Source organism: Adiantum capillus-veneris, chromosome 20 (genome assembly GCF_014529385.1).
Source record: "Adiantum capillus-veneris isolate H3 chromosome 20, ASM1452938v2, whole genome shotgun sequence".
Taxonomy (NCBI): Eukaryota; Viridiplantae; Streptophyta; class Polypodiopsida; order Polypodiales; family Pteridaceae; genus Adiantum; species Adiantum capillus-veneris.
The window spans coordinates 153,546,307-153,834,664 of record NC_140950.1 but is presented as its reverse complement, the minus strand read 5'-3'; the positions used below and the strand labels follow the sequence as shown (position 1 = coordinate 153,834,664).

Genomic DNA, 288,358 nt, shown 5'->3' with positions numbered 1-288,358 from the left:
AGGCCCCCATGATCCATAGACATGCTTTTGAGGCTTTTGATAGAACATTGCAAGAAATCATGCAGAAAGGTGTTTTGTTTGGAGGCAAGACAATATTGTTGGGAGGTGACTTTAGAAAAATTTTGCTAGTTGTTCCAAAGGGGCAACGTGAGGTCATAGTGGGGGCATCATTGTGCAATTCAAATATATGGAAACAAATTGAGGTTTTGAAATTGACAGAAAACATGCGTTTGGTGGACTCTGCCACAATTCAGACAGAAAGAGTCTTTGCAACAACGTGGGTACTTGACATTGGCAATGGTGATGTGCATGCGGATGCTGATAATGACAATGTCATCATTCCCACTGACATGATTTTGGAAGGAAATTCTATTGAAAATTTGATTGATCACATAACTGGGAGCATGTTGTATGCTGATAATTTTGCTAACTTCTTCAAAGAGCATGGAATTCTTGCACCAAAGAATAAAGAAATTCATACAATAAATAGTCTTGCTTTGAGATGGCTACCAGGTGTAAGCAAAGAGTACTTGAGTGCAGACTCCCTTTGTTCAAGTGAGGAACAAATTCACCACTTATATACCGTTGAATTTCTAAATACCTTAGATCTTAGGGACGGATATCCACCACATGTACTAAAATTAAAAGAAAATTCCCGAATCATGTTGTTGTGTAATTTGGACGCGAGGCATGGTTTATCCAATGGTACAAGGCTTATATGTAGACAACTCTATGGTATAGTTTTAGAAGCAGAGATAATCACAGGAAATAATGCTAGGCATATTGTGCTAATACCACGGATTGATTTTGTCACCACAAGCTCCTCGGGTCTTCCTTTTGAAATGAGATGACGACAATCCCCTATCAAGCTTGCATTTGGAATGACTATCAACAAGGCACATGGGAAAACACTTGGAATCTTGGGACTATATTTGGCATCACCTGTTTTTAGCCATGGACAATTGTACGTGGCTATGTCTTGTGTAAGATCTTCAAATGTCATCAAGGTTGTGGTTGAAAATAGAAGGTTACAAAGTAATGATGGGGTTTTATCATCTTCTGCAAGGACTCCAAATATTGTTTACAAAGAGGTGTTGCAATTGACAACACGATGATCTTTGTATGTTGCTATCTCCTTAGAATAGTGAATTATTTGTATTCATTTCATAGCTTAACGATTCCTCACAAATAATGACATTTTCATGTTCTTATTTCCTTTTCTTTCTTGTGATGGCAGATGGATCCTCGACGTGTCATTTCATATGTTGTAGGTCGTGCACCTCAAATGGTTCAAAGTAAGTTTTTCTTGTGTGCATATTTTGACATTGGTTCTTACTCTCATCATCGCCATATACACTTTGCTTTGTCATTTTTTAGATCCCCTTCATTGGCATGGACACGCATCTGCAAATACAGTGGTTCATGTTTTGGAGAACTCTGGTGTTTTAGGGTAATATATAATCTTTGTGACTGTAGCATTAGGCTTAGAATTGTTTCAATATAAGTGTACCAACTAACAATTTTTATTTTTAATGCAAGCAATGCTGCACATTTTCACATGTACTTATTGGCCTTTACGAGTTATCATTATACATTGCGAAAAATTGTCATTCTTTACACTGGGATATTACCATGTTTCATTTGAACACAATGAGAATGGTGACCAAATAGTTGCCACAATTTGGTTTGTTGGCTTCCATCTTCCTATCAATGCAACCCTCCACTTTATAGGCTTTGATGAGCAGTACCGACTCAGGGTTTTTACTCAAGTTGATACACCACGCTATGCATCATAATTTGGTAGAATTTTGACCTTGGAAGTTTAGAGCATGTACTAGAATTTGTAGGAGACTACTATTTTGAGTTATTAGTATAAGGTTATGGTATTTGAAGAATGTACTAGCAAGGATGCTTGGTGTTGATGATTTTATTGCACCTTCATTTTTAGTTGAAACAAATAATTGATATTTGATTGTCCATGGTCATGCCGATTGTTTTTTAAAATACATTTTGAGTCAAATTGTGTTTATTGATTGTAGTGATGAATATCTCAAGTGTGATAGGTAGTCCCAAACTATGCTGATTCTAAAGCGGCCCATAGAAAAACATGCAAAGACTTCTTCCATATTAAAAAGGCAGGTCAAACTTTATAAGGAGGCATTAAATTGGGAAATGAGTAAAATGTATATCAAAAAGCCATCTTGACTCCCATGATTAGTTTTGGATTCATCTTGCTCTCCTCTCTCTCTCTCTCTCTCTCTCGCTTGCTCTACAATAAATAGAGAGATAGAGGGGAGGTTGGATAATGAAAAGAGAACATATATTTCATATTAAAATCAAGATTCTTCTATGCATGTAAAGGACCTATGTGCCTCTGAGAGAGTGAGAGAGAGGGATGGATAATGAAAAGAGGACATATATTTTATATTAAAGTTAAGATTCTTCTATGGACGTAAAGTACCTATGTGTCCTTGAGAGAGAGAGAGAGAGAGAGAGAGAGAGAGAGAGAGAGAGAGAGCTACTACACCCCCAAGAAAAAGCTCTGGAGCAAGGCATTACGATTCAAAATCGAAGTGAACTATTCACCAAAAGTGGCAAAAAGATTATGTGTTATGTTCAATTCAACATGCTGCATCCTACTTTCAACTGTTTGTTTGGCCATAGCAGATGGTACCTTCTTGCCATTATGTTACAGGTTCTTATTTAAATGAAAGAGTCACAATGAGTTGCAATTGAGGTCACAAACAACTATCATTTGAGAAGTATTCTTATTTTTCCATGAAGAGGAAAAGTGGGACAGACCGGCCGATCTATAACACTAGTCTCTATAAAGCATCTTCGATTTCGCTTTTTTTAAAAAAACTTTGTTACAGAAAAAACCAATATTAATTGGATAGGTACTTACTCGTACATATTTATAAAAAAACCATTAATTGCAAGATGCTCCCCAATATCCCTCCTTTTCGGCTACACACTGCTCTTGCAAGTTACAGGGCGGCATCAACTCCCCCTCCACCCCCCCGCAATCGTTCTCTCCTTCCCTTTCTTTTGATGCACAATACTCATGTCGGTTGAGGCATCCCTCAATCTACGGAAGCAACCTTTACGCAGGCTGAGTGACACTGCCTCCCTTCGGCCTGCGTATCCAAGATATCGTGAGAGACAAATCTACCTGTATACACAAAGGGGCATGCAATCTGAGAGAGAGATAGATAGATTAGATAGATTTTATTATCGTCCTCGGAGGTCAAATATGACCTATGGGACCAAAGTTACATGTGATGTAGTATGTGTACGGCTGATGAGTGACTCTCGATGCTCCAAAATTGTAGTGATGAGAGTCGCAATGGAGAGCCCACACTTTCGCTGGGAGAGGAAAGTGTGTAGGTCTGAGTTATGGCTGAAAATGTGAGAGAAGCAAGTTCGGATGTGATCAAAAGCTGAGCACTCTAGTAGTGTGTGGTACTCAGACTCTCGAACTTGCAGTCAGCATAATGTGCACAATCGATTTGACTCTTCTCCATTGCCCCAACGCCCTATCTCGCATCGAAGGAAATGGGAGCTAAGCCGAATTGCTGCGATAGTGCGTATCGCGGACAAGGGAATAGGCTCAAGCATGTAAGTGTGAGTACGGTTTCCTCTCTCAGCGAAGAACATGGTTTTGTAGTTGGGGGCAATATAGGTGGTGTAATGTATGAAGCGTGACCCACCGGATTTCTCCCAAGCCGTAATACATTGGCGTTGTAGAAAAGCTTCATTCACTTGAGAGTCAATTGAAGCATCATGTAGCAAGTGCAATGCATCCCATCTCCCAAACCACTTCTTTATGTCTTGCATCCATCCCGTGCTCAAGATCTTGCTTTTATGCGTCTTTTGAACTTTTTTGCTTGCTTCCCATGCAATTGTAGGGAGTCGATGTGAGGGGTTTTGACGCATCTTTATCATGTACTCCACAAACCTTTCCATGCCCATAACCTCAATTGGAATAGATCCCGACTCAAGAAGTAGGAGCATATATGGTGTTTGTGTCTTAACTTGGAGAAAGTTTGTAAGAAAACGCTTTTGGACATTCTCAAACTCTTTCCAAGTAGACTTTGAGATGCTCCCACCCCACACTTCAACTCCATAAAGAAGAACCGGTGTCACTAATGCATCAAAAGGATACTTCTTGAGAACCCAACACTTGATGTTTCCCGCATTACACATGTTCTCAAATGCATAATATTCTCTCTTTCCCGCTTCCAAACGACGCATAGCACATTCATGCCACTTGTGATTGGATGGAACCTCAAGGCCAAGGTACTTAAAGCTCTCAACAACTTCAAGTGTCTCGTTGTTGTACACAATGCATGGCTTCTCCTTATGGTTGGTTTTCACAAGCATAACCTTTGTTTTGGATTCATTTACAATCATCCCACTATGCAAGCAAAATTTCTCAAGGACAACCATAAGCTTTTGTGCATCTTCTAAAGTGTGTGCTAGAAGCACTACATCATCCGCATACAACAAAAGCATGATTACCGCATTGCAAATAGTGACCTCTTCAATGCCTTCTTCTTGCATAAAGTCAAGTACCATTTGTTCCAATTGATCGATGCATAGACCAAAGAGAGTTGGTGACAATGGACATCCTTGTTTAACCCCAATAGTGCTTACAAAAATTTCTGAAATTTCTCTTCCCATGCGCAATTGACAAATCACCTTCTCATAGATTCGAGAAACCGCAAGCATAAACTCACTTGGCACTTGGAGTTCTTTTATCCTTCTCCACAAATTGCTACGTGGAATCATATCAAAGGCTTTCTTAAAGTCCACAAAACAACAATACAATCGCTTGCCTTTCAACCGACTTTCCTCCATGAGAACACGAAGAGTGACAAGATGATCAATGGTGCTATGGCATAGACGAAAACCCGCTTGTCCCTTTGCACGCTTTTCATTCTCTTCAGCCCAATCACTCAATTTCATCTCCATTATGCACCCAAATAACTTTGCCATAAGAGACCCAATCATTATAGTCCGGTAGTTGCTTACATTCTTTACATCCCCTCCTTTATGCAAAGGCTTAACCCAATTAGTACTCCAATCATAAGGCATACCATGTTGAAGTGCAAGGTTGAACATATCACACATCCACTCATGGGTAAAATCTCCCGTCCATTTGATCATCTCCGGCTTGATACCTTGAAGATCTCCCGCTTTGCGAGTGGCCAACTTTTCAAGCCCACCGCATACATCCTCAATAGTAAAAAAAGACGGCATACATGGGAGTGAACCATAAAATGGCATTTTTCGAGTATTTTCTTGCTCATATAATTGCCTACAATGTGTGTACATATCCACTAGACTCAAGTTACCAAAATTCTCAACCCGCTTGCCTCTCAAGTTTCTCCAAAATCTTCCACATGTATGTGCCTTTTCTTGGACTTGAAATTCTTGTTGCTTTACTTCCCATCTTCTTCTCTTCTTTTGAATCAATGCCTTGTATGTATGCAACTGACTTTGATAGTTGTCTTTGTCCATAGTTGCATCAAGCTTTATCAAGGACTTTCGAGCATCTTGACATTCTTTATCAAACCACCTTTTGCATGATCTATCTTTGTTCATACCATGGAGATGCTTTATGGCAAAGCATTCTTCCGCACAAGAACAAATAGCTTTCTTGAAAGCTTCCCATTTAGTTTCCAATGGTGCATCACATTGAAGCTTTGTCATCCATAATTTTTGCTCAACCATTTCAATGTACATTGATGCCCGTTTGAAATCCATACATAGTGATAACTTCTCTTTCCTTTGGCTGATATTATCGTGCTTAGTTGCTTCTCCACATGAAAGGTCAATACATAAGGTGCGATGGTCGGATTCCGGGGTCCATTGACCAAACATAAAACTCTTTATGCGATACATGATGGCTTCAGAGAGTAGCATATAGTCAATCACACTATCCCCATTATGTCTTCTACATGTAAATCCATTGGTTCCACTCCACAAAGATACACCATTGGCTATGAGCATACCCGTGCTATTACACATGTGTAAAAGTAACTTTCCATAGTGATCCGGCTCTTTCTCATCCATTGAAGTACGATCATACAAGTGAACTTCCTCCAACTCCCTTGAAATGTATGGCATATCAAATTGTTGAGTATCATGTTGCAATGTTTTTGTGCGAGCATTCATATCCCCAAATACAATAACATCACCTTCACCTTTGAAATAAGCAATGTCCTCTTCCAAATCAGAAAATGGTTGATCTCTATCCATGCAAGCATAAAAGGGAGAATCATGATGAGGAATGTAGCAACCGGCTACAAAAATGGGTGCTCTTTTTGGTGTCATAATTTTCATCCATACATAACGTTTGTACTTGTCATCTTTCACAATTGATACAAAATCTTTCAATCATTTCTTAACCATACATGCTAACCCTCCTTGTCCTCTTCGTTGCTTGAGATTCTTTGACCACATCAATGAATGTACATTGTAATCCTCCAAGCCGTTAATCCTTTGTGTATCATGCTCCCAAGTTTCAACAAGAAGTACAACATCGGCTTTGCTTGTTAGTTCATCAATGCCAACCCCCGCATTCCATGGGTATCCATTACAATTCCAAAAGTATATTTTCAATTGTAACTCGGTCTCATAGGTCACGCATCCCTATTTGCTTGAGAGACTTGCCTCCTCCTTGGGCACATTTTCTTCATGAGAGATTTCCTTGTTTTTATTATTCTTTTCCTCATATGCCTTGCGACGCATATTTTGTTGCTTAATAGTGCAATCTTCACATACAAAACATTTTGTATTCCTCAAAAAGATCCAACTATTATCAAGGATAATCTTTCGATTGGTCTCATCCGGCATGGTGCATACAATTGGCCATTCTCCCGAGCGAGGAGCTCCTTGCTTCCCCACTCTATGTGCTCCATAGACCATAACTCCGGACATGCCAAAGTGGGTTTTGAAGAAATCTTCAATAACAATGGCAAGAGAAGGAGGTGTCTCTAACTTCTCTTCGGGAATTCCACGAATAACAATGTTCTTGGAACGTCGCTCCCGTTCCTTCAACTCCTCCACATCTACATTCTCAACATTCTTTGTTTGAACCATAGCTTGCATGAGTGAGGAATTAGAAACCACATTGCTACCACATACATCGGCCCAAGACTTGTTTGTGCATACATTTTTCATGTCGCATACATCCCGGCTCATAGTGTCAAATTTCTCCTCTTTCAATACATGGTCATGCTCTACTTTGCTCATCCGCTCCTTCAAAGCATTCAAGTCCACAAGAGAGCGTTTACATTCCTTGACTTCCTCTTCAAGTTGCATCAAACGTGTTGTTTGCATCTCAAGTGTCCTCTTGAGATTCTCATTCTCAACCACAAGTACCCTTAGTGTGCCATTCTCCATTGCAAGTGCTCGTAAGTCTTCGCCTTGTTTGTTTACGGTTTCTTGCAATGATACCAAGTACGCCATGATCATGGTTTCCGATGTCGTTGGTTGGGTGGTTGTGTTGCTATCTCCACACTTAAGAGATTTTGGATCATTTTCCACAATAGTTGTGGACCTTGTTGAAGAAGAAGAACCCTTGCGAGTGCCGGAAGACATTGTATGTAAAATAGGAGATGAGAATCAATTTTGTTAAACCTGTTCACTTCGGAAATGCTGCTACAGAAATGCCTTCCATAACTCTAAAAATTTCTGTCTTTACATCAATGCGTAGAGGACTTTGTGCTCTTCGATTGAGGCTATAGATCACCCAAATCGGAGTTCGGATGAAGAAGTTATGATCAAAAGAGTGGACTGCTGTCTACTAGGTCAAAAAACGGCTGCACTGAGAGAGAGAGAGAGAGAGAGAGAGAGAGAGAGAATCCAAACTACACTCGTTGGTTCCCATGCAACGCTTTCAAATGTTTCTCCCATGCAACCAAATGTATTTTCTTGAACTCCGCCCCCAACATCTATCCAGATTCCTATCCTAGATATTGTGAGAGACATTTCCTGCCATATAACCAATGGCAAATCTACCTGCATACACAAAGGGGCATGCAAATATGCTCAATTGGGGGGGGGGGGGGGGGGGGGGGAGAGAGAGAGAGAGAGAGAGAGAGAGAGAGAGAGAGAGAGATGTCCTCTCGTCGTTGTTGCTTGCGTAGCGTGGATGCCACACGGTCTTTGACCTTGCGAAGGATTACCTCGTGTACTTGATTTTTGACCTCCTTTGTGAGTATGGTCTCCACTTCCTCTTTTGTTTTGTTGAACTTGACTTCCATCTCTTCTTTCTTGCAGTTTTCCATTGCAACAAGCCGTGTCTCGATGGAAACAATTCTTTGCTTGAGATCTTCATTCTCCTTCCGAAGCTTTCCGACTTCAGTTTGGAGGCTGACAATATTGCCTTGCTTCAGGGGTGTTCCTACAACCCTGTGAAAGTGATCTTGCCACGGCATGAAGCTCGAGTGGCCATCGCTATTGTTTAGAAGACCCAAAGTGGGCTGTCAATGGCCTCCGGGTGGGAAAGGCCACTTAGGGAAGAATGAGAGAGAGAGAGAGAGAGAGAGAGAGAGAGAGAGAGAGAGAGAGAGAGAGAGAGAGGGAGATGTCCTCTTGTTGTTGTTGCTCGTGTAGCATGGATGCCACACGGTCTTTGACCTTGCGAAGGATTACCTTGTGTACTTGTTTTTTGACCTCCTTTGTGAGTATGGTCTCCACTTCCTCTTTTGTTTTGTTGAACTTGACTTCCATCTCTTCCATCTCTTCTTTCTTGCAGTTTTCCATTGCAGCAAGCCGTGTCTCGATGGCAGCAATTCTTTGCTTGAGATCTTCATTCTCCTTCCGAAGCTTTCCGGCTTCAGTTTGGAGGCTGATTATATTGCCTTGCTTCAGGGGTGTTGCTACAACCCTGTGAAAGTGAGCTTGCCATAGGATGAAGCTCGAGTGGCCATCACTGCTGTTTAGAAGACCCAAAGTGGGCTATCAGTGGGCTCGGGGTGGGAAAGGCCACTTAGGGGAGAGAGAGAGAGAGAGAGAGAGAGAGAGAGAGAGAGAGAGAGAGAGAGAGAGAGAGAGAGAGAGAACTACACTCGTCGACTCCCATGAAATGCTTTAAAACTTGGCTGCCATACAACCACCTTTATTTTTCAGGACTCCGTCCCTTGGCATATTTTACCCAGATTCTCGCCTTCCCAGTGAGTTTCCCAGGGACATACTATGGGGCTTTGCTTCTGCTTTGCACTTCCAATTTTAAATGGAAGGTTTTTTATTACTTGGACTTTAGCTCTCTCTTTCTCTCTCTCTCTCTCTCTCTCTCTCTCTCTCTCTCTCTCTCTCTCTCTCTCTCTCTCTCTCTATTTGGTGAGCTGAGGATCCTTTTTCGGCTCCTTGAGCTCACAAACAGCCACCTGGCATCAACAAATTATATATAAAAAAACCGTAACAAATAGCAGTGCAAGCGAACAAAAGCAATGCGTGGAAAAGCAATCCATAGACGCTCTCCCAAAAAAATAAAGGGATGTAGTGAAGGTAGTAGAGAGTGAGGAGGTTGAAAGGAGAGCAACATCTCTGCATTCGAGGAAAACATCATTGCTCTAAATAAAAAAACTCCACTTGAAAAGCTACCAAGTGAACCAAAAAAAAAAACACTCTTTGTTGCTCAATTGCGCTCAAAAGCTGTTGGATCTTCTCCATAAGCAGGTCGCATGTTCCCGAGAAGCAGCTCAGAGTTTTGTCTGCAGGTAATTTGTCTCTGGCCACTCTTTGTGCGTGCGTGCACACACACACACACACACACACACAGATAGATTTTATTATCATCCTCAAAGGTCAAATATGACATATGGGACCAAAGTTACATGTGATGTAGTATGTGTATGGCTGATGAGTGACTCCCGATGCTCCAAAATTGTGGTGATGAGAGGCACAATGGAGAGCCCACACCTTGGCTGGGAGAGGAAGTGTGTAGGTCTAAGTTATGGCTAAAAATGTGAGAGAAGGAAGTTGATGTGACCAAAATCTGAGCACTCTAGTAGTGTGTGGTACTCAAACTCTCAAACTTGCAGTGAGCATAATGTGCACAGTCGATTTGACTCTTCTCCATTGCCCCAACGCCCTATCTCGCATCGAAGGAAATGGGAGCTAAGCCGAATTGCTGCGATAGTGCGTATCGCGGACAAGGGAATAGGCTCAAGCATGTAAGTGTGAGTACGGTTTCCTCTCTCAGCGAAGAACATGGTTTTGTAGTTGGGGGCAATATAGGTGGTGTAATGTATGAAGCGTGACCCACTGGATTTCTCCCAAGCCGTAATACATTGGCGTTGTAGAAAAGCTTCATTCACTTGAGAGTCAATTGAAGCATCATGTAGCAAGTGTAATGCATCCCATCTCCCAAACCACTTCTTTATGTCTTGCATCCATCCCGTGCTCAAGATCTTGCTTTTATGCGTCTTTTGAACTTTTTTGCTTGCTTCCCATGCAATTGTAGGGAGTCGATGTGAGGGGTTTTGACGCATCTTTATCATGTACTCCACAACCCTTTCCATGCCCATAACCTCAATTGGAAGAGATCCCGACTCAAGAAGTAGGAGCATATATGGTGTTTGTGTCTTAACTTGGAGAAAGTTTGTGAGAAAACGCTTTTGGACATTCTCAAACTCTTTCCAAGTAGACTTTGAGATGCTCCCACCCCACACTTCAACTCCATAAAGAAGAACCGGTGTCACCAATGCATCAAAAGGATACTTCTTGAGAACCCAACACTTGATGTTTCCCGCATTACACATGTTCTCAAATGCATAATATGCTCTCTTTCCCGCTTCCAAAAGACGCATAGCACATTCATGCCACTTGTGATTGGACGGAACCTCAAGGCCAAGGTACTTAAATCTCTCAACAACTCCAAGTGTCTCATTGTTGTACACAATGCATGGCTCTTCCTTATGGTTGGTTTTCACAAGCATAACCTTTGTCTTGGATTCATTCACAATCAGCCCATTATGCAAGCAAAAGTTCTAAAGGACAACCATAAGGTTTTGTGCTCTTGGATTCGCTCACAATCAGCCCACTATGCAAGAAAAAGTTCTAAAGTACAACCATAAGCTTTTGTGCATCTTCTAAAGTGTGTGCTAGAAGCCCTTACATCATCCGCATACAACAAAAGCATGATTACTGCATTGCAAATAGTGACCTCTTCAATGCCTTCTTCTTGCATAAAGTCAAGTACCATTTGTTCCAATTGATCGATGCATAGGCCAAAGAGAGTTGGTGACAATGGACATCCTTGTTTAACCCCAATAGTGCTTACAAAAATTTCTAAAATTTCTCTTCCCATGTGCAATTGACAAATCAGCTTCTAATAGATTCGAGAAACTGCAAGCATAAACTCACTTGGCACTTGGAGTTCTTTTATCCTTCTCCACAAATTGTTACATGGAATCATATAAAAGGATTTCTTAAATTCCAAAAAACAACAATACAATTTCTTGCCTTTCAATCGACTTTCCTCCATGAAAACATGAAGAGTGACAAGATGATGAACTATGGCATCTACAAAAACCCGCTTGTCCCTTTGCACGCTTGTCATTATCTTCAGCCCAATCACTCAATTTCATCTCCATTATGCACCCAAACACCTTTTCCATAAGAGACTCAATCATTATAGTCCGGTAGTTGTTTACATTCTTTACATCCCCTCCTTTATGCAAAGGCTTAACCCAATTAGTAATCCAATCATAAGGCATACCGTGTTGAAGTGCAAGGTTGAACATATCACACATCCACTCATGGATAAAATCTCTCGTCCATTTGATCATCTCCACCTTGATACCTTGAAGATCTCCCGCTTTGCGAGTGGCCAACTTTTCAAGCATAAGGTGCGATGGTTGGATTCCGGGGTCCATTGGCCAAACATAAAACTCTTTAAGCAATACATGATGGCTTCGGAGAGTAGCATATAGTCAATCACACTATCCCCATTATGTCTCCTACATGTAAGTCCATTGGTTCCACTCCACAAAGATACACCATTGGAAATGATCATACCCGTGCTATTACACATGTGTAAAAGTAACTTTCCATAGTGATCCGGCTCTTTCTCATCCATTGAAGAACGATCATACAAGTGAACTTCCTCCCACTCCCTTGAAATGTATGGCATATCAAATTGTTGAGTATCATGTTGCAAAGTTTTGGTGTGAGCATTCATATCCCCAAATACAATAACATCACCTTCAACTTTGAAATAAGAAATGTCCTCTTCTAAATAAAAAAATGTCTGATATCTATCCATGCAAGCATAAAAGGGAGAATCATGATGAGGAATGTAGCAACCGGCTACAAAAATGGGTGCTCTTTTTGGTGTCATAATTTTAAGCCATACATAACGTTTGTACTTGTCATCATTCACAATTGATACAAAATATTCCAATCCTTTCTTAACCATACATGCTACCCCTCCTTGTCCTCTTCGTTTCTTAAGATTCTTTGACCACATCAATGAATGTGCATTGTAGTTCTCCAAGCCGTTAATCTTTTGTGTATCATGCTCCCAAGTTTCAACAAGAAGTACAACATCGGCTTTGCTTGTTAGTTCATCAATGCCAATCCCCGCATTCCATGGGTATCTATTACGATTCCAAAAGCATAATTTCAATTGTAACTCGGTCTCATAGGTCACGCATCCCTATTTGCTCGAGGGATTTGCGTCCTCCTTGGGCACATTTTCTTCATGAGAGATCTCCTTGTTTTTCTTATTCTTTTCCTCATATGCCTTGCGATGCATAATTTGTTGCTTAATAGTGCGATATTCACATATAAAACATTTTGTATCCCTCAAATAGATCCAACTATTATCAAGGATAATCTTTCGTTTGGTATCATCCGGCATGGTGCATACAATTGGCTGTTCTCTCGAGCGAGGAGCTCCTTGCTTCCCCACTCTATACGCTCCATAGACCATAACTCCGGACATGCCAAAGTGGGTTTTGAAGAAATCTTCAATAAAAATGGAAAGAGAAGGAGGTGTCTCTAGCTTCTCTTCGGGAATTTCATGAATAACAATGTTCTTGGAACGTCACTCTCGTTCCTTCTATTGGGGTATAAAGCCCAATGTGGTCGCCCAGGTAAGTGGGCGGGCCGCCAGGTATGTACACATATTATTTTGTAAAAACCTAATAAGAACTCACTATGCTCTACATATTACAGTAGAGCGAGTTCACCATATCGTCGTGCTCTTCTTCTCGCACTCTCTCTCGCGTCGCACTTCCGCTCGTACTCCTTCAACTGGTATCAGAGCTCAGATCGAGGCTCGGGGCAGCACTGTAGGAGGCTAGAGTCACCAGCTCGGATTGGAGTGAAATTCGATAGGCAAAGACACGGCCCCAAATCTTGTGGGCAAGCCCGAGGACTTGGTGTGCTCAGAATTTTATTCTGAGATCATCTCGATCTCTGCTCGGCTTCGACAAAATTCTGCGCAGGCCATTTTCGACTACGTGGTCTCAGCGGGTGTATATCTGACTCTGCAAATTTGGGGTTTTCGGCCTACGACTGCAGGTGCTGAGGATATCGATACTCCCAGAGTGTTGATTTGTGGTTGTCTACACATCGAAGAACGGCTCACAGTTCTTGGAGGCGTGTCACATACGACACGGGTGCATCTACACACAAACTGTAGGCGACATCCACTAGTTCATCAGGTTGATATTGGTTCAGCGATCAGTTTACAGGGGAAACTCTGCCGAATTTTTCCCAGAAAAGTAAACTACTGTGAAGCGTATCTATGGCTGGATCACAGGACACTGCTCTTTACAATATCAAGAAGCTGGATGGAACCAATTTCCCATTGTGGAAGAAGCAGATTTGGCACGTGTTGGTACAAAAGAAGCAGATAAAACCTATAAAGCTCAAGGGGATAAAACCAGAAGATACGTACGAAGATGAATTGGCACTTTCTACCATTATGCTGACTTTGGCAGAGAGCGTTTACTTCAATGTAGACGAGATGTCGGCTTATCAAGCATGGTTAAAGCTGAGTGATCTTTATGAGAAGCAGAGTGCAGCTTCACGGGTATACTGGCTTAAGAAGCTTGTTGACTTGAAGATGAAAGAAGGGACACCTATGTCCAATCATCTGAATGAATTCAACACAATCTATAGTCAGTTGTCAGCTCAAGGTGTCAAGTTTGATGAACCTGTTAGAGCTATGTTCCTGTTGATCACATTGCCAAAAAGTTGGGACACTTTTCGCACAGCTTTGAGTAATTCTGCACCTCCAGATGGTTTGAACATAGCAGGTGTAGAAGGAAGTCTTCTTACTGAAGAAACCAATAGAAAGACAATGGACAAAGGCAAATGAACAGCCTTAGTTGTCAGGGCAAGGACCAAAGAAAAGTACAAAGGTGGAAAGAGGAATCAATCTCGTAGCAAGTCCCGCAGTGCTAAAGGCAAGAGTGACATAGAATGCTACCATTGTGGCAAGAAGGGTCACATGAAAAGAGACTGCAGAGAATGGAAAGCAGAAAAAGGCAAAGAGAAAGCTGAAGACCATGGTGAGAAGAACAAGTCCTCAGTGAAGATTCAAGAAATAAATGTGACAAACACTGTTGCAGAGGATGACAGTCTAGTGTCAGGAGACATCTACTTCTTGAAGAATACAATGGACTTAGCTCTTCTTACAGCATCTGATGGAAATGCACTGAGTGACTGGCTTATAGACTCAGGGGCATCACTTCATGTGTCTCCAAACAAGGAGTGGTTTACCTCTTATGTGACCACTAAAGATCATGTTCGGCTAGGCAATGGGCAGACATGTGAGATCTAGGGTGTTGGAGATGTACAATTGAAGTTTCAGAATGGCTCTTCTTTCACTCTGAAGAATGTGAGACATGTTCCCGCAATTACAAAGAGCTTGATCAGCACAGGTTTACTTGATGATGCTGGCTACGTCACCACTTTTGGACAGAACATGTGGAAGATATCTAAGGGTTTTATGACAGTAGCACATGGAGTAAAGTCTGGAGGACTTTACATGATCTATGTATCAAATGTCTCTAAAAATGTAATCAATGCAACCGAGTAGCCGAACGTTTCTTGGTGGCATAGCCGGTTAGGACATATGTTCAAGAAGGGAATGGAAATCTTGTCTCGTTCTGGTTATTTGCCTGGATTTTCATTTAATGATTTTGAATTCTGTGAATATTGTCTGTATGGTAAGCAAACACAGCAGCCACATAAGCATAGAAGCAGTAGAAGAGATACACAGTTGGCACTTGTTCATAGTGATTTGTGTGGACCTATGCCTAACCTATCTCTAGGGGGAGCTTCTTACTTTATGAAATTTATAGATGATTACTCGAGGAAAGTATGGGTTTACTTTCTCAAGCACAAGGATGAAGCATTTAGTGTTTTCAAAACGTTTGTGACACTTGTGGAGAATCAGAGTGGCAAGAAGCTTAAATTCTTACGCACTGACAATGGTGGAGAGTATGTTTCAAAGGCCTTTCAGGACTTTTGTGAGTCAAAAGTTATAAAACGTGAACTTACTGCTCTTTACAATCCTCCTCAAAATGGTGTTGCTGAGAGGATGAATAGGACCATACAAGAGAAGGTCAGAAGTATGTTGTCTAATGCACAGCTGCCAAATGGGTTTAGGGCTGAAGTTGTATCTCCTAGCAAGGTTTTGCAGAAGGATTCAATGTCAGAGATGGTATGGTCAGGCAAAATGCCCTCATACAAGCATCTCAGAGTCTTTGGTTGTGAGGCATATACTCACGTTCCAAAGGAATTTAGGAACAAACTTGAGCCAAAGAGTAGAAAGAGCATCTTTCTAGGCTATGGTAATTCTGGTGAGATGAGGTATAGACTTTGGGATCCCGAATCCAGAAAGGTTGTCCGCAGCAATGATGTTCACTTTAATGAATCCAAATATCATTCTAAACCAGAGAGGGTTGAGGAGATTAGAAGTGTTGTCTTCCAAGAAGATGGACCTGCACGTGCAAGACAAAATGTCAGGGCTCAAGAGGAGCAAGGACAGGATAGAGTGGAACCACAGGTTGTGGCTGAGCCTGAGCCACCTATTGTGCATAGATTTGGACGTATCACGCGACCTCCTGATAGGTTTATTCCATCTATGAACTATGTCATGTTCACTGATTGCAATGAGCCTTCATGTTACAAGGAAGCAGTGCAAATGAAGGACTCCGGGAATTGTCAATTGGCCATGCAGTCAGAGATGACAGCTCTGCATAAAAACAAGACATGGAAGCTAGTTAAATTACCACAGGGCAAAAAGGCTCTACCTTGTAAATGGGTTTACACGTATAAGATCACCGCTCATGATAGTCAGCCAAAGTACAAATCAAGGCTTGTTGCCAAGGGCTTTAAGCAAGAACAAGGAATTGACTTTGATGAAGTCTTCTCTCTGGTGGTCAAGATGACTACATTGAGATGCTTTCTTGCATTGGTTGCCATATTAGATTTGGTGTTGCACCAAATGGATGTCAAGACAGCGTTCTTGCATGGTGATTAAGATGTGGAAATTTACATGCAGCAACCAGAAGGGTTTGTTGAGAAAGGCAAGGAAGATTGGGTATGCCAGTTGTTAAAGAGTCTTTATGGCTTAAAACAATCACGGAGGGCATGGTACCATAAATTCCACAAGTTTATGCTTTCTCAAGGCTACAAACGTAGTGAGTTGGATCACTGTCTATATACAAAGAAGGCTAAGGATGTTAGTTGGCTGATCCTCATTTTGTATGTGGATGACATGTTGATTGCTGGCAAGCACTTGGAAGAAATTTCAGCTTTGAAGTCAAAGATGGCAAAATCGTTTGACATGAAAGACATGGGTGAAGCAAGTCATATACTTGGTGTGCGCATTGAGAGAGACAGATCAAAGAAGTTGATTTGGTTATCTCAAACAGAGTATATTGACAAGGTTTTGCAACATTTCAATATGGAGAAGGGAAAGGCACTGAGTGTTCCATTGCCACCATATGTGAAACTTAGCAAACAAGATTGTCCTGTGTCTGAGGAAGAACAGGCTGAAATGGATAAGATTCCATATGCGTCTGTAGTGGGTAGTTGATGTATGCAATGATTGCTACTCGCCCAGACATTGCATTTGCAGTGGGAGTAGTAAGTCGATACATGTCAAACCCAGGCAAGAAACGTTGGGAGGCAGTGAAAGGAATATTGAGATACGTGAAAGCTACAAAGAGTATGCGTATATGCTATGGGAGTCAGGAGATAAGTGTAAAGGGTTTTACAGACTCAGATTATGCAAGTGACTTAGACAACCGAAGGTCTACGTCAGGGTATGTCTTTACATTGGCTGGTGGAGCAGTATCATGGTGTTCTAGATTACAAGATTGTGTTACTCAGTCTACTACAAAGGTTGAATATGTTGCAGCATCAGAGGCATGCAAAGAATCAATTTGGCTTAATCGACTAGTAACAGATTTGGGAATCAAAGAAGAGATGCCTGTGTTATATTGTGATAGTCAAAGTGCTATACAATTGGCTCGCAATCCAATTTATCACTCAAAGACAAAGCATGTGGATGTGAAGTATCATTTCATCAGGGAAATGCTCGAGGATAAGCAACTTCAGCTTGTCAAAGTTCACACCACAGAAAATCCTGTTGATCTACTTACAAAAGGACTTCCCTCAGAGAGCTTTGCGCATTTTCGCAAGCAGTTAGGTGTAGGGTAGTACATCACTTCTCTACATCTCTTGTATATTAGCTTGTATAGTAGCTTCTCTCATACTTAAAGTACCACATTGGACTTTAAGTGGGAGGTTGTTGGGGTATAAAGCCCAATGTGGTCGCCCAGGTAAGTGGGCAGGCCGCCAGGTATGTACACATATTCTTTTGTAAAAACCTAATAAGAACTCACTATGCTCTACACATTACAGTAGAGCGAGTTCACCATATCGTCGTGCTCTTCTTCTCGCACTCTCTCTCACGTCGCACTTCCGCTCGTACTCCTTCACCTTCAACTCCTCCACATCCACATTCTCAACATTCTTTGTTTGAGCCATATCTTGCATGAGTGAGAAATTAGCAACCACATTGTTACCACATACATCAACCCAAGACTTGTTTGTGTATACATTTTTCATGTCGCATACGTCCTAGATCATGGTGTCAAATTTCTCCTCTTTCAACACATGATCATGCTCTACTTTGCTCATCCGCTCCTTCAAATCATTCAAGTCCACAAGAGATCATTTACATTCGTTGATTTTCTCTTCAAGTTGCATCAAGCGTGTTGTTTGCATCTCAAGTGTCCTCTTGAGATTCTTATTCTCAACCACAAAAACCCTTAGTGTGCCATTATCCATTGCAAGTGCTCGTAAGTCTTCGCCTTGTTTGTTTACGATCTCTTGCAATGATACCAAGTATGCCATGATCATGGTTTCCGATGTCGTTGGTTGGGTGGTTGTGTTGCTATCTCCACAATTAGGAAATCTTGGATCATTTTCCACAATTGTTGTGGACCTTGTTGAAGAAGAAGAACCCTTGCAAGTGCCGGAAGACATTGTATGTAAAATAAGAGATGAGAGTCAATTTTCTTGAACCTATTCACTTCGGAAATTCTGTTACAAAAATGCCTTCCATAACATTGAAAATTTTTGTCGTTGCTTCAATGCTTATGGGGATTCGTGCTCTTCGATTGAGGATGTAGATCACTCAAATCGGAGTTCGGATGAAGAAGTTATGATCAAAAGAGTAAACTATTGTCTACTAGGTCAGAAAACGGATGTGTTTTTTTGTTGGAGAGAGATAGATAGTTAGATAGATAGATAGTTCTATTATCGTCCTTGGAGGTCAAATATGACCTATGGGACCAAATGAACATGTCACATGGTGTGAGTGGAGGTCATAAGTGACTCTCGATGCTCAAAAATGGCTGAAATGAGCGTCACAATAGAGAGTCCACATCGTGGTTGGGAGAGGAAGGTATGTAGGGAGAGCTCATGGCTGAATATATGGGGAAAAGAGGATCTAATGTGGTCAAAATCTGAGCACTCAAGTAATGTGTGGTACTCACTCTTTTGCACTTGACGAGGGCATAAGGTTCAAAGTCGATGAGACTCCTCGCCAGTGCCCCAACGTCCTATCTCGCAGCGTAGAGAATGGGAGTTAAGACGAATGGAGGCAATGATGGGGATCACACTCAATGGGATGGGCTCAAGGATGTAGGGATGGTTTCGTCTAGCGGGGCTCAGAGAAGAAGAGAGATCTGTAGTTTGGGGTAATGTGTGTGGTATAATGGCTGAAGGAAGAACCTCTGGATTTCTCCCAAGCCCTGATACATTGGAGTTGTAAGAAGGCCTCATTAACTTGGGAGTCGATCGATGCATCCTTGACCAAGTGACATGCATCCCATCTTCCAAACCATTTCTTGATGTCAAGCATCCACCCCGAACTTAGTATTTTGCTCTTGCATGTCTTTTGGACCTTTTGACTTGCTTTATATGCAATTCTAGGAAGTCGATACAAAGGGCTGTGTTGTGTCTTAAGCATGTACTCCACAACCCTTTGCATGCCCAAGACCTCCATGGGAAGCGATCCGGACTTAAGAAGTAAGAGCATATAGGGTATTTGTGTCCTGACTTGGAGAAAGTTGTTGAGAAAAGGCTTTTGGACATTCTCAAAATCTTTACGAGTAGACTTCTTGATGCTACCACCCCACACCTCCACTCTGTAAAGAAGCACCGGTTCCACCAATGTGTCAAAGAGGTACTTTTTGAGAGCCCAACACTTGATCTCTCCAGCATTGCACATGTTCTCAAATGCACAATAAGCCCTCTTTCCGGCTTCCAAGCGACACATTGCGCAATCCTTCCATTTATGATTGGATGGAAGCTCTGGATGGAAGCTCAAGGCCAAGGTACTTGAAGCTATCTTTCACTTCAAGTTGCTCATTGTTGTATACAATGCATGGATTTTCATCATTGAGAGTCTTTACAAGCATAATCTTGGTTTTGGATCCATTCACGATCAGCCCCTTATGTAGGCAAAAGCGTTCCAAGTGTTAGTAAATATGACGTAGCTAAATAGATATTTGAGTAGATTACTTAATGGAGAGAGATAGATTTCACACACAAGAGATTATAGAGTAGAGAGAGAGAGAGAGTACACATGATATACGTGGTTCACCCAATGTGGGCTACGTCCACGGGAAAGTAGCCACTCAATGGATTTAGTACTTCAAAACAAGAAGTAGTTTACAAAGGGATTATACCCTTGATAGAGCTCCCACCTTGCTTCACTCTCACCACCTCACAACCACCTTGTTGCATCAACTTCACACTATAAAATGTGTGTAGAAATGGCCTCTTTTTATAGGCCAAAAGGGTTGTCCTCTCTCCAAGAGGTAGTCATGTGTAGCTGCCCTTGTGTAGATAAGTCCAAATCGGACCCTCCAATCCGCCCACGTGTGGCCGCCCTTGAGAAGACAAGTCAACTTTTGAAATCAGCCACCGGCCATTGACTTCCGACCACCGGCCAATCGACCAATTGACCGATCGTTTTTTGACCATTTTTTGGCCATCATCCGGCCATAATATTCCAACAAAAATGAATATTCCAGTGAAGCCAGTCTTGAGCTTAGGCTCGAGACTGGGCGTGAAAATTTTGGTTTCCGGCGAGTGATTTAATTTTCTGGCGAGTTATTTTTCTTCACGCATGATGGCTTCTCCTCATAATGGGGGCCTTACAAATGTGCTTTTTTAACACATAAAATTACAAGGGGTAAATCAAGCTCCATACTTAACAATCTCCCACTTGGAGACTGATCTCCAAACCAAACTTGTGACTAATTTCCATCTTGGTTTCTTATTCTTGAATGTCGATTGAAGATGAGCAAAAGCTCAACTTCTCCTTGTTTAGCAGCTTTGTAAACATGTCTACATGATTTTCACTTGTATGCACGTTTCCTAGCTTTAGCTGTCCCTCTTCCAAAAGAGTGCGTATGAAGTGATATCTCACCTCAATGTGCTTTTCCCTTGAATGAAAGGCTGAATTCTTTGCAAGATGGATATTGCTTTGGCTATCACTATACAAGGCACAATTGTCTAGTTTGAATCCAAGCTCTTCTAAGAATATGTGAAGCCACAAAATTTATTTGCTTGCCTCTGTCATTGCAACATACTCTGCCTCCGTGGTAGAAAGTGAGACCACTTTCTGCAACTTTGAAGCCCAGCTTACTGCTGTGCCTCCAACCGTGAGGGCATAGCCAGTAGTGCTTCTTTGAGTATCTTTGTCACCTGCCATATCTGCATTAGCATACCCTTCTAGAAAAATATCAGTTCCTCCAAAATACAAAGCATTTGTTGGTGTCCCTTTTAGATACCTAACTATCCACTTCACAACTTGCTAATGCTCTTTATCTGGGTTGTCCATGAACCTACTCACAACTCCCACTGCATGTGCAATGTCTGGCCTTGTCCAGACCATAGCATACATTAGAGAACCTACCGCTACAACATATGGAACTTTAGACATATAGGATATCTCTTCTTGTGTCTTTGGACACATATCCTTGGTTAGTTTAAAGTGACTAGCCAAAGGTGTAGAAACCGTTTTTGCATTTGCATTGCAAACCTTTCTAGTACCTTCTTGATGTAATCCTCTTGAGATAGATCTATTGTCTTCTTCTTCCTATCCCTTGATATTTTTATACCAAGTATCCTCTTTGCAACACCTAAATCTTTTATTGAAAAAGATTTAGACAGCTCTTCTTTTAGGTCTTTGATACCGTGCATGTTAGCACTTGCAATCAGCATGTCATCAACATACAACATTAGGATGATGAAATTTCCATCTCCCAAATTCTTTGTGTAGACACAGTGATCCGAGTTGCATCTTGTGAATCCATGATCCAACATCCATCGGTCAAACTTCAGTACCATTGTCTTTGTTCTTGCTTTAAACCATACAAGCTCTTCTTTAATCTGCAAACCATTTTCTCCTTACCTTTTACTTCATACCCCTTTGGTTGAATCATGTAAATTTCCTCCTCCAAGTCATCGTGAGGGAATGCCGTATTTACATCCATTTTCTCAAGATTTAAATCATGAGCAACCACAACACTTAATACAATCCTAATTGAGTTCATTTTTACAACAAGAGAAAATATTTCATTGAAGTCAATGCCTTTCTTTTGAGAAAACCCTTTTACCACAAGCCTAGACTTGTAGCTTTTCTTCCCACCTTCTTCTTCCTTCACCTTACTCCCATGTTTGGTTCCGATGTAGTGAATCCATCTCCACTTGCATTCTCTTCATCCATTCTTCTTTGGATTCGTGTTGCATAGCTTCTTCGTATGATTCCGGCTCTCCATAATCTGAGACCAAGAGATAGTTGAAGGAAGGAATAAACCTTTCTAGAGGTCTACTTGCTCTTGTAGATATTTGGGGAATAGGTTGAGGCTCCTCATTTTGTTGAGTTGTTGCACATTGTCACCGTTTGTAGTCCTTGAGTCTTCACCATCCTCAAGCTCCATGTACTCATCACCCGTTTCTTTTGTTTCTTTCTTTCCAAGTAATCTTTGTACATATTTTTTTTGTTAAAAATTACATCCCTACTCCTTAAGATTTTACCATCTTCAGGATTCCATAGGCGATACCCAAAGTCACCTTCTCCATAGCCAATGAAGAAACACTTTTTGGACTTTGCATCTAGCTTTGATATTGGGCTTCTATCTATGTGCATGAAAGCCTCACACCCAAACACTTTGAGAAATGCATAATTTCCCGGTTACCTGTCCATGCCTCTTCTGAAACTCCCCCATCCAATGCCATTGAGAGTGACTAGTTGATTAAGTACACAGACGTACTTACAACTTCCGCCCAAAGCTCAAGCGGTAGGCCTGCATATAGCCGCATGCTTCATGCTTGCTCCATGATTGTTTTGTTCATCCTTTTGGAAATGCCATTTTGTTGAGGTTTCCTTGGGGTTTTTCTTTGCCTCCGAATGCCATTGCTGGCACAAAAGCTTTCAAAAGCTTGGCTGCAATATTCATCTCCATTTTTGGATCTGAGGTATTTAACCTTAGTACTTGTTTCATTCTCCACAAAGGCTTTCCACCTTTGAAATATGGAAAACACACCAGATTTATTCTTCATTACATAAACCCAGGTTTTCCTAGTCGCATCATCTATGAATGTTACATAGTACAATGAGCCACCAAGCGATCGTGTACTTGCAGGACCCCAAACATCAAAATGAACCAACTCAAGTTTTTTATTTTTTCTTTCATTTCCAAATTTTTGAAAATTTTACACTCTTTTGTTTACCATAAACACAATCTTCACAGAACTCTAAGTCCACTTCTTTTAGACCTGGTAGAAGCTTCTTTGTTTGAAGGATTTGCATTCCTTTGGCACTCATATGCCCAAGCCGGTAGTGCCACACCACATTGTCAACTTCTGCAGTTGTTGCAAAAGCTGAAGGTTGCATGCTAACAGTACACAAGTAAAGTTTACCAAACTTTTCTCCCTTGGCAAGCACCAAACATCCCTTTGAGATCTTCCACCGTTTGCTTCCGAATGCAATGTTGTGACCTTCATTGTCCAATTGTCCTGTAGAGATCAATTTTTTGTGAAGAGAAGGAACATGCCTAACATATTTAAGCTTCCATTCATTTCCATTTGCAATTTTGACACAAAATGTACCTTTGCCGACAATCTCACAAGCTTCATCACCTCCCAAGTACACATACCAAAATTACCTTTGGTGTAATCTTGGAAATGTTGCTTGTGTGGTGTAGCATGGAATGAAGCCCCACAATCTACTATCTAGGAATTAGATACATTGTCTAATGAGAGAATTAGAGCATCTTGCTCTACTTTACCTACCACATTGGCCTCCGATGTTCGCTTGTTGTCTTGAGACTTTGTCTCCTTCTTCTTCTTGGACCAGCAATCCTTCTTGATGTGGCCCGTCTTGCCGCAATTCCAGCATTCAAACTTTGTGCATGACGTGATCTGCCTTGAGCAATCACGACCCTTTTGGTTTTGGGTTATACAAATTGGTGAGCAAGTATTTTTGAGCAACAAAATAATCGAGCAAGTCTCTTTAGACATTCTTGATTACTTAGAGAAAATTGCAAAAGCACAAGAGGGTTTTTCAATGTTGAAAACTAATCCCACAACCAAAATCAAATCCCATGATGACTAATTTCATGGAACCAACATTGGAGAAAATTGAAAGGTTGCCTCTTGCCTAACTGTGTGAGCATCTAATTTATTCAATGACCCTAAGCCAATGTCTGTGCTCTCACTCTCATCACCATGGAAATCATTATCATCAAAGTCCTCTATGAAAGGAAACTGATAGAAATTGAAGCTTTTCCTTCCTTCCATAGGACTCTATCTTCAAACTACCTTTACCTGACAACAATGCCCATGTTCAATGTGATTACCAAATGCTAGCTATTCGGGAACTCTCTTGAATTTCTAAACTAGAAACACTATTTTCACTCTACTTATCAAAAAAATCATCAAGAAAGATCACAAGTTGTTGCATTACAAGCTATTGCATTCATAACATCAAAACATTCATCACATTAAAGAGAAAAATATATTCATGGAGAAAAAAAAGGACCTGGCATGCCGCAAGTGTTGGACGATTGTTGGGGAACAATTCTACGTCAGCGTGGGATTATTACAACAAATCCGTCAACACTTTTGACAAGCAGAAGGCACCTATGTCTATTGTTTCAGTTCTTTCCATGTGTATTATCCACTTGGTATAAACTAGCTATCAATGTTCCAAAAAAATCATTTCTCCACACATACAAAATTCCTTTCCTAGAATTTTCCAAGAGGAAATTTTATAGAATTAGGTTTATTTTGTGGGTTTTTACACTACTCTGGGATGAAATTTCTCCTTTTCCCTTGCCCTCAATTGACATTTTTGAAATTGAAAACGACTCAATATTAAGCTGAGACATATTTTTCCCGAACACTGCTAGCAATGCTTGAGCGTCTCCTAGCATTCTAAGCCTCTTTTACATAGGATGGTTTACATGTCCTGTACTAACCCTTGCAAGTTCTTGGTGGGACGCAACTTCAAGTTTTATGGTTTCTTGAGGTTGAAGACCAAAGTATTATGGCAAGCAGTGCATTCATTTTGATGATTTTTTTCTTTAAAATAACCCTAGCCACAAAATCTACCTAAGGTGTAGGCAGCGGCATGCTCTAGCCACTCCCAGGTCTATTGCTGCAACCATTCCGCGCCGGCGCGGACTAGTTGCAGCAGTAGACCAAGGAGTTGGAGAGAAAGCGATGTAATGATGGTTTGCGCCAGGGACTATGGAGCTCTTGTAGCATGAGGAGCTTGGAAATGGTGAGTGTTGCTTTTGTCATCCACCTTGAAACTGCAGCGCTAATGGGCCTTGCCGTTGTTGCAATGTCCATCACCATCATCTTCATGCAAAGTTCAGCCCCTGTACTCAAAGTAGCGCCCTTGTGCCTCTTTTTTCTCCTCTATTAGGAATGCGCCACTCTCGCTCATTCTGCACCAGCTACTGCACTTCCCCCCATTCAACAACTACTACGCTTCCCCCCATTCAACTACTATGCTCCTCGCCTGTTGTTTACATCCCGGGTACTACAGATTTTGAACTTCATTGACCTGGACTGGAGCATTGAGGTCTTTTTCTTCCCACACGCAGGAGTTCTTCTTCCCAGCTGCGTACCTTATCTAATTTGGACTCTCTCTCTCTCTCTCTCTCTCTCTCTCTCATCTCCTATTTTACATACAATGTCTTCCGGCACTCACAAGGGTTCTTCTTCTTCAACAAGGTCCACAACCATTGTGGAAAATGATCCAAAATCTCCTAAGTGTGGAGATAGCAACACAACCACCCAACCAACGACATCGGAAACCATGATCATGGCGTACTTGGTATCATTGCAAGAGACCGTAAACAAACAAGGCGAAGACTTACGAGCACTTGCAATGGAGAATGGCACACTAAGGGTACTTGTGGTTGAGAATGAGAATCTCAAGAGGACACTTGAGATGCAAACAACACGTTTGATGCAACTTGAAGACGAAGTCAAGGAATGTAAACGCTCTCTTGTGGACTTGAATGCTTTGAAGGAGCGGATGAGAAAAGTAGAGCATGACCATGTATTGAAAGAGGATAAATTTGACACTATGAGCCGGGATGTATGCGACATGACAAATGTATGCACAAACAAGTCTTGGGCTGATGTATGTGGTAGCAATGTGGTTTCTAATTCCTCACTCAAGCAAGCTATGGTTCAAACAAAGAATGTTGAGAATGTGGATGTGGAGGAGTTGAAGAAACGGGAGCGACGTTCCAAGAACATTGTTATTCATGGAATTCCCGAAGAGAAGTTAGAGACACCTCCTTCTCTTGCCATTGTTATTGAAGATTTCTTCAAAACCCACTTTGGCATGTCCGGAGTTATGGTCTATGGAGCACATAGAGTGGGGAAGCAAGGAGCTCCTTGCTCGGGAGAATGGCCAATTGTATGCACCATGCAGGATGAGACCAAGAGAAAGATTATCCTTGATAATAGTTGGATCTATTTGAGGGATACAAAATGTTTTGTATGTGAAGATCGCACTATTAAGCAACAAAATATGCGTCGCATGGCATATGAGGAAAAGAATAATAAAAACAAGGAGATCTCTCATGAAGAAAATGTGCCCAAGGAGGAGGCAAGTCTCTCAAGCAAATAGGGATGCGTGACCTATGAGACCGAGTTACAATTGAAAATATGCTTTTGTAATTGTAATGGATACCCATGGAATGCGGGGGTTGGCATTGATGAACTAACAAGCAAAGCCGATGTTGTACTTCTTGTTGAAACTTAGGAGCATGATACACAAAGGATTAACGGCTTGGAGGATTACAATGTACATTCATTGATGTGGTCAAAGAATCTCAAGCAACGAAGAGGACAAGGAGGGTTAGCATGTATGGTTAAGAAAGGATTGGAAGATTTTGTATCAATTGTGAAAGATGACAAGTACAAACGTTATGTATGGCTGAACATTATGACACCAAAAAGAGCACCCATTTTTGTAGGCGGTTTCTACATTCCTCATCATGATTATCCCTTTTATGCTTGCATGGATAGAGATCAACCATTTTCTGATTTGGAAGAGGACATTGCTTATTTCAAAGATGAAGGTGATGTTATTGTATTTGGGGATATGAATGCTCGCACAAAAACATTGCAACATGATACTCAACAATTTGATATGCCATACATTTCAAGGGAGTTGGAGGAAGTTCACTTGTATGATCGTACTTCAATGGATGAGAAAGAGCCGGATCACTATGGAAAGTACTTTTACACATGTGTAATAGCACGGGTATGCTCATTTCCAATGGTGTATCTTTGTGGAGTGGAACCAATGGATTTACATGTAGGAGACATAATGGGGATAGTGTGATTGACTATATGCTACTCTCTGAAGCCATCATGTATCGCATAAAGAGTTTTATGTTTGGTCAATGGACCCCGGAATCCGACCATCGCACCTTATGTATTGACCTTTCATGTGGAGAAGCAACTAAGCATTATAATCTCAGCCAAAGGAAAGAGAAGTTATCACTATGTATGGATTTCAAATGAGCACCAATGTACATTGAAATGGTTGAGAAAAAATTATGGATGACAAAGTTTCAATGTGATGCACCATTGGAAACTAAATGGGAAGCTTTCAAGAAAGCTATTTGTTCTTGTGCTGAAGAATGCTTTGCCATAAAGCATCTCCATGGTATCGACAAAGATAGATCACGCAAAAGGTGGTTTGATAAAGAATGTCAAGATGGTCGAAAGTCCTTGATAAAGCTTGATGCAACTATGGACAAAGACAACTATCAAAGTCATTTGTATACATACAAGGCATTGATTCAAAAGAAGAGAAGAAGATGGGAAGTAAAGCAACAAGAATTTCAAGTCCAAGAAAAGGCACATGCATGTGGAAGATTTTGGAGAAACTTGAGAGGCAAGCGGGTTGAGAATTTTGGTAACTTGAGTCTAGTGGATATGTACACACATTGTAGGCAATTATATGAGCAAGCAAATAATGAAAAAATGCCATTTTATGGTTCACTCCCATGTATGCCTTCTTTTTTTTACTATTAAGGATGTATGCGATGGGCTTGAAAAGTTGGCCACTCGCAAAGCGGGAGATCTTCAAGGTATCAAGACGGACATGATCAAATGGACGGGAGATTTTACCCATGAGTGGATGTGTGATATGTTCAACCTTGCACTTCAACATGGTATGCCTTATGATTGGAGTACTAATTGGGTTAAGCCTTTGCATAAAGGAGGGTATGTAAAGAATGTAAGCAACTATCGGACTATAATGATTGGGTCTCTTATGGCAAAGTTTTTTGGGTGCATAATGGAGATGAAATTGAGTGATTGGGCTGAAGAGAATGATAAGCGTGCAAAGGGACAAGCGGGTTTTCGTCGATGCCATAGCACCATTGATCATCTTGTCACTCTTCGTGTTCTCATGGAGGACAGTCGGTTGAAAGGCAAGCGATTGTATTGTTGTTTTGTGGACTTTAAGAAAGCCTTTGATATGATTCCACGTAACAATTTGTGGAGAAGGATGGAAGAACTCCAAGTGCCAAGTGAGTTTATGCTTGCGGTTTCTCGAATCTGTGAGAAGGTGATTTGTCAATTGTGCATGGAAAGAGAAATTTCAAAAAATTTTGTAAGCACTATTGGGGTTAAACAAGGATGTCCATTGTCACCAACTCTCTTTGGTCTATGCCTCGATCAATTGGAACAAATGGTACTTGACTTTATGCAAGAAGAAGGCATTGAAGAGGTCACTATTTGCAATGCGGTAATCATGCTTTTGTTGTATGCAGATGATGTAGTGCTTCCAGCACACACTTTAGAAGATGCACAAAAGCTTATGGTTGTCCTTGAGAACTTTTGCTTGCATAGTGGGCTGATTGTAAATGAACCCAAAACAAAGGTTATGCTTGTGAAAACCAACCATAAGGAGAAGCCATGCATTGTGTACAACAACGAGACACTTGAAGTTGTTGAGAGATTTAACTACCTTGGCCTTGAGGTTCCATCCAATCACAAGTGGCATGAATGTGCTATGCGTCGTTTGGAAGCGGGAAAGAGAGCATATTATGCATTTGAGAACATGTGTAATGCGGGAAACATCAAGTGTTGGGTTCTCAAGAAGTATCTTTTTGATGCATTGGTGACACCGGTTCTTCTTTATGGAGTTGAAGTGTGCGGCGGGAGCATCTCAAAGTCTACTTGGAAAGAGTTTAAGAATGTCCAAAAGCGTTTTCTTACAAACTTTCTCCAAGTTAAGACACAAACACCATATATGCTCCTACTTCTTGATTCGGGATCTCTTCCAATTGAGGTTATGGGCATGGAAAGGGTTGTGGAGTACATGATAAAGATGCGTCAAAACCCCTCACATCGACTTCCTACAGTTGCATGGGAAGCAAGCAAAAAAGTTCAAAAGACGCATAAAATCAAGATCTTGAGCACGGGATGGATGCAAGACATAAAGAAGCGGTTTGGGAGATGGGATGCATTACACTTGCTACATGATGCTTCAATTGACTCTCAAGTGAATGAAGCTTTTCTACAACGCCAATGTATTACGGCTTGGGAGAAATCCGGTGGGTCACGCTTCATACATTACACCACCTATATTGCCCCCAACTACAAAACCATGTTCTTCGCTGAGAGAGGAAACCGTACTCACACTTACATGCTTGAGCCTATTCCCTTGTCTACGATACGCACTATCGCAGCAATTCGGCTTAGCTCCCATTTCCTTCGATGCGAGATAGGGCATTGGGGCAATGGAGAAGAGTCAAATCGATTGTGCACATTATGCTCACTGCAAGTTCGAGAGTCTGAGTACCACACACTACTAGAGTGCTCAGCTTTTGATCACATCCGAACTTGCTTCTCTCACATTTTCAGCCATAACTTAGACCTACACACTTTCCTCTCCCAGCCAAAGTGTGGGCTCTCCATTGCGACTCTCATCACGACAATTTTGGAGCATCGAGAGTCACTCATCAGCCATACACATACTACATCACATGTAACTTTGGTCCCATAGGTCATACTTGACCTCGGAGGGCGATAATAAAATCTATCTATCTTTCTGTCACACACACACACATGGTGATTCACACCAACCAAGGCAGGAAGGATTTGAGGCCAAGGTTTCTTGCATTCCCACGGAGGAGGACAAAGATGAAGCTATGCAAGCTACTATCACCTTCTCCTGCCTGATTACTAGAGTCGAACTTGTGCTTTCGAAAGTGGAACCACCTATTCAAGGTGCCCTATACAAAGAAGAGCCTGTTGAGCAGCCAAAGATCCAACAGGTCGTTTCAGAGATGACTGAAAAGTCATAGAGCTTTACTAACGACCATGTGAGACGTCAGGTCATTGAGTACGGTTTGCTCAAGAAAAGTCAAAGCAATTTTTGGAGGAGTTACGTGGCTAGGTGTTGATACTATATCCAAGTCGATACATGATTTTTTTGATGGGCAATAATTTTTTCCCAAAAAATACTCGGATGTCAAAATTTGTCCGGGGCCTTTGTCAGAGTTGTTTGATGTATCTAATCTTCTCAGCAAGAATCAGTACATAGTACTACTGTGCCAGATGTGAAAGTTTTGGTACTATCACAATGGTAATAATTAGACTAGTAAAATTTGGCGTGCACATGGATTTTTGATCCAATAATCAAGCGTCATTAGGTGTTGAAAAAGAGAGAGAGAGAGAGAGAGAGAGAGAGAGAGAGAGAGAGAGAGAGAGAGAGAGAGAGAGAGAGAGAGAGAGAGAGAGAGAGAGAGAGAGAGAGAGAGAGCTTGAAAGTTCAACTAAATTTGCATCTACCTCCTCTTTTTTTGTGTGTGTGGGTGTCTAGAGAGAAACCATAGCTCTAAATCACCATTATGTAAGCTAGGCCATTATGTGGGCCCTAATTCTCTTGTGTTCTTAGTAGATCTTAACGTGTATTAATAGTCGACCAATCATACCTTGAGAATCTCGTTGAGATGGTTATGAGGCAGTTGGATATGCTTGAGCTTATCATGCATTGGGCACATCACTTCATCATCGCCACTGCATATGCCATCAATGTAGTTACAGCGGATGCATTCATAGCTTGCTGCTCTCATGTCCTCCACCGTTTTAGTTCTGAGTTGGCAAGGGGGAAGGGAGGGAAGCATTTTTGCTCTTGTATTAATTTGCTCGGATTTGTCTTTGCTCGATTTTTTCTGCTCGGTGATTAGAAACCCCCTTGGTTTCTGAACCTCTACTTAGCCCTTCCTCTTGTTTCCACTGATAGTGCATCACTTGATGATTCTACTATGCTTCTCCTATGTATTTCCTCGCTTAGGAGAACACCCACAACATCATCAAACTTAAGAATATTTGTGCCAGAGATAGAATTAATTACAGCCATCACAAGGCTATCCCTACTATCCGGTAGAGATAATAGTATAAGGAGAGCTTGCACTTCGTCATCGAAATTGATTTTCACCGATTGAAGTTGACTTATGTTTGTGCTAAAGTCATTTAGGTGTTCTGCAACTAAACCATTCTCTGCCATCTTTAGATTGAGCAAGCACTTCATAAGAAATACCTTATTGGATGCCGATGGTTTCTTGTAGAAGTTGTCAAGTGACTTCATTAAGTCCTCTGTGGTCTTCATCTCCAAAATGTTGAAGGCCACGATTGACGCCAAGCTTAACCGGATTGTTCCCAGTGCCTTTCAATCAAGGACAATCCATGCTTCATCTGCCATCAATGCGGGCTTCTTTGCAAGACCGCCTAGTGGCAAATAGAGGTCCTTTTGGTAGATATTGGAATTGTACCCGATCTCTTTAGATAGCTGATTCCAGTGTTATAAGTTTATAGCTACTAGTGATGTGTTAGTTCAAGTAGTAGAACTGGAAAACGAGATAGAAATTGAACTAGAATACATCTACTGAATTGATAAATAGACTGAAGTATTGAGATGATGTTCATATTCAGAGATAATGTGTACAAAGTATGTATGGCTTAAGTACAATGGACTGATGTATTTAGGATTACAGATAAAGATGATGTAGCTCAAGGACAGCTCGAGAGCTAAGGATTATGAATCAAAAGCTAAGCAGAAGTACGGCCGACAAATGCCAACCCAATTACAATGTAATGGGTCCTATTTATATTCCTTCGGAGTTACTGTGATAATTGCCTTGGTAATTATTGAGACTGATCCGTTGTTTGTCTCACAGGAGCCAATTCCCACCCACTGAGACTGTCTCCGCCATCTACATCCTTCCCTTGTTTCTTGAATTTTGGCAAGATTCCAAAATTTTTGAGAAAAAAAATCCACCGTCTGATTCTTCTGGAATTTTGCTTGTTGAGTGCTTGACACCCCTATAGTTCTAGTTCCAGGGGCATCCAACCAGAAGACACCAAGCTGGACTGAAAAAATCCACCGTTTGATTCTTCTAGTGCTGGGTTGTTGAGTGCTTCACACCCTTGTAATTGTAATTCCAAGGGTCGTCCAACCAAGTGACACCAACCCCTGAGTGGAAAAATCCAACGTCTGCTGCGGAAACTGCTCAAAAAATCCACTGTCTAATTCGAAGACTGCGGAAAGATCCTTGACCGAATTCTGAGATGGAACTACCCAATATCCTTCCACTGAACCCGCTTCCGTTTACCCTTTGGCCTGCATGGCATCTCAGAAGTCCTAGTGCCAGCATTCTCCTTCTGAATGAGCCTATAAATGGCCTTCTACTCAAGCTGATCCCGCCTTTCTGTGGTCATCTTGATTTCATAAGGCATGAGAGGATGATAAGTTTTGGTGTCAGGATCATAGAGCATGTGTCTCCCTTTGGTGAGCCTAGTTCTGGCCAGTTTGTGACAAAGCAAGGCTGTATGGATCCATCCTTCTGAAAGAGGTTGATTTCTTTTGATCCGAGCTTCAAAAAGAATCTCAACCATCTCTCTGTATGATGGTCCTAGTCCTGGTTTAGCCGTAATGTCCTTTTCAAGCACTTTAGAGGACTCAACATTGAGTTGCAGCAGTTGTTTGGTGATCTTGTTGAGGCCTCTGAGCTGAATTTTCTATTGGCACATAGTTTGATCCTCTTCACCTCATCTATTAGCTCTTGGAAATCATTCAATTGGAGAGCGTCATTGAACAGTGTTTTCCAGGTTTTCGATTCCACAGTCGATCGCTCATACCAATCCTGAAGATCATCAGTAATCTTGAAATATGTGAGCCAATTGACTGGTTCTAGATATTGAGGATAAAGAGTTGGAAAAAATCTTGGCAATTCTGCCTCTCTTGCTGGTAAATCATAGAAGAGAATTGGGGAATCAGGTACAAATTCCAAGAAGTTAAGGACAACCTAGTTCTCTTGCTGCATAATCTTTCTGGTTATTTTAACCAGCTGAAATAGTCGTCGAAGAGCAGTTTCCTGTTCTCCCACTGACATTTGAGTTTGAGGTCCTTTGCTGGTGGCAGTCTGGTCTTCAAGAATAGCTCGCACCCTTTGGTCCAGAACTCCCCTAGCAACCTGCATTTGCACTAAGACCTCTTTCAATTGATTCCTGACATCCTTCATGCATTTATATGTTGGCTTGTTCCCCAACAAAAGCTCTAATTCCATGGCCAGAGAGCAACAATCTACAATAGACTGCCGTTGCCAATGTGGATTGGTTATTCTCTCTTTAGCAATTAGTATCCATTCATGCACCCTTTCTAACAGTTGTATTGTACTAGGATGAGGCAATTGGTAGGCCTCTTGATCATGGAAAGCACCTGATTTCCAATGCTCAACCATTTCCCTGGCGTCGAAATATAGTCATTGTAAAAGCGCTCCAGGTCAGAGATAAGATCATCATCCTCCAGATACCGCCTAGTTATAGGAGCCTGTTGATGTCTCAATCTCTTGTTCAGCATGATGAGCTGTAATGAATGTTGCTCATCACCTGTTGGTCCCTCCGTCACAACTTTGCCTTTCCCTTCAAAATCCCAACTGTGTTGTGATTGCTGTGCCGGTGGATTCCCAGTGTGCTGGGTTGTTGCTCTCCTAGTTGCTCACTAATTGACCGTTGCCCTTCATGCTGGTCTGGTTGGTCTCCTTGTGACTGATTTCCTCCAGTTGGCCCTATACCACCAGTACCAGGTTCTGAAGGTGGAGATGGAGGAGAGGCATCATCGTCATCATCATTATGCCCTTTGTCTGGTTCATCCTCCTTCTCTACTTCTTCTTCCTCCTTATCCTCATCTTCTTCAATGGTGTTCTACTGTTCAATGTAATCAAGGACAGCTTGATTTGTCAGAGCACTGTTATATTCAGTAACTTTATCTTGCAAATCACTCTGCATCGTCTCCATAAGAGACTTCAAGTTATCCATGTTGAAAACAGCATTGCCCATTGGATTCAAGATCTCAGTCAGATTATTATAGATAGATCTTTCTGTTAATGTGGACTTCAGAGCCGGATCAGTACTCAACTCGCTTCATTCTCAGCATGGTTTTGAACCGATCAAAAGCTCGTTCAACTTGTGCCTTTTCTTCTTGCATGGTTTTCATCTCAGACTCTACCTTGGCTAGCTTAATTTGTAACTGCTGAATAGTCCTATCTGAGTGAACCTCAAGGATATCGTGGTGCAGGTTCTAGGCTTCTCTCCCTTGCTCTAGCTTTTCAATATGCTCCTCAGCTTACTTTAGGTCAATTTTTACTTTATTCAACTCATCTTCTAACCTTGCATCATCCAACATTTGTCCCATGCAATTGACAATAGTATTCCATGATGACTGAATGAGTACTGAACAGCCATCATTAATTGTTGCTGGGTCAGAATCAATTGGCTCATAGAATCTGACAAGAGCCAGATAAGGCAATGCAGCATAATCAAATTTCTACAATAAGAGACGTCCCTTGAGCGGATGAGTTTGCAGCTATTGTAACCTGTCTTTCTTTGTCAAGTGCATGGCTTCTTCACTATATGGGATGGAGATTGGAACAAGTGGATTTGGAGAAGCTGGGCCTTTGCCCTTATCAATCTGGTCTGTTGACTGCTTAGGACTGGCCCTTTTTGACTCATCTTGTCCAGTACTAGTGGTTACTGAAATCTGGCCTACTAATTGGTTGATTCCACCAGTGGTCTGGTCAATATGTTGTTCAGTCTGGTTAACTGGAATCTTTTCCAATTTGACTTTCCAACTACTTCAGGAGAGCAGTGCTTTTAGTCAGTGTCGTCCTTGGCTTCATCTTGTTTAGCCTTGCTTTTCTGTCCAGTGGGGGTTGATTGGATTTCTGGCTCCAAGGCATTCTCACCTGATCATGGGTGTCTGGAGAAGTTGCCCAGTATAGAAACTACCAGACATACCAAGCCTTGAATACACTTTGAGATTTCAGCTTGGCAGTTTGCTGAAGCACATTATGCGACAATACTGGCGGAGGTTGATAGAAACTTTGGAATCCATTATTTTTTCTAAAAGCATAGCAAAAAGTTTCTCTGACACATATGTCAGATTATTCTTTAGGCTCACAGCTTTAGCCACAAATCGATAGGTAGTGAGAGCTTCCAGTCTTGCACGACTAGATTCCCTTGCGCATTGTCTTTCCTTTTCCTCTTGGTAGCATCATCTTCCTTCAGAGCTGCACTGATCGGCTATGCAGTTGCCACAAATGGCTTGGGCCCGTTTGGCATGCGAAATGCAAAAGCAATAATTTCTAGGGTTCACTTCCAAACCTTGGGTTTGAGGTGTACCCAGTAACCTCATGAGAAGCGGGACAAAAATGGGACTTGAGAACAAAAAGGTATAAATTGGGAGGTCTTACCACTCATAGGTGGCAGTGTCTATAACCCGTACAACTTTTGACATGGCATGACTGACAACAAATAAAATAAAAAGAGGATTTGATTGGAAAGTTTATGATGGTTTTGATAATAGACAAAACAGGACAGCTCTATGATACCAAAAGTGATAAAAAATAGTTTTGAAAACTTGTACTGTATTTCGAAGAAGATTATTCTTCATTCTGGCAATTGTCGATGTGTTCAAACATGTCATAATCCGTGAACATAATAAATATTTGCATACATACCAAGATAAATGTGCACAAGACCAGTATAGCTAGGCCCGACCAAATCCTTGAAAGCATGTCACTGTTGGCCGTTTTGAAAAGCTTTGTATAAGTTCTTGGTTGTTAGCAAGATCTCCAAAATCTACAGTTTGATATGCAGGTAGCTTGCCTACCAGAATCTGCACCTTGCTTATCTAGTTATGCGTATAAACATTGAGCACGAAATCGAAGGGGACCCGAGGGTGTGAATACTCGGTTTCCTAGGGGCTAAGTCTAAATTGGGTAATCGATTTATTATAGTGTGAAAAGACAACCTCTGTACAACGCGTTAAAAAAAAAGCTGTGCAGACAGCGTTGCTTGGGTCTGTGGTGCCGCCTTGTGGAGCTAGCTGAATTCTCGTGCTACTGAGATGAGCCAAGCTCCACCAACGAGCCAAGCTCCTCGCTTCGTGGCCCACCTCGCGAGAGAAACACACGCTCTGATACCATTTGTTGAGGATCGAGGTTAACTATGGTGGGTGTAGCTTGAGGCAAGTCATGGCGTGGAAGATGAGCATCAAAAAACGAGAGAAGGAGAGAGAGCGAGAGCAAGAGACGACACATAGAAGCAGCAAAAAAATAACTCTATTCATTTGATTGATTGTAAAGCCTTATAAAGTAAAAAACGTGCCATGCAAACTATAAGTGACTTGCATGCCTTGAGACTTGTTCTCATTGGCGTAGACATTATGGAATCTGGGCTTGCATACCCAACAGTTATAACATTTCACAAATCATCAAGCTAGAGGGTACTTCGGATGCTTGCCGACTTGATGAGCACTCTCAAAGATTAGATATTTTATGCGATCAAACTATGTCAGAGGTCTGTTCTGGTGCTACTGAAACAGAAGATATCAGATTTTGATCGATGATCAGTTGACCTAATCTGGAGCTGAATCACCAAAACGCATTCATGATGCTATCATGCTGTTGGCGAAGCAGTCTGAGAGAGGCCAAAGAAATGGAAAGAGTAAACGTTGAGGTGGACATGAGTGGAAAAATGCTTAGCAAGATTGATCACACTGAAGCTTATGATGGTTAATATTCAAGTAATTAATTAGCCAACGGCTTCAGTGCTAGCTTCTTGCACTTTTAGCAGAGAGTGTGAGGGGATTAGAGACAGGCAGCTCAATGTCGAGAGAAAGGTATTGGAAAATATTGACACTAGTGAAAGTCATGGTATGATGAGCTATTGGCTTCAGTGCACTCCTCGTCCAGCTACTCCAGGGGGGGCAATGAAAATCTATTCACATCTTCTCAAAGGTCGCCAGGGCTTGGCAACATCAATTGAGCTGAACATATGGAACCTGGTTGTATGCAAAAAAGGGCTAGATTTCTCGTAGGCTTCATGTCGCCACCTCAATTGCATCATTAACAAAACTACGAGTACCTCTGTCATAAGAATTGGATTCTCCATCTTTTGGAGGGATTGCACCTTGATAGCCTTCAAGTTGCATTCTTTGACTAGAGATATTAGTTTCTATGGATGGATATTGTGCCCCCTACACGTGAAAAGTGGTTATTGGAGGCCCAAAATCAATGGATCTTTAGAGTTGTTTTTTGCTCATTACTGCTCAAAGCACGGGACTCACAGATGTTCAAAAGCGGACGCTCAATGCAAAAAACAAATCTATCGCTCTTGAAAGCAACATCATTGTCAAATGCATCAATAGATCTTTTATAGGTGTTGGTGAGAAGCTTGAATAAACCGTCTCTATGGCCACAAAAACACACTCATTACACCCTCACCTTTGGGCGGTGTTGAAGAGAATTGCTACTTGATTGAGATTTTGATTAAAACCCCTTGGAAATAACAAACGTCAAATGGACTGCCAAATTCAGCGTTGTGTTGCCTTGAACTGCAGGTTCATGTGTTGAGAGGTATAACATGGGGCATTTACAAGTTCTAGTTTTTTATAGCTTGCCACAATGTGTAGTAGGTAGTTGAAGGCAAGGTAGTATGGGCTTCATAACTACTAAATATGAAAACATCCACGCCACTTTTTTGGATTTGTTTTAAAGGTGAATGATATCGAGCAGAATGCCACCCGTACTAATGCCTATGAGCGTCACATAATATTAGCTCGCAAGATGCACATTTGGATTATTGATGAGAGGAGTGAATATAGTTCCTTCCGCCATGGGTATGTTGATCTCAAGATGCCCATTATCATGTGTAGTTAGGAAGCATGATACATAACGCGGGCTAGTCTGCAAGGAGGCAAGAAGAAATAATTGCTGACCGAAGTAGCTTACAACAACAGAGTCAGAGAGAGAGAGAGAGAGAGAGAGAGAGAGAGAGAGAGAGAGAGAGAGAGAGAGAGAGAGAGAGAGAGTTTTATTATCATCCTCGGAGGTCAAATATGACCTATGGGACCAAATGAACATGTCATGTGGTGTGAGTGGAGGTCATAAGTGACTCTCGATGCGCAAAAATGGCTGAAATAAGCATCACAATAGAGAGCCCACATCGTGGTTGGGAGAGGAAGGTATGTAGGGAGAGCTAATGGTTGAATATATGGGTAAAAGAGGACTTAATGTGGTCAAATACTGAGCACTCAAGTAGTGTGTGGTACTCACTCTCTCGCACTTGACGAGGGCTTAAGGTGCAAAGTCGATGAGACTCCTTGCTAGTGCCCCAACATCCCATCTCGCAGCGTAGAGAATGGGAGCTAAGACAAATGGAGGCAATGATACAGATCTCACTCAACAGAATGGGCTCAAGGATGTAGGGATGGGTTCGCTTACCTCATTCAAAGAAGAAGAGATATTTGTAGTTTGGGGCAATGTGTGTGGTGTAATGGCTAAAATGAGAACCTCCAGATTTCTCCCAGGCCGTGATACATTGGCGTTGTAAGAAGGCCTCATTAACTTGGGAGTCGATCGACTCATCCTTGATCAAGTGACATGCATCCCATCTTCCAAACCATTTCTTGATGTCAAGCATCCACCCCGAACTTAGTGTTTTGCTCTTGCATGTCTTTTGGACCTTTTGACTTGCTTCATATGAGATTCTAGGAAGTCGATACAAAGGGCTATGTTGTGTCTTAAGCATGTACTCTCGAACCCTTTGCATGCCCAAGACCTCAATGGGAAGTGATCCGGACTCAAGAAGTAAGAGCATGTAGGCTATTTGTGTCTTAACTTAGAGAAAGCCGGTGAGAGCTTTTAGACATTCTCAAACTCTTTCCAAGTAGACTTCTCGATGCTACCACCCTACACCTCCACTCCATAAAGAAGCATTGGTGTCACCAATGTGTCAAAGAGGTACTTTTCGAGAGCCCAACACTTGATCTCTCCAGCATTGCACATGTTCTCAAATGCATAATAAGCCCTCTTTCCGGCTTCCAAATGATGCATTGCGCAATCCTTCTATTTATGATTGGATGGAAGCTCAAGGCCAAGGTACTTGAAGCTATCTACCACTTCAACTTGCTCATTTTTGTATACAATGCATGGATTTTCTTCATTGAGGGTCTTCACAAGTAAAACCTTGGTTTTGGATCCATTCATGAGCATCCCGCTATGTAGACAAAAGCGTTCCAAGACACTCATAATCTTTTGTGCATCTTCTAAAATATGTGCAAAGAGAATTACTTCATCGGCATAAAGCAAACGAATGATAACTGCATTTTTGGAGAGGGAGTGGGAGGGGGGAGAGAGAGAGAGAGAGAGAGAGAGAGAGAGAGAGAGAGAGAGAGAGGTAATAGTGATCATAGGACATAGAACATAAAGTTACATTTGCATGATTTGTGTATCGTAGAAAGGACATATATTCACAACACTGCACGTTCCAATTGCACAAGCGCAACTCTAGCTTGACAACATTTCAAGGTCCAGTATTGAAGAAATTATGATTTCTCAAAAATTGGGATACAAGGAGCCTGCTATCAAAGTACATGAGGCCAAGAATTATATAAAATAGTTAAAGATTCAGTATAATCTCAAATAGATCTCCATTGAGGAGATAATCGAGTAGCTTCTTGTAATATTATGGAATCAAAAAAGCTCTTCATGTATTTTTCACGGTGCTTATGAAAATTTGTCTTTCAATGTTATATGTAACTTTTGACTTTGATGTTCCAAATGCTCAATTTTAATTCATTGACAGATTCAAATGTTTTTTTGGTTTTACAATTATCCATTGCACCATCAAGGACAATTTACATGGCCATAAGGCCATATGTTATGTTATGAGCTTAGGGGATTTATAGTTGATAGTATCAACACCCCATGAACTTAAAGCAATACATTGGCTTATGTTCTTTCACAAGATATCTAATGAGTGTCTAAGGATAAGTGTCCTTAGATCCTAAGGTTTTTGACAAGGCACTTAGGATCCCTATATAGTTATCTTCAATAAAAAGCATGGGTCTTTTAGGACAAAAAACATTCTTTTTGACATTTTGAAAGTGCCTTTATGTTATTTAGAAATGGCATCTTATGGCTTTTGGGTCATAGAGATCCATTTGTTTTTTGGCCACACTTTAACAAAGTGTGGCCATATGAAGCCATACTATTGGCATTGTATGATCCTACATATGGCCACACTAGTTTATCCACCAAAAACTCTATGATCTTAAGTCCAAAGATTGTTATATTAACTTTACAAAACGTTTTATTAATTTTATTCGTAGGAAGTGATGTAATTTTCACCTATGGCATTAGCACCCTATGAACATAAGGCCATAACGTCGCATATATTATTCCAAAAAGCACTTACCTTGTGTGGCTTGGAATTAGAACCCTTTAGCCTTAATATCATGGGAGGCTAACTCTAAGATACTTAATAAAAAGCACAAGCCTCTTAATTGAAAACTAAAAATAAAGGCATAGCTCTCTTAGGCTACACTTAGGCTCCATCTATTGACAGAGGTAAAGGAGGATCATAGACTTGCAAGGAACAAAAAAATATTTGAGAATCTTACAAAGCTTTTATGTAATTTGGAATCACAAAACCCTATGATCCTAGGTCCATAGGAAGACAACATATCCACACCACATGGTATCATAACCCTATGAGCTTGAGTCCATAAGACAAAAAGGTGCTCAATCACTAGAGGGTATCCTATGACCTCAAAGATACTAAGTCTTCTGTTATTGATTTTTTGATGTCATCCCAGGCCTATTTTGAAAACATTTTTTCTATTATAATGTCATAAATTAGGAGAGTTTCATCTCATATTACATCAAGTATCTCATTCAAAGTGGAGCAATGATTTGATAAGATACCAACTTCTTTCAAACAAAAGATAAAATCTCAATTAAGAAATAACTTCAAAAAATCATTAAATTTTGGATTGATGAAGTGAATCCTATGTGAGGAGACATCTCTCACTTAAGTAATATTGATAATATAGGTGTTTGATGCTCCCATCATTTTCTTCTTAGTACTTATTTTATTTGAGGTGATGAAAACTACCAAAAAGATGTTGACAATTGAGAGTGCTACCAAAATGGTGTTTGTTGAACGCCCTCTATCTTGGAGATACTATGCTTCTTGCACTTAGTACTTTGTTGTACATGAAATAAAGAATACAAATTTTATAAAATGAGTTGTTGGAAATCTTTGTGCACAGCCCATAGTTGGTGTAATTAATTCTCTCTCTCTCTCTGTGATGAAGAGACATCTCTCACTTAAGTAACATTGATGATATAATTGTTTGATGCTCCCATCATTTTCTTCTTAGTACTTGTTTTATTTGAGGTGATGAAAACTACCAAAATGATGTTGACAATTGATAGTGTTACCAAAATGGTGTTGTTGAACACCCTCTATCTTGGAGATAGGAGATACTATGCTTCTTGTACTTAGTACTTTATTGTACATGATTTTAGAGTATAAATTTTATAAAATGAGTTGTTGAAAATCTTTGTGCACAGCCCATAGTTGGTGCAATCAATTCATAGGCCGCTTATTAGTCACATCAATGGTGTTTTTAAACACCTCCTTTTTTGAGACACTATCTCTACAAGTTTTAAAGCATGTCTTGAAGTTTTAAGAGACCATATCCAGAAGCTTTGTTGAAGTTTTAAAGCATGTATTGATGAAAATGTGGCATGTTAATATAGATTTTTTGGCACAAACATGAATTCTTTGGCACTAAATGACACTATAGGTGCCACAATGACAAGTTATGGTCTTCGCGCCATAGGATACTACACAATATTCTTTAGGTTTTTTAAATATCAAATGTTAATTTAGGTGTTGTACATACTATACTGCAGTTGATACTTGACAGTAATTTTTATTTTTGTACTTGAGATTAAGGTGACCAATTTTATGATAAGAGTTGTTGGTGCTCTTTGTGTCTAGATATTATATTTTGGTTGGAATAATCAATAAATGTGTTGCTCAGTAGAATCCATCTTTATGAACTTTGATATCTTTTTAAAGAGTTTCTTTGATACAAATACTTTTGCAAAAATCTATATCAAAAGTCTTCTTATAAAATCCAAAATAGAAAAGTCAAATTTGGGAGCTAGAATCATGACATCTTATCTAGATTAAGGAAAAAATGAGCTTAAAAAGAGTAAAATAGCATGATCCTAATACGCTAATGTAGCATTTGGGAATCGGGAATTTCCCAAATTATCTAAAATGGTGTTCACTCTTATCTTTGCGCACAATTACATTAGAGCCGCTGGTAATAACTTGGAACCACTTGACATCAGAGATAAAAATATCAAACTTTCTAAAGCTAATCTTCATGATGTCTTGGATGTAGCCCCGATGTAGCCAAAGTATTCAAGCTGGCGAGTCTCTGTGTTCTCATCCTTAGCACTACTCCTACTTTCTTGGACGAAGCTTGCCCTAACACCACTCTCAAAGGTGACCCTTTGTTCATCTATCTGTTGCACTCAAAAGTGTCTCCCTTGCAACCACAAAGATCCATATTTATGATACTACAGCCATAAAATTGAAACAAACTTAAAGTTACTAAAGTAATGTGATCATGTGGAGCTTGAAAAGGAAGTTGTAAAAACTTACATGCCAATCACAACCCCTTGACATCTCCTCTTCCTCTTCAGTAATCAACACTCCATTCCTCTTTGCCTCTAAGATTGTTTCATCTAACCACCACCTAGTTGGAAAGTCAAGAAATTTTAGAAGATGATCTAGAAAAGGAAGGTTTCTAGTGGCATGATTGCGCTTGAATTGCAAGTGATACGTCAAGCATTCTTGCTTTTTTCCTTTGTACCTCTTTAGCCACTTTTTTCCTTTGTACCTCTCTAGCCACTTTTGCATGATGTATGAGTTGAGAAGTAAAAATCTCATAACCTTTTCTTGCATTGTATATCCATCTTCCTAATGATGACTTGTCCCCGTGGCTCGTCCCCTACCACCTTGATGTTGACCTCAGTAGTCCACATTTGGGGCATCTCTGGATCAATTGAGCCCAAAACTTCACTGATGAGGATAAGAGACTATTGTATATGCCACCCTTCGGCCATACTACCCTCGGGGCGAGCCCTTTGATGAACGAACCCCATTAGCACTAGTTTGGTACCAGAACAGGACACTTAAGTGTCCTTTTCTAGGTATCATAGAAAAACTCTAGCACTTTTTTTATAAAGTTTCTTACCAAATCCTTTTGATGGAGTCTTATACACTATATAAGGTGTGTGCAAAAATTTATAGATGTTTGAAAAAGCTTAGCTAGACATGACTTCACATATGCCAAAGAGGACATTGTAAAAGATAACAGACTCCCGAACACGTTAGAGGGAACCACACACAAAAAGAAATTCCTCGCCATAAGACATAAATTTGAGGCACCTCTTTGGAACCAAGGCATTTGGGAACCACAAGAGTTTCATACAAAAAATAAAATTTCCACATGACAAAAATTCAATTTTTGGTACCCTATTCACTAAAACAGCAACTCAAAGCCTGCGACAGCTGGCCATGTAGCTGCTTCTAAACATCCATCACAATATGTTTTATAAGTGCAAATAAATGGAATGAAGACCACACTTAAAATCTAAGAATGGCACATGAGCTACCATAACTTATTGAATTTTCATCAAGATAAGCAAGATACAAGCATAACCTTGGCCAAAATCAATAATTTACATATGACAATGATCTGGGGAAAACTTACCCCAAATCATCCCTAAACATGACCATAATCCATCTCACAAATGAGGCATAATACTTGCCATAATCTTGGTCAAGAATCAACCAAAGTTCAACCATAAATGTTGATATAAGCTAGATGGGAATGAGCTACCAAATCAGCCATACATTTTGCATAATTTGGGTTACAAATCAGCCATGAATGTTGCCATAACCTAGTCCACACTTGTTGCCATAACTTATGGTTACAAATCAGCCCAAAAGTAGCCCCAAATTTGCCCAAAACAGTCCCAATAACATCAAAACAACCTAGTTTTGATAACCTCAAGGAATCATCAAACTAGTACTGGGCGATTGTACAATCTTGCAATGTGTCGCGTACTTGTAGCATGTAGGTCATGTCCTGCCATTGCATGATACTTGTCGAAAAATGGTTCTACACACAAAAACTTTCGACACTTTGGGCATCCATATAGATTCCTTGTTGGCTTAGACCCAACAACTGCTTTGCCCTCCCGCAAAAACCTTTTCCTCTCACTTGCACGCACATAACAAGTGAGGATCACTAGTGTACATGTATGCCCTTGAAGTGTGTACTCCAACAAAATGGTTATCCACAAGTTGTTCTTGTAATCTTACAATAAATGCAAAGGGACTTGTGCCCTTTTTTCCATGTAAGAATCTCCAAATCATATATGCATTTGCAAACACCGAATCAATCATGCCCCAAAACAATGCATGCCACCATTTCCAACCATGAATACTCATCTCTAAACTGTACCCTGAACCCAAACCATTGAATCAAACACATCAGAACTAGCTTTGTATTTGTTGTATTGCATAGCATGGTCTAGACACATGACAACAATCTTACGACCATTTCCAACTTGGCACTCTACCTCTCCTCTCTTCATTCCATACACATTGGAAGTAGAAAAAATCGGTTTTTTGTCCATCCAAGAGCATGCAAGAAGCCCTTTCTTTGCATCAAAAGAAAAAAAAGACATTCCTTGATGACAACGATCCATATGTAGCATTTGAGAATTTGGAAAGTTCTTTCTATTTGAAATGTAAGTTCCCGTAGCGCCATATCCCTCATGAGACAAATGCATCAAAAGTTTCACAGAAGTAAACCATCGATCGAAGAAGACATGGTGACCTCTCTGCTTCAAGTCTTTCACAAGCCTTGTAACAACATGGAAGGAAAACTTTGGGAATGACAACTTATCATAAACACGAAAAGAATAGTTATAACCAGTTTCTGAATCACACAAATTCCATAGTTGTATCGCAAACTTATGTGGCCTTTTTGGATTGTATACTCTTCAAGGGTTCAATTTACATTTTGAAGGGATTATCCTTTCATCAACAGCTACATGTTTTCCACAATTGAAATGGAATTGAAACGTAGCATTTAATCTCTCTTCCAAAGGCAAAATCTTCCATAACTTATATTCACGCTATCGTGCCACTTTGTGGGAACAAGGTGAAAGACGAGGCTCTGCCTGCATTTTCAAGGTTTTTGCCAAACTGCTAATTTGGGCCAGATTCTATCATGATATCAGGAGATGATTGGAATGTATGCATTATGTGGTTTTTATAGACCAAAAGTGCCACATTGTGAATCAATTGGGCTGACACATGAAGAAGGAAAGAAGGGCTGGTTTTCTACCTAAAAATGTAGAGCTTGAAGTGCTGAAGGAGCAAGTCCAGATGGCTCATCAAACCAAGCTATGGAATCTAAATTATTGGAGTTTGAAGGTTTAGTGAGCTGCAAATTTTGCATGACAGGGTATCTGGGAACAGGTTTCCCAAGTGGATGTTAGGGTATAGGTGCGTAGTGCTCAATTTATGGAGTCTACCCATCTTTTCAGATTGCAAATTAGAGCTATGGGTTGCAAGATATGGCCAGGTGAAGTTTCATTGGGGGCTAGGTTGGTGCCCACCTGACCACATGGGGAGTCATGTCATTTGGAAATTTTTGGACCGTGACAAAGTTTGAGAAGGTGCTATGTAGTGTATGGAGCTAGCAAGAATTGAATGCACGTCAAACGAAGCCCGGAGCAGGAAGTTACAAAAGTTGGGAAGTTGGGTGTATTTGTTCGGAGTTAGCCACAGATGAGTATTCACATTTTTGCGGCCTCGGTTCAAGGACTCGAGGAGTCTTGAGTTGCGACTAGAGCCGGGGATGTTCAAGTCAACATGATGAAATTTTGGCCGAGGTTTTTGGCTCAGCAATTGGATCTTCAGGTGACAATTGACAGGCTAGGGAAAGCAGGAGACAAATTGGGGTTTTATATAGTTTTTTTCATTTTTGTTGAAGGCATGGAGGACATTTTCCAAGCAGCTGCCACATGGATGGGAAATAAACCCATATGCAGTGATAAGAGATGCATGTGGAGGTTATAGGAGCCACAATGGGACACCCATTTGAACGTGGAGGAGGGGAGTGGGAGCTCCTTGAGTGCAGCGATGGTGGCCGTTAAGGGCACTCTGTTGGTGGACCGCTAGGCGGGGCCTGGTGGTGTTTTGACCAGAGCCGACGGCGATGAGTGCTTCTGCGCGGTGGCACGCTTGTGAGATGGTGTGTGGGAGCGCTATGATGACATGGCTTGTCTGGCTGGGGCTTGTGACCACGCCCATTGGGCCAAACCATTTTTTGAAGGAAAAATGCCATGCCCCCCCCCCCCCCCCAAATAGCCAGGTTGCTATTGCTTACTTAGAGGAGGGGTCCCGCGTCCGTTGACAGAAGAGAGGGATAGAGAGTCACAAAGCGAGCTAAGGAGGTCAATCCCATAACAAGAGAGATAGAGAGAGAATTCGACTGCTTCAAGGGGCTTATCCCACAGGTAATGAAGAGAGTTCAAAGACTTCGAGGACTAAACCAAAGGGGACTGTCTCATGGAAAAGCACGGGAAAGAGGCCAGGTAGGGCAAGTCTAGCCGGGCGGCCGAATTAGGCGGACAAGGAGCTAAGATATGTTTACCATGCAAAGAGTTACCAGAAGTAGACTATGACAAGTGCAAGCAATGCAAAGCTAACTTCAAAATGAGCTCAAAGAGAAGTGCACGGGGAAGTGAGCTCCATTTTTTTTCCTTTTTGGGGAGACTTGGAACTCTATAAAAGGGGTATTTTTGCACTAAACAGGGGCTCGGTTGGTTCTTTTGGGAGGGGTCAATTTTCAAGAATTTTTGGGAGAGCTTTTGGGGGAACGTGCTGGAGCAGTAGGAAGTCGTTCTGCTCAGGAGCAATTGGAGAAGCCAGAGCACAAGGAAGCAGGATGGTGGGACATCTTGGGGAAGAATTCTAAGGCAAGGATTGCAATTCGAAAGGCATACCAAGCGGGCGTATGCAACTGGATTGTAAAAGAGCAACTAGAGTTCTTACAGTGTATCTGCTGCTGTACCACAACTCTTGAGTTTGGAAGCTTTGTTTTTTCATCATATCAATACATATTGTTCTTATTTGCACTCTTCTCTCTCTACTCTCTTGAATCTTCAGTATTATGTGTATTAACCTATTGAATACATCTATCTCCACTCTATTATCATAGTTTGAACACCTGCTAAGCTCTTGTCTACAGCCAAAGGCCCGATGATTTCCCGGTCAACCCTGATGAACCGCACACTTGGACAATTTGGTGAACCCGATGGGAAATTTACTGGGGTAGACGGAGTTAGACATGGTGACAAGCTAGGTAGACGGAGTTAGACATGGTGACAAGCTAGGTAAAATAGATGCAACAAATTATAGGGCTAATGGTGGTTGTTTTGAAGCAATAGTATACAAATCAAATGCAGTTGATGCACCAAAATTTTGGTAACGGTTTGAAAATTAAGAACTTGGAATTGCAACAGTGTGAAAAAGATGAAAAAGGTGGATTTTTTAGCAGAGCAAACCAAAAAAATTTCAAGTATCAAAGCCAGCAATAGAAAAAAGGGAATTTAAAGAGACAGAAATCTGGAAGCGGGAGATGCTGGAGCAATTGGCACTTCAAAATGCCAAATGCTCGATTTTTGAGCAACAAGGAATTTTTTTATGGCTATGATCCTGCCAGTTACTTGCAGTGCTATGAAGAGGAACTAGAGTTGCATGGGCTGCCAAACAATAACCTGATTCTAAATTTCAACAGGGTTGTGATTCCAGATTTTATTAAGCACGTTCAAGAGCTTCAGCAACAACATCTGCATAGCTAGAGCAAGTTTAAAGCTCCTATTATCCGTGAACGATCGGATCCAAGCATGTATGAAGATGAAGAGGGTTGTAGTAATGTGCCTATTTATGCGGAGGTTTGTAATTAGATTCAGGCTAAACTTGACATTGCTATCGATGAGTGTTTGCTTGAGGATGGAAAACTATTACAGGATAAAGATGACGAAGACGTTGTCTGGGCAGTCTATGCAAAGTTGGGGATTGCAGATTTCATGATGAAAGTTGAAGCTGGAAACATACAGGGTCGAGAAAAGCATGATCAATCACAAGGTTTGTCTACACATGAGGGATCACAGGGTGAGTTTTACATGAGCATCTACAGGGTTTAGATACACTAGATTTCAAGGGCTTGGATGTTCAAGAAAATGTGTTTGAGATCTGCAAGGTGATGATTTAGAGGGGGTTCATACACCTTCTTTATCAAGATTTTGTGCTGCAGGGGAGACAATGTGGCAGATTGATTCCCGATTTGATGGTCCTTATTTCGAGGGGGTGCATGATCAAGTGCAATCTTTTGGTTATGCCTACGCCAAAAATACTTGGATGAGGAAGAGTAGTTTCAAGATCAGACTATAGCAGGTATGGCTAGTGTTGTGCATGGCATATGTGAAAAGCCGAGTTTGCTACTCGAGATGCATAGGGTAGAGAATTCCTCTAAAGTGGTGGATCCAAATCTTATGTGTTTATTGGAAAAAGTTTTGGAAGGATTCTTAGTGATGGATGTTAAGGGCACTGAGCAACCTGATTTTGTGCATAATCAAGTTTATCTAGATGCACTAGATGAGGATCTTATGCAATTGTTGGATGAGGTTCTACTAGATTTTGGGTATGTACTGATAGCCGTTTTTTCGGCTCTTTGTAATTGCCACAGTGAGTTACCTCACCCTACCAAAATCACCCAAACACTGTGGCTATCCCTACCATTTCACTGTACATAGGCGTGCGTGAGTCACGGGACTTTTCCCATATCTTCTTAAAAACCCTCAGCTAGCTAGTCACTGGGCTAGGTGAGCCAAAAAAAAATAAAAAAAATAAAAAAATAAAAGTATATTATGGCCTCTTTGTGTGTAAATATTTCATTGTATATATGGCCTAAATATAGGGACTTTTTATAATTATTTTGGTATTTTATTTAAATATTTCTACTTAGGTGTGTGTTTTATTAAACCTATGTACACCTTCTTTCATCCTCTTACACCATAATTTTATTTTTTTGCCAATATGTACATACTCTAACCTCATACTTTTCCTTTATACAAATCACTCCCACATTTTCACCCTCACCCTCGTGAAAACAAAAAATTGATTTCTACTCATTGGTTACTTTTATTATATTATTTACTTGCATACATTTTCCTCTTTCACCCAAAATAATTCAAGGAGGGACCATATCATATGATTCCAATATCTTTCCATATCCATAACTCCTCCATTCTTTTATTATTATTTTTACTCATTATTCCAACACCATGTGCTCATTGAGCTAAAGTCCATGAATAGTCCATATACTAGTCCCACCATGTATATATTTCTTATTTCACCAATAATCCTCCTCCATGCATGGGTCAAGGGCAACTTGAATGCTTTGTATTATAATATGACAAAGGAGGGGCTCACTCTTGGATGCATTATACAAATTCAACAAAAGAGGGGACCACTAAAAGACTTTTGCAGGCATAAAAAACAGGCTTTTTGGTGAGAATTTTGGCACCTATCTCCACTCCGAATTTGGAGCGGTGGTCAAAAGAGAAAATGTAGCCCACGCTCTGAATAATCACCCCAAATTTTTTCATGATTTTTGGAGCTACCAGCTGTGAGTTATGATTTTTTTAGTGGACCCTAGTTTTCCCATGCTATGCAACCACACTCTCTCTTCCACTTTATCATTTTCCTCTTTCACACACACTTCTCCACTCATCATCCCCATCTCTCTCACCACTCCTCTCTGCACACTACTCACCTTCTCCTCAACCTTGAAGAATAAGAGAAACCATGGTGAACTCATACCTCCCACACACAATTCCATTCCAAAATTGACCACCTAGTCTCATTTTTTCCTCCTCCAAATTACCCATATCTATCAAAAAACCACAAAATTCAGCCTCTTCTCTTAAAAGACAGCATCATGGTGGTTGATTACTCAGCTTCAATTACCTTGTCTCTCAAGGAAGGTCAAGAGTGGAGAAAAAATGTATCGTCAAAGCTAGTGGACCGTCAACAAGCGTCAAAATTGGCCCTACTCAAGACACTTGGAGCATCAACTTTGTAAGAAATCCACCTTTTCTTACCTCTTAAGAGTTTTTCTTCCTTATTTGTATCCTACATGGATACTCCCATTGTAAATATTCAATTCCATTTGTAAATTAATACTAACTCTACTAACACTAACCCACTATGAAAAGTCCTATCACCTCCATTTCTCTCCTCTCTCTTTCCCCACCAACTTCTTGATAATTCCAAGCAAAAGAAATTAGATAAATTGCTGAAAATCTAACCCAACCATGGTTAGAGGAGTAACCCTAGCCTTCAAAATTGCTATAAAAGGAGGGTGTAGCTAGCATAAAAGGGGGAAGCCATAAGCAAGAGCACTATGCTATAGCTTGAGAAGCCAAGCTCAACCTCTCTAGAAGGAGCTCTTGAGTGGAAGCTCATTGTCTTATGCATGTGCATGTGTTGTAATAGGGGATTAGCAAGGGAAATCTATGCCATTGTAAGAGAGAGAGTGATCATTCAATTGAGAGTAGGAAATCTATCATTTCTCCTACTAGTGTAAGCCCAACATTCCCGGAATCAAGGAGGGTGGATTTGGACTAATCTTGGATATTTTGTCTCCCTTCCAACGTGAAGTAATGGACAACAATGATGCGTAAGTGTCTTGGTTTTTTTTTAAGTTCTTGATAGCTTGTCTCTGGTGTTGTCATCAATCTAGCCATAAATCCCACATACTGTAAGAGGGCGACAGGGTGGAGAGGACTCCCCTGGCCTTAAGACAGTGATTGGGGTGGCTTTTCTAGTGATGTGTTGTGGTGAAATTTACGCAAACTATGTTGAACAAGTACTAATCTCACTTTGATTTGTCATGACAGATTTGTAAGAAGGTATTAATGCAACAAGCACCCCCTCCCCCTTTCTCTCTCTTTCTTAAATATATAGTTGTGTTTGCTTGATCATCGCCGATACGTTTCAAAGCAGCCCGAGCACTATCTCTCTCTCTCTCTCTCTATCTATCTATCTATCTCTCTCTCTCGTGTTTTAGTGTGTGAGAGTATTCCATTGGTGTTAGGGTTAGTGTAATTCCTTGCTTGTTTGTTGGTTGCTCTAACGATTCTCCTCTTTTGCGTCCTAGTTCGCTCTTAAACTAGGTGGTGCCCCTTGTGTAGTTGGGATTTGGCGGTGGGTTTGTTGTTTTGGTTTGTGTTGTGTTGTGCCCCAGCCCCATTGAGCAGCACGGGAGCCTTGAAGGGTGTTTAGAGGCCACTCTTCTTGTTGCCCGCCCCGGACCGCCTCAAATTGGTGCCCCCACTGAGGAACGGCTTGTGTATTTTTGTGTAGAATCAACCTTTAGCATAGTCAAGTAGTTTGCATGAATCACGAAGCTTTGTATGATCCCTTCATTCCCATTGCAAGGCAAAAGGTACACATAATTGTTAGTACTAAGTTGCAATTTCAACATGTCATTCGTAGAATTTTAGGTCCTCTTAGGTTGGCCGAGATAAATGCTTCAGTAAATCCTTTTATTTTGCCTCTCATTAGGTACGACCTTAGTTTGGACGTCTATATTTTTGTTTTGTTTTAAGCATTAGGACATGCATAGGCCATGGATAATGGCCTAGGAATAGAGGTTTTTCCCTTTCATTTTACTCCACACATTAGAATAAACGTTGCAATTAGTAGAAAGATCCATTTTCAACAACAAATGGTGTTCATGTTTGGTGCCCAAAGAGCAGGAGAAATTCTTGCATCACCAAACCCTGTCATTCTACCTCTCATCAACTACCACACTTCTTTTGATGTACATGTGTTCATTTTATTTTAAAATGAAGTGCAGCCCGGCAAAGTAGTGTGTATGTTTGTTTTTTCTTTGTCCAAGTTGTTACAAGAAACAAAAAAAAGATCATTTGTTCTAACTGGGAATGTGTGTGCAGTGAAAGTTCAATCCTTAGAGATCTAGCTCTATTACCAATTGAGTTGCAGGAGCAAGTAGTAAGGCGTCTCCCTCATAACAAGAGGGTGGTGAAGTTAAGACGGAAGGTCCTACGCGTTGATTCCATTTTCCTCTTGTTGTTGGGCACTAAGGAAGACCGCGCATTCATCCAACTAGTGTGTGCCCTAAGATTGGTAAATAGAGTGAAATTTGGCGTTTGGCGAGTGCATTTCACCATTGAGGAAGACTCTTCAGGAAACTTGCGGCCAGAGTTCATGCTTCATAGACTCACATTTGGTGAATTTTTCCCTCATTTGCGTCAATAGTCTTCCTTTCGCTTTCAACAAAGGAGATAGGGAGCTATTCAGAGCTTGTCTTAATAAAGAGAGCATAGAGAAGATTGCAAATTTGTATAAATTCTCATCCTTCTCTACTTTCTATGACACTTTGTTCATAGAGACATTGTAAATCTCTTTATGATTTTGAATGATTTAACCATAATCCTAAGGAGTTTTTGTCCAGGAATTTTGTAGCACAAGTGGAGTCTTTAAATCTTGCAAACTTGATTGGACTTGATGAGGATGTTCTTTATGAAATTGTGAGAAGGTTGCCTCACTCCGACTGTGTGGAACTCGAAGGAGAGGAGCTCCTAGTCAATTGCTACTTTCTCACGGCCTTCGAGGAGCATGAAGATCTAGTTTTTATACAAACCGCTTGTGCATTGGGAATTGTAGAGCAAGTGCAATTTATCACTTGGGACGTGGTTGCTCTTTTGGATCCAGAAAATGAAGTTCTAGAGATTTCTGTTTATCGCCTTAGCTTTGAAGAATTTCAACCCTTCTTAGAGCTCATCAATAGTCTACCCTTTTGTTTTGATCAAACAAATCGAGACCTTATTGAAGCTTGGATAGCTGAAGAAGAAAACCTAGAGTGGTATTTTCTCACTTCTTCATTTGCAGGCGAGTGGTTCTAGATCTCTATTGTATCCCTTATTGTAACTCGTATTGTAATCTTTCATAATAATGGAGAGCCAACGCCAAATGTCTGGATATCCTCTTTTCTTTGGAGAGCCTGGAGAGGATGCAGAATTATTTTTAGCAAATTTCAAGATGTCTTGCCGTATCAAGAGGATAGTAACCGATCAAGAACGTGTAGAAATGTTTGAGGTGGTCCTTAGGAAAGATGCTAGTACTTGGTTTGACTCTTTGCCTGAGGAAGTTAAGGGGAATTACACAGAAGTTTTGAATCGTTTTAAGAGATACTTCTTTGATCCCCAAAACACTCAAAAACTATGGCAAGACATTGTTTCTCATAAGCAAAAAGACTTAGATGACTACTACTTGTACAAGCAAGAGTTTCTACGTCTTTGGGCTCTATGGATACGAAATGTTACTAAACCTGGTGATGGTGCAGAATTTTTAAAGAAGGAGAGGTTCATAGCCGGACTCTTTCCTGACCTTAAGGTAAAAGTTGAGGCGGGTGCACCTGCTACTTTTGATGCAGCTGAAACTAGGGCTGCTGAGAAGTATAGGAAACTCAAGTGCTTAAGGGGAGAGGTTCCAATAGAAGGTCTTAGACCCAAAGGTAAGTCACAAGCATCAACATCGAGGGAGCTTCCTGAGGTAACGGCGGAAGTAATTGAGAAGTTAAACGAATCTTTAAGCAGCCTGTCAATTCACCTTGCACAAGCTGTAGGTCCAAAGGGACAAGCAAAGAAGTCTGAAGAGCGAGATCCATGACCTAGGAGAGTCTTGCAATGTTGGAATTGCGGAGAGTCTGGACATGGGATGTATAATTGTCCTTGGCCCCGTGGGGAGCCAGGGAGGCCTAACTTGAATTACCCAGTGATGAATGCAGGTGAAGGAACTGGTCAACAACCAAGGCTTCTACAAAGGCCAAATGGACCAAGACCACCTCCACAAGGGGTAGAAGGAGTTCCACCCTTGCCAGATCCAAATGTGCATGTGGTAGAGGTGACAAATTCAAATGAGGTTGACATGGAAGCCAATGGAATTAAGCGTGGCCGAGGAAAAGGTAAAGAGAAAGAAGGAGTCACATCACAGAGTGACCATGGACAAGGCAAGAAGGCAAAAGAGACCAAGGAAGCTAAGAGGACTCGACGTCGTATCAATCTCCAAGACTTCCCTCTTGGACATGGTATGGCTCCGTACAACTTGTTGGAAGACATGAGAGGTAAGGGTCCTGATATTTCATGGCCTCAATTTCTTGCATTATGTCCACAAGTTAGGAGGGATTTAACAAGGGCAGTTAGCACTAGGAGAAAGGTAAAAGAGAGTGTGCCTGTTGTAAAAATTGCACAAGCTGAAATGAATGAGGACATTACACCGGTGCTAGACTGTTACATCAAAGGAAGATTGGTTAGGAAAGGTCTAGTGGATGGGGGTGCACAAATTTGCATCATGACAGAGGGACTCATGCAAAAACTAGGCATGCACATCCATGAGACACTTGAAATTAGGGTCAAGATGGCAAACAATAGCAAGGCTAGGTGCGTAGGCATTTGTAAAAATGTTTTTGTGGAGGCCTTTGGCATTAAGAAGGCAGTGGATTTCTATGTCATGTCTACCAAGGGAAATGGTTACCCATTTATCCTAGGAAGACCATGGCTAATGAAAATGCGAGCTTTGCAGGATTGGGAGAGTGGAAAGCTAATTTGCAGGAATGACAATCACAAGAAGGTTGTCTTTGACATGAAGGAGCAACGCCAAGAGGAGCTCCATGAAGAATCATCTCAAAGTGAGACGGAAGAAGGTTGGACCGATAGCACTTCAGAAGAAGAAAGTAGCGGCAGCATTACTGAAGAGGAGTCTTCCATCGAAGTCATGGGGGTAAGGTTTAAGCCAAGCAACCAAGAGACCTCTTGTCAAGGCTTGGAGGAGGTAGGTCCTCAAGAGAACGAAGGTGATCAAGATGAAGGGATGTTGGAAGGTATGCTATCAACAACACTTACAAAGGATGAAAGAGAGGAGTTCAAATGTGTGCTAAGGAAGTTTCCTAGGCTTTTTGCGAAAGACTACACCGACGTGCGTGGAGTAGATGTTGTTCAACACAAGATTGAGTTGAAGCTAGAGGCCACACCTAAGGCTCAAAAGCTACGAAGGCTAGGAGTCATTAAAGAGCAGGCTCTACTCAAGGAGGTAAGAAAGCTTCTAGCAGCAGGGTTCATTTATCCAGTGGAGAATTCAGAGTGGGTCTCTCCTGTTGTTGTCACTCCTAAGAAGAACGGCAAGTGGAGGGTGTGTGTGGATTACCGTCCCCTCAATGAGGCAACAAAGAGAGATCACTTTCCCCTCCCATTCCAGGATGAAATACTAAATGAGGTAGCTGGTCATGAGAAGTACACTGTGTGCGATGGTTACTCAGGTTACTTTCAAATAGGAATTGCACTGGAGGATCAATTGAAAACAACCTTTATCACTCCTTGGGGTTGTTATGCTTTTAGAGTCATGCCATTTGGTCTGACAAATGCTCCTGCAACATTCCAACGTTTCATGAATATGGTGTTTCAAGCATTCTTTGGAAAGTCAATTAGGGTGTTCATTGATGATTTCTGTATTTATAGCTCAAAATCATTGCATCTACAAAGGGTAGAAGAAGGTTTAAAGAAGCTCTACGACATGGGAGGTCAACTCAACCCCGACAAGTGCCATATAGGTGAGGATGAAGTAATCTTGCTTGGTCATAAAGTTTCTTACAAAGGCATTGAAGTGGATCCTTCGAAGGCAAAGGCTCTTATTGAGCTACCATCACCCAAGAGTCTTAAGGAGGTCATCTCATTCATTCAAAAGGTGAAGTATATGTCACGCTTCATTCACTTAGCCTCGGAGTTACTTCACCCTTTGCAAAAGTTGACACAACAAGTAGAATTTGCATGGTCTGATGAGCTTGAAGAGTACTTTTGTAACATTAAAGTCATTTTGTCAGAGCTACCAACACTCATGCCTCCTTGTTGGGAGTACACATTCTTTGTTAGCTCTAGTGCTGGGAAAGAGACAATTGGTGCTGTGTTGCTACAACAAGATCCCCACAGTACAAGGATGCGACCCATCTACTTTGCTAGTAGGGTCATGAATGCTTTGGAGAGAGACTACACAGAAGCAGAACTCATGATGCTTTCTCTCATGTTTGCGGTGAGAAAGTTTAGATCCTACCTGCTACCAAAACCTTTTGTAATTCTCACTGCAGAAAATTTGTTCCCTTGGGTGTCATCTCAAATGAATCTTAGTACTAGGATCTCAAAGTGGATTATGGAGTTGCAAGAGTTTCAATACTCTTTCAAGGTAGAAGATAGTGTGCGTGCACAATTGGAAGGGATTCTCACTTATAGGGTGCACGAAAAGGAGATTAAGGTGCCTGAAGTAAAGACCCTACCATTTCCACCACCAAAAAGTATTCCTAATGCTTTTACTTTGTTCTTTGATGGAGCTTTTCGTCGAGCCACAGGAAAAGCAGGGGGAGGGCTAGTGTTGCTCAACCCAAGTGGAGAGGTGGTCATGAAAGAGAAGTTCAATCTACCAAGTTCAGCTAGCAACAATGAAGCAGAATATGACACTCTACTTCAAGGTTTGAAGATGTGCATTGGCCAAGGGATACAACGCCTCATGGTAAAGGGAGATGCACTTCTCATTGTTAAACAGATTTTAGGCATTTGGGCATGCAAGAATGAGAGCTTACGGACAAAAGTTCATGCCATTCGTAGATTGTTTAATCAATTTGAAGAAGTGCAACTATATCATATTCCTAGGAAACAGAATGAAGATGCTGATTTACTTGCACAACAAGCCGTTGCATGTGTAAAGAAAGAAGTGCAGGTCATCATGGTGGCGGCTGCTGTGAAGCAACCGAGGTAACAGGGATTGGAGTCATTGGCTCCCATCATTGGCTACATTTTGGAGGGTGAGTTTCCACCAGACTTCACAAAAGCTCAGAAGAGGAGACTCATGAAGAAGGCAAGCGTATATCTCTTCCTAGAAGGCTCCCTCTATCAAAGAGGGAAGGATCGAGTGTGCAGACGAGTACCAACTATCAAGGAAATTCCAGCCATTCTAAAAGGTTTGCATGAAGAGGCATGTGGTGGTCATTTTGCCCAAGAATTAACTGTGAAGAAGATTTTGTTTTCGGGGTATGTTTGGCCAAGTTTGCATGTGGATGTTCAACATTGGTGTAAAAGCTGTCACACTTGTCAGATAAATGGAAATAGAAGGTTGGTGCATGGCTCGAGGCAAATAGTGCTTGCAAATGGACCCTTTGAAAAGTGGGGCATTGATGCTATGGGTCCTCTGCCTAGGACAAAAAATGGTAAACTCTACATTCTAGTGGCTGTAGACTATATGACTATGTCATAATAATCAATATCTAATTCTCCTAAATGATTTTCTCATATTAAACTGATCATTTAATGTGGGGAAGTGCCAAGGGAGAAAAAGCTAGAATATTGGTTAAGTTAGCAGACCGGCCACAGTAGGGATCCAAAGGAGGGAAAATAGGGATCCAAAGGGGGGGCCATCTGCAAAAGAGCCATGTGAAACAACGGGCTAAAAAGACCCTAAGGTTCAGCCCATTAAGACTTCCAAAATGCTAAGGTTCCAAAATTCAAAGGTTGTGTCCAAAGGTCAACCTTAGGGAAAATTGGATGCTTAGTGTGTGTGCCCAAAAAGTCTTTCTGCATCCCTACATGGGAGGGGGCGAGCCCCAAAGCTAGGGGATGAGAGAGAAAACCACACACACACACACAGGCTCCCTTTACACAAAGGGAATGAGGGACACATGTCAGCTCCCTAGGCCAGATGCCCACAAGGTGTGCCCAATTCCTATTGGAAGACCCTTGAAGTGGACCAATGAGAATTAAGCTAGAGTAAATCTAGTTTAATAAATTTAAAAACATTTAATAAAAGAAACCAATAAGAATTAAGTGTCCTAGAAGACTATTGGGCAGTCTCCCAAGGGGTCCAATGAGCATTCAGGAGCCCCATGGCTTGCCTGATTCCTATTGGCCAGGAGGCAAAGGGGTCCAATGAGAGTTTAGTTTAATTATTTAATTACCTAAAGCTCTCACAAAAGGGGAAAGGGGGACACATGTCAGAAGGCTATCACTTATGCTGCTTAATCCCTATTGGCTTGACCTGGGGAGGTCCAATGAGGCAAAAGCCAGCCTAACTTAGCAGCTAGGGCTCGCCCAAGAGAGAGAGGGGGCTGATTTTTGCTTGGCATGGACACACACACCCTCACACTTGACCATGTGTGAAGGAAAAACACTCTATCTCCTCCCAAGCTTTAATGGAGAGCTCATCACCTACTCCAAGCTTGTGAGATAGAAGCCTACATCAACACTCTCTTGGCATGTGGATGCAAATCCAACCAAGAGCCAAGCTTCAATGCATGCTCATCTTCTCTACCAAGCTAATTACTAAGCTAAGCTATGCTAATATGAGTGATTATGTGAGGAGATGTACTTCTTTCTCGTAAGATACTTCTTTTTCCTCTCAATCTACTCTCATACCCTGCTAGCTCTCACCATCTTCGAAGGTGTGTGAGGTCTTGGGTCTGAGAACGGGGATAATTCAAGTTGTGTTTGATTAAGTGTTTTGCTTGGTGTATGAAGCTTCCATCTTCATTGCACTAGCTAGTCTTGAAGGAACACAAAGAATTGTATTGTACAATGTCTCTCTTGATGGGAGAAACCATAATACAAAGCCTTTTGGAGGGGGGACCGGCTCCATGCAAATCCGGTCCTCAACTGTTGTCAATAGTTTAATTGCTCTCTCTTTTGAAAGTATTGTCGATGCTATCTAACTAGGTGTTATGCTTTTTGTTGCTCTCTCCACCCAAGCACTCTTGTAATTATCATTAGGAATCTATTCTAATGAAATGCCCACTATGTTCATGCTAATTTCCGCTACAAATAAGATTTTAGGCCATTAAATGTTACATTGGTATCAGAGCTCAAGGTTTCTCTTTTCTTGCTCAAGAAGGGAGGTCCTCAAGCTAGCTACAAATGGTTGGTATTATTAATTGCCTGTGAGTAAGTAGAATAGGGATTTTTCAGCCTTGCAGTGCGCCTGCCTTTGTGCAGTTAACGGGGCATCACCGTCGAGAGCTATGGTCTTAATAGTGGAGTCCTACGGGGCTTGCCTACGGCTTAACCACTATTGAGCTATTAGAAGCTTGACAGGAGCCGGTGCTGTTTTGGTGTCGAAAGACCCTCTCTTCTATTCCTTGCAATTAATGGTATTCGAGCCGCGGGTACAGTAGCTTGAGTGCTTTTTCTAAAGGGGTAAAGAGGAGTAGCAACTAGGGCTTGAAGTGCCAAAGTACACCTAAAAAGTTTACACCTAAAAATTGTTAGAATGGCTGACAATATTAAAGAGAGTGAAGTTAATGTTGATAACTTTGATTTTGCTCATGAGCAAGCTACTAATGATGCTTCAATGCTTGTTAATTATCTTGTTTCTAGGCTTCAACAAGCCATGGGCAATCCATCTCTCCAAAGTGAAGTGCAACGGCAGCTCCGTGCTCACGGGATTCTCCAAGCTCATCACCATGACGAGAGAACACCTAGGAAGCCTCCTTGTGAGACTACCAAAAGAGGTCTCTCTCCGATTCGGGAAGAAGAAGAGAATCCATATGAAGCGCTCAAGAACTTACTTCTTGATGATGCATCTCCTTCCCAAAGGAGAACTCAAGAGCCTCCACCGAAGGAACGAGAAAGAAGCGAGTCTCCCGCCACCTCGGCGGAGATGGCTCCACGAAGACGGCGGGCTAAACGCTCTCCATCACCACCAAAGCGGAGAAGACCATCACACTCTTCTCCACGCCATAATTCAAAGAGGGATGATAAAAAGCAAGAGAAGAAAAAGGCGAGAAAGAGGACACCCTCTTCTCCATCTTCTTTATCCTCTTCCTCTTATGAAAGCTATGGTGAAGACGACAAAGATCAAGACAAGAAAAAGGCGAGAAAGAGGTCACCCTCTTCTCCACCTTCTTCAAATTCTTCATCTTCTGAAGAAAGTGATGGTGCAACTTTTGAACCATCAAAAAGAAGAGGCCATAGGAAATCCTATGCCGCATGGAAGAGGTCGTCCAAGCTGAAGAAATTCAAAGAGGGAGGGAAGAGCATCTCTTTCCTTACCTATGACGGTACCTTTGGTGCTACAGACAAAGTTTTGGCCTTTATCCAGCAATTCGATGCGGCGTTTGGAGATGAGGGCTTCACGGAGTCCTCTAAGCTACGCCATGTAGCTATGCACTTTCAAAAGTCCGCCAGACAATGGTGGTCTAGCCTACGAGCCAACGGTGAAGCTCCACGAACATGGAAGGCTTTAAGAGCTTCCATTATGAAGTAGTTTTTGGCCACCGATGCCAAAGACAAAGTACTCACCGAATGGCGAAGCTTAAAGCTCTCTCCCAATGAATCCATCCACAAATATGTAGACAAGTTTTGGGACTTACAACTCAAAGCCACTGTCTTCAAAAGGTTGGATTTTGGAGAGCAAAAGCAACAATTTTGTGCGGGCTTAACCGAAGAAATGGCGGAGTATGTCAACTCCCAAAGGCCACGTACCATATCGGCGGTAATACATCATACTATGGTGGCCTCGCGAATCAATTTCCAAACGGGGGGTAAAAGAAATAATAAGCCCCCGGAAAACAAGGGTTCCAATGAGCCTAAGGGGAAGGACAATGTCCAAAAGTCTCCTAAGGGCAATTCCAACAAAGCCAAAGAGAAGGGAGTTTACAAAGGAAAGAATAAACTCTCTTCTGAAGAGCTTGAGCGTTATCGTAAAGATAACCGGTGTTTCAAGTGCGGCGAACAAGGGCATGCGTACCGCGCTTGTCCCCAAAAGAACAACCGCCAAGATCCTCCTAGAGCTTCTTTGGTTGAAATCCAAGAGGAGGAGATTCATCAAACTCACCACAAAGGATCTCCTCTATGCCATGCTTGGGGAAAGGTAAGAGAACATGATGCTTTTATTCTCTTTGACCCTGGTTCTACTCACAATTTCATATCTATGGAGTTAGCCACCAAGCTAGGCATACAATCCTACGAGATGGGAGATATCCTACCCGCAGACAGTGCCTTCAAGGGGCAAGAAGCTTCAGTCACTCCCTTAATCGGGAAATTGAGGCTTCATGTCCAAGGCTATGTGGACAAAGAGGATTTCTTTATCTCTCCTCTCAAGCATGAGGATGTAATCCTAGGGGCACCATGGTTTGACCGTCTGGCTGCCCATGTTAAATTTCCTGAAAGGAGAATCTCCTTTAAGTTCAGGGAAAAGGACATGTATATAGATGCTAGGGAGATGGGTAACACCATCCCCATTGTACATACACCAGCTTTCAACAAGTCAATAAAGAGCTCTATTTCCGTGTACATGATTTTTGTTAAAGATTCTCAAAATGAACCTAATGCTTTAGCAAAAGAAAATAAAAGCAACCAAAAGGAATTAGAGTTATCCAATTTTCTCAAGGGGTTTCAAGATGTCTTTATTGACGACATCCCTTGTGAGCTACCTCCTAAACGAGGTAATGACGACCATGCAATTGAACTTCTTCCAGGAAGTTCACCGCCTAACAAACCTCCTTATAGAGTTTCTCAAGCTCAACAAGAGGAGATTATGCGGCAAGTGCATGAGTTAATTGAGAAGGGCATGGTTAGGCCTAGCTCATCTCCATTTTGCTCACCTGTGCTATTAGTGCAAAAGAAAGACGGCACATATCGTATGTGTGTCGACTATAGAGCACTAAATAGGATCACTATCAAGAATAGGTTTCCCGTTCCACGGGTAGAAGACCTATTTGATAAGCTACAAGGATCGACCTACTTCAGTAGGATTGACCTAAAAAGTGGCTATCATCAAATAAGGATAGTTGATCAAGACATTGTAAAGACCGCATTTCGTACTACATTTGGTCTTTACGAATACATTGTCATGCCTTTTGGCTTGACTAATGCACCAGCCACATTTAACCGCTTGATGGAGAAGCTGTTCAGACCTCATCGAACCTTCACTGGAGTGTTCTTTGATGATATTATCATCTACTCTAATTCATTAGAGGAACACAAGCAACACCTCCAGGTAATATTTCAAGTTTTAAGAGAGAATAAACTTTATGTTAATCGAAAGAAAAGTGAATTTTTCTTGCAAGAGATTCAATATTTAGGTCACATTATCTCTCAAGATGGAATCCAAATGGATCCATCCAAGTTAGAGGTAATAAAAGGATGGCCTAAACCAAGGAATCTTCATGAACTAAGAAGCTTTATAGGTATGTGTGCATACTATAGACGCTTCATAGAAAAGTTCTCACAAATTGCGGGACCATTACATGACCTCACAAAGAAAAATGTTAGGTATACGTGGTCTGCTAAGGAGAACAATGCTTTCGAAAAGCTTAAAGAAAAGCTTATCTCTCAACCTGTGCTTACACTACCGGATCTCTCAAAACCATTTGAGGTCCAATGTGATGCTTGTGGTGATTGCCTTGGGGCTGTTTTGCTCCAAGAAGGGCACGCCATAGGCTATGAGAGTCGAAGGCTCGACCCTGTTGAGCAAGCTCTAGGCATATACGAAAAAGAACTCCTTGCAGTTCTACATGCCTTAGACTCATGGAAGCACTATTTATTGGGGACTCCTTTCATTCTGCGAACGGATCACCAAAGTCTTAAGTACTTCATGACGCAGACCAAGCTCTCCGACAAACAAATGAGGTGGGCAAATTTCCTTTCGCAATTTCATTTTCATATTGCTCACATTGCTGGCAAGCATAATCAAGTAGCCGATGCACTCTCAAGACGACCGAGAGTGAATGCGGTTTCCATAGCAACTCACAATGATCTATCTTCAATGATAGATGAGTATGCTATTGATCCCGATTTTAGAGATGTGATTTCAGCCCTTACATTAGGGAAGAAAGAAGAACCATTTACTTTACAAGATGGTTATCTTCTCTATGGCAATAGACTATGCGTTACTAACTCACTACGTGAGAAAGTAATGTATGAATCTCATGCTCCCCCATATGCGGGGCATAGAGGGATTCAGTCTACCCTAAAGGGAATTGAAACATATTTCTATTGGCCTACCATGAAAGTGAACATACATGAGTATGTTTCCAAATGTGTGGTATGTCAAAAGACAAAATTTGATAGAGGGAAGCAACTTGGATTGCTTCAACCCTTGCCAATCCCTAATTCACCGTGGGAGAGCATATCCATGGATTTTATCTTTGGATTGCCTAAGTCTATCCATGGGAATACGGGAATATGGACGATAGTAGACAGGTTTAGTAAACAAGCTCATTTTATACCTGTCAAAAAGACTATCAAAGCCCATCAAATGGCAACCCTCTTCATTTCACAAATTTTTAAGTACCATGGCTTGCCAATGTCCATAGTGTCGGATAGAGATCCTAGAATGACCAGTAATTTCTGGAAGGGTCTCTTTGAGAATTTAGGAACAAGGCTAAACTTCTCTTCGGCCTATCACCCACAAACTGATGGCCAAAGTGAAATAGCTAACCTAACTATTCTCGATCTACTAAAAGCCTATGTAACGGAAGTAGATCAAAGATCCCAATGGGAGAAGTACTTACCCTTAGTAGAGTATGCTTACAATAACACTGTACATACTTCTACAGGAAAAGCACCTTTCGAGGTAATTGAGGGAAGATCAAAAAGTCCCTTGCTACTTAAGGTACATGGGAAGATCTTCGCTGCAGATGAGTATAACCGAGACCTACAAGAATCTTTCCAAAAGATTAAGGATGCTATCTCTATCTCACAGCAAAGGCAAAAGGCTGCTGTTGACAAGCACAGAAGAGCCCAAGCCTTTAAAGAAAACGATTGGGTCTTGTTAAAGTTTCCCAAGGCTCGATTAAGGCACACGACGGGCAAGAATCCTACGGGCCACCAAAAGTACTATGCTAAACTAGCAAAAAGGTACTATGGTCCCTTCCAGATTCTTAGGCCAATCAATGAGATGGCCTATCAACTTAAGTTGCCCAATCATTGGCTCATACACAATGCTTTTCATGTGAGCCTTTTAAAACCTTACAAAGGAGAGCCACCTCAAGAACCAACTATTGAAGACCCACCGGAGATCGAGGACCACGAGGAGGTGCTGCAGCCCGAGTCCATTCTCCGACATGAAGACAAGGTATTAAGAGGCGGTAAGACTATCAGACGATATCTTATTAAGTTTAAGAATTATCCTTTTGAAGATGCTAGATGGATGCAAGGCATACAATTAAAGGATAACCTAAACCTTGTCAATGCTTACAATGCTTCCCAAGAGTAAGCAAATGTACAAAATGTTAAAAATGAACAAAAATTTTTGTCTTATAAGACTCTCTTTTTCTTGATTTGTGCACAAAAATGAAGTAGTATGCATGCTTAGATCAAGTTTATGGGGACGACGTCTCCCAAACACCAAGTAGAGCTTGTCACTCTACTATGGAAGACTGATAGGACTAATGTGCAGACATGCTTGCGGCAGCCTCAGGCTCTCAAGCGCCAAATGGACTAGTCATCCATTATGGAATGATGTCGTAGGGTAACATAGGGATCCTCTACCCGCTAAGAAAAGGACTCATGCATATGCTTTATCTTCTCTATACCATAGTCGAGGACGACTATGATTTCAAGAGAGAGGTAATGTCATAATAATCAATATCTAATTCTCCTAAATGATTTTCTCATATTAAACTGATCATTTAATGTGGGGAAGTGCCAAGGGAGAAAAAGCTAGAATATTGGTTAAGTTAGCAGACCGGCCACAGTAGGGATCCAAAGGAGGGAAAATAGGGATCCAAAGGGGGGGCCATCTGCAAAAGAGCCATGTGAAACAACGGGCTAAAAAGACCCTAAGGTTCAGCCCATTAAGACTTCCAAAATGCTAAGGTTCCAAAATTCAAAGGTTGTGTCCAAAGGTCAACCTTAGGGAAAATTGGATGCTTAGTGTGTGTGCCCAAAAAGTCTTTCTGCATCCCTACATGGGAGGGGGCGAGCCCCAAAGCTAGGGGATGAGAGAGAAAACCACACACACACACACAGGCTCCCTTTACACAAAGGGAATGAGGGACACATGTCAGCTCCCTAGGCCAGATGCCCACAAGGTGTGCCCAATTCCTATTGGAAGACCCTTGAAGTGGACCAATGAGAATTAAGCTAGAGTAAATCTAGTTTAATAAATTTAAAAACATTTAATAAAAGAAACCAATAAGAATTAAGTGTCCTAGAAGACTATTGGGCAGTCTCCCAAGGGGTCCAATGAGCATTCAGGAGCCCCATGGCTTGCCTGATTCCTATTGGCCAGGAGGCAAAGGGGTCCAATGAGAGTTTAGTTTAATTATTTAATTACCTAAAGCTCTCACAAAAGGGGAAAGGGGGACACATGTCAGAAGGCTATCACTTATGCTACTTAATCCCTATTGGCTTGACCTGGGGAGGTCCAATGAGGCAAAAGCCAGCCTAACTTAGCAGCTAGGGCTCGCCCAAGAGAGAGAGGGGGCTGATTTTTGCTTGGCATGGACACACACACCCTCACACTTGACCATGTGTGAAGGAAAAACACTCTATCTCCTCCCAAGCTTTAATGGAGAGCTCATCACCTACTCCAAGCTTGTGAGATAGAAGCCTACATCAACACTCTCTTGGCATGTGGATGCAAATCCAACCAAGAGCCAAGCTTCAATGCATGCTCATCTTCTCTACCAAGCTAATTACTAAGCTAAGCTATGCTAATATGAGTGATTATGTGAGGAGATGTACTTCTTTCTCGTAAGATACTTCTTTTTCCTCTCAATCTACTCTCATACCCTGCTAGCTCTCACCATCTTCGAAGGTGTGTGAGGTCTTGGGTCTGAGAACGGGGATAATTCAAGTTGTGTTTGATTAAGTGTTTTGCTTGGTGTATGAAGCTTCCATCTTCATTGCACTAGCTAGTCTTGAAGGAACACAAAGAATTGTATTGTACAATGTCTCTCTTGATGGGAGAAACCATAATACAAAGCCTTTTGGAGGGGGGACCGGCTCCATGCAAATCCGGTCCTCAACTGTTGTCAATAGTTTAATTGCTCTCTCTTTTGAAAGTATTGTCGATGCTATCTAACTAGGTGTTATGCTTTTTGTTGCTCTCTCCACCCAAGCACTCTTGTAATTATCATTAGGAATCTATTCTAATGAAATGCCCACTATGTTCATGCTAATTTCCGCTACAAATAAGATTTTAGGCCATTAAATGTTACAGACTAGGTGGGTGGAAGCACAAAGTGTGGCAAAAGGTGAATGAGAGGACAGTTAGCAAGTTTGTGTACACTCACATTTGTTGCAGATTTGGCACACCTTTGGAGATTGTTTCTGATAATGGTCCAGGGTTTAGGAAGGGCTTGCTCACAGAAGTTTGTGAAGAGCTTCACATTCTACATCGTCATAGCACACCATACTACCCACAGTCAAATGGTTTGGTGGAGAAGGCTAATGGTGTCATTGCAGGAATCATTAGAAAGATGGTGCAAAACAAGACAAAATTATGGGATGACTTCTTGGATGGTGCCTTGTGGGCATATCGAACCACATATAGGGAAGCCACGGAGTTCACACCATTTCACTTGGTCTATGGTCAAGAGGCTTTGCAGCCTATCGAGCTCAACATTCCAACAATGCGACTTCATGGCAAAGGAGCCCAAGATGATCAAGAGGTATGGATGGATCGACTTCTTACGTTAGTGGAGCTTGAGTGGAAAAGAGAAGCAGCATACGAGTGCTACAAGAGGAAAGCCACACAAGCGAAAGAAACGCACGACAAGAAACTGAAGGACAAAGGCATCAAGGAAGGAGAGCTTGTGCTAAGGTATGACAATCGACTTGACAATCGTTTTGATGCCAACTTTGAAACAAGATGGCAAGGGCCATACATAGTCAAGAAGGCTTTCAATTCAAGTTACTATCAGCTTATGGACTTGAATGGTAAAGAGCACTCCAGGAAAGTAAACGGGTATCGCTTGAAGCCCTATTTGAGTCGCCTTCTACCAAAGGATCTACCAAAGATCTGTCCAAAGGCCGTTGTCTTATGTAAGTATTGTTACATGAAGCATGAGTGTAACTCCAGCCAAAATTCTGAGGGGCTAAACAATGAAGATCTCGTCAAGGACTCTGAAGCACTCTCTTTGGAAAAGATACTCTATGATGGTACATGAATATACCATCATCCAGGGGGAGGGCTAATGATAGCCGTTTTTTCGGCTCTTTGTAATTGCCACAGTGAGTTACCTCACCCTACCAAAATCACCCAAACACTGTGGCTATCCCTACCATTTCACTGTACATAGGCGTGCGTGAGTCACGGGACTTTTCCCATATCTTCTTAAAAACCCTCAGCTAGCTAGTCACTGGGCTAGGTGAGCCAAAAAAAAATAAAAAAAATAAAAAAATAAAAGTATATTATGGCCTCTTTGTGTGTAAATATTTCATTGTATATATGGCCTAAATATAGGGATTTTTTATAATTATTTTGGTATTTTATTTAAATATTTCTACTTAGGTGTGTGTTTTATTAAACCTATGTACACCTTCTTTCATCCTCTTACACCATAATTTTATTTTTTTGCCAATATGTACATACTCTAACCTCATACTTTTCCTTTATACAAATCACTCCCACATTTTCACCCTCACCCTCGTGAAAACAAAAAATTGATTTCTACTCATTGGTTACTTTTATTATATTATTTACTTGCATACATTTTCCTCTTTCACCCAAAATAATTCAAGGAGGGACCATATCATATGATTCCAATATCTTTCCATATCCATAACTCCTCCATTCTTTTATTATTATTTTTACTCATTATTCTAACACCATGTGCTCATTGAGCTAAAGTCCATGAATAGTCCATACACTAGTCCCACCATGTATATATTTCTTATTTCACCAATAATCCTCCTCCATGCATGGGTCAAGGGCAACTTGAATGCTTTGTATTATAATATGACAAAGGAGGGGCTCACTCTTGGATGCATTGTACAAATTCAACAAAAGAGGGGACCACTAAAAGACTTTTGCAGGCATAAAAAACAGGCTTTTTGGTGAGAATTTTGGCACCTATCTCCACTCCGAATTTGGAGCGGTGGTCAAAAGAGAAAATGTAGCCCACGCTCTGAATAATCACCCCAAATTTTTTCATGATTTTTGGAGCTACCAGCTGTGAGCTATGATGTTTTTAGTGGACCCCAGTTTTCCCATGCTATGCAACCACACTCTCTCTTCCACTTTATCATTTTCCTCTTTCACACACACTTCTCCACTCATCATCCCCATCTCTCTCACCACTCCTCTCTGCACACTACTCACCTTCTCCTCAACCTTGAAGAATAAGAGAAACCATGGTGAACTCATACCTCCCACACACAATTCCATTCCAAAATTGACCACCTAGTCTCATTTTTTCCTCCTCCAAATTACCCATATCTATCAAAAAACCACAAAATTCAGCCTCTTCTCTTAAAAGACAGCATCATGGTGGTTGATTACTCAGCTTCAATTACCTTGTCTCTCAAGGAAGGTCAAGAGTGGAGAAAAAATGTACCGTCAAAGCTAGTGGACCGTCAACAAGCGTCAAAATTGGCCCTACTCAAGACACTTGGAGCATCAACTTTGTAAGAAATCCACCTTTTCTTACCTCTTAAGAGTTTTTCTTCCTTATTTGTATCCTACATGGATACTCCCATTGTAAATATTCAATTCCATTTGTAAATTAATACTAACTCTACTAACACTAACCCACTATGAAAAGTCCTATCACCTCCATTTCTCTCCTCTCTCTTTCCCCACCAACTTCTTGATAATTCCAAGCAAAAGAAATTAGATAAATTGCTGAAAATCTAACCCAACCATGGTTAGAGGAGTAACCCTAGCCTTCAAAATTGCTATAAAAGGAGGGTGTAGCTAGCATAAAAGGGGGAAGCCATAAGCAAGAGCACTATGCTATAGCTTGAGAAGCCAAGCTCAACCTCTCTAGAAGGAGCTCTTGAGTGGAAGCTCATTGTCTTATGCATGTGCATGTGTTGTAATAGGGGATTAGCAAGGGAAATCTATGCCATTGTAAGAGAGAGAGTGATCATTCAATTGAGAGTAGGAAATCTATCATTTCTCCTACTAGTGTAAGCCCAACATTCGCGGAATCAAGGAGGGTGGATTTGGACTAATCTTGGATATTTTGTCTCCCTTCCAACGTGAAGTAATGGACAACAATGATGCGTAAGTGTCTTGGTTTTTTTTTAAGTTCTTGATAGCTTGTCTCTGGTGTTGTCATCAATCTAGCCATAAATCCCACATACTGTAAGAGGGCGACAGGGTGGAGAGGACTCCCCTGGCCTTAAGATAGTGATTGGGGTGGCTTTTCTAGTGATGTGTTGTGGTGAAATTTACGCAAGCTATGTTGAACAAGTACTAATCTCACTTTGATTTGTCATGACAGATTTGTAAGAAGGTATTAATGCAACAAGCACCCCCTCCCCCTTTCTCTCTCTTTCTTAAATATATAGTTGTGTTTGCTTGATCATCGCCGATACGTTTCAAAGCAGCCCGAGCACTATCTCTCTCTCTCTCTCTCTCTCTCTCTCTCTCTCTCTCTTTCTCTCTCTCTCTCTCTCTCTCTCTCTCTCTCTCTCTATCTATCTCTCTCTCTCTCGTGTTTTAGTGTGTGAAAGTATTCCATTGGTGTTAGGGTTAGTGTAATTCCTTGCTTGTTTGTTGGTTGCTCTAACGATTCTCCTCTTTTGCGTCCTAGTTCGCTCTTAAACTAGGTGGTGCCCCTTGTGTAGTTGGGATTTGGCGGTGGGTTTGTTGTTTTGGTTTGTGTTGTGTTGTGCCCCAGCCCCATTGAGCAGCACGGGAGCCTTGAAGGGTGTTTAGAGGCCACTCTTCTTGTTGCCCGCCCCGGACCGCCTCAGTACCAAAAAGGGAATCTTTTCTTCATGATTCTTGAGAACCACATGAAGAGAGTTATTCCGGGGCACTCATGGCCTCGGATGAGCAGGACCAAAATTTTATTTCTCAAGGGGATGAAGCTGCATTACCAATTCTCCTACCCGTGATTGATGATCAACAATTGGTGGCGCAAGTTGCACAAGGGATATGGCTGTATCTATTGATGGCTATATCTATTGATGACTAATGCTTTATGGGATTTGGTTTTACCCTATGATATATGGGAATTTTTGCTAGCCTTTGATCCAAGAGGAGAGGTTTATATGCATGGTTCAAACCAATTCATGGATATGCCATTTGACCCGAGTGGAGTTGGAGCTATTCGTGACTTGGAGCGGTTGACTTCTATGCCATATGATCCAAGTGGTGTTCATTATGGTTTATAGGCCAATTCCTACTTATGTTCTACTAGTAGGAAATTATTATGTTTTCCCTATGATCCTAGAGGAGGGCATATTCTACTAAAGCCCCAGGTTGGAAATTCTTTTTAAAATAACATGCACGCAGTGGGGTAGTAGTTATGTGTTTCCAGGTTTATGCTTCAAAGTTAAATATAGATTGGCACATACTGGAGGATGTGCAGGTTTAGAGGGGGTGGATGTCGTGCCACGTTGCGGGCACAAGGTGAAAGACCAAGATCTGCCTGCATTTTCAAGGTTTTTTCCAAAGTACTGATTTGGGCCAGATTCTGTCATGATATCAGGAGATGATTGGAATGTATGCACTATGTTGTTTTTATAGATTGAAAGTGCCACAAAGTGAACCAATTGGGCTGACACATGAAGAAGGAAATAAGGGCTGGTTTTCTACCTAAAAATGTAGAGCTTGAAGTGTTGAAGGAGCAAGTCCAAACGGCTCATCAAACCGAGCTACGGAATCCAAGTTATTGGAGTTTGAATGTTTAGTGAGTTGCAGATTTTTCCGGACAGGGCAGCTGGAGACATGTGGCCCAAGTTGATGTTAGGGTATAGGCGCATAGTGCTCAATTTATGGAGTCTACCCGTCTTTTCAGATTGTAGATCAGAGCTATGGGCTGCAAGATATGGCCAGTTGAAGTTTCTTCGGGGGCTAGGTTGTGCCCACCTGACCACATGGGGAGTCGTGTCATCTAGAAATTTTTGTACATGATCGAGTTTGATATGGTGCTATGTAGTGTATGGAGCTAGCAAGAATTGACTCCATGTCAAACAAAGCCCAGAGAAAGAAGTTACAGAAGCTGGGAAGTTGGGTGTATTTGTCCAGAGTTAGCCACAGATGAGTATTCACATTTTTGGGGCCTCGGTTCGAGGACTCGGGGAGTCTTGAGTTGTGACTAGAGCTGGGGATGTTCAAGTCGACATGATGAATTTTTTACCGGGGTTTTTGGCTCGGCAATCGGATCATCGGGTGTTAGTTGACAAGCTAGGAAAAGCAGGAGACCAATTGGGATTTTATAAAGTTTTTTTTCATTTGTGTTGAAGGACTGGAGGACATTTTCCAAGCAGCTGCCACGTGGATGGAAAATAAACCCATATGCAGTGATAAGAGATGCATGTTGAGGTTATAGGAGCCACAATGGGACACCCATTTGAACATGGACGAGGCGAGTGTGAGCTCCTTGAACGCAGTGATGGCTGCCGGCGTTTAGAGCGCTATGTTGGTTGTGACCGCTAGGCCGGGCTCTGTCGTCTTTTTGACCAGAGCGAGTGGTGATGGCACGATGGCACGCTTGTGAGATGGCGGGCGGGAGCACTGTGCTGACGTGGCTTGTCCGACTGGGGCTTGTGCCCATGCGCGTTGGGCCAAACCATTTTTTGAAGGCAAAATGACCCCCGCCCACCACAATAGTGAGTTCGTTTCGTTATTGCTTTCTTAGGGTAGGGATCCCGTGTCCGATGATAGAAGAGAGGGATAGAGAGTCACAAAGCTGGCTAAGGAGCACAATCCCACAGCAAGAGACATAGAGAGAGAATTTGACGGATTCAAGGGGCTTATCCCACAGGTAATGGAGAGAGTTCAAAGACTTTGAGGACTAAACCAAAGGGGACCGTCTCATGGAAAAGCAAGGGAAAGAGGCCGGCTAGGGCAAGTCTAGCCGGGAGGCCAAATTGGGCGAACAAATATCTAAGATGTTTGCACCATGCAAAGAGTTACCAGAAGTAGACTATGACAAGTGCAAGTAATGCAAAGCTAATTCCAAAAGGATCTCAAAGATAAGTGCACGGGAAGTGAGCTCCATTTTGTTTCGCTTTTTGGGGAGACTTGGACCTCTATAAAAGGGGTATTTTTGCACTAAATAGGGGTTCGATTGTTTCTTTTGGGAGGGGTCAATTTTCAAGCATTTTTGGGAGAGCTTTTGGGGGAACCTACTGGAGCAGTAGGGAGTCGTTCTGCTTGAGATCAATCGGAGAAGCCAAAGCACAAGGAAGTGGGATGGTGGGACAGCTTGGGGAAGAATTCTGAGGCAAGGATTGCATTTTGAAAGGCATACCAAGTGGGCGTATGCACTCGATTGTTAAAGAGCAACTAGAATTCTTACAGTGTATCTGCTGTACCACAACTCTTGAGTTTGGAAGCTTTGTTTCTTCATCATATCAATACATATTGTTCTTATTTGCACTCTTCTCTCTCTACTCTCTTGAATCTTCATTATTATGTGTATTAATCTATTGAATACGTCTATTTGTTCTCTATTATCCTAGTTTGAACACCTGCTAAGTTCTTGTCTACAGCCAGAGGCCCGGTGCTTTCCTAGTCAACCCTGGAGAACCGTGCACTCCGATAATGCGTCCCCTTTACGAGTGGCAGTTGAGAGTTATCCTGTACATGCAAAAAAAAAATTATGTGTTGATACTTTGTTTGTCCCATCTTCTCCGCATAATTTGGATAACAAACTACACCACAAGTCTCTCCCTTCCAGTAATAGTTTTTGTCAGACATGAATTGCAAAGCCATGCGAAGTGACACACCCAAAAAACGCATAAAAGAATGTCTGTCAATTGCATTCCATTTTCTAGTGGACTCATGTTTGGCCAGTACTTTGTCACGCATCTCCATTGCATATCGTTTGTCTCTTTCACAATTGCATCAACCAAATCAAGAGGAAAAAGCCACAAGACTAGCTAAATTTTAGCGAATTCTCTTGGAATCTGGCCCAAGTCAAGACCTGCAATGTCCACAAATGATGGTAGCTCTCGAAATGTGCCATCTGGCTCAATATGCATCTTGTCCCCACTCTTCCATATTGGCATGCATGTAATAGACCAATCAGCCTCAACTTCACTATCATGTAGCACTAGACCTTCTGCTTCCAAAAGTTCATCTTCACACTCTTCCATATTGGCATGCATGTATTAGACCAATCAGCCTCATCTTCACTATCATGTAGTACTTGAACTTTAGCTTCCAAAAGTTCATGTTCCTCTCCAACCGCCCTTACCACATGCATGATTCCTCTCATGCATGGCATTAGAAACAAGGGCATCATGCCTCCTCTCACCACAAGCATAAAAAACATCAACCAAATCAGCATTAAGCTTTGGGCGTCCCCTTCCCACAATGGTACCCTTTGGAGGGCGACCTCTTTTACACAACGCGATGGTCTACCAATATATCCAATGATAGGCATATTTGAAATCAGAGCATGTCCGGACACACACAAAGATTCCTCATGATGTGCATCTCCTCCCTGCAAAGACATGAGTTGCATAGTCGAAGCATCATCCATAGATTTCATGACTTGCATCGCATCTCCATCGGCATCAACTACGTCATCCACATAAGAAACCACGGGTGGCTCCACACAAGGACATACATTTGAGCATCCTTCTTTGTCCCTTCTCTTCTTTTTGGATGCCAAAAACTCTGCCAAAGAGGCCTCATCATCAACATCAAAATCAATTACATTCTGCGAATCAAGCATTGCTTGCGCATTTGGAAGAATATGCATGCACAAATTCTCCCATGAGAGTATGTAGCAGGTCTTGTCACGTTCGAACATGCATTAAAGAGCTGCTTGTGGGAGTTGAATGCAAGGATTTTCCCCTTGTAACACTTGTTGTGCCAATAAACATGATGGGCCTGCTTTCCCAATCCACCACAAAACCTATGGCCGGATACAGAACCTCGCGACCTTCTAAACTTCTACAAAATTGCATGGTGGGAAGGTCTTCACCTATAGAAGGTAGCACCATCCTATTTGCACGCAAGCAGTACGTTATCCGTCGAAACTATAGTGCAATGAATTAACGCCTCTGTTTTCTGTAAGCAAGGCCTCTTCCACTCATTTTCAGGTAGCAGGTTTCATTTTAAACCAACTTGAAGTTTTGGCGTGCCAATTGGCCACTTTAAATTTGAATTTGCTTATCAATTTGACCAAAGAGTCCCTAGATTAAACAATGCCTCACACGAAGTCATGCATGCTAAGATTCTGCATGGCAGTGGAAAGCAGGTGCATGCAAAATTTCATTCCGTAGGCACCTAAATTTTGCGCACTAGTAAGCTCTAACTTGACTGAAACAAAATTTAGGAGCATAATTGAAGTGCTGATCTATATGATCATGAACGTTTTACAATCTATATAAATCATAAGTATACTAGAAAAATTCACCAAAATTCATCTGTTTTCTTTTGCAAGAAACTTCAATGTCTCAGGACACTTGAGTGTCCAATTACAAGGCTAGTGTTAAAGTCTTCATGAATCTCTCCAAGAAGAACATCCACTTGCTATAGACTACCCCAGAAATTGCAACTTCATCGACCACATACACAAGTAGATGCATTTGGATGCTAAGAATGTTTGTTGGAAAGTACTTCCCACCATACACACTGCTTCAACAACATTTAAGTGTGCTGCATCATTGCTCTCTTTTCTTATCTCTTTTGAACTGATCCAGCGTACCAACTCACTGATTTTATAGATTTTTCTTCTAATGTCATCTTTCAAACAATCCTTATGGAAATTGGTAAGATAAACTGTAAAAAATTATGCCAATCCTGGGACTTAAGACCACTAAGATTGTCATCTTTTGTAAAAGCCATTTTCAAACATCGCATGCACCCAGTGGGAATCTTGAATGAAGATATAGTCTTCTTCACTTGTTTCTCTTTTGCACAACTCAAAACCCATGGACCTTTTGGTATAGCAAACTTTCCATTGGGTTTAAGTCAAGGCCACATCTCTGGCATTCAACCCACATCCTGTAGGTCATCTCTTTGGGCCTTTCTCTCCCTTTTTCCAGGGATGGTTTTCCATATGATCTCCCCCACAGTCTTGAAGATGTGCACTGGGTCGAGAAGATGATTAATTAGCAAGTCACTCCACTAAGGGAGTTCATGGAAAATAGAAATTCTTTTCATTCTGGGTGGCATGAAATCTCCCCTCTCCAGCCACATGTTTTTCCAATCACTCGCTTTCAGTGGATGCATGTCATGTTTGTATATGTTTGGTCCATGTAGCTCATGTCCTTCAGGCAAAAATCTACCATGCTCCTCATAAATTATCTTACTCAAATGATCAAAGCAGCGGAAGCCGAGTCAAGGAGCCCATTTTGAACATGCATGATTGCCCGAGTAACTCAAGCCTGAAAAATCATAAAATTAGAATATAAAAGCGTTGGCATAGCCAGGATTAACATGTGTGTGAGGGTTTCAAAGGCACTTACCTGAACACTCAAAAAAGCCTGGACAATCATGCATGGACAACATGAGAATTAATTGCACATGTACATTTCGTCATCCAATTGGTTGGGACATATCAACCACATCGATCCATGTCCACAAGATTTAGAGCTCTTCTATAGATGGTGCCAGATAGACATCCATTTTTCTTTGCTTTGTACTTTCTTGGGATGATTAGTGACAACAATTGATGGCCCTTCTTGATAGCTAGCCATGGTGGAAGATTATAATTAACCAATAAAATAGGCCACGTGCTCCATGACGAACTCCATAATCCAAATGGGTTTACTACGTCCATTGTCAGACCAAAGCGGATACATCAAGGATCATCGTTAAATGTAGGCCAACTTTCTTCTATGTGCTTCCATACATGAGAGTAAGAAGATACCCGCATCACATCATCTGTCGATCTAGTATTTGAGTGCCATGTCATCAAAGCGGCTATAGACTTGCACCTGAACATGCTCTTTATTCTTGGAATGGTAGAAAAGTGTCAAAGGACCTTTGCAAGGATAAATTTTCCTTGTGTGTCCTCTCTATACTTGTTTAATCCACAATTAGGACATTGTTTTAAATTTGCATACTCATTGTGAAAGAGTATACAATCATTAGGACATGCATGTATTTTGTGATAATCAAATCCCAAGTTAGTAAGAATCATTTTAGCGGTTGGATGGGTAGGGTGCATGTAATTGCCTTCTCGTAAGATTTTCTCATTGAGAGCAACCTATTGTTACATCAACAAGTGACAAGTGAGCACATCTTATTATTGAATTGTAACTTGCACCTTGGCATGATTAGGATACAATGTATTTACCTAAAAAGTTCTATGACAGAGGCATCAGACCACACGTAGAGACAGATTGCAAATTAAGCATTGCCAAAGTGGTACATAGAACACTGAGATTTTTGCACCATTGTAAAGCGGCATATGTGCAAGAGTTTGCATCTACTTGTGCTCTTTATTGTTGCTATCATGCCTTCAATATAGACGGGATGAATGAGGTTGGTTCACATTATTTTCTTAAATTTTTTTGCCTTCTATGTTTTCAATGATGGGATCCATGTCAAAGAACACGTCTAGAATCTACTCCATCTATACTTCTTGAAATGTGGAATTGGGCATTGGTTGGGTGGACTCAGTTGATGGCTGTTCGTTTGAAAATCATCTCTCTAGGATGAACTTGGAGAAATATCTACTTGTAGAGGTTGATCTATTGCCTCCGGACCATGAGATTGATAACGCAGGTCTTGTAGTTGCTCTATGGGAAAGAGACTGTTATTGCATATGTGCTGGTTGCAGATTTTTTGTTTTTGAAAGATCTGATGCTTGCAATGCGCACAAGGACACACCATTCTATTATCCATACTTTATCTACCAATGATGCAGCAATAATTAAATCACTCTTCTTATAAGTACATAACACTAACTACATGACAACGTCACGTTCTCTAGCTATGCCCGATCCTCGCACACCTCGGTCTAGAGGTGCACGGAGATCACGACCGTAGGGTAGTAATCTCCTCTTTATTGGTCAATGAATATATTAGGATTTTCAAAGTTTGTGTGTGCTATTGAATTCCAATTGTGTTGTTTTACTTCATTTGTCGAAGTCCATTTTCATTTTTGAACATCACAAGTTATTATTGAAGACTTTTGCGCTTTTGAAGTCTATTTGCGTTTTTCTACTATTTGTGCTAGCTCTAACAACATTGCATTCTCTAGACATGCCCAATCTCCACACACCTTGCTCTAGAGGTGCACGGAGATCAGGACCACACGGTAATAATCTCGTCTTTATTGGTCAATGACTATATATGAGGGTTTTTTAAGTCTGTGTATGCTATTGAATTTGATTGCGGTATTTTACTTTGTTTATCAAAGTTCGTTTGTATTTTTGAAGTACATAAGTCATTTTGACTATATATTAGGGTTTTTGAAGTAAATGTGAGCTATTGAAGTCTTATTGTGTTATTTTACTTCATTTGTCCAAGTCCATTTGCGTTCCTGAAGTACACAAGTCACTTCTTAAGACTGTTGTGTTTCTATAGTCCATTTGCGGTTTTTCTATCATATGCTGCTAGCTCTGACAACCTCACATTCTCTTGCCATGCCCGATCTCCTCCTACCTCGGTCTAGAGGTGCACAATGATCAGGACCACCGGGTAATAATCTCGTCATTATTGGTCAATGCCTATATATTAGGGTTTGACATAAGTGTGTTTTTAAAATCTTTTTGCATTTTTGTAGTCTGTATGTGCTATTGAAGTCCAATTGCGTTAGTTTACTTCGTTTTTTGAAGTTCTTTTGTGGCTAGCATTGAGCGGCTAACAATAAGCGGCTAGCTCTAAACGTGTAGCCTTCAACAGCCTAAATACGAAGTAGTCCTTCTTGAGCGGTAAGTGACTAAATACCTAAGCGCACTAAAAGAGGTTGTGTGCTCTTGTGACGCTGTTAGCGACGGAAATACATTGGGTTTTTATAACCCCCGGCGTCGCTACGAGCGTCGCTACGAGAGCGTCGCTATAGGCGTCGCTATGAGCGTCGCTATATAGCGACGCATATAGCGACGTTTACACAGAAGACTATAGCGACGCTCATAGCAACGCTATAGAGCCATAAATAGCGACGCTTATAGCGACTCCCGAGAGAATTTTTTTTTGGTGTCAGGGCATTCAACCCATCAACCATATTGTACTTGATTCACTTTTTTAAAAAAGTGAAAAGATAGATAATAGACCCAAAATAGTAACCCACAAGACGCATTGTTTGCAAAATTGACAATTGTACACATCATAGGCAAAATGAATTGATTGGCAAATGTAATAATGACAATTGTACAACATCATAGGCATAAAGAATTGATTGGCAAAAGGAACTCCGGTGACAAATGTAATAATATACATGGTTCAAAAAGACGTATAAAATCCGTCTCATGATACATAAGCTATGAGAAACCCTAAACTAATGCTATCTAGCTACGGCTAAATTGACGTCGTCTAGTCAGACGTCTCATCGCGTCCAAGCGGCGTATCTGTCAGATTCTGCAAAAAAAGACAATAAGACAGCTTTCAGTAAGTATAAACATATAACGACATTTATAAAACAATACAAAAAATAAAAAAGAGTAAACCCTAATACTAACCATGCCGCCGCGAGAACTGAGAATGTCCATCAGAGCGTTTAAGCCCTTCCTGCCTGCGTACTCGCGCTCGTACGGTGTGGGATCACGTCCTGTCATCGACCACTGTCAAAACATACAAAGATTTCATTATGTTAGAACTAAAAAACTCATAAACCCTAAACTATTGAACATGCATAAAGAGCAATGTGAAAAGACTTACAAAATCGGCCTCAAATGATGCCCATCCACCGCTCCCCAAGTGGTGCGAGCTCCCTGCCTCTACTCGCGCTCTGGCTGCATCCCTTTGTTGCTTCCACTTGTCGAGATTCTCGCGCACTGCTTTCTTCGCATTCTTCCAATCTTCTTTGGCCAGCCAATCTGGCCTGTTCCACCCATTCTTGATTGCTTTTTGCACTTCGGAACGCTTGTGTTTGCAGTATTCGCGCATTCGAATCTTCATCAGGTCTTCATTGAAGCGCTGATCCCGTGTTGGAACGGGAAACTCATCATGAAGTATGCTGATGACTCTGTTTTTTAAATCACTTGGTACTTCACTCCATTTGTTTAGTATGTAGTGTCTAAACAGCTGAGAGCAAAGACCACGCATGGGTGAGATCACCTTCTTGCCGTCATCATCCATGATGATGCCGCCGCTGATGTCGACGGAGTAAGGCAAGCCCTCTGGCCGGTGATGCGTGAACCTGGGTGTCCCGACAGGGGTCTCTAGCAGCGTGTCGATGGGGGTACGGACGTCAGGTGTCTCCACCGGCGTCTGGGTCCCGAAGCGAGGAGTGTCGAGTGGGGTGGCTCCTGGCGGAGTAGGTAGAGGTGTGTAGCTTCTAGGAACAGTCAGCCGTGCAAAACCTGGCGTAGATGGCGATGTTGTGGCTGATGTGGGGGTGGGCAAAGAAGGGGAGGGTAAAGAGCCTCGTCGAACACGAGGCGGTGTGGAGGCATCGGTGGCGGAATCCCCACAACAACCGCCACCGCCACCACTAGAGCGCCGGTGTCTAGACGAGTGTGAAGCTCGTCTCGTCGACGCCGAAGCTTCGGAGTGCCCCGAATGCTCCGAAAGAGAGGGAGATGCGGATGGTGTAGGAACGCGCGATGATGCGCCAGAGCGATGACGCTCCACGTACCACTGTCTCTGCTGCGGTGACAAAGAAGAAAGAAACTCCTCATCATCCATACCTGCATTAAACACACGAATATTTAAACTTAATATTGAATGAATAGAGTAGACAATGACGCAAAGACCATTAAATACAATGACGTAATGACACATATAAATACAATGACGCAATGAATCGAGTGATAGAAGAGGCAAGTCGAAAACTCAGAATTTTCAATCAAAAGATGTGAGCGCGAGTAGAAAAGAGCGTTATACACCATGGAAGGTACTTAGAGAGCCAGAGCTTTTACAACACGGAGCAAAATTGTTCAAATACAATATTTGTGGCTTTAAGAGATCTCTCTCTCATCCTCGCATAACTCGGCATAACTTCCTATATCTATATAGAGCTCTCCGTTTAAACACATATCCTCTGTTTCATTTTGTAGCTCCTCTGCATGCACCCCATATAGAGTAGTATCATCTTGATGCTCGTCTGGCACCACCGCAGCGGCTTCTGATTGAGCATCTTCTCTGATCTCCTCCATTGATGTCGTTGTGATTGGCACATGGTAGCCTTCATACGTCCTTGCACTACGAGGGGCTACCTCTATGACGTACCACCAGTTTGATGTAGACTTTGTAGGATGAAATATTACCTGCCAGAGCCACATAACTTACATGAGAGCTTTCAAGCACATAACTTGTAAAAGGGGGATGTTAACTATTTATATACTTACTTGTTCACAATGCTCGGGTAGTACGAAAGTGTCTCTTAGGTCAGTCCATTTCTTAGTAGAATCCACCTCAAGAAAACCAGACTCTCCTCTACGCACAGTAGCGTTGCGACCCTCCATGATTATCTTGAACCATTGCACGTCGAACAAGTCGACAAAAAATCCTCTGTAATCGATCCTCAAAATCTCTTACAGCGTGCCGAAGTAAGTGAGTTCCGCCACCACAGGATCTGCATCAGAGGAACGTCGTCGACTAGACTGTTCAAATTTTGCCATGATTCCACAATCTTGAGTAAAACGCTTTTTGTCGATTCGTTCCACCCTAAAATGTCGACCTTTACACCATGCTGCTGTGTATGACTTATACTACAACGAACAAAGATTATGAGTGGCCGTTCAAACGTTTATAAATAAAGTCACTTGCTAGTCGTACATTGCAAACTTACCTTGGTCGCGCAACCCCGAGAGTACTCCCACTCTTCTTCAGTCACTTCGTCACCGCATTGTTGTGCGCTTTTCAATTGGTTGTGCAACCATCTTAAGCTCATGAAGGTTGGTAGGCTCTCCAGACTCGCTGGATAGTGCATCGATGGTCGTCTTCCGCGTCTCCACTCGATTCGTGCCCTTTGTCGCTCTTGCTTTGCATCCTCATATTGTGAAATCCACTTTTGCATCACTGGATTGTGAAGCATGCAAAATCGGTTGATTTTAGCCTCTAGATCTTCCGTCATCTTCTTCTCAACACCCAGATTGCACATGACAATCCTAGATATGAGTGTATACACATGAATCCCTGCATGTATACACATCATAATAGATCAACTATGGAAAAAAACAATATTTACAGTGTCTGAGTGAGGAGTGTCAATAGATCACCTGAGCATTCTGTTAGCCCGGGATAGTCATGCATGGTCCACATTAGAATGCCTCTGATCAAAGCATTCCGTCGTCCTGTGTGTCGGCTCATATCCACCACCTCTATGCCAATCCACCATTGTTGTAGCTCTTCCAATAGTGGACGAAGATACACATCCATATTCCCCACTTTATATCGCCCTGGCACAATCAAGCTTAGCCATAGGTGCCCCTTCTTCGTAGTCAACCACGGGGGAATGTTGTAGTTGACGATGACAACGGGCCATACACTGTAAGATGTTGATCTTTGACCAAATGGATTTATGCCATCCATAGCCAGGCCTAAGCGCAAATTTCGAGCTTCCCTGGCAAAATCCGACCATGTTCCATCTATATGTTTCCACGCTACGCAATCTGCAGGAATTCGTAGCACACCATTCGAAGATTTATTCTCCTCATGCCATGATGCTAGGGCGGCCATGGACTTACATTCGAAGAAATGCTTGATACGAGGAAGCAGAGGGAAATGTCGCAAAACCTTTTGTGGAATTTTTGTCCCGTGGAGATCTACTCGATATCTTTCGGAATCACATTTCGGACACTTCTCCATGTCTATGTATTCCCCTCTGAAAAGAATGCAGTCATTAGGACAAGCGTGGATAGAATTGTAATCCATCCCCAAGTTTTGCCAAATCTTTCTTGCTTCATCTCGGGAATCTGGCAACACATTGTCAGCTGGTAGTATGTGCTCTTTCAGCAATCTACACAACATAAAAATATGATACAGTCGCGTATTAGATCATTATACATTTAGAGTTTTATTAAACTAAACTAATTGTAATAGATCACCTGAAAAGCGTTGTGACGCTAGTGTCACTCCATCCAAACTTTGCCTGCATGTTGAGAAGAACCAGGAGTGCTTTCAATCTAGACATACGTGCTCCATTATACAATGGCGTATCGGCTTCACTTTTCATATCATCATAGATAAGCCTTTCTGAATCCATGATCGTCTTGATCATTTCATCAATCTCGGGCTCAAACATTGCCTCGTTGGGAATGTGCTCTGCATTGATCATCCCCCGAGCTGTCAGAGGCTACATCTTGTGGCCTCACATATGCTGCTTGACCAAAGCGCCTGCGAACACGTCTATTGGGTTGCAAGATTGCTGCTTGTTGGCCAGCGTCAGAGTCCGACGAGTTATAATTGGCAACAACTCGATCTATAATAGATGGATCGAACTCGCCAAATTCGCGAATGTGCTGCAAAGAAACACGTCTTGTCCGTCGCACAGCATGCTTGCATTGATTACAAGGACATAAGACCCTCGTTGAGAGATAGGTGTTTCGGTTGGACGGTCCCACATCCTCGTCGCTACTCATAATGAGGATAAAAAACTTATAACCTCGACAACAAATTCAATATTCTATTGGCATTCTTCGTCTTATCTCTCTCTCTCTCTCTCTCTCTCTCTTTCTCTCTCTCTCTCTCTTTACCTCACATTCTCTAGTCATGTCCAATCCCCGCACACCTCGGTCTAGAGGTGCACGGAGATCAGAACCACCGGGTTATAATCTCGTCTTTATTGGTCAATACCTATATTTGTGGGTACAAGAAATCTACACACCCACGTCTACATGATACTGCATGTAGTGGACAAAACCCCTTTGCCTCTTCTCTAGCTGTAGCACTTCACTTCATCTTAACATCTTTTCACAGTAGATCTTTTCACTGTTCGTCTAACTCTAAACCCTAAACCGTAAGTAATTCTTGCGTGGACTCGATCTAACGTAAATAAGCATAAATCTAAATAAACGTAAATCTAACTAAAAATAAAGCTAAATCTAATTTAACGTAAGTGTAATGACTAGAGGTTGTCTAGATGGTCATTGTGTCGGGGATGTAGTGACTCTTGCCGCCCTGAAGATCCACCTTCTTCCCTATCTTCTGAAGACATTTCACCAGTACTTTTGGATCGACGGAGCCGACCATGAGTGAAGGCAGCAATACCCTATATTCCATTGAGGGCTTTCTTCACCCGCTTCATGCAGGCATCGCAGTCTATGGAGACCTAAATCTAATCTAATATAACGTAAATCTAAATCTAGCTTAAATAAACATAAATCTAGTTAAAAATAAACCTAAATCTAATTTAATGTAAGTCTACATATAACCTAATCTTTAACGTTTTTTAAGATAGTTTCCTACGATGTTATAACTCTCTTCTTCTTGTGTGTGTGCGCGTGTGTGGATGTGTGTGCCAATAAAAAGAGATAAATGGTATAACCTTTCTATCACCCATGCCAAGTATGATAGATTGATTATGCCATTTCCCTCTTGAATAATAGGTCTTGAGTTCAACTCCTCGTCGGCTAGATCTTTAGGTCTTTTAATTTTAATTAGTTTCCTACGACGTTAAATTAGTTTCTCTCTCTTTCTCTCTCAATGTGTGTGCGTTTTTTTGGATCGTATGCATGTTTTCTCTCTCTTTTCCTCTCTCAATGTGTGCGTTTTTTGTTTATGCATGTTCTCTCTCTCTTTTCCTCTCTCAATGCGTGCGTTTTTTGTTTATGCATGCTCTCTCTCTCTTTTTCTCTCTCAATGTGTGTGTGCATTCTTTGTTTATGTGTGTGTGTGTGCGTTTTTGTTTTTGTTTGTACTCTCTCTCTCTCTCTCTCTCTCAAAAACACTATGTGTGTGAGAGAGAGAGAGAGAGAGAGAGGGAGAGAGAAAGAGGGGAAGGGAACATGAGAATGAGGAGAGGGAAGGAGCATACCTGGCTCTCCTTCCTCTCCTCGTGTGTGTGTGTGTGTGTGTGTGTGTGTGGAGAAGAAAAAGAGAGAGAGAGAGAGAGAGAGAGAGAGAGAGAGTGAGGGAGAGCGTTACCTGCTCCTTGCTTGAGGGCGCCGAAAAACTCAGATCTGAGATCTGAGTTTTTGGGTGCGCTCGGTTATTTTTTTACCCCAGCCGGCGACGCTATGAGCGTCGCTATAAGCGTCGCAAATTTACAAAGAAATTTGCGACGCTCATAGCGATGCCGGGAATTTTTTTTTTGAGCGTCGCTGTGTGAGCGTCGCTAATATGAAGAGCCTCTTGTAGTGGCGGTTACCTATAAACGACAAGCCCTAATAAACATTTGAATATCGATTAAACCTACATTACTAGCCCTAAGTCGCTAAGTGACTAATTAACAAAACTAACCAAGCCGTGTGTAAGACTAAGCACGCTCGGCTAAACGATTCAATACGTAAGCAGCTACACGCTCTAATTAAGCAGCTAATCTTCATCGATCTAACTGTGGATCAATCCTGATAGATGAAATCACTTACTACTTAAACGATTAGTGTTAAAGGACTAAACCTAACTAAGTGAATAGCCTACAATAAGTCACAATTACAAAAATAACAATATATTTTTTAGATTTCTATATTTATTTACACAAAAACAACAAAACTAATTATAAAATAGCATAAATAAAAATAAATCTTTCTTTTAATGATAAAATGTAGGTATCTTTCTTACCTAATGATGATTTTAAATTAATACTACTAATAAAATAACATTTTTTATTTTTAAAATTAAAAAATATGTATGTGTGTCATATATAGTGTGTTTAGTTTGTTTAGTGTGCATTTTTATTTACTTGCATGCATGTTTATGTCAATGTGTGTGTGTATGTGTGTCTAGTTTGTTTAGTGTGCATTTTTATTTACTTGCATGCATGTTTATGTCAATGTGTATGTGTTATACAACAAAAAATAATGTTAGAGCACTCACATGTCGCATATTTGAGCAAGAAAGAGTTGAAAAAATGTCATCAAACCTGCAAAAATGCACGCACACACACACACACTATGTTACACACACATACACTAAAGTGCACAAATCTACAAAGAGACTTAAAAAGAATCTCACCTTGTTGATGGGGAGTAGCGTACCAGTGAAAATGTCACCTCCGACAAGTTGTGAGGCAGCAAATCTGCAACAAGTGAGGAGAAGGAGGGCAAGAGAGGAAGAATAAAGGAGGAAAATGCACAGGAAAGACCCGCAACTCTATTTTTTGCGGGGTCCATCAGTACAGGTGCTGGTATGTGCGACGATACAGGCACCTGTATGCGCGCTAGTATGGTCATCGATATATGCGCCAGTATGAGCGTCGAAAACTTAAAAATTACACTAAAAGAGGTTGTGTGCTCTTGTGACGTTGTTAGCGACGAAAATACATTGGGTTTTTATAACCCTCAGTGTCGCCAAGACCGTCGCTAACAGCGTCGATACGGGAACAGTCGCTATCACCGTCGCTATAACAGTCGCTATATGCATTGATATAAACGTCACTATATAGCAACGCCTATAGCGACGATTATAGCGACGTCAGGCCATCTATAGCGACGTTGCAGAGCCTTATAGACCGTTGCTAGCAGCGTCGATACGGGAACAGTCGCTATCACCATCGCTATAACAGTCGCTATATGCGTTGCTATAAACGTCACTATATAGCAACGCCTATAGTGACGATTATAGCGACATCAGGCCATCTATAGCGCCGTTTATAGCGACGTTGTAGAGACTTATATAGCGACGTTGTCGTGCAGCTCCGCTGCCATGTAGACAAAAAGAGCAAGGAAATGCGAGCTAAGCTTCTTTGAAGCCTACACATTAAGTGAGCAGTGATTAGGGCTTGATAACAGGCCAAGCTTAATGATTAATGTATGCCAGATGCGTCTTAGAAGGGCGAACAGATGCCAAAAATGAGTATGCTTGCAGTGACCATAGATGAGAGATTATGATCTACAACTGTAGTGCTTGAAGTGCTCTACCAACCTGTCTTTACGGATCGTCGATTGGAGTCACGGTGAAGAAGTTATGGCACTTTGAAGTTTAAGTCGATTGTAGATCTTTACCGGATTGGGCAACTGCAGCTGAGTTGACAGAACTGAAATGAATGCACGGGCCTGAAGTGCTCACTTTGTGGAGCGCGTCAGTCTTTTCAGATCAGTGATCGGAGTTCCTGTTGCCAAGATATTAGCCTTTAAAGATTCTCCGGGGGCCGGCTCCGTACCAGTTTGATCCGCTCAGTCGGTGTGCCATCTGGGATTTTTTTTTACTTTGATCGAGTTTTGGAATGTCATGCAACAACACTTTGGTTGATATGTTGTGCCTGACAAGAATATTATTTATTGGAGGTTGTTGATAGCAGGAAATGGCCAACACGGTTATGGCTTAAGCATATACAAATCGAGGGTCATTGTTCAAATGCAATCACTTATACTTGCATCTAGCTAGCACGCTTGTGGCACTATTCAAGACCTTTTTAAGGGCATCAAAATTCACGATGATATTGTTAATCGAGGGCTACTGGAGAAAGTTGTTGTGCTTGGCAATACCCAACAAGGGACAAGGGCCACCCAAATTAAACCCAAGTGGCCGCCCAATGGATAAGGTTGGTGATGCCTTGGCCAATATATATGCCTAATGTGGAACTCGAAGGCCGACCACCCAAGCTAGGCCACTAAGTAAAGCCGCCCAAGCCAACCAAGGAGCCTAAAAGCTAAGCATGCCACCCTAGGGCCGCCCAAGTGGGTATGGTTGGTGGCCGCCCGCCCAAAGGCTCACTAAATGGCCACCCTAACTTAATAGGGGTGTGAACCAAAGCAAAAGAAAAAAGGCCATGGCGTGGAGAAAAAGGGCAGCAGCGGAGTGGGGCAAAGGGGAGCTCGCGCCCGCTAGCAGAAGGCTCAGAGGAGCACGCTTGTGAAGCAAAAATTCCTCGGTAGCCCAGGGCGACCACTTTCGAAGCCTTTCCCGATGAATTTCATGCTGGTTGAACCCCGACTCCGCCACATCATCACAGCGGTTCCCATGCCACGTCAATGATGCCGGCGCTACTGCAAGTGGAGCAAATAATAGCGGGAGTTTTTGCATGAGGGGACACTTTTTCATGTATGTGAGAAGGAGAAAGAGGAAGAGGGTGCTCTCCATCGAAGCAGGAGGCTAGAGTTTTTCTCCGGGGTGATCTCCATCGAAGCTTTCTCCTTGATCTCTCCATCGAAGCAAGCTTCCTTGATTGCCATCGAAGCTAAGCAAGAGGGTAAGCTAAGCTCTCTCTTGACCTTCAATCGAATCTAAGCCAAAGGGGAGCTCTCTCTCTCAATCCAAACTGCCAAGGGCGAGCACTCTCTCAACAATCGAAACCAAGCCAAGGATTGGGCGAGCTCTCTCTCTTAAGCTCCAACCCAAGCAAAGGCGAGCTCTATCTCTATCGACCTCGGAAAGGCTCAAGCAAAGGCTTTGGAACCCAAGCACCAAGGAGACTATTCCTCATCGGCTTAGGCAAGTGCCAAGAAGATATCATCAAGGCTTGTAAGCAGTCATAGGAGAAGAAATACTTTCGGCTTAGACATTGATTGAAGACAAATTCAACAACAGATAGATTCGACACGATAGGATTCTCCTCGTCAGCACGCAAATTGGTCTAATTATCTCTTTTTGATGGATTGCCATGGGAGTTTAAGCTCCTTAGTTTTCATTAGCATTATTTAATGGTGTCGTTAATGACACTTCTGCTCGATTGCTTATCAGTTTCGTCGGTGTTACCAATTTTCAAGCAAGTTTTGTGCGTCAACAGTATTACCGAGTAATTAATTTCTGCTGTATTGTGCGGTGCAATAATTTTTCACTCAATTTTTCCACAGCCAGCATCCTGGTGCTGTCCTGGCTCAAGTTCTGAACACATATCCCTCGACACCTGGTGAACCCGACGCGAAATCGAGCCGGGGTGGAAAAATTGTTGAAGCATATGTCTACACCACAAGAAGCAGCCATCACTACAAGAGGCTATTCATATTAGCGACGCTCACACAGCGACGCTCAAAAAAAAAATTCCCGGCGTCGCTATGAGCGTCGCAAATTTACGAAGAAATTTGCGACGCTCATAGCGACGCCGGCTGAGCTAAAAAAATAACCGAGCGCGCCCAAAAACTCAGATCTCAGATCTCAGTTTTTCGGCGCCCTCAAGCAAGGAGCAGGTAACGCTCTCCCTCACTCTCTCTCTCTCTCTCTCTCTCTCTCTCTCTCTCTCTCTTTTTCTTCTCCACACACACACACACACACACACGAGGAGAGGAAGGAGAGCCAGGTATGCTCCTTCCCTCTCCTCATTCTCATGTTCCCTTCCCCTCTTTCTCTCTCCCTCTCTCTCTCTCTCTCACACACACACACATACACACACACACATAGTGTTTTTGAGAGAGAGAGAGAGAGAGAGAGAGAGAGAGAGAGAGAGTACAAACAAAAACAAAAACGCACACACACATACATAAACAAAGAATGCACACACACATTGAGAGAGAAAAAGAGAGAGAGAGCATGCATAAACAAAAAACGCACGCATTGAGAGAGGAAAAGAGAGAGAGAACATGCATAAACAAAAAACGTACACATTGAGAGAGGAAAAGAGAGAGAAAACATGCATACGATCCAAAAAAACGCACACACATTGAGAGAGAAAGAGAGAGAAACTAATTTAACGTCGTAGGAAACTAATTAAAATTAAAAGACCTAAAGATCTAGCCGAAGGAGTTGAACTCAAGACCTATTATTCAAGAGGGAAATGGCATAATCAATCTATCATACTTGGCATGGGTGATAGAAAGGTTATACCATTTATCTCTTTTTATTGGCACACACATCCACACACGCGCACACACACAAGAAGAAGAGAGTTATAACGTCGTAGGAAACTATCTTAAAAGACGTTAAAGATTAGGTTATATGTAGACTTACATTAAATTAGATTTAGGTTTATTTTTAACTAGATTTACGTTTATTTACGCTAGATTTAGATTTACGTTATATTAGATTAGATTTAGGTCTCCATAGACTGCGATGCCTGCATGAAGCGGGTGAAGAAAGCCCTCAATGGAATATAGGGTATTGCTGCCTTCACTCATGGTGGGCTCCGTCGATCCAAAAGTACTGGTGAAATGTCTTCAGAAGATAGGGAAGAGGGTGGATCTTCAGGGCGGCAAGAGTCAATACATCCCCGACACAATGACCATCTAGACAACCTCTAGTCATTCAACAGCAACTTCAAAGTTAGTAACAAGATCAAGAACGGTCTAAAGGGCCAATTTAGGTTAACCCACCCACACACACACACACACACAAAAGAAGAAGAGAGTTTTAACGTCGTAGGAAACTATCCCAAAAGACGTTAAAGATTAGGTTAGATGTAGACTTACGTTAAATTAGATTTAGGTTTATTTTTAGTTAGATTTACATTTATTTAGATTTACGCTTCTTTACGTTAGATCGAGTCCACGCAAGAATTACTTACGGTTTAGGGTTTAGAGTTAGACGAACAGTGAAAAGATCTACTGTGAAAAGATGTTAAGATGCTGTGAAGTACTACAGCTAGAGAAGAGGCAAAGGGGTTTTGTCCACTACATGCAGTATCATGTAGACGTGGGTGTGTAGATTTTTTGTACCCACAAATATAGGTATTGACCAATAAAGACGAGATTATAACCCGGTGGTTCTGATCTCCGTGCACCTCTAGACCGAGGTGTGCGGGGATTGGAAATGACTAGAGAATGTGAGGTAAAGAGAGAGAGAGAGAGAGAGAGAGAGAGAGAGAGAGAGATAAGACGAAGAATGCCAATAGAATATTAAATTTGTTGTCCAGGTTATAAGTTTTTTATCCTCATTATGAGTAGCGACGAGGATGTGGGACCGTCCAACCGAAACACCTATCTCTCAATGAGGGTCTTATGTCCTTGTAATCAATGCAAGCATGCTGTGCAACGGACAAGACTTTTTTCTTTGCAGCACGTTCGCGAATTTGGCGAGTTCGATCCATCTATTATAGATCGAGTTGTTGCCAATTATAACTCGTCGGACTCTGACGCTGGCCAACAAGCAGCAATCTTGCAACCCAATAGACGTGTTCGCAGGCGCTTTGGTCAAGCAGCATATGTGAGGCCACAAGATGTAGCCTCTGACAGCTCGGGGGATGATCATGCAGAGCACATTCCCAATGAGGCAATGTTTGAGCCCGAGATTGATGAAATGATCAAGACGATCATGGATTCAGAAAGGCTTATCTATGATGATATGAAAAGTGAAGCCGATACGCCATTGTATAATGGAGCACGTATGTCTAGATTGAAAGCACTCCTGGTTCTTCTCAACATGCAGGCAAAGTTTGGATGGAGTGACACTAGCGTCACAACGCTTTTCAGGTGATCTATTACAATTAGTTTACTTTAATAAAACTCTAAATGTATAATGATCTGATACGCGACTGTATCATATTTTTATGTTGTGTAGATTGCTGAAAGAGCACATACTACCAGCTGACAATGTGTTGCCAGATTCCCGAGATGAAGCAAGAAAGATTTGGCGAAACTTGGGGATGGATTACAATTCTATCCACGCTTGTCCTAATGACTGCATTCTTTTCAGAGGGGAATACATAGACATGGAGAAGTGTCCGAAATGTGATTCCGAAAGATATCGAGTAGATCTCCACGGGACAAAAATTCCACAAAAGGTTTTGCGACATTTCCCTCTGCTTCCTCGTATCAAGCATTTCTTCGAATGTAAGTCCATGGCCGCCCTAGCATCATGGCATGAGGAGAATAAATCTTCGGATGGTGTGCTATGAATTCCTGCAGATTGCGTAGCGTGGAAACATATAGATGGAACATGGTCGGATTTTGCCAGGGAAGCTCGAAATTTGCGCTTAGGCCTAGCTATGGATGGCGTAAATCCATTTGGTCAAAGATCAACATCTTACAGTGTATGGCCCGTTGTCATCGTCAATTACAACATTCCCCCGTGGTTGACTACGAAGAAGGGGCACCTATGGCTAAGCTTGATTGTGCCAGGGCGATATAAAGTGGGGAATATGGATGTGTATCTTCGTCCACTATTGGAAGAGCTACAACAATGGTGGATTGGCATAGAGGTGGTGGATATGAGCCGACACACAGGACGACGGAATGCTTTGATCAGAGGCATTCTAATGTGGGCCATGCATGACTATCCCGGGCTAACAGAATGCTCAGGTGATCTATTGACACTCCTCACTCCGACACTGTAAATCTTTTTTTTTCCCATAGTTGATCTATTATCATGTGTATACATGCAGGGCTTCAAACAAGCGGATACAGAGCATGTGTCACATGTGGACCTAGACTGAATGCACGTAGGGCACCCTCACTGAAGAAGCAAATCTACAAAGGTCATCAAGTGTATCTTCCAGAGAATCATGTGTTACGCGATGGTTTTTTGGGAAGAGAGCCACCAAGGATGTCTGCACAAGCATGGTTAGAGCAGAAGGAGATGTGCGATGACGGATTGCCTCCAGGGATGAAGAGACTATCTCTATGGTACGAGTTACCATACTGGCCCCGACTCATGATCAATCACTTGCTCGATCCAATGCACATATTCAAGAATGTGGGTAATCTACTATGGGACCATCTGACCGGCAAGAAAGATACTTTGGGAGCCAGAGTTGACCTTAGAAATGTGGATCGTATGGAGCAATATTGGCCGCAAACATCGTCTGATGGATCGATAAAACTCCCTAAAGCACCATGGATTTTCACAGGAGCCCAAGAACGCAAAGTAAAAGAGACCATTCGATCTTTGCGGACCCCCACTGGCGTAATGCACTCGCTCCGAACGTGTTTTACTAAAGAAGGAAAGCTTACCGGTTTGAAGTCACACGATTGGCATAAAATGTGTCAGGTACGTTCATAGTGGACTTTAATATCATTGCATAAAATGTGGACTTTAATATCATTGTTGCACATACTTTACAGTTTATTTTACCGGTTGCCATTGAGGGATGTTTGTCTCTCGACATCCGTAACACAATCTACAAACTTGCAAAGCTGGTGCAATGGATCTCACAAAAGGAGATCAACGTAGACTCCATACCATTCGCCAAACTAAATGCTGCGGAGCTTGTGTGCATGTTTGAGAAACATTTTCCTACTACAATGCTAACCATTCAGGTGCATCTTCTTGTTCACATAGTTGATAAGGTGGAAATAGCTGGCACAGTTCATTCCAGATGGATGTTCTTCTTAGAGCGTTTCATGAAAACGCTTAAGGGATATGTGTGTCAAAAGGCACGTCCGGAGGGTAGCATGGCAGAAGGTTGGTTGGTATCAGAGTCCCTAGTGTACATTGGAGAGTGGCTAGACGGATTTGATAAATCCCGGGACACGCTATGGCGAACCATAGATGATGAGCGCATATCTGGGATTGTCATGTGCAATCTCGGTGTTGAGAAGAAGATGACGGAAGATCTAGAGGCTAAAATCAACCGATTTTGCATGCTTCACAATCCAGTGATGCAAAAGTGGATTTCACAATATGAGGATGCAAAGCAAGAGCGACAAAGGGCACGAATCGAGTGGAGACGGGGAAGACGACCACCGATGCACTATCCAGCGGTTCTGGAGAGCCTACCAACCTTCATGAGCTTAAGATGGCTGCACAACCAATTGAAAAGCGCACAACAATGCGGTGACGAAGTGACTGAAGAAGAGTGGGAGTACTCTCGGGGTTGCGCGACCAAGGTAAGTTTGCTATGTACGACTAGCAAGTGACTTTATTTATAAATGTTTGAACAGCCACTCATAATCTTTGTTCGTTTTAGTATAAGTCATACACAGCAGCATGGTGTAAAGGTCGACATTTTAGGGTGGAACGAATCGACAAAAAGCGTTTTACTCAAGATTGTGGAATCATGGCAAAATTTGAACAGTCTAGTCGACGACGTTTCTCTGATGCAGATCCTGTGGTGGCGGAACTCACTTACTTCGGCACGCTACAAGAGATTTTGAGGATCGATTACAGAGGATTTTTTGTCGACTTGTTCGACGTGCAATGGTTCAAGATAATCATGGAGGGTCGCAACGCTACTGTGCGTAGAGGAGAGTCTGGTTTTCTTGAGGTGGATTCTACTAAGAAATGGACTGACCTAAGAGACACTTTCGTACTACCCGAGCATTGTGAACAAGTAAGTATGTAAATAGTTAACATCCCCCTTTTACAAGTTATGTGCTTGAAAGCTCTCATGTAAGTTATGTGGCTCTGGCAGGTAATATTTCATCCTACAAAGTCTACATCAAACTGGTGGTACGTCATAGAGGTAGCCCCTCGTAGTGCAAGGACGTATGAAGGCTACCATGTGCCAATCACAACGACATCAATGGAGGAGATCAGAGAAGATGCTCAATCAGAAGCCGCTGTGGTGGTGCCAGACGAGCATCAAGATGCTACTACTCTATATGGGGTGCATGTAGAGGAGCTACAAAATGAAAGAGAGGATATGTGTTTAAACGAAGAGCTCTATATAGATATAGGAAGTTATGCTAAGTTATGCGAGGATGAGAGAGAGATCTCTTAAAGCCATAAATATTGTATTTGAACAATTTTGCTCCGTGTTGTAAAAGCTCTGGCTCTCTAAGTACCTTCCATGGTGTATAACGCTCTTTTCTACTCGCGCTCACATCTTTTGATTGAAAATTCTGAGTTTTCGACTTGCCTCTTCTATCACTCAATTCATTGCGTCATTGTATTTATATGCGTCATTACGTCATTGTATTTAATGGTCTTTGCGTCATTGTCTACTCTATTCATTCAATATTAAGTTTAAATATTCGTGTGTTTAATGCAGGTATGGATGATGATGAGTTTCTTTCTTCTTTGTCACCGCAGCAGAGACAGTGGTACGTGGAGCGTCATCGCTCTGGCGCATCATCGCGCGTTCCTACTCCATCCGCATCTCCCTCTCTTTCGGAGCATTCGGCGCGCTCCGAAGCTTCGGCGTCGACGAGACGAGCTTCACACTCGTCTAGACACCGGCGCTCTAGTGGTGGCGGTGGCGGTTGTTGTGGCGATTCCGCCACCGATGCCTCCACACTGCCTCGTGTTCGACGAGGCTCTTTAACCTCCCCTTCTTTGCCCGCCCCCACACCAGCCACATCATCGCCATCTATGCCAGGTTTTGCACGGCTGACTGTTCCTAGAAGCTACACACCTCTACCTACTCCGCCAGGAGCCAACCCACTCGACACTCCTCGCTTCGGGGCCCAGACGCCGGTGGAGATACCTGACGTCCGTACCCCCATCGACACGCCGCTAGAGACCCCTGCCGGGACACCAGGTTCACGCGTCACCGGCCAGAGGGCTTGCCTTACTCCGTCGACATCAGCGGCGGCATCATCATGGATGATGACGGCAAGAAGGTGATCTCGCGCATGCGTGGTCTTTGCTCTTAGCTGTTTAGACAGTACATACTAAACAAATGGAGTGAAGTACCAAGTGATTTAAAAAACAGAGTCATCAGCATACTTCATGATGAGTTTCCCGTTCCAACACGGGATCAGCGCTTCAATGAAGACCTGATGAAGATTCGAATGCGTGAATACTGCAAACACAAGCGTTCCGAAGTGCAAAAAGCAATCAAGAATGGGTGGAACAGGCCAGATTGGCTGGCCAAAGAAGATTGGAAGAATGCGAAGAAAGCAGTGCGCGAGAATCTCGACAAGTGGAAGCAACAAAGGGATGCAGCCAGAGCGCGAGTAGAGGCAGGGAGCTCGCACCACTTGGGGAGCGGTGGATGGGCATCATTTGAGGCCGATTTTGTAAGTGTTTTCACATTGCTCTTTATGTTCGATAGTTTAGGGTTTATGAGTTTTTTAATTCTAACATAATGAAATCTTTGTATGTTTTGACAGTGGTCGATGACAGGACGTGATCCCACACCGTACGAGCGCGAGTACGCAGGCAGGAAGGGCTTAAACGCCCTGATGGACATTCTCAGTTCTCGTGGCGGCATGGTTAGTATTAGGGTTTACTCTTTGTTATTTTTTGTATAGTTTTATAAATTTCGTTATATGTTTATACTTACTGAAAGCTGTCTTATTGTCTTTTTTTGCAGAATCCGACAGATACGCCGCTTGGACGCGATGAGACATCTGACTAGACGACGTCAGTTTAGCCGTAACTAGATAGCATTAGTTTAGGGTTTCTCATAGCTTATGTATCATGAGACGGATTTTATACGTCTTTTTGAACCATGTATATTATTACATTTGTCACCGCAGTTCCTTTTGCCAATCAATTCTTTATGCCTATGATGTTGTACAATTGTCATTATTACATTTGCTAATCAATTCATTTTGCCTATGATGTGTACAATTGTCAATTTTGCAAACAATGCGTCTTGTGGGTGACTATTTTGGGTCTATTATCTACCCTTGCACTTTTTTAAAAAAGTGAATCAAGTACAATATGGTTGATGGGTGGCAGAGCATTCAATGCCCTGCCACAAAAAAAAAAATCTATCGGGCGTCGCTATAAGCGTCGCTATTTATGGCTCTGTAGCGTCGCTATAGTCTTCTGTGTAAACGTCGCTATAACCGTCACTATGAGCGTCGCTATATAGCGACGCTTATAGCAACGCATATAGCGACGCATATAGCAACGCTCTCGTAGCGACGCTCGTAGCGACGGTTTTAGCGACGATGGGGGTTATAAAAACCCAGTGTATTTCCGTCGCTAATAGCGTCACAAGAGCACACAACCTCTTGTAGTGCATGCAACAGATGATGCAGCAGTTTGCAGCATACATGCAATAGCAACAGGCTGCCCAGCAGCAACATAATTTGCAAGAGCGGATTCCTAAAGCTCGTCAAAATGTTACGGAAAAGCTGCAACGATTTGAGGGCCGAGATATTTCAAAATTTTGCAATTTGTATGAGCAGTCTATGGAAGATAATGGTATTGAAGACCAAGATTCAGTGGAAGGATTTCATCTGATTGCAGTGCCAGAACTTAGGGCCCGGATTAAAGAAATTCAAGTGTCTCAAGGGCCGAACTGGCAGGATTTTAAGAAGGTGCTGCAAGAGGAATATTTTATGGAGGATTCTCAACGGGTGACTAGACAAAGTTTTACGAAGTGGATGCAGAAGAAGGGTAAAAATTTATATGTACGAGAACTGATGCGAGAGTTTGAAAAGAAGTTTGATCAGTTATCGTCAGCAGAACTGAAGTCGCGGAGCGGAGCGTGGGTCGACTCTCTCTCTCTCACACACACACAGTGAGCTTACACAGTACAGTACGCAGAGATCTGTTAGAAGGGTTATCTCCCAAATCCTTAGTATTCACAAAGAATATGTTAGTATATACAAAGAGTTAGAGGTAAGTGAGTTAGGTGGGCGGCCGGCCATATCCGCATAAGAGGCCACTTGGGCTTTAATCCCAACAACCTCCCACTTAAAGTCCAATGTGGCACTTTAAGTAACTGTAAATCTATGAACATAAATGTACAAAGATTTACATGGCTGCCATCTATCCAATGCCCAATAACTCACGACAATGCACAAAGCCCTCTCCTGGAAGTCCCTTTGTGAGTAGATCAGCAGGATTGTCCTTGGTGTGGATCTTCAGCAGTTGTATCTGCTTGTCTTCAAGTACTTCCCTAATGAAGTGATATTTGACATCAATATGCTTAGTCTTCGAATGGAACACTGGATTCTTTGCCAATTGTATAGAACTTTGACTATCACAATATAACTCTGGCATATCTGCATTGATTCCCAAGTCTGCAACCAATCTACCAAGCCAAATAGCTTCTTTGCATGCCTCATTTGCTGCAACATACTCAGCTTCTGTAGTAGACTGCGTAACACAATCTTGTAATCGAGATCGCCATGATATGGCACCTCCAGCCAATGTAAAGACATAGCCTGATGTAGATCTCCTCTTATCCAAGTCTCCTGCATAATCTGAGTCAGTGTATCCTCTGACACTCAAATCCTGACTACCATAGCATATGCGCATACTCTTTGTATGTTTTAAGTATCTCATGATACCTTTCACTGCCTCCCAATGTTTCTTGCCGGGATTTGACATATATCTGCTAACCACTCCCACTGCAAATGCAATATCCGGACGTGTAGCAATCATTGCATACATCAAACTACCCACTGCAGACGCATATGGAATCTTATCCATTTCAGCCTTTTCTTCCTCAGACACAGGACAATCTTGTTTGCTAAGTTTCACATATGGTGGCAATGGAACACTCAATGCCTTTCCCTTCTCCATATTGAAACGTTGCAAAACCTTGTCAATATACTCTGTTTGAGATAACCAAATCAACTTCTTTGATCTGTCTCTCTCAATGCGCATACCAAGTATATGACTTGCCTCACCCATGTCTTTCATGTCAAACGATTTTGCCATCTTTGACTTCAAAGCTGAAATTTCTTCCAAGTGTTTGCCGGCAATCAACATGTCATCCACATACAAAATAAGGATCAGCCAACTGCCATCCTTAGCCTTCTTTGTATATAGACAGTGATCGAACTCACTACGTTTGTAGCCTTGAGAAAGCATAAACTGGTGGAACTTATGGTACCATGCCCTCGGTGATTGTTTTAAGCCATAAAGACTCTTTAACAACTGGCATACCAAATGTTCCATGCCTTTCTCAACAAACCCTTCTGGCTGCTGCATGTAAATTTCCACATCTAAATCACCATGCAAGAACGCTGTCTTGACATCCATTTGGTGCAACACCAAATCCAATATAGCAACCAATGCAAGAAAGCATCTCAATGTAGTCATCTTGACCACTGGAGAGAAGACTTCATCAAAGTCAATGCCTTGTTCTTGCTTAAAGCCCTTGGCAACAAGCCTTGCTTTGTACTTTGGCTGACTATCATGAGCGGTGATCTTATACCTGTAAACCCATTTACAAGGTAGAGCCTTTTTGCCCTGTGGTAATTTAACCAACTTCCATGTCTGGTTTTTATGCAGAGCTGTCATCTCTGACTGCATGGCCAACTGCCATTTTTTCGAGTCAACCACTTGTAATGCTTCCTTGTAACAAGATGGTTCTCCGCAATCTGTGAGCATGACATAATTTAGAGATGGCACATAACGATCAGGTGGTTTGGAGACACGCTCAGAACGTCTCACCACAACTGATTCTGCCTCTCTAGCCACTATAGGCTGTTCCTGAGCCTGACCATGCTGTCTTGATGTGCTAGCACTAGGTCCATCTTCCCTGAAGACAACTCTTCTGATCTCCTCTGTCTTCTCTGGCTTAGCGTGAAACTTGGCTTCATTGAAATGCACATCATTGCTACGAATAAGCTTTCTGGACTCAGGATCCCAAAGCCGGTAACCCATCTCGCCCGATTCTCCGTAGCCAAGAAATATACACTTCTTGCTCTTTGGTTCTAACTTATTTCTGAACTCCTTAGGAATATGGCTATAAGCTTCACAACCAAAGACTCTGAGATGCTTATACAAAGGTGCCTTGCCTGTCCATAGCATCTCGGCCACTGCACTCTTATCCAGAACCCTACTAGGAGACCTGTTGATCAAATGGACTGCTGTAGCCACTGCTTCCGCCCAAAATCCATCAGGCAACTCAGCATTTGACAACATGCTTCTGACCTTCTCTTGTATGGTCCTATTCATACGCTCTACAACCCCATTCTGTGAAGGATTATATGGTGCAGTAAGTTCCCGCTTAATCCCTTTTTCTTGACAAAAGTCTTGAAAAGCTTTGGAAACGTACTCTCCACCATTGTCAGTTCTCAAGCACTTCAGCTTCTGACCACTCTGATTCTCCACCAGCTGCAAGAATGTCTTAAAGACCTTGAGCACCTCATCCTTGTGCTTCAAGAAGTAAACCCATACTTTGCGAGAATAGTCATCTATGAATGTACAAAAGTACGCTGCTCCCCCTAGTGACAAACTAGGCATTGGTCCGCATAGGTCACTGTGTACAAGAGCTAACCGTTCGTCCCTACGATTCCTCTTTGATCTGTGCGGTTCCTGTGTTTGCTTACCATAAACACAATGCTCACAAAACTCGAAATCTTGAAATGAAAAGCCAGGCAAATAACCATAATGAGAAAGTATTTCCATTCCTCTTTTTGACATATGTCCCAACCTACGATGCCACAGTGACACACTTGGCTGCTCAATCACATTAATTACATGGTTTTTAACCTCTGAAACATGTAAAGTGTACAGAGTTCCTGACTTGCTGCCATGTGCTACAGTCATCGAACCTTTGGAGATCTTCCAAGCGCTGTTCCCAAAAACTGTCACATAATCCGCATCATCCAACTTCCCTGTACTAATCAAGCTCTTTCGGATTGCTGGAACATGTCTGACATTCTTGAGCCATAAAGAAGAGCCATTCTGAAACTTCAACTGCACATCTCCCACTCCAAGTATGTCACAAACCTGCTCATTGCCAAGTCTGACATAGTCTTTAGTAGCCACATATGATGTAAACCACTCTTTGTGCGGAGAAACATGTAAAGATGCCCCTGAGTCGATAATCCAATCACTCATAGCATGTCCATCCTCTGCAGTCAAGAAAACAGAATCAAGATTGCTTGTAAGGAAGATGTCACCAGCTGCTATACCAGAATCACTGTCTGAACCAGATCCTGTGACATTCACCTCTTCAATCTTCACTGAACTCTTCTTTTCATCTTGCTCAAAACTCTTTGTTTTGCCTTTTTCTTGTTTCCACTTCGTACAGTCTCGCTTCATGTGACCCTTCTTGCCACAATGGTAGCATTCTATGTCATCCTTTGACTTCGAATCACGAGACTTACTTCGGTTTTGTGCCTTCTTACCCTTCTTCTCTTTAAACTGTTGTCTCCCTCGAACGACCAAAGCACTATTGCCTTTGCCTTTGTCAATGTTCTTCCTGTTCACTTCCTCTGTGAGCAAGCTGCCTTCTACATTGGCACTTGTAAGACCTTCTGGCACGACAGAATTACTTAACGCTGTACGAAAAGTATCCCAACTGTCTGGCAAAGTGATTAAGAGAAACATAGCCTTCACTGAATCTGGAAAGACTATCTCCTGTGCTGTTAACTGGCTGAAAATTGAGTGAAATTCATTCAGATGATTTGACATGGCTGTCCCTTCCTTCATCTTCAAATCCACCAATTTCTTGAGCCAGTAAATCTGAGAAGCAGCACTTTGTTTCTCGTACATATCACATAGCTTTTGCCATACGCCATACGCTGTAGTCTCTTCTGCTACGTTGAAGTAAACATTTTCTGCCAGTGTCAGCATGATTGTGGAACAAGCTAACTCGTCAAGCTCTTCCCACTCATCTTGAGCCATAAATTCTGGTCTCTCCCCTTTGAGCTTCAGTGGCTTCACTTGTTTTTTCTGCACCAAAACCTGCCAAATCTGCTTCTTCCAGAATGGAAAGTTTGTGCCATCCAGCTTCTTTATGTTGTAAAGAGTCTCACTGTGAGAAGATGCCATATCTGCCAAACTGTTTACTCCTGAGAAAAATCCGGCAGAGTTTCCCCTGTAAACTGGCCTCTGTACACAGTAAACAAGCTGTAATCAACAAGCTGAACACCTCTCCTCAGGAACTGTCAGTATTTTGAAAATTTTTGACAGAGTCTCCCCTGTAAACTGAGCTCTGGGAACCAAAAGATAGCTCAAGAAACAATCATAAATAGCTGACCAATGACAAATCTAAAAAATCCCTGTAATATGCTGTCCTGTAAGCATACACTGTCTCCTCTCTGGGCGATGACAGAACCTGTATCTGTCTCAAGACTGAACCCTGAACAATGCCTCAACGGCCTGACGCATAAGATGCAATCCAGTGTCTACACAAAGTCATACATCCTAAGGGATAAAAGTCGCTGAAGAGGATGCGTGTAGAGGGGAACTCCAGCAACCTAATCCACCTCACACTGGGTAACCCAGCCCCCAGTGCTTGGCTTCAAAAAACCTCACACACGACCCTCTCAGATGGCTCAGCAAACTGCCCAGAACTAGCATACATCCTATAATAGACCAATCACTGTCCTATGACCGCTGCGGCGGTCTGTCTGCTAGCGTGACTCACAACTAGCAGACCCACAATCACAGTACATCAATCTGCAATACATGCCAGTGGTGTCAAGCCGTCGTATGGCCACACCTCCCCTGGAACCTGGCAAGCACAAGAAGTAGCAATGCAAACTGCAATGTATATATCTGATGATATATATGTGTACCTGGTCTATAGATGATGCTCTGAAGACGAATAAGTGATGTATGTCGATGTCGATATTGATGTCGACCACCTCCTGCTTGCCAATCTACACAAGACGGATTTCTTTGCGGCTGAAATCTATCTTCTGCTGTAGTGCTCAGAACGAAATTCTGAGGGCATAAACGGCTTCGAAAGGGGGGTAAAACTCAGGTCACCTGCAGGTCACCTGCTGGAAACGCTCCCGGAACGCCGAGTGTGAATTTTCGAACTCCGGATCCAGAATCTGCCAGAAAAGTGCGCGCGCGCGCGATTGCGCAAATTCGCTCTGATACCAATTGAAGTCGCGGAGCGGAGCGTGGGTCGACTCTCTCTCTCACACACACACACAGTGAGCTTACACAGTACAGTACGCAGAGATCTGTTAGAAGGGTTATCTCCCAAATCCTTAGTATTCACAAAGAATATGTTAGTATATACAAAGAGTTAGAGGTAAGTGAGTTAGGCGGGCGGCCGACCATATCCGCATAAGAGGCCACTTGGGCTTTAATCCCAACAAGAACAACGTTCCTTGAAGGATCAAAAGGTGGAATTTTTTATTCAAGCTGCTGATCCGCGACTACAAAAGAATTTGGTGCAATTATTGGAGGATCCGGCGGGAGAATTGGGATTGACATCAGATTGGAAAATAGTATCTGAAGTGGTGAACATGATCGTAAAACAACAAAAGCGGGCTGATAAGCAAATCGTGATCGAGGTACTGGATGATGATGAAGAAGAGCTTAAAGATTGGATATTGAATTGGTTACAGATTTGAAGAAATTTTTTGAAGAACGTATCCTAAATAGTAAAGTGGAGCTCACCTTGGGAGATATTCTTTGGAATTGCTAAGCGCGAGTTCCACGAAGAGATCATCGACATTATAAAAAGAAAGTGGCAAGTACCGAGTGATCAAGAGTGAGATCCACTTAAAAGCCAAGTGGTTCGTCACATTGAAGGAATTTTGGAAGACTATGAAGAGTACTTAGCAGATCTTGAAGAAGAAGAGCCAAAGCCTGTGGTGGTTCCCAGCCCGATTATACCTGAGGTAAGAAACATGCATTTTAATGACGGTGAAGATGAAGAAGGCATACCCAAGAGTCCCTTTTCGAGGACTCATTGGGCAAGAGCCAGGACATAAACAGTGGTAAAGCTTGGAGACATTGAGGAGCCGGTCTTAGCCCTCATAGACCATGGTTCAGAAATCAATCTCATGTCAAAGAATTTGCACCAAAAGGGGAAGTGGCCTATTGATGTAGATCACAGGTGGCGGATTCGAGCTGCCAACATGCTTCCTGGAGATATTTACGGTGCATGTGAAAATGTTAAGGTAACTATTGGGGATGTCTGTGATGAGCAAAACGTTTTTATACAGGAGCATTCCTCCTACCCGTTGATTCTAGGACAACCCTACATTACGGCTGTGCAGATGGAAACTAAGGTGCTAGATGATGGCTCGGCCTATGCCAGGGTTCGAAGCCAAGATGGTAAGAAACCGGTTCAATTTCTAGCTGTATGTGTTGATCATGCTAGAAACAAAGACAGTTTACGTAAGGAGTTTAAAGAAAAAAGATTTGCTCATTATTTTCTTGGGGTGCCACTATAAAGCGGGACTATGGTGGTGTAAGTGAGGAGAAGTTCTCGCAAAGAGAAACATTCTCTTCAGGATTTTTGGGGTTGACATCTGAGGGTTCAGTATCTTACAGGAAATTTAATGATTTAACTAAGTGGGAGAAACAATATGTTTCAAGCATTCAAAGTGACTTGCAGGGATGTGATGTGCTAGAACCGGATGATGTGATATCAAGAATCTTCGAAGAGATCTCTTATGTTGATACTATGTCAGAGCTTGAGGATATCAAGCAGAACAGGTTAGAAAGTGGAACTGAAGTTGTTAAAGTGCACTCAATGGAAATATATGAGGCGCTTATGCATATTGAGGATGACTTGGATAAAGAAGTTGAAGCACAGGTAGAGACGAATTACAAGACAGTTGCAAAGAAAGTGAGACCTGTGGCTACACCTCTACCAGAGGGAAGTGATGAAGTAATTAAAGAAGCTTCTCGACAGCCTATGCTCAGAAATCCTAAGAACATTGGGCACAAATTCACTAAAGAGACATTGCAACAGCTTAAGGTGGGAGAAGATGGTTTTCTCAACGAAGAGGAAATCAAGTGTTTTCAAGGTATGCTCGAAAAACATGGTAAAGCTTTTTCCTTTGAGCCAAGTGAGATTGGGTGTGTGGATCCCAGTGTTGTAGCACCTAAGGTTATATTCACTATTCCTCACATGCCATGGAGCTTACATCCTATTCCAGTTCCTAAAGCTCACTTGCCAAAGCTTATCAATTTTCTTAATGAGAAGATACAAATGGGAATCTTGGAACCATCATGTGCGCCATACTCTAACCGATGGTTCACTGTTCCAAAGAAAAATGGTACTTTAAGGTTTATACAGGATATGCAACCTGTTAACAAAGTAACAATCCGTAATGTGGGTACCTGCCCAATTGTGGATGAATTTGCTGAGGCTTTTGCAGGTAGGTCAATTTACTCTATGGGTGATCTTTATTATGGATATGATCAATTTCAGTTAGCTTTGGAGAGTAGGGATCTTACTACGATGCGTACACCTCTCGGATTGGTAAGGATGTGCACTCTGCCACAGGGTGCTACTAATTCTGTAGCTCATATGATGAATGGCATGAATAAGGTATTAAGGGACTTTATCCCACATGTTACTATGCCTTTCATTGATGATCTACCGATTAAGGGCTATGAGGAAGGCTCAAAAGATGAAGTAAAAGATCAGAGGGGGTGCCGACATTTTGTTGCTCAACATATTGCTGACTGTGATGCTATTTTATCCAGGCTTGAAGAAGTTAACTTAACACTTTCAGGGCAAAAATCAACTTTTGGTGCCAAAGAGGTTCTAATTGTAGGGAACATGTGCAATCCAGAAGGTAGAAGGCTAAGTCCAGCTAAAGTTGAAGCCATTCAAAAGATGAAGGAAACGTGCTCTTCGGTTACTGAAGTTTGTCGGTTTCTGGGTGCCTGTGTATTCTATCTTATTTGGCTACCACATTTTGCTCATGTTGCAGAAGTGCTTTATCAACTGTTAAGAAAAGGTAAAAGATTTGTTTGGGAAGAAGTTCACACACGAGCTATGAGGAAATTAAAGAAGATGCTCCTTGAGGCTCCGCCAACCTTGAGGAACGTTGACTACAAATGCAGAAGGCTAGTAATCTTAACAGTTGACACTAGCCCGACAGGTATTGGCTGGGCTATAGGTCAAGATGATGAAGAAGGTAACATGTATGCGGTTCGATTTGGAGCAAAAGTGCTCAATGCTCACCAAAGAGGCTACCCACAGGTTAAGAGAGAACTTTGGGGCATTGCTAATGCTCTAAGGTCTGATAAAGAATACTTTATTGGACCTTCAATCATGGTAGAGACAGATTGCTTGCCCATTGATAGGGATGATTGCAAATTGCTCTACTACGCATATTGCTATGCTGCGATGGATAGCCTACATTAAATCTCTTAATCCTGAATTTTGTCATATTGCACGTAGAGATAATCCTGTTGCAGATATGTTATCAAGAGCTAGATTTGAAGATGAAGAAGAGATGCTGACCACAAGTGATGATGTTGGCTTGAAGTTTTATTCGTCTTCTTATCTGCATGCAAATTGTGGCAATATTGCTCATACTTTTGAGGTATTTTTTGAAGAGTTCTATGAAGGAGAATGGCCTTTGATTGGTCGCTACCTTAGCACTCTTACTAGGCATGAAGGGTGGACGGATCAAGAGTACAAAAAGATAAGGAAGAAAGCTTACGGCTATTTTCTGAAGGATGGCCATTTATGGAAGCAGCCAAAACGCTCTAAAGGAGTACCGCAGCGGGTTGTTTGTGATAAAGCGACTCAACAGCAGGTTATCAAAGAGTTTCATGAAAGTTTACGGGCTGGACACAGAGGGGTCTGGGCAACGTTTTTCAAGATTAAGGATCGTTACTGGTGGAAAGGTATGTATAAAGATGTGGCTCAGTTTGTGGAGACATGCCTAATTTGCCAACAATATTCTAATGTGCGACATCGAGATGGATTGCATCCCACCTATCCACTAGCTATGCACTACAAGTGGGTGGTGGACCTGATTACCATGGCAGTAGGTGTCTCGCAAATGCGGTATATTGTTCTTGCAAGAGAGGATATTACTAATCAGGTGGAAGGCAGAGATTTGCGTACCAAAGCTACCAGTTCCGTATGCAAGTTCTTGCTTGAGGAAGTTATTTCCAGGTATGAATGTGTTGGCAGATATACTGCTGATAGAGGAGAGCTAGATGCAAATGAAGCTCCGGATTTCTTTGCTCACTTGGGCATTAAATTGGCTCTCACTAGAGCATATAATCCAGAGGGTAATGGTAAAAGTGAAAGAGGGCATCCGCCTATTGTTAAAGCTTTAGCAAAGGCATGCCAGGGACATATTGGTGATTGGCCTAAACTCCTACTATTTGCTTTATGGGCTGATCGGACTACACATAGTTCTGTTTACAGGTTTTATGCCATTTGAGCTAATGTACGTGCAAAAACGCATTATGCCTATAGAGGAAGCAGTTATCTCTTGGACCATAATGCCATGGGAAGAAGGTATGTCTACAGAAGATTTACTTGCATTGCACATACGCCAACTTGAGAGACGTCAAGAAGATATTGAGCAGGCTAAAGTAATGCTTAAGGAAGCAAGGTTGAAGAACAAGGCAGCGTTTGATGATAAGCACAGACTACGACCTCGTGCTATTAAATATGGGGATTGGGTCCTTGTATATGACAGTAGCCTAGAGAACCAGTACACTGCTATGCGGAAGATGGTTAAACGATGGTTTGGACCATATTTTGTACTTCATGTTTATAATAATGCGACCTACAAGTTATGCGAGCTTGATGGCACTGAGCTCAAGGTGCCTATTGCAGGGAAAAGAGTTAAGTTGTTTAAGCAACGAGATGGTGAGATTAATATTAGAGACTTCAACACAGATCAACCTCCTGAAGACAATGTTATGTATGTATCAGACGACGAGTCTGATGATGCTCTAGATTTATGCTAATTCAAAAGAGTTTTTGTTATGCGGTCAATAAGCTTACATGGCTGGCTTCCAACTGACTTCTTTGGACAATTGATGAAGTATCTTCACATTTTTTTTGAGATTGGTTCTGCTAACAGAACTTGAAGAAAAGGACTTGACGGCCATTCCGTGTGCAGATAGAGTAGGGCATACTTGATCTTGACAGGGTTCCTTAAGGAGAGCTTAATGGTCAAAACGTGTGCATCATTAACTAGAGCACTTGAGTCTGGCAGGGTTCACTAAACATGTTATCCATAATTGAATGATTTGAAGATACGACAGATGTGGTTCAGAGATTTTTGATGGGCAGCTACCTAATGTTTAAGCTAGAACATTGATGATAGGGTATAAGCTTTATTTCATTCTTTCATATGTTTACCAGTTACGTGAGTCTTATGATGGCAAAGAGCTTAAGGTACCTGTAGCAGATGCATATTGGAGTGTTATTGGCACAGACCGAAGGCTGTGTAGGTTCAGAGGGGGTGGATGTCGTGCACCTCCACTGCCATGTAGAGAAAAAGAGCAAAGAAATGCAAGCTAAGCTTCTTTGAAGCCTACACATTAAGTGAGTAGTGATCAGGGCTTGATAAGAGGCCAAGCTTAATGATTAATGTATGCTAGATGCAGCTTAGAAGGGCCAACAGATGCCTCAACGATGCCAAAAATGAGTATGCTTGATGAGAAATTATGATCTAGAATTGTAGTGCTTGACGTGCTTTACCGGCTTGTCTTTACGGCTCGTCGATTGGAGTCACGGTGAAAAAGTTATGGCACTTTGAAGTTTAAGCCAATTGCAGATCTGTACCGGATTGGGCAACTGTAGCTGAGTTGATAGAATTGAAATGAATGCACGGGCCTGAAGTGCTCACTTTGTGGAGCGCGTCAGTCTTTTCAGATCAGTGATCGGAGTTCCGGTTGCCAAGATATTAGCCTTTAAAGATTCGCCGGGGACCGACTCCGTACGAGTTTGATCCGCTCAGTTGGTGTGCCATCTGGGATTTGTTTTACTTTGACCGAGTTGTGGAATTTCATGCAGCAACACTTTGGTTGATATGTTGTGCCTAACAACAATATTATTTATTGGAGGTTGCTGATAGCAGGAAATGGCCAATACGGCTATGTCTTAAGCAGATACAAATTGAGGGTCATTGTTCAAATGCAATCACTTATACTTGCATCTAGCTAGCACGCTTGTGGCACTATTCAAGAACTTTTTAAGGGCATCAAAATTCACGATGATATTGTTAATCGAGGGCTACTGGAGAAAGTTGTTGTGCTTAGCAATACCTCGATCGGCATGTATGCTAAATGTGGTGCCCAACAAGGGCCAAGGGCCACCCAAATTAAACTAGGGTGGCCGCCCAATGGATAATCTTGGTGATGCCTTGGCCAATATGTATGCCTAATGTGGAGCTCTAAGGCCGACCGCCCAAGCTAGGCCACTAAATAAAGCCGCCCAAGCCAACCAAGGAGCCCAAAAGCTAAGCATGCACCCCTAGGGCCGCCCAAGTGGGTATGGTTGGTGGCCGCCCGCACAAAGGCTCACTAAATGGCCACCCTAACTTAATAGGGGTGTGAACCAAAGCAAAAGAAAAAAGGCCATGGCATGGAGAAAACGGGCAGCAGCGCAGTGGGGCAAAGGGGAGCTCGCGCCCGCCAACAGAAGGCTCAGACGAGCACGCTTGTGAAGCGAAAATACCTCGGCATCCCACGGCGACCACTTTCGGAGCCTCTCCCGGAGAATTTCATGCTGGTCAAACCCCGGCTCTGCCACGTCATCACAGCGGTTCCCATGCCACGTCAATGACGCCGACGCTACTGCAAGGGGAGCAAAGAGCTATTAATAGCGGGAGTTTTTGCATGAGGGGACACTTTTGCATGTGCGTGAGAAGGAGAAAGAGGAAGAGGGTGTTGTCCATCGAAGCAGGAGGCTAGAGTTTTTCTCCGGGGTGCTCTCCATCCAAGCTTTCTCCTTGATCTCTCCATCGAAGCAAGCTTCCTTGATTGGCATCGAAGCTAAGCAAGAGGGTAAGCTAAGCTCTCTCTTGACCTTCAATCGAATCTAAGCCAAAGGGGAGCTCTCTCTCTCAATCCAAAATGCCAAGGGCGAGCTATCTCTCAACAATCAAAACCAAGCCAAGGATTGGGCGAGCTCTCTCTCTTAACCTCCAACACAAGCAAAGGCGAGCTCTATCTCTATCGACCTCGACAAGGATCAAGCAAAGGCTTTGCAACCAAGGCACCAAGGAGACTATTCCTCATCGGCTTAGTCAAGGAGATATCATCAAGGCTTGTAAGCAGTCATAGGAGAAGAAATACTTTCGGCTTAGACATTGATTGAAGACAAATTCAACAACAGATAGATTTGACACAATAGGATTTTCCTCGTCACAGCAGGCAAATTGGTCTAATTATCTCTTTTTGATGGATTGCGGAGCCGTTAACAGCCCGGAGTGATCTATAATGGGAGTTTAAGCTCCTTAATTGTCATTAGCATTATTTAATGGTGTCGTTAACAACACTTCTTCTCAATTGCGTATAAGTTTCGTTGGTGTTACCAATTTTCAAGCAAGTTTTGTGCGTCAACAGTATTATCGAGTAATTAAATTCTACTGTATTTTGCGGTGCGATAATTTTTCACTCAATTTTTCCACAGTCACAGCATCCCGATGCTATCCTGGCTCAAGTTTCGAACACATATCCCCCGACAACGTTCATAGCAACGTCCGAGAGGAAAACAAATTGGTGGCAGGGCACCCATCAACCATATTGAATGTTTCATTAATTGATTCACCTCTGAAAAAAAGTGCAAAGGTAGATATAGACCCAAGATAGTCACCCACAAGACAATATAACCATTAACTCCATCATCATTGTACGTATTGTTTGCAAAATAAAGATACAGAATTGACAAGCGTGAATTGATGAAAGTAAATCAATGACAATTATACACATCATAGGCAAAATCAGTTGATTGTTAAACTTTGCAAATGTAATAGTGACAACACCATTTTCATTATTGAAAAAATATACACGGTTTTCAAACAGACGTAAAAAAGTTGTCTCATAATACATAAGGTATGACAAAAAGAAACTAATGCTATCTAGCTACGGCTAGACTGACATCGTCTAATTAGACGTCTCATCGCGTCCAAGCGGCGTATCTGTCAGATTCTGCAAAAAAAAATAGTAAGACAGCTTTTTGTAAGTATAAACATATAGCGACGTTTATAAAACGATACAACAAATAAAAAAGAGTAAATCCTAATACTAACCATGCCGCCGCGAGAACTCAGAATGTCCATCAGGGTGTTTAAGCCCTTCCTGCCTGCGTACTCGCGCTCGTACGGTGTGGGATCACATCCTGTCATCGACCACTGTCAAAACATACAAAGAATCCATTATGTTAGAATTTAAAAACCCATAAACCCTAAACTATCAAACATAAAGAGCTTATGGTTGTCCTTGAGAACTTTTGCTTGCATAGTGGGCTGATTGTAAATGAATCCAAAACAAAGGTTATGCTTGTGAAAACCAACCATAAGGAGAAGCCATGCATTGTGTACAACAACGAGACACTTGAAGTTGTTGAGAGCTTTAAGTACCTTGGCTTTGAGGTTCCATCCAATTAAAAGTGGCATGAATGTGCTATGCGTCGTTTGGATGCGGGAAAGAGAGCATATTATGCATTTGAGAACATGTGTAATGCGGGAAACATCAAGTGTTGGGTTCTCAAGAAGTATCTTTTTGATGCATTGGTGACACCGGTTCTTCTTTATGGAGTTGAAGTGTGGGGCTTGAGCATCTCAAAGTCTACTTGGAAAGAGTTTGAGAATGTCCAAAAGCGTTTTTTTACAAACTTTCTCCAAGTTAAGACACAAACACCATATATGCTCCTACTTCTTGAGTCGGGATCTCTTCCAATTGAGGTTATGGGCATGGAAAGGGTTGTGGAGTACATGATAAAGATGTGTCAAAACCCCTCACATCGACTTCCTACAATTGCATGGGAAGCAAGCAAAAAAGTTCAAAAGACGCATAAAAGCAAGATCTTGAGCACGGGATGGATGCAAGACATAAAGAAGTGGTTTGGGAGATGGGATGCATTACACTTGCTACATGATGCTTCAATTGACTCTCAAGTGAATGAAGCTCTTCTACAACGCCAATGTATTACGGCTTGGGAGAAATCCGGTGGGTCACGCTTCATACATTACACCACCTATATTGCCCCCAACTACAAAACCATGTTCTTCGCTGAGAGAGGAAACCGTACTCACACTTACATGCTTGAGCATGTTCCCTTGTCCGCGATACGCACTATCGCAGTAATTCGGCTTAGCTCCCATTTCCTTCGATGCGAGATAGGGCGTTGGGGCAATGGAGAAGAGTCAAATCGATTGTGCACATTATACTCACTGCAAGTTCGAGAGTCTGAGTACCACACACTACTAGAGTGCTCAGCTTTTGGATGTGACCAAAAGCTGAGCACTCTAGTAGTGTGTGGTACTCAGACTCTCAAACTTGTAGTGAGCATAATGTACACAGTTGATTTGAGTCTTCTTTATTGCCCCAATGCCCTATCTCACATCGAAGGAAATGGGAGCTAAGCCGAATGGCTGCGATAGTGCGTGTCGCCGACAAGGGGATAGGCTCAAGCATGTAAGTGTGAGTACGGTTTTCTCTTTCAACAAAGAACATGGTTTTGTAGTTGGGGGCAATATGGGTGGTGTAATGTATGAAGCGTGACCCACCATATTTCTCCAAGCCGTAATACATTGGTGTTGTAAAAAGCTTCATTCACTTGGACATTTGAAGTATCATGTACCAAGTGTAATGTATCCCATCTCCCAAACCACTTCTTTATGTCTTGCATCCATCCTGTGCTCGCGATCTTGCTTTTATGCGTCTTTTTGAACTTTTTTGCTTATTTCCCATGCAATTGTAGGAAGTCGATGTGAGGGGTTTTGACACATCTTTATCATGTACTCCACAACCCTTTCCATACCCATAACCTCAATTGGAAGACATCCCGACTCAAGAAGTAGGAGCATATATGGTGTTTGTGTCTTCCTTGGAAAAAGTTTGTGAGGAAACTCTTTTGGACATTCTCAAACTCTTTTGAAGTAGACTTTGATATGCTCTAGCCCCACACTTCAACTCCATAAATAACAACTGTGTCACCAATGCATCAACAAGATACATCTTGAGAACCCAACACTTGATGTTTCCTGCATTACACATGTTCTCAAATGCATGATATGCTCTCTTTCCCGCTTCCAAATGACACATAGCACATTCATGCCACTTGTGATTAAACGAAACCTCAAGGCCAAGGTACTTAAATCTCTCAACAACTCCAAGTGTCTCATTGTTGTACACAATGCATGGCTTCTCCTTATGGTTGGTTTTCACAAGCATAACCTTTGTCTTGGATTCATTCACAATCAGCACACTCTGCAAGCAAAGGTTCTCAAGGAAAACCATAAGCTTTTGTGCATCCTAAAAAGTGTGTGCTAGAAGCACTACATCATCCGCATACAATAAAAGCATGATTACTACATTGCAAATAGTGACCTCCTCAATGCCTTCTTCTTGCATAAAGTCAAGTACCATATGTTCCAATTGATTGATGCATAGACCAAAGAGAGTTGGTGACAATGGACATCCTTGTTTAACCCCAATAGTGCTTACAATTTTTTTTGAAATTTCTCTTCCCATGCACAATTGACAAATCACCTTCTCATAGATTCGAGAAACCCCAAGCATAAACTCACTTGGCACTTGGAGTTCTTCCATCCTTCTCCACAAATTGTTACGTGGTCATATCAAAGGCTTTCTTAAAGTCCACAATACAACAATACAATTGCTTGCCTTTCAACCGCCTTTCAACCGACTTTTCTCCATGAGAACACAAAGAGTGACAAGATGATCAATGGTGCTATGGCATAGATGAAAACCAACTTGTCCTTTTGCACGCTTGTCATTATCTTTAGCCCAATCACTCAATTTCATCTCCATTATGCACCTAAACAACTTTCCCATAAGAGACGCAATCATTATGGTCCGGTAGTTGTTTACAATTCTTTACATCCCCTCCTTTATGCAAAGGCTTAACCCAATTAGTACTCCAATCATAAGGCATACCATGTTGAAGTGCAAGGTTGAACATATCACACATCCACTCATGGATAAAATGTGTCGTCCATTTGATCATCTCCACCTTGATACCTTGAAGATCTAACTCTTTGCGAGTGGCCAACTTTTCAAGCCAAAAGGTGCGATGGTCGGATTCCGGGGTCCATTGGCCAAACATAGAACTCTTTATGCGTTACATGATGGCTTCGGAGAGTAGCGTATAGTCAATCACACTATCCCCGTTATGTCTCCTACATGTAAATCCATTGGTTCCACTCCACAAAGATACACCATTGGTAATGATCATACCCGTGCTATTACACATGTGTAAAAGTAACTTTCCATAGTGATCCGGCTCTTTCTCATCCATTGAAGAATGATCATACAAGTGAACTTCCTCCAACTCCCTTGAAATGTATGGCATATCAAATTGTCGAGTATCATGTTGCAAAGTTTTGGTGCGAGCATTCATATCCCCACATACAATAACATCACCTTCACCTTTGAAATAAGCAATGTCCTCTTCTAAATAAAAAAATGTCTGATCTCTATCCATGCAAGCAGAAAAGGGAGAATCATGATGAGGAATGTAGCAACCGGCTACAAAAATGGGTGCTCTTTTTGGTGTCATAATTTTCAGCCATACATAACGTTTGTACTTGTCATCTTTCACAATTGATACAAAATCTTCCAATCCTTTCTTAACCATACATGCTACCCCTCCTTGTCCTCTTCGTTTCTTAAGATTCTTTGACCACATCAATGAATGTTCTCCAAGCCGTTAATCCTTTGCGTATCATGCTCCCAAGTTTCAACAAGAAGTACAACATCGGCTTTGTTTGTTAGTTCATCAATGCCAACCCCCGCATTCCATGGGTATCTATTACAATTCCAAAAGCATATTTTCAATTGTAACTCGGTCTCATAGGTCACGCATCCCTATTTTCTCGAGGGATTTGCGTCCTCCTTGGGCACATTTTCTTCATGAGAGATCTCCTTGTTTGTCTTATTCTTTTCCTCATATGCCTTGTGATGCATAATCTATTGCTTAATAGTGCGATATTCACATATAAAACATTTTGTATCCCTCAAATAAATCCAGTTACTATCCAGGATAATCTTTCATTTGGTCTCATCCGGCATGGTGCATACAGTTGGCCGTTCTCTCAAGTGAGGAGCTCCTTGCTTCCTCACTCTATGTGCTCCGTAGACCATAACTCTGGACATGCCAAAGTGGGTTTTGAAAAAATCTTCAATAACAATGGCAAGAGAAGGAGGTGTCTCTAGCTTCGCCTTGGGAATTCCACGAATAACAATGTTCTTGGAACGTCGCTCCCATTCCTTCAACTCCTCCACATCCACATTTTCAACATTCTTTGTTTGAGACATATCTTGCATGAGTGAGGAATTAGCAACCACATTGCTACCACATACATCAGCCCAAGACTTGTTTGTGCATACATTTTTCATGTTGCATACATCCTGGCTCATGGTGTCAAATTTCTCATGTTTCAATACATGGTCATGCTCTACTTAGCTCATCCGCTCCTTCAAAGCATTCAAGTCCACAAGAGAGCGTTTACATTCCTTGATTTCCTCTTCAAGTCACATCAAACGTGTTGTTTACATCTCAAGTGTCCTCTTGAGATTCTCATTCTCAACCACAAGTACCCTTAGTGTGCCATTCTCCATTGCAAGTGCTCGTAAGTCTTTGCCTTGTTTGTTTACGGTCTCTTGCAATGATACCAAGTATGCCATGATCATGGTTTCCGATGTTGTTGGTTGGGTGGTTGTGTTTCTATCTCCACACTTAGGAGATCTTGGATCTTTTTCCACAATGGTTATGGACCTTGTTGAAGAAGAAGAACCCTTGCGAGTGCCAGAAGACATTGGATGTAAAATAAGAGATGAGAGTCAATTTTCTTGAACGTGATCACTTCAGAAATGTTGTTACAAAAATACCTACCATAACTCTGAAATTTTCTATCTTTACATCATTGCGTAGAGGGCTTGGTACTATTCGATTGAGGCCATAGATCACCCAAATCAAGGTTTAGATGAAGAAGTTATGATCAAAAGAGTGAATTGATGTCTACTAGGTCAAAAAACGGTTGCGTTTTTTGCTAGAGAGAGAGAGAGAGAGAGAGAGAGAGAGAGAGAGAGAAAATAAAAACCAAAGAGAGAGGTAAGGGGAGAAAACAGAGAGAGAGAGAGAGAGAGAGAGAGAGAGAGAGAGAGAGAGAGAGAGAGAGAGAGAGAGATAAAGTAGAGAAAATATTTTAGATTTAAGATTAGATTAGATTTATGCTTATGTTGAGTTTAAAATTAGATTAGATCTAGATTTATGTTAGATTTCAGGTTAGATTAGATTTAGGTTAGATTCTAACGCATATCAATGAAGGCTTTGCTCAAAGAGCAAACACTAGGTGCACAAAAATATGTATACTCCCATCAGAATTTGACACCTATTAACTCACCTACTAACCATGTTCAACCATATCAGAATCACCATATGTTCAATTAGGTTAGATTTAAGATTAGATTTTGGATTTAGTTTTTATATTAAGTCTACCTTCGGGATTACGGAAAAAAGTTAGAGTTAGGCAAAATTTATCCCTCTCTTCCTCTCTATGGATATGAACTTAAGTTGGAAATCTTTCAACGGCATGATGCTTAGATTGGAGGCCAACATGTGATGTGCTAAGTAATCCCTTGAACAAGGATCTGTTGTGAAGAGCTGTTAAGATGCTGTGAATTGCTACAGGTAGAGAAGAGGCAAAGGGTTTTGTCCACTACATGCACTATCATGTAGACGTGGGTGTGTAGATTTCTCGTACCCACAAATACAGGCATTGAACAATAAAGACGAGATTATAACCCGTTGGTTCTGATCTCCGTGCACTTCTAGAAGGAGGTGTGTGGGGATAGGACATGACTAGAGAATGTGAGGTAGTTTACAATGTGAACACACAGAGAGAGAGAGAGAGAGAGAGAGAGAGAGAGAGAGAGAGAGAGAGAGAGAGAGAAAGAGAGAGAAGACAAAGGATGCCAATAAAAGATTAAATTTATGTCCAGGTTATAAGTTTTTTAAATTCATTATGAGTAGTGACGAGGATGTGGGGCCATCCAACCGAAACACCTATCTCTCAACAAAGATCTTATGTCCTTGTGATCAATGCAAGCATGTTGTGCAACGGACAAGAAGCATTTCTTTGCAGAACATTTGCAAATTTGGCGAGTTTGATCCATCTATTATAGATCGAGTTGTTGCCAATTATAACTCGTCGGATTCTGATGTTGGCCAACAAGAAGCAATCTTGCAACCCAATAGACGTGTTTGCAGCTGCTTTGGTCAAGCAGCATACGTGAGGCCACAAGATGTAGCCTTTGACATCTCGGAGGATGATAATGCAGACCACATTCCCAACGAAGCAATGTTTGAGCCCGAGATTGATGAAATGATCGAGACGATCATGGATTCAGAAAGGCTTATCTATGATGATATGAAAGTGAAGCCGATACGCCATTGTATGATGGAGCACGTGTGTCTAGATTGAAGGCGCTCCTGGTTCTTCTCAACATGTAGGCAAAGTTTGGATGGAGGGACACTAGCATCACAACGCTTTTCAGGTGATCTATTACAATGTGTTTACTTCAATAAAAAAATCTATATGTATAATGATCTGATAGATTACCAAGATATATCTATTATGGAGTTGCTATTTTGATATTTTATGTAGCTGACAGGTGGAAAAGGCCAAGGGTTATGCGAAAGGATAATATATTTTTATCATTCAAGTGCCATGGCCAATTATATGATAAAATATATTATCCTTTTGCATAACCCTTGGCCTTTTCCACATGTTGTATCAAGGACAATGTTCAACATGAGAACCTTTGATGTACAATATATGACCATCGCTAAAATTGCAATGCATTTTTAATCAATTTTTGGGAGGGTTTTCATTTTATTTCATGCACCAATGAGTGGTGGACTTTCTCCTTTCATGGGAGAGTTGTCTTTCAATAGAGAATGACCCACTCCATCCATAGCTACAATAGCATGTGCATTTGAAAATAGGGGGGTGAAATTATTGTGCTACATTGAGGAGATTAAGATAGCCACCTCATGAAGGAATATCAAACACAGTTGTGCAAGAACCATATTCATGGTAAAATACTTGAACTTTGAGCTAGAATTCAATCCCCGGCCACCTTCCCCTCTTGTTATGTTTTGGTAATAGCCATCAATAATGTTATATTTTTGACACTTATAAAATATTTTTTTTTAATAATCCAATAATTAAATAAATAAATAAATAAATATATATATAAAACATTAAACTCAAATATATAGCGAATGTATAGTATACTAATTGAAAAAATATATACAATATAATACCAATCAAGATGTGTGTGTTCTATTGATATCGGCAGTGATTGTCGTTCAACAAGGTACATAAGAATCATGCTCTGTATTAATCGCTAGCAACCTATGTGGGACGCATGTCTAACCTCACCATGCTATCTTATTGTAGTATCAGCGAGAACCACGATTACTTTGTCAAACCATGGGACGAAGCTGATTCGTCTAGTGCATAGAGGCTACAAGAGGTTGTCAATCTCTCGGAAAATAAGTAACAACTCGCATCTAACTCAAGCTACACTCAAGTGACTGAAATCACCAAAAGTCAATCGCTCATCGGCAAGCAAATCACATCCAGCATCAAATGACATCCAAACGTAACAAAACTTCTAGGATAAGTTTACAAGACCTAAGCACACATGCCTATGGCCTCAAACCCCACTTTAGGTCAAGTTCCAAAATCGTGATTATTAACAGTAGTGGATTTTTGACCTAGTTGTTTTTGACCCAGAATGCAATTAAATGCTTAGCAATGGTGCCCCAATACCCCGCCTATGCTTAGTTTTCAATTTAAAAGTGTGAATTCCTACTTATGATGAAATTAGGCCGCCGGTTGAGCTTTTGGCGACGCCAAAAGCTACGAAATACGGTGAATGGCTTACGTCAATGCGTAGACTGGTTGATACAATCTGGAAGCTTGTAGCTCCGGCTCACTAATTACAAAGTTTACCAAGAAAATAGGAGTTATAATATTCCCGATTTATCAAAATAATAATTGTTTTACAAGGAGAACTCCAAAAAATGGTGTCCGCATTAGCTTGCTACTAACATTCTCCCCCTCCTCGCCTGTGTCGTCCCTTGACATAGCTTTATGGGCAGAAGTAGTCTTCAAGTTGACGGTGGGCGAGGCGGTCTTTTAGTGCTTCCAGTGCCTTTTGCTATCTAATTTTGCGTTCTTTTTCTGGCACTTGAAAAAATTGCATGGTAACTCTGTTTTTCAGTTCCACCGCCGAGCATCCTACAAATCTTGACGTGAGGTTGCTTATCACCGGTGCAAATATCTTCGTTCGCCATGTGAAGAAGCCAGTGTAGAATGCCTCCTCAAAAGTGAGCATATTATGCGAGGGCAGGAACGTGTAGCATGTATAAAATCCATAAAGAATTTCCTCTAAGGGTTGCCCACTTAGATCATAGCAAAGGCCTTTGTTCCCTTCCAAGAATGAGATCCACGGGGCTCCTGTCTGCTCAGGATCATTGAAAACCTGTATGAAAGTGAGTAGCATCCTGCACATCTTATATAGCATTGTGCAGGAGAGATCTGGCAGACTCTTGAAGAATGTCATGGCGCCCGTTAGGGTTTTCACCATGTATTCTTCTGCTGCTTGGCCTCTATCTGGAGCTGGCAACCTGGGAAAATTGAGCCATGTTGGCCTTTTCTTCTGTAGTGCTTCATGTGCTTGTCATGTCCTTACTCGAGGTACAGGAAAGAATGTCGGATCTGTCTGTAAGGCTGCAGGTGCTCTTGTGAATAGAATCAGGTATCTTGGATTCTTGTTCAGCCAGCTTAGCCTCCACTTGGGGTGGTCTTTATCTGCGCCATCTTCTTGCATATCCTTGTATAATCTTTCCTTTACGTGTAAGAGTTCTACCTTGATGAGAGGGTATGGAAGGGATTGTTGGTGCCATTGAGCATTGATTTGATTGGGAGTGAGCTGAGTGACGTTTACAGAGTGTAAAACTCTCAACTCCCAATCCATAGCGGCCTTCCATTGCTCATCTTCCTCCAAGGTGATCTTCTCTTTCAGTGCATCCTCTTCAGTCGTTGACAGCTGGACCTTGGCACTATATCTTCGTTTGTAATTTGGACCTGAAAGTCTTTGTCACCACTCGGCTTTGCTGTAGATTGCGTCTCAAAGTCAGCAAATGAGACCGAGGGGATGTCCATTTGGGGCAGCTCTAAAGTGCCTGCCTCTTCCTGTATTGGGCTTTCCATCTCTTCTATTCTTTTCTATTCTACAATTTCCTTAAGGAGTTCCTCCTCTTTGGACCCGCATCAGTGCCAGGTCTCTGCGTTGTGACTATTCAAGATTCAACTCCAGTTCTAAATCTCTATTTTTCTTTTCAAGTGCCTTGTACACTTCATTTGTTCCCTTGATCGAGGCCACGGCTGGATTTTCTCTTATTTGCCGTAAGAAAGTGGCCTGATCATTGATTCTTTGTTCAGAATATTGGAGAAGCGTTAGCGACATCTAACTGTACTTGAATTTTCTGAGCTAACAGAGAGGTGGTAAGAAGTTAGTTTGTCACTTTTGTCAGTTGCTCACCTTTCACTTTGTATTCATCAGCTAATTTAGTAAGGAGGTCACCCAACTCCTCCATTTCCTTCTGTTGTTTGTCCCTGGCTATCTGATGCCGTTCTTCTTCAATCTTTAGCTCTTGTACTTGCCTTTGGAGATATGTGATAGTAGCCATCCTGTCTCGTCAAGCTCTTCTTGAAGAGCATCGATGACCATTTCTAGTTGTTTGGCTTTTGTACTGCGGTCGAAGGCTGCTAAGTGGAGTTTCTCTGTCATGACTTGTATCTGTCTTGCATACTCATTTACTTGTAAAATCACTTCGTCATTGGACTACCACTCCTCCTGTCTTGCGAGTTGTGATGTGCCCGGCAGCCTCCTGTGTTGCTTCTTGCTATGATTTAGGTGCGGGTGGGTCTATAGAGGCGGATGGTTGTTCTTCTCCTTGCCCATCCTGAGGCTTTGATTCCTCGGTAGTTCCTGGTTGAGTGGAAATAACCTGTGTGGTCTCAACCCTTACCGTTTCTTCAGTTGCAGGCCGTTCTGCCTTCCCAATCTCGGTTTCTTCCTCATGTGCAGTGGTTTGCTCTTTTTCTGTATCTTCCTCTTTATCAGCTTCATCCACCGACTTGTGAGTTTCCTCAGGTGTCTGCTCTGGTTCTGGTTCAACTTCCTTTTCCTCATGTTGTTCGGCGTGGCCAGCTTGTTGTGTAGCTTCCGTTTGGTGGGTGAATTCAAAATCTTTTTCCTTGTCGGTCTCGGCTTCTTCATTAGTCTCTTGGCTTGGCGGTGATGATGGTGGAGTAGGCAAGGGCTAGTCCTATTGTTCCGACGGCAGTGAGGTGGGTCGGGGAGATGTCTGGCTTTGCCCTTGAGTAGACGCTTCCTTAGTTTTCTTTGTCGCTTCTTCGGCCTCTTTCAACAAAAAGGATTCTGCCTCTTGGTACATTCTTTCTAAATAATATTTGGGATCCTCGGCCTCTTTTCTTGAATGATGCTTCGTTCGAAGTCCTTTCAAGCCTGTGGGTACCCACTTTTTTGGGTCTTTTCCCTGTGCTTGTCTAGTGCGCTGATACGGCTGTTTTTCTCTTTCAAATCTTGCTTGTTTTTGAGTTGGCTCCTCTTGATGGGCATCCACAACTTTTCTCTTCATCTCTTCCCTCCTAGCTCTTTTTTCTTCGTTGTCAAAGCTTTCACTCCTGTGCTGCTCTGATGAGCTGTCATCTGATTCATCACCTGTTTTAAATGATCTTTTACATGATCTTGTAGATCTTGGAGAGGGCTGTACTGCCAAGATCCATGTCTTCTAATCTGGGGTAGGCGGTAGGTTGTCAGCCATGCCGATGGCATGATAGGCTATTCTTGTTAATACTTCTGGCGCGCCCAAGTATGTTATTTTCTCCTCCTTTTTGGTGGCCTTCAATGTTGTCAAAACATACTGCACGTGGTCCACAGGCTGCCTTGTTGTTGACTTCAAAACTTGTGTAAAAGTGGTGGCCACGGCGTGATTTGGTGTCGTGTACCTTGGAGGCCTTTTTGCCAGGAAAAGGAAGTGTTGATGGTAGAGACGGGCTGGCTCTTCCACCTATTTGTGGATGAGATTGGCAAATGTAGCCGCAGCTGTTTCCTTGGTAAATGTGCCCACTGTCTCCTGTCTCTTTCCCGCATGGTCATCCGTTTAGTGGGCAATCTGAGTGCCTCTGCCACAATATCTTTTGTAATTACAACCTCGACCTTGTTTCCTTGGTTGTCTGATATTTGGGCGGTTTCGTCTTCTTTGATCGTGGAAAAAAGCTCGTAAGCTTTCTGAAAGTCCACTCCACAAGGCTCTTTTTCGTAGAAATGTCGGAGCCCCAACCTCCGGTTAGCCTCTTTGGTTTTTGGCTTTGCTGCTACATCATAAACCTCTTTAGGCAAGAGCTGCAACTCTACCTGATGCCCTTCTTCACTCTTAAACTTGCCAGTGAAAATCATGGTGTGGTGTTCTTCCAACTGTTCTTTAGAAAGATAGGATGCTTTTGCCTCCTTTACTGACTTGGGGTCCAATTGATACGGGGGCAGTTCTTGCAGTTTCTCTTTTTAGTTTAACTTCTTGTTGGCCTTCTCTACGGCTTGCATTGCTCCTGTTCAGTGAATAGAGTGCAAAGTTAGCAGATTTGTCAGATTTTTCTTTGGAATGTCCTTTAAACTGAAATGCTGATAATCTAGTCCAAATTGCTTCAAATCAATTTTTGAACAAGCAAAGATGCATAAAATCATGCAAGGAACAAAACTGTATGGTCAAAACAAAAATTTGCAACCAAAGTAAATAATCGCAATTATTTACAGCCGAAAAAATTTCAACTTTTTTACAAACTTGGCTTTATAGGCTTGAAGTATATGCCAATTACATGCTCTGAGGGAAAAATGGGCTCATTTGGATGCACAAGTTGAAAATGGTAACAGATTTTGGCTTTAGGCCCTTGAAACAGTAGATATAAAGGAAATTTGAGATTTTGAACTCCAAATTGACTCAAAATTGGATAGTGGGCTTATCACAACATGTGCTTTGGATGTATGATGGTCAAATATCAAAATTTCCCAATTTTGACCAAAAAGTAAATAATCGTGATTATTAACTTTTCTTCCAAAATTGACATTTTTTCGCATGCATTGGTTCTAGGCATGGTATAGAGCTTGGGTATGAATTATGAGGTGATTTGGATCAAGAAAAGTTGTTCATAACCCAAATTTTGGCTTAAACAGACTTCTTTGCGTTTTTTTGACAATTTTGCAAGTAATGGGTGGTCATTTTGGCTCATACTTGATTTTTGGCATGTAATAGGTGTGTACACATGATAGGTGAGGTGAATTGACAATTTCCAAGCAAAAATGATGCAAAAGTAAATTATCGCGATTATTTACAACAGTGAAAAATTCTTTGCAAATCTCACAAATTTTGACCTAAACATGTTTCATACACCTAATACAAGTCCTAGATTGAATTTGGTCAAGTGTGGTCATGCCGGCATTACTTTGTGCTATGTCAACTCTGAAATCACTGTTTTTTGTGATTACTTTGTCTGTTGGGTTGGTCGGTCAACCGTGAGGCTTTGGACTTGTCCGTAACATAGTCGTGAAGCTACCTGTCCAATTCTAGCTCATTTGGAGTCAGTTTGGCCTCGTATATCGAATTTTACGCTTTGTAAACTTCGAGCCGTTTTCTGCTTTTCGAGGGTTTTACTTGATGGATTTCACCAAATCAATCATATACATTGTATATGAACCTCATTAGCAAGCCATCTGTGGAGTCAGGTCGGAATTCTGGCCTTTTCCAAAAACTCTAATTTCTCTACTAGGGACCCCCCTGATCCCAGCCGAATGATCATCTGATGGTATGGAAAGGTTCTATTATGTTAGGGCATGCTATGGTTCAAATCCCATCTGATTTGGTCAAGTTGGCAAGCCATTATGGTCAGTTTTAGGCCCGGGGGATTCACTTTATATACAAAACGGGATGTCACCTGCGAGCAAAAAACTTTTATTAAACCCCTATATACGACCCATATTAGGGAATATGACCCCCCTTTCTACGCTTATACAACAATCAATGAAGAAAAATATCATACCCCTATCTTACATATAAAATTTAGGTCTCACATGATCTAACTAAGTAAAACTAGTCGAAGAGTGTGTAGCATAGTGACTTGCAATGCACTAAGGAAACAATTCTATTGATAACTAGATGTATCCTCAATGTCTCTTAGTTTGACTTTCAAACTATGTGCCCAATCAGCCTGCACTCTGGCTACTAGTCCAGTTTTGACCCATCCAAAGCTGGTGTAAATCAACCCTTGATTTGCTCCAAATCAGTCCTTATTTATGACCGACTTGATGCAAAATTTGATGTGTGGCATGATAAAAAACTTCCCCAAAATTCATCCGAGTTCTAGTGCACACTGGTGACCAATCGTTACAAGTAATCAACTCGGGTCAGGTCTCCCCCCCCCCCCCCCCCCCAAATATGATACCCCCCTCCCTTATTTTTAAGCTTGGGAGTTTAATTATTCGGGACCTTCCCCTAACTTATACGCTTATGTAGCTTGTAAAAAAAACCCCTCCCTTGCACTTACGTGGTGCGGTAAGTTTTCCATGGTGAATCCCCCGGGGTTTTAGGTCATAGGTCTTTGTGCACTGCTCGGTTTCTAGGTTTTTTTCTAGGGCTTTAGACTAGCTACCGGCCGTACAAAATGGACCAATGATTAGTAAAGAACTTACCCCTCATGTCTCGTGTGAGTCAACTGTGGGCTCTAGAAATGTCCCGCGAAAGAGGCCGAAATGCTCACTCTACAGAGGCTCCAAGTGGAAATGAGGTGGTTTTAGCCTAGGCTGGATATCTATACCCGGACTTCCCGAACCAATTTTCCCCAGATTCTCCCGTTAGTTCTATTAGGCCGTGAAATCTATGTTAGGCTCAAAAATTTCCAAAATCGGATTCCTCTAGCTCATTCTACAAGAATTTTGCAAAAGCAGGCTTCGCCGCCTAATTTGGGCTTCCCGTTTCCATCTTCTGATTTCATTGAAAATTTTTGTGCTTGTACGCCTTGTCTTTCTGATCACCATCGTGTCTTCTGTTTTTCCATCTGAGCTCCCCTGCTATTTTTAATTAATTTTTGACCTTTTTATTTGAAAAAAATCAAAGAAAATAGAAAAATGCTCTTAAAAATTAAAGTGAAAATTCAATAATTAAGAAAATCCCTTAAAAAACACAGCTTTATTGTTTTTTGTTGGATTTCTCTATTTTTAAGCCTCCTTATCAATAAAAATGATGAAAAAAACACAAAAAAGGACTATTTTTTATGATTTTCTGATAGTATATATACTATTTACACTCATCGGGAAGATATTATCAGTGAACTTTTCCTTGTTGATGAATTATTAGGGCATTACTAGGTAATTTTGCAAAAAATCACACATTAACATGAAACTTTTTCCTCCCTTTCTAAACATTGCCCTTAATTACTTAGTACTTAGTACCCTTCCACCCCTCCTAGATGGTGTTCTCCGGGATGACTGCATGCATGGGTTGAACAGTTGCATCTATGCATAGCCGTGATTGGCTCTACCATGATACGAAGATCAATGCAATTCAACTCAATATGTTGTGCAAGAGCTGGGTCTTGAGTAAATAACTCAAGGGTTTCCGATGTCGAGGTTAACTGATGATGTCTTCCAAAGAGAAAATCTTATAGCCTTTGTGCTCTCTGTTTGATAGTACCATCAGGGTGTTTAAGCAGGCTGATTGCTTGAGCTGTTGATAGCACATTAGATGGTTGTCAAGCTTTTTCTCGCCATTGGTAGCTCGGTCTGCTTGGTGCATGGTGTTTTAGAGTCTGTTGAGACTTAACTCACCATTGTTTAATTGGTTTTGCGTTGTGTGGAGAAGATAAGTGCTCCTTTTTCTTCCAAACCTTTTTCATGTTAGGTTCCTTGTTCATAGATGCTCGATTTTGTGCTCAAATCCTTGGAACCGTCTTCTGTTTCTTTGGTGAAGTTTAAGGCACCCAGATCTAATTTGGTTTATACACAAGTTGTGCTTTTGGTACCCAAATTTTCCTGAATCCTTGCATGCTACTTATAGCATTTTTTTGTCGAGGGGATGAAGAATATTTTCTTCGTGGATTGGTCTTTTGATTACATCTTTTTCATTCCTCTTTGCTTGGTGCAATAGGAACAATGAGTTGCCCTCCTTTAAGTGATAGCTTTAGCTGATTCGTATCCCAATCTGGTACTGCTTTGTATGTATGCATCCAAGGAATGCCAAGAATCATTGTCTCGTTCATGTGCTCATCTCGCAAGCATACAAAAAGATACGGACATGAGCATCCATGTACTACCACGTTCAAGCTGACTACTCCCAATGTTGGAGTTGGATTCTTGTTGCATCCTTTGATTGTCGTTATTCCTACTGTCAATGCTTGACTTGTTGCCTTTCTGTATGTGGAATAACTGAGTGCATTCACTCTAGCTCCTGTGTCTACCAAAGCATTGGTGCTATGATCGTTGAGCTGTACTTTGATGCGCAGATCCATTCCATCTAACCAGTCGTCATCTATTGAAACCGCGTCTTTGTTGGGGGTCCCATCCTTGCAATAGCTCCAATGACCAACAAAATTATCAATCCGGAGGGATGAGCTACCCGGCTAGGGTATGGAAACACTCACACGGTTAGTGAGCTAAACGTGGAAACACAAATGGTTAACTCTACGAGGTAAGATTCTCGGCCTATGGAGGAGCAAAGCTGCAACGAAGGTCAATCTCCATATCCACTTCTCTTCACCTCTAATCAACCTAATCACACACACTACCATTGCAAGACGCACACAACACTAATCCTATCATGAAACACACTAATCGCAAGCACACACACATAGATCTATCGAGCACCACACTCCAAACAAACCTACATGCACACACAAGCAAAAGAGGGAAATCAAACAAGATTAGAGAGGGATTAACCACTACTTAATTAAGATCTAGTTAATCTAAGCATCATAGGCAATCATAAGAAGTAAGAGAGAGGCATAGTGAGAGATAATGAATCATTGATTAGTGTTTATCAAGTCTCATGAGCAAGGAGAAGCTCAAGGACTCCATAGCCACACACCTCAAGAGCTCTCACCAAAGAGTGCTCTCAATAAATGACTTGAGAACCCTAATTTCTTTTACACACTGCCTTATATACCTAGGATAAAAATGTGTAATTTCCGGGCGTCCAAGGCCTTTAGGGCTCACCACTTACTGAATCTGCAACCTAGGCACAGTAAGTGACCTATTCTTTACAAATTGGAACTCCCATTGAGCCCGTAATACATTAAAATATTACAGTGGCTTGAAATAAATCGGGAGTTTATGTGTAACTCCAATTTTTAGTGCTTCTTTGCATTCATCCTTGATGTGCATCCGTATGTCTTTGGTCTTTAGCAGCTTTTGTTAACTGACGTTGACTCAGTTAACATTCCCCCCTTCCTATTTTAGTGCCCGTCCTTGGGCACTGTTAAAAGGTGTCTGTGGAGGCTGTGGAAGGTTTTTGATGGTTGTTGGATTTGTTGATAAGGGTCTTCATTTGTCGTTGGATTTGTTGATGAGGCTCAATTTGTTGCAGCATCTTCATTGGTCTAAATATGTCTCATACAAGAGATGATGTTGCATTTGTTCGTTGTAATAGCATAATGATGAGGCTGATGTTTATTTATGAAAATTATGTACAAGGGAAGTAGAATGATGAGGTTCTAAATTAGGGTTTAATACCTGGATGACCAAAGGGAGAAAACCCACTGTTAAAAAAGTGCCTTTCGGATACGCGCATTATTGGAGTACTTATTAGCATGGGAAAAATTAATTAAGTACTCAAGGATAGATATGGAAATAAAGAGACAGCAAATATGAAAGGGTAGCATGATGGAACATTGGTTTTCCTGTTGTAGTCCACTCAGCGTGCATAGGTGGAAGCAAGAAAGAGTGTCTAATGCATATGTTGAATGGTGGGACATCCTATTTATGCATACACAGAAATTGTAACATTTAATGGCCTAATAACTTGTGTGTAGCGGAAATGAGCATGAACATAGTGGACATTTCATTAGAATAGATTCCTAATGATAATTACAAGAGTGCTGGGTGGAGAGAACAACAAAAAGCATAACACCTAGTTAGATAGCATCAACAATACTTTCAAAAGAGAGAGAAATTAAGCTAATGACAATAGTTGAGGACCGGATTTGCATGGAGCCGGTCCCCCCTCCAAAAGGCTTTGTATTATGGTTTCTCCCATCAAGAGAGACATTGTACAATACAATTCTTTGTGTTTCTTCAAGACTAGCTAGTGCAATGAAGATGAAAGCTTCATGCACTAAGCAAAACACTTAGCAAACACAACTTGAATTATCCATGTTCTCAGACCCAAGACCTCACACACCTTCGAAGATGGTGAGAGCTAGCAGGGTATGAGAGTAGATTGAGAGGAAGAAGGAGTATCTTACGAGAAAGATGTACATCTCCTCATATGATCACTCATATTAGCATAGCTTAGCTTAGTAATTAGCTTGGTAGAGGAGATGAGCATTCATTGAAGCTTGGATCTTGGTTGGATTTGCATCCACATGCCAAGAGTGTGTTGATGTATGCTTCTATCTCTCAAGCTTGGAGTAGGTGATGAGCTCTCCATTAAAGCTTGGGAAGAGATAGTCTTCTCTTTCTTCACACATGAGATTGTGTGAGTGTGTGTGTGATAATGCCTTGCAAAAATCAGCCCCCTCTCTCTCTTGGGCGAGCCCTCATGCTAAATGCTCTTGCTCTCATCCCATTGGCCCTCCCCAAGTCAAGCCAATTACAATTAAGCAGCATAAGTGATAGCCTTCTGACATGTGTCCCCCTTTCCCCTTTTGTGAGAGCTTGAGGTAATTAAATAATTAAACTAAACTCTCATTGGACCCCTTTGCCTCCTGGCCAATAGGAATCAGGCAAGCCATGGGGCTCCTGAATGCTCATTGGACCCTTTGGGAGACTGCCCAATAGTCTTCTAGGAGACTTAATTCTTATTGGTTTCTTTTATTAAATGTTTTTAAATTAATCAAACTAGATTTACTCTAGCTTAATTCTCATTGGTCCACTTCAAGGGTCATCCAATAGGAATTGGGCACACCTTGTGGGCATCTGGGCTAGGGAGCTGACATGTGTCCCTAATTCCCTTTGTGTAAAGGGAGCATGTGTGTGTGTGTGACTTTCTCTCTCATCCCCTAGAAGAAGGGCTCACCCCCTCCCATGTAGGGATTGCAAAGACTTCTTTGGTACACACAAAGTATCCAATTTCCCCGAGGGTTGACCTTTGGACACAACCTTTGAATTTTGGAACCTTAGAATTTTGGAAGTCTTAATGGGCTGAACCTTAGGGTCTTTTTAGCCCATTGTTGAACATGGCTCTTTTGCAGATGGCCCCCCCTTTGGATCCCTATTTTCTCTCCTTTGGATCCCTACTGAGGCCGGTCTGCTAGCTTAACCAATATTCTAGCTTTTTCTCCCCTGGCACTTCCCCACATTAAGTGATCAGTTTAATATGAGAAAATCATTTAGGAGAATTAGATATTGATTATTATGACATTACCTCTCTCTTTAAATCATAGTCGTCCTAGACTATGGTGTAGAGAAGATAAAGAATATTCATGAGTCCTTTTCTTAGCGGGTAGAGGATCCCTATGTTACCCTACAACATCGTTCCACAATGGATGACTAGTCCATTTGGCGCTTGAGAGCCTTAGGCTGCCGCAAGCATGTCTGCACATTAGTCCTATCAGTCTTCCATAATAGAGTGACAAGCTCTACTTGGTGTTTGGGAGACGTCGTCTCCGCAAACTTGATCTAAGCATGCATACTACTTCATTTTTGTGCACAATAAAGAAAAAGAAAGTCTTATAAGACAAAGACTTTGTTCATTTTTAACATTTTGTACATTTGCTTACTCATTGGGAAGCATTGTAAGCATTGACAAGGTTTAGGTTATCCTTTAATTGTATGCCTTGCATCCATCTAGCATCTTCAAAAGGATAATTCTTAAACTTAATAAGATATCGTCGGATAGTCTTACCGCCTCTTAGTACCTTGTCTTCATGTCGGAGAATGGACTCGGGCTACAGCACCTCCTCTTGGTCCTCGATCTCCGACGGGTCTTCAATAGTTGGTTCTTGAGGTGGCTCTCCTTTGTAAGGCTTTAAGTGGCTCACATGGAAAGCATTGTGTATGAGCCAATGATTGGGCAACTTGAGTTTATAGTCCATCTCATTGATTGGCCTAAGAATCTGAAAGGGACCATAGTAACTTTTTGCTAGTTTAGCATAGTACTTTTGGTGGCCCGTAGGATTCTTGCCCGTCATGTTCCTTAATCGAGCCTTGGGAAACTTTAACAAGACTCAATCGTTTTCTTTAAAGGCTTGGGCTCTTTTGTGCTTGTCAGTAGTAGCCTTTTGCCTTTGCTGTGAGATAGAGATAGCATCCTTAATCTTTTGGAAAGATTCTTGTAGGTCTTGGCTATACTCATCTGCAGCGAAGATCTTCCCATGTACCTTAAGTAGCAAGGGACTTTTTGATCTTCCCTCAATTACCTTGAAAGGTGCTTTTCCCGTGGAAGTATGTACAATGTTATTGTAAGCATACTCCACTAAGGGTAAGTACTTCTCCCATTAGGATCTTTGATCTACTTCCGTTACATAGGCTTTTAGTAGATCGAGAATGGTTAGGTTAGCTATTTCACTTTGGCCATCCGTTTGTGGATGATAGGCCGAAGAGAAGTTTAGCCTTGTCCCTAAATTCTCAAAGAGACCCTTCCAGAAATTACTGGTCATTCTAGGATCTCTATCCGACACTATGGACATTGTCAAGCCATGGTACTTGAAAATTTGTGAAATGAAGAGGGTTGCCATTTGATGGGCTTTGATAGCCTTTTTGACCAGCATAAAATGAGCTTGTTTACTGAACCTATCGACTATCGTCCATATTCCCGTATTCCCATGGATAGACTTAGGCAATCCAAAGATAAAATCCATGGATATGCTCTCCCATGGTGAATTAGGGATTGGAAAGGGTTGAAGTAATCCAAGTTGCTTCCCTCTATCAAATTTTGTCTTTTGGCATACCACACATTTAGAAACATACTCTTGTATGTTCACTTTCATGGTAGGCCAATAGAAATATGTTTCAATTCCCTTTAAGGTAGACTAAATCCCTCTATGCCCCACATAAGGTGGAGCATGAGATTCATACATTACTTTCTCACGTAGTGACTTAGTAACGCATAGTCTATTGCCATAGAGAAGATAACCATCTTGTAAGGTAAATGGTTCTTCTTTCTTCCCTAATGCAAGGGCTGAAATCACATCTCTAAAATTGGTATCAATAGCATACTCATCTATCATTGAAGATAGATCATTGTGAGTTGCTATGGAAACCGCATTCACTCTCGGCCGTCTTGAGAGTGCATCAACTACTTGATTATGCTTGCCAGCAATGTGAGAAAGATGAAAATGAAATTGAGAAAGTAAATTTTCCCACCTCATTTGTTTGTCGGAGAGCTTGGTCTGCATCATGAAGTACTTAAGACTTTGGTGATCCGTTCGCAGAATGAAAGGAGTCCCCGATAAATAGTGCTTCCATGAGTCTAAGGCATGTAGAACTGCAAGTAATTCCTTTTCATATATGCCTAGAGCTTGCTCAACAGGGTCAAGCCTTCGACTCTCATAGCCTATGGCATGCCCTTCTTGGAGCAAAACAGCTCCAAGGCAATCACCACAAGCATCACATTGGACCTCAAATGGTTTTGAGAGGTCCGGTAGTGTAAGCACAGGTTGAGAGATAAGCTTTTCAAAATCATTGTTCTCCTTAGCAGACCATGTATACCTAACGCTTTTCTTTGTTAGGTCATGTAATGGTCCCGCAATTTGTGAGAACTTTTCTATGAAGCGTCTATAGTATGCACACATACCTATAAAGCTTCTTAGTTCATGAAGATTCCTTGGTTTAGGCCATCCTTTTATTACCTCTAGCTTAGATGGATCCATTTGGATGCCATCTTGAGAGATAATATGACCTAAATACTGAATCTCTTGCAAGAAAAATTCACTTTTCTTTCGATTAACATAAAGTTTATTCTCTCTTAAAACTTGAAATATTACCTGGAGGTGCTGCTTGTGTTCCTCCAATGAATTAGAGTAGATGATAATATCATCAAAGAACACTCTAGTGAAGGTTCGATGAGGACTGAACAGCTTCTCCATCAAGCGGTTGAATGTGGCTGGTGCATTGGTCAAGCCAAAAGGCATGAAAATGTATTCGTAAAGACCAAAGGTGGTGCAAAATGCGGTCTTTACAATGTCTTGATCAACTATCCTTATTTGATGATAGCCACTTTTTAGGTCAATCCTACTGAAGTAGGTCGATCCTTGTAGCTTATCAAATAGGTCTTCTACCCGTGGAACGGGAAACCTATTCTTGATAGTGATCCTATTTAGTGCTCTATAGTCAACACACATACGATATGTGCCGTCTTTCTTTTGCTCTAATAGCACAGGTGAGCAAAATGGAGATGAGCTTGGCCTAACCATACCCTTCTCAACTAACTCATGCACTTGCCGCATAATCTCCCCTTGTTGATCTTGAGAAACTCTATAAGGAGGTTTGTTAGGCGGTGAACTTGCTGGAAGAAGTTCAATTGCATGGTCATCATTACCTCGTTTAGGAGGAAGCTCACAAGGGATGTCGTCAATAAAAACATCTTGAAACCCCTTGAGAAAATCGGATAACTCTAATTCCTTTTGGTTGATTTTATTTTCTTTTGTTAAAGCATTAGGTTCCTTTTGAGAATCTTTAACAAAAATCATGTACACGGAAATAGAGCTCTTTATTGAATTGTTGAAAGCTAGTGTATGTACAATGGGGATGGTGTTACCCATTTCCTTAGCATCTATATACATGTCTTTTTCCCTGAACTTAAAGGAGATCCTCCTTTCAGGAAATTTAACATCGACAGCCAGGCGGTCAAACCATGGTGCCCCTAGGATTACATCCTCATGCTTGAGAGGAGAGATAAAGAAGTCCTCTTTGTCCACATAGCCTTGGACATGAAGCCTCAATTTCCCGATTAAGGGAGTGACTGAAGCTTCTTGCCCCTTGAAGGCACTGTCTGCGGGTAGGACATCTCCCATCTCGTAGGATTGTATGCCGAGCTTGGTGGCTAACTCCATAGATATAAAATTGTGAGTAGAACCAGGGTCCAAGAGAATAAAATCATCATGTTCTCTTACCTTTCCCCAAGCATGGCATAGAGGAGATCCTTTGTGGTGAGTTTGGTGAGTCTCCTCCTCTTGGATTTCAACCAAGGAAGGTCTAGGAGGATCTTGGCGGTTGTTCTTTTGGGGACAAGTGCGGTACGCATGCCCTTGTTCGCCGCACTTGAAACATCGGTTATCCTTACGATAACGCTCAAGCTCTTCAAGAGAGAGTTTATTCTTACCTTTGTAAACTCCCTTCTCTTTAGCTTTGTTGGAGTTGCCCTTAGGAGACTTTTGGACATTGTCCTTCCCCTTAGGCTCATTGGAACCCTTGTTTTCCGGGGGCTTATTATTTCTTTTAGCCCCCATTTGGAAATTGATTCGAGAGGCCACCATAGTACGGTGTATTACCGCCGATATGGTACGTGGCCTTTGGGAGTTGACATACTCCGCCATTTCTTTGGTTACGCCCTTCACAAAATTGTTTCTTTTGCTCTCCAAAATCCAACTTTTTGAAGACAGTGGCTTTGAGTTGTAGGTCCCAAAACTTGTCTACATATTTGTGGATGGATTCATTGGGAGAGAGATTTAAGCTTCGCCATTCGGTGAGTACTTTGTCTTTGGCATCGGTGGCCAAAAACTACTTCATAATGGATGCTCTTAAAGCTTTCCATGTTCGTGGAGCTTCATCGTTGGCTCATAGGCTAGACCACCATTGTCTGGCGGACTTTTGAAAGTGCATAGCTACATGGCGTAGCTAAGAGGACTCCGTGAAGCCCTCATCTCCAAACGCCGCATCAAATTGTTGGATAAAGTCCAAGAATTTGTCCGTAGCACCAAAGGTACCATCATAGGTAAGGAAAGAGATGCTCTTCCCTCCCTCTTTGAATTTCTTCAGCTTGGACGACCTCTTCCATGCGGCATAGGATTTTCTATGGCCTCTTCTTTTTGATGGTTCAAAGTTTGCACCATCACTTTCTTCAAAAGGTGAAGAATTTGAAGAAGGTGGAGAAGAGGGTGACCTCTTTCTCGTATTTTTTTTGTCTTGATCTTTGTCGTCTTCACCATAGCTTTCATAAGAGGAAGAGGATGTAGAAGATGGAGAAGAGGATGTCCTCTTTCTCACCTTTTTCTTCTCTTGCTTTTTATCATCCCTCTTTGAATTATGACGTGGAGAAGAGTATGATGGTCTTCTCCGCTTTGGTGGTGATGGAGAGCGTTTAGCCCGTCGTATTCGTGGAGCCATCTTCGCCGAGGTGGCAAGAGACTTTCTTCTTTCTCGTTCCTTCGGTGGAGGCTCTTGAGTTCTCCTTTGGGAAGGAGATGCATCATCAAGAAGTAACTTCTTGAGCCCTTCATATGGATTCTCTTCTTCTTCCCGAATCGGAGAGAGACCTCTTTTGGTAGTCTCACAAGGAGGCTTCCTAGGTGTTCTCTCGTCATGGTGATGAGCTTGGAGAATCCCGTGAGCACGGAGCTGCCGTTGCACTTCACTTTAGAGAGATGGATTTCCCATGGATTGTTGAAGCCTAGAAACAAGATAGTTAACAAGCATTGAAGCATCATTGAGCAAAATCAAAGTTATCAACATTAATTTCACTCTCTTTACTATTGTCAGCCATTCTAACAACCTTTAGGTGTAAACTTTTTAGGTGTACTTTGGCACTTCAAGCCCTAGTTGCTACTCCTCTTTACCCCTTTCGAAAAAGCACTCAAGCTACTGTACCCGCGGCTCGAATACCATTAATTGCAAGGAATAGAAGAGAGGGTCTTTCGACACCAAAACAGCACCAGCTCCTGTCAAGCTTCTAATAGCTCAATAGTGGTTAAGCCCTAGGCAAGCCCCGTATGACTCCACTATTAAGACCATAGCTCTCGATGGTGATGCCCCGTTAACTGCACGAAGGCAGGCGCACTGCAAGGCTGAAAAATCCCTATTCTACTTACTCACAGGCAATTAATAATACCAACCATTTATAGCTAGCCTGAGGACCTTTCTTCTTGAGCAAGAAAAGAGAAACCTTGTGCTCTGATACCATTGTAACATTTAATGGCCTAATAACTTGTGTGTAGCGGAAATGAGCATGAACATAGTGGGCATTTCATTAGAATAGATTGCTAATGAGAATTACAAGAGTGCTTGGGTGGAGAGAGCAACAAAAAGCATAACACCTAGTTAGATAGCGTCGACAATACTTTCAAAAGAGAGAGAAATTAAGATAATGACAACAGTTGAGGACCGAATTTGCATGGAGCCGGTCCCCCCTCCAAAAGGCTTTGTATTATGGTTTCTCCCATCAAGAGAGACATTGTACAATACAATTCTTTGTGTTCCTTCAAGACTAGCTAGTGCAATGAAGATGAAAGCTTCATGCACTAAGCAAAAAACTTAGCAAACACAACTTGAACTATCCTCGTTCTCAGACCCAAGACCTTACACACCTTCGAAGATGGTGAGAGCTAGCAGGGTATGAGAGTAGATTGAGAGGAAGAAGGAGTATCTTACGAGAAAGATGTACATCTCCTCACATAATCACTCATATTAGCATAGCTTAGCTTAGTAATTATCTTGGTAGAGGAGATGAGCATGCATTGAAGCTTGGCTCTTGGTTGGATTTGCATCCACATGCCAAGAGTGTGTTGATGTAGGCTTCTATCTCACAAGCTTGGAGTAGGTGATGAGCTCTCCATTAAAGCTTGGGAAGAGATAGTCTTCTCTTTCTTCACACATGAGATTGTGTGAGTGTGTGTGTGATAATGCCTTGCAAAAATCAGCCCCCTCTCTCCCTTGGGCGAGCCCTCATGCTAAATGCTGTTGCTCTCATCCCATTGGACCTCCCTAGGGCTAGCCTATCACCATTAAGCAGCATAAGTGATAGCCTTTTGACATGTGTCCCCCTTTCCCCTTTTGTGAGAGCTTTAGGTTAATTAATAATTCAATTAAACTCTCATTGGACCTCTTTGCCTCCTGGCCAATAGGAATTAGGCAAGCCATTGGACTCTTGAAGGCTCATTGGACCCCTTGGGAGACTGCCCAATAGTCATCTACGAGACTTAATTCTCATTGGTTCTTTTATTAAGTGTTTTTTAAATTAATTAAACTAGATTTACTCTAGTTTAAATTTCATTGGTCCACCTCCAAGGCCATCCAATAGGAATTGGGCACACCTTGTGGGCATCTGGGCTAGGGAGCTGACATGTGTCCCTAATTCCCTTTGTGTAAAGGGATCCTGTGTGTGTGTGTGTGTGTGTGTGTGACTTTCTCTCTCATCCCCTAGAAGAAGGGCTCACCCCCTCCCATGTAGGGATTGCAAAGACTTTTTTGGTACACACAAAGCATCCAATTTCCCCTAGGGTTGACCTTTGGACACAACCTTTGAATTTTGGAACCTTAGCATTTTGGAAGTCTTAATGGGCTGAACCTTAGGGTCTTTTTAGCCCATTGTTGAACATGGATCTTTTGCAGATGGCCCCCCCTTTGGATCCCTATTTTCCCTCCTTTGGATCCCTACTGAGGTCGGTCTGCTAGCTTAACCAATATTCTAGCTTTTTCTCCCCTGGCACTTCCCCACATTAAATGATCAGTTTAATATGAGAAAATCATTTAGGAGAATTAGATATTGATTAATTTGACAGAAATGCATGGAAAAAAATATGTTGTGCAAGAAAGATTTTGAGGGGTTATTCAAAAAGATGGTGTAGCTAGAAAAGCATATGACATGGCTTTGCAAGCTGGCACCTTTAAGAATGGTTTTCGTTGGTGAGGGTATGTGCTCTCATCTTACTGTGCATTGTGCATGAGTGTTGGACTCTACGACACTCCACCAATTGTAACTTAATAGACTTTGACTCTTATGCTCATCTCATCCAACATGAGCAACACGACTTAGATATGCTCAACTCTTCTAGCTTGAGCATAAGTCTAATAACTACGACTCTTAGCACATAGTTTAATATGACTTGAAGCTTTGGGACTAATGCGTTTCTCATTTGATGGCTCAGTAGCCCGACTCTGACTATGCCAAAGAGTGTTTTTTGCACTAGCGACTTGACTTTTTATATTCTTGAGCTTGCTACAAACATTTCTTCAGGTAAAAGTAAGCTTGAATCCTCAAAAAGAGGATTATTAAAGGACCAAGTTGGCATCAAAGGTTTCTTTTGCCATACCTGTTTTATCATCTTTGAATTTGCATTCTCGTTGGTTGGGTTGTCCTTCTTTGATTGTGAAGACTCCATGATTTGTTTGATTCTCCAATTGGGCCTCTTGATAGGAGTCTTTGATGTTTTTGTAGACCTCTTCATTGTTGACATTTGGTTTTTGACTAGGAGCATTGGAAGACTTAGGAATCCAAATCTCTTGATGACGTTTGTTTCTCCATTGTTGACTTTGCTTCATTTTAGATCTTGTTGACTTCTTGAGATCTTCATGCAGGTCTGGTGTAGTTGCAGTTGGCTTGTGGTTGATTTGACTGGTAGACAAATCTTTGTATACCCTGTGTAGAATCCTTGTCCAAGAAGAAAATTCTTTGAGATCCATCTTTGTTTTGTATGCTTTTGTGAGCCGTGGTAGACTTCAGCATCATTCAATATTGTTCTGTTGTATACCTGCTTCTTAGGTATCCTAGGATATTGTCGAGGTTGATACCTTGTGGGACTTTTTTCTTGGGAGGGACTTGAAGCTACTTCATATGCTCTAACCTGTGGTTTTGGCACCCATATCTGTCTGTTACCTCCATAGTACTCCTGTTCTTTTAAGCTCCATTGTGATGCTATCCATCCCATGTGTTTGTCTTTCTGTGTTGATTTCTCGTTCTTAATCCAAACCGGATCATTGACTTTGACTAAACTGCTTGGAACAAAACTTGCTTGAATTTCCTTTGCTTTCTTGAGTACTTTGGTTGATATACCTTTGCTTTTCTGGGTGTCTCCTTAGAGGTTTTAGTTGGGTCATCAATTGACTTGAAGTTTTGAAAGCTTGGCTTGCTTGAAGAAGTTGATTCATTAGGGTTCTTTGATGTAGAGGCATATGCTGTCACAACTTCTTTGCTAATCGATGGAGGGTCCACTTTGGCCTTACCTTTGTCTGCAAGATTTGTCTTCTTTACCTCTGGTCTCGGTGGCATTCTTTGCTTAATAACTTTTGTGGTTGCTTTTTGCTCTGTTTGATCTGCACTTACTATTTCCTGGTTTGCTTTAAGCTCTTTTGAAGTTCTGATTGACGGAGATGAATCATCTTCAATAAGGTCTGCTTTGATATCAGTCTCCATTCTAACTGTGCTTGAGGACCTTGTGCTGTCGTCCGCGGGTGACGAGTCTTGGTCTTCATTCTTGGTTGTTTATGATGACTCAGTCATGTTTGCATTTTGTATCTCTGACATTTTGTTGGCCATTTGCATTCCCATTATGATGTCATATGGCATATATTTTGTTGTGATCACGTGGAATTGAGCTTTGATGATTTGTGAACTTACTTCAATGGTGGTGAAGATGATTCCCCAGTATTCTACTCGTTTGTTTCCTGATATGCTCACAAATTCAGGAGCATCTTTCAACTGGGGTTTGCCACATCTTTTCCAAGTGCGAAAATATATGAGGTTCTTATCTAGCTGAAAATCTACCTTTACATCTTTTGACATCTTTTCTTCATTCTCACCAACAATGTTGCACCTGATCGTCTCAGGATTTCTTTCTTTATTGAGTGCTTTTGTGGTGGCGGTGTCCATGGGTTGAACTTTTTCTACATTGGCTTTGCTTTGATCACCTACTTCTGTTGATGTCGACTCGTATGACTGTGATACTGCACTTTTTTGCAATTGTTGAGCATTGTCCTCCTGCATTTGAGTAACCTTTGACCTTAAAAGGTCCATTGTACTGTCTGGCAGAATCTGTTTCTCTAGAGGAGATTTTGGTGGTGACCTTTGTGTAGCCTTTTGGACTTTAGCTCTCATTAACTTTGACTTTTGTGCCACCTGTTCTGGCAACTTGAGGCTTTGCATCATCTTCAAATAGTCTTTGACTTCAGTCGGCGGGCCATCCATATGGTTTTGTACAAGATCATGATCTTGTTGATATTCATTACCATGTGCATCTTGATATGCATATGTGAGCTTGATCACATGTAACTGTTTGAACACTATGGGCTTTGTTGGTTTTTGGCTTTGACTTGTGGAGATCAACTGAAACTTATGTCCTTGATGATCTTCATATACGCATTTGTTTGAAGATTCTGATGGAATCTGGGTCAATTGGAAACTTCCAACAACCATATGATCTTTCAATGGTTTCTGCTTTGAAGAGTTCTGTTGGCTAGAAGTTCTTGGGCTTCTAACTAGTGTAACATTTTCTTGTACTAGAGTTGAGCTTGATGAATTTGCAGCTCCCCCCTTCCTAGGGTGATCACTATAGGCTGCTTCATTGTGAGAGCTCAAAACTATTTGGCTCTAGTTGAGTCTCACCTTTTGGGATTGTGAAGGTACACTTTGTGTATCACTATTGATGTTTGGCATCTGTAAACCCTCTGCATAGTTCCCTATGTATCTCCGTGAAACATGACAAATTATTCCCCAAGTCAAGCTGTAGATAACATTATCTTTGCCCTGATATTGTCTATCCCATGGGTCTCCTATGATATGAGCTTCTATGGTTTCAGGACCCAAGGCATCATAGATGCTAGAATCTCATCTATATCTACGACTGTTTTGGTCGAAGTATATGCTCGTTTGGTCACAACATCGAAGCTTTATTTCCAATGGAGGAGATTTTGTCTCTGAACAGATCTCTGGGTTCACTTGAGTAATATCCTTCAGCTCTAGAGAGGATGGGCTATAATAGATTCTTTCCTCTGAAATGAACCATCCTTTTTTATCTATCACTGGACGCACTTCTATGAGCTGGTATGTGGGCCGTTCAAACAGTGGCTGATTCTTTTTGTACAGTTTTCCTTTTTGGTCTACATAGTGTGCATATGAATTATGTGTGCCATACAAAGCTAACATCATTCTGTTTGATGTTTCCCTTAGACTCGTGAATGATTGCACACTTGTGTCAGTGGATGCAGAATCATTTGCAAACCTAACAGTCTTTTCAACCTTTGCTGATGTCTCGACACCTTTACTAAATTCTTGCAAGAATTTGTTGTTCAAAGAATCAATTTGTTGTTCAAAGAATCAATTTTAAGCTTTTCAGGTGCATGTGCATCTTTATGCTCATTTTGAACTTGCAGTGTTTTTACTGGTGCTTCTAATGTTAATGCAGAATCATCTGATTGCATTAAAAGTGACGAGTTAAATGTACTTACATCAAGATTTGCATTTTTAATTTTCTTTGTACCTTGCTTGGCGGTTGATGTATCCCTGTTGTCAGGATTTCTTGGACAATCTTCAGCAAAATGTCTACCTTTTCTTCCACAATCTGAGCAATATGCCATCACTGGTGGTATTTCAACTGGCTCTATCATGTCAGGCTCTTGCTGAGAAGTTTCTCCTTCTATGCTTTCCAAGTTGTCGGCATCTTCTTTTAAAACATTGAGCATCAAGTTGTAGACTACTCCATCTCGACCTTTGTACCGTCTTTGGCTTGGTTCTCCAATTAGATTGACTTCTATTGGTTGATCTGTTGGATCGTGCAATTATGGCTCTCGACTATAGATCTGACCACTGTAATACATGTACAATGACCCTGATTGCATATGCACCAAATAGATGCTTTGCAAACTTATGCAGATTTCTAGATAACGACTTCGGTTGATTTTTTGAACCTCTATTTGCACTTCATGTTTAAGTTTGCAATGCCTGGATCCACTGAAGTCTGTGAACATTTGAGAGTTCTCTGAATCTGGCTTTACTCTGATCAATAGAATCTTGGCTCCTGTGCTGCTTTTACTGCTCATAAGATACCTATGACCTTCTATATCTGTGTACAAAATCTTATCCCCATTGTAGCCATATAGCTGCAAAATTTGCTCTGTTGCAGTTGTGCATGTGTTGCCACTGCTACTAGCATGCTCTGTTGTACTTGAACTCTCGGTTCGATTTGAGTCCATGTTGGCTCAATCTACAAAAACTGTCAATTGGCAGATTTTGACGTTGCTTAGCAGAATTTTTGCTGCTCGATTTTGATTAAACTATTTTAGCCAAAGCACTTTTGCAGTTGAATGCTCTTCAGACTCGCAAGAGTTGATTACTCTAGCTTGACAGTTTCAAAATTAATTGCAACCTTTTGAAACGATGAAAAACTGGGCCTTGAACAGATTAAGCTGCAATCCACCGTGATTTGTGCATGTTTGTCCAATTTGGAAGCTAATTTACAGCACAATTACTCGCACTAGCCAATTTCTAGCAGAATTTTGAAAATTTGACTATCGCTTAATCGGCTGTGAGTTGGTCGATTTCTCGCTTTTTTTTATTGTTTACTTGATTTTTTCGTGGCCACTGTTCTCAATTTGTACTCGCTTTGCGGTGCACTTCTCCAGCTTTGCTTTTCAACTTTTGATTTACTCGTTTTGGTGTTGTTTGCTCGGCATGTGATTTTTTTGCTTTTTTGGATTTTTCTGGCACTTCTAACGAGTTCCTTTTTATTTTTCTAATTATTTGTAAAATTTTAAATTTCCTAGTTTTTTTATATTTTTACGATTTTTTTAGGAAGTTTTTTTTTTAAATTTATTTTTTTGGGATTTTTTGAATTTTTGGAGGATTTTGGATTTTCTATGAATTTTTCTGTGAGATGTTTGGGTTTTTAAAGATTTTCTATGTGCTTTTTATTTTTTTGTGAATTTTTTCTATGAACTTTTGATTTTTTCTAGAATTTTCGAAAAAGTTTTTAAAATTTTATGAGTTTTTATATTTGATGGTGATTTTTTTAATTTTCTTTTTGAATTTATTTAATTTTTTGACTAATATACAAATAGATGAGAGAAAGTAAAGGAAAAAATGAAATTGAAATGAAAATGAAAAAGAGTTGAAATGAAATTGAAAGAAACAAAATGAAATGAATACACTACAAAAGTCAATGATAAAGAAAACAAAAAGACAAAAGGCCGTTGAGTTGAGTTGAGGAAAGAGTGGTCCTTGTTTTTTTTTTTTTTGTCTTCTTGTAGATTAATCAAGTGTGGATGATGGGGTGAGTTTACGCAAAGAGAGAAGAAGAAGAAGAGAATTTTGAAGCTGACAAGCAATCGTAAGGATCTAGTCGATGAAGATGTTTTCTACGCCGCAAGGCATGAGCTTCGAGCTCGAACCGGCTTTCTTTTATTTATTTATTATTTTTAAATTTCCAAACAATGCCAAAAATTAGCCCAAATTCCACAAAATCACCAGAAAATCCCAAAAGTTGCCAGAAAAGTCCAAAAAATTTTCAAAAAATTCTAGGAATCTTAGAAAATTACCAACATTCACAACCGAACATTTTTGACACGCAAAAGCACACCAAAAATAGTAGATTTTATCGAAAATGCGATTTACGACACAAACATCAACCCGACCCCTGGAAGTAGCAAAACGCTCAAAACTCGACCACGGAGGGTACGAATGCGAACAAAATGATGCCGTAAATATGCACACACAATATAGCTTGTAAAGATCGCAAAATCAAAATTTTATGGAATTATCCAAAAATTAATGCAAAAACTAGAAAAAAATTAGCAAAAATTGCAAAAAATATCCAAAAATTTTATAAAATTCTCCGCACATTGGGGAATGGTGTAGACAAATAAGATTAAACAAATCACATCCATTCAATTGCCAACAGTTTTATCAATAAAATCAAGACTATGCAATTAAACTGGCAAAATTACCGACAAAAATAAGTCAAAAATTGACGCAATTAGATTGTGTAAATCCCTGTTTTGAGCACAAAAATGCATCATTTGATCATTACACACATCATTTATGCAATCAAAACATTGAATTAACCATGCAAGTTAAACACTTCTTAGGCACACACACACACAAAATGGCAGTTTTTGCCAATCTTTAGGTGCGCACACAAAAGGGTTAAATTTGTCGGATTTGCAATGTGACTTCACAAATCAATAGCTAGGCATGAGCACAGCACATATCAATCATCAAAATTGAAAAATCACAATGCACACATTGATTTCTAAGTTCTCAAACATAGGCAAAATAGTGCACACACACCTAAAATTGACCATCTAAGCATGTAATAAACTCAATTAAGCACGCAATTAGCAACACACATTTATCAATTAGCAATTGAAACTTATCAAATTCATGCGCTGCCAATTCTTAAAAATTTCGGCATTATGACGGCCTGAAAATGAAAAATCACAAAATTTTCCATCCCTAACATGAACATTGCACTACATCAACATAGCATAGCATTACATTGCATCACAATACATTGCATTTTGGTGGGATATCTACACAATTCTACACATCTCTAGATTCTAGGGAGGTTGAGAATACCACCTTAATTACCTTTCTGTTGAAGATCAATTGAATGGTTGAATGCTCCAATCCTTCATAGCACATTAGTAAGTTAGCAAGAAATAGTCAAATTAGCAAAAGGGTTAGTGAGAAATTATTGTGTGTAAACACACAATTGGCAAGATATGGTCACACATTAGGGAATTATGAACACAATGCTTCATGCACACACATTCAAAATCCACAAAAACATAAACACACAAGAGAAATTAGTAGTGCAATTAGTGAGGGAACGCATTTGTTTATGCCACAATTACACTAGAGTAGGCCATCGTCCCCGGAAACGGTGCCAAATGTTGGGAGTCCCATCGTTGCAATAGCTCCAATGACCAACAAAATTATCAATCCGAAGGGATGAGCTACCCGGCTAGGGCATGGAAACACTCACACGGTTAGTGAGCTAATCGTGGCAACACAAATGGTTAACTCTATGAGGTGAGCTTCTCGACCTATGGAGGAGTGAAGCCGCAATGAATGGCAATCTCCATATCCACTTCTCTTCACCTCTAATCAACCCAATCACACACGCTACCATTGCAAGTCGCACACAACCCAATCACACACGCTACCATTGCAAGTCGCACACAACACTAATCCTATCATGCAACACACTAATCGCAAGCACACACACATAGATCTATCGAGCACCACACTCCAATCAAACCTAGATGCACACAAAAGCAAAAGAGGACAATCACACAAGATTAGAGAGGGACTAACCACTAATTAATTAAGATCTAGTTAATATAAGCATCATAGGCAATCATAAGAAGTAAGAGAGAGGCGTAGTGAGAGAGAATGAATCATTGATTAGTGTTAATCAAGTCTCATGAGCAAGGAGAAGCTCAAGGACTCCATCGACACACACCTCAAGAGCTCTCACCAAAGAGTGCTCTCAACAAATGACTTGAGAATCCTAATTTCTTTTACACACTGCCTTATATACCTAGGGTAAAAATGTGTAATGTCTGGGTGCCCAATGCCTTTAGGACTCACCACTTACTGAATCTGCAACCTAGGCATAGTAAGTGACCTATTCTTTACACCTTGGAACTCCCATTGAGCCCGTAACACATTAAAATATTACAATGGCTTGAAATAAATCCAGAATTTACAATACATGACCATTTTGGGAAAACGTGGAAAATGTGTAACTCCAATCTTTACTACTTCTTTGTATTCATCCTCAATGTGCATTTGTACGTCTTTGGTCTTTAGCAGCTTCTGTTAACTGACGTTGACTCAACTAACAATATTTAGGTAATTCCCATTGTCGATCATCTAGTTCCAAAGTGTTGATGGAAATCGGTATTTGTTGTTTCTTAAGAGCAGCTTTATGCTTGAGTACCTGAAGTCTAGCTTTCTCTTGGGCTTCATCAATAACCTGTTGTCGCTTCATCTTCCTTTGTTTGGCTGCATGCATTCTCTCTAGCAATTCATTGGTTAGTGGAAAATTGTATTTCTTTAAACGACATCCACTAATCCAATTAGCCACTGGTTCACCATCTAGGGTTGACAATTTTACTGCTCCACTTGGAGATACATCTTCAATGCTAAATGGTCCATTTCCCTTTTTCTTAAACTTGGGAATGTGTTGCTTAAGGGAATAAACTAGAAGTAAGTACCCTTTCTTGAAAATTTTGGTGATTAAGTGGGAATCAAAAAACTGTTTTTGTTTTCGCTTTTGTGCATAGATATGAGCTACAACAGTTATCCTTTGCTCATCTAGCTTTTCCAAATCTTCAAGTCTTTCTGAATTCATGTCCAGTCTACTCAAGAGTCTGTGCTACCCTTAATGTTGGCAATAGAAATTTTATTGGCAGTATGGCATCAAGACCATAAACAAGGTTAAAGGGTGTAGCATTTAAAGTTGTTTTGAATGAAACTCGATAAGCCCATAGAGCAACATGGAGATTCATTTCCTAGTATGTCCTTCCTGAACTAACCACTTTGGTCAGTACCGCGATAAGAATTGTATTTGTATGCTCGGCTTGTCCGTTTGCTTGTGGGTGATAGGGAGCTGATTTGTTATGGATAACCATAAACTCATTAAGCAAATACTCTATTACCTCGTTGAGGAAATGAGTTCCCTGATCACTGACAATCTCTATTGGTAGTCCATACCTTACGAATACATACTCATATAAGAATGCAGCAGTGGTTCTGGAATCATTCTTTTGAGTCGCTTTAGCCTCAGCCCATTTGGTCAAATAGTCCATAGCTACAATGATATATTCAGCCCCCATCATTGGTCTTAAGGGCAAGCTGTCTACTCGTGTTGGCATTTTTGCTCGTTGACAAGCATTACACCTTCGAACATATTCTTTGGCATCAAGATTGCTCTTGCGGTGGTCTCACTAGAAAAGTGACCTCCAGCTAATCCAGCATGTGCTTATTCTATAATCGGAGTATACTCATTTTCATTTGCATAAAGACGCAAATGTTGATCATTACCTCTGCGATACAATTGGTTCCCAATAAGAGCATAGTCTCTTGCTTCCATTTCAATTTCTCTTTGACGGCGTTTACTCATATCCTCAAGAAATTTTCTGCTTGATAAGTAAGTAACCAGATAGTTACTCCACTTGGGAACAGGTGACATTTGAAACAATGTTACATGAGGAATGGGTGGTTGTTTTTGACACTGAGGGCAATCTTTTACAAAAGATCTAACATCTTTTTTCATAGTCGGCCAAAATACTCCAAGTCTTAAGATTTGTTTCATAGTTTGGTCTTCCGCAAAGTGAAGTCCTACTATGGTAACATATGCTTGACCTAGGTATTGATCCTTTTCCTCAGGGTTAATGCATAAAAGCAATATTCCGTCTCGATTTCTCTTATATAGCCTTCCATCTAGTAATTGATGCATAGCCGATTGCTCGATTAAATCAATTGTGATAGGAAGTGGTGAATCCACTTAAGCTATTGTCATCAATGACACAAATTTTTCCGACCATCTAGGTATCATTTCCATGGAGAACAAATAGGCATCTGGTAGATCATCATCTACCCCTTTAGGTGATTCCCCTGAAACAATCCTGGACAAATGATCTGCTCTTTCGTGTGTAGTGTCTTTTTTTACAACCACAGTGAAATCAATTTCGAGAAGAATGATGAACCATCTCACTATTCTCCCTGTGCTGCATGGTTTGTTGACCAAATATAACGGGACTTGGTGGTCTACAAAAAACACAAACTTGTTGGCTAATAGGTAATGTCTATACTTTTTAACGGCATAGATCATTACTAGTCCTTCTCTTTTAGTGATGGTGTAATTATTTTCTGCTATATTCAATTAACGGCTAGCAAAAGAAATAGGAAAGTCAATTTTCCCATCTCCTAGTTGAGCTAGTATACAACCAATAGCAAAGTTTGAAGCATCTACATGTACGTAGAATACCTTATCCCAATCGGGTGCTTTCAATATTGGAGCTGAGGTGAGAGATTGCTTAAGCTTCATGAAGGATTCTTCACATTCCTCGGTCCATTCAAAGTGCGTAATCAAGCTATACATGGGTTTTGCAATTATAGCATACATGTAGATGAATCGTCGGTAATATCCACAATGTCCCATGAAGGCTTGTACCCCTTTGACTGTTGTTGGTCTAGGCAATTCATCAATGACATGAATCTTTTCAATATCGGTAGCTATGCCATTTTTAGACACTATATGTCCAAGAATTTTCCCTTGTCTTCCCATGAATGTGCACTTTTCAGGGTTTAAGAAAATCCTGTAAAGTCTACATTTCTCAAATACCTTTTTGAGGTGTTCAAAATGATCAGCTCGGATTGACGAATGTACGCCTAAATCATCCATGTATACTTCTAAGAATTTCCTAAGATACTCTTTGAAAGCATGGCTCATCAATCTCTGAAATGTGGTTGGAGCATTAGTTAATCCAAATGGCATAACCCGATAGGAAAATATACCCCATTCTATTGCAAAAGCAGTTTTATGTTGATCTTTTGGGTCTACCAAAAGTTGATTGTATCCCGAAAAACCATCTAAGAAGCTGTAAGCTTCTTTTCCTGCCACTCGTTCTAAAACATGCTCAGTTATCAAAAGAAGAAAGTTATCTCTAGTAGTAGTTGCATTCACTTTTTTGAGATTAACACACACTCGTAATTTCCCATTCTTATTAGGTACCACCACAATTGGAGACACCCAATCTATGTGTTCAATTTCGTAAATGAATTCAGTTTTTCAATCTCTTCTTTGATCTTTCTGGCAAATGTTTTGTTATAAGTGTATGGTCTCTGTCTACTTGGTTTCGCATCATCTCTCATGGGTATAGTATGTTGACAGATTTCTGGATCGACACCCTTGAGATCCTTGTAAGATCAAGCGAAGATATCCCGATATTCCTTTAACAAGCTCAACAAAAGATTTTCTTCTTCTTCTGTTAGGTCATTTGCAATGTAAGCTGGTCTAGGCTCTTCTCCTGGTTGGGGGTTTCTAATCACCGAGCGAAAAAAATCGAGCGAAGATAAATCCGAGCAGATTGATACAAGAGCAACAATGGTGAAAGAAAAAAATTATGCTATGCACATTACTTTCACTACCACAAACCTGACACTTAATTGATAAAAAAAGATATTTTAGAACCATTATGAAAATTGAATACTCAAGAGACACACAATCTCTTCATACTTGAAACACATATAATTCATTTTCATGTGGCATACCTCCTCTCAAAAATAGCCCACCAAAAAATTGACACCTAGATTTTGCAAAAACGTCAACACACAACCTCGTAAGCCTACAATGCTATATGAGAGCATCCTAAAGCTTGAAACAACTCCAGCTTTGTAAGAAAGAAAAAAAAAGTTCCTAAAGTAAGCACACTCTCACTCACTCTCTCTTCTCTCAACTTCACAGCGCAACATCCTTGAGTTGCCCTCCCTTTCCCCTTGCCAACAAGACATGGATGCACCCACTGCATCTACATCTATTATGTATGCAGTGGCAATGATGAAATGATGTGTCCAATGCATGATGAGCTCAATGCATGATGTACCCAATGTATGATGAGCTCAAGCATACCCAATTGCCTCATGACCATCTGAACCTGAGTATTGAGGTATGAGTTGTCTACTACTTTTTACCAAACTTGCCTAAAAGTTAATCCATGTTTTTAACACTAGTATTGTAATGGGCCACAAAAGTGGCTGGTGCCCTTAAAGTGGTTCATGCCTAGATTCTAGTATTTTAAGCATAACTTTTCCATATGACATAAAAACTTCATGAAACTTTTTGATCATCTTGTTAGGATATGTCTAAGACATGAGAGTCTTTATGTAGGCAACATAGAAGTGTGATAGACTCATTTGGAAAATTGGTCTACCATTAAATCAATCCAGTTAAACTATATGCATTTTATTAAATTAGTTTTTAGAGATGGCCATGTAGCAAAGACAACTTCAACCCTTGATTTATTTTCTTGACATTTTTATCAACTCATACTATGAGTCGTGCGAATTTCTCTAAGAGGGTTTTTTGTTTAGACATCTAAATAGCTATTGAATTAAATTTTTATAGAAGCCTCTTAACGTCACAAAAATGAAAAACCTAAGTAAAATGGAGTTCATTTCCAAAAATTTAGCAGGTGCCTATACAAGCCAGTTAAATTGATTGAGAGGCTATTAACATATCTATATGTCATAGATCTGCCTAATCTTGTGGTAGCTGATTGTTGTCTTCTGGATTTGTGAACATAGCTGCTGGCATGCATGAGGTCTTAGAACATATTTTAAGGGAGGAGTCCAAGACAAAGCGAAGTTGTAAGGTATTTCAAGAAGACTCTAGTAAAAGGGTTGTGGCAAGCTCTAGTTTACTAGTTACCAAAAGTTCTTGTCTTGCTTAAGTTCCATGGCATCTTGTGCATCATTGGCTTTTAAGATGCCTCTTAATTCTCTAAGACCTCCTTATTGCAAATTCAAGGATAAAACAAAGCTTGAAGAGGTTCCTTGTAGGGACCTCCAAAAGGAAGCTTGGTCTGCTCATTTTGCTTTGTGAACCACTTTTTGTGAGGACAATTTCTTGCCTAGCTAGCCTTTCACGATCATTAAATAGAAGCGATCGGACCCAGAGTCAAATGCAAGTTCTTCTGCACAGGAAAGGCCCAAGTCTCAAGTGAATTTTCTTGCTTGATGGCAAGGTAAAGTCATGAAGCAACAATTCCTTAAAAGCTCCTATGTTGTGAGTGCTCTCACTGCTGAAAACAACCAAGTTCCTAGGATATCAAGGCCAAGATTAAAGAATCTTTTAGTCCTAAATCACATAATGAAAATTTGTAGCTTCTAGAGTCTGTCACCTTTGTAGCAGCACCTAAACAAGAGCAGAGTTTTTTTTGCTACACGCCAACGTCTGTGGCTACAATTTAATGCCCCAATCCCTACAATCATGAAAATAAAAAGGCCTCGCTTTGCTCGTCATCACAATGCAGTGGGGGTTGTACTGTCATCCGTCCTCAACACCTCAACATTATGCCGCCTCACAATCGTTTGCCTACAGGCATGTACTTGCCTAATTCCTACCGCAAACCATCACCTTAGCCACTTTTTTGTGTGTGTGATACTGCCTGCTACAATAGCTCCGTGGTCTAATTTACATTTTTTGAAAAGAAACAATCGTAAGCGCATGACCCTACCCCTCCCTGTTATGGTGTTGCAACCATTCCGCGTCGGCGCGGAATTGTTCCAGCAGCAAACCAGAGGCTTTAATGTCGTAACCATTTTAAAAATTGTTATATAAGTGCAGTCTATGCGCTTGCTGTGCGCGCAGGAGAGAGAGAGAGAGAGAGAGAGAGAGAGAGGGAGAGGGGGAGAGAGAGAGAGAGAGAGAGAGGGAGAGAGAGAGAGAGAGAGAGAGAGAGAGAGAGAGCTGCCTTGGTCCTGCAGGTGGCCCTCATTGGCTCCCATTCAAAGTTTCAAATCCACAAGAAAGGAACATCCGTGTGTGGTGGTGGTGTGTGTGTGTGCGCGCGCGAAGGTTTCCATGCAGAGGTGCAGGCCGGACAAGCAACCGGAGGCATCACTAGTGTTGTTTGTGGTGTTTGGGAGCTTCAACCCTGCGTGAAGCTTCTACAGACCCTCACTCTGCATCTCCCCCTCGCTGCCTTGTCCCAACACTACCGTGCCCTTGTCGTGCCTCAACACTGCTTGCATCTTTTTCCTGCAGCACGCCTTCACTGGCATCTCCGCCGCGCAAGCTCAACACACAACATGTAGAGAGAGAGAGAGAGAGAGAGAGAGAGAGAGAGAGAGAGAGAGAGAGAGAGAGAGAGAGAGCTCTACTGTTAGTGATCTTATTAAGTGTGTTCACCGTTAGCAAAAATTTCTCTTCTTCTTTTATAGTATTTTGTGGTACCTTCAGCAACAGATTGCTTTGAGGTGTAGTCGGAGCCAAATTCTGCAAAGTGGTTAAATCATCTTGGGAGCCAAAATCCAAAACACCTCCAGTAGTTATGTCTTTGAATGCCTGATGCTCAACAATCCGTTCCCGATGCCTGACTCTGCTTCCCAAACGGCAAACCAATCAGGAAAAGAAAGTGTACCCATAATTTCTGAGTGCTTCAATTGAGAACTCTCATGTTTGTTTTAAATGATGATTTTAAAAAAACTAAGTCTCCCAAAAATGCAACCTCATTGCACGAACATGTAACAGAGCTTCATCACCACAGTGCACCAATCAAATTAAGAGATTCTCCATACCTGCTCCAGAAGCACAGCCTAATTAGTGCACCTACTTGACACAAACCATACTTGAAGCCTCCCAACATTAAAAAATCATGAAGTTTTGTATGCACACGATGGACAAATGAGAGCTTCTTGAGTGCACTTACCAAATTCACCACCCTAGTCTATCATCTTCAACCCATGCATATCCTACAGGTGCTCCAACTTATTTCAAAGACAGAACTTTCAGAACTAAAGATTAAATGACTTCATAATTTCCGTAATGATTCCGTGTTGCTCCACTATGGAATCCATCCCAACTGGTGGTTAGTGGCATATCATCCATCTCTCAGTCAAAATAACCCCTGTTGAAACTTCACATCCCCGGTTGTGGCATGATTATGGCTCCAACTCCAAATTAAAGATACTACAAATTACAGAAAAAACTTATCCTTGACGTTTTTGATAGTTGTTCAAAATATTTCTGTTGCAAATTTGTTAAGGGAGCAATTAAGCAAGAAATAAAGTCTCCTAAGAAGGATTCGATTCAAAAGAGCAGCTTTGACTGCAAAGAGATGTGATCACACCTACAACATGAGGTGGCACTCGACCTATGCACATTGTACACATGGGCATGCTCAAAAAACTCTCTCACTGCCTTGTGTGGAAGAAGCGAGATGTGCCAGAATTTCTTGGGACGGGATGGTGGGAGCACATGGAAGCCGTTTCAAGATAGCTAACCGTGGATACAAATTGCTGCTCCTGCTGAGTACGTTAGTAGACTTGCTGAAGTTCTGGGGTTAGGAGTCTATGCCCCCTACATACATCTCTAAGCCAGCAAGTTGCATAGAGATGACGGTGACAAGCCATATGAAAGTTTAAGAATAAGAGAGTCCAAGGACATAATGATTTAGTGGCGGAGCATTTTGAAATGATAGCGAGATAAGGCACCAACATTAGCTCACACATTCAGTATGGCAGACTGAGAGGGATTTTTAGCTAGTTGGTTTAGACCATATAATATTTAAAGAGTGGAGAACGCTTTGCTTCAAAGACCGCAGAACCACCATGTTGATCATCTATTGGCCACAATATATGACTGGAGCAAGCTTTGAGCAATTGGGAAGAGATGCACACGAAGTTATACTTTGTCACCGTAGTAGTGCACGCCCTTGTCAACACATTCCCCTTTCTAGGAGGCACATGAGAGAGAGAGAGAGAGAGAGAGAGAGAGAGAGAGAGAGAGAGAGAGAGAGAGAATTGATAAGGCCACAAAAATAATAGATAGGGTCCAGAATATTCTTGGAGGGGTAGATCATATTATAGTTGTGATCAACTCTAGCGTCTTGATGTATCGTTCCAAAATTCTAATTGTTTTTGGAAGAAAGATGAATGAGCAATTTTTACTAGGGTAATTGGTGCCCACAAAAAAAGTAAAAATTTTGGTAGATAATTACTATTATTTTGGTGGAATACGCTCGGTCGCTCGAAAAATATCGCTCGGTTTATGGTAAGACTCTCCTGGTTCAACCAAGTCTACCCTTTTAGCATTTTCAGGTCCTTTGTAAGACTCACCTTGTTCCCGTAGTTCCCTAACAGGTTGTTCGATTATGATTTTCCGATCTTGGAGAGTATACTTTTTGTAATGGGATGGAACATGCATTACATGCTTACCATCCTCTTCCGTGGTTTCCATTTCGATGATGTATATCTCCTTTAGAGCTTTTTTCAACTCTTGATATTTCCTTTTCCGCTCGACTCTAGTCATGAGTGGTTTTTTATCTTGATGTTATTCGTGATTACCCTTCCTTGTTTTTCTAGACGTCTGAGACATTTTTGAGTTTTCGTTTGAAGAATATCTGCCAGTTATTTTTTCCTTGACACAATCATTAGCATCTATCTACATCAAGAATTGTGTTTTACTGGAGACTGATGGCATAGGTCGTACTTTCACAATTTTAGTGTCTCTCTTTCTTCTATACCATTTTCGTCTTCTTGATTTCTGGTTTGGAAAGTCAAAAAACTTTTCCTCCCCTCTCTTTAAGAGTAGCTAAGCTCTCGTATGTTCCTTTTCCGATCCCAAATCTTCTGAGGTAGCTGAGTGTTCATCCAACTCATCAGTTGCGTCGTAATAGAGGTCGGAGAAGATTTGTTGAGCTTTCAGCAAGTCCTTTGTTTCCTCATCCTTGTTTTCAATGTTAAGGACTGATATCATTTGGATGGGAATTATGTCGTAGCCATCCTCATTGCAAAATTGAGTAGGCATAGATGTATTCACACATATATCCATTGTCGCTAAGATTTGAGTCCACTCGAATGGTTCAAATAAATGTTTTGGAAAGGGTTCAGGTATGTAGGCTTCGTTTGTACAGTCCCTTTCTAGGGTACATTCTTCTCATCTCAAGCTTTCATTTTCTGAAGCTCCGCACATCCAAATAGGAGTGTCTTTGTTTAACCAAGATGGGAGTTTAGTTTCAGCCAAAGAGACTGAATCAAACTCTTGGATGGGTGTTTTCAAGACGTCTCTATAGGTGTGATTTTTTAGATTGACCCTTTTTATAGATCCCACTTGCTTCAAGTACAGATAGTCATTTCCCCAATCTTGGATAAGATGTACCTGTCGCATGAAAGGTCTTCCCAATATGATTTCATAGTTTAGTTCTTTCCCAAAGTCTACTATGGCAAAAGTGTGTTGATATTCAATTCCACAGGAGTTGACTATCACTTTTTCTAGTAGTCATAGTGGTCTTTCAATGTGTTCGTCAGCCAACTACAATTTCATTCGCGTTTGTCCAATGGCTGGCTGTCCCTAGGATTCCCATACTACTTTAGTGGCTATGGCTATGCCAGCTCCATTGTCCAGTATTTCAATGGTTTCAATGTCATTATATTTCACTGGGAGGGTAGTGTTTCCTTCTTCCCCTTCATAATATTCTCTGACCTTGTTCATAGGAACTGATCGAATCTCTTTGTTTTCTGTTTCATTTTTTGAGTTTTTCAGATTCTTAGAGATTAACGCCGTTATCCCCACCTTCTCTAGGGTTTTCTGTAAATCGTTCCATAAGTATGGCCCGAGTTTCAACAGCTCTCCCAAAGTAAGAGTGCATTGGATAGGTGTAGACATAATTGGATGAATGTTGTCTACTTCTAGGGTCTGTTTGTATCTTTTTACTTGAGTGGTCTTGCAAATGATATATTCATCTTCGTTATCTCCCAAGTAAGAAGGTAGTGTTTTTAATGTCATTGGTTTAGATATTCCTGAATCCTCTGATCTGCAATCACCGTATAAGGATTGTAAAATCCATGTTCATATTAGGTAGTAGGTTATCCAGCCAAACTTCCTCTATAGGAGCTGACTTTAAAGTTAGGCTCCCATCATTGATCTCTCTTACCTTTTCCCATAAGTGTCCTGGCCAATCTTCCTCTACGAATGGAATTCCGTCTAAGACATTCTCGCTGTGCGACACTATAAGCTCTGGTTCATTTGTTTCAAGGTGAGGTTCAGCCACCACATCAGACTTTGCTTTCGTTTCTTCTACCACAAGCTCTTCCGGTTTTGCAATACTTTCAAGCTTGGGTTTTTGTTTATCCAGTATTTCTTGCGTGATTCTTACCAAGTTTTGATAAGCTTCCAGCTTAGCTGCTTCCATTTCTGGAGATGGATAGTTTTTCCATTTGTTTTCCATGTTTTGGCATGCTTTAAGTCCTGCTTGGTAGGCTTCCAAGGCAACATTGATAGGCTCGAAAATTTTATCATCCAGAATGGATCCTCCAGATTTCAAGGTTGTTTCCTTGAATTCACTGCCAGTTTCTTTCAACTTGTCCTGGATTAGAATTTTTTCTTTCTCTTCGTTTTCAACCCGTTTTTTTGTTTTCTCATCTCATCTTTTGCTTCTGCTCCTTTTGATTCTTTGAGAAGAAACTTTCGTGTTCACCGAGAGGAATTGTGTTTCTTTTTTTTTGCTTGAGCTCTAGTGATTACCTTGATTGGAACAATCAGTTCGCTCTCTGATGAGCTACTAGGCATCACTTGGACTATGTTGACTACAGTTTTTCCCTTGTTCAAAGGATTCTTAGGACAATCTTCCGTAAAGTGTCCTCCCTTTCTGCAACATTGTATGCAATAGGCTTGAATTGGTTTGAGGTTTTTGTCAGGCTCTTGACATTCGTTCTTCCAATGGTCATCAGCACCACAGTATGACAGTTTCCTGTTCTGGGCTTCATTATAGGTCTTCCCATGGGAGGTCTGACACCTTGATTAGCTACATAATACATTGGTGCGAACTCTAGTGGAGCATAAGTCATGGTTTCCTCCATTGGTGGTGGATGTGGACTATACCAATATCCCTCTACCATTACTGTAGATGGACTAGGCTGTGCATAGGGTGTAACAGGCACTAATGCTTGTTCATCTATGACTCCTTCTGAGTGCATGTACTTTACAGGCACCACATTATGTCCTGGAAAAGGAGTTTGTTGTCCCAACACAGGTTGAGGTCTCTCCATACCCATTGGTGGTCTTTGAAATTAAGCCATATTAAGTTGATATCTGTACATGGGTTGTCCCTAGGGCCTACGTACTGAACAATCCCATCATACTTTGGTTTGAAGTAGCACTCGTGGGTCTCATGGTTGGTCCATTTACCCTCGATTGCACACCATTTTTGTGGCCTAATTGGTTGTCCTTGTGGGGATATCCCTTGTCCTGGTCCTCTCATAGGTTCTTTTTGCATATTGTTCATCATTTCAATCATCCTTTTTAGCATATCTTCTATGGTTGAGAGTGGTGCCACAGCAACCATTCCCACTTGTGCTGGTTTTGTGGATGTTGTCTTCTCTCTTTAGTTATCCTTAGGGACATCCTCTTCATTGAAGATCTCACAATTGTCTCCTAGGTCAATAGCATCAAACACACACACCTCTAGGGTTGTATGATTTTTACTATAGAGTATAGCATGAAGTTCCTTGTTTAGCAGTCCCTCCAGAAACAATGATACAAGTCGCTCTTCTGCAAGTATCTCCATCTCTGGGCATCTGGCAATGTATTGTTTCATTCGAGTTGCACAATCCCTAACAGACTCACCATGTTTCTGTTTAAAGCTGTAGATTTGAGCTACTGTATTATGTTTAATCCCCGTTTTAGAACAAGCAGCTACAAATCCTTCAGCTAATGTGTTCAAGTCCATGATCGATCTTGGTGGAATGTTTTGGAACCATGTCAAAGCTTTTCCTTTTAATTTCATTCCAAACCCCTCGAATTGAGTATGGAAATCAAATATACGCTCTGCTCTTAGCACTTTCTTAAAGCTTGCTAAGTGGTCATATGGATCCCCTGATCCACTGTATTTTCTGACCCATTTTTGAAAATCAGTTGGTCTGACACGTATATTCGGTTCAACTCTAGGTCTTCTGGGAGTTGGTCCTGTTCCGAGTCCTTCAAACCAATCTGTCGGAAATAGTGACTCATGTAGCCCTGGACTAGTCTTAGTGTCACCCGATTTTCTACGTGATGAGGTGATTTCTAGTTTCTTTACATTACTCTCAAATGATCTCTCACGATGTTCGTCTCTTAGAGTGGTTTCTGGTCCTTGACCCAATATCCAATCCCGTATGGAATACCCCTAGTATTTGGTTTGTTCCCCTTCTCAGGAGTCATCTTAACAAAATTATTGTTATAACAATCCCTAAACAAGTAAGTTGGTAGATCCGCAGATCCCTTATCTTTGATCTTGAAGATATAGATGATCTTCATGGGCCGTTAATTGTCATGGTCTAGCATGAGAAGTCCACAAAAGACTTGACACAGATCGGACACAGACATTTTGGATGTTGAATTCGAAAAACTGTCCCAGAAGTCCCAACCTTGACACAGATCTGTTAAGCACCTAAGTTAAGGTCACTAGCCAATTTTCATCAAGTTTGGACAATTTTTGGTCAAATGGTCATCAAATATCAGTCCGCAGACTAACTTTGTAATTTTTGTCACAATTTTCAATCCAATGATTCAAATCTTACCAAATTTGGTTTGTGGGATTATTACAACATGGTAAAGCTAGTGGTATGCCAACTTGGTCAAAAAACTTTATAAACAGGACATATGTAAATAATTGCGATTATTTACTTTTGCCAAAATTTTGCAAGTTTTTGGTCAACTGAGCATATACACATGTTTATCACATTGAATATAAGCCTATGAATCAAGTTTCATCAAGTTTTGATAAATGTTTCCTCAATTCACACTCAAGATTCAAAAAGTCAGTACAAACTTTAGTTTTTACCCAGATTCTTGCCAGTTTAGTGATCCAAATCTTTTGGGCCTTTACAAAAGTTGTTTGTACACATGCAATGAGTCAATGGTATGAATCTTGGCCAATTTAGAGCAAAAAGTTAATAATCGCGATTATTAACTTGAGGCTTGAAATGAGCACTTTTTTGCAATTTTCTCAAAGACAGTCTTTTTATGATGTTTTTCAAGCCTATAAATCAAGTCAAAACTTAAATTGGCTTAAAATATCAAGAAAAAGTAAATAATCTGAGTTTTGGTCAACTTCTTGAAATTTTTACCTCGAAGTGTCTTTGAGCTTACCCGTTGGTTTGGACAACTCTTAGGGTTACTTTCCAGTCGGATTGAGTGAATTCGAGTCTTTTCAAGCTATTTCTAGCCGTAGACCTGAAATTCTACACTTTACATAACAACTCACGCTTGATTCTTTCAGAGAGAGCAATGTTCTGAAACCCACCTCAGATCCTACTTACCCTACTCTTAGTTTCTCATGCAATGGGGTTGTGAAATGTGTCCACAACACTCGTTTTCTTGTGTTTTTTATGTTTTTTAGAGTCTTGATCTTAAGGCTTGTTTCGTCTACCAATCATTCTCCAAATCATAATCTAAATCTGCAATCGTACAGTCCTAAAGGTACTCAGCAAGTACGATTACTTCCAAGCTACCTCTACACAGCAGAAGACGACAATCTTAAGCTATGCGGTTCTAAAAGAAAATTTTGAACTCTAGGCGAGCCTAGAGAAAGTTAAAGGACAATTACACAAGACACTCATGTTTTTCCCTAGTTTAGGTCTCTTCAATCCTGGGCAACGGCGCCAAATGTGGGACGCATGTCTAACTTCACCATCCTATCTTATTGCAGTATTAATGAGAACCACGATTAATTTGTCAAAGCATGGGATGAATCTGACTCGACTAGTACATAGAGAGGTTGTCAATCTCTCGGAAAACAACTAACAACTCGCATCTAACTCAAGATACACTCAAGTGACTGAAATCACCAAAAGCCAATCGCTCATCGGCAAGCAAATCACATCCGTTACAGCATCAAATGACATCCAAACATAACGAAACTTCTAGGACAAGTTTACAAGACCTAAAAAAACATGCCTATGGATTCAAACCCCACTTTAGGTCAAGTTCCAAATCGCGATTATTAACAGCAATGGATTTTTGACCTAGTCGTTTTCGACCCAGAATGCATCTAAATACTTAGCAATGATGCTCCAATACCCCGCCTATGCTTAGTTTTCAATTTAAAAGTATAAACTCCTAGTTATGATGAAATTAGGCCGCGGGTCGGCGACGCCAAAAGCTACGAAATACGGTGAATGGCTTACATCAATGCATAGAGCTCTTATCTACGGTTGCAATGCAACAAACGCATTCGCAATGTGACAATCGAAGAGGCAGTAGGAAGCGCGAGAAGGAGCGAAGTGAGCGTTGTTAGCTCACGTTGTGTATTTCTTATCCAAAAACTTATAAAAAACTGACAAAAATTGGCTTTTATACCTTAGCCAAGGTTTTTGGGTGGTCAAAAGTAATAATCTGGAGTTCTACCAAAGCTGGAAATTGACTGGTTGATACAATCTGGAAGCTTGTAGCCCCGGCTCATTAATTACAAACTTTACAAGAAAATAGGAGTTACAATATTCCCAATTTATCAAAATAATAATTGTTTTACAAGGAGAACTCCGAAAAATGATGTATGCGTTAGCTTGCTACTAACAACCTATTGTCATCTAACCTCTAGAATGTACGTATGACTCCTTCATAAATTAATGTTCGTTCATCATTTCATGTTATTAACTGTTATGCACACATATACATAGTTCAAAATTGCATAAATTAAAAAAATTTGGGGATTTTTATTCATTGCTATACTCTACACCTACTACTTGCGCTAGTCAACCCTGTTAACCTTATGTTTTTTTTTCACAATTTTACGGCTCCATACCATCATCTGGACTACTCCATTTTTGACTTTATTGTAATTAGCATATCATTAAGGACGCAAGCATTTTCAGTATACCATTTACATGCATCATCTCTTTGTTTTTATTTTGTAAAATTATTTTAACCCTTTTGCTTGGTACTTGTTCGGTTCAATATACTAATCCTCTCGTACAATATGCCATTCATGGAAAACAATGCAGATATGCATACTTCACTAAACCGTTTCTCTATCGCATTGATCAATCACTATTTCTTCACCACACTTTTACATATTCAATTTCTCAATGTAGTTTACATTCCAGGCACTCATTTTAATTGTCAGTAGAAACTACATTGCTACAGTCAAGGCTTACTACTTGCATGCTATGAATTTTTTATTGACATGCTTATTCATTAGCTATGCAACTCTTCATTTGAGCTAGGGTGCTCTTGGATATTGCGCCACAATTTGTAAGTGCTTTGTTACTGGAACATACTCTAATTTGATGTCAAATAGGTGACAAATGTTTTGTTTTTATTCCTTGCTTGGTCCAGGGTTACAAGCACACAGATTCGTTGATTTAGGCAGTGTGTAAATACTCATCTTGGTGCCAATTCGCCCATTTAGGCAGCACATTCATAAATTGCAAAATTATGATTTTTAAAAAAAGCAAAATCAAATGCAGATTCTTCGATTTAGGCAGCACATTCATAAATTTAAAATTCATGATTTTTTTAAAAAGCAAAATCAAATGTAGATTAGTCGGTTTAGGCAGCATTAGTGCAAATTTACCGATCTAGACAGCACGTCTTATTGGTGTAGATTCACCAATTTAGGCAACATCAATCACAAAATCATGATGCAGTGGCTGGCCACCACTGTCATTGGTGTGATTTTGTTACCCAGGTATACAAAATGAACGATATTTGGATTTGGATTTGGACTTATGTTGATAGATATTTGGATTTGGAATTGAAAAGGGTATTTGATGATTTTTTGTCACGATAGTATTTACAGAATTGAACTTGAGACTAATGAGAATTGATTATTAAACGACGAGTGTGACCAATGATATCCTGATTCATCAGGGTATGACATATACTACTTATTCTAGTGGTATGGGACACTAGAATAGGTAGTATGTGGATGATGGCAGGCATAAGCAATGTTGTCTAATTTTATGAATTTTTCTTTTACTATGTGATAGTTTCGAAACAGATTTCTAACCACTATTTTTAACAAATAATGTTTACAGATTTTTATCTTCGCAACTGAGGACAGTTACTTTCCAACGAAGAGGTATGTTATGGAATTGCTATTTTGATATTTTATGCAGCTGGACAGGTGGAAAAGGCCAAAGGGTATTGCGAAAGGATAATATATTTTATCATTTAAGTGCCATGGCCAATTATTTCCCAGCCGATCAATATGTATTCATTTGAGCATTCACTAATCTATAAATAAATACATGCAAGAAGAAAATACTCACTCTTGCACGGGGGGAGATTGCACCCAGTGTCTGTATACTTCTTCTCCCCCCTCCCCTCTTCTCTCTCGCCGTGCCGACGTAACACTCCGCTCTAGGAGGTGCGCCTACATGTGCTCTCTCGCTTTGTCTCTCTCTACTGGTGTGCAACTTGATTATGTGCAAGGATGGTTGCCAGGTATGCAAATTTGTGTGTTTTCTCGTCTATAGTACCTAGTTTTGGTATTTTGCAGGGCCTTCCGTGCTCCCGTTTGTAGCAATATAAAGTAGATCTCCACGGACAAAAAACTCCACAAAAGGTTTTGCGACATTTTCCTCTGCTTCCTCGCATCAAGAAATTCTTTGAATGTAAGTCCATGGCCACCCTAGCATCATGGCACGAGGAGAATAGATCTTTGGATGGTGTGCTACGGATTCCTGAAGATTGCGGAGCCTCAAAACATATAGACACCGGATTTTTCCAGGGAAGCTCAAAACTTGCACATAGGTCTCGCTATGGATGGTCATTTGGTCATGGATCAACATCTTACAGTGTATGGCCCGTTGTCATGGTCAACTACAACATTCCCCCGTGGTTGACTACCAAGAAGGGGCACCTGTTTCTAAGCTTGATTGTGTCGGGTGGTATAAAGTGAAGAATATCCACTATTGGAAGAGCTACAAAAATTGTGGATTGGCATAGAGTGGTGGATATGAGCCGACACACAAGCTGACTGAATTCTTTGATCAAAGGCATTCTAATGTGGACCATGCATGACTATCCCGGACTAACAAAATGCTCAGGTGATTTACACTCAAGCTCAGACACTATACATCTTGGTTTTTCTCAAGCTTATCTATTGTTATGTGTATACATGAAGGGACTCAAACAAGCGGATATGGAGTATGTGTCACATGTGGACCTAGACTTAATGCACGTCGGGCGCCCTCATTGAAGAAGTAAATCTATGAAGGTCATCAAGCGTATCTTCCAGAGAATCATGAGTTATGCGATGGCTTTTCGGGAAGAGATCCACTGAGGATGCCTTCACAAGTATAGCTAGAGCAGAAGGAGATGTGTGATGACGGTTTGCCCCCAGGGATGAAGAGACTCTCTCTATGGTACGAGTTACCATATTGGCTCAAACTCATGGAAATCACTTGCTTGATCCAATGCACATATTCAAGAATGTGGGTAATCTGTTGTGGGACCATTTGAACGGCAAGAAAGATACTTTGGGAGCCAGGGTTGACCTTAGAAATATGGATCGTACGGAGCTATATTTGCCACAGACAACACCCGATGGATCGATAAAACTCCCTAAAGCGCCATGGATTTTGACAGGAGCCCAAGAACACAAAGTAAACGAGACCATTCAATCTGTGTGGACCCTCACTGGTGTAATGTACGCGCCCCAAACGTGTTTCACTAAAGATGGAAAGCTTACCGGTTTGAAGTCACAGGACTAGCATAAAATGTGTTAGGTATGTTTGAAGTGGAATATATTATTGTAGTGGAGGTTGTGTAACAAATTTGTGTGTGGACTTTAATATTATTGCTAGATGTGTTTTGCAATTTATTTTACCGGTGGCTATTGAGGGATGTTTGTCTCCTGACGTCCATAACACAATCTACAAACTTGCGAAGTTGGTGCAATGGATCTCACAAAGGGAGATCAATGTAGACTCCATACGATTCGCCAAACTAAACGCTACGGAGGTTGTGTACATGTTTGAGAAACACTTTCCTACTACCATGCTAACCAGTCAGGTGCATCTTCTTGTTCACATAGTTGATGAGGTGGAAATGGCTCGCACAGTACATTCCAGATGGATGTTCTTTTAAGAACGTTTCATGAAAACACTCAAGGGATATGTGCGTCAGAAGACATGTCCGGAGGGTAGCATGGCATAAGGTTGGCTGGTATCAGAGTCCCTATTTTACATTAGAGAGTCGCTAGACGAACTTGATAAAGCCCGGGGACACGCTATAGTGAACCATAGATGATGAGCGCATATCTGGGATTGTCATGTACAATCTCGGTGTTGAGAAGAAGATGCCGGAATATCTAGAGGCTAAAATCAACCGATTTTGCATGCTTCACTATCCAGTGATGCAAAAGTGGATTTCACGAATTTAGTGGAGACGAGGAGAACGACCACTGATGCATTATCTGGCGGGTCTAGAGAGCCTACCAGCATTCATGAGCTTAAGATGGTTGCACAACCAATTAAAAAGCGCACAACAGTGCGGTGAAGAAGTGACTGAGGAAGAGTGGGAGTACTCTTGGGGTTGCGCGACCAAGGTAAGTTTGCAATGTACGAATAGCGACATTCTAGATGTTTGAACGGACACTCATAACTTTGTTGGTTGTAGTATAAGCCATACACAATAGCATGGTGTAAAGGTCGACATTTTAGGGTGGAACGGATTGACAAAAAGCATTTTACTCAAGATTGTTGAATCATGGCAAAATTTGAAGAGTCTAGTCGACGACAATCATCTGATGCAGATCCTGTGGTGGTGGAACTCACTTACTTTGGCACGCTACAAGAGATTTTAAGGATCGATTATAGAGTATTTTTTGTTGACTTGCTCGACGTGCAATGGTTCAAGATAAACATGGAGGGTTGCAATGCTACTGTGTGCAGAGGAGAGTCTGGTTTCCTTAAGGTGGATTCAACTAAAAAATGGACCAACTAAGAAACACTTTTGTACTACCCAAGCATTGTGAACAAGTAAGTCTGTAAATAGTTAACATCCAATTTTAGAAGTTATGTGCTTGGAAGCTCTCATGTAAGTTATGTGGCTTTGGCAGGTGATATTTCATCCTACAAAGTCTACATCAAACTGGTGGTACGTCACAGAGGTAGCCCCTTGTAGTGCACAGACGTATGAGGGCTACCATGTGCCAATCACAGTGGCATCAATGGAGGAGATCTAAGAAGATGCTCAATCAAAAGTCGTTGAGGTGGTGCCAGATAAGCATCAAGATGCTACTCTCTATGGAATGCATGCAGAGGATCTAGAAAATGAAACGGAGGACATCTCACTAAATGGAGAGCTCTATATAGATATAGGGAGTTATGCTGAGCTATGCGAGGATGAGAGCGAGACCTCTTAAAGCCATAAACATTGTATTTGAACAATTTTTCTCCGTTTTATAATATATATTGTATTCACGTGGCTATAGTTGAGAAATTTAAATTATGTTTAATCATCATTGCGTCCACTCTAGGTATGCTCCAGGTATGTTCTCACAAGCAGAGACACTCCTCAGTGTGTTGTGAAAGTCTGATATGCCCATGCAGCATTGCGCTCTGAGTGTGATGGAGACTTAGGCTGCAATCACGAAGAAGTTGATCCCTCTTTGTTCATAGATGCTGCTCCTCCCTCCACTAGATCTAGTTGATCAGGTGAAAGAGACGCTAAGAAGCACTATTTTTGGGTCCATCATAGTGCTTCTTAGCGTCTCTTTCACCCGATCAACTAGATCTACTGGAGGGATGAGCAACATCTATGATCAGAGACGTATCACCTCCTTCACAATTGCAGTCTGATTCTCCATCACACTCGGAGCACAGTGCTTTTACAAGATACATAAAATGCACACGGGAGACAAATTCACAAGAACTACATAGGAATCTCTCTACATAGGAATACCTCCCCCTTTATGAGTCCTCTCTCTCTCTCTCTCTCTCTATCTATCTATCTCTACACAGGAATCCCTCTCCCTATTATCTATAGTATAGATTATAACTTGTTCATGTTTTCTTCTCCGAAATCAATATTAAGATTAAATGTTCATGTGTTTAATGCAGGTATGGATGATGATGAGTTTTTTATTTCTTTGTCACCCCAGCAGAGGAGGTGGTATAAGGATCGTCATCGCTCTGGAGCACCATCATGTCGTTCCACTCCTTCAGCGTCTCCCTCTGTTTCGGAGCATTCAGCGTGCTCCAAAGCTTCAATGTTGACGAGACAATCTTCACACTCGTCTAGGCATCGACACACCACTAGCTACTCCTGCGAGAGTCACCGCAATCCACACTCCTCGCTTCAAGGCCTAATCTCCAGAGACACTTGATGTTCGTACCCCCATCAAGACGCCACTAGAGACCCCTACCGAGACACCCAGGTGCACGCATCACAGGCGAGAGGGCTTTTCGTACTCGATCGACATTAGCAATGGCATCATCTTGGATGACAAAGGCAAGAAGGTGATCTTGCGCATGCGCGATCTTTGCTCTCAGGTATCTAGACACTACATACTATACACCTGGAGTGAAGTGCCAAATGAATTAAAAGACAGAGTCATGAGCATGTTGCATGATGAGTTTCCTGTGTCAAGTCGGGATGAGCATTTCAATGAAGACCTGATGAAGATTTGAATGCGTGAATACTGCAAGCACAAGCGTTCTGAAGTACAAAAATCATTAAAGCATGGGTGGAACATACTAGATTGACTGGCCAAAGAATATTGGAAGAATGCAAAGCAAGCAGCACGCGAGAATCTTGACAACTGGAAGCAACAAAAGGGGGCAACCAAAGCACGAGTAGAGGCAGGGAGATCGTACCACTTGGAGAGCGGAGGGTGGGCATCGTTTGAGGCCGATTTTGTAAGTGTTTTTGTATTGATCTTTAGGTTTGGTAGTTACGTCTATTTGTACTTTTAAATTCTAACATAATGGATTCTTTGTATGCTTTGAACAATGGTCGATGATAGGGTGTGACCCCACACTATACGAGCGTGAGTACGCAGGCAGAAGGGCTTAAACGCCCTGATGGACATTCTCAGTTCTCACGGCGGCATGGTTAGTATTTCACTTTACTATTTTACATTTGTTGTATTTTAATGATAAACTAAGAAAATAGATTGTTTTGTAACTATATGTTTATACTTACACAAAGTCTTGTTGTTTTTTTCTGCATAATCCGACAAATATGCCGCTTGGACACAATGAGACGTTTAATTAGATGACGTCAGTCTAGCCGTTTCCAGATAGCATTAGTTTCCTTTTTTCATAGCATGTATAATGAGATGACGTGTATACGTCTTTTTGTAACTATTGGAAAACCATGCATTTTCTCAATAATGACAATTGTGTTGTAACTATTACATTTGCAAAGCTTAACAATCAAGTGATTTTGCCTATGATGTGTATAATTGTCATTGATTTACTTCCGTCAATTTACTTTTGTCAGTTTTGTATCTTAATTCAACAAACAATACTATGCATGATGATGGTTATATTGTCTTGTGGGTGACTACTTTGGGTCTATACCTTGCACTTTCTTTCAAAGGTGAATCTGGGCTTATCTTGGATTCATTTAGGTTTATTCTATTCTTGAAACATTCAATATGGTTGAAGGGTTGAATGCCCTGCCACCCAAAAATGTTGACTCTCAGGCGTCACTATAAGCGTCTTTATATAAGGTTTTTCTACGTCGCTATAAGCGTCACTACAGAAGGAATGTAACCATCGCTATAAGCGTCACTATATGCGTCGCTATATAGCGATGGTTATATCGGCGCTCATAGTGACATTCCTGTAGCATCACTGTTAGCGACGGTCTTAGCGACACCGGGGAGTATAAAAACGCAATTTATTTTTGTTGCTAAAAGCATCACAAGTCCACATGACCTTTTGTAGTGATATGGTTGCTTTTGCCTCACTAATTTTTTTGGGGCAGAAAAAATAGGTACAAAAAAGTTGCATTTTTGCCATTCTGCGGACCTATCATCGAAGTTTCTATAGTCACGCTCAATAAAGATACTATATACATGTTTTCTTAGTTCCCTTTGGGCCTTTGGATTCAAAAGTAGTCATGGAGAATGTTAAAAGAATAATGGATCTCTTGCTAAGTGGAACCTTGGGGACAATAATGAAGTGCTAAATACAGCAAACATGATAAAAGTGGGTTTAGCATTATGACCTCTAGAATACCATATAAAGTACTCAATATCTAGCCAGATTTAGAGTCTATGATTAGATATGGTTACTACCTACAAAATACACACAATTGGTCTAAGAAACTAGCAATTGAGAAAGGCTCTACACTTGCTACACTAAAATGTATCATATCCTTCAGCAATCGAAAAACTCAATCATCATCATATACTATGATATATAGCATATTAGGTCCCTCAAAACTCAAGGAAGATTATGTTTATGGTATTCATGACACTTACATAATCGAAATTGCATTTGGATATCAAGACAGCCACCAAAAAATTAATAAAAGTGCTAATTTTGGCCAAAAAATAGGATTAGGCAAGCTTATAACTTGGCCATAACTTTCAATTTTAACACTTAGTTCTCCCTAGAAGCGTCAAAACATGTTGAGAACTAGGAAGGCTTGTTACCAGTCTAGTGTTAAGAAAGGTTAGTGTTGATGTAGAAACAAATTGATTCCATCAAGAAGAAACTCATAATCCCACCGTCCTGGAGCAGGAAAGAGAAGAAGAAAAGCTTCAAACACCACCCCAATTGACAAAACCTTCTCCTCAAGAATCACATAGACTAGAAGAAATGCCAAAAACACATTCTATGGAGCCTCAAGACCACTTTGAGAAAGCCTACATGTAGAGCTCGGAGGAAGCCCCATACATTCAAAGGTCAGAAGCTCATAGGCCACTCATAGTACATGCATTCCAAGTTCCTCCCCAAGGCCGGTAAGACAATAGGCACAAGGATCAATACAAATAATTGATTACTACACTTCTCAAATACATGCCATGAGAGAAGAACTGTTTGGTAGGACATTTCAAAGCTCATAGTAATATGATATTGGGTAAGGCTACCCCACAACCTGCCCGCTGCCTCCCTTTCGCGCCGCCATCCCCCCCCCCTGCCCCATCTTCCCACCCGCTGCCGCTTGTGCACCCGCACATTGCCCGCTCCTTTCGCCCCCCCCCGGTCCTTTTTCCGCGAAGCCTCCTATAAATTGGCTCTTGCAGCACTGTCTTTTTGAGCAGTGCTCGGCGTGCTCGCTTGCAGATTCTCTCCATCGCTCGTCTTTTTTGCCACAACAGTAGACACAAATGGAGGCTCCAGCTCCGCCACAGAGGGACTCGTCCAAAGCCCCCTCGCCTGACCCCGCTAAGCCCACCATTCAATTTGCTCTTTTGTCGACAGAGCAAGCGAGCCTTGCCACAGAGGTAGAGTGATTGCAGGCGACTTCTGTCATCTGCAAGATTCTCGGCACCCGACCTAGCAGAGGAGAGCTGCGTGACCTTCTCCAGGCCTGCCTTCTCGTAGAGGTGGTCAAGATCTTGGACTACAGATACTCGGACAAGGTTATTATTAGATCGAGTTTGAGACCTCCGAGATGGCATCTAGGGTCATTGCCATGAGTCCGCTGACCATCCGAGCAGCACATGCCCACTTTCGACAGTGGAGACATGGTTTCGACCCTACTTCGGATGTTCTAGTAGAGGAGGCAGACATCCCCATCTCTGTCTGCCTTCAGGGTTTGCGGAGGGAGTACTTACGACTTTTGTCAAGGATCGGCTCAGCCATTGGGACTGTCCTGGAGACACCTCGCATGGCACCCTCAGTAGCTGCCAAGGCGACTGGCATTCCCTCAATTTGCGTTTTGGTCAGAGACACTCACATGCTCCCGATGGTTATTCTTCTGCCTCGGGTGAGTGGGGGTTGGTTTAGACAGAGTGGGAGTATTCGGGCCTCCCAAACCAGTGCTTCATTTGTCGACAGATGGGACATCAAGCGAAGGCCTGTCCACGGAGGAGGCCTCAACCTACACCACAGCCTCAGCCCCAACCTGCAAGGTCTGGCCAGCAGACACAGATAGAGACATAGCACACACATACAGAGCCACCCTCTAAGCTTGGGGTTCCAGTGGAGGAGGGATGGCAGCAGGCCCATGGTAGACGACGACAGGGACCACAGCGTCAGCCTGGCACTTAGAGTGGTCCTCAGACACCTACTGAGTAGCAATGGGTTCCCATGGGGAACCGGTTTGGTCCTCTTGAGTAGGATGAGGTCCCTGCTTCAGCCCCCACCCCAGCTTCACCTTTGACAGCCCCCCCCCCCCCCCCCCCCCCCCCCCCCCCCCCCCCCCATCCCCCCCCCCACCCTCCCCTCCTCTTCTCTTCCCCCCACCCCTCTACCTCTGCCGCTCCCTCCCACCCCTCTTCTCCACTGCTCCCCCAGCTCCTTCTCCCCCCCCTCTTGCTTCAGTTGACCCAGGGGGCAGGACCTTCTCCGGTGACTAGGAGATCTCTTGGCAGCGCCTTTTCCACGAGTCTCTTAGCGAGAGAGGGACATCCTTTCTTGCGACTCCCTCTGTAGGTACATACATATCCCCTTGCAGCTATCCCTCGTGGTCTGACGAGCATTGAAATCTGATTACTATTTCACTCATTTTCTTGGTGACCCCTCAGCAGACCATGAGGCAGCCTGCTACAGGGTCCATGTTCTCTTCCTTGTCGCTAGGGGGATAGAGGCCTCAGACTCAACATTGGCTTCTCCTTCCCCCTTTGCAGTAGGGACCAGACAGAGTGGACTCTCGACTCAGTGTTGGGATGGTTGCACACACAGGTCCTAGAGTTCTCTCACCACATGGGAGAGCTAGGAGTTACATACATGCTCCAGACTTTGTGGCCATTGTCCAAGTTTGCGGTGACACCTCCAGACTCAGCAGGATGTAGACACATTGTGGTTTACTTCTTCGCCGATACACAATGCTTGCCATGCTATGTATACATTCATGAGGACTCCTGGATAGAGGAGGTTGCTTTACGTACGGCTCGCTCTGCTTCGGCTTAGGCCAGGCACTCGTTGCAGTCATGCCTATCTAGAGGACGCTCGGATGTGGATTACTCCCCATCCAAGCCAGCCTCAAAGATAGCCCGTCTAGCTGCTGCGGCAACATTTGTTCTCTCTCGCTCCCCATGAGGATCATCTCATGGAATGTGCAGGGACTAGGTGGGCCCTAGTTTCAGTGTCAGCGGCTCGACTGCGTCAGGAGCTTCAGTGCTACCTTGTGGGAGGAGAGATTGATCTCCTTATGCTTCAAGAGCACCATTTGTGTGAGATCCGCATTAGACATTGTGGTCATCTCTTGCGTGGACGATATGATACTTTTTGGTCAGTTGCTTTTGGACCTGGAAGGCATCCAGGGTGGGTATGTATGACTATTGCGCCAGGCAGGGATCAGTGGAATACTATGTAGGTTCAAGGTGGCCTAGTGGGTTTCCTAAACATCTATGTGCCCAATGTGGCGAGTGCTCATGCAGAGTTTTGGTCACAAATAGTTGAGTCTCTTCCGTAGGCAGAACAATGGTGCATAGGAGGGGACTTCAACATGTTGGAGGACCCTTCTGATAGGATTGGTGGTAGCTATGCTACTATGCATGGAGTTGAGCTGGCAGCTTGGGAGAGGTTTTGTATGACTCTGAGGGTTTCGGATGTTTGGCAGCACTCTGGTTTTGTGAGGCCCCCAGACAGCCTTTCCTTCTCTCGGTCGGACCGCAGAGTGGGAGGAGTGAATCTATCATGGATAGATCGCTTCTACACTAGTGACCACTTCAGTGACTTGGGAGGGATAGTGGGCATTCTAGCAGGGACCTCCTTCTCAAACCATGCCCCAGTGATCCTCACAGTGGCAGACAGGGAGAGAGCAGGAGCATGATGCTTCGCATCCCAAAGAGGTTCTTGTTGGACTCAACACTCAGAGAGTGGGTAGAGGCTCTCTGGACAGAGAGCTTGGACAGGCAGGATTCTCCTGCTGATAGAGTAGCATCAAGCCTAGCCCAGATTAGCTGTTTTTTTCTCCAGGAATCTTTGGCTCGTCGAGCTGCAGCGAGAGAGGAGGAGCAGCATCTCAGACGGGGCATTGCTTTTTTACAGAGGATGCAGGAGAAGCATCCAGACAGTCCTTGGTTGGAGGAGTAGTTAGAGCAGGCTCGACAGGAGCTTGCTAGCACAGAGGAGAGGTGACATGAGTTTTCTTTCCACCGACAGGAATCTCAGTGGACCCAAGCAGGCGACAGAGTGACTGTGGTTTTCTTTGAGGTAGTGGAACCTCGGCACTCGCATGCCAAGGCTAGTCAGTTGAGGAGGCCAGACGGGTCAGTTGCTTCTGAGCCCGAGGATATGTATGCAATTGCTACTGACTTTTATTGTGAGTTACTATCTGCAAAGTCCCAATAAGAGCGTCAGGATGCATGCAGGGAGCAGGTTTGGGCACACCTGCCTTGTCTTGTGAATGAGGAGATACGTCAAAGTCTTGACCTGCCACTTTAGCTTGAGGAGTTGCACACAGCTCTTAAGGCCCTCCCCCGTGGTAGCTATCTAGGTGAGGATGGGTTGACTCCTAGTTTGTAAGGTTTCCAGTTTTCGAAACCTTAAAAATTATACAAGGCTTGTAAAATTAATTTGAAAACCACTGTTGAAGGATTCAAACACGGCTAATATTGGTATTTTTGGAATCATAAGCAGAGCTTTACTATGGCTAGAAATTTTCAGAATCAGAATCCGATAGAAACTAGAAAAGTTACAGACCCTGGAAAATTATAATAGGAATTCAATTAGCTAATAAAAATTGGATGGTTTGAGTATAATTATTAACAAAGACTTTCTTATCCTAAGGTTCTAGAATTAACTGATATTTCAAATTTTCATCATTAGAAATCAACCAAAATCGATTCTGGAAGGTATGGGGGCAGTGTGGAGCTGGGGAGAACCTGCCAGAGACTAATTTAGTTGCAGTTGGCGCCATTTGCAAGCTGGGGGCCTGCTTGGGGTGTCAAAACTTGCAAGAAACTGTCCGGTGCACCAGAAAAGCTATAAAAAGACCCCCTTCCCTTCATAAAAATTTAGACTCGGAGCCTTGACACACTCTCTCTCATCTAGAGAGAACGCTACATAGAAATCACTCGAGATTAAGCTGTAGCTGATTAGCATAAACGGTAATTAGCCTAATCCTTCTTAATTAGCAAGGCTAGATTAATCTATGTTCTTAATAAATTAAAGATTAGGCCTATGTATACTCATAAATCCTCTCTAATTAAATATTCTCTGCTGATTGTTGTAATTAAGCTGGGGAATATTCAACAAATTAATTATCCTATCATATTAGGGCTGAAATTATCCAAAATAACCATAAATTAATGGGAAATATATTAATTAAGTTTAGATTAAGTTGAGATAATTATCAAAGCTACATTAGACAGTCATTAAGCTAGAAAAAGTATCTTATAGTTTTCTGAGTGATTTTCATAATTGATTAGGTAGAATTCCACTGCTTTTTAGAGAAAATTAAAGGGGAAAATAATCAAATTGATTCAAAATGCTTTGAGTTATTTATCAATGGTTAATTATATGTTAAGGAATCCATGATAATTATTTCAAGCTCATATCATTAATTTACCTAAAATACTCTTTTTTTAAGACAAATTAAATAGAGAAAATTAGTAAATTGATTCAAAATGCTTTGAGTTATTTATAAGTGGTGGTGAATTCTATGTTAGGGAGCCTATGATAATTAGGTCAAGCTGAGATAATTAATTTATCTAATTACTTTAGCAAAAATACTCAGTTTTTAGGACAAATTAAATAGGGGGAAATTAGCAAATAGATTTGAAATGACCAGAGTTATTTATGAAAGGTTAATTATATGTTAGGGAACCTGCGATAAATTATGTGAAGCTCATATAATTAATTTATCTAATAACTTTAGCAAAAATACTCTGTTTTTAAAACAAATTAAATAGGGGGAATTAGCAAATAGATTAAAAATGATTTGAGTTACTTATCAGAAGTTAATCATATGTGCGGACAATATTTTGTTGGTCGCTTCTGCTTGGCCATTGGCTTGTGGATCGATGGTAGGGTGCAGATTTGCGATGAATTACCATAAACTCAGTCAAGAGATGTTCGATAACTTCATTTACAAAGTGCGTCCCTCTATCACTCACCAGCTCAATTGGAAGGCCATATCGTGTAAACACATATTCATATAAGAATTGTGCCGTGGTTCTAGCATGTCATAATAATCAATATCTAATTCTCCTAAATGATTTTCTCATATTAAACTGATCATTTAATGTGGGGAAGTGCCAGGGGAGAAAAAGCTAGAATATTGGTTAAGCTAGCAGACCGGCCACAGTAGGGATCCAAAGGAGGGAAAATAGGGATCCAAACGGGGGGGCCATCTGCAAAAGAGCCATGTGCAACAATGGGCTAAAAAGACCCTAAGGTTCAGCCCATTAAAACTTCCAAAATGCTAAGGTTCCAAAATTCAAAGGTTGTGTCCAAAGGGTTAAAGCTTAGGGGGAATTGGATGCTTTGTGTGCTCTCCAAAGTCAATGCACATCCCTACATGGGAGGGGGCGAGCCCTTCTTCTAGGGGGTGAGAGAGAAATCCACACACACACACACACGCAATACCCTTTACACAAAGGGAATTAGGGACACATGTCAGCTCCCTAGCCCAGATGCCCACAAGGTGTGGCCAATTCCTATTGGATGACCCTTGAAGTGGACCAATGAGAATTAAGCTAGAGTAAATCTAGTTTGATTAATTTAAAAACATTTAATAAAAGAAACCAATAAGAATTAAGTCTCCTAGAAGACTATTGGGCAGTCTCCCAAAGGGTCCAATGAGCATTCAGGAGCCCCATGGCTTGCCTGATTCCTATTGGCCAGGAGGAAAAGGGGTCCAATGAGAGTTTAGTTTAATTATTTAATTACCTCAAGCTCTCACAAAAGGGGAAAGGGGGACACATGTCAGAAGGCTATCACTTATGCTGCTTAATTGTAATTGGCTTGACTTGGGGAGGGCCAATGAGGCTGCAGGAAGAGCAAATAGCAAGGGGGCTCGCCCAAGAGAGAGAGGGGGCTGATTTTTTCTTGGCATTATCACACACACACTCACACAATCTCATGTGTGAAGAAAGAGAAGACTATCTCTTTCCAAGCTTTAATGGAGAATTCATCACCTACTCCAAGCTTGTGAGATAGAAGCCTACATCAACACTCTCTTGGCATGTGGATGCAAATCCAACCAAGATCCAAGCTTCAATGCATGCTCATCTCCTCTACCAAGCTAATTACTAAGCTAAGCTATGCTAATATGAGTGATTATGTGAGGAGATGTACATCTTTCTCGTAAGATACTCCTTCTTCCTCTCAATCTACTCTCATACCCTGCTATCTCTCACCATCTTCGAAGGTGTGTGAGGTCTTGGGTCTGAGAACGGGGATAATTCAAGTTGTGTTTGTTAAGTGTTTTGCTTAAGTGCATGAAGCTTCCATCTTCATTGCACTAGCTAGTCTTGAAGTAACACAAAGAATTGTATTGTACAATGTCTCTCTTGATGGGAGAAACCATAATACAAAGCCTTTTGGAGGGGGGACCGGCTCCATGCAAATCCGGTCCTCAACTGTTGTCAATAGCTTAATTTATCTCTCTTTTGAAAGTATTGTCGATGCTATCTAACTAGGTGTTATGCTTTTTGTTGCTCTCTCCACCCAAGCACTCTTGTAATTCTCATTAGGAATCTATTCTAATGAAATGCCCACTATGTTCATGCTACTTTCCGCTACACATAAGTTATTAGGTCATTAAATGTTACATTGGTATCAGAGCACAAGGTTTCTCTTTTCTTTCTCAAAAAGGGAGGTCCTCAAGCTAGCTACAAATGGTTGGTATTATTAATTGCCTATGAGTAAGTAGAATAGGGATTTTTCAGCCTTGCAGTGCACCTGCCTTTGTGCAGTTAACGGGGCATCACCGTCGAGAGCTATGGTCTTAATAGTGGAGTCCTACGGGGCTTTCCTACGGCTTAACCACTATTGAGCTATTAGAAGCTTGACAGGAGCCGGTGCTGTTTTGGTGTTGAAGGACCCTCTCTTCTATTCCTTGTAATTAATGGTATTTGAGCCGCGGGTACAGTAGCTTGAGTGCTTTTTCTAAAGGGGTGAAGAGGAGTAGCAACTAGGGCTTGAAGTGACAAAGTACACCTAAAAGTTTACACCTAAAAGTTGTTAGAATGGCTGACAATAGTAAAGAGAGTGAAATTAATGTTGATAACTTTGATTTTGCTCATGAGCAAGCTACTAATGATGCTTAAATGCTTGTTAACTATCTTGTTTCTAGGCTTCAACAAGCCATGGGCAATCCATCTCTCCAAAGTGAAGTGCAACGGCATCTCCGTGCTCACGGGATTCTCCAAGCTCATCACCATGACGAGAGAACACCTAGGAAGCCTCCTTGTGAGACTACCAAAAGAGGTCTCTCTCCGATTCGGGAAGAAGAAGAGAATCCATACGAAGGGCTCAAGAATTTACTTCTTGATGATGCATCTCCTTCCCAAAGGAGAACTCAAGAGCCTCCACCAAAGGAACGAGAAAGAAGCGAGTCTCCCGCCACCTCGGTGGAGATGGCTCCACGAAGACGGCGGGCTAAACGCTCTCCATCACCACCAAAGCGGAGAAGACCATCGTATTCTTCTCCTCACCACAATTCAAAGAGGGATGAAAAAAATCAAGAGAAGAAAAAGGCGAGAAAGAGGACACCCTCTTCTCCATCTTCTTCAACCTCTTCCTCTTATGAAAGCTATGGTGAAGACGACAAAGATCAAGACAAGAAAAAGGTGAGAAAGAGGTCACCCTCTTCTCCACCTTCTTCAAATTCTTCACCTTCTGAAGAAAGTGATGGTGCAACCTTTGAACCATCAAAAAGAAGAAGCCATAGGAAATCCTATGCCGCATGGAAGAGGTCGTCCAAGCTGAAGAAATTCAAAGAGGGAGGGAAGAGCATCTCTTTCCTTACCTATGATGGTACCTTTGGTGCTACGGACAAAGTCTTGGCCTTTATCCAACAATTCGATGCGGCGTTTGGAGATGAGGGCTTCACGGAGTCCTCTAAGCTACGCCATGTAGCTATGCACTTTCAAAAGTCTGCCAGACAATGGTGGTCTAGCCTACGAGCCAACGGTGAAGCTCCATGAACATGGAAGGCTTTAAGAGCTTCCATTATGAAGCAGTTTTTGGCCACCGATGCCAAAGACAAAGTACTCACCAAATGTCAAATCTTAAAGCTCTCTCCCAATGAATCCATCCACAAATATGTAGACAAGTTTTGGGACTTACAACTCAAAGCCATTGTCTTCAAAAAGTTGGATTTTGGAGAGCAAAAGCAACAGTTTTGTGCGGGCTTAACTGAAGAAATGGCGGAGTATGTCAACTCCCAAAGGCCACGTACCATATCGGCGGTAATACACCATACTATGGTGGCCTCTCGAATCAATTTCCAAACGGGGGCTAAAAGAAATAATAAGCCCCCGGAAAACAAGGGTTCCAATGAGCCTAAGGGGAAGGACAATGTCCAAAAGTCTCCTAAGGGCAACTCCAACAAAGCTAAAGAGAAGGGAGTTTACAAAGGTAAGAATAAACTCTCTCTTGAAGAGCTTGAGCATTATCGCAACGATAATCGGTGTTTCAAGTGCGGCTAACAAGGGCATGCGTACCACGCTTGTCCCCAAAAGAACAACCGCCAAGATCCTCCTAGAGCTTCCTTGGTTGAAATCCAAGAGGAGGAGACTCACCAAACAACTCACAAAGGATCTCCTCTATGCCATGCTTGGGGAAAGGTAAGAGAACATGATGCTTTTATTCTCTTTGACCCTGGTTCTACTCACAATTTTATATCTATAGAGTTGGCCACCAAGCTAGGCATACAATCCTACGAGATGGGAGATATCCTACCCGCAGACAGTTCCTTCAAGGGGCAAGAACCTTCAGTCACTCCCTTAATTGGGAAATTGAGGTTTCATGTCCAAGGCTATGTGGACAAAGAGGACTTCTTTATCTCTCCTCTCAAGCATGAGGATGTAATCCTAGGGGCACCATGGTTTGACCGCCTTGCTGCTGATGTTAAATTTCCTGAAAGGAGAATCTCCTTTAAGTTCAGGTAAAAAGACATGTATATAGATGCTAAGGAAATGGGTAACACTATTCCCATTGTACACCAGCTTTCAACAAGTCAATAAAGAGCTCTATTTCCGTGTACATGATTTTTGTTAAAGATTCTCAAAATGAACCTAATGCTTTAGCAAAAGAAAATAAAAGCAACCAAAAGGCATTAGAGTTATCCAATTTTCTCAAGGGGTTTCAAGATTTTTTTATTGACGACATCCCTTGTGAGCTACCTCCTAAACGAGGTAATGATGACCATGCAATTGAACTTCTTCCAGGAATTTCACCGCCTAACAAACCTCCTTATAGAGGTTCTCAAGCTCAACAAGAGGAGATTATGCGGCAAGTGCATGAGTTAGTTGAGAAGGGTATGGTTAGGCCAAGATCATCTCCATTTTTCTCACCTGTGCTACTAGTGCAAAAGAAAGACGGCACATATCGTATGTGTGTCGACTATAAAGCACTAAATAGGATCACTATCAAAAATAGGTTTCTCGTTCCACGGGTAGAAGACCTATTTGATAAGCTACAAGGATCGACCTACTTCAGTAGGATTGACCTAAAAAGTGGCTATCATCAAATAAGGATAGTTGATCAAGACATTGTAAAGACCGCATTTCGCACCACATTTTGTCTTTACAAATACATTGTCATGCCTTTTGGCCTAACCAATGCACCAGCCACATTCAACCTCTTGATGGAGAAGCTGTTCAAGCCTCATCGAACCTTCACTGGAGTGTTCTTTGATGATATTATCATCTACTCTAATTCATTGGAGGAACACAAGCAACATCTCCAGGTAATATTTCAAGTTTTAGGAGAGAATAAACTTTATGTTAATCGAAAGAAAAGTGAATTTTTCTTGCAAGAGATTCAGTATTTAGGTCACATTATCTCTCAAGATGGCATCCAAATGGATCCATCCAAGTTAGAGGTAATAAAAGGATGGCCTAAACCAAGGAATCTTCATGAACTAAGAAGCTTTATAGGTATGTGTGCATACTATAGACGCTTCATAGAAAAGTTCTCACAAATTGCGGGACCATTACATGACCTAACAAAGAAAAGCGTTAGGTATACATGGTCTGCTAAGGAGAACAATGCTTTCGAAAAGCTTAAAGAAAAGCTTATCTCTCAACCTGTGCTTACACTACCGGATCTCTCAAGACCATTTGAGGTCCAATGTGATGCTTGTGGTGATTGCCTTGGAGCTGTTTTGCTCCAAGAAGGGCATGCCATAGGCTATGAGAGTCGAAGGCTCGACCCTGTTGAGCAAGCTCTAGGCATATACGAAAAGGAACTCCTTGCAGTTCTACATGCCTTAGACTCATGGAAGCACTATTTATTGGGGACTCCTTTCATTCTGCGAACGGATCACCAAAGTCTTAAGTACTTCATGAAGCAGACCAAGCTCTCCGACAAACAAATGAGGTGGGCAAATTTCCTTTTGCAATTTCATTTTCATATTGCTCACATTGCTGGCAAGCACAATCAAGTAGCCGATGCACTCTCAAGACGGCCGAGAGTGAATGCGGTTTCGATAGCAACTCACAATGATCTATCTTCAATGATAGATGAGTACGCTATTGAACCCGACTTTAGAGATGTGATTTCAGCCGTGGCATTAGGGAAGAAAGAAGAATCATTCACTTTACAAGATGGTTATCTTCTCTATGGCAATAGACTATGCGTTACTAACTCACTACGTGAGAAAGTAATGTATGAATCTCATGCTCCACCTTATGCGGGGCATAGAGGCATTCAGTCTACATAAAGGGAATAGAAACATATTTCTATTGGCCTACCATGAAAGTGAACATACAAGAGTATGTTTCCAAATGTGTGGTATGCCAAAAGAAAAAATTTGATAGAGGGAAGCAACTTGGATTGCTTCAACCCTTGCCAATCCCTAATTCACCATGAAAGAGCATATCCATGGATTTTATCTTTGGATTGCCTAAGTCTATCCATGGGAATACGGGAATATGGACGATAGTAGATAGGTTTAGTAAACAAGCTCATTTTATACCTGTCAAAAAGACTATCAAAGCCCATCAAATGGCAACCCTCTTCATTTCACAAATTTTCAAGTACCATGGCTTGCCAATGTCCATAGTGTCGGATAGAGATCCTAGAATGACCAGTAATTTCTGGAAGGGTCTCTTTGAGAATTTAGGTACAAGGCTAAACTTCTCTTCGGCCTATCATCCACAAACAGATGGCCAAAGTGAAATAGCTAAACTAACAATTCTCGATCTACTAAAAGCCTATGTAACGGAAGTAGATCAAAGATCCCAATGGGAGAAGTACTTACCCTTGGTGGAGTATGCTTACAATAACGATGTACATACTTCCACGGGAAAAGCACCTTTCGAGGTAATTGAGGGAAGATCAAAAAGTCCCTTGCTACTTAAGGTACATGGGAAGATCTTCGCTGCAGATGAGTATAGCCAAGACCTACAAGAATCTTTTCAAAAGATTAAGGATGCTATCTCTATCTCACAGCAAAGGCAAAAGACTGCTGCTGACAAGAACAGAAGAGCCCAAGCCTTTAAAGAAAACGATTGGGTCTTGTTAAAGTTTCCAAAGGCTCGATTAAGGCACACGACGGGCAAGAATCCTACGGGCCACCAAAAGTACTATGCTAAACTAGCAAAAAGGTACTATGGTCCCTTTCAGATTCTTAGGCCAATCAATGAGATGTCCTATCAACTCAAGTTGCCCAATCATTGGCTCATACACAATGCTTTCCATGTGAGCCTATTAAAGCCTTACAAAGGAGAGCCACCTCAAGAACCAACTATTGAAGACCCACCGGAGATCGAGGACCAAGAGGAGGTGCTGCAGTCCGAGTCGATTCTCCGACATGAAGACAAGGTACTAAGAGGTGGTAAGACTATCCGACGATATCTTATTAAGTTTAAGAATTATCCTTTTGAAGATGCTAGATGGATGCAAGGCATTAATTAAAGGATAGCCTAAACCTTGTCAATGCTTACAATGCTTCTCAAGAGTAAGCAAATGTACAAAATGTTAAAAATGAACAAAGTTTTGTCTTATAAGACTCTCTTTTTCTTTATTGTGCACAAAAATGAAGTAGTATGCATGCTTAGATCAAGTTTGTGGAGACGACGTCTCCCAAACACCAAGTAGAGCTTGTCACTCTACTACGGAAGACTGATAGGACTGATGTGCAGACATGCTTGCAGCAGCCTCAGGCTCTCAAGCACCGAATGGACTAGTCATCCATTATGGAATGATGTCATAGGGTAACATAGGGATCCTCTACCCGCTAAGAAAAGGACTCATGAATATGCTTTATCTTCTCTACACCATAGTCGAGAACGACTACGATTTCAAGAGAGAGGTAATGTCATAATAATCAATATCTAATTCTCCTAAATGGTTTTCTCATATTAAACTGATCATTTAATGTGGGGAAGTGACAGGGGAGAAAAAGATAGAATATTGGTTAAGCTAGCAGACCGGCCACAGTAGGGATCCAAAAGAGGAAAAATAGGGATCCAAAGCGAGGGCCATCTGCAAAAGATCCATGTGCAACAATGGGCTAAAAAGACCCTAAGGTTCAGCCCATTAAGACTTCCAAAATGCTAAGGTTCCAAAATTCAAAGGTTGTGTCCAAAGGGTTAAAGCTTAGGGGGAATTGGATGCTTTGTGTGCTCTCCAAAGTCAATGCACATCCCTACATGGGAGGGGGCGAGCCCTTCTTCTAGGGGGTGAGAGAGAAATCCACACACACACACACACGCAATACCCTTTACACAAAGGGAATTAGGGACACATGTCAGCTCCCTAGCCCAGATGCCCACAAGGTGTGCCCAATTCCTATTGGATGACCCTTGAAGTGGACCAATAAGAATTAAGCTAGAGTAAATCTAGTTTGATTAATTTAAAAACATTTAATAAAAAAAACCAATAAGAATTAAGTCTCCTCGAAGACTATTTGGCAGTCTCCCAAAGGGTCCAATGAGCATTCAGGAGCCCCATGGCTTGCCTGATTCCTATTGGCCAGGAGACAAAGGGGTCCAATGAGAGTTTAGTTTAATTATTTAATTACCTCAAGCTCTCACAAAAGGGGAAAGGGGGACACATGTCAGAAGGCTATCACTTATGCTGCTTAATTGTAATTGGCTTGACTTGGGGAACTCATCCCAAGATTTAATGGAGAACTCATCACCTACTCCAAGCTTGTGAGATAGAAGCCTACATCAACACTCTCTTGGCATGTGGATGCAAATCCAACCAAGAGCCAAGCTTCAATGCATGCTCATCTCCTCTACCAAGCTAATTATTAAGCTAAGCTATGCTAATATGAGTGATTATGTGAGGATATGTACATCTTTCTCGTAAGATACTCCTTCCTCCTCTCAATCTACTCTCATACCCTGCTATCTCTCACCATCTTCGAAGGTGTGTGAGGTCTTGGGTCTGAGAACGGGGATAATTCAAGTTGTGTTTGTTAAGTGTTTTGCCCAAGTGCATGAAGCTTCCATCTTCATTGCACTAGCTAGTCTTGAAGTAACACAAAGAATTGTATTGTACAATGTCTCTCTTGATGGGAGAAACCATAATACAAAGCCTTTTGGAGGGGGGACCGGCTCCATGCAAATCCAGTCCTCAACTATTGTCAATAGCTTAATTTCTCTCTCTTTTGAAAGTATTGTGCATGCTATCTAACTAGGTGGGAGAAACCATAATACAAAGCCTTTTGGAGGAGGGACCGGCTCCATGCAAATCAGTCCTCAACTATTGTCAATAGCTTAATTTCTCTCTCTTTTGAAAGTATTGTGCATGCTATCTAACTAGGTGTTATGCTTTTTGTTGCTCTCTCCACCCAAGCACTCTTGTAATTCTCATTAGGAATCTATTCTAATGAAATGCCCACTATGTTCATGCTAATTTCCGCTACACATAAGTTATTAGGCCATTAAATGTTACATAGCATCTGCTTTCATTGTGGCTTTTGCTTCCACCCATTTGGTTATATAATCAGTGGTCACTATGATGTATTGTGCTTGTGCATGATAAGCTGGTGGAGTAATAGGACCAACAAAGTCCAATCCCCATTTAGCGGATGCTCGAGCACTCATCATTGGTCTTAAAGGCATCGAGCACTCATCATTGGCCTTAAAGGCATGTCGTCTCTTTTAACTGGCACCTTAGTGCATTGGCATTCATCACACCTTTTCACAAATTCTGCTGCATCTTGAATCATGGTCGGCCACCATATGCCTGCAACCATAATGATTTTTACGGTTCCCTCCGCTAAAAAATGACCTCCTTCTATGCCTACATGAGCTTGCTCCAATAATGGAAAGTAGTCATTTTCATGAGGGACTAACCTCAACTGGTCATCAGTTCCTCTTTTATACAATTGGTCATTAATGATGGTATACCTATTCGCTTCGATTTTTAAAGCCTTTTGTCTGGCTTTAGACCAATCTCCTGGTAACTCCTTATTAGTCAAATATTCCACAATAGCATGACTCCATGCGGGTGCTATCGTCACTTGGTATAATGTGGCATAATCCACAGTGGTATTGATTGTGCAAAAGTTGCATTTCTTGATGTAATTAGCTACATCGCCTGCCATTCCAGGCCAATACATTCCAAGTCTTCTTAATCGTTCATAGGTTATTTGATTTCCTTGATGGAATCCCCCTGTCTATGTCACTCCTCTGGGCCTATTCACAACCTTAGAATCCCATCGTTACCATGATGATACATTCTTCTCGGAATCATAGTGTAATTTTGTGCTTGTCTAACGTCTTCCATCGTGTGTCTTTCGTCAAGATTCATTCCATATGTCAACGACGAAATAATCTGTTCTGACCATTTTGGTACCATCTCTATATTAAACAAGTATGCGGCTGGAAGATCATCATCTACACCAGTAGCCTTTTCGCCATGTAGTAATCGAGAAAGGTGGTTTGCTCTTTGATGATTTTTTCCTTTCTTTACTACTACGGTAAAATCAAACTCTAGCAACACAACACAATGAACCATCTTACAATTCGTCCCGTGTTACAAGGTTTGTTTACTAAGTACAAAAGTGCCTGATGATCCACAAAAAATGTGAATTTGTTCGCAAGAAAATAATGACGAAATTTATTCACCACGTATATCATACCCAATCCTTCTCTTTCAGTGGTGGTATAATTCTTCTCTGCCTTGTTGAGTTGTCTACTAGCATAACTGATGGGAAAATCTATATTACCCTCCCCTGGTTGTGCTAATATATAGCCTATTGCAAATGTCGAAGCATCTACATGTACATGGAAAATCTTTGACCAATCTTGTGCTTTTAGAATTGGTGCAGATACCAGTGCCTCTTTTAATTTCTGGTGTGAGAGCATCTGCGGGGTTGTCGTCAGTGTGAACCTTGACAAGCTCGATACTCTTGCCAGCCAATGCATCTCATATGACATGGTATCTGACCTCTATGTGTTCCTACTTTGAATGAAACACTGGATTCTTTGCCAAAGCAATGGCACTCTGACTATCACAATGTAGAACTGGAACCTCGTGAATGCCCAAATCTCCCACTAGACGAGCCAACCATATGGCTTCCTTGCTGGCGTCAGACGCAGCAACATATTCTGCCTCAGTGGTAGATGAAGACATGCAATCTTGGAGACACGATCTCCAAGAGATAGCTGCTCCAGCAAACATGAACACATAGCCAGATGTGGATCTTCTACGATCCACACAACCCGCATAATCCGCATCCGTGTAACCTACAATAGATGCATCACTGTTTCCGAAGCGTAAACACTTGCTAGCTGTACCTTTCAAATATCTGAGGATTTTCTTCACTGCTTCCCAATGCTTCTTGCCAGGGTTTGCCATGTACCAAAATGTGGTGTATACCCGACTCAAACTGCTCGGGTGCACTCAGAGCGTCTCAGTGCCTGACTGCTGGACTCTGCTCTCTCCGGAGCAATAGTAGTATCTTGCACTTGAGGAGTAGGTGCAACACTATTGAACTGAGTTGGTTCGGAGGCTACATCCTCAAAGAGAACACGTCTCTACTCAACATCTTTGATGGGCTTCTTGTGCATTTTTGATTCATTGAAAATCACATGTGATTTACGAATGAATTTATTTGATTCTGGGTGCCAGAGACGATATCCCATCTCTCTGTTTTCACCATAGCCAATAAAGATGCATTTGTGTGATCTGGGATCTAACTTCCGACGAAGTTCTTTGGGCACATGTGCATATGTCTCACATCCAAATACACGTAAATGCTCATAGCTTGGCCTTTTGCGAGTCCATAATTCCTCTGGAATTTTGAAATTCAAAGGAGAACCAGGTGACCTGTTGATGATGTGCACTGCTGTCAGAACAGCTTCCCCCCAAAACTCTGGAGTAAGCTTTGCCATAGACATCATAGAGACAACTCGCTCTTGAATCGTACAATTCATTCTTTCAGCTATCCCATTTTGTGTAGGTGTGTATGGAGCAGTAAACTGCCGCCGAATGCCTCTTCTATTGCAAAAATCCTTGAACTCTGTGGAGACATATTTTCCACCATTGTCCGTGCGAAAAGCTTTGAGCTTTGTTCCTGATTGGTTCTCAACCATGGCAAGGAATTTTTGGAATGTCGAGAAGACTTCTTCCTTACGCTGAAGGAGATACACCCACACCTTTCTAGTAGAATCATCTATGAACGTGAGAAAGTAGTTCGCCCCCCCTAGAGTTTTATGTGGCATTGGACCCACAAATAACTATGCACCAAGTCTAGAGGTTTGCCTAGTTTCTTATTCAATGGCGAAGATGTCAATCTAGTCTCTTTGCCATATAGACAATGCTCACACATTGGAAAGTCCGTGTAATATAACACAGGTAAGTAGCCAAAACACTGAAGTGTTTTCATTCCCTTTTGGCTAATGTGCCCTAGCCGGCTATGCCACAAGCAAGCTTTTCGTAAGCTTGGGCACATGTCTGACATTCTGCAGCACAAAAGTAGTGCCATTATGCATCTAAAGTTTCACATCACCAATGCCAATAATGTCAAGCTCATAGAAATCACCAAGCTTGACTATTCCATGCATGGATGCATAAGAGGAAAACCACTCTCTATGCGGTGTGACATGTAAACTTGCACCAGAATCAAGGATCCAATTCTGTGCATAACCTTCATTCTATGCAACCAAAGCATCTGGAGTGAGATCTGAAGTGAAAATGAGAACATCTGAGGCATTTGTTGTCACCTCGGCATGAATCCCTGTGGGCATAATGAGCATCATTGGAGGAGGAGCATCCAGTGGTGGGTATGGGAGACTCAACAATATTGAGCTCCTCAATCTTTATTGTATTTTTGCCTTTGCCAGAATTATCCTTTTGCATGTTTTTCTAATTTCTTAGGAAACTGCGACAATCCTTTTTGTAATGACCCTTCTTGTGGCAATAGTAACACTCAACATTTTTGGCATTGCAGTCTCTACTTTGGTTCCTGTGTCTGCTAGGATTACGAGGATTTCGCTCTCTACTTTTGCTTTTGTGTTTGTTCCTGTCACAACCTCTTGCCTTTGTTGAACTGCCAGCCCTATATGCATCTCCATGACTGGCGTTATCGAGAGATTTACGACGAATCTCTTCAGTGAGCAACGCATCTGTGAAAGCATTGAACTCTAACTTGCCATTCGGAGCTGAATTGCTAATGGCTGTGCAAAAGATATCCCATGAACTGGGTAGAGAGCATAACAAGAAGATAGACTTGAGTTCATCATCAAACTCCTTAAAGCCCTGAGATGTCAACTGACTGAACAAGGAGTTGAACTCATTTAAATGACTAGAAACTGTGCTACCTTCTTTCATGTTGAGCTTCATAAGCTTTTTCATGAGAAAAACTTTGTTGGATGCACTTTTGCTCTCCCACTTACCTGGGCGACCACATTGGGCTTTATACCCCAACAATTGTGAGTTGCTATGGAAACCGCATTCACTCTCGGTCATCTTGAGAGTGCATCAGCTACTTGATTATGCTTGCCAGCAATGTGAGCAATATGAAAATGAAATTGCGAAAGGAAATTTGCCCACCTCATTTGTTTGTCGGAGAGCTTGGTCTGCGTCATCAAGTACTTAAGACTTTGGTGATCCGTTCGCAGAATGAAAGGAGTCCCCAATAAATAGTGCTTCCATGAGTCTAAGGCATGTAGAACTGCAAGTAATTCCTTTTCATATATGCCTAGAGCTTGCTCAATAGGGTCGAGCCTTTGACTCTCATAGCCTATGGCATGCCCTTCTTGGAGCAAAACAGCTCCAAGGCAATCACCACAAGCATCACATTGGACCTCAAATGGTTTTGAGAGATCTGGTAGTGTAAGCACAGGTTGAGAGATAAGCTTTTCTTTAAGCTTTTTGAAAGCATTGTTCTCCTTAGCAGACCATGTATACCTAACGCTTTTCTTTGTTAGGTCATGTAATGGTCCCGCAATTTGTGAGAACTTTTCTATGAAGCGTCTATAGTATGCACACATACCTATAAAGCTTCTTAGTTTATGAAGATTCCTTGGTTTAGGCCATCCTTTTATTACCTCTAACTTTGATGGATCCATTTGGATGCCATCTTGAGAGATAATGTGACCTAAATACTGAATCTCTTGCAAGAAAAATTCACTTTTCTTTCGATTAACATAAAGTTTATTCTCTCTCAAAACTTGAAATATTACCTGGAGGTGTTGCTTGTGTTCGTCTAATGAATTACAGTAGATGATAACATCATCAAAGAACACTCCAGTGAATGTTCGATGAGGCATGAACAACTTCTCCATCAAGCGGTTGAATGTGGTTGGTGCATTGGTCAAGCAGAAAGGCATGACAATGTATTCATAAAGACCAAATGTGGTGCGAAATACGGTCTTTACAATATCTTGATGAACTATCCTTATTTGATGATAGCCACTTTTTAGGTCAATCGTATTGAAGTAGGTCGATCCTTGTAGCTTATCAAATAGGTCTTCTACCCGTGGAACGGGAAACCTATTCTTGATAGTGATCCTATTTAGTGTTCTATAGTCGACACACATACGATATGTGTTGTCTTTATTTTGCACTAATAGCACAAGTGAGAAAAATGGAGATGAGCTAGGCCTAACCATGCCCTTCTCAACTAACTCATGCACTTGCCGCATAATCTGTCCTTGTTGAGCTTGAGAAAATCTATAAGGAGGTTTGTTAGGCGGTGAACTTCCTGGAAGAAGTTCAATTGCATGGTCATCATTACCTCGTTTAGGAGGTAGCTCACAAGGGATGTCGTCAATAAAAACATCTTGAAACCCCTTGAGAAAATTGGATAACTCTAATTCCTTTTGGTTGCTTTTATTTTCTTTTGCTAAAGCATTAGGTTCATTTTGAGAATCTTTAACAAAAATCATGTACACGGAAATAGAGCTCTTTATTGACTTGTTGAAAGCGGGTGTATGTACTGATAGCCGTTTTTTCAGCTCTTTGTAATTGCCACAGTGAGTTACCTCACCCTACCAAAATCACCCAAACACTGTGGCTATCCCTACCATTTCACTGTACATAGGCGTGCGTGAGTCACAGGACTTTTCCCATATCTTCTTAAAAACCCTCAGCTAGCTAGTCACTGGGCTAGGTGAGCCAAAAAAAATAAAAAAAATAAAAAAATAAAAGTATATTATGGCCTCTTTGTGTGTAAATATTTCATTGTATATATGGCCTAAATATAGGGATTTTTTATAATTATTTTGGTATTTTATTTAAATATTTCTACTTAGGTGTGTATTTTATTAAACCTATGTACACCTTCTTTCATCCTCTTACACCATAATTTTATTTTTTGCCAATATGTACATACTCTAACCTCATATTTTTCCTTTATACAAATCACTCCCACATTTTCACCCTCACCCTCGTGAAAACAAAAAATTGATTTCTACTCATTGGTTACTTTTATTATATTATTTACTTGCATACATTTTCCTCTTTCACCCAAAATAATTCAAGAAGGGACCATATCATATGATTCTAATATCTTTCCATATCCATAACTCCTCCATATTTTTATTATTATTTTTACTCATTATTCTAACACCATGTGCTCATTGAGCTAAAGTCCATGAATAGTCCATACACTAGTCCCACCATGTATATATTTCTTATTTCACCAATAATCCTCCTTCATGCATGGGTCAAGGGCAACTTGAATGCTTTGTATTATAATATGAAAAAGGAGGGGCTCACTCTTGGATGCATTGTACAAATTCAACAAAGGAGGGGACCACTAAAAGACTTTTGCAGGCCTAAAAAACAGGCTTTTTGGTGAGAATTTTGGCACCTATCTCCACTCCGAATTTGGAGCGGTGGTCAAAAGAGAAAATGTAGCCCACGCTCTGAATAATCACCCCAAATTTTTTCATGATTTTTGGAGCTACCAACTGTGAGCTATGATTTTTTTAGTGGACCCCAGTTTTCCCATGCTATGCAGCCACACTCTCTCTTCCACTTTATCATTTTCCTCTTTTACACACACTTCTCCACTTATCATCCCCATCTCTCTCACCACTCCTCTCTGCACACTACTCACCTTCTCCTCAACCTTGAAGAATAAGAGAAACCATGGTGAACTCATACCTCCCACACACAATTCCATTCCAAAATTGACCACCTAGTCTCATTTTTCCTCCTCCAAATTACCCATATCTATCAAAAAACCACAAAATTCAGCCTCTTCTCTTAAAAGACAGCATCATGGTGGCTGATTACTCAGCTTCAATTACCTTGTCTCCCAAGGAAGGTCAAGAGTGGAGAAAAAATGTACCGTCAAAGCTAGTGGACCGTCAACAAGCGTCAAAATTGGCCCTACTCAAGACACTTGGAGCATCAACCTTGTAAGAAATCCACCTTTTCTTACCTCTTAAGAGTTTTTCTTCCTTATTTGTATCCTACATGGATACTCCCATTGTAAATATTCAATTCCATTTGTAAATTAATACTAACTCTACTAACACTAACCCACTATGAAAAGTCCTATCACCTCCATTTCTCTCCTCTCTCTTTCCCCACCAACTTCTTGATAATTCCAAGCAAAAGAAATTAGATAAATTGCTGAAAATCTAACCCAACCATGGTTAGAGGAGTAACCCTAGCCTTCAAAATTGCTATAAAAGGAGGGTGTAGCTAGCATAAAAGGGGAGAAGCCATAAGCAAGAGCACTATGCTATAGCTTGAGAAGCCAAGCTCAACCTCTCTAGAAGGAGCTCTTGAGTGGAAGCTCATTGTCTTATGCATGTGCATGTGTTGTAATAGGGGATTAGCAAGGGAAATCTATGCCATTGTAAGAGAGAGAGTGATCATTCAATTGAGAGTAGGAAATCTATCATTTCTCCTACTAGTGTAAGCCCAACATTCGCGGAATCAAGGAGGGTGGATTTGGACTAATCTTGGATATTTTGTCTCCCTTCCAACGTGAAGTAATGGACAACAATGATGCGTAAGTGTCTTGGTTTTTTTTTAAGTTCTTGATAGCTTGTCTCTGGTGTTGTCATCAATCTAGCCATAAATCCCACATACTGTAAGAGGGCGACAGGGTGGAGAGGACTCCCCTGGCCTTAAGACAGTGATTGGGGTGGCTTTTCTAGTGATGTGTTGTGGTGAAATTTACGCAAGCTATGTTGAACAAGTACTAATCTCACTTTGATTTGTCATGACAGATTTGTGAGAAGGTATTAATGCAACAAGCACCCCCTCCCCCTTTCTCTCTCTTTCTTAAATATATAGTTGTGTTTGCTTGATCATCGCCGATACGTTTCAAAGCAGCCCGAGCACTATCTCTCTCTCTCTATCTCTCTCTCTCGTGTTTTAGTGTGTGAGAGTATTCCATTGGTGTTAGGGTTAGTGTAATTCCTTGCTTGTTTGTTGGTTGCTCTAACGATTCTCCTCTTTTGCGTCCTAGTTCGCTCTTAAACTAGGTGGTGCCCCTTGTGTAGTTGGGATTTGGCGGTGGGTTTGTTGTTTTGGTTTGTGTTGTGTTGTGCCCCAGCCCCATTGAGCAGCACGGGAGCCTTGAAGGGTGTCTAGAGGCCACTCTTCTTGTTGCCCGCCCCGGACCGCCTCAAATTGGTGCCCCCACTGAGGAACGGCTTGTGTATTTTTGTGTAGAATCAACCTTTAGCATAGTCAAGTAGTTTGCATGAATCACGAAGCTTTGTATGATCCCTTCATTCCCATTGCAAGGCAAAAGGTACACATAATTGTTAGTACTAAGTTGCAATTTCAACGTGTCATTCGTAGAATTTTAGGTCCTCTTAGGTTGGCCGAGATAAACGCTTCAGTAAATCCTTTTATTTTGCCTCTCATTAGGTACGACCTTAGTTTGGACGTCTATATTTTTGTTTTGTTTTAAGCATTAGGACATGCATAGGCCATGGATAATGGCCCAGGAATAGAGGTTTTTCCCTTTCATTTTACTCCACACATTAGAATAAACGTTGCAATTAGTAGAAAGATCCATTTTCAACAACGAATGGTGTTCATGTTTGGTGCCCAACGAGCAGGAGAAATTCTTGCATCACCAAACCCTGTCATTCTACCTCTCATCAACTACCACACTTCTTTTGATGTACATGTGTTCATTTTATTTTAAAATGAAGTGCAGCCCGGCAAAGTAGTGTGTATGTTTGTTTTTTCTTTGTCCAAGTTGTTACAAGAAACAAAAAAACGATCATTTGTTCTAACTGGGAATGTGTGTTCAGTGAAAGTTCAATCCTTAGAGATCTAGCTCTATTACCAATTGAGTTGCAGGAGCAAGTAGTAAGGCGTCTCCCTCATAACAAGAGGGTGGTGAAGTTAAGACGGAAGGTCCTACGCGTTGATTCCATTTTCCTCTTGTTGTTGGGCACTAAGGAAGACCGCGCATTCATCCAACTAGTGTGTGCCCTAAGATTGGTAAATAGAGTGAAATTTTGTGTTTGGCGAGTGCATTTCACCATTGAGGAAGACTCTTCAGGAAACTTGCGGCCAGAGTTCATGCTTCATAGACTCACATTTGGTGAATTTTTCCCTCATTTGCATCTTATTAATAGTCTTCCTTTCGCTTTCAACAAAGGAGATAGGGAGCTATTCAGAGCTTGTCTTAATAAAGAGAGCATAGAGAAGATTGCAAATTTGTATAAATTCTCATCCTTCTCTACTTTCTATGACACTTTGTTCATAGAGACATTGTAAATCTCTTTATGCTTTTGAATGATTTAACCATAATCCTAAGGAGTTTTTGTCCAGGAATTTTGTAGCACAAGTGGAGTCTTTAAATCTTGCAAACTTGATTGGACTTGATGAGGATGTTCTTTATGAAATTGTGAGAAGGTTGCCTCACTCCGACTGTGTGGAACTCGAAGGAAAGGAGCTCCTAGTCAATTGCTACTTTCTCACGGCCTTCGACGAGCATGAAGATCTAGTTTTTATACAAACCGCTTGTGCATTGGGAATTGTAGAGCAAGTGCAATTTATCACTTGGGATGTGGTTGCTCTTTTGGATCCAGAAAAGGAAGTTCTAGAGATTTCTGTTTATCGCCTTAGCTTTGAAGAATTTCAACCCTTCTTAGAGCTCATCAATAGTCTACCCTTTTGTTTTGATCAAACAAATCGAGACCTTATTGAAGCTTGGATAGCTGAAGAAGAAAACCTAGAGTGGTATTTTCTCACTTCTTTATTTGCAGGCGAGTGGTTCTAGATCTCTATTGTATCCCTTATTGTAACTCGTATTGTAATCTTTCATAATAATGGAGAGCCAACGCCAAATGTCTGGATATCCTCTTTTCTTTGGAGAGCCTGGAGAGGATGCAGAATTATTTTTAGCAAATTTCAAGATGTCTTGCCGTATCAAGAGGATAGTAACCGATCAAGAACGTGTAGAAATGTTTGAGGTGGTCCTTAGGAAAGATGCTAGTACTTGGTTTGACTCTTTGCCTGAGGAAGTTAAGGGGAATTACACAGAAGTTTTGAATCGTTTTAAGAGATATTTCTTTGATCCCCAAAACACTCAAAAACTATGGCAAGACATTGTTTCTCATAAGCAAAAAGACTTAGATGACTACTACTTGTACAAGCAAGAGTTTCTACGTCTTTGGGCTCTATGGATACGAAATGTTACTAACCCTGGTGATGGTGCAGAATTTTTAAAGAAGGAGAGGTTCATAGCCGGACTCTTTCCTGACCTTAAGGTAAAAGTTGAGGCGGGTGCACCTGCTACTTTTGATGCAGCTGAAACTAGGGCTGCTGAGAAGTATAGGAAACTCAAGTGCTTAAGGGGAGAGGTTCCAATAGAAGGTCTTAGACCCAAAGGTAAGTCACAAGCATCAACATCGAGGGAGCTTCCTGAGGTAACGGCGGAGGTAATTGAGAAGTTAAACGAATCTTTAAGCAGCCTGTCAATTCACCTTGCACAAGCTGTAGGTCCAAAGGGACAAGCAAAGAAGTCTGAAGAGCGAGATCCACGACCTAGGAGAGTCTTGCAATGTTGGAATTGCGGAGAGTCTGGACATGGGATGTATAATTGTCCTTGGCCCCGTGGGGAGCCAGGGAGGCCTAACTTGAATTACCCAGTGATGAATGCAGGTGAAGGAACTGGTCAACAACCAAGGCTTCTACAAAGGCCAAATGGACCAAGACCACCTCCACACGGGGTAGAAGGAGTTCCACCTTTGCCAGATCCAAATGTGCATGTGGTAGAGGTGAAAAATTCAAATGAGGTTGACATGGAAGCCAATGGAATTAAGCGTGGCCGAGGAAAAGGTAAAGAGAAAGAAGGAGTCACATCACAGAGTGACCATGGACAAGGCAAGAAGGCAAAAGAGACCAAGGAAGCTAAGAGGACTCGACGTCGTATCAATCTCCAAGACTTCCCTCTTGGACATGGTATGGCTCCGTACAACTTGTTGGAAGACATGAGAGGTAAGGGTCCTGATATTTCATGGCCTTAATTTCTTGCATTATGTCCACAAGTTAGGAGGGATTTAACAAGGGCACTTAGCACTAGGAGAAAGGTAAAAGAGAGTGTGCCTGTTGTAAAAATTGCACAAGCTGAAATGAATGAGGACATTACACCGGTGCTAGACTGTTACATCAAAGGGAGATTGGTTAGGAAAGGTCTAGTGGATGGGGGTGCACAAATTTGCATCATGACAGAGGGACTCATGCAAAAACTAGGCATGCACATCCATGAGACACCTGAAATTAGGGTCAAGATGGCAAACAATAGCAAGGCTAGGTGCGTAGGCATTTGTAAAAATGTTTTTGTGGAGGCCTTTGGCATTAAGACGGCAGTGGATTTCTATGTCATGTCTACCAAGGGAAATGGTTACCCATTTATCCTAGGAAGACCATGGCTAATGAAAATGCGAGCTTTGCAGGATTGGGAGAGTGGAAAGCTAATTTGCAGGAATGACAATCACAAGAAGGTTGTCTTTGACATGAAGGAGCAACGCCAAGAGGAGCTCCATGAAGAATCATCTCAAAGTGAGACGGAAGAAGGTTGGACCGATAGCACTTCAGAAGAAGAAAGTAGCGGCAGCATTACTGAAGAGGAGTCTTCCATCGAAGTCATGGGGGTAAGGTTTAAGCCAAGCAACCAAGAGACCTCTTGTCAAGGCTTGGAGGAGGTAGGTCCTCAAGAGAACGAAGGTGATCAAGATGAAGGGATGTTGGAAGGTATGCTATCAACAACACTTACAAAGGATGAAAGAGAGGAGTTCAAATGTGTGCTAAGGAAGTTTCCTAGGCTTTTTGCGAAAGACTACACCGATGTGCGTGGAGTAGATGTTGTTCAACACAAGATTGAGTTGAAGCCAGAGGCCACACCTAAGGCTCAAAAGCTACGAAGGCTAGGAGTCATTAAAGAGCAGGCTCTACTCAAGGAGGTAAGAAAGCTTCTAGCAGCAGGGTTCATTTATCCAGTGGAGAATTCAGAGTGGGTCTCTCCTGTTGTTGTCACTCCTAAGAAGAACGGCAAGTGGAGGGTGTGTGTGGATTACCGTCCCCTCAATGAGGCAACAAAGAGAGATCACTTTCCCCTCCCATTCCAGGATGAAATACTAAATGAGGTAGCTGGTCATGAGAAGTACACTGTGTGCGATGGTTACTCAGGTTACTTTCAAATAGGGATTGCACTGGAGGATCAATTGAAAACAACCTTTATCACTCCTTGGGGTTGTTATGCTTTTAGAGTCATGCCATTTGGTCTGACAAATGCTCCTGCAACATTCCAACGTTTCATGAATATGGTGTTTCAAGCATTCTTTGGAAAGTCAATTAGGGTGTTCATTGATGATTTCTGTATTTATAGCTCAAAATCATTGCATCTACAAAGGGTAGAAGAAGGTTTAAAGAAGCTCTACGACATGGGAGGTCAACTCAACCCCGACAAGTGCCATATAGGTGAGGATGAAGTAATCTTGCTTGGTCATAAAGTTTCTTACAAAGGCATTGAAGTGGATCCTTCGAAGGCAAAGGCTCTTATTGAGCTACCATCACCCAAGAGTCTTAAGGAGGTCATCTCATTCATTCAAAAGGTGAAGTATATGTCACGCTTCATTCACTTAGCCTCGGAGTTACTTCACCCTTTGCAAAAGTTGACACAACAAGTAGAATTTGCATGGTCTGATGAGCTTGAAGAGTACTTTTGTAACATTAAAGTCATTTTGTCAGAGCTACCAACACTCATGCCTCCTTGTTGGGAGTACACATTCTTTGTTAGCTCTAGTGCTGGGAAAGAGACAATTGGTGCTGTGTTGCTACAACAAGATCCCCACAGTACAAGGATGCGACCCATCTACTTTGCTAGTAGGGTCATGAATGCTTTGGAGAGAGACTACACAGAAGCAGAACTCATGATGCTTTCTCTCATGTTTGCGGTGAGAAAGTTTAGATCCTACCTGCTACCAAAACCTTTTGTAATTCTCACTGCAGAAAATTTGTTCCCTTGGGTGTCATCTCAAATGAATCTTAGTACTAGGATCTCAAAGTGGATTATGGAGTTGCAAGAGTTTCAATACTCTTTCAAGGTAGAAGATAGTGTGCGTGCACAATTGGCAGGGATTCTCACTTATAGGGTGCACGAAAAGGAGATTAAGGTGCCTGAAGTAAAGACCCTACCATTGCCACCACCAAAAAGTATTCCTAATGCTTTTACTTTGTTCTTTGATGGAGCTTTTCGTCGAGCCACAGGAAAAGCAGGGGGAGGGCTAGTGTTGCTCAACCCAAGTGGAGAGGTGGTCATGAAAGAGAAGTTCAATCTACCAAGTTCAGCTAGCAACAATGAAGCAGAATATGACACTCTACTTCAAGGTTTGAAGATGTGCATTGGCCAAGGGATACAACGCCTCATGGTAAAGGGAGATGCACTTCTCATTGTTAAACAGATTTTAGGCATTTGGGCATGCAAGAATGAGAGCTTACGGACAAAAGTTCATGCCATTCGTAGATTGTTTAATCAATTTGAAGAAGTGCAATTATATCATATTCCTAGGAAACAGAATGAAGATGCTGATTTACTTGCACAACAAGCCGTTGCATGTGTAAAGAAAGAAGTGCAGGTCATCATGGTGGCGGCTCCTGTGAAGCAACCGAGGTACCAGGGATTGGAGTCATTGGCTCCCATCATTGGCTACATTTTGGAGGGTGAGTTTCCACCAGACTTCACAAAAGCTCAGAAGAGGAGACTCATGAAGAAGGCAAGCGTATATCTCTTCCTAGAAGGCTCCCTCTATCAAAGAGGGAAGGATCAAGTGTGTAGACGAGTACCAACTATCAAGGAAATTCCAGCCTTTCTAAAAGGTTTGCATGAAGAGGCATGTGGTGGTCATTTTGCCCAAGAATTAACTGTGAAGAAGATTTTGTTTTCGGGGTATGTTTGGCCAAGTTTGCATGTGGATGTTCAACATTGGTGTAAAAGCTGTCACACTTGTCAGATAAATGGAAATAGAAGGTTGGTGCATGGCCCGAGGCAAATAGTGCTTGCAAATGGACCCTTTGAAAAGTGGGGCATTGATGCTATGGGTCCTCTGCCTAGGACAAAAAATGGTAAACTCTACATTCTAGTGGCTGTAGACTATATGACTAGGTGGGTGGAAGCACAAAGTGTGGCAAAGGTAAATGAGAAGATAGTGAGCAAATTCGTCTACACTCACATTTGTTGTAGATTTGGCACACCTTTGGAGATTGTTTCTGATAATGGTCCAGGGTTTAGAAAAGGATTGCTCACAGAAGTTTGTGAAGAGCTTCACATTCTACATCGTCATAGCACACGATACTACCCACAGTCAAATGGTTTGGTGGAGAAGGCTAATGGTGTCATTGCAGGAATCATTAGAAAGATGGTGCAAAACAAGACAAAATTATGGGATGACTTCTTGGATGGTGCCTTGTGGGCATATCGAACCACATATAGGGAAGCCACGGAGTTCACACCATTTCACTTGGTCTATGGTCAAGAGGCTTTGCAGCCTATCGAGCTCAACATTCCAACAATGCGACTTCATGGCAAAGGAGCACAAGATGATCAAGAGGTATGGATGGATCGACTTCTTACGTTAGTGGAGCTTGAGTGGAAAAGAGAAGCAGCATATGAGTGCTACAAGAGGAAAGCCACACAAGCGAAGGAAACGCACGACAAGAAACTGAAGGACAAAGGCATCAAGGAAGGAGAGCTTGTGCTAAGGTATGACAATCGACTTGACAATCGTTTTGATGCCAAGTTTGAAACAAGATGGCAAGGGCCATACATAGTCAAGAAGGCTTTCAATTCAAGTTACTATCAGCTTATGGACTTGAATGGTAAAGAGCACTCCAGGAAAGTAAACGGGTATCGCTTGAAGCCCTATTTGAGTCGCCTTCTACCAAAGGATCTACCAAAGATCTGTCCAAAGGCCGCTGTCTTATGTAAGTATTGTTACATGAAGCATGAGTGTAACTCCAGCCAAAATTCAGAGGGGCTAAACAATGAAGATCTCATCAAGGACTCTGAAGCACTCTCTTTGCTCTATGATGGTACATGAATATACCATCATCCAGGGGGAGGGCTAATGATAGCCGTTTTTTCGGCTCTTTGTAATTGCCACAGTGAGTTACCTCACCCTACCAAAATCACCCAAACACTGTGGCTATCCCTACCATTTCACTGTACATAGGCGTGCGTGAGTCACAGGACTTTTCCCATATCTTCTTAAAAACCCTCAGCTAGCTAGTCACTGGGCTAGGTGAGCCAAAAAAAATAAAAAAAATAAAAAAATAAAAGTATATTATGGCCTCTTTGTGTGTAAATATTTCATTGTATATATGGCCTAAATATAGGGATTTTTTATAATTATTTTGGTATTTTATTTAAATATTTCTACTTAGGTGTGTGTTTTATTAAACCTATGTACACCTTCTTTCATCCTCTTACACCATAATTTTATTTTTTGCCAATATGTACATACTCTAACCTCATATTTTTCCTTTATACAAATCACTCCCACATTTTCACCCTCACCCTCGTGAAAACAAAAAATTGATTTCTACTCATTGGTTACTTTTATTATATTATTTACTTGCATACATTTTCCTCTTTCACCCAAAATAATTCAAGAAGGGACCATATCATATGATTCCAATATCTTTCCATATCCATAACTCCTCCATATTTTTATTATTATTTTTACTCATTATTCTAACACCATGTGCTCATTGAGCTAAAGTCCATGAATAGTCCATACACTAGTCCCACCATGTATATACTTCTTATTTCACCAATAATCCTCCTCCATGCATGGGTCAAGGGCAACTTGAATGCTTTGTATTATAATATGAAAAAGGAGGGGCTCACTCTTGGATGCATTGTACAAATTCAACAAAGGAGGGGACCACTAAAAGACTTTTGCAGGCCTAAAAAACAGGCTTTTTGGTGAGAATTTTGGCACCTATCTCCACTCCGAATTTGGAGCGGTGGTCAAAAGAGAAAATGTAGCCCACGCTCTGAATAATCACCCCAAATTTTTTCATGATTTTTGGAGCTACCAGCTATGAGCTATGATTTTTTTAGTGGACCCCCGTTTTCCCATGCTATGCAGCCACACTCTCTCTTCCACTTTATCATTTTCCTCTTTCACACACACTTCTCCACTCATCATCCCCATCTCTCTCACCACTCCTCTCTGCACACTACTCACCTTCTCCTCAACCTTGAAGAATAAGAGAAACCATGGTGAACTCATACCTCCCACACACAATTCCATTCCAAAATTGACCACCTAGTCTCATTTTTCCTCCTCCAAATTACCCATATCTATCAAAAAACCACAAAATTCAGCCTCTTCTCTTAAAAGACAGCATCATGGTGGTTGATTACTCAGCTTCAATTACCTTGTCTCCCAAGGAAGGTCAAGAGTGGAGAAAAAATGTACCGTCAAAGCTAGTGGACCGTCAACAAGCGTCAAAATTGGCCCTACTCAAGACACTTGGAGCATCAACCTTGTAAGAAATCCACCTTTTCTTACCTCTTAAGAGTTTTTCTTCCTTATTTGTATCCTACATGGATACTCCCATTGTAAATATTCAATTCCATTTGTAAATTAATACTAACTCTACTAACACTAACCCACTATGAAAAGTCCTATCACCTCCATTTCTCTCCTCTCTCTTTCCCCACCAACTTCTTGATAATTCCAAGCAAAAGAAATTAGATAAATTGCTGAAAATCTAACCCAACCATGGTTAGAGGAGTAACCCTAGCCTTCAAAATTGCTATAAAAGGAGGGTGTAGCTAGCATAAAAGGGGGGAAGCCATAAGCAAGAGCACTATGCTATAGCTTGAGAAGCCAAGCTCAACCTCTCTAGAAGGAGCTCTTGAGTGGAAGCTCATTGTCTTATGCATGTGCATGTGTTGTAATAGGGGATTAGCAAGGGAAATCTATGCCATTGTAAGAGAGAGAGTGATCATTCAATTGAGAGTAGGAAATCTATCATTTCTCCTACTAGTGTAAGCCCAACATTCGCGGAATCAAGGAGGGTGGATTTGGACTAATCTTGGATATTTTGTCTCCCTTCCAACGTGAAGTAATGGACAACAATGATGCGTAAGTGTCTTGGTTTTTTTTTAAGTTCTTGATAGCTTGTCTCTGGTGTTGTCATCAATCTAGCCATAAATCCCACATACTGTAAGAGGGCGACAGGGTGGAGAGGACTCCCCTGGCCTTAAGACAGTGATTGGGGTGGCTTTTCTAGTGATGTGTTGTGGTGAAATTTACGCAAGCTATGTTGAACAAGTACTAATCTCACTTTGATTTGTCATGACAGATTTGTGAGAAGGTATTAATGCAACAAGCACCCCCTCCCCCTTTCTCTCTCTTTCTTAAATATATAGTTGTGTTTGCTTGATCATCGCCGATACGTTTCAAAGCAGCCCGAGCACTATCTCTCTCTCTCTCTCTATCTCTCTCTCTCGTGTTTTAGTGTGTGAGAGTATTCCATTGGTGTTAGGGTTAGTGTAATTCCTTGCTTTTTTGTTGGTTGCTCTAACGATTCTCCTCTTTTGCGTCCTAGTTCGCTCTTAAACTAGGTGGTGCCCCTTGTGTAGTTGGGATTTGGCGGTGGGTTTGTTGTTTTGGTTTGTGTTGTGTTGTGCCCCAGCCCCATTGAGCAGCACGGGAGCCTTGAAGGGTGTCTAGAGGCCACTCTTCTTGTTGCCCGCCCCGGACCGCCTCAGTACTATGGGGATAGTGTTACCCATTTCCTTAGCATCTATATACATGTCTTTTTCCTTGAACTTAAAGGAGATTCTCGTTTCAGGAAATTTAACATTGGCAGCCAGGCGGTCAAACCATGGTGCCCCTAGGATTACATCCTCATGCTTGAGAGGAGAGATAAAGAAGTCCTCTTTGTCCACATAGCCTTGGACATGAAGCCTCAATTTCCCAATTGAGGGAGTGACTGAAGCTTCTTGCCCCTTGAAGGCACTGTCTGCGGGGGTAGGACATCTCCCATCTCGTAAGCTTGTATGCCTAGCTTCGTGGCCAACTCTATGGATATAAAATTGTGAGCAGAACCAAGGTCAAAGAGAATAAAAGCATCCTTGGACACAACCTTTGAATTTTGGAACCTTAGCATTTTGGAAGTCTTAATGGGCTGAACCTTAGGGTCTTTTTAGCCCATTGTTGCACATGGCTCTTTTGCTGATGGCCCCCCTTTTGGATCCCTATTTTCCCTCCTTTGGATCCCTACAATGGCCGGTCTGCTAGCTTAACCAATATTCTAGCTTTTTTTGCCCTGGCACTTCCCCACATTAAATGATCAGTTTAATATGAGAAAATCATTTAGGAGAATTAGATATTGATTATTATGACAGCAAACCATTTGTGGCATATTGCCTACGCCTTGCCACCCCATCCTAGCACTCTGCCAAGTGCTGCCTCACCAGGATCACCCTCAGTGCTATGCACACTCCGCCTTTTTACATGTTTTACTTTTACCAATTGATTCCCTATTTTCTTTCTTTACAAAAAATCATTGTCACATACTTGGATTCTTGCAAGGCAAAGTACAAATATTTGTGTGAGTGCACAGGAGAGAGAGAGAGAGAGAGAGAGAGAGAGAGAGAGAGAGAGAGAGAAGATTAAACGCAATACAAAATATCCACTTCATTTTTTTATCAACTTTTACAAACCAATATAAGGTTCCAAAGGGTATAAATGATGATGACAAGTGACAATTCTAAATTCTAATGATACAATGTACATATCACCCACAGAGGATCCATCAGTCCCCCATAAACCTATCCCGTGTTGTGATATTGATATGGTACTTTTGTTGATGAAGATAAGATGTAGGACTAAACCTAATCCCCAATTAGAAAACCAATTAGTAGAATCAAACAATCATGAAACTTGTGTGATGCGAATGACAAAGGAAATATAAGGAAGAAGCTTCCAAGCCCAACAAGACCGATAAAGTAGCCCGCCTTCCATTCTGATTATCCAAATGACTTCTTGGAGAATATAGATATTTGTGAATCACATGTGCCAAGTTCAAAGAAGACAATGAATGCGTTGAAGAACACTGTGGTGCTTACAAACGTGCTTGCATATGCAAAGCTTTCTGATTGACTTGTAGACTCATCTGTTTCTTCCTATGTGAAAAGAACCACCTTCATTACATAAGCATTCCATTAGATATACTTTAATGAAGGATAACAAACTCTTGAGGCTTGTTTGTTATAAATCTCTAGTCATGCATGTACCCCATCCTAAGGATATCTCTAGATGTCATATGAAGGATAAACATTATGCCAATATTCGTATGTTGATGATTATACCTATCTGGATAAAGAAATACATTATACACTATAAGCTTGATAGGTCATATACGAACCTTGCCCAATCCTTGATATTTTTCTTCTCAATTCGGGTCCCCTCTTGAAACATCTGAGAAAAAGTCCAATAAACAAGCCAAGTTGCTACCATACCCTATCAAGGTAAAGTGTTTGACTCGATATTTTTGAAATAAGAGGCAGAACAATGCAACAAAAATATGTTACTAAATCAAATCATTAAATATGAACATATATGATCATGATATATGTTAACAAGAGTATCCAATATGAACTCCATGTCATTGAGCTTATTAAAAAATCATAAATGTCAAGGGGGTTGTATCCATGGGGTCATACCTAGTGCTCACGGTGGATATGTGGGTGTGCAAAGACTCAAGTATAGTTCACAAAGGCACTTTCTAGAATTTCAATTGCATCTCAAGAAACCAAAATAATAATAATAAGAGTTGACTCACATTTTGTGGCAGTTGCTATGATAACATAGAAAGAGACGTTGAACAAGAAGTTGGCTAATAGTATCAACAACAATTATGACAATGAAAGTAGCATGTTTGATTCCCAATGGACGTTACCAAATTTTAATAAACGGATTAAAAAAACCTTCTTATTTTTTTCTTTACAGTGAATTTAAAGCAAACCATGTTTATTGCAAGATCCAACTCATACAAGAGAAGGCATTAAGAGAAAGAGAGCATCAAGAAGAATTACAATAAGAAAAATAATTGAAAACAGTCTTAAGTCTCCTGGGCTCATAGAAAGACAAGACCATGGTCCTCCATCTTTGCCATCTTAGCTCCTTTTGCAGAATCTTGTGTCCTTATCCTACCTTAGGGACCTTTATACTTTCTTTAATTAATTCAATTATTTAAAAAAAAAGATTTCACTCATACCATGTTTATTGCAAGACTCCACTCATGGGGCTCTGCCAAGCCTCCAAAGATAAGTGTGGTATTATTGCTTAAGACGATGAAGATCATGTCTATAGTCTCCTCAGACCTGCCATTAAGTGAGAGAAAAACGGATTTATTGAGTTTGGGAAAGTATGAGCTCTCATTTATAATCTAAATTAGTACTCTGCAAAGGAGATACACGATTGAATCATTTGCAAGGGCTTCACTTGCTAAGCATGTGAGATTGACAATCACATCAGCAATGAAACTTTGTAGAAGAAATTTTTTTTGTTGGATCAAATCTTCGTGGATCATCTCCAAAGAAGCTTGCAGACTCTAAGGTGACCCTTAGGAAGTTTTTGAGCCACACCATATATGCATTCATATCCACCACTGGAGCAAGATGTTAATATGCATTTATGACTCACTAATTCTATTTGATCCCTGTTTCTCTCCTATTTTGGCATTGTATCGAAAGTCTTCAATATAGCAGGTGAGTGTTGAAAAGTCTTCAACTCGCCTACTTTTCAACAGTCACATGCTGTGTTCAAGATTTTTGACACAATGTCAAAATAGTAGAGGAAGTGGGATTAAATAGAAATTATGAATTCATAGATGCATATTAACATCTTGCTCCAGTGGTGGATATGGATGCATATATGGTGTAGCTCACAAACTTTCTAAGGTTCGCCCTAGAGTCCGCAAGCTTCTTGTGGAGATGGCCCACAGAGATTTGGTCCAACAAGAATAATTTCTTCTACAAAAGTTCCATGCTAATGTGATTGTCAATACCACAAGCTTAGCAAGTGAAGCCCTTGCAAATGATTCAAGTGTATAACTCCTTTGCAGAGCACTTATTCAAACTGTGAATGATGACTGACACTTCCCAAAACTCAATAAAGTCATTTGTCTCTCACTTGATGGTAGGTCTGAGGAGACTACAGACATGATCTTCATGGTCCCATGCAATGATATCACACTTTATCTTTAGAGGCTTGGCAAAGGCCCATAAGTGGAATCTTGCAATAAACATAGTATGAGTGATTTTTTTTTTCAATAGAAAAACAATTGAATTGATTAGAGAAAAAAGAAAGTATAAAGGTTCTTAAGGTAGGATATGGACATCAAGATTCTTCAAAAGGAACTAAGATAGCAAAGATGGAGGACTATGAATTTGTCTTTCTAGGTGCTCGGAAGACTTCAGACTGTTTTCAATTATTTTTCCTACTATAATTTTTCCTAACGCTCCCTTTCTCTTTAGGCCTCCTCTTGTATGAGTGGGATCTTGCAATAAACATGGTATGTTTTAAATTCACTATAAAGAAACAAATAAGAAGTTTTTTTAATCCTTTTTTGACTTGTATTGAACTTTGGTAATATGCCATTGGGAATTGAATGTGCTACCTTCATCACCATCATTGTTATTGATACAATTAGCCAACTTCTTGTTCAACGCTCTTTCTATGTTATCATAGCAACTGCCACAAAATATGAGTCACCTCTTATTTTTATTTATTTTTAGTTTCTTGAGATGCAATTGAAATTTTAGAAAGTGCCTTTGTGAATTATACTCGAGTCTTTGCACACCCACATATCCACCCTGAGCACTGGGTATGACTCCGTTGACATTTGCAATATTTTTATAAGTTCCATAAAATGGAATTCATATAAGATACTTTTGATAACATATATCATGATCATATATGTCTATATTTAATGATTTGATTTACTACCATAATTTTATTGCATTGTTTTTGCCTCCCATTTTAAAGATACTAAGTCAAACACTTTACTTCGATGGGTTATTGCAACAACTTTGCTTGTTTATTGAATTTTTTCCAGTGTGTTTCAAGAGGGGACCCGAATTAAGAAGAAAAATATCAAGGATTCAAATACAAAATCCATGGTTGCGGGCAAGGTTCGTATATGACCTATCAGGCTTATAGTATATAATGTCTTTCTTCATCAAGATAGACATAATCATCAACATACAAATATTGGCATAATGTTTATCCTTCATATGACATCCAAAGATATCCTTAAAATGGGGTACATGCATGACTAGAGCTTTAAACAAGTCTCAACGGTTTTTTTATCCTTCATTAAGGTATGTCTAATAGCATGCTTATGTAATAAAGGTAATCCTTTTTACATAGAAAGAAACGGATGAGTGGACAAGTCAAGTGCTGCGATGAGTGGACAAGTCAACCAGAAATCCTTCCATATGCAATCATATTTGTAAGTGCTGCGATGTGCTTTGATGCGTTCATTGTCCTCTTTGAACTTGATGCATGGGATTGGAAAATACCTTTACTCTTGAAAAAATCATTTGGATGGTCAACATGGAAAGTGGGTTATTTATCGGTCTTGTTTACTTGGAAGCGTTTTTCTCATATTTCCTTGTTTATTTGCATCACACAAGGTTCATGATTGCTTGATTCTAATGATTGGTTTTCTAATTGGGGGCTCAAGTTTAGTCCTGCATATTATCTTCATCAACAAAAGTACCATATCAATACCACAATATGGGATAGGTTTATGGGGGCGTGTTATATCCTTTGTGGGTGATATGACCATTTTATCATTAGAATTTACAGTTGTCACTATAGGTGTTGTCATCATTTATACCCTTTGGCACCTTATGTTGGTTTGTAAAGGGTGATCAGCAATTGAAGTGGATCCTTTGTATTGCGTTTAATCTTCTCTCTCTCTCTCTCTCTCTCTCTCTCTCTCTCTCTCTCTCTCTCTCTCTCTCTCTCTCTCTCTCTCTCTCTCTCTCTCTCTCTCTCTCCAAAACCAAACATTGTATTGCGTTTAATCTTTTCTACAATAGCTTTTCATCGTGTTGATTTTTGAATTCACTTATGCTATCATGTCTATCATCCCCAATGCTTCTATGTTTCTCCTCTTTTTTCAACTTAGGTTCATGTTCAACATTTTTTTTTGTTTGTAGCCCTTCAACAGCTACTTCCCTCCATGCTACAAAGGTTTGTTGCTCGCTTCTGTACGGGATATGCCTCTTTTCTCTCAGCACGCTAGTACGTCTCGTTTTTGCTTGTTGATTTTCTTCTGTAAAAGCTACCCTCATTGATCCCCTTCTTCTGGTAGCAACCTCCGTCACTGCTTGTCACCTCTCTCCTCCTCTAGTTGCCCGTCAATCTTGTGTGCTATTCCCTTGCATATGACGCTCTTCCCTCATTAATTTTCTTGACAATGCTATGATTTGTTCTAACCAACCTGCTCCTACAGCTTGCAGTGGCTCTTTGCTCAGCTCATCCACACAATCTCGAGCGTAGTGGGTTACTTAGTTGGTTGTGATTGATGTTGCCTCGGGTTTTGTTGTGGAACACAAGCTGATTAGTAGAACCAATTGAAAGGTACCAATAATAGCTCAGCTTGGGACTTGATGATCATTGGGAAGAAGCAAGTTGTGTCCCATACCTTAACCTTCTTTGGTAGTTGTTTGCAGATTTCCATTCAATCTAGTAAAATTGACCATTGAGGAGAAAAATGTTGGGATAAAGGGTTGTCTTTGTGTTACAGAACGATTATGTTAAGGAGAATGTTGGGCTGCAATATATAAGATGCATTTCCAAACCAAACAAGGAGTTACGTAGATTCACATCACCTAGGAACAAAGTAAACATGTATAAAGGGCATTGAGTACTCCAATACATAAGTTGAATTGTTGAACTTGTTAGATTTACACCACTCTGCTACTTCACTCAGGTCTAGGGCATACATGTACGACTAGTGTGTCTCCAGGCTGGCCACCCACTGCATTGTCGGACCGCCCACTTCTGGGGCGGTCGCATGTCTCTTGTCCAAGCGCCCTATATTTCTTTTTTCTTGCTTGGTCATGTGGTTTTCTCTGCATTGCCCTAGCCCCACTTGGGTACCTATATGAGAGGCCAGGGGGTACTCACAGTCACAGATCATCTGGCATTTGTACATCTCCTTAGCTCTCTCATAGAGCAGCATTTAGGTCATTGGAGGGTTAATCGCCCCCTTTCCCCACACATGTGTTGTGTCTTCTCTCTCTCTCTCTCTCTCTCTCTCTCTCTCTCTCTCTCTCTCTCTCTCTCTCTCTCTCTCTCTCTCTCTCTCTCTCTCTCTCTCTCTCTCTCTCTCTCTCTCTCATGGAAGCGAGTTCTTATGGAAGCGTCTCGATTGAAAGGAAAAAAGTTGTATTGTTGCTTTGGATTTCAAGAAAGCTTTTGACATGGTACCGTGAGGAAATCTTTGGAGACGTATGCAAAGCCTTCAAGTGCCGAGAGAATTTATGCATGCAGTCTTTCGCATCTACCAAAAAGTGATATGTCGATTACGTATGGGAGGTGGAATTTCAGAATTTTTTGCAAGCACTATTGGTGTCAAACAAGGATGCCCACTTTCCCCAACCCTCTTTGGGCTACTCATTGATGAATTGGAATACATGGTTCTTGATTTTATGCAGCAAGAAGGCATAGAAGAGGTTAAGATTGGAAATGCGGTGATCATGCTTTTGCTTTATGCCGATGATGTAGTGCTCTTGGCACATACCTTAGAAGATGCACAAAAGCTTATGAGTGTCTTGGAACGCTTTTGCCTACATAGCGGGCTGATCGTGAATGGATCCAAAACCAAGGTTATGCTTGTAAAGACCCTCAATGATGAAAATCCATGCATTGTATACAACAATGAGAAACTTGAAGTGGTAGATCACTTCAAGTACCTTGGCCTTGAGGTTCCATCTAATCATAAATGGAAGGATTGTGCAATGCGTCGCTTGGAAGCCGGAAAGAGGGCTTATTATGCATTTGAGAACATGTGCAATGCAGGAGAGATCAAGTGTTGGGCTCTCAAAAAGTACCTCTTTGACAGATTGGTGACACCGGTGCTTCTTTATGGAGTGGAGGTGTGGGGTGGAAGCATCGGGAAGTCTACTTGGAAAGAGTTTGAGAATATCCAAAAGAGTTTTCTCACCAACTTTCTCCAAGTCAAGACACAAACACCCTACATGCTCTTACTTCTTGAGTCCGGATCGCTTCCCATTGAGGTCTTGGGCATGGAAAGGGTTGTGGAGTACATGCGTAAGACACAACGTAGCCCTTTGCATCGACTTCCTAGAATCGCATATGAAGCAAGTCAAAAGGTTCAAAAGACATGCAAGAGCAAAATACTAAGTTCGGGGTGGATGCTTGATATCAAGAAATGGTTTGGAAGATGGGATGCATGTCACTTGGTCAAGGATGCGTCCATCGACTCCCAAGTTAATGAGGCCTTCTTACAACGCCAATGTATCATGGCTTGGGAGAAATCCGGAGGTTCTCGCTTCAGCCATTACACCACACACGTTGCCCCAAACTACAAATCTCTCTTCTTCTCGGAACGAGGTAACCGAACCCATTCCTACATCCTTGAGTCCATCTCGTTGAGTGCGATCCGCACCATTGCCTCCATTCGTCTTAGCTCCCATTCTCTACGTTGCGAGACAGGACGTTGGGGCACTGGCGAGGAGTGTCATCGACTTTGCACCTTATGCCCTCATCAAGTGCGAGAGAGTGAGTACCACACACTACTTGAGTGCTCAGCTTTTGACCACATTAGGTCCTCTTTTCCCCGTATATTCAGCCATGAGCTCTCCCTACATACCTTCCTCTCCCAACCACGATGTGGACTCTCTATTGCGACGCTCATTTCAGCCATTTTTGAGCATCGAGAGTCACTTATGAACTCCACTCACACCACGTGACATGTTCATTTGGTCCCATAGGTCATACTTGACCTCCCAGGACGATAATAGAACTATCTATCTATCTATCTATCTCTCTCAACCGTTTTTTGACCTAGTACACAGCAGTCCATTCTTTTGATCATAACTTCTTCATCCTAACTCCGATTTGGGTGATCTATAGCCTCAATCGAAGAGCACGAAGTCCTCTACACATTGATGTACATACAGAAATTTTCAGAGTTATGGAAGTCGTTTCTATAGCAGCATTTCCGAAGTGAACAGGTTCAACAAAATTGATTCTCATCTCCTATTTTACATACAATGTCTTCCGGCACTAGCAAGGGTTCTTCTTCTTCAACAAGGTCCACAACCATTGTGGAAAATGATCCAAAATCTCCTAAGTGTGGAGATAGCAACAAAACCACCCAACCAACGACATCGGAAACCATGATCATGGCGTACTTGGTATCATTGCAAGAGACCGTAAACAAACAAGGCAAAGACTTACGAGCACTTGCAATGGAGAATGGCACACTAAGGGTACTTGTGGTTGAGAATGAGAATCTCAAGAGGACACTTGAGATGCAAACAACACGTTTGATGCAACTTGAAGAGGAATTCAAGGAATGTAAACGCTCTCTTGTGGACTTGAATGCTTTGAAGGAGCGGATGAGCAAAGTAGAGCATGACCATGTATTGAAAGAGGAGAAATTTGACACTATGAGCCGGGATGTATGCGACATGAAAAATGTATGCACAAACAAGTCTTGGGCTGATGTATGTGGTAGCAATGTGGTTTCTAATTCCTCACTCATGCAAGCTGTGGTTCAAACAAAGAATGTTGAGAATGTGGATGTGGAGGAGTTGAAGGAACGGGAGCGACGTTCCAAGAACATTGTTATTCGTGGAATTCCCGAAGAGAAGTTAGAGACACCTCCTTCTCTTGCCATTGTTATTGAAGATTTCTTCAAAACCCACTTTGGCATGTCCGGAGTTATGGTCTATGGAGCACATAGAGTGGGGAAGCAAGGAGCTCCTCGCTCGGGAGAACGGCCAATTGTATGCACCATGCCGGATGAGACCAAGCGAAAGATTATCCTTGATAATAGTTAGATCTATTTGAGGGATACAAAATGTTTTGTATGTGAAGATCGCACTATTAAGCAACAAAATATGCGTCGCAAGGCATATGAGGAAAAGAATAATAAAAACAAGGAGATCTCTCATGAAGAAAATGTGCCCAAGGAGGAGGCAAGTCTCTCAAGCAAATAGGGATGCGTGACCTATGAGACCGAGTTACAATTGAAAATATGCTTTTGGAATTGTAATGGATACCCATGGAATGCGGTGGTTGGCATTGATGAACTAACAAGCAAAGCCGATGTTGTACTTCTTGTTGAAACTTGGGAGCATGATACACAAAGGATTAACGGCTTGGACGATTACAATGTACATTCATTGATGTGGTCAAAGAATCTAAAGCAACGAAGAAGACAAGGAGGGTTAGCATGTATGGTTAAGAAAGGATTGGAAGATTTTGTATCAATTGTGAAAGATGACAAGTACAAACGTTATGTATGGCTGAAAATTATGACACCAAAAAGAGCACCCATTTTTGTAGCCGGTTGCTACATTCCTCATCATGATTCTCCCTTTTATGCTTGCATGGATAGAGATCAACCATTTTCTGATTTGGAAGAGGACATTGCTTATTTCAAAGGTGAAGGTGATGTTATTGTATTTGGGGATATGAATGCTCGCACAAAAACATTGCAACATGATACTCAACAATTTGATATGCCATACATTTCAAGGGAGTTGGAGGAAGTTCACTTGTATGATCGTACTTCAATGGATGAGAAAGAGCCGGATCACTATGGAAAGTTACTTTTACACATGTGTAATAGCACGGGTATGCTCATTGCCAATGGTGTATCTTTGTGGAGTGGAACCAATGGATTTACATGTAGGAGACATAATGGGGATAGTGTGATTGACTATATGCTACTCTCTGAAGCCATCATGTATCGCATAAAGAGTTTTATGTTTGGTCAATGGACCCCGGAATCCGACCATCGCACCTTATGTATTGACCTTTCATGTGGAGAAGCAACTAAGCATGATAATCTCAGCCAAAGGAAAGAGAAGTTATCACTATGTATGGGTTTCAAACGGGCACCAATGTACATTGAAATGGTTGAGCAAAAATTATGGATGACAAAGCTTCAATGTGATGCACCATTTGAAACTAAATGGGAAGCTTTCAAGAAAGCTATTTGTTCTTGTGCGGAAGAATGCTTTGCCATAAAGCATCTCCATGGTATCAACAAAGATAGATCACGCAAAAGGTGGTTTGATAAAGAATGTCAAGATGCTCGAAAGTCCTTGATAAAGCTTGATGCAACTATGGACAAAGAAAACTATCAAAGTCATTTGCATACATACAAGGCATTGATTCAAAAGAAGAGAAGAAGATGGGAACTAAAGCAACAAGAATTTCCAGTCCAAGAAAAGGCACATGCATGTGGAAGATTTTGGAGAAACTTGAGAGGCAAGCGGGTTGAGAATTTTGGTAACTTGAGTCTAGTGGATATGTACACACATTGTAGGCAATTATATGAGCAAGAAAATACTGAAAAAATGCCATTTTATGGTTCGCTTCCATGTATGCAGTCTTTTTTTACTATTGAGGATGTATGCGGTGGGCTTGAAAAGTTGGCCACTCGCAAAGCGGGAGATCTTCAAGGTATCAAGCCGGAGATGATCAAATGGACGGGAGATTTTACCCATGAGTGGATGTGTGATATGTTCAGCCTTGCACTTCAACATGGTATGCCTTATGATTGGAGTACTAATTGGGTTAAGCCTTTGCATAAAGGAGGGGATGTAAAGAATGTAAGCAACTACCGGACTATAATGATTGGGTCTCTTATGGCAAATTTGTTTGGGTGCATAATGGAGATGAAATTGAGTGATTGGGCTGAAGAGAATGACAAGCGTGCAAAGGGACAAGCGGGTTTTCGTCGATGCCATAGCACCATTGATCATCTTGTCACTCTTCGTGTTCTCATGGAGGAAAGTCGGTTGAAAGGCAAGCGATTGTATTGTTGTTTTGTGGACTTTAAGAAAGCCTTTGATATGATTCCACGTAACAATTTGTGGAGAAGGATGGAAGAACTCCAAGTGCCAAGTGAGTTTATGCTTGCGGTTTCTCGAATCTATGAGAAGGTGATTTGTCAATTGCGCATGGGAAGAGAAATTTCAGAAATTTTTGTAAGCACTATTGGGGTTAAACAAGGATGTCCATTGTCACCAACTCTCTTTGGTCTATGCATCGATCAATTGGAACAAATGGTACTTGACTTTATGCAAGAAGAAGGCATTGAAGAGGTCACTATTTGCAATGCGGTAATCATGCTTTTGTTGTATGTGGATTATGTAGTGCTTCTAGCACACACTTTAGAAGATGCACAAAAGCTTATGGTTGTCCTTGAGAACTTTTGCTTGCATAGTGGGCTGATTGTAAATGAATCCAAAACAAAGGTTATACTTGTGAAAACCAACCATAAGGAGAAGCCATGCATTGTGTACAACAACGAGACACTTGAAGTTGTTGAGAGCTTTAAGTACCTTGGCCTTGAGGTTCCATCCAATCACAAGTGGCATGAATGTGCTATGCGTCACTTGGAAGCGGGAAAGAGAGCATATTATGCATTTGAGAACATGTGTAATGCGGGAAACATCAAGTGTTGGGTTCTCAAGAAGTATCTTTTTGATGCATTGGTGACACCGGTTCTTCTTTATGGAGTTGAAGTGTGGGGTGGGAGCATCTCAAAGTCTACTTGGAAAGAGTTTGAGAATGTCCAAAAGCGTTTTCTTACAAACTTTCTCCAAGTTAAGACACAAACACCATATATGCTCCTACTTCTTGAGTCGGGATCTCTTCCAATTGAGGTTATGGACATGGAAAGGGTTGTGGAGTACATGATAAAGATGCGTCAAAACCCCTCACATCGACTTCCTACAATTGCATGGGAAGCAAGCAAAAAAGTTCAAAAGACGCATAAAAGCAAGATCTTGAGCACGGGATGGATGCAAGACATAAAGAAGTGGTTTGGGAGATGGGATGCATTACACTTGCTACATGATGCTTCAATTGACTCTCAAGTGAATGAAGCTTTTCTACAACGCCAATGTATTACGGCTTGGGAGAAATCCGGTGGGTCACGCTTCATACATTACACCACCTATATTGCCCCCAACTACAAAACCATGTTCTTTGCTGAGAGAGGAAACCGTACTCACACTTACATGCTTGAGCCTATTCCCTTGTCCGCGATACGCACTATCACAGCAATTCGGCTTAGCTCCCATTTCCTTCGATGCGAGATAGGGCGTTGGGGCAATGGAGAAGAGTCAAATCGATTGTGCACATTATGCTCACTGCAAGTTCGAGAGTCTGAGTACCACACACTACTAGAGTGCTCAGCTTTTGATCACATCCGAAGTTGCTTCTCTCACATTTTCAGCCATAACTTAGACCTACACACTTTCCTCTCCCAGCCAAAGTGTGGGCTCTCCATTGCGACTCTCATCACTACAATTTTGGAGCATCGAGAGTCACTAATCAGCCATACACATACTACATCACATGTAACTTTGGTCCCATAGGTCATATTTGACCTCCGAGGACGATAATAAAATCTATCTATCTCTCTCTCTCTCTCTCTCTCTCTCTCTCTCTCTCTCTCTCTCTCTCTCTCTCTCTCTCTCTCTCTCTCTCTCTCTCTCTCTCTCTCTCTCTCATGATATCACCAACTCGAGCTTTTCATAGTCTGGGACTGGATGCTTCATCTGCATCAGGCTTCTCTCCCAAGGACTGGATCAGCCTACATTTCTGGAAATCTACAAGCATTTTAGCCATAGCCATGCAAGCAAAAGAGTTTTTGGTGTTTTTGTCATGGAGAACCTTTTCATCACCTCGCAGTTGCATTTCTAGGTGGATAGTAGCCACATAGTTTGTGTTTTTTATAGAGGATGAAGTTACATCCTGCTAGGACACCATCCAATGGTGGTCCATGCAGTCTCTCAGTGACTGCTGTAGTATACGATATCTTTGACATCGGCTTGATCATCTATGCGCGTACGATCCTTGGGAGATCCATTCATTCCAACCATCATTCGGCAGTTGTGCACTCTAAAGGGGGTGGTGACTTGTACTTTGTTTTGGACACACCTACGCACTCATCAGAGGAGTTCACACGAGATATGGCCATGCTTATGTCATATGGGATTCCGACATTCCCAGAGAGGACACCACCATCTTGGGTGAACAGACACTTACCACTTGACCTCGACATGCCACATCACTTGCTTACACAGGAGCATCTACATGGACTTAGGGAGAGGATCTTGGATCTCTTCTTTGACGGTTTCATTGCTTGGTGTAAAGTGTGAGCTTTGTCCTAAGGTGTGAGTCAAGGAGAGGAGAGTGGATTTATCCCACATACTGTGGAGCAAGGCTGTAGAGCTACTTAAAGCTCATTTCTTGAATCAATAAACAACAACTTCATTTTGCACTACATACTTGTCTATGGTGAGCTTGTGCTAAGCTAAGTCAATACTCAAGATTGTGTTTATGAGTCCAAGCTAATTCTATCTTGGAACCTAATTCACTTGAGTGATAACCTTGCTTACACACACTCACACACTTGCACCATGTTTCTCTTTCATCACCATAGCTAGCACGATCCAATTCCTAACATTTGGTATCAGAGCCATGGTGTGCTAGCTAGGATTGTTGTTATGCATTTGTGTGTTAGTACAATTAGAATTCATTGATCATCATTAGATAGATCCATTAGATTTGCTCTTCTAATTGCATACCGCATGGTTGATTAGTGTTCCATTGGCGAACATGAGCATGTTCTTGAGCTAAAGACTCTTGGGCCACTACTCACTGGCCAATTGGAAGCCTAATTAGCATTAGATTGCATTCAATTTCCATCAAGAACTTGCATTTTGCATTCAACGATTGCTCCTCATTTTGTCAAAATTGGATTCACCATTGGTATGTGTGCGTAGCCCATTCAAATGATTTCCGTCAAGCCCACCCATGCTAAAATTGCATTTAATTTTCCTTTTCTAAAGCTTGCTTGATTTTGGTCTCATACACACCCTCAATCTCTGGAATTTTCTGCAGAACAAAGCCACAGAGGCACTGTGTGTGTGTGTGTGTGTGTGTGTGTGTGTGTGTGTGTGTGTGTGTGTGTGTGTGTGTGTGTGTGTGTGTGTGTGTGTGTGTGTGTGTGTGTGTGCGCGCGCGCGCGCCTAAGAGAGCATTCAATGCTCATCACCCTTTGTGGAAAAACAAGTCTCAAATTGCCTTGCACGTGGTGGGAACACCTTGCTTAAAGGGGCCTTTGACCACTTTTAAGGGGCGGCCACATTCAAATCGGGCGCCCACTCGGCAGACCTCAAAGAGGCGCTCAACTCGTTTGAAATCCGATTTTTGGATCCGCAGGGGGAGATCCCACCAAGGCGCGCGCCTTTTGGCTCTGCCCGCTACCCGACGCTCCTGCCTGGCCCTAACCACGCCTGCCCGGCCTGCCCTCACCTTGCCCGGCTTACCCGCCCCTGTTGGGCCCCCCTTCCCACGGCACTGCCTCAAAGGCCTTCAAAAGCTTCACTTGCCCATTTCCCTTAAGACCCCTATTCCCTCGCTACTCCCGGCCTCAAAAACTCCAAGGCAAGCACACGAAAGCCTCAAGCCTCCGAGCACGTCCAAGAGGTCCAAAGCTTCCAAGATCAAGGTCATGCTCCCACCAAGCTGTAGCAAAGACCCTGCCAAGCTTCAAGAGCTTTTCCAAGGCAAATAAACCCGAAAACTTTCAAAGCCTCAAAGGCATCAAAGAACTTCGAGTGGAAGAGATAAAGCAACCAAAGGTCTCAAGAGTTGAGCATCTCCACCAGCTTTGACAAAGGCATCTCCAAGCCAAATACACCAAGGTAAAACAAAACCGTGAAGGGTAACTTCCCCTCGAGTGAAGAGGTACTTCACATTTCATTAAGAAGATAAAAATTTCAAATCTTGCAACCAAGCACAAAACTTTGCAAATAAATTTTCTATCATCGATTGTGCTCGTGTAAAGAGGCAGACACTGGCTAGGAGAGTCTCCTAAGCTAAGACCCCTCTATTGGCACAAATGGGGGACAAGGGAATAGAGAAATTCAATGGGGAGGGATTTCACACTTGGCAAACAAAATTAAGAGGCTGCCTTATAAATTAAGAGGCTGCCTTATGAAAAAATGTTTGTGGTCTGTCATTAGCACTGCATTAGAGCAACAAGCCGAACCCGATGGAGTGCACACTAGGGCATCTACACTCATAGCAAGTGCACAAAATTTGGCCAAAGACGAACAAGCATTGGGAATTATCATCACTTCCTTGCAGATAACTATGTGCATTTCATAGATGAATGTAAGCATGCACATGAAGCCTGGCATGTCTTAGAAAGTAATTTTGGAGCTAGGGCCAAAAGAAGCAAAGTTAGTCTTAAAAGACAGCTTTACAAAGTTACTATGATTGAAGGGGAGGACATTGCTAGCCTAGTGAAGAGGCTTAAGAGCATTTTCACACAGCTCACTTACATCCAAGTTGGGATACCAGAAGATGACGAAGTGGCCATACTATTAAGTGCACTTCCACCTTCTTATGACCACTTAGTCACAATTCTTGAAGAAAAATAACCAGCACCACCATTTCAAGATGTCATCAACTCAGTCCAAGCAAAAGAAAGAAAGCAAAGAGGTTCACTCACCCCATCAGGAGGAGTTTTCATCGCAACATCTTCAAGGGGAAGATATTCACCATCAACATCAGCAAAAAACGGAAGAAAGTGTTATGAATGTGGAAGAATGCGACACGTAGCGAAAGATTGCTACACAAACAAACCTTGCAACAAATGTGGTAGGAAGGGACGCCCTCCTTCTTGGTGCTACTCAAATGAAGGCAGTAGCAGTGGAAAAAGCATCTATAGTAGAAGCAACATCAGAAGCAACGAAGGCAAGAGACCTGACAGAGGATCAACTCACATAGTAGAAGACAAAAAGGACGAAGACGAAGGCAGCGTTTGGGAAGACCCATTTTGAAGATGCAGACTCTCTACTTGTAGGGGAGTACTTTTTCCTTTGTGGATACCAGCTTATCATCCTGTGTGGACATCACCATCCTTTGTGGATATTTCTTGTGTGGATTTTACCATCTTGTGTGGATATCACCATCCTTTGTGGACTTTATTTTTCTGTGTGGATATCACCATCCTATGTGGATTTTGTTAGCGTGTGTGGATCATGCATCTTCAGTATCTTATCTTAGTCCAAACCTCAAGGGGAGGATTTTAAAGTGTGAGATTTTGTCCTAAGGTGTGAGTCAAGGAGAGGAGAGTGGATTTATCCCACATACTGTGGAGCAAGGCTGTAGAGCTACTTAAAGCTCATTTCTTGAATCAATAAACAACAACTTCATTTTGCACTACATGTTTGTCTATGGTGAGCTTGTGCTAAGCTAAGTCAAAACTCAAGATAGCACGTGACTATTATGTGCTTTTTTTTCATCTGGATCATCATGATTATGTGCTTTCACTATGGCTTCCTCAAGTGTTTTAGGATCTTGGGTCTTGACGTACTTCTTAAGCTATGGTGTCAGACCTAGTACAAACCCCCGTACTTGTTGAAAGTTGTCTAAGCCTTCCAATTTGAGGATAATATCCCGATAGTGAGAGATATATTCAAGCAATGATGGGTATTGGTGCATGGAACATGTGTCCCAAGCCGTCCAATTTCGATCTGCCTCATTTGTAGGCAAAAATTCTTTGCTACCCAACTCTGTGGTATGATGTTCTTCTCCTTGAGAGACATCCACCATTTGTAGGCCTTGCCTTCCAGAGTTAAGCTCGTTTGCAGAGCTCTGACGGCGTCCGAAGTATGCCGTAAGGCGTGAATTCCATCCCACTTGCTAAGAAAGATATTCAATGCATCCTTATTGCGGTCTCAGTCTTCTCCCTTAAAAATCGGTGGTTTGGTGTTTTTCAACAATTCATCCACCTCTTTTGCAATGAGAGTATGCAATGTATCAGCATTTGGGCCTTGCCCTAGATTAGAAGGACCTTGCCCTTGTGTAGCAACGTGCTCATGCATTAATTGAATTACTTGGACTGTTGTTGCATTAATTGAATTACTAATGTGGATAGTTTAGTAACATTTGCATTTAAAGCTTTAAAATTTTCATCCATGAGTGTCATGCGTGTCTGAAGTGCGCGAAATTCTTGAATATCGAGCAATTCGTAAGTATAATCACCTGCCGTTGCATCGCGGGTACTCTCCTTGAGAGGATCCGGCCACGGGCCATCATTGGCAGGATCAGGCATACTTTTCTCAAAATCAAATGTCATATTGATATCCGAATCCATGGCGACACAATGCGGTGCAAGGAGTAGTCAGAAAAAATACCTGATATTGAGACCACTCGCAAAGTGTAACTAGCCTTGCTAATTCCGTCAAAATCAATAGTATCCCGGTGGAAATCGATTCGAATTGTTTGCCGTATAGGAAGTTCCGCAATTCCTTGCCGCCGAATCAATTATACTTGCAATCGTAAATTGATTTTGAAAGGTAATTGTACTTTGAACTCCCATCGGAATGGTTTTCTTAAATCTCTGAGTTTCTGCCAGTAATATGCAGAGAATTTGGTGCTCGAAGTTTGTGCCTTCCGTGTCACGATGCTACACCTCTCCGGACCTTGCCGAATCCGCACACGAGGAATGGGGTGGGGTACCCCACTGTGGGTACCGCCCCTTGTTGTTGAAAATAGGGTATGGCCACTAGCCCCCAAGGGGGTTGGGCACCCGTGTAGTGGGAAAAAACAAGCGCACAGCGGCTATGGCCGCTCACAGCAGCGCGCGAGCAAGGAAACCGGCCATGGCGTCCACTGAGGTGAGCTAGGGGCTTCGTCCCAAGGTCGTGAAATGATCCCCCACCCGGCACGCAGCCGTAGAGCCCACGAGGGGTGATTTTGATGCAGGTCCGCCTCGGCGGCTCCTCCTTGCAAGGGGGGTTACCCACGGACTGCTTGCCTGTCGTCCTCCTCACAGGAGAGGTTTTCCACGACTTGGTGACCCCGACATGCAACTTGCTCATGCAAGGTTGTGTGGCTCCCCTCCTCCACGGCTGTGCCTTTCCCAAAAAAAGAACCAAGCTCTTGATACCAATGTGAGACAAGGGGAACTAGAACCTTGGGGTCCACCACCCAACTACCCACTATATAGCATAACCCCTGGCCCTTTGCCCTATTTGGAATCCCTTTCCACACTACCTAGCCCGGCCTTGCCCTTGTCTAGTCCGGCCTTGCCGGTGTCCTGACACTAAGGCTCAAAAGTTAGACAATTTTCCAGAAACAATGTGAAAATGAAAATAGAGGCAAAGCAAGCTCAACAAATGTCAAAGGCTACCAAAGAGCAATACAAGGGAGTATGGAAACATGTGTGCTTGGTGCATAATTCATTGCAAGTTTAAATCTACATCTCATAACAATAATTGTGATTATTGTCAACTGACCATAGGGATGACCAAAATCCAATTCTCAAGCTCATGGCCATGTTCCTTGAGCACAAGAAAGACCTTGAGCATAGGAAGATCAAAATTCAATTTCAAGATCATGGCCATGTTCTCTAATATCTATCTAACACACCTACGGAAACTAGAACTTCCCACTTTGGACGTGCAATGGTGGGAAGAAGTGAGAATAGAATTTTTTTTATTCATTGAGCTGTTGTTCATTTTCTTCATTCCAAGTGAAGATCTCTTGATGGGTAACTTGTTGTAAAGGGAGAACCACTTGACAGAGCAGGTGAATGAACCTACTCAAATACCTCATATTTTGAAAAAAAGAGACCAACTACTTTGTTGTGGTGGGAGAGGTCAAAGCCACCAAGGCTTGAACCTTGCTTGGTTTAGCTTCAATTCCCCTGGCAGAGATCACATGGCCAATAAGAGTAACCTTGATTTCACCAATGTGGCATTTGTCCACGTTGAGTTGGCCACCCAAAGCTTGTAGCCTAGCTAGACCTTCATAGACTTTCTCCAAATGAAGAGAGTGTGAGCTATAGATACAAAGTAATCAATAAAAACACAGATTGATTTTCCAAAGAATGGCTAAAAAACAAATGTCACATAGCACTGAAAAGTGGCCGGAGCATTAGTGACACCAAAAGTCATAAATCTGTAAGCAAAACACCCCCATGGTGTGATGAAGGTTGTCTTCTTTTGATCTTCTTCAGTGATGCTAATTCGGAAGTAGCCTGAGTAGCCATCCCATACAGTGTAGTGCTCATGTCCAGCTACCTCATTGAGAATTTCATCTTGAAAGGAAGAGGAAAATGGTCCCTCTTTGTGGCTGCATTAAGGGGTTTGTAATCAACACAAACCCTCCACTTAACATTATTATTTGGTGTGACTACCACCGGAGAAACCCACTCTGAGTCTTCAACGGGATATATGAAACCCGCTTCTAGGAGTTTCCTTCCCTCTTTGAGCAAGGCGTCTTGTTGACTTACTCCTAGCCGCCTGAGCTTCTGCACTACAGGTTTACTTCCCTCCTTAAGCTTAATGTGATGTTGAACTACTGTGATGCAAGTGATTTTCATCAATGAACAATGTGGTAAAATTACTTAGCATCAAAATATAATCTTCACGCTCCTTCCCACACAACTCTCTAGAGAGCATTCGATGTAGCTTACTTGCTTCTACCAGAGGTTGTATACCTGGTGTCTCCCCTTGGTTTGATGATGATGCATAAGGTTTCTCCATCCTCTTAGGGTCCTTGAGAATGACCCCCATCACCTCAATGCTATTGTCGCTTTCTTCACTTACTGTTGAATCCTCCTCTAAAGTGATTGAAGAGTCACTACTAGAAAACTCATCCATAGAGGTTTCTAGATCCATGTCACGTTGCCGACCTGTCTTCATGTCGTAAAGTATTGGCTTCCCTTTGGCATCCTTCATTTGCATTATGATGGTGTCCGAGTCCTGCTTGGCCCTTGTTGGGGTGTAGGCCAGGTGGCCGTGGGAAACCACCCTTGTACACTTTATCTCACCTAATCAATATAGGGAGAAAAAGAGGTAGAGTTGACTCTTCTCTTTCTTCTCCACTAACCCACACAGTGGCTGCCTGTGCATCTCCCCCTTCCCCATATCTCTTCTTCCCCTCTCTTGCACACACTCCATACGCGCTACACACGCTCATCAATTGGTATCAGAGCTCAGGGCATCCGACGTCGAGCCCCGGCTCACCGTGCACGCAGCGACCCTCATCGGAATTTGGGGAGCGTTGAAAGCCTTGGAATATCAGAGCCAGTAGGTCGAGCATCACAGAGATCGAGAAGCAATCGAGCCTCGTAGCTTGGCTTGGGGATTTCGGGCAGCCTGTACCGGGCAGTAGGAGCCATGAGCAGTCTCGATAAGGGTCAAAGCTAATCGAATAGCTCAAGAGCTGCAAGCACACAGTAGCTTTTCCCTGTGTAGAAAAGAATGCGCTCTGTTGTTGTAGTTTTTCCAGCATCGATGTGCGCCATGATACCAATATTGTGGAAGTCTTTTCAAGGGTACTTCCTGCTTTTCGCCATCAGCTGCCATGGCAATCACAGAAGCCCTTTTGGAAACGCTTCTATCTAAGGGAACGTGAGCCCATCTCGTGGTCTCGTACCACTGAGAAGTAACAACAGAAGAGGAAGTAGTGGGGAAGCTCGCTACATTCTTGAGGCCAGCAAATGAAGAAACGCCATTAGACTTTCGATACTCTTGAGCACCCTTGCTAGTGGACGCATGCAGAGCAGTGGCTGAGGAGCTGTTTCTAGCCACAGTAGAAGCCATTGGGGGCTGCGAGGAAGAAGAGGGAGACGTCGCCCAGAGACTTAACGAAGACCCTGACATGAAGAGAATGAGGTGGTGAACTACAGCTTGGCTAAGACGATGTAGCTTGAGGTATTATAGCCTTGGATGCAAATCGAATGCATAGCAAGAATTCAGGCTGGTAGCGAAGCTTTGGGGAATCGGGCATTGTGAAAGCAGTCGAGGCCAAGCAATGCAGTAATTCGAGCAGCAATGTCGTGAGCAGAGGAGCCTATGAGTGTGTATTCAGGCAGCGCTGACCAGGGCTGAGCAAGACGTCCACACACACACACAGTGCCGCAAGGTAGCAAGCTTGTGATGGTGGTGGTACAAACACACACACACACACACACACACACACACATAACCCCCTACAGCTCGTCAGATTTGACTGAGAAATCGATTTTTTTTTTAAAAGCCATAAAACTTCTTTGTGTGCAAGGGCTCTCCCCATGCGAGACCTCAACCAACCTCCCTTAATCACCTCGTAGTTAAGTCCACGAGCCCCCCCCCCCCTGCCGGGACTCCTTGATCCCGCTTGAAACACAGCTGACAACACAAGAAGCACTCTTTTCAGCCACCTTGGAGACAATAGCTTGAGAGAGAGTGAGAGAGACAGATAGAGAGCTTGACACCGTGCTTGCAAGCGAGCACAAGCGACCGAGTCCGACAAATTTGAGGCAATCTTCGTGGATCGAGCGAAATCTGCAATCAATACCCATCCGACTCGGTATGACCGTTCGAGCATTGGCGTTTTACGGCTACTCGGCTAGCCACTTCCGCCCGGCGATGGAAGACGACATCGGCATCAGTTTTCGACACTGATTCGATGATTTCCTAGCGTTTCTCCTCCACGGCTTCGAGCACAGGCTATTGGCATCATTTTACAACACCATTTCTAGCACACCGGCTCGGCATTACTTATTCATTGTGGCGGATCTCCGACATCCGACCCAGACATCCGACGCTTCCCCACACGAGCGCGTTCCCGCGATCGACGCGCGTGCTTGCGACATGCACGGGTGAGGTACCTCTATCATAGAGGAGTGACACCCAACATCGGCACCGAGCGCACCGATCGCCCTGTACGACACAGTTTATGGATACGACACCTTTGGCGGCAATTCGACTAGCATAATTTTGCCCGGCGGCAGAAATCAGCACATAGCGACATCAACACGCAGGTTACAGGTTACTGGGGGGGGTTTCAGCCCATTCACTCACAAATTCTTCAGGTTACTAGACACAGCGCTTTCACAGGCGATTTGGCAGTCATTTTGATAGCAGATTCTCTGCGGACACATGCGTTGACAGATGCATTTTGTTGTGAGGACACATAGTGCTACTTAGCTCTTTTGAGAGCAGATATCCCCGCAGGGATCACTTTCACTGCATGCAGCAGTTCTTGGCGCCTGTTTGAGCACGATTTTACTCATGTACGTTGAGTTGCGGACACTGCCCACTGTACTACGTGTGGAGCCATTTTTGGCTATTTTGGCAGTTTTTCCTGGCCGTTTCTGAGACTTGGACCGGAAGAGCCCTTTCTGAGACTGTGGCTAGTCCATTTTGTTAGGAAATAAGACGTAGCTAAATAGATAATTGAGTAGATTAGTTAATGGAGAGAGATAGATTTATATACACGAGATTATAGAGTAGAGAGAGAGAGAGTACACACGATATACGTGGTTCACCCAATGTGGGCTACGTCCACGGGAAAGTAGCCACTCAATGGCTTTAGTACTTCAAAACAAGAAGTAGTTTACAAAGGGGTTATACCCTTAATGGAGCTCTCGCCTTGCTTCACTCTCACCACCTCACACTCACCTTGTTGCATCAACTTCACACTATGAAATGTGTGTGGAAATGGCCTCCTTTTATAGGCCAAAAGGGCTGCCCTCTCTTATGAGAGACAGCCATGTGTAGCCGCCCTTGTGCGAATAAGTCCAAATCGGACCCTCCAATCCGCCCATGTGTGGCCGCCCTTGAGAAGACAAGTCCGCTTTTGAATTCGGCCACCGGCCATTGAATTCGGCCACCGGCCATTGACTTCCGACCACCGGCCATTGACTACCGGCCACCGGCCAACCGATCGGTTGTTTTCCGACCACTTTCCGGCCGCCGTCCGGCCATAATATTCCGGCGAAAAAGAATATTCCGGCGAAAAAAAAGTCTCAAGGGCCTCCACCCCCGAGGCCTTTAAAGTTTCCCCTGATTCTTGTCCGTGAAAATTTTGGTTTCCTGTGAGTGATTTTCCTTCACGCACGATGGCTTCTCCTCATAATGGGGGCCTTACAAATGTGCGCTTTTACCACAGAAGATTACAAGGGTAAATCAGGCTCCATACTTAACACATTTTTGTCTGCATTAGCCTTTTGGAGGGTCGATAGCGTGAGGTTTTCTTTGAGCTGGGGTGTGCTCCAATGTTGAGACACTTTCGGTGATACAGGTAGTTGGAGTTCCCCTTTACGGTACCCTTGCCATAGGATATGTATCTAGACGGTTATTTATGCTTTTGACGCCGAGTTGGCACCCACATAGCAGTGGTTTTGTGCAACAGATGCCCAGTTAGTGCAATTGGTACATTTATATACATTTTGAGTTGAGTTTTGACTCCTCATACAAAGGAGACTCTGCCGGATTTACTTCCCGAGAGTCGTGCCTTCCATAGTTGGCACTTTTGAGTCTATTTCAGTTGAGATTTTACTCCCGACACAAAGGTTACTCTGCCCAAATTTCTACAGCGTCTTGGCACCTCTCAAACCCTCTTATCAGCGATGGCTTCTTCTTCACAAAAGGAGGAGTATTTCATTCGGAAGTTCGATGGCAGCAACTTCACCATGTGGAAAGAGTGCATGAAAGATGTTTTGATAAACAAAGGCCTCTCAGAACCGTTGAAAGAGCGCGCAGAGGATGATGATTATACACAAGCTCAATGGGAGCTTTCGGATGCAAAAGCCATGGCTACGATACGTCTACACCTAGCAGAGTCAGTCTTCTTCACTATCATAGGGAAGAAAACAACCAAGGAACTTTGGGATACCTTATGTTCAGCATGGGAGAGCAAAAGTGCATCCAACAAAGTTTTTCTCATGAAAAATCTTATGAAGCTCAACATGAAAGAAGGTAGCAGAGTTTCCAGTCATTTAAATGAGTTCAACTCCTTGTTCAGTCAGCTGACCTCTCAGGGCTTTAAGGAGTTTGATGATGAACTCAAGTCTATCTTCTTGTTATGCTCTCTACCCAGTTCATGGGATATCTTTTGCACAGCCATTAGCAATTCAGCTCCGAATGGCAAGTTAGAGTTCAATGTTGTCACAGATGCGTTGCTCACTGAAGAGATTCGTCGTAAATCTCTCGATAATGCTAGTCATGGAGATGCATATATGGCTGGCAGTTCAACAAAGCCAAGAGGCCGTGACAGGAACAAATGCAAAAGCAAAAGTAGAGAGCAGAATCCTCGTAGTCCTAGGAGACACAGGAACCAAAGTAGAGACCGCAATGCCAAAAATGTCGAGTGTTACTATTTCCACAAGAAGGGTCATTACAAAAAGGATTGTCGCAGTTTCCTAAGAGATCAGAAAAACATGCAAAAGGATAATTCTGGCAAAGTCAAAAGTACAGTAAAAATTGAGGAGCTCAACATTGTCGAGTCTCCCATGCCTACCACTGCAGTAGAGGATGCTCCTCCTCCAGTGATGCTCATTATGCCCACAGAGATTCATGCCGAGGTGACAACAGATGCCTCAGATGTTCTCATTTTCACTTCAGATCTCACCCCAGATGCTTTGGTTGCACAGGATGAGGGTTATGCAATGAATTGGATCCTTGATTCTGGTGCAAGTTTTCATGTCACACCGCATAGAGAGTGGTTTTCCTCTTATGCATCCATGCATGGAATAGTCAAGCTTGGTGATTCCTATGAGCTTGACATTATTGGCATTGGTGACATGAAACTTCAGATGCATAATGGCACTACTTTTGTGCTGCAGAATGTCAGACATGTGCCCAAGCTTACGAAAAGCTTACTTTCTATAGGGCAATTGGATGATCTTGGCTAAAATACAGTTTTTGGTAATCGTTCTTGGATGATCCGCAAGAACAACCTTATCATGATGAAAGGCAATAAAAACAGATCCCTGTACTCTTTGTTTGTTTCGAGTGTCGACGAACACTCTATCTATGTTGCCGAGCTGTCGTCTCCTGAGTTGTGGCATAGCCGGCTAGGGCATATTAGCCAAAAGGAAATGAAAACACTTCAGCGTTTTGGCTACTTACCTATGTTAGATTACACGGACTTTCCATTGTGTGAACATTGTCTATATGGCAAACAGACTAGATTGACATCTTCGCCATTGAATAAGAAACTAGGAGAACCTCTAGACTTGGTGCACAGTGATTTGTGTGGTCCAATGCCACATAAAACTCTAGGGGAGGCGAACTACTTTCTCACATTCATAGATGATTCTACCAGAAAGGTGTGGATGTATCTCCTTAAGCGTAAGGAAGAAGTTTTTTCGACATTCCAAAAATTCCTCGCCATGGTTGAGAACCAATCAGGAACAAAGCTCAAAGCTTTTCACACGAACAATGGTGGAGAATACGTCTCCACAAAGTTCAAGGATTTTTGCAATAGAAGAGGCATTCGGCGGCAATTTACTGCTCCATACACACCTGCACAAAATGGGATAGCTGAAAGAATGAATCTTACGATTCAAGAACGAGTTGTCTCTATGATGTCTATGGCGAAGCTTACTCCAGAGTTTTGGGGGGAAGCTGTTCTGACAGCAGTGCACATCATCAACAGGTCACCTAGTTCTCCTTTGAATTTCAAAATTCTAGAGAAATTATGGACTGGCAAAAGGCCAAGCTATGAGCATTTACGTGTATTTGGATGTGAAGCATATGCACATGTGCCCAAAGAACTTCGTCAGAAGTTAGATCCCAGATCACACAAATGCATCTTTATTGGCTATGGTGCAAACGGAGAGATGGGATATCGTCTCTGGCACCCAGAATCAAACAAAGTCATTCGTAGCTCACATGTGATCTTCAATGAATCAAAAATGCACAAGAAGCCCATCAAAGATGTTGAGTACAGACGTGTTCGTTTTGAGGATGTAGCCTCCGAACCAACTCAGTTCAGTAGTGTTACACCCACTCCTCAAGTGCAAGATACTACTATTGCTCCGGAGAGAGCGGAGTCCAGCAGTCAGGCACTGAGACGCTCTGAGAGAGTATCACGTGCGCCCGAGTGGTTTGAGCCGGGTATACACCACATTTTGGTCACTGACAGTGGAGAGCCAACCTGCTACAAAGAAGCTATACAAATGGAGGATAGCGTTAAGTGGGAGCAGGCTATGCAATCAGAATACAATTCGATTGTGGCTAATGAAACATGGGATTTAGTTGAATTACCAAAAAGCAAAAATGCTTTACCTTGCAAGTGGGTATACAAAAAGAAGTATACAACGGAAGATCCCGATCCTAGATACAAGGCTCGTCTAGTTGCCAAGGGTTTCAAGCAGCAAAAAGGTGTGGATTTTGATGAGATTTTCTCTCCAGTAGTCAAGATGACTACATTTCGCACCGTGCTTGGCTTGGTTTCTATCCAGGACATGGAACTTGTCCAAATGGATGTGAACACAGCATTTCTTCACGGGGATCTAGATGAAGATGTCTACATGAAACAACGAGAGGGATTCGTATGTGAAACCCAAAAATCAACGAGGACAGAATTGGTTTGTAGACTTAAAAAGGCACTCTATGGCCTCAAGCAAGGTTCAAGGCAATGGTATCAAAAATTTGATAAATTCATGCAATCTCAGGGTTACATAAGAAGTCAAGAGGATCACTGCTTATACACAAAAAGTTTGAACAATGATTCTTTAATCATCTTGATCTTGTATGTAGATGATATGCTTATCGCAGGAAAATCCATTGATGAAATCAATCAGTTGAATAAGATGCTAAGCACTCAGTTTTCCATGAAGGATTTGGGAGATGCCAATTACTTTCTTGGTATGCACATCAAGAGAGACAGGCAACGTGGACTTCTTGAATTATCTCAAGAAAAGTACATTCACAAAGTCTTGCACCGTTTTAGTATGCAGGGGGGGAAGTCATTGAGTACCCCAATGCAAGCATACTCCAAACTTAGCAAGGAAGACTCTCCCAAGACAGTGGCTGAGAAAGAGGAAATGGCGAAAGTACCATATTCTTCAGCAGTTGGAAGTTTGATGTACGCTATGGTAGCCACAAGACCAGACATTGCACATGCAGTGGGAGTGGTTAGTAGGTACATGGAAAACCCTAGCAAGAAGCATTGGGAAGCAGTGAAGAAAATCCTCAGATATTTGAAAGGTACAGCTAGCAAGTGTTTACGCTTCGGAAACAGTGATGCATCTATTGTTGGTTACACGGATGCGGATTATGCGGGTTGCGTGGATCGTAGAAGATCCACATCTGGCTATGTGTTCATGTTTGCTGAAGCAGCTATCTCTTGGAGATCGTGTCTCCAAGATTGCACGTCTTCATCTACCACTGAGGAATAATATGTTGTTGTGTCTGACGCCATCAAGGAAGCCATATGGTTGGCTCGTCTAGTGGGAGATTTGGGCATTCACGAGGTTCCAGTACTACATTATGATAGTCAGAGTGCCATTGCTTTGGCAAAGAATCCAGTGTTTCACTCAAAGTCGAAACACATAGAAGTCAGATACCATGTCATACGAGATGCATTGGCTGGCAAGCGTATCGATCTTGTCAAGGTTCACACTGACGACAACCCCGCAGATGCTCTCACAAAGAGCCTAGCCTCGGAGCGATTTACACATTGTATAGAACTTATGGGTGTAGGATGAAGCCTCTGCAATGCTTCATCAATTTTGTATAGACTAACTATACTAATGCCACGATTGGCCACCATGACCTTCAAGTGGGAGGTTGTTGGGGTGTAGGCCAGGTGGCCGTGGGAAACCACCCTTGTACACTTTATCTCACCTAATCAATATAGGGAGAAAAAGAGGTAGAGTTGACTCTTCTCTTTCTTCTCCACTAACCCACACAGTGGTTGCCTGTGCATCTCCCCCTTCCCCATATCTCTTCTTCCCCTCTCTTGCACACACTCCGTACGTGCTACACACGCTCATCAGCCCTCATAGCCATAATCCAAGGCCTCCCTAGAATGATAGGATAGCCCTCCCCTTTGTGTGGCATGACAAAGATGTCCACATCTACCTCGGTGTTGAATGCCTTTATCCTAATTGCATTTATAACATCAACACATTGAACTTTTACATTATTTGCCATTTTGGTTGGCATGGTGCCGGCCTACTCACCTCTAAACCCAAATGCTGCATCATTTTTTCACTCATGACATATATTTTTGCTCCACCATTGATGTAGATATTGGACATGTGGTGCCCTTTGATGCGAGCATCCATCACTGGTAGTATGTCATCTAGATTCCTCCCAGAGATAGTCCCAGCTATCTTTGGCTTTGGTCATCTCGTGCTAAACATCTTTGTCCATTGTCTTCTCACCCTAGGTGCTAGGTGAATTAACTGGGGCCATGTGATTTTAGGGCCCTGCACAGAAACTTCTTGAACCAAATCATATGGTTTAGACCATTCACCCAAAGAGAAATCTACAATGTCAATTTTACGTCGTGACTTGGACGACTTTTTGCTAGATTCCCCTTTAGTTTTTATCTTTTCTTCCTTTTGGGAAGATTCACCATGCCTAGTGCGCTTTACTCCCATGGCATCTACTCCTTTAACCTTGTTGTTCTTACCTTTCTTCACTCCCTTGATATCCTCCTCCACTTTCTCCTTTCCCTTACCTTCAAGATTGATGACACTTACTGCCTGGTTGGTGGGGTAAGGGTGGAATGAGATGTTATGGTGGTGGTGGTGGATGTGGTTCAATGGGTGGTTGTAGGATTTGCACGGGTGGTGCTTGTTGTGGTGCCCTTGGTGGTGGTGGTCTTGCCCTCGGGGGTGAAACCTGGTTTTGTCTGGCTCCTCTGTTGAAATCCTACCTCCTTGGGTGTGGGCAGTTTTACATGCCATGGCCATCCTTCCCACAATTGTAGCAGTGGTATTCTTGGTTTTGCCTTGGTTTTCATCTCCGTTACTCTTGATTGCGGTTGTGTGCATGCCCTTGTTGCACCAATGCACAGATAGATTCTCAAGCTGAGTAGTGATGCAACTCAATAGGTCTTGCTGCTCTTTTGATTCCTCTTGTAGTTGGGTTCTCTGAGCGGTTGTTGCAGTTACTGCGGTTAGTCGGACTGAGCTTGATTCCTCTAACTCATTGACTCTTTCTTGCATGCATAGCTTCTTGTCTTTAAGGCAGGCTACTTCCACTGCCAACTCATATGTTGCAGGGAATCTCCCATTCACCTTCTCTTTAAGCGGCAACCACAGGCCAAGAATGAAACGGTCCTTCTTTAGGAAATTAGGCGCTCCTTCACCTTCCTCCAGTGAGGCAACCCATCACTCCCACAAATCTACAAACTTGGATTCAGAAGTGGCATACTCTAGCAGACCTCCCTACTTTAACTCTGCCAGCAATTGCCTTAACTTTTTTGAGGTTGTGCCTCCACCAGACCTCTTCACAAAGGCAACATGTAGTAAGTCCCATGCATCCTTGGTAGCTTGGGGCAAAGCATTGTACCAAGACTTGGCCTCTAATTGCATCAGTAGACGAAAGATTCTTAGCGATGAGGCATCGTCATCCTTGTTGGAAAGCACACAAGCAGTGTCAAAGTTATCCAAAAAATTGGTGGTAATGTCTTCTCCCTTCTTGCCATTAAACGTGGGAAAAGAAACACTTGCCATGGTAGTAAATCAATGAGCAGACAATTACAATTTTTTTAAATATTTTTTTGTGGAATGACTTAGGGATTCATAAAGGTTTATACATGGGTAGAAAACTTGAGTAAGAGGTAAGAAGAGCACAAAGCTAGAATACAATAAAGGTGCTTACATCAAAAGAGTGGTAGTAATCAAGAATGGGCAAGATTATGGGGCGTGGGGATATAAGGATTTCATCAAGCATCTCTACTCCAAATAGAAAAACAATCTTTTGCTAGTAGAATATCTTCCTATCAATGTACACTTTTACATGCATGTGTTACAAGAAACTTCTCTCCCATTGTTGTTATCCATGTTGGGTGTAGGGAAAGGCTTTGACCACTAGAGTTGCATACCTTAAGTGTTGACAAGGTAACACCTTCACCACAGGCCTCTACCTCTTATTGAAGTCCACATAATCCTTCATATTGGGTTCAAAACAGATTGGGTGAGAAGAGTCTACTTCAATCGGCTTTCCATTTTGCATGCGGCAGCGATGCTTGGGTGGTCATACTTGACTTGATCTCTCTAGGCCTAGAGAGAGCACAGACCCACTTGCTTCCACCAAATGCTTTAGGCTTTGTGGCTTGGACTTTGTGGTTGATGTAGTTAACAACTCTTCTTTGACCGTTGGAGAGAAAACACTTGGTGCTACACAAAATCTGACTGATGTGAGAGTGCTAATGCGGTTCTCAAAAGAAAAACTCACCGTTCTTTCTTCACCTCCTCTATTGGATGTTGAGCGAGCCAGCAGAGGATCACACCCACATTTTTGCTCACACTCATCATTTTTGTAACCATTGATTGTGATAAATGTCTTTCCGACATTGATTTTGATTAGAGCCATTCATTAAGTAATGGGACTCAATTGAGTTTCCAGCTTGTAATTCCGAAGTAATTTCACTTGCCGATGTAATTAGTTAGAGATGTTCTCACCTCCAAGGCTGAGGTATATAAGCCAAAGTTTTGTAACCTAAAGAATTCAGATTAATCAAAGTGAGTTTTTGAGTGCCGTGACTGTGTCTGAGAGAGTGAGAGAGAGAGAGAGAGAGAGAGTCTTATCTACTTGCTACGCGAGCTTATACGGAGCCGCCATTGGAGAAACGACACCGCCATTGTGTTAGCAACGGCGAGAGCTACGCACTGATACCAAGAGTGCGCGCTATCGGCTTCTATGTGTGGTAAGTTCCTACGAGCTTCGGTGTGAGTTTTCTTCCAACTCGTGTGTCGGAATAGAGCGTGCAGCATATCTATAGAACCACAACGAGTAGAGCTACGCATTAGTACCATCGGGGTCAAGTTTCGGTCACCTGTATTTTTCGGCCTGTCTTCATACGCGTTTACCGCACGGAGTGATTATAGGTTGATTTTGCAGTTCAAGTCTTAAGGGTGTTGTTCTTACCTAGTGTATAGACCTCCCCTTGAGTTTGAGATTGATTCAATGATTCTAGATCCTGTTTCGTATAGCATTCGTTCGTAGTACGGATTTCAGTCACTTGCGTATTTTAGAACTTAGATTTGATTTCCTTAGTAGTGATTGTCATTAGAAGGTCGAATAGCTGATTTGACACCCACCTAGTTGTTTCCATGCGCCTGCGGGTCAAGCTTCGTCCTCGTCTGACAAATTCTGTTGTTGGTTGAGTTCTCGCTATTTAGCTTTCGCTAGCGGCGGAACCGCCTTAACATTTGGCGCCGTTGCCGGGGACGAGAGCCCTAAGTAGGTGACCTTAGACTAATCCTACGAGGTGAGTCGTATAAACTACTTTGTATACTTTAGTTAGAAAAGATCTAGGAGTGGTGGACTCCGAAGATCTCGAGAGATACTAGGAAGTGGGGTATTCCTGGGTCTTCCGTGTTGACGGTATTTTTAGTTTAGCTTAGATTTGTTGTTGTTTTGTTGGTGTTGAGTAGTTGTTGATAGAAGAAGAATTTGCTAGTCCGTGAGTGACAGTGGATCTCTTTAAAATCAGAATTACCAAACCCATTTTATGATTAGGAATATCTTAGGTAGGACTTCAGTTGATCCTGATCTGGATCTAGTAATCATTGGAGTATTTGCTTGATATGGTTGATTGCATGTTAGATCACTAAACCGTCGAGTTAGTAGTGAAACTTGCAATAAACAAAAGTCAGAGAAATTTTCTGTGTATCTAGGAGTTGTTGAGCACTAGAGGAAGCTTTAGGAAGGATTCTGTGCCAAAAAACTGGAAATCTGCAACTTTAGACATCATACGCGTATGATGTCTAAATGACCAAACAGAGACCAAAACAGAAATTTTGACTTTACCAGAGTGTTCAAAAAGGGGGTTATACCCTAATTTCAACTTAAAACAAGAGCATTAACACTCAAAGAAACCCAAAAAGACAAGTTGGAGTCCAAGAAACGCAAAGAATAGGAAATTTTGGATTCAGATCTTGTTTTTACATTCAAACCTGACAAAAACACTTGAAACTCAATTATAAACATTGGAAAAGGCTTAAAACCAAAAATAGTCAAAATCAAGGACAAAAGACATATAATTTCTTTTGGCACATCCACTGCTTATTTTTGATATCTGACCTGACAAGATTGTTACAAGCACTCTAGGAAGCATAAATATCAAGTTTTGACCCAAATTGATGAAAAAGACATCATACGCGTATGATGTCTTTGACCTAATTTTGGACATATTTTGATACTTTGCTAACACAGATCCATTGTAATAGCTGTCTAGAGGTTATATTTCAAGTTTCATCCCATTTGGATCACAATTGACCCAAAAAAACAAGTCAAAAGCGGAAAATTGCCAAGAAAAGCCTAAATTAGCCATAACTTGCTCAAACAGAGTTCAAACTGAATTTTGTGAGTGGAAAGAGCATAAGGGGGCTACTGAGAGTGAGCATAACCAAAATAGTCTAAATCTGTGAAAAAAGACATCATACGCTGTCGTGTTGTGACACGTACATAGTGGGAACGCATGCTACAAGAGTTATCTTGTAATTTTTTAGATACATAATTATATTTCCTATAATGTACATATGCGTATGTAAGTATAAAAATAAGCTTTCTATCTCATCCTATTATTTTTCTCAAGGGTAACATATCCTTACTTTACCATCAGAAAATACTATGGGAAAAGCATCAATAGCTCCGCCTCTTTAACTTGGGGCAAAAAGCATTGATTCTTTATTTCTACTATTTCATTATCATCTCACACCCTAGCTAGATCCTATATCTAGGGTAAACTCCAATATATATATCTTCTATGTATTTTTTATACTTTTCTTATATTTCTTTTTAAATAGCTACTAGGAGAGAATCAAATCCTAGTGGGACACTAGGTGGCATGATTTCAAAGATACACTTATTTTAATGCATTATTGCAAGCATGATTACAAAACTTTGTCAAGGAGCAATGTCATGCTTTCATATGGCATGAGGTGTCCTTGGGAATTAAATGAAAGTCAAGGCTAAGGAGACCACATGAAGACTTTTGCTGCCATAAATGGACCCTATTTTGATGAATTTTTTACACAAGGTTCCAATCCGAATTGGAGAATGATTTTAAAATGAAAATCGTAGCTAATGAGGTGAAGTTTCTGCCCATATTTTTACTTTTTTATTTGGAGCTACGGTTGAGGAGATATGATCAAAATACTGGACCCCAGTCTGCCCACATCATGCAGGGACAGCTCATTTCCAACTTTTCCAATTCCTGTTCACACTGGCTCCTCTCTTCTTGTGTAAACCCTTGTGGGTTCCCTTCACCTATAAAAAGGGACCTCTTCTTCCTTGGAAGGAACTCAAGCATTCAAGCCATTGATGAGAGGAATTCTTGAGGGAGTGAGTAGTAATGCCTAATTGTACTTAGCCCCATTAACATAAGCCCAAGCCTACACTTTCTCCTAGAGGAAAACTAGCCATTCTTGTACGCCATCCTTGGAGGATCAACTCTAATCAAAGAAGGTGTTGTACTTGGCGTATCAATCAAAGTGGAATTATCCACTCTTCTTCTCTCTCCATCAATAATGGTGCCGAAGGGTTTCAAGTAAGATGTGTTCTACATTGATGTTTTCTTGATTTCTTGTTGTTTTCTTTTTCATCTCTAATCCAACTTATATATATGTATCTAATCTCATCTCCTTAACCAAACCTATCTCTCCCATTCATTCATCCTCTCTAGGTTCTCTTTGCTACAGGTACATCTCTCCCCGCAGTATCCTTATTGCCTACGGGCAAGAATAGGGCTTGGGAGGGAAACTCCTCATCTCTTCACTTCTCTCATATCTACATTTCTCACATACTATCCTAGATAAATAACCCACATGATGATCATTTCTATCGCTTTCACTCTGTACGATCTATTAGAACTAACGTATGGATTAGCCGTAAAATACACTTTCAACAACGTATAGTGTTTCTCTTCGGCCCTGAAAGGCTCAATGAAATACTTCTATCACCGGATCCCATCATACTACCTCTCATAGACTATAACTTTTCTTTTGACGTAAGCGTAGTTATCTTGCTATGAACCAAGAGGATTTGTACACACAATTAATCCCAATCACTAGACAAAATATATATATTATGGTAAGCACAAAACTACAATTCCAAAGAACAATTCGTAGCCTATTTGGTCAGCCAAGATTGAATGCCATTAACTCATCCATTAACCCTTTCATATTACCCATGATACGATATGACCATAGCCTTGATGTTTTCATCTTCGCATTGTTTTGACATTCTCTTTTGCGTTCTTTCTTTGTGTGTGTGAGTGCAAGAGAGAAAGAGTGAGTCTTCTTTTATTGAACTTCTTTCCAAACCCTAGTCTTCATGGCATCTATGGTTTAACTCCTTCATATAGTTTTTGTCGAGTTCTCTCACAAACTCTCACAGCCATAAGCCCGGTGCTTTCCTGGCAAGACCGCAAATTTCTCGACAACGCGTATAATGTCTTTTTCAGCATGACTGCAACAAAATTCTCACTTGATGAAACAGAAGTTGTCCAACTGACAAGATTAAACAATTGACCAAGTATCAATCAGTTTGGATCAATTCTGACCACAAAAACTTGGGGAAAACTGTGCGCTCCTTGCCGCACTGTCGAAGCAAGGGACTTGCCAATACACCGTATGCGAGCCACAAACGGCTCCAAGCACACAACAAGCCTAAACTAGCAAGCTCAAGAGAACAAAGGGTGTGTCACTCACCGCTCTACGCTCGCCTTCGTGGTGGATTCCTCGCCGCGATGAAGAAGAAGCTGTAGTCGTGCCGCACTCAACCGCTTCGCCGTCATCGTGCCTTCGTAATTCTCGATCGCACACACACTCTCCCTCTCTCTCTCTCTCACACACACACACACACAAGGAGGTGAAGAAGAAGAAGATGGAGATGGAGCAAGAGCACTCTTCAATTGCACAAATGAGAGAATGAGTAAAAATTAGGTTTAGTTGGCTTTTATAGGAGCTCACCCCATTCACACTTGGGCGCCCATGCTTAACCAACTAATCCCTTGAATGTCCAAGTTAAAGTGCGCCTCTCATCGGCGATCACTCCTACCCTTTTCCTATCGGTCCGACAAGCCCGGTACCTGACTCTACCAAATACATAATACACGTCCGTCGTAGGTGATGGGGTGTCCGTGAGCCGTGAGGGTTAACATGCCCCCCTTCCTGATGTAGATTCCGTCCTCGGAAGCTATTGAGTTGAAGCTGGTTCGTCGAGGTGGAAGAGCATTTGAGATGAATGTCCTTAGCCTTCTTCAGTCACTGCAAAATCAAAGAACATTGGCACAGTAATGGCATTCTCTTAAAAAGCATATGCAGTTTTAGGTAGACACATTGATTGGTCAAAGAATTTCAAACAATTTGATAGCAATGAACATTAAATTGCAATGTAATCAAATGCATAAACAGATGTAAAGGTAGAAAATTAAACAAGTCTGGGGTCACTAATTTGACGGTCGAAAAGCACTAGAGATCGAATATTAATACCATGGGTAAGCTTCTTAATTTTCTGTGGTCAATTAAGTTGTTTAATCGCGAGAGCCAAGTATTCATGTTCGAGGGCTGACTAGAGGCTATATCTAGAAAACCTTGTAGTTAAGCTACCATAAAAGGAATTTCTCATGAAATCATCGCCTGACTGATTACTTTTTCTTTGACCCCCCAAAGTCTTTTCACATTGATTCAATTATGATGTGGGTGCTTATTTTGTATGCCTTGGGTTTTTTGCTTTTCAAGGAAAAGCGCCCACACTGGGAACCTCTAGGGCTCTAGTACCATAGGCGATACATGTGAGTGAAGTACCAAATGAAGCTGAGATTTCTCTTCCAGCTTAAAATTTTACATTGTAGCACTTTGATTTTTTGCTTGTTCATTTTCAGCATTTTAATTTTGTAACTTTGGGGGGTCATATAACACTGTTACACTCCCCAGGCTCATCACATTAGTAAACTCCCTTTATAATACTTAAGCTAAAGGTCAATAGGGTCAAGCCCACTAGAAAGCCCTAGTACATTTCATACAATGCTGCCTAAATCGGATTAAGAACCTAAGTAACCATTGCTTATTAGGAAGGCATTCCCCATGGTATTAAGAGAAGATTTCTAATACCTAGCTTGGTCAAACTAGCTTAGTCGGACTGCTTGATTTTTACACCTAAACAAGTGATTATGACAAAAGATTGCATTGAATTAAATGTTTGATACTAAGCAAATGCACTGAATATTATGCTACCAATCACAATCAAAGCAGACAATCATAGATGCAAAAAGATAACGGCAATGCTAATGGACAAGAAACACCTGTTTGTGTTGATGGTCGCGCTTGATTTGAAGGTTCCATGAAGGTCCAAATCCTATCAATAGCAACACGCTCCTGTACACACTATGAAACAAAAGGAATACCTCCAGGAGGCACATTAGTGGGAAAAGAGAACTTCGCTAATCTCTCAACTCTAAAACAGAAACACTCCTATCGTACCAATCTTACCTACCCTCCATCACTCAAGTGATGAGGATCGAAGGTGTTTCATGGCATAGGTTTCTGTTTCACTGTACCAAATGTGACATGTGTAGGTCTGAGTCAATGTTTTGACTTTAATGTGCATACTCGTTTGCTAATTGCTCTTGCTCTTTTTTCTTTTTTTTTTGTGAGTATAAAGCTTTATATGTACATTCCCTAAGATTGGAATTGAGAGGTCAGGGAAAAAGGTTGAGAGGGAAACAAATGAATGATGACTGTCAGCAAACACTCCCCCCTTCCTTGGGTAGATCATATCGTTTGAAATGAGCTTGTCACCCTTTGAAACCAATTGTTCCAGTTGGTAATAGGTGAGGATTTTTGCCAGTAGTTTTCTATTACCCTAGGTGCCTTGTCAAGCTGCAAGGGTGGTAAGGTACTCTCCCAGGATCGAACTTGACGTGGTTCATCAGGTGATTCTTGAACACTGGGAGGTGTGGATTCTTTTGTAGCTTCATGGAGGTCCACTACTATAGATGGAGGCTGTGTAGAAGCTTTTACCTCTATGGATGTATTACATGAGGAGCTAGAAGCTTCATGGGACTCCCCCCTTCCTGAGCTAGGTGGAACAAATCGTTCTTTCTTTGGCACCCAAACTAGCTCTGGACTAGGTGTGTAGCATTCTGTGATTTTTTTCTTTCCACGATCATTGATTCGTTTTGGAACTACGGGATTGGGCTCACTTGGGTCAGGTGATAGGTAAGAGCACAATCTACGTTTTGGCACCCAGATTTGATCATTTCCTTGATAGTAGCCTTGGGCTTCCAATAGTCGTTTAGGGATCCATCGCAACATTTTCTTACTTTTCTTGGAGCGAGTGGTACGTTTCTTACAAGGCTTCTGTTTTTTAGCACTAGCTATGGTCACTAAAGAAGCTTTAGGGACCCACTTGTATGTTTTCTTCTTTACCTTAGGATGAGTCTTGTCGGAAGCGATATGCATTGCTTGTAGCATATTTAAGGGTACATGCATTTCATCCCCCTCAGGTGTTACCCAGGTCATCCGCCTATTTCCCCAAGTGTCTATGGTTGATGCTAGGTGGACCCAATTCACATTGTCTGACTCAGTCATACCCGGTAACACATCCATGTAAGGAGAATCTTAGCCAATGTCTGTATCCTTCTTACAAGTGTAACAATATTGTAGTGGGGCCGAGTGAACCGTGGTGTCAGAGCGATGATCAATAATGGTTTTACTCCCTAAGGGGTGTACCTTACCAGTCACCAAATCCACTCTAAGGACAGAGTCTTGGAATTGCAAATAGACATGATTTTTAGACCAATCGTGAACCATTTGTGCTTCCCTCATGAATGGTCATCCTAAAATCATTTCATATGACATAAGGTGTTTAGAGAAATCCATTACAATGAACGTATGTCGTACCTTGTGTCCTAGAACTTTGATCTTAAGATCCTTGAGCATCCCCATAGGTTTGGCTATGGTACCATTTGCCATCTTTACCACAATGTTAGTAACACTGAGGCGGGGTTTTCCCATGGATTCCCAACAATCTTTTGTAACGATGCTAACTCCCGCACCACCATCAAGAATTCCCTTTATAGTTATTCCCTTGGTAGTGATGGGTAGGGTCGCATTAGACTCGTCGCCTTCAAAATACTGCCCTAATTCGTTAATGGGTACCTCGATCACAGACTCGTGTCCATCTAAGTCAAGTGATTGCACATGATTTTCCTCATCAATCATAATCGAGTCAGGCCTATTTGGTTGCGCAAACTGCGGTCCCGTTCGTAGCTCTCCGTTAAGGAATGCTCGAAGTGCAAGGAATAACTCAGGATCTCCATACAGCTTTGCTATGATCGTGGTTCGGACCTCAGAAGACATGAAGTCCACTATTTTGGCAACATTCATTGGCGTTTTGCAGGGTGTAGGTCCTTGACTAGGAACTGGTGAGGATGGAATCTCATATTCCTCAATGGGATCAGGTATTCCTTCGTTAAACATCCTTTCCAACAAGAAGGGTGTATGCTCACTTTCTGATGTCCTGTCCTCACTCCCTTCTTGGATGATACTAGATATGGCTAACGGTCTATGGTTCATGTGGGGTGGATGAACTTGCGTGGGAAACACTGTGTCATGAATTTTGACATGCATGGGTTCTGGTTCTAGTTTCCGTTGAGTCTCCTCCACTAAACCTCTTAGATGTTTCACCTGCTTAATCTCGTCTACTGGGTTTGGATACATCCCAATCTTCTTTTTACGATTCTTCCCTTTTTGCCCGTGCGATTTATCTTGGGGGTCTTGGATTGGATTTGGAAACACTTGTGGTGTTTTCAGAGGCTCTTTATGGTTTTCTCTTATTCGGTTTTCATTTGGTTCCATGTTACGGTTTTCTTTGTCGGTCTTTCCCTTTGTGGTATTGGTTCTAGTCTCCATTGTCTCGACTGAATCTGAATCATCCTCGAGGTCATTCATATACACGGGGTCATCTCCTGTTCCTATGTTTGTTTTGGAACTTGGCTTTGAATTTTCCGTATTCTGCGACTTCTTCCTTCGTGTCTTCTTTTTCTTTGCTTGGATAACTGACGCGGTATCTCTCTCTTCGAGGATATGTCCTGGCCCTTGAAGCATGGACCGTGTAATCGCATAAGCGGGTGCGACGGGTGGTATTGGCGATGTCACACTAGCAATTTCGACCAAATTTAGGGGTGTGATTTTAGGCGCATTTGGGTTATAGGGGCATTGGGCAATCAAGTGATCTATGCCACAACGATTACATGTGAGTATTGGCATTGCAGACGTGCTCCCTTGATTCACTTGCATCTGTGCAGCATTCTTTTGCAGCCTAATAGGGCACTCCGCTGCTCGATGTGGTCCACCACACTCGTAGCATTGAAGAGGTGGCCTCCTAGACTGGGTGTTGATATTTTGACCTCTGGATGCAAGAGCAGCAGCTTGATAAACCGGCTTGACTTGTCCCCAACAATCTTCCATGTAGTATATAGGACATTCTTCCAATGTATCAAGTCCGTAGGCAATACTAGTGTCTATTTCCTCCTCACAGCCATCTGGATAAGCATTTGATGGCTCGCAACCTACTTGGTTCATAGGGGTGACTCTTGGATGCGAGGGCTGCGGTCCTAGCACAGGAGGTGGTAGCGGTGTAGCTTGTACAACATTTTGAGATCTAGGGACCATGTGTTGCGGTAGTTGCTCAACAGGTGGAGTAGGCATTAATACAGGAGCTCGAGGCGCATCCGTCCAGGCTACAGGTGGTCTATTTGCCATCATACGTTTGATCATTAAACAATCCTTAGCTTGGTGACCATACCTACCACATGCGTTGCAAGTTCCATTAAATTTTACTCTAAATGTAGGGCACTCACTAGTGCTATGTGGACCTAAGCAAATGGAACACCATTGTTGCTCCCTTCTTGGATACATGTGACTATTTTGAGGGGTTCGATTATCCTTAAGAGACTCTTGGATTGCCTTGGTGAGGTCTGTCAAGAATGTCTCAAATACCTTTGGCTCATTGGCAATGGGCTTTGCAGTCATGGGTTCATACTCAATGGCTTGTGAGCTAGTGGATCTCGTGTCAGTAGACACCCTCATGCCTGCTATCATCAAGTTGTCCTCTAGTTGGATTGCATTGGCAGTGACATCTTCCCAGGTTGTGATACCTCTAATCACTAGTCCATTATAGATTCCTTCATTCCTCAACCCTCGAATGAATCGATCAAGCAGTTGGTTATTGTTGAAGCGCTCATTTACAGGGCAGCGAGAGTTTAAGTGCTTTAGACGACTAATGAAGTCCCTTATTGACTCTCCTTCCTTACGTTCGGCCTTCTGTAGCTGAGATGCTACACCCCAAAGCACACCTTCTCGTATGTACTCCTTTAGAAACAACCTTCGAAGGGTAGGGTAGATTGTTTTCTCGTCCACCCTTAGGGTCCTATACCAATCTCCAGCCTTCCCACTTAATGTCAAGCTTAAGGCATTGCACTTATGTAGTTCGTTGCGTTCCCCTAAGGAATCACATACTAGTTCAAACACTTCAATGTGTTTTCTAGCATCTTCGTCCCCATTGAATTTTTGCGTGAGTTTGGCAATTTGTACTGCCTTACTTCTAGGCTCTCTATCAGATGCATGACGCATATTTTCCGCGATAGATCGACCTATGGTTTGAGCAAACGCTGCCAAGTCACCTATGTGAGGAGGTAGGGCCGGTGGAGGTACTCTTGGAATCATATGTGGGAGAGGAACGGGTACCGGTCTTGGCATATGTGTAGATGATGCAGGATATGGAACATAACCGGGCATAGGTCCACTCGGATAAGAGCTAGGGAGCGGCACTCGAGGAGCATAAGCAAGTGGTACAATTGGAGGTGTGGGGGCCATGTGTGCATAAGGGGCTAGAGGCACATACGGTCGAGGCCCCATATTAGGTACTACGACACTAGGTAGTGGCACTGCGCTAACCGTAGATGTCATCGGTACATTCTCTGTCAGGCTTATCCCTGGAGTGAGCACTGTGTTTTCCTTGATAGAGGGTTGAGCCAAGTTAGGGAAGCTAAAGTTTTCGCTCGGAGGCTCAGATTGCATAGAGACCCCAGGTGAAATGACGTAAGATGGGTCCATGGGACTCATTAGAGGAGTCTCTATTTGTGATAGAGTAGGCTGTTGAGCCTTGCTCGTATCCAAAAATCTCATGGGGCCAGTTGAGAGTATATTTACCCCTCGGTTTTGCCTTTCTGATTGAATAATGCCATGGATAACATTACAGATCATTTTCTGTTGATCTTCGATGCTCGTGGCACTAGAGGTGGATTGTACAATCTCTATCCATCCTACATGGTAGGCGTGGCCAGAGTGTAGATCCGTCAACACCTCAGTGTGGAGGTCGTATGTCCAATGATCATTAATGAACAATCCTTCTAGAGTCGACGTGTTAACGGTTTCTTGTGAGGTAGAAGCAATATTGCTCCCCGTGGTTTTACTTGTCACCAACGGTACTCTAGAGGGAACTTCTGAAGGAGGCAGCTCAACAGGGCCTTCTTGGTAAGAAGTTGGTAGGATATCCACATGGACACTCTTTGGGGGTGTGGGGTCCACGTGCGATGTGAAAGGAGATTCCACTTCCCCACCCCCTTCGTGTGCTTCATTTGCATCAGGTTCCGAGCGAGTAGCTCTACCTAATGTTTCCATGAAACGGCTAAACATACTAGTACTAGGCTGTGGAGCTTCGGGAGGTGCATGGCCTTCTCTCTCAGTGTTTTGGGTAGGGTATGCTTCCATGATTTCTGAGTCGGAGGAGGAATCACTAGCGGCTATTTTAGGGTCTTGGGTGGTGCTACCTTGTGTCCCCGCTGAGGGTCTAGAGCTTATCGTGGATGGGTAATGGGTGTCCGTATGAACAGAGGCACCCTCAATATGCTCGTGTTCTAGCACCCACCCAGAGCGTAAGTGCATGTGCTTCTGATACCCTAAGGTGTCAAAAAGCTGCTCTAGGAGGCCTTGTGACTAGTTTTTAGCGTGTTTTTTGTTTGTTTTTTTGCTAGATTTTTTAGAGCGTGTCGTGGAATGGGCCGTGTGATAGCTCGAAACGAGCGTATCGGTCAAAGGGTCGTGCCGTGCTTTACAGCCCTCCGTTTGGTCACTCTATGCCCTCGGAATTCCTAAAACTGTCAATTTCCAGTAGGGAACTAGGCCCAAACTAGAAAGTCTAAGGGTGCAAGTGGGAAGAGAAAGGAGGAGAGTGGAGGACTTGTCCCACATGCTCTCATTCTCTCTTGAGGGAGTAGGGTATATATATAAGAGTGAGTCTAGTATATATCATAAGACTGAGGACTGAGGCCTGGGCCTGGGCTTGGGCTTGGGCTTGGGCTTGGGCTTGGGCTTGGGAAAACGATCCCGATCTATCTTTTATACAAACCCGTCCGTTTTAAGAGTCACGTTTTTTATTTTCGAAAAATTTCGCCGCCTGCTCACTCGCGTTTTTAATTTCCGATTTTTTATTTTTTTTTGAAAATATTTTTTTCCAGAATTTTTTTTTTTTCCTTTTTGGTGCAGAAAATACAGAAATTGAAAATGCAGATATGCAAAAATTGCAGGTATGCAGAAATTTCAAAAAACGCAGAAATTGAAAAAACGCAGAAATTCAAAAATTGCAGAAAATTACAGAAATTGTAGAAATTGCAGAAAAAACGCAGAAATTGCAGAAAATACAGAAATTGCAGAAAATTTAAAAACGCAGAAATGCAAAAAATTGCAGAAATTGAAAACGCCGAACTTGAAAATGCAGAAATTGCAGAAATTGAAAAAACGCAGACAATAGCAGAAATTGAAACTTGACAGCAAATGCAGAAAACGCAAAAAACAGAAATCTCCACACACTCCTTCCCTGCCTTTCCTATGATAGAAATTGCACCACAAGGAAGCGTAAAGTGCTAACCGAGCTTAGTGTAGGGCATATCCCCGGCAACGGCGCCAAAAATGTGCGCTCCTTGCCGCACTGTCGAAGCAAGGGACTTGCCAATACACCGTATGCGAGCCACAAACGGCTCCAAGCACACAACAAGCCTAAACTAGCAAGCTCAAGAGAACAAAGGGTGTGTCACTCACCGCTCTACGCTCGCCTTCGTGGTGGATTCCTCGCCGCGATGAAGAAGAAGCTGTAGTCGTGCCGCGCTCAACCGCTTCGCCGCCGTCGTGCCTTCGTAATGCTCGATCGCACACACACTCTCCCTCTCTCTCTCTCTCACACACACACACACAAGGAGGTGAAGAAGAAGAAGATGGAGATGGAGCAAGAGCACTCTTCAATTGCACAAATGAGAGAATGAGTAAAAATTAGGTTTAGTTGGCTTTTATAGGAGCTCACCCCATTCACACTTGGGCGCCCATGCTTAACCAACTAATCCCTTGAATGTCCAAGTTAAAGTGCGCCTCTCATCGGCGATCACTCCTACCCTTTTCCTATCGGTCCGACAAGCCCGGTACCTGACTCTACCAAATACATAATACACGTCCGTCGTAGGTGATGGGGTGTCCGTGAGCCGTGAGGGTTAACAAAAACAAATTGCCAAGACGGAAAAGTTAAAGTCCTTTAGGGGAATTGATGAATTTGAGATCGGGCAGGAACCTCCAGAATAACCAACCAAAACAAGGGGAACTAGCAAGTGTCATATCAACCGAGGGAAGTGTAAACCAAAGTTGGGTGCAACCATTAGAGCCGATCTTTGAAGGAAGTGTCTCTGATACTTCTTCGGAGAGATCTTACGAGATTTTCACCGAACACGTGGAACACCTGAACCTGAACAACAGAAAAAATATGGCAGCAGGATCATCAAACCCTTCCGCCACCATGAAGCTATTGTTCATAAAATACCAGTACGACAATGAGCAAGGTGCCAAGATCTACAAGGATGGAATGGACCGCTATTGTGTAAAGATAGAAGAGAGACCTAGTGAGTTCAAGGACTTAGTGCCTGTGAGCTATAGTGGAGATAGATATCTAGATGACGAGGGTACCATGTACTTGGTAGTCCTAAACCCTAACATTGTGGACAAGTGGGGATTGATGGGCACCAAAGCCAAAGTAGATGAAGAACTTGAGGAGAAGGCACCAATAATGAACTTCCCTGATGCGAGGTTAAGAAGAGAGAATGGAACTACAAGGATCAACACTGATAACATCTATGTGGGGCTATACAAATATAATAATGGGGAGCAAGATCTCTATTATAGATGTGAAGAACCCTACACCGGAGAGTTGACAGACCAAAAAAGACTTTATGTCTTTACCTACACAGAGGGATCGGAAGTGAAAATTGCCGCTTACGACAAGTATGGCAGGCAATACTCAACAATGGGCAAGAAAGAATTAGAAGGATATACATACTTTGGGGGACCACTACATCAGTATTATGTTACTTCTAGCTCACAAAGACCAGCACCAACAAATGGAGGGCAAAACCCAATGACGACAGGAGGACAAAGAACTCAGGCTGCTGACTCTTTCAGTCAACCTCAGTACTCGAAGCCCAGACCAATGGGATCATTACATTCCAAAGAGTCAATGGATACGAATCGAGGTAGTGTAGTTCCAATCCCCACGTATACCACTCCAGGTCCAAGGTTCGAAGCGGAACCATCACATTTACCTCCTAGTAGTAGATTCAGGGCAGGGGAACCGACAAGGGTAACCCATGAAGTCCATGATGCTAGAGAAAGCTTTAGCCGGGACACAGGAGCAATGAGATTGGTAGCAGACCATAGATGTATGAGACCATCTCAAGTAGCCAAGTGTATGCCAAAGAAGTATGGTGGTTCAGGAGATCCGTATGCACATGTGTCACTCTTTAAGCAAGTCTTAAGAGCTGAGCAGATAACAGATTTCCATACACAATACGAGGGATTTGGTCTTACTTTAGAAGGTACGGCATTGACATGGTTTCAACCACTGAACATAGGGGGATTCCATGACATTGACCATTTGCTAAGAGAGTTTGCTGAGGAATTCTCAAAACGAGGGATTAAGCACAATACGGTCTCACAAATATATGCTTTTAAACAGAGAGAACACGAAAAAGTGAAGGAAATTCACTTCGCTTCAAACAATACATTGAGAGATGTCCAGTACGTGAACGACCACAAGATGACAGACTATCTGTTCTCTTTATTGAGGGACTGAGGAACGACACTCTCAAGAAGGACTTGCACTTGAAAGCTTGTACAAGTTTCGAGCAAGTAACGAGAGAGGCATTGTACTTAGTGGATAACTGTACGGTTTATGGAGAGGTGTCAGCAGATACAGATTTCGCATCCAGTAGCTCTTCCTCCGTAGCGAGCGAGACTACCACTAAAAATAATGTTCAAACAACAACCATGCCAAATGTAGAGCAAATGATAGAAGATGCTCTAAAAAGGATGGCAGCATACCAAAAACCATTGCCAAAAACACTGAAATGGTGTGCTATTGAACAAAAATGGACAAACCATCCAACAGAGGAGTGCTATTACAACAAAGGGTATGAAAGGGAGCGTCAGTATGCACCTCCTGCTTAATTAGCACCACCTCAAGTACATCCAGTACCTCGATACCCAACGGGAAATGTACCAGGACCTATGGGGATAGAAAGACCGCAACCGGTATTGGGACAACAACCACCTTTACCAGGAGCAAGACCAGTGGGCATTAGATATGCACCAACCTTAGAGAATCAAGAAGAACAAGCCCTAGTGCCTGTTCAAGCCTATTATGAAGAATCTGGTGCACACATGTCTCCAACTGTGTATTACCCACCAGAAGAACCCAAACAACCAGAACCATGGGGCATGATTGGGAATGTTGGAATACCAACAATTACAAGTGCTTCTGATGAAGAGAGATACAATTTGGACGCAAGAACATTGATGTTCATAGCTCATGGAGGGTTAACAAGACAAAGACCATCCTATCCACAAAGGACGAATCAAATGGGACCAAGACCAGCACTAGGACCCTGTTACAAGTGTGGAGGTGACCATCTGAGGAATGTTTGCCCACATACAGAAATCATTAGAATTAACGCTTATTGCACTGAGTGTGGGGTTACTCACTTCATTGAGGATTGTTCAAAGAATCCAAACAAAGTGCAAAAGACGACATTGAATATGCTAGAAACTATTCCTACCAGCAGTGGGTCTGAAAATGAAACTCTGATACCAACGCAAGTTGTTACTAGAGCTCAAGCTAAGAAAACCACTAGAGAACCTGAGAATGGAAAGTTAGCAACTGAAATGGTTAGTCAAGGACCGCGGAGTCAGAAAAACACATGGAAAGCTAGAAAAGCACGCATGAAGTTGAGAAAAGAACGTGAAGACGCTATTCTAGCTGAGGAACTAAAGCGAACTAAAGATAGATTAGAAAAACTTGAGAGTCAAAACGGGAAACGAGAGATGAGCCCGGAAAGAACGAAACAAAAGAGTATCAAAGAAACAACGAGCTTAAGCTCAGGGGGATCAGTGCTAGTCGACAAAGTACACGAACCATTGGACGCACTGATGAGAGCTTACGAAGCTAGGTTAAAGAACAACCAAACACAAGAACAGAGGTGGATGACATACCCAAACGCGGAATTGGAAAAGCAGAGACTTGAAATGTGCCAGAGAATGGTCGAGACTGCACAAGCCTTATTAGAACCACCAAAAGAAACAATGAATTGTGGAACGGAAAACCCAATTCAGCAAGAGACTATCGTTTCACGGGTAGCTGAAAAGACTCCCAGTGCACAAAAGCCTGAAAATACACACAAGGATGACCGCATAGTGTTGAACACAACCGATCAGGAGATAGAGAGTTTTCATCCAGTCATACAGAGGTCTTACGGAAGAGATGATGATTACAATGAATTTTGGAAACAAGTGAGAGAGGCAAACTTTGCAAACGAGCTAAGTTGCCAAGCTAATCAGACAAATTGAGAAAAGGACATCAGGAATCCTCCCATAGTGGAATTTGAGGCAGGATCTCAAGTGGACTTGGATCTGCAATCTTACTGGGGAGATGGGGGCTCTGTTAGAACAATGGAGAGCAAACCTCATTCATTGAATACCTTACCTTCATACTTAGGAGAGTATGAAGAAAAATCTGAGATTAGAGCACTTCCCTCACAAAGAATCTCATCAGAAAAAGTCATGGACTCGCAAGGATTGGTAGAGATCTTGTCAACACCAGTGACATGCACTATCACTCTAGCTGAGCTTTTGAGGCTAAGACCACATATGTGGACCACTGTAGGAAAATGCTTGGAGAAATTTGGGATAAAAGACCCAACATCGAGACTGCAAGAGGGTATACAAGAGCTGAGCAAACCACAAAAGAACGCTAAGCCTGTACCCTTAAACAAGGTCGGAGAGTATTGCGAAGGTGAAGAGGGGAATACAACCTTACCAGTTGAATTCCAAGGAGTAAACACGATGGCAATACTAGACAGCGGAGCTGGGGTAGCCATTGCTACAAAAGAAATCTGGAAAAAATGGGGGAAACCAGCAATAAGGAAGACTAGGTTGAAACTCCAATTAGCAGATGGACACATGGAGAAACCTATGGGGTTATTAGAGAAAGTTGTAGTGACTTCTTGCGGCATTGAATAGGAACATACTTTTGCTATTGACGATTTTGGCAAGGAGAATAACTATGATATCATACTGGGACGACCATTCATGAGACAGTTGAAAATGGTCAAGGATTGGGGCTACGATCACATATACCTGAGAAATATGGAAACCACTACACATGTGAACCTGAAAGACCATAGCTACAAAGATGTGAACCGAACACCGGTGGAGGAGTTTGATTCAGTTACTTTGGCGGGATCCGAATTTCCAGCTTGGTTAGGTAAACCCAAGGAGTTATGGATGTGTGGAGCCTCGAAATGTGGAAGTCTGAGGCGAGAAGAATATGTTTTAGAAAAGGCCATCGAAGACGAAAATTATATAGGAGAACCCTTTCCAGAGGACACACTTGAACCATTAGAATGGACACACATTCTAGCAACCCTAGATGTTTGTGCAATTCCGGATGGTCCCACAACGAAATTTTGCGACAAGGACGGGTACGACGTGGTTCCGTACTTCATGTTGAGAACTGTACTCGAAAAAGAAACTGAAAAGAACGATACACTGGAAAAGGAAGATGAAAAGGAGGTGTTTCACGACATTCCCGATCATCCTGAGTGGGGAAATGAAGCAGACAACGAGTCAACGGACAATTCAAGCGGAAACAAAGAAACTATAACGGATGTCCGATTTAATGATTTTCCGAACCAAACTAAACAACGCCAGAAACGCTATAGAGCAAAGAAAAAAACAAAGGGGGTTAGAACCAATCCGATGCCTAGAATAAGAGGAAAAAATCAATTCCTAATGCTAGTAAAGGCGGAAGATTGTGTTAAGGACAAGATTTCTGGAAGAATGAGAGGCAATGATCAAAAGAGCTTACGAAAAGACAAAAGAGGCTCAAGAAATCGAGTTCAAAGGAATGGAACGAAAACTGAAACTGAAAAATCAGAAAAGAACAAGCGCAACAGAGAACACACGGAGTCCAAGCTAGAACGTAGAAACAAGTACAGAGAGCTCAAGAAAACTCTGAAAGAAGTTTGGACGACAGAATTTGAGAGTGGAGAGGACGAAAACGCCAAAATCAAGGAAAACATGGATGTTCCCTCTCACTATAGGAAATTCACAATAGAGGATAGGAAGGTGGTATTAACCCAACCTATTCGAGAGAGAAGGGAGAACGAATCTTATGATGGACCGGAGGATACAAAAAAAGTTGATTTAGCAGCTCCAGGTGAGACACCTAGACCGGTGTACATAGCCACAGATTTGTCTCCAGGCGAGGAAGAGAGACTTTTGAGTCTTCTCAGAGAGTATAGGGATGTGTTTGCATGGTCTTATAAAGACTTAAAGGGAGTTGACCCATCGATATGCCAACACACAATCCCACTGAAACAAGACGCAAAGCCTAGCAGACAGAGACCATACACATATAATGATACTTTTGCTAAGCGAATCAAAGAAGAGATAGATAAGCTAATGGAAGCTGAATTCATATACGAGATTGAACACACCGATTGGGTATCTCCGATTGTGGTAGTACCCAAGAAGAACGGAAAACTCCGAGTGTGTGTCAACTTAAAGAAAGTGAATGCTGCAACAATCAGGGACAATTATCCCCTGCCGATAACTGATCATGTTCTAGAGCGTGTATCAGGGAAAACAGCATACTCCTTTCTTGATGGTTTTTCAGGATATAACCAGCTAGCCATAGCACTGGAAGATCAACATAAAACAGCTTTTGCAACTGAGTGGGGAATTTATGCTTATCGGGTTATGCCTTTTGGTCTAACCAATGCTCCCGCAACCTTCCAGAGGCTGATGACGCATGCTTTCAAAGAATACTTAAGGTTGTTTCTAGAAATATACATGGATGACTTATGTGTACATTCTCTTCTGAGAGATGAGCATCTAGAACACCTAAGAAAAGTATTTGAGAAATGTAGGACATATCGCATTTGTCTCAATCCTGAGAAATGTGTGTTTATGGTCCGACAGGGCAGAATTCTGGGACATATTGTCTCACAAAACGGAATATCCACGGATTTAGAGAAGATAAAAGTTATAGTGGATATGCCTAGACCAACCAATGCGAAACAAGTACAGAGCTTTATGGGACATTGCGGATATTATAGACGATTCATTTACATGTACGCTATAATAGGCCAACCACTTTACAGGCTAATAGTGAACTTTGAATGGACAGAGGAGTGTGAGGAATCGTTCAAGAAATTGAAAGAGGCACTCATTACTGCTCCAGTCTTGAAATCACCAGATTGGGAGAAGATATTCCATGTGCATATAGATGCTTCGGCATATGCAATAGGATGCATTCTGGCTCAGCCAGAAGAAGGAAACATGGATTTTCCTATCTGTTACGCCAGTCGACAGCTCAACAATGCAGAGAAGAATTACACCACAACAGAGCGAGAAGGATTAGGAATGATATATGCTGTGAAGAAATTTCGGCATTATCTTCTAGCCAACAAGTTTGTGTTTTTTACGGATCACCAAGCCTTGCTCTACCTAGTGAATAAACCATGCAATACCGGGAGAATAGTGAGATGGTTCATTATCTTACTGGAATTCGACTTCACGGTAGTAGTAAAGAAAGGAAAAACACATCTTAGAGCTGATCATCTTTCGCCATTGACGAATGGAGAAGACCCTATAGGAGTAGATGACGACATGCCAGACGCGTACTTGTTCAACATATCGTTAACCTATTAACCTATGGAGGAGAGTTCGATAGAAGAGAATACAACCAGAAACATATTGCTATTCAGCAATCCAAGAATCTTCAATTGGTTGCAGGAAGGTTGTATCAATTGGGAAATGATCATATTTCACGGCTATGCATCAATCCTGAGGAATATAATATATATCTGCGCGAAGCACATGTTCAGGAATGTGCATTTCATTGTTCAAGAAGGAACACATATAGGAATTTGTTACAATTGGGAGTCTATTGGCCAGGAATGAATGAAAGCGTACATGAATATGTCACTGTATGTATTGTATGTTCATCAAAACCGCCAGCAGAGTATTCGACATTATATCAGATAATGATGGCTCCGGAATGGAGTCAGTATATTGTTGAATATCTCACAAATAGAACTTTCCCAGAAGGAACGTCAAAAGCTTGTCAGAAATCTGTAGAGACAGAAGCTAGAGATTACACTTTCATAGGAGATCAACTCTATAAGAGAGGTAAAGACAACCAGCTTAGGATTTGCGCATCAGAGTCTGAGTATGTGATAATCCTAGAGCAAGCTCATGGAGGAGTAGGTGGAGGCCATTTCTCAGGTGATAAGACAGCAAAACTTGTCTTAGCCGCAGGAATATGGTGGCCAACATTACATATGGACGCTGAGGAATACGTTAAACGGTGTGATGACTGTCAGCGGACCAAAGTACCACTTAAAAGAGATGATATGCCGCTTAGACCAATGATGGGGGCAAGAGCTTTTGCAAAATGGGGGATTGATTATGTCGGACCCATTTCACCTCCTGCATATAAGACTCATGCACAATACATCATTGTGGCTACAGACTATCTAACAAAGTGGGTCGAAGCAAAGGCAACTCAAAAAGCAGATGCCAGGACCACGGCACAATTTCTATATGAATACGTCTTTGTACGATATGGATTGCCAATAGAAATTGTGAGTGATCGAGGCACACATTTTATAAATGAAGTGATAAAGATCCTTCTAGATGAATTCATGGTAATCCATAGGAAATCAGCCCCGTATCATCCACAAGCAAACGGACAAGCTGAAGCAACAAACAAAACCATATGCACGGTCCTTACGAAGATTGTATCTGAGTCGAGAACTGACTGGGACCAGAAGTTGCATTCAACATTATGGGCATATAGGGTAGCATATAAAACATCAATAGGAACGACCCCATATAACATGGTTTTTGGGCTAAATGCTATCTTACCAATAGAATTCTTGATTTCAACCTTAAGGGTGGCTAAGGATCTAGAGTGGACAGGGCACGAGCTTTCTGATAGAATAGATGACCTGGAAAAGCTAGATGAGCTTCGCCTAAAAGCAGTAGCTTCTATCTACGCTCAAAAAAGGCGACAAAAGGAATTTTTTGATAAGCATGTGCGGACTAAAGAGTTTAAGGTTGGGGACTATGTCCTCGTTTACACTCTAAAACAGCATGCTAAGAAGCTTAAAAAGCGAGGGATGGGACCTCTGGTGATTAAAGATCTATCACCAAGTGGAGCCGTCAAGCTTGCTACATTAGACGGAGAAGAAATGCCCAATTGGATTAGTGGATGCAGAGTGAAAAAGTATCTTTTGCCGCTAACCCAAGACATGCTTCTCAAAATACATCAAGAAAAGCTGCGTGTCCAGAAAAAGAAAAAGATTGTGGAGGAAGCGCAAGCCAAGGCGAAGGAAAGAATGGAGAAAAGAAGACTACTGCGTCAGAAACAGCGCAATGAAGGAGCAATACAAATAAACGCAGTCAATATCACAGAAATGGATAATGACAAAGAAGAACCCATCATTGAATGCAAAGTCAGAGCACTATTGGATTCAGCAGCTCAAGCTAACCTACTTTCACTCAGTTTGTATAGACAATTGACAAATGACACTAAACTATAAACTGCCAAGCAAGAGTTAAAGAGTTACTCTGAGAATTCAATCAAAACTGTCGGATGCACAGTTTTACATATACAGATTAACCAGTATGTGTATCCGCATATGTTTTACGTGGTTGAAGACCAAGCTACACAACAACCAGTATTGCTAGGACAACCATGGCAAAAGCAATACAATGCAATGATTGACTGGAGTTCTAAATCAGTGCTTATCAAATACGAAGGTGAAAGTCAATCAGTTAAGTTCACCAAAGGAGCAGAGCCAACTCCAAAGGACGAATCCAAAGACAAAGGTAAACAACAACCAGAGAAAAAGAAGAAGCAATGGCAACCGAAAGTTTCTATACAACCGGATTACTCTTCGACGAGGAACTCTCAACAGTGGATAAGGAAGATAAGCAATAATATAACAGCTCAACCTTGGGAAAAAACGGAGTCAAAGTTGGTATGGAGACCAAAAAAGGTTGTGCCAGAGAACACAAAGGTGGAAAACAGAGTCTTCAATACCAGACAACAGAGTGATTCCAGACAATCAAGGACAGTGAAACAGATCTGGATTCCAAAGAAGTTCATGACGGCACAAAGCTATAGCAAGCAAATTTGGATCCCAAAGATTTGTAAACAGGAACTCCCTTCAGTACAATCCACGGAAACTCCTAGGTATTTCAAGGCGAGGAAATCAACACAAGGAACAAAGCAGGTTTGGGTCGCAAAGAGTTTGTGGCAAGCACAAGCAAAGCGGAAGCAGATTTGGATTGTGAAAAAGAACAACAAGGTAAAGAAGAATCCATCTACTGATTCTACTACCGAAGTATCACCAACCCAAAACCCGACCACCAATCCTTCAATCAAACAAAGAGCAGCTTTATTGGAAAGACTGTTGTATCATCGCTCTACAATTGCATTGGGAACTTATGACCAAAACAACTACAATGCTTCGCCCACAGACACTTCATAGTCGTCCGGGAGGACTCAGACTAGGAGGGGGGGAGGTATACAGGTATACAGGAGTTACAAAGCAGCTACAAGCGCCAAAAACAAAGAAAAACAAAAATTATATTACAAGGGCAGTGTCTTACATGATTTTGCAATTTTCATGTTTGATTACGGATATTGATAATATTTATGCCCTTATATACCTTGTTTTGCAACAAGAAGAGATCAAATGATGAATTTGGGTCTCTAGACGTGTAAATATCACTAAATAAGATTGTTTTTGGAGCTAAAAAGTGGAAAAAAGTGGTAATCCAAGTCCAGAAATCACAAATAAGTGTATATTCATATACACAGGGTTACCGGCTATTTATCGTGTATGTTTGGAATTTTTTGGCTTCAATTTGCTATTTTTCTTTATTTTTTATGATTTTCTTAATAAAAGTAAAAGAAAAATAAAAAAGCAGGTGAAATGAGATCGGAAAAAAGAAAAGAATAGACGGTGATGGTCCTAATGACAAGGGCAACCCATGGTAAAAATTGGGTACAATTCTGAAAAAGTTGCGGAAAGCCCGAAATGACAGAATTTTGGCAAAGTGGACAGATTTCTCAGAAACAGGTCAAACGGAGTCCAAATTGAGAAATTTCAAATCCTAAAGTGCATTTCACGACGAGATAGGAGCACATGTCAAATTTGGTAACAAGTGATCCGGGAAGTCCGAAGTTAAGTATTTTTCACATCACTTTCAAGCTCATTTCCACTATTACCTTCTTGGAGAGAGCAAAGAGCACACAGGAGCATCCGACCTTCTACCGCCTTCTACGACTGCTACGAGAGCTCAGAGGACACCAGACATGAGAGGTAGACTCGTTGCCATAATCTTTTGATGCTTATTGTTAACTTTTGTCGCGAAAACTGACCAAAACCAAGACACAAGAGCAGACGGGGAATGGGGAGGAACGCTAGGTAGGGGCACAACCGCCTAACCAAACCTTGCAAGAACTTAGAGGTGGGTTACCCTAACATAGAAGATGGGTTTCTAACACTCAAAGCTTATTGTTAACTTTTGTCGCGAAAACTGACCAAAACCAAGACACAAGAGCAGACGGGGAATGGGGAGGAACGCTAGGTAGGGGCACAACCGCCTAACCAAACCTTGCAAGAACTTAGAGGTGGGTTACCCTAACATAGAAGATGGGTTTCTAACACTCAAAGCTCGAGAAAGAACGACTTAAAAAACCCTAGGTCAACAGAGCCTGCAAGAGGCAAACAGAAAAAAGTTGTCGAAACGACACAAAACTTCTCAGGAAGCTTAACAACATCGAGGGCAATGCAACCATGGAGTATCTCCGGGTTTGGATCACCAAAAGTAGGTCGGAACAACCGATTCGGCGGCGGACACACAAAGCGTCATTTTGGCATAACGGCTAAAATTGACGACCAAATGACATGAAACTTCACAAGCAGCTTCAAATATACATGGATGACTTATGTTTGCAAGCAAAACCCAAAAGAAAGCTGATTCACTTACCGATGGTGAAAAAGACGCTTTCGGGCAACCAAATGGAGAAAGATGGAGAACGGGGAGCCAAAGTCAAGTTCAACCAAATAGGTGGCTTCACAACATATCCAATGAGCTGGAAATGCAACTCTCGAGAAGAAAAGTTGAAGAAATTCAACTCCAAGGCAAAAAGACGACTTCGGAGACTGAAATGCCTATAAGGGGGCTTTTTAGCTAAACTGATGACTTTTTAAGTTGAAAACTAGTTAGCAGGGCTTAGGGCACTAGCACAAAGCATTCTTTGCACAAAAAGACCAACATTTCAAGAAAAGACATCATACGCGTATGATGTCTCACAGCATGATTTTCACATCCATTTCAACATTTGAGTGCATAGCCTCATTCCACATGTTAATCACATCCTATGAACCAAGTATCATGAGAATTGGAGTTAGAAAACCCAAGGAAAACCAAAAAGACGAAAAGTAGGCCATAAAATTGATTTTTGGTCCTAATTTTGTCAAAATAACTCCAAACTCATTGAAAGTTTGTAGGATTGTTGATTAACACATCTACAAGCTATCTGGAACCAAAAAGCACCATTTTGACACAAAAGACATCATACGCGTATGATGTCTATTTGCACTTACAGAGCCAAAACTGCTCATTTGTCATCATACATACATTATATATATCTAATACATGCTACATATGAAGTTTGGAACCATTTGGTCAAGTGGATCACCCCATTAGCCCAATTGAGGGAAAATCCTTCATCTAAAGCCTATTTTAGCCCAAATTCAACATACTCAAATCCAAACCAAGATTTGAGTAGAGACAGTCCTTCATTAGTACATGGGGAGTCCACAGAATCAATCCCATGAAAAATTGATGATAAAGACATCATATGCGTATGATGTCTTTATACGCATATGATGTCTCCAGAGACATCATACGCGTATGATGTCTCCAGAGCCATTTTAGCCCAAAATCTATCCAAAATTCATAAATCCACTGAATAAGCCTATCTAAAGCCATATCCAAGCTTATAGAGAAATTTGGTCCAAAAATACACTAAAAGACATCATACGCGTATAATGTCTCACTATGTGATTTTGGCACCTCAGGGCTTCAACCACCAAACAGAAGTGATCTACATGCCATTTGAAGGTGAACCACCAAGTTTTATCCAATTTGGATCATAAAATCCAATTCCCTTTCAAAAATTTTCCAAGAGCCTGATCTGGACTAAACTGGCCAAAACTTGACCAAATGGGATCCAAACTCAAATCCAAGCATATGATACTCATGTATACACTATCAGCTACAAGCACAACCAATATGAAGTCATTTTGACACAAAAGACATCATACGCGTATGATGTCTCCAGCATGATTTTGAGCCCAGTTTGCATATTTTTTCACCTACCCTGCATCCTTAGGCCCTAAATAGCTCATGTTTCAATTTTCAAGTCATTTGAATAGTTAAAAGCTTCATTTCGGCTTTCAGTACTAAAAAGATGCTAACTTCTGAAATTGGAGTTACAGGATCCATGGATTCCGCCAAGTTATCGGCAACGAAGAGAAAAAGACCGACAATCAAAGATGCTCTTGCAGAAGCGGAACCCTTTGACATTCCAGCAGAAACCCTCAAGCCAACCAAAACTTGGGTGGAGGAAGCAGTACTGGAACAAGAGGGAATAAAGATCTACCAGGGGACTTTCAGAGATCCTCAAGGGCAAGCGGTGGATATACCAATGATCCCACAAGAATTGGTGGATTATAGCAGGTCAGAGAACATCAGCAGGTACCTGGAAAGGGCAGACTTGCACAGATTCTTCACCTCGAGACCATCAGGTGTAGATACAAGAAGAGTGTATGAGTTGGCAACCTCCATTCAGAAGGATGGGAAAGCCACATTGACACCAATAGATGGAGAGAAAGTAGAGGTACAGATCACTCCACAGCTCATTGCAGATGCATTGAAGCTGAACAACAAAGGGAGCTCTATCAGGGAAAGAAGGGAGGCTATAGAGGTTTATGGGTCCAAGAAACAGAATGCAACTTATGGAGATATGGTAGACCAAAGAGTGGCAACCCTTTGCCGACTGTCCAACCAATTTCTCCATATTTGCAGTAAAAGACCGCAAAAGTATACGACACCGCCCCATGCCATTGCAACTACCATCACATGGGCATTGAAGAGCAATATGCCAAAAGAGGTGAATTACGCTCAACACATCCACGAGCAAGTAATTGCCATGCACAACGAGAAGCCAAAGTATATAGGAGGAGCTGAAGTTCTGACAAGAATAGCTTATGAAGCTATTGGAGCCAGAGATCAATGGCCAAAGGTTCCCTCCCAGAATGAGTGGCTTAGAGAAGCCGATGAGGAGGAAGAACAGCCTGAAGTATCCAAGAGGGCGTCCACAAGAGCACGCAGGAAACTAGAAATAGTTTCAGAACCTGAAGAGAATGTGGATGAGCCGCTTATGAAGAAAGCAAAGAAGAAGGTTGCTCCCAAGCAAACCAAAAGTCAGAAAGCGGCAAGAATGGAAAGACTGGTGGAGCAGTTTAGAGCGGAAAGAGCTCTAAAGGGGGACTTTGAAGAAAAGTGGGTTCCAGACCCCACTAAAGTCGGAACTAGCTCAGCCAGGCCACATGTTGATCAATATGATCAATATATTAGAGCTTATGAGGAGTCAGAGGCTATACTGGAGCACAACCTGTCGAGCCATACACTGAAGAGGAAGTACAGCTTTTAAAAGCTGAGCTGAAAAAGGACGACAAGGGGAAGAAGAAAGTAGATGAGTCTACTGAACCTCAAGAGAAAGACGGGCAAGCAAACAAAGGGAAAGCCAAGATGACTGAGGACAATCAGCCCTCCTTTACTGATGTACCAAGCCCGAAGAAGACGGAAATCATTGTGGAAGAGACCACAGTAGAGATGGACACGGCTGGTATGGAAAAGCCGGAGGCCGGGACCAAGGAAAAGGAGATAGATCCAATTCAGCAAAAGAAAAACGATTATGAGGATCTGGTAGCGATAGGGTACACTGAAGAAGAGGCCCTTGAGGCGGTTTATGGGATCACCCTACAAAAACAAGATGATCGGAGAGGGACAGAGGAAAATACAAAGAGTACAAAAGAAAGTGAGAAAAACTGGAAGAGCAAAATGTACTAGAAGAGCCGAAGCCAGTGGAGGTGGTGGCCAAAAAAGCTTTAGAGTTGACAGATGAAGATGAAAAAGACATGCACATGGTGCATGAACTGCTCAACAAGATCAAAGAAAGATCCAAGGCAAAGGAAGTGGAGATTGAGACAGCAAACAAAGGGAAGCGAGTTGCAGAGGAAATTAGAGGATGCTATGACTGAATCTGAAAGTCATAAAGCATCACTCTACGATGCGGAAAACGAGAGAGACGGCTTGATACTCCAGCTAGCCGAGGCTTCAAGAGAAGTAACAAGTGCACAGGAAGCAAGGAAGCGGATGGAAGACGACTTGGAGGCGGCTAAAGATGAGCTCATTGAGCTAAGGGAAAGAGTCGAGCTCCAAGAAAGAACAATCACTAGACTCAGGACTACCCCTAGAGCTAGCAGAGCAGGAACCGAACAAGAGGGAGCTCTTGTACCAGCTCTGGAAGACCAGGTCCGAAGCTTACAAAGAGAGCTAAGATTAGAGCAAGTGCAAAGGTTGCACATTGCGGAGGGATCATTGGCAGCAGAGGAGAGGCTCACTTTAGAAAATCAAACACTAAGAACAGAGAATGAGACCCTCCGCAAACAGCTCCAAGATCTACAAGAGCAACAAAGAAGAGAGACAGAGACACCACAAGAAGAATCAGGTGGAGCAGCCATAGAGCTACCAGAAACTGGAGAGGCAACCACAATTGAAGATCCAGCCCCAGTTCACAAGGTGACCTCAACTTCAGGAATCTCTGAAGAAGAAGAACAAAGGCTCCATGACCAAATAGAAAAGTCAACAGAGGAGAGTGCCAAGGCGGAAATGGAATGGGAGAGGAGACTCCTAATCTCCATTAGACTTCAGGGATTAGACACAAAAGTGCTCCATGAAGAGTGGATGCAACCCAGCCTGCCTTTCCCTTTGATGAAGTTTGAAGTCATAAAAACGAAAAAGAGAATAGAGGAGGAGCAGTATGTCGCTCTTTACGAAGGCGACATCACAAAAGAGGAACAATCAAAGAAGATTGTAGATTCGCAGCCTAGATGGAGGAAAGGTTGGCTGAACAAATACCCAGCCTACCTCATCTACTTGGTAGAGGCACCAAAGGAGATTCGGGAGGATGCAACCTTCTGCCCGGTGCCAAGAGTCAGAAGCTGGAAAGAGCATGGCAGGATTGCAGAAAAGAAGCCAAATTGGCTTAATTACCCAAGGATGCCAGGACCAAAGGCAGGAGAGAGAATAGGTAAAGCCTACATGGTGAAAACCCTAACGGGCACCATCAAGCTCTTTATTGGCTCTCCTGACCTTTCGTGTCAGATGCTCAAGAAAATTTGCAGGACTCTCTTAGCTTGCATTGAAGTGTTCGCGCCAGATAAAGCCACGACCTCGAGTCTACTATCGACGCCGACACAGTGACTGATATGATGTATGACCTTTCATTGCAGCCTTCTCCAAAAGTGTTGCACCTCCTATACCAGAGGATTATGTTTTTGCCTAGCTTCCACATGCAAACATTCGAAGAAGCTTTCTACACCGGCTTTTTCACCCACGAAAGCAAAATATTCGGCCCAACCTTGACCATCGGCAACCTGCGATACGAATCACATTTGCAGATGCTCAAGACGACAGGACTTTATTGACCAAGCATAAAGGTCATGTCAGGGACGACATGAACGCGGAGGGGGGGAGTGTTGAGCGAGCCAGCAGAGGATCACACCCACATTTTTGCTCACACTCATCATTTTTGTAACCATTGATTGTGATAAATGTCTTTCCGACATTGATTTTGATTGGAGCCATTCATTAAGTAACGGGACTCAATTGAGTTTCCAGCTTGTAATTCCGAAGTAATTTCACTTGCCGATGTAATTAGTTAGAGATGTTCTCACCTCCAAGGCTGAGGTATATAAGCCAAAGTTTTGTAACCTAAAGAATTCAGATTAATCAAAGTGAGTTTTTGAGCGCCGTGACTGTGTCTGAGAGAGAGTGAGAGAGAGAGAGAGTCTTATCTACTTGCTACGCGAGCTACGGAGCCACCATTGGAGAAGCGACACCGCCATTCTGTTAGCAACGGCGAGAGCTACGCACTGATACCAAGAGTGCGCGCTATCGGCTTCTATGTGTGGTAAGTTCCTACGAGCTTCGGTGTGAGTTTTCTTCCAACTCGTGTGTCGGAATAGAGCGTGCAGCATATCTATAGAACCACAACGAGTAGAGCTACGCATTAGTACCATCGGGGTCAAGTTTCGGTCACTTGTATTTTTCGGCCTGTTTTCATACGCGTTTACCGCACGGAGTGATTATAGGTTGATTTTGCAGTTCAAGTCTTAATGGTGTTGTTCTTACCTAGTGTATAGACTTCCCCTTGAGTTTGAGATCGATTCAATGATTCTAGATCCTGTTTCGTATAGCATTCGTTCGTAGTACGGATTTCAGTCACTTGCGTATTTTAGAACTTAGATTTGATTTCCTTAGTAGTGATTGTCATTAGAAGGTCGAGTAGGTGATTTGACACCCACCTAGTTGTTTCCATGCGCCTGCGGGTCAAGCTTCGTCCTCGTCTGACAAATTCTGTTGTTGGTTGAGTTCTCGCTATTTAGCTTCCGCTAGCGGCGTAACCGCCTTAACATTGGATATTGACGACGCTACAACCTGGTAGTAGCACTTTGATGAAGGACTTGAGTGCTTCTACAGTCTCCTCTTCTTCAATCCTCCAATTTGAAAAATATTGTAGCCACTCGTCCATGATTGTTGGCATGCATGGCTATTGATTGAAGGTCTTTGCAAAGTCCTCCTCCGTGGGGGCACCAAATGAGAGGCAGAAGTGCAAAACAGACCGGGTGACCTCTACACCAAGACTATGCACGATGGCCTCATCATGGGAGGTACACAATAAGGGTACCACCTAGCAAGATATGCGGCTAGGACGCATACATATACACAATCAAATATGTCATGGAAAACAATTTCGAGATCCACGCCCAAGTGTGGGATGGGGTGGTCGTAAAAACAAGATGAGAGTAATGGTGAGTGAGTGAGAATGGGCTTGCTACTCATGCATGTAGTAAGGAAGGTAATGAGGTAAAGGAAACATGCAAGTATGCACACTTCTCATACTAGAGGTGACGAATCCGCACACCTTAAGGTGCAAGTAGCAAGATGATAGGAATATGAGAGAGAGAGAGAGAGAGAGAGAGAGAGAGAGAGAGAGAGAGAGAGAGAGAGAGAGAGTATGGTGGCGAATCCGCACACCTCAACATAAGCAAAATGGAAAGAACAAGCATAAACCATACTCACAATGAAGTGTATCCCAAACAACACAAGGTATGGATCCAAGATGGAGTGTGTTGATTGCTTGCAAAAAATGGATAAAATAGGTAGCATAGGGCAAGAAGATGAGAAGGGAACAAGACCGTAGGATGCATAATGGAGGGATGGGAGTTGATGGCGAGGAATATCATGAGTGTAGCCATTATTCTTCTTCTTGAAATCTTGCCTTCAATCCTTCATGACAAGTGTGTGGAGATATGGTGTTCATTTTGTGCATGGTGATGGTGTTGTGATTATTTGATTAGGGTTCATGCTACTAGCATGTAGCACAAGGGTGTGTTCGTGTAGATGTGCGGGTATGTGATAGTGGGCATATGGGGTTGTGTGTGTGTGTGTGTGTGTGTGTGTGTGTGTGTGTGTGTGTGTGTGTGTGTGTGTGTGTGTGTGTGTGTGTGTGCGTGCGTGCGTGCGTGCGTGCATGCGTGCTTGCGTGCGTGTGTGTGTAGTGTAGTGTAGTCACCGTTTACAAAAGAGAAGGCCTCCTTTTATAGGCCAAGAGAGTGATTAGGGAAGAGATTATGAGCAAGAAGAGTTATTATAGAGTAACTTCAATTAGAGGCATTCCCCCAATGAGAGAGCTCCGTGTGCCCTGCTTGTTGAGATGTCAAGCTCTACACCTTGAGCTGGCATCCACTACGGGTCTTGGCCGCTTACGGCATTTACTCACTGGCGCGTTAGGTGACCGACACGGAGGATCTCTGCCAGTGATTCTACAACTGGACTACACTTATAGTGCCAGCCTAGTACGCTTCTAGCGAGTTCACACTTAGTGAACGCATGTACATATGTGCTACTTTTCAGCTTTAGCACTTAGTCATTTTGTACTCTCTTTTCTGTGAAGAAGAAGAAGAAGAAGAAACTTTCCATCTCTGTGTCCTTGTGCTTGTCTTGTGTAGCTCTCTTGCATCCTCATTCTTTACATGGTATCAGAGCCTGGTGCAGGCAAGAGAGGCTAAGAGTGCAAGAGCATCGCAATCCCTTCATTCGCAATCCACGACCAGATGCCAGGTTTTTCACACAAGTTTCTGAACAGGTCTCCAAAGTGCAGTATACAAAGATTTATTATACAAGTACAATGGTTGTATGTACGCTTGATTGTGGACACTTGTTGAGTGTAGAAAGCGTTACAGGTACCACGATAGCAGGTTCAGCAGATTTGCAGGTTTTTGCAGATTGCAGCTATTTTGTCTTAGTGCTTCAAGATGTCTGACGGTTTCAGTCAGATTGTTACTGAGAAGCTTGAGAAAAATAACTACCCTGCATGGAAGTTCAGAATAACAAATTTCCTAAAAGGAAAAGGTTATTGGGACTATGTAGAAGGAGACAATGAAAAGGAACCAGAGATTCCCGAGGCAAATGCTACAGCAGAACAAAGGAAAGCTTTGAGGGAATGGCAACAAGGCCAGAGCAAAGTGATGTATTGGCTTTCTATGAGCATCACAGATGGCATGATGGGCTATCTATAGGATGTTGAAACCCCCGCCATTGCATGGAGAAACTTAGGCAGAGTGTTTGAGGTGAACACCAAGGCCAGGAAGCTTCAACTAAAGTCGGAGCTAAATCAGGTTAAGAGGAACAACCTCTCAATCAATGATTATGCCTTGAAGATCAAGAGTATCATTGAGGCTCTTGGATCTATTAAAGTCTCAGTGGAAGACGATGACATTGTCCGTGCATGCTTGGATGGTCTAGGAGATGAGTATGTACATTTTAGGTCTTCCATGAATACAAGAGACGACATCCCCGTGTTCCAAGATTTGATTTCTATGCTTATTATTGAGGAGAAGAACCTTGACACATCTTCTTCTCATGGCAGAAATAATTCTGAATAGGCCTTCTATTCTAACTCCAACAGAGGTAGAGGTAGAGGTCGTGGTCGAGGCCCAAGGGGTTGCAGGGGCCAATTTCTGGAAGGTCAATCAAATCAAAACAATACAGGTGGCAGGGGAAACCAGTCTCAAGGCAAGGGGAGTCAAAGAGGTCGTGGTGCAGGATCAAGCAGGCAGCAACATACTCCAGATAGCAGAGAATGTTGGACTTGTGGTGAAAGAGGTCACATGTCACGTGACTGTCCAAAGGGAAAAGCAAGTGGAAAGAGAGAACAGGGCAACTATGCATCTACTAGCAAAGATGCAGATGACAGCAAAAACGAGCACATGTTTGTTATGCAGCATGTAATGAATACAATGACTGCAGAGAATTCCACCCAAGATGATGTTTGGTATGTGGATTTAGGTGCCTCTAATCACATGACGTCTCGTGGAGAGTGGTTTAGAGATATGCACAAACCAGATGTGTCAGGCTATGTGCAAACAGGAGATGACACAGCTCACCCCATTGCTCATGTAGGGGACATATCTCTAAATACGAAGAGTGGGAAATCAAAGTACTTAGCAGATGTACTTCATGTCCCAAACATTACAAAGAATCTTGTTTCTGTTGGACAAATGGTTGAGCAGGGTTTGCAGGTTCGCTTCAATCCAAATGGCTGTTATGTAGAAGATTTCCAGAATGGTTGTAAGCTGATCACAGAGGGCAAATGTGTGGGCAGAATGTTTACGCTGAATGTAGACATGCCTGAGGTAAAAGCTGCATTATTTTCACAGGGCACAGGTGTTGTGGCTGATGTTGACATTTGGCACAAACGCATTGGCCATGTCAATGAGCAGAGATTGCGCAGCATGCAATCAAAACAGATTGTAAAAGGTTTGCCCAAATTCAAGGTGGATGGTATGCATAAAGTGTGTGCAACATGCCAGTTTGGAAAACAGTCAAAGGGCTCATTTCCACATGAGCGCAATGTATGTAAAAAGCCACTTGAGGTGGTGCACACAGATGTTTGGGGTCCAACCGATACTGCAAGTATACATGGTTGAAGGTATTATGTCTCGTTCATTGATGACCATACAAGGAAAGTATGGGTATACTTCATGCGTAACAAAAGTGAAGTGTTTGGTCACTTTCAAGACTTCAAAGTCATGATTGAGAAGGAGACAGATATGGAAATTAAGACATTGAGGTCAGATGGAGGGGGAGAGTACTTCTCCAATGATTTTTCAGATTTTCTGTGAAAGCATGGTATACGCAGGCAGTTTACATGTAGATATACTCCACAACAGAATGGGGTCGCAGAAAGGAAAAACAGGCACATTGCAGAGGTTGCACGTGCATTGATGAATGAGAAGAACATGCCTCATCATTTATGGGCTGAAGCCGTAAATACAGCTGTGTACATTATGAACAGGACACCTACAACTGCGGTGCATGATGTAACACCTGAGGAAAAGTTTACAGGTACAAAGCCTGATTTGGCACACTTGAAAGTGTTTGGCTGCATAGCTTACGTGCATGTACCAGATGAGTTGCGTAGGAAATTGGATCCTAAAGTAGAGAAATGTATTCTTGTGGGATATTCCCTTGAACAAAAGGGGTACAGGTGCTACAATCCTACTACACGAGAATTACGAGTGAGCAGAGATGTAGTCTTTGATGAGATGAGCAGCTGGTACAGCAACGCACATGGCACTATTGGGGCGGGGCTGATGTAAAAGATGATGTGGTTGTACAAAATGTGAGGCCACAGTCACAGGTTTTGAGTGGACCACAAGAGTCCTCTTCTCGTGGCTCTGTTGAGAAACCATGGAATGGTAGACTACGTACGCAGGTTACTCCACCAACAGGTACAGGGAATGTATCACGAAAAGGAAAGGAAAAGGTTGATGAACCTCCCTTTATGGCTGATGCATCATCAGTTTTTTCACATGTAGACATGGATTCAGATGGTTCTGAACAAAGTCTTGATGAGGAATTTGGAATTCCGGCTGTCAGGACACCTGGTGTAAGGAAAGTACAAGAAGATGCTAGAGGACAAAGGAGTGACCCAGGACCGCGCAGATCTAATAGAGTCAGAAATCCAGCTCAAAAATTGACTTATGATGGGTATCTAGCACATCACCAAGCCTACATGGCTAAGGTGATACAGGATGTGGAGCCCACATGTTTTGAGGATGCAGTTGGAAATGTGCATTGGGATGATGCAATGAATGAAGAGATGGCTGCATTGGAAGCAAATGACACATGGGAGTTGGTGCCATTACCAAGTGGCAAGAAAGATATTGGCTGTAAATGGGTGTATAAAACCAAGCATAAGGTTTATGGTAACATTGAGCGTCACAAGGCAAGGCTGGTCGCAAAGGGTTATGCACAGACGTATGGCATAGACTATGAGGAGACCTTTGCTCCAGTGGCAAAGATGACGACTGTGAGAGTTATCATAGCAGTGGTTGCATCTAGAGGATGGATTATGCATCAAATGGATGTAAAGAATGCCTTCTTGAATGGTGAGTTGCAAGAGGAAGTGTATATGGATCAGCCACCTGGTTATGTCGATCCAGGTTACCCAGATTATGTATGCAGACTTCTCAAAGCTTTGTATGGTTTGAAGCAGGGCTCTAGAGCATGGTATGACAGGATTGCCAAGTATCTTGTCAGTATTGGTTTTAGGAGAGCTCATGCTGATCATTCACTCTATGTCCATGAGAGTGATGTGGGGATTGTGGTCATTACCATACATGTAGATGACCTTATTATTGTTGGTGACAATGCTATGGAGATTGACCATGTGAAGGGTCTTTTCAAACAGGAGTTTGAAATGAAAGATTTAGGCGAGTTGCGCTACTTTCTTGGCATTGAGGTGATCAGGACTCCAGAGGGTGTATGGCTATCACAAAGACAGTATGCTTTGGACATGTTGTCAAATTATGGTATGGCTGATTGTAAGCCAATTTCTATTCCCTTGGATGTGAATGCAAAGCTGAGTGCAGAGCAGGGTGATGTTGTTGAGGATGTCAACATGTACAGGAAGATTGTGGGTATTCTAATCTACTTGACTATCACGAGGCCAGACTTGAGCTACACAGTAGGCTTGGAGAGTCAGTTCATGCAACTTCCGAGGAAGCCACATTTGGATGGAGTACGACGCACAGTTAGGTATGTGCAAGGTACTCTTGACTACGCATTGTTCTATGCAGCAGATGCACCATTAGCATTGTATGGGTATACAGATGCAGATTGGGCAGGTAGCATTGTTGATAGGAGATCTACAAGTGGCTTCATGTTCTCTTTTGGGAGTGCTGCTGTTACTTGGAGCAGCAAAAAGCAGCCTACGGTTGCTTTATCGAGCACAGAGGCCGAGTACAGAGGTGCAGCAGTTGCGGCGTGCGAGGTAGCTTGGCTACGCACATTACTTGAGGACTTGGGATTGCAGGTGGACCAGCAGATTTTCATCCATTGTGACAACCTCAGCAGCATGCAGTTGGCTAGGAACCCAGTGTTCCATGCCACGACCAAACACATAGAGGTCCATTACCACTACGTTCGAGAGCGAGTGTTGGCGGGCGACATCGACTTGGTCTATGTCAGCACAGAGGAGCAGATAGCGGATATCTTTACCAAGGCCCTCGAAGCTGAGAAGATTCGACGTTTCCGGACTATGCTTGGACTCTGCGACATGCAGAGCTCGAGGGGGAGTGTTGAGATGTCGAGCTCTACACCTTGAGCTGGCATCCACTACGGGTCTTGGCCGCTTACAGCATTTACTCACTGGCGTGTTAGGTGACCGACAGGCCCCACACGACACTTTATAAGGTGGTGGGTACTAGGAAATTAACTCAAAAGGGCATAAGGGACACATGGCGGCTAGAGAGCAATTCGCCAGACACCTCAGCAAGGAGGGGCGCCCAAAATCAATCAAGAGAGAGAGGGGGCTGATTTGACTTCAGTAATTCTACAGCTGGACTACACTTATAGTGCCAGCCTAGTACGCTTCTTGCGAGTTCACACTTAGTGACCGCATGTACATATGTGCTACTTTTCAGCTTTAGCACTTAGTCATTTTGTACTCTCTTTTCTGTAAAGAAGAAGAAGAAGCTTTCCATCTCTGTGTACTTTGTGCTTGTCTTGTGTAGCTCTCTTGCATCCTCATTCTTTACACTGCTTATTGACCAATTTCCTCCTAATCGCCTTCATCATGGCAAGCTTTGTCTCCATTCCACCTTCCATAGCCTTTGAGTCCAAGAGCTCTCTTATAATATTTGAAATAATCTTGACAAAATAAGAGAAAATACAGCAATAATGAAGAGAAACCTATAAGAAATTGGTGTATGTAGTTGGATAACCATGACTTCTTCCCAAGTGGACAGGTAGTGCTAGCTTTGAAAATTAGGCATGATCATTCCACACGCAAAGAATTTCCAATTGAAACTAAAGCTTTTCTATCATCCTAAAGAGGAGTTAGGTTATGGAATAATCTTGTCAAAGCAATCTTTGGAGCGAGATTTTTTTTGGGGGAGAGGAAGCCACTGGTGCACCACCATTGCAGCCCTCCTTGGCCACCAAAGACACAAGGTCTTCTTCTCTGTCCTCTCCTCCTCCACAACCTCCTTAGCACCACTACTATCACCCTCCTTGGCTACCAAATCCACCCTCTCCTCTTCCACCACCTCCACCTATCCCCTCTCATCCTCCCTATCCTCTGCTCTCCACTCTCCTGCTCTCTCTTCATCTCCCTGTCTCCACACCTCTTTCTCACTAACTTCTTCCCTCCCCCCCCCCCCCCCCCCTTCTCTCTCTCTCTCTCTCTCTCTCTCTCTCTCTCTCTCTCTCTCTCTCTCTCATACCCACCCTTGGTTTCACTCACTCCCTCGATCTCAATGCCATGTCCTAAATCCATTATCTACCTTTGCTCTCTCTCTCTCTCTCTCTCTCTCTCTCTCTCTCTCTCTCTCTCTCTCTCTCTCTCTCTCTCTCTCTCTCTCTCTCCCCCCCCCCCCCCCTTGGCCTCCATTCTTTCCTCTCTCTCGCCCATTCCCTCTCTTGGCCTCCACATGTCATGTTAACCTACTTCTTTCCTCTCTCTCTCTCACCCATTCCATCTCTCCCTCTCTTGGCCTCCACATGTCATTTTAAACTACTTCTTTCCTCTCGCTCTCTCTCTCTCTCTCTCTCTCTCTCTCTCTCCCCCCCCCTCTCTCTCTCTGAAAAAACGCAGCCGTTTTTTTTTAACCTAGTAGACAGCAGTCCACTCTTTTGATCATAACTTCTTCATCCGAACTCCGATTTGGGTGATCTATAGCCTCAATCGAAGAGCACGAAGTCCTCTACGCATTGATGTAAAGACAGAAATTTTCAGAGTTATGAAAGGCATTTCTGTAGCAACATTTCCGAAGTGAATAGGTTCAACAAAATTGATTCTCATCTCCTATTTTACATACAATGTCTTCCGGCACTCGCAAGGGTTCTTCTTCTTCAACAAGGTCCACAACCATTGTGGAAAATGATCCAAAATCTCCTAAGTGTGGAGATAGCAACACAACCACCCAACCAACGACATCGGAAACCATGATCATGGCGTACTTGGTATCATTGCAAGAGACCGTAAACAAACAAGGCGAAGACTTACGAGCACTTGCCATGGAGAATGGCACACTAAGGGTACTTGTGGTTGAGAATGAGAATCTCAAGAGGACACTTGAGATGCAAACAACACATTTGATGCAACTTGAAGAGGAAGTCAAGGAATGTAAACGCTCTCTTGTGGATTTAAATACTTTAAACGAGCGGATGAGCAAAGTAGAGCATGACCATGTATTGAAAGAGGAGAAATTTGACACTATGAGCCGGGATGTATGTGACATGAAAAATGTATGCACAAACAAGTCTTGGGCTGATGTATGTGGTAGCAATGTGGTTTCTAATTCCTCACTCATGCAAGGTATGGTTCAAACAAAGAATGTTGAGAATGTGGATGTGGAGGAGTTGAAGGAACGGGAGCGACGTTCCAAGAACATTGTTATTCGTGGAATTCCCGAAGAGAAGTTAGAGACACCTCCTTCTCTTGCCATTGTTATTGAAGATTTCTTCAAAACCCACTTTGGCATGTCCGGAGTTATGGTCTATGGAGCACATAGAGTGGGGAAGCAAGGAGCTCCTCGCTCGGGAGAACGGCCAATTGTATACACCATGCCGGATGAGACCAAGCGAAAGATTATCCTTGATAATAGTTAGATCTATTTGAGGGATACAAAATGTTTTGTATGTGAAGATCGCATTATTAAGCAACAAAATATGCGTCGCAAGGCATATGAGGAAAAGAATAATAAAAACAAGGAGATCTCTCATGAAGAAAATGTGCCCAAGGAGGAGGCAAGTCTCTCAAGCAAATAGGGATGCGTGACCTATGAGACCGAGTTACAATTGAAAATATGCTTTTGGAATTGTAATGGATACCCATGGAATGCGGGGGTTGGCATTGATCAACTAACAAGCAAAGCTGATGTTGTACTTCTTGTTGAAACTTGGGAGCATGATACACAAAGGATTAACGGCTTGAAGGATTACAATGTGCATTCATTGATGTGGTCAAAGAATCTCAAGCAACGAAGAGGACAAGGAGGGGTAGCATGTATGGTTAAGAAAGGATTGGAAGATTTTGTATCAATTGTGAAAGATCACAAGTACAAACGTTATGTATGGCTGAAAATTATGACACCAAAAAGAGCACCCATTTTTGTAGCCGGTTGCTACATTCCTCATCATGATTCTTCCTTTTATGCTTGCATGGATAGAGATCAACCATTTTCTGATTTGGAAGAGGGCATTGCTTATTTCAAAGGTGAAGGTGATGTTATTGTATTTGGGGATATGAATGCTCGCACAAAAACATTGCAACATGATACTCAACAATTTGATATGCCATACATTTCAAGGGAGTTGGAGGAAGTTCACTTGTATGATCGTACTTCAATGGATGAGAAAGAGCCAGATCACTATGGAAAGTTACTTTTACACATGTGTAATAGCACGGGTATGCTCATTGTCAATGGTGTATCTTTGTGGAGTGGAACCAATGGATTTACATGTAGGAGACATAATGGGGATAGTGTGATTGACTATATGCTACTCTCTGAAGCCATCATGTATCGCATAAAGAGTTTTATGTTTGGTCAATGGACCCCCGAATCCGACCATCGCACCTTATGTATTGAACTTTCATGTGGAGAAGCAACTAAGCATGATAATCTCAACCAAAGGAAAGAGAAGTTATCACTATGTATGGATTTCAAACGGGCACCAATGTACATTGAAATGGTTGAGAAAAAACTATGGATGACAAAGCTTCAATGTGATGCACCATTGGAAACTAAATGGGAAGCTTTCAAGAAAGCTATTTGTTCTTGTGTGGAAGAATTCTTTGCCATAAAGCATCTCCATGGTATCAACAAAGATAGATCACGCAAAAGGTGGTTTGATAAAGAATGTCAAGATGCTCAAAAGTCCTTGATCAAGCTTGATGCAACTATGGACAAAGACAACTATCAAAGTCATTTGCATACATACAAGGCATTGATTCAAAAGAAGAGAAGAAGATGGAAAGTAAAGCAACAAGAATTTCAAGTCCAAGAAAAGGCACATGCATGTGGAAGATTTTGGAGAAACTTGAGGGGCAAGCGAGTTGATAATTTTTGTAACTTGAGTCTAGTGGATATGTACACACATTGTAGGCAATTATATGAGCAAGCAAATGCTGAAAAAATGCCATTTTATGGTTCACTCCCATGTATGCCCTCTTTTTTTACTATTGAGGATGTATGCGGTGGGCTTGAAAAGTTGGCCACTCGCAAAGCGGGATATCTTCAAGGTATCAAGCCGGAGATGATCAAATGGACGGGAGATTTTACCCATGAGTGGATGTGTTATATGTTCAACCTTGCACTTCAACATGGTATGCCTTATGATTGGAGTACTAATTGGGTTAAGCCTTTGCATAAAGGAGGGGTGGAAAGAATGTAAGCAACTATCGGACTATAATGATTGGGTCTCTTATGGCAAAGTTGTTTGGGTGCGTAATGGAGATGAAATTGAGTGATTGGGCTGAAGAGAATGACAAGCGTGCAAAGGGACAAGCGGGTTTTCGTCGATGTCATAGCACCATTGATCATCTTGTCACTCTTCGTGTTCTCATGGAGGAAAGTCGGTTGAAAGGCAAGCGATTGTATTGTTGTTTTGTGGACTTTAAGAAAGCCTTTGATATGATTCCACATAACAATTTGTGGAGAAGGATGGAAGAACTCCAAGTTCCAAGTCAGTTTATGCTTGCGGTTTCTCGAATCTATGAGAAGGGGATTTGTCAATTGCGCATGGGAAGAGAAATTTTAGAAAATTTTGTAAGCACTATTGGGGTTAAACAAGGATGTCCATTGTCACCAACTCTCTTTGGTCTATGCATCGATCCATTGGAACAAATGGTACTTGACTTTATGCAAGAAGAAGGCATTGAAGAGGCCACTATTTGCAATGAGGTAATCATGCTTTTGTTGTATGCGGTTGATGTAGTGCTTCTAGCACACACTTTAGAAGATGCACAAAAGCTTATGGTTGTCCTTGAGAACTTTTGCTTGCATAGTGGGCTAATTGTAAATGAATCCAAAACAAAGGTTATGCTTGTGAAAACCAACCATAAGGAGAAGCCATGCATTGTGTACAACAATCAGACACTTGAAGTTGTTGAGAGCTTTAAGTACCTTGGCCTTGAGGTTCCATCCAATCACAAGTGGCATGAATGTGCTATGCGTCGTTTGGAAGCGGGAAAGAGAGCATATTATGCATTTGAGAACATGTGTAATGCGGGAAACATCAAGTGTTGGGTTCTCAAGAAGTATCTTTTTGATGCATTGGTGACACCGGTTCTTCTTTATGGAGTTGAAGTGTGGGGCGGGAGCATCTCAAAGTCTACTTGGAAAGAGTTTGAGAATGTCCAAAAGAGTTTTCTTACAAACTTTCTCCAAGTTAAGACACAAACACCATATATGCTCCTACTTCTTGAGTTGGGATCTCTTCCAATTGAGGTTATGGGCATGGAAAGGGTTGTGGAGTACATGATAAAGATGCGTCAAAACCCCTCACATCGACTTCCTACAATTGCATGGGAAGCAAGCAAAAAAGTTCAAAAGACGCATAAAAGCAAGATCTTGAGCACGGGATGGATGCAAGACATAAAGAAGTGGTTTGGGAGATGGGATGCATTACACTTGCTACATGATGCTTCAATTGACTCTCAAGTGAATGAAGCTTTTCTACAACGCCAATGTATTACGGCTTGGGAGAAATCCGGTGGGTCACGTTTCATACATTACACCACCTATATTGCCCCCAACTACAAAACCATGTTCTTCGCTGAGAGAGGAAACCGTACTCACACTTACATGCTTGAGCCTATTCCCTTGTCCGCGATACGCACTATTGCAGCGATTCGGCTTAGCTCCCATTTCCTTCGATGCGAGATAGGGCATTGGGGCAATGGAGAAGAGTCAAATCGATTGTGCACATTATGCTCACTGCAAGTTCGAGAGTCTGAGTACCACACACTACTAGAGTGCTCAGCTTTCGGTCACATCCGAACTTGCTTCTCTCACATTTTCAGCCATAACTTAGACCTACACACTTTCCTCTCCTAGCCAAAGTGTGGGCTCTCCATTGCGACTCTCATCACTACAACTTTGGAGCATCGAGAGTCACTCATCAACCATACACATACTACATCACATGTAACTTTGGTCCCATAGGTCATATTTGACCTCCGACGATGATAATAAAATCTCTCTCTCTCTCTCTCTCTCTCTCTCTCTCTCTCTCTCTCTCTCTCTCTCTCTCTCTCTCTCTCTCTCTCTCTCTCTCTCTCTCTCTCTCTCTCTCTCTCTCTCTCTCTCTCTCTCTCTCTCTTTGCGCTTTGATTGCCTGCTTGCTTTTGAACTTTAGTGTTTTCCCCTCTTTGTCTCCCCCTGGGGGAGGGCATCCCTGTGGGGGGTGTTAACAATTAGCTATGCCTTGGAACCGAGCCCAAGCAACATTCAATGTCCTCCCTTTGTAGACCAACACTTCTTTCTAGCCTCCGCTACAAAGAAGACCTCATATCGTGTACGAGCATCCAACTCACTACCTCACCCTATGCAAACATGTCTTTTCTTTCCCCCACCCTCAATAGACAACGAACCCTTACTAGCAAACCCACTGTGAGACCTACCAAGCTCGTACAGTGTGCTTAGCTCAGATACCATCTGATTCTCAACCTTCAAGGTTTCTTCACAATGGCTGCACTATTTTGGGATACCATTTGAACCTCATCACAACTTCAAAGAGTTTTTTGTTTTCAAACCTCTGAAGGTCTCAAAACTTGTCAACAAATCTTATCAATAGGCCATGAAGGTTTGATAACTTATCAAGAACTTACCATTAAGCTCATCAACAAGTCAGCCATCATCTAAACTTTGTCATGCTGGAAAAGTAGCAAAGGAAGCCCCAATGTCTTCCTTGGGCACCCCAAAAACACACAAAAACTTCCTCGTGGTGGCCGCTGCACCAAGAAGAAATCCCGCTGGGTGTTAAGAATCAAGGATTACTGCCCTCAACGATCAAATCTAAGGACTCATTGAGGACAATGAGAAACTCAAGCATCACCTCCTTAAACTAGAGAAAATAAAGGAAGTAGAGAGACAAGCACTAGCAAGGACACTCTTGAAGAAGCAATCATCAAGCTCAATGAAATTCTTCAACCTATCAAAATCAAGCATAAGACCATTTGTTGGATCAATGATACACATAGACATGTGTCACCCGAGCATTGTATCCTCACATTCAAGGACAAAGAAGAACAGATGAAGCTACTACGCCAATCTTTCCCGATCAAGGGAAAATTGTTTTGGATCACTGAAGGATTGACCACAAATCAACTCAAAGCTAAGGCAAGCAAGCTAAATGTACACAAAGCCCGCAAACAAGACAAATGGGCAGTCTATTGAGGTGGAAAATCTATCATCCAAGAGTTTCAAATACTAAATCAGCACTTTTCATAGTGGATCCACCCTAGGTTTTGTTTTCCTCTTTCTTTTTCTCTTCACCCTTCCAACGGACCCTCAGTCCTTAACTAATATGTATCACCATTTTTTGTATAGATGAAATCATTCTAATACTTGTTCTTGGTCCCATGGGTCATATCTAACCTCCGTACACCATAATTCATTTCTCTCTCTCTCTCTCTCTCTCTCTCTCTCTCTCTCTCTCTCTCTCTCTCTCTCTCTCTCTCTCTCTCTCTCTCTCTCGCAGCCGACTTTGACCTTCTAGGTAGCAATTCACTCTTTCAATCATAACTTCTTCATTTGAACTCCGATTTAGGTTATCTATAGCCTAAAAAATTGATATGTTGTACATTTCAAGGGAGTTAGAGGAAGTTCACTTGTATGATCGTACTTCAATGGATGAAAAAGATCCAAATCACTATGGAAAGTTACTTTTACACATGTGTAATAGCACGGGTATGCTCATTGCCAATGATGTGTCTTTGTGGAGTGGAACCAATGGATTTACATGTAGAAAACATAATGGGGATAGTGTGATTGACTATATGCTACTCTCTGAAGCCATCATGTATCGCATAAAGAGTTTTATGTTTGGCCAGTGGACCTTGGAATCAGAGCATCAGACCTTATGTATTGACCTTTCATGTAGAGAAGCAACTAAGCATGATAATCTCAGCCAAACGGAAGAGAAATTATCACTATGTATGGATTTTAAATGGGAACCAATGTACATTGGAATGGTTGAGCAAAAGTTATGGATGACAAAGATTCAATATGATGCACCATTGGAACTAAATGGGAAGCTTTCAAGAAATTTATTTGTTCTTGTGTCAAATAATGCTTTGCCATAAAGCATCTCCATGGTATCAACAAAGATAGATCACGCAAAAGGTGGTTTGATAAAGAATGTCAAGATACTCGAAAGTCCTTAATAAAGCTTGATGCAACTATGGACAAAGACAACTATCAAAGTCATCTACATACATACAAGGCATTAGTTCAAAAGAAGAGAAGAAGATGGGAAGTAAATCAACAACTTTTTCAAGTCCAAGAAAAAGCATATGCATGTGGAAGATTTTGGAGAAACTTGAGGGGCAAGCGGGTTGAGAATTTTGGTACCTTGAGTCTTGTTGAAATGTGCACACATTGTAGGCAATTATATGAGCAAGAAAATATTGAAAACATATCATTTTATGGTTCACTCCCATGTATTCCCTCTTTTTTTACTATTGGGATGTATGCGGTGGGCTTGAAAAGTTGGCCACTCGCAAAGCGGGAGATCTTCAAGGTATCAATCCGGAGATGATTAAATGGAGAGAGTTTTTACCCATGAGTGGATGTGTGATATGTTCAACCTTGCACTTCAACATGGTATGCCTTATTATTGGAGTACTAATTGGGTCAAGCCTTTTCATAAAGGAGGGGATGTAAAGAATGTAAACAACTACCGAACTATAATGATTGGGTCTCTATGGCAAAGTTATTTGGGTGCATAATGGAGATGAAATTGAGTGATTGTACTGAAGAGAATGACAAGCATGCAAAAGGACAAGCGGGTTTTTGTCGATGCCATAGCACCATTGATCATCTTGTCACTCTTTGTGTTCTTATGGAGGAAAGTCGGTTGAAAGGCAAGCGATTGTATTGTTGTTTTGTGGACTTTAAGAAAGCCTTTGATATGATTCCATGTAACAATTTGTGGAGAAGGATGGAAGAATTCCAAGTGCCAAGTGAGTTTATGCTTGCCCTTTTTCGAATCTATGAGAAGTTTATAATTTTGTCAATTGCGCATGGGAAGAGGAATTTTAGAAATTTTTGTAAGAACTATCGGGGTTAAACAAGATGTCTGTTGTCACCAACTCTCTTTGGTCTATGCATCAATCAATTGGAACAAATGGTACTTGACTTTATGCAAGAAAAAGGCATTGAAGAGGTCACTATTTGCACGTGGTAATCATGCTTTTGTAGTATGCAGATGATGTAGTGCTTCTAGCACACACTTAAGAAGATCCACAAAAGCTTATGGTTCTCCTTGAGAGCTTTTGCTTGCATAGTGTGCTGATTGTGAATGAATCCAAAACAAAGTTTATGCTTGTCAAAACAAACCATACGGAGAAGCCATGCATTGTATAGAATATTAAGACACTTGAAGTTGTTGAGAGCTTTAAGTACCTTGGCCTTGAGATTCCATCCAATTACAAGTGGCATAAATGTGCTATCCGTCATTTGGAAGCGGGAAAGAGAGCATATTATGCATTTGAGGACATGTGTAATGCGGGAAATATCAAGTGTTGGGTTATCAAGAAGTACCATTTTGATGCATTGGTGACACCGGTTCTTCTTTATCGAGTTGAAGTGTGGGGTGGGAGCATCTCAAAGTCTACTTGGAAAGAGTTTGAGAATGTTCAAAAGCTTTTTCTTACAAACTTTCTCCAAGTTAAGACACAAACACCATATATGCTTCTACTTCTTGAGTCGTGATCTCTTCCAATTGAGGTTATGGGCATGGAAAGGGTTGTGGAGTACATGACAAAGATGCGTCAAAACCCCTCACATCAACTTTTAACAATTTCATGGGAAGGAAGAAAAAAGTTCAAAAGACGCATAAAAGCAAGATCTTGAGCACGGGATGCATGCAAGACATAAAGAAGTGGTTTGGGAGATGGGATGCATTACACTTGCTACGTGATTCTTTAATTGTCTCCAAGTGAATGAAGCTTTTCTACAACGTCAATGTATTACAGCTTGGGAGAAATCCGGTGGGTCACACTTCATACAGTACACCACCCATATTGCCCCCAGCTACAAAACCATGTTCTTCGTCGCTGAAAGAAGCTCCAGTTTTTCAATACGGGGAACCAATAAGGCTGCTTATTGTGCAAGGAGATGCAAAGACTAATTGAAAAAACGTGCAAAGGACACGTGGAATTAACTCCCTCTCACCTAATTATCATGGGTAATGGAGCATGCTCATATCCCAATGATGATCAGGGAGTGGAATTTATTAATAATGCAAGAGGTTAATTAAGCTACTAATTACATTTATTCAATAGAATGTGTCTCTGTATAGGCTTATACAAATAGACAGCCTTTTGACACATGAGCACAATACTGTAATTCCTATTTTACAGATAAACCTTGTAATTGATGAGCCGGAGCTACAAGCTTCCAGATTGTATCAATTTGTCTTTACCCATCTTTAGTTAGAGCTCGCAGATTATTAGTTTTGGCCACCAAAAACCATGGCTAAGGTATAAAAGCCAATTTTTGTTAGTTATTTAAATGGTTTTTGGATAATGAAATACACAGCGTGAGCTAACGACGCTCACTTCTCTCCTTCTCACGCTTCCTACTCCCTCTTCAGTTGTCACATTGCAGTCGCGTTTATTGCATTGCAACTGCAGGTAAGAGCTCTATGCATTGATGTAAGCATTTCACAGTAATTCGTAGTTGTTGGCATCGCCAACCCGCGGTCTAATTTCATCATAAATAGGAATTTACACTTCAAAATCAAAAACTAAGCATAGGCAGGGTATTGGGGCATCATCGCTAAGCATTTAGATGCATTTTGGGTCAAAAATAACTAGGTCAAAAATCCACTGTTGTTAATAATCGTGATTTTTACACTTGACCTAAAGTGGGATTTGAGACCATAAGCATGTGTGCTTAGGTCTTATAAACTTGTCTTAGAAGTTTCGTTACGTTTGGATGTCATTTGATGCTGCAACAGATGTGATTTGTTTGCCGATGAGCGATTGGCTTTTGGTGATTTCAGTCACTTGAGTGTAGCTTGAATTAGATACGAGTTGTTTGTTGTGTTTTGAGAGATTGACAACCTCTTGTAGCCTCTATGCACTAGTCGAGTCAGCTTCGTCCCATGGATTGACAATTTAATCGTGGTTCTCGCTAAATCTGCAATAAGATAGGAGTGAGGTTAGACACCCGTCCCACATTTGGCACCACTGCCGGGGAATCGAAGAGACCTAAACTAGGGAAAAACACGAGCGTCTTGTGAAGTTATCCTTTAGCTTCCTCTAGGATCACCTAGAGTAAAAACTTTCATTTTAGAAATCGCATAGCTTAAGATTGTCTTCTTTTGCTGTGTAGAGGTAGCTTGGAAGTAATCGTACTTGTCAAGTGTCTTTAGGATTATAGGATTGTAGAACTAGATTAGCATTTTCAGAATGATTGATAGACGAGACAAGTCTTAAGATCAATGCTCAAGAAACCATAAAAAACAAGAAAACGAGTGTTTGTGGACACTTTCCACAACCCCATTGCAGTAGAACCTAGAAGTAGGGTAAGTAGAATCCGAGGTGGATTTCAGAACATTGCTCTCTCTGAAGGAGTCATTGTGAGTTGTTATTTGAAGTTGCAGAATTTTAGGTCTACGGCTAGAAATAGCATGAAAAGACTCCAAACCACTCAATCCAACTGGAGAGTATGCAAAAAAGTTGTATGAACTAGTGGGTAAGCTGCTCAAGGACACATTGAGGAATTAGGTTGCAGACAAGGAATCGGCAGCTTGACAGAAGTTGCAATCAAGTCAAGTGAAAAAATTGATAACAAGTCAATCCAAAGGTAAGTACTTTATCCAGGGCTTCATAAGTCTTTATGAACCTTAGATCTGGTCGTGTACTAGGAAATCAAGGCATATTTGGAGAAACCTCCAGTAGAGTATCCACTGAAGAAAGAGTGAATCAACCCTTGCACACTATTTGAAGAGGTCTCGGACATTTTTTCAGATTCAACATCTGAAATGTCGTCCTACTCGACTCACTCAAAAACGGAAACGACAGTGCGCTACAAGCATATACTCTCATTTTATAAGACTAATCGCCATGAAGCTCAAGTTTACCTGGATCCTAACGAAGAGTATGCTATTCGCATTGATGACCATGGGATTGAGTTCAAAGAGGAGATCCGAGCAAACAAATAGGAAAAAATGTACATGGATAGAAACGAAACTCAGTATTTACAAGTTGAAAACCCTGACGTGATAGACAAATGGGGATTAGAAGTAAACACCATAATTCCAAATATGGCAGCAAAAGAACGACCACCAACTTTAGAATTTGAGGGATACAATCAAGTTAATTTGAAGCCTTTGAAATGGCTTAGTACAGACAATCCTAGGATCGGAGTCTATTGTTGGGAGGATAAAAACGTCAAAGATCTTCTGTGGACTTCGCATGCCAAATCAAGACAACTAACACCCATGAAGATCATCTATATATTCAAGATCAAAGATAAGGGATCAGCAGATCTACCAACCTACCTGTTGAAGAATTGTTATAACAACTTTGTTATGATGACTCCTGAGGAGGTGAAACAAACCAAATACCAAGGGTATTCCATAAGGGATTGGATATGGGCCAAGGACTAGAAACTATTCCAAGAGATGAACACCGTGAGAGATCTTCTGAGAATAATGTTAAGAAACCAGAAACCACCTCATCAAGAAAACGGGTGACAGTAAAGCCAGTCCAGGGCTACATTAGTCATTATTTCCAACAGACTGGTTTGAAGGACTCGGAATAGGACCAACTGCAAGGAGACTGGGAGTTTAACCAAATAGATGTGTCAGACCAGTTGATTTTCACAAATGGGTCCAAAAATACAGTGGATCTGGGGATCCATATGACCATTTAGCAAGCTTTAAGCAAGTGCTAAGAGCAGAACGCATATTTGATATTCATACTCAATTCGAAGGGTTTGAAATGACACTATAAGGAAAATCACTAACATGGTTACAAAACATTTCACAAAGGTCAATCATGGACATGAACACATTGGCTCAAGGATTTGTAGCTGCTTGTTTCAAAATGGTGATAGCTGGCTTTCGAAACCGTCCCCGTGAGAACCACACCCTAAGGAAGGAAAGGTTTGTTACCAAAAGAAGAAAAAAAAAAACAAAAAAAACCCTTTACCATTCACCATACCCCCCCAAGGTTAACCACCAGTGGGGCGCCGCCAATTTGGCCACACCCCTCCATTATCACCAAAAGATGATCTCTCTCTCTCTTACTTCATGGCTCCGCTAATATTCTCTCTCTCCTACTCTACCGCTGCATCATCCGACCCAGTAGGTGCATTGGTATCTCTGTTGTACTCCAGCCACGGCGGGCCGCCACAAATATTATTCTCTCTGTCTCTCTTCCAAATATTCTCCCTCTCTCTCTCTCTCTCTCTCTGCTTGTCCACACTCCAACCCCGGCGGGCCGTACCCCTACCCCCTCTCGTCCACACTCCCTTCGGCCTTAAGCACCCCCCCCCCCCCCCCCCCCCCCCCCCCCATCTACACCTAGCCTTAGCTCTCTCTCTCTCTCTCTCTCTCTCTCTCTCTCTCTCTTGGGAGTAGCCGCTGTGGGCCTTAGGGCAAGCACCATCTCTCCCTCCCTCTATCTCTCACCCTCTCTTCCTCTATCCTCTAAACCCCCCCCCCCCCCCCCCCCCTCACAACCCCTATCTCCCTCTATCTCCCTCTCTTCCCTTGGTGGGAACCACCCCTAAGCCACAATCTCTCTCTCTCGTTGACTAAGCGCATCCCCCCCCCCTTTGTCTCGCCCGCTGTCGGCTCCACCCCACCGCTTGCGCTCATCCACACCCGCCCGCGCGCTTCTTGCCATACACACCCCCTCACAACCCCATCCCCTCTCCCCTCCCTCACCACCTCACCCACACTCTCACTCTCTCTCTCTCTCGCTCTGTCTCGCCCATAGGCGGCACCCGGCTCCTCGCCTTTATACACTCTCTCTGTACACGGCCCGCACTGGCGTCGCCACACACAGACACGCTGACACACGCTGCGCACACACTCACCCCCCCCCCCCCCTCCCCTTTACCATCCCCCCCCTCCGTCTCTGCGTCGCCCACAGCACTGCCGAAAACCAAAAATTAGGAAAAAATATATATATATACATTATATATACACACCACACCCCTGCATTCCCATGCACGCATACACACACACATACATGTACATATATACGCACACACCCGCTTCCATATACATATACACGCACCCATATATACACACTCACGCATATATGCACGCACCAGACATACCATTAAAAAATACAAAAAAGAAGGAAAAATGGCCATCGACATCAACAAAAAGAAGGAGGAACCCAAAGCACGTGCCGCCGACAACAAACAGAAGAAATGCGCCGAAGGCATGCCCCTGCCGATCTTGAAGAGACGTACACGCTACACCGACGCACCGACAACGCACCATTCGCCGGCATCACACAACCACGATGCCATTTTCAGTAATTTGTAGGTTATGTTCATCATTTCTTCAGTTTTTCACCAAAGCCTTGTAAAATTCCCAATTTGCAAATTCCCTCTCTCTAGGTGATGGTTACAAAGGCCCACCTAGAGGTTTCATTTTTTTAATAACTCTCAAGACAAAGCAAGGGTCAACCACGCCGGGCCCACCGCCTTGCTTTGTCTCCTCGATTAGCTTACCCTAATCAAATCTGGATTACCCTAATCCAAGCAGCCAACTCCCATAAAAGGGCACTGAGAGGTCACTATCGGGAGGGGGGCAGTTCATGAGAGGTCAGCACTTGGTAGAGTGTAGTGGGAAGACTTAACATCATTGGCGTCACAGGGAGAGGGCTTGTGTGATGGTTTGCCTTGAGAATTGCACCATGTGAAGAGAGCCACGTCCACCTCTCGACTCCAATGGTCGATGCACACACACACACGTTCTTGGTAGCAAGTTTCACAATCATCGAGTCATCTTTAGAGAACACACCAAGTAGTTTCACCATCTTTTCTCCCTACCCCTCTATCACCACGGTGTGCCGCCTCGCTGGAAGGAAGGTCATTGTAAATGCTGCAGAAATAATTCTCCCTCACATCCCCGAGGGTTTTCAGCGTTTGTCAATCTGTGTGTGTGTGTGTGTGTGTGTGTGTGTGTGTGTGTGTGTGTGTGTGTGTGTAAGTTTGCGGTGTTCACATCATCGCGGTCTGTGTCCTAGCCGCTCAAAGCTAGGTGGTGCCCCTTGTTCGCTTTAACGTGTGACAAGCTCGAGGCGTGCCATTCGGTCCCCGACGTTTTAGAGGCCGTCAGGGTTCGGGGTTCGCTTTGCTCCCATCATTTGGTACTCCCCCGGGGGACAGCTTCTAAGAACCCTTCAGTTTACAATGCTGAAAGTAACGCACGCCATCAATCATGGACAAATGGCTGAAGGAATTTTCTAATTGGAGGACGGAAGAAGAGGAGACTAAGGAGGCACTAGCCGCCTTCATTGAAGTACTACTGCCAGGCTGCAGTGTCGTCAATATTCAAGAGGTAAATTCTCCATCTCGTGTTGCTGGTTCTAACCGCAAGTTAATAGCATCAGGTGGAAGGTCTGTGAAGTGCCACACACTGTCAATGAGTGCCAGCAAAACGAAGGTAGCGAAGGGGCTGAAATCGTCTACATCGACATTCATCGCGAACAAGTCATTCACATCAAAGAAGGAAAGAAAACGGTGAGGCCTCTCTTCCCTAAAGAAATTGCAGTCAAAGTTACAACCTTTACTCCAAAATGGCCTAAAGAGGCTACTCGAGCCAAAGGTAAGGAGAAGATAAGCCAGTCTGGAAACACATGACCCCGAAGGGCGAAACATCTAGCCAAGCAAGTGCTTCAAGCTCAGAAAGCCGGGTTGTACCTAGCTTTCCAAAGAGAAAGTCATCTGAAGCTAAGCGGCGGAAGGTCGCCTACCAATTTGCATGACACATGCGAGTGCTACCAGTCCACTTCGACAATCTGAAGAAGAAGTGGTAAGAAGATTCCCATGTCCTAGGGAAGAGTGGTTTGGCTACTGCTCTCGCTGTTTTGGAAGACGAGTAGAGGGTCTTCCTCCTCTCCCTCTACAACTTATCCTAAAGAAGCTCTCCACCACGGGCGAAACCCAGTGGGCTCGAGACGAGTTATAGCTGAATGGAGTAGAACTCATGCAGCACGCCGACTACGGAAATTATCTGCAATTGCTACTAGCCAAGAGGCTGGGTGGTCAGACGCGTCGCCATCACCCCGTATGTGCTAAGCCACGAAGGAAAGGTAGAGCCCATGAAAGGCGACGACCTCCTGTGGATGTGCCGACTCATCAACTCTGGCATGGTAAGAGTATAAGTAAGTGCTCCACCCTCTGTGCATGATGGAAAACGGGCTGACGGCATTCCCATTCAGATTCCTACAGTATATGCATGTGAATATCTATGTAGATAGGAAAATCTTCTACCAACAAAAGACAATGTACCTGTTTGGTGCGACGGTACTAGGAGAAATCCTTAATTCCCCAAACCCTATCATTCTCCCCATATTGGATTACCATCATTCCTTTAATGTTTCTATCTTTATCCTGTTTTAACCTATCCACCCAATCCTGTAAAAAGCGGCTATGAGCCGCTACTGTCATTAATATATTTTTTTTTAAAAGTTTGTAATTTCGTGAGTCACTACCATGGCAAGTGTTTCTTTCACCACGTTCAGTGGAAAGAAGGGAGAAGATCTCACCACCGACTTTTTGGATGATTTCGACATTGCTTGTGTCGTCTCCAACAAAGATGACGACGCTGCACGACTTTGAATTTTTCCTCTACTGATGAAAGTAGAGGCCAAGTCCTGGTATAATGCATTGCCCCAGGCTACCAAGAATGCATGGGATGTGTTGAGGGCTGCCTTTGTAAAGAGGTTTGGTGGAGGCACAACCTCGGAGAAACTATGGCAGCTACTACTGACAGAATTGAAGCAGGGAGGTCTGCTAGAGTATGCCACCTACGAGTCTAAATTTGTGGACTTATGGGAGAGATGGGTTGCCTCACTGGAGGAAGGCGAAGGAGCACCTAATTTCCTAAAGAAGGACCGTTTCATTGCTGGTCTATGGTCGCCGCTTAGAGAGAAGGTGAAGGGAAGGTTTCCTGCAACATATGAGTTGGCAGTAGAAGTAACCTGCCTTAAAGACAAGAATTTGTGCATGCAAGCAAGAGTAAACGAGTCATAGGAAACAAGCTCGGCCCGACCGACCTCAGTGACTGCAATAGCCAGTCATAGAGCCCAACCACAAGAGGCATCAGAAGAGCAGCAAGACCTGCTGAGTCGCATCACCACCCAACTAGAGAGTTTATCCGTGCATCTGGTGCAGCAAAGGCATGCACCTGTCAGGAATCCAGAACAAGGAAGAGGACAACGAAGGCAGAACCAAGAGTACCACTGCTACAATTGCGGGGAAGACAACCATGGAATGTACTACTACCCACATCCAAGGAGGCAGAATTTCAAAAGAGGGGGGAAACAGAATCAGATCTCTCCGCCAAGAGCAAGACCACCACCACCTAGGCAATCAGGGCCGATCCCACCAGTCCAGATCCTTCAACCACCCGTACAACAACAACCACCACCCCAACCTCTCATTCCACCACTACCCCCACCACTTGCTGTGAACCAATCAGTGAGTGTTATTAGCTTGGAGGCTAAAGGGAAGGCAAAGGTAGAAGAACCAGTTTGAGAGAAGCACAAAGGGAAAGCGGAGGTAGAAGAAGTGGATGCTATGGGATTGAAGCATGCTAGGCACAAGGAATCCTCTCAAAGAGAAGAGAAGATGAAAGGAAAGGCCGGGTCTAGCAAGCAAGCAGCTAAACCGCGACGGAAGATAGACATTGTGGACTTCTCACTAGGTGAGTATGCAAAACCCTATGACTTAGTTCAGGATGTGTTAATGCAGGGCCCGAAGATAACTTGGCCCCAATTACTCCACCTTGCACCAAGAATGAGGAGGCAATGGACAAAAATGGTGAGTACCTGGAAATCAAGACCCAGGACAGATGGGGCTATCTCTGGAAGGGATCTCGACGACATCCTACCAACCATGGATGCCCACATCAAGGGGCAACGAATCTCAAACATCTACATAGATGGTGGCATGCAAATATGCGTCATGAGTGAAAAGCTGATGCACCATTTAAGTCTAGAGGTAAGTAGGCCGGCACCATGCCGAGCCAAAATGGCAAACAATGTAAGAGTGAAATACGTAGGCATTGTGAATGCGGTCAAAGTAAAAGAATTCAATACAGAAGTGGATGAAGGACGCTAAAGGGAAGTCCATATTTTACGACATGAGGACTGGGAAGCAACGCAACATGATCTTGGAGGCTTCAGAATATGAGTCCACCAGCGACTATTCGTCTACCTCAGGAGAAGAGACAACCACCACTAATGGAAGTGACAGTAGCATCGAAGTGATGGGGGTCATTCTTAAAGACCCAAAAATATTGACACAATCTGAAACCCCCCAACAAACCAAGAGGAATCATCAAGTATGCAGTCCTTGGAGGATGTAGGTAAATTACAAAAAATGCTTTCAAATGAGTTAACCGATGAAGAAAGGAGGGAATATGTTTCCATGCTAGGTAACTTCACTACTTTGTTCATTGATGGCTATGATAAGATCACAGGAATCACAGTAGTGCAACACCACATAAAACTCAACGAAGGCAGTAAACCCATAGTGCAGAAGCTTAGAAGACTGGGAGTAATCCACCAAGAGGCACTACTTAAAGAAGTGAGAAGTTTTCTACAAGCAGGTTTCATCCACCCGGTCGAAGACTCAGAATGGGTCTCCCCCGTAGTAGTCACACCAAAGAAAATGGTAAGTGGAGAGTCTGTGGACTATAAACCTCTCAATGCAGCCACAAAGAGGGATCACTTTCCCCTCCCATTCCAAGATGAAATTATTTTCAATGAAGTGGCGAGTCACGAACGATACACAATGTGCGATGGCTACTCAAGATACTTGCAGATTAGCATCGGAAGAAGACAACCTTCATCACACCTTGGGGATGCTTTGCTTACAGGGTGATGCCTTTTGGCCTCACTAACACCCCGGCCACATTTCAGCGCTATGTGACCTTTGTTTTCCAACCCTACTTTGGAACATCAATACGGGTTTTCATAGATGATTTTTGCATCTATAGTTCATGAGCCCTTCATTTAAGCAAAGTCTATGATGGCTTAACCAGGCTGCAAACCTTCGATGGTCAGCTCAATGTGGATAAGTGTCACATTGGTGAAAGCAAAGTCACTCTCCTTGGCCATATAATTTTAGCAAAAGGGATTGAGGCTGACCCTAGCAAGATCCAAGCCTTGGTATCATTATCGTCACCCACCACCGCTAAGCAGTTGGTTTCTTTCCTTCAGAAGGTAAGATACTTAAGCAGGTTCATTCACTTGCTATCTCAAGTGGTCCTTCCCCTACAACAACTCACCCAGAGGTAAGTCTTCTCATGGAGTGAAGAGAATGAGCAGCAATTTACCGAGGTAAAGCAAATCCTAGCTAAGCTTCCCACCATTTCACCCCCTAAGTAGGACAAGCCATTTTATGTGAAGCCTAGTGTAGGAAGTGATACACTCGGAGCCGTGCTAATGCAAAAGGACCCCCAACCTTCTTTCATGTGTCCTATTTACTTCTCTAGTCATGTCATGACCCCGTCAAAAAAAGGATTTACCGAAGTAGAACACATGGTTCTGGCACTAATGTTTGCTACCACAAAGTTCCGCTCCTATCTCCTGCCTAGACCCTTTGTAATCCTAACAATGGAAGATTTTTTCCCATATATAATGCGACACATGGATGTCCCATCTAGGATCTTTAAGTGGTTAATTAGGTTACAAGAGTTTGACTACACCATGCAAGTAGAAAACTCCACCAGGGCTAGTTTAGCGGGAATTCTCACTCATCGCCATTATGAGAAGAAGCTGAAGGTCAACACGGAAGCAAAGGAAGGAACACCAATAGTAGAGAGTCCTAGTCTAGAAAGAGCTCACTCTCTTTTCTTTGACGGATCATACAAGAGAACAATGGACCAGTCTGCAGTTGGCATAGTCATTTTCAATTAGCAACAAGAAAGAGTATTCTCCATCGGGCAGTTATTACACTCCCACTCCAACAATGAAGCAGAATATGCAGCCCTAATTCTTGGGTTGGAACAATGTATTCACAAGGAATTCAGCGCCTAAATGTGTTTGGTGATGCTTTGCTTTTGATAAGGCAGATAAATGGCACTTGGGTTTGTAAAAATCAGGTTTTACTTGGTCAACTACGCCAAGTTAAGGATCTTCTAAGGAAGTTTAAAGTAGTGAAACTATTTCATGTCCACAGAGCACAAAATCAGTAGACAGATGCTCTAGCCAAAGAAAGAATACAAGATGTTCATGTAGGAGCCATCAAACTGAAGCTACCCCTCTTTCAAGGTAGTGATGATATGCCTGATATCGTCATCTTTCTAGATACAGGAGAATGTCCGGAAGGATACACCAAAGGCCAAAAGCAGTGGCTGGTAAGGAAGGCTACCAGATACCGCCTTGTAAACGACCACTTGTATTGTAAGGGCAAGGATCATATTCTCAGGCCGGTGCCAACCTCCAGTGAGATCACAGAGGTAATTTCAAGTTGCCATGATGGCGTCTACGACGGTCATTTTGCTGTAGATATCACCAGTAGGAAGATTCTACAAGCAGGATACTCTTGGCATAGCTTGAACAGGGATGTACACCATTGGTGTAAAACATGCAAGGCATGTCAAGTGGCCAGTGATCGCACATTAACCTACGAGCCACAAACTCCTCTCATCTCATATGGTCCATTTGAGATGTGGGGAATAGATGCAATCGGTCCTTTACCAAGGGCCCAATCAAGTAAACTGTACATCATAGTGGGTGTAGACTACATGACTCTATGGGCAGAAGCAACAGCCACCACCCGCATTACAACCCAAGAGGTAGCAAAGTTCATTTTTGAGCATATCTGTTGCCGTTTTGGCACTCCTCTTGAGATAATATCAAATAGAGGACCAGGTTTCAGAGGCAATTTGGTGGGAGAACTGATGAGGAAGTTAGGCATCACACATCGACATTCCACACCATACTATCCACAATGCAATGGTCTAGAAGAGAAGGTAAATGGAATGATTTGTAAAATCATCACAAAGTAGGTAAACAATCACACAGGAGACTGGGATAAACATCTCATGGCAGCTCTTTAAGCCTACCGAACATCACTAGGTTTCACCCCTTTCCATCTAGTTTATGGGAAGGAGGCAATTCTACCCATTGAGGTACAGATAGCCAGCTTACGAGTCTTGGCTAGCCAGATACAGCGTCCAATTGTAAATCTCTGAAACCATATCCTGGATCTGGAGAGGCTCCAACTAGATAAGGAAGAAGTAATCAATCATTATGCAGCACAGGCAGAACGACGCCAGCTCACTTTCAATCAAGGGCTTAAAGAAAAGGGACTAGAAAAAGGTATGTTAGTGCTGAGATACGACACCAGGAAGGACAAAAAATTTCAACCCAGATGGGAGGGACCATTCATCATCAAGAAACGCTATGACAACGGCAACTATAAG

At 42.0% G+C, this 288,358-nt stretch overlaps 1 protein-coding gene across 1 annotated transcript; it reads left to right on the top strand.

Moving 5' to 3' along the window:
• Positions 1 to 8: 8 nt before the first annotated feature.
• LOC147433428 (uncharacterized) lies at positions 9 to 8,477 on the top strand. Its single transcript, XM_086492081.1, has 2 exons — positions 9 to 555; positions 8,290 to 8,477. The coding sequence occupies exons 1-2, from the start codon at positions 9 to 11 to the stop codon at positions 8,475 to 8,477; spliced, it is 735 nt and encodes a 244-aa protein (XP_086348207.1).
• The last annotated feature ends 279,881 nt before the right edge of the window (positions 8,478 to 288,358 follow it).

What these genes read in the sequence shown, in the direction of transcription:
- LOC147433428 (XM_086492081.1), top strand. Translation starts at nt 9, where the DNA reads ATGATCCATAGACATGCTTTTGAGGCTTTTGATAGAACATTGCAAGAA. An exon ending in TGCAGACTCCCTTTGTTCAA is followed by an intron (nt 556 to 8,289) that starts GTGAGGAACAAA and finishes TCTTTCTTGCAG; the next exon opens with TTTTCCATTGCAACAAGCCG.